At 39.3% G+C, this 231,517-nt stretch overlaps 3 protein-coding genes across 3 annotated transcripts; 1 reads left to right on the top strand and 2 right to left on the bottom strand.

Moving 5' to 3' along the window:
- Nucleotides 1-7,210: 7,210 nt before the first annotated feature.
- slc24a3 (solute carrier family 24 member 3) lies at nucleotides 7,211-131,816 on the top strand. Its single transcript, XM_044373136.1, has 18 exons — nucleotides 7,211-7,345; nucleotides 23,523-23,766; nucleotides 61,275-61,400; nucleotides 109,116-109,192; nucleotides 114,321-114,395; nucleotides 114,558-114,642; nucleotides 115,603-115,706; nucleotides 116,309-116,383; nucleotides 116,498-116,523; nucleotides 116,655-116,708; nucleotides 116,839-116,966; nucleotides 118,766-118,926; nucleotides 120,006-120,246; nucleotides 121,266-121,432; nucleotides 125,118-125,232; nucleotides 125,880-125,992; nucleotides 130,357-130,422; nucleotides 131,448-131,816. Exons 2-18 carry the CDS (start codon nucleotides 23,586-23,588, stop codon nucleotides 131,595-131,597), a joined length of 1,944 nt encoding a protein of 647 aa, XP_044229071.1. The 5' UTR covers nucleotides 7,211-7,345; nucleotides 23,523-23,585; the 3' UTR covers nucleotides 131,598-131,816.
- An 8,113-nt stretch (nucleotides 131,817-139,929) lies between these two features.
- On the bottom strand, nucleotides 139,930-196,541 carry rin2a (Ras and Rab interactor 2a). Its single transcript, XM_044372903.1, has 12 exons — nucleotides 196,317-196,541; nucleotides 177,776-177,887; nucleotides 171,167-171,267; nucleotides 169,393-169,603; nucleotides 168,501-168,612; nucleotides 162,489-162,561; nucleotides 160,629-160,720; nucleotides 151,948-153,588; nucleotides 144,641-144,949; nucleotides 144,281-144,412; nucleotides 143,973-144,136; nucleotides 139,930-143,000 (listed from the first exon to the last, which is right to left on the bottom strand). The coding sequence occupies exons 2-12, from the start codon at nucleotides 177,833-177,835 to the stop codon at nucleotides 142,524-142,526; spliced, it is 3,372 nt and encodes a 1,123-aa protein (XP_044228838.1). The 5' UTR covers nucleotides 177,836-177,887; nucleotides 196,317-196,541; the 3' UTR covers nucleotides 139,930-142,523.
- Nucleotides 196,542-198,991: 2,450 nt separating this feature from the next.
- Nucleotides 198,992-203,810, bottom strand: si:dkey-187a12.4. Its single transcript, XM_044372875.1, has 4 exons — nucleotides 203,374-203,810; nucleotides 202,042-202,265; nucleotides 201,366-201,525; nucleotides 198,992-199,876 (listed from the first exon to the last, which is right to left on the bottom strand). Exons 1-4 carry the CDS (start codon nucleotides 203,648-203,650, stop codon nucleotides 199,689-199,691), a joined length of 849 nt encoding a protein of 282 aa, XP_044228810.1. The 5' UTR covers nucleotides 203,651-203,810; the 3' UTR covers nucleotides 198,992-199,688.
- Nucleotides 203,811-231,517: the final 27,707 nt, after the last annotated feature.

The following is a 231,517-nucleotide window of genomic DNA, read 5'->3' as shown; positions in this document are numbered from 1 at the left end:
TCTGAGCTGAATCTCCTGAACATCCTGAAGATCATGGTGGTGATGAGAGAGGCGATGGGTTGCGCAAGGGTCGGCCTGAAAGACAGAATGACAGGATTATAATAAAATTTGAAGACAAGGATCCAGGGACTGAGGCTCAATAAAGGGATAACAAGAGAGGATCCTTTATCAAATTTATACCAAATCCTGCAGCAGCTCATCCTGAAAGAACACAGGAGTTGTTAAATTTGTTGGCCTTGAAGCCACAATCCAGTTTAGCTAACACTATAAATTAATGTTTTTGTCGATTCAGCATAGAGACTCACATCTCCTTTACCAGTTGAGATGTTTTCTGGGATTATTTATGGATAAGATTAATGTTTATTTAAATGTTCCTGTGATTACAATGGTGCTTTTTATATTCATCATTGTCTGTATACCTGATAAATCTATCATCTAATATATAACAGTTACAGTGCCACCAGTTTTGTTTTGGGGTTTTTTTGGGGGGGGGGTTGTCTGTTTGTTTGTTTTTTGTATTTTGTTTTTTTGGTTTCTTTTTTGCTTTGTACTGTTTGTCATTGTGCTGTTGTATGTTTTGATCGTGGGGGACTACGGATGCAAATTAGCTTCAAGCTAACTCCAGTGCAGTGCATCTTTAACGTTTAAAACTGCATACTGTCCCAATCAATAAATCAAATAAAAAAATTAAAAAAATTATCAGTACACTATCCAATACACAACACAGAACTTAATGCATTGTTGGTTTAATGAAAGGGAGCAGATTTCATTCATTCCAGTGTAGGAAGTGGATGACAGGAGCCCTGTCATAAATTTAAAAAATGGCTTTATTCGGACAAATGAAAACAATTAGAACTTTTTTAACTCCCCCCCAAAAAACCCTTTGACAGGAACTGTGAGACAGTCCACCACTAACCAATTTAGAGTTTTGGTGACCCAAGTTACAGCTGCTTGCATATATTTTTTTCTTTGATTTATGTTGTAACACTACAGTTCACACAGATTTTGACCAATATTTTATTAGACACATATGGCATACTGTGACATGCAATTAACTTGCAAGATTGCTGTAATTAGACAGTATGTAGGTGTTGATGAGGATGGTCCATACACCACTGACCCCTGGACACTTCAATTGTTTCCTCAAAAGGACAAATGGACAGAAGAAGACTGCATTTGTCAGTAAGTACTTTATATGTATCTGTATTGTACCTTCTATGAAATACATTCCTTTCCCACTCAGCTACTCACTGTTGGATGCATCTCAGATGTTATATCTGGTCAAAGGGATTGTGTGCAGCTCTTTAAGATCAATAAATCATTTCCACATTAACTTTGAGATGTTGTTTTAATTACCATCAATAAACAAGACCACTGCCAAGAGGATTAGCAGCCTCCATGCTGCATTTTACATCAGGTGCCATCTGGCTGGATTTGGCAGAAAATCTGAGGAACGGTTTTGTAGCACAAACCTGGAAGAGGGCTGCTGTTCCTGCAGCAAAAAGGAATAACATCATCTTGGAAACTGTAACATTACCAAGACCATGAATTACAATTGATTTGATAGTAATTTATTGAGCATTGTCATCCAGATAACATTCACCTAACAAGGAGTAGGAACAGGAGTAATTTAACCTAGTGTGGCTAACATATATATGAAATACTGTCAAGAATAGAGTCTAAATAAAGAAAATTGATGTGTATAAGGATATATGCAATTTAAGTCTGAAAAATTCTCATTTTCTCTCATTCAGTCCTTCTATCTCTGCCTCTCGCACACATGAACACACAAATCCTGTGTGGTTTTAGTTGGTATAACTGAAATCAGAAGTGACGCACTCATTTTATAGCATCACACTGGGACTGGCATCTCAGTCAAAGAGCATGAACTGTCAGAAATGCTTGCACCGATTTCACCGTATGAAACATATATGAGAAATAATCTGTACTGTGTGACTGGCTGAAAAGTCTTCTCTGCCTATTTTTGTCTTTTTTTTCTGTGCTTAGTCTTTTTTTTCTCAATCCCTCTCCTTCTGACGCACATGCACACATAGGCCTGCTTGAACCATGTGTGTCTGTTTTTCACGCCCATGGGAATGTATGTGTGTGTGTGTGTGTGTGTGGTGTGTGTGTGTGCACATGTGTGTGTCCTCTTGAGGACAGTAGAGTCTGATAGGAGAAGTCAGTGTCAGCCCTGAGGGAGGGCGCCTGCTAATAGAGTTTGCTCTGTGGAGGAGAGTGCTCTAAGAATGCAATGTTGATGTATTCAGCTTTGTGTGTGTGTGTGTGTGTGTGTGTGTGTGCGTGTGCGTGTGCATGTATGTATGTGTGTGTGTGTGTGTGTGCGTGTGTACATGCATACGCATAGCTCATAATGGTCCATCAAACAGGCAAGTTCTAATATGGGTCCATCTGAGGTTTTTCACTCCACTGCAGAGCAAATTTAGTGGACACACACACACACACACACACATACAGTCACACATAGAGTCTTTTCTGTCTGCAGTCTGACAGGGATCTTATAGTCACCTGTGTAGTGTTAAAGGAATAGTATGACATTTTGGGAAATGCTCTAATTTTGCTTTCTTGCTTTCTTAGATGAGAACATCAATACCTCCTCTCAAAATATCAATCTTTTCATTTAACTGGAGAATGAGTGTTTTTACCAAAATTACAAACTATTTATTTAACTTAGTTGCCTTTATTTATTTACAACATGAGTTGTATAATTATAGAAGAAGGGTATGTAAATACCACTAGTAGTATAAAGTAGTAGTTACCAGTACTGAATATCAAAACTTCTTACCCAGATAGTTGTGTTTCACTACCTTGCAAACCACTCGTATATAGATAACATCTTGATTTGATATTGATTCAGGTCAGATTCTGTTGTTTTTCTTGTTTGTGAAAAGATGCAGAAGAAAATTTGAATTCCTGCACACTGACAGCACTAAGGTTACTGAAAATCAAACGTTTTTTTTGTCTGACAATGGTCATGAGTTTGATGCCTGATGAGGATCAATGACTGAAACTTAATAACTAAATATTACTTAGCTGATGTGAAAAACCTGGTTGGCATATTGATAAAGAAAATATGCAATGAAGGCTTATGGAAATTCATGTTTCAAATAAATGATGATGTTGTGTAACCTGTGTCTTCTACTGTAGACAAACCAGTGGTGACTTGGTGGCTGACAAAAATATAACACAGTCCATGTGGACAGAAGAGACAAATTCAGTCATTAAAGCCCCATCCACTCAAAAATGTGTTTTGCTTAATGTTTGAGAATGCAGAATGATGTATGTACAGAGTTTGACACTAGGCTGTTTTCATATTCATGTAATGTGTATCCTGTTGACGTATAGTTTAAATTCTGTATCTAAGAGCATTATTTGTGACATCACAACTAGTTTGAAGCCAATCATGGACCAGTATGCAACTTACACAAGTGTGATGTGGAAACTTGAAGCCTCCAGTGCACAAACACTGAGAACTCATAGTGCAGTAGGAGACATCTTGTGTCCAGCAGTTCAACTTTTGAAATGTACAATATTTGCATATTCATAGATTCTGGATTTTTTTATAAGGGAGAGGGAATAGATGTCATTTCAAGGGTTTTAATAAGGTAGTTGAACTTTTTTTGTGCAAAAACCACACGAGACACAAATTATTATTCAAAGCAAAGTATTTTTGTATTCAGTATGTCTTAAAACATGTGTGTAGGGGATCTTTAAACTAACTTAAATGCTGCCTTGGGTGAGAAGCAGCAATGAAGTACAATGTTCGCTTTTTAAATTATGTAATCTTGTCACGTATGCTGTATTTGCATAACTGTGGTGGATGGAAACACACTGATTTGCATTTTGTTTTGTCACCTTTTTGGAAATGTACTCAAAACTCGCCCAGCATTTGGAAAGAAACATGATTTATGAGACTGCATGGTGTGGGTGTGAAGCTTTTACAGTGGACACACAGCACCGTAATTATCCTAAAGGAGTTTATGTTACTGCTGTCCCTTTGCAAGTGTACTGTGTTGATATAGGCTTGCATGGATTATATAGCATTAGTTTGCCCACACTGGGCTTGGTGCAGGATTAGTCAACTCACTTGAGCGGGAAGGCAGACTTTCTCAGTCATACTGTATCTCTCTCTCTCTCTTTCTCTCTCACTCATCTCTTATCTCGCTCTCAGTCATGTGCACGCACACACACCAACACACAAAGCTCCCTTCCCCCGCTCCTCCAATCACAGGTCAAGAAACGTGCCACACAGACAACATGATGATACTGTACTGTTAGACTGTCTGAGGCAACAATACAACACAAGATGTTCAATTTCTAGTGTTAGAATATAGAGTAGCCGTCTAGCAACAATAAATGAAGTGACCTTAAATATTCGTATGACCACAGAACTACATGTGTTAATGGGGGACACAGAAATGAAACAATTCAGAAATAAACTTTAAAACATCCACTGCAAAACTCTGAATCTGCACCAGAAAAAGTGTGCTCAGCCATGTTTTGGCAAAACTGCAAGCATTTAACACATTGAGCGTACAGATAGAGAGCATAGAAGTGGATTATGCTGCAGGAGCAACAAGTCCTCCAAATTAAATGACAAAATACACTGTTGTTGCAAGCATTTTGAGATCTGACGTCCATACCTGTACCAGCAGGATGACATCACAATTTAAAAATAAAGAGCTTTATGATGTGACAGCCTCGTGGTTAAGCTTTGGTAAGGTTTAAACACTAAAACTACTTGGGTAGGTTTAGGGAAAAATAATGGTTTGAGTTAAAATAACAACTTTAACAAGGTCAAGGGGACCTTCGTCATCATTATTACAATAATTAACACTTGGTTAAGGTTGGGAGACGATTGTGGTTACAAGAGAAACCAGTGTTAACTGCTGGTTGGAGATGGGAAATGGACAGTGGCCTCCCATGTTGATATCTCACATTTTGTTGACCCATCCATCCACCCATTCTAGAATAACGTCACCTGATTCCCTTTCTTTGCTCCAGGTGGACAAGAGTCATGATTACTATGGCTAGCGGGCTTTGTCACTTGGACATAAACTCATGTGGGTTTATGAGCATTTATTGAAATGACCAAAGCTTTCGTTTTCCTTGAGAGGACAGAATCAGGAGTTGTATTTCATGGAAAAACGTTTAAATAATTTTGCAACAAGAAAATTTGTCATTGAGCATTTTCTGACCTGCCACCTCTTTGGTTAAGGTTTGGTTAGGTTTAGGCACAAAAACTACTTGGCTGAAGTTAAAGAAAGATTAACAAGTCCTCCAAATTAAATGACCACATAGGTCGTTTGTATCTGCTGTCCAGAACAACCCATTGGAGCGTATGCTGCTTTTCCAACATAAGAGCCACTTTCCAAAACCGTTACAAATCACTGTATGCACAATATTCATCTTTTATGATGTGACAGCGCTATGGTTAAGGTCTGGTTAGGTTTAAGCACAAAAACCACTCGGTTAGGGTTAGGGAAAGATAACGGTTTGCGTTAAAATGTTCATGTGAAATGTGATTACTACTTCCTTAAAGTTAGGCAACCATCATCGTCATGGCAACAGTAAACACCAGATTACAGTTTTTTAAAAAATGACATGCAGCTGGGTACGGAAAACGAACATCAGTCTCCTGCAGCTAAGTCCACTTTTTGCCATCTAACTAACTATCTAGCCATCGACCAAACCCACCTCCTCCTAATAAGGAAGTCACCTTATATAGACATCATCTGAACTCATCACTTCTCTGGGTCATAATTACTACGGTCACTAGATGGCGTCTGTCACTCAAACGTAACTATAGGTCATTTTTGGCGACAGAATTTTACAGCCTATAGGGTCGTTTTTCTTGGGAGGACGGGCTCGGAAAGATTGTAAGAAACCAAGGTGGGCTGTTGGTGGGAGACAGGATACAGTGTCAAAGTCACCCAACCCGTCCACCTCAATCTTCACCCTAAGAGATTTTGCAGTGCTATAATAACATCACACTATCTCTGCCTTTGCTTCTCAGTCACATGACCACAAGAGGTTGCTTGTGAGAAACACATAAACAAAGATCTGTTGTTTTTCTGGTGAGGACTGTCTCTAGTTTTGACAGGCACTGTATTGGTAACACTGTGACATATCTTTTTAGACTGATGTGAACGGTGACAGGATTGCTTGTTGATTGACAACATTTAAGCAATTCTTTTCTAATTTGCTAATTTTTTCTAACAGCAGGACACATATTCAAATCATCAAGTCACGCTGTATTTTGATCAGTTTGTGACACATTCTTTTCCCTCCAGCTTGTGTCTGAGTGCATCATTCTGAGTGTTACAGATTATGTCTTCTCTAATATGAGAGCCCATTGTTTGATCAAGTCCCCCAACCTTCCCTAAATCAGAGATTATGATTCTGAAAGCCAAGGCTCCAGATCGGCTCAAGTCTATTTATCGGCTTTTGCATCTTGTCTTCCATTCTTCTCTATTTTTAGCTATGTTCACTTTTCTGTAAACATATAGATGATCCATTTACACCTGTGACACTTTTAGGCTCCAGGCCAGTTGTACAGCACTTTTGACAACAAAACTATTTAAAGTATGAATAAATTAAATGAACCTGAATACATTTTTACTAAAAACAGAGTGAAGTTTTCATAACTCTTGCCTGAGGATGTGACACTTTGACTAAAGCCTCGGGGTATCTGAGTGTGTGCCATGCTGAGAGCTCCCAAAATACTGTGCAGACATAGTTTGTCCTACATAGTAACAGGCTAGAAACTCAACAACAATATTCCTGAATCTTTACATTTAGACCACACACACCAGAAAACTGCAGTAACTAGTTCATTTGCTTTCTTTCTAAAAGAGAGGTGAGAAGATTGATGTCACACTCATGTCTGTTAAGCATGCATCTGGAGTCAGGACGTGGTTAGCCTAGCTTAGCATAAAGACTGGAAGCAGAGGGAAACAGCTAGCTTGGCTCTGTCTCACATAAAATCATGAAATGTAGTTTTTACATTTCTGTTTGTATACAGATTAAACTAATGAGATATGTTTTAATTAGTGAGTTCTAGAGGTGCTGGAGGGCATTTACATTTAAACGCACAATATGTAATTTCAGCCGCTAGGGGTCTCTCAATCAAAACAATAACAAAAGACGGAGTGTGATGACGGTGTGAGGTAGCAAGGGATCATGGGAGTTGTTGTCTTTGTTGTTAAATAACCAGCCAGGATAGGATTACTCCAGTGTTAATCATTCGGGATGCTTTTATCGGGAGCCGAATTACCCTCAGAGGTCTCCTCCTCTCCAGAACAAACGGACCCGGTGATTACAGGTAAAAACACTGAATGAAGCTGTTTCACCTTAAGAAAAATCAGTGTTTCTCCGACGATGTACGGCAACCACTGGACGTCCGGTACGGGCTGTTAGCCGAGCTGCTGCTAACACTTGCTCGATTTATTTCTCTTATAACTTTAGATCCAGACGTTCGGCAGGTTTCTCCCGGGAGCCGAATTATCCTCAGAGGTCTCCTCCTCTCCAGAACAAACGTGCACGCAGATTAAAATCGTTAAAATACTAATTAAAGCTGTTTTACCTAAAAAATCAGTGTTTCTCCGACGATGTACAGCGACAACCGGACGTCCGGTACAGGCTGTTAGCCGAGCTGCTGCTAACACTTGTTCGGTTTATTTCTCTTACAAATTAAGATCCAGACGTTCAGGTTCTAGTTGTTTTTAGACATTTTAATGTGGAATAATTACATATTATACTTTTAAGTGGTATGTATTTTAAAGATTAGCTGTTTCCTCTGCTTCTAGTCTTTATGGTAAGCTAGGCTAACTACCTTCTTACTCTAGCTCTGTACTGAACTCTTTGTCCCTGAGGTACGTTATTTGTGTAAAATCACAGACATGATACACACACTGTATAAAATCAGAAGAAACCTTAACAAAAATGACAAAAATCTGTTAAGGATCAGCATCAGTAAATCCACTGTAAATTCATAGAAAAAGACACTCCTTATAACTTGAAATCCTGGTTCAATATCATCAAATTTATGACTGTTAGTGTCACAAATGTGATATCACAACTTAATATCAATCAAAATGATGTTACAAAACTTATTGGTGTCTTGCTGGCTAATACAGAACAATTATAATAAACAAAACAATCAGAGAGATCAAATCCATGAAAATGTGGTTTCTGTAATTTGTTCTTTTGGCTCATGCCTAGGTATGGTTTTAACTTTGGTAGGGACATTAAAACAAATATATACATTTAATTTCATTAATAAAAACTGAATATTTAAAGTTGACACATGACTGATTTTCACAGTAAATGTTTCAAGGAATGAATCCATAAAAACCTGTCGGTAATGTGCTGCTCTGTTCTCTATCTGCTGTAAGACATTTTCAACTCTCACCTGAGATTCTGTAGCTCCGTCCTTTCAGTTTGTTGATTTGGTCGACAAATCAAGTTTCGTGCAACTAATAAAAAATTGGATTGATTACAGAACATTATTATTATCTAAGTTCAGCTGTTACTGACACTTTGGTTCTTCTTTAAAAATGGACCTGATACCTTATTTCCACTTTTGTGAGGCATGTGTGTGTGTGTAATATATACCTTATCGGAAATTTAAATATAATTATGGTTCTTTAACTGTATGGCCAATTTTTTACTGTGACATTTCCAGAACAACAACAACAAAGGCAACTGACCATCTCAGTGATCCTCAAAAAAGGAAAGGACCCACTTGATCCAACCAGTTACAGGCCCATCAGTTTAGCAGGGGTTGATTATAAGATACAAACTAAGGTATTGACTATGTGCCTAGAGCATATCCTGCTGGGCATTATACATCCAGATCAGATGGGATTTATAAGTGGAAGGTCATCCTCTGATAACCTGAGGTGAAGATTGCTTCACTTGATGTGGCTAAGCAGGGAAGACGACACTCTGGCCTTCTCCCTAGATGCAGAGAAGGCTTGCAACCGGATGGAGTGAGGTTTTTTTGTTGCATAATATGAAAACTTTTGGATTCGGAGCTGGGTTCTTAAATAGGGTGATATATGCGGACCCACAGACATAAGTCCTTACAAATGGGTTGATATCACCCTCCTTCAAGATGTCACGGAGCGCAAAGCAAGGAGACCAGCTCTCTCCATTACTGTTTATGTTATTTCTTGAACCACTTGCAGTAGCTATTAGAGCAGAGCCAAATATTAGTGGGGTTGCAGCTGGCAGAAGACAGCACAAGCTTTTTCTTTATGTTGATGACATTTTGTGGCTATTCAGAGACCCCGCCTCTTCAGCCCCGATACTGTTAGATTTAGTTGAAACATATTTAAAGATACACAAAATTAATGGGCGCAAGTCTGAGGCAATGCCAGTATCAAGAACTTGTCATAGGGGAGTAAGTAGTTCACTGCAATTCAGATGGATAAATACAGGAATGGTATTCCTTGGGATAAAACTTTGTGCAGATCTGACCAATATAATGCAAATTAATATGTCTCCACTGCTTCAAAAGATTAAAACAAAATTAGACCGATGGAAGCTAATAAATCTGAGTTTAAGATAAGCATAACAAAAATGGTAGTTGGACCTCAGTTTAAGTTTATCTTCATGATGGTGCCAGTCAGCATTCATCCAGGGATTTTTAAACATTTTAATCATTTAATCAGAGACTTTCTGTGGAATGGGAAGAAACCCAGAATTAACATTCTTAAATTATACACTACAAGGAATTTAGGAGGGCTGGGATTATCAAATGTAGAGTTGTATGGGATATCATTTGAAATGAAAAAAATGGCTAATCAACTTGCATGGGTGCAGATAGAAAGTGAACTTGCTGCCCCTGTGGGGCTGATAGAGGCATTGTCACAGAAAAATGTACCAGGCCTTATTAACAACCCAATCGTGGAACATTCCAGAGAGACATGGATGAAAGCTCATAAGTTGTTACATCTCTCAATATAAGCAAGGATATTAATCAATTTGGAACAACCCATTAATCCAAATAGGAAAAAACTACTCTGTGGGAATCATGGGTGGGTAAGAACATTCGAAAAGTTAGTGATTTGTATAGAGCTGGCATTTTTCTATCCTTTGAAGAGCTTAAAGATAATTTTAGCTTAGAGGGGCTCAAGAGGGAGTTTTGGAAGGATCTACAATGAAGGAGCTGAATAAAGAATCTGGGAGTTATATTAAGTTAAAAGGAGAACAACCTATTATCCTATTTAGAGTGCTCAATCAGCTTCAGTCTCTTATAAAATAATGGCAAACACTCTGCATAGTAACTTACAAAATCATCCACAGGTATTATTATACACCTGTTAAACTAAAAAAAAAATGGGATTCATAGATGACAATTATTGTTGGAAGTGTTCTTCATTTAATGTGGGTATGTTCTTTTGTTTCTCCTTTTTGGAAACAAGTAATTAAAAGGATCGGTGAGTGGTTGCATTGGCCATTGCCAGAATGTCCCCAGCTGTGCTTAGGAGACCGGTCTCTCCTAACACTGAATATATAAAATAAAATTTTGGACTTGCACTAGTAGGCTCTATTGTCAGGATTTTTCTACACAATTGGGAGAGCCAGACAAAACCAGAGCTTGCTGAATAGTGAAACTGATGACAGACATTGCCTCCTTTGAAGCTCTAATCACAAGGGCTAATAATTACCAAGGAAAGTTCTGTGAAGTTTGGTCTAATTTTCTGACGCATGATAACAGAAGGAACCTAACAGGAAGTAAATATTCCTTCAATTTGTTTTGTTTTTAAGGGAAATATTCTACTCCACATACTGATACATGGTGCCCCCTTATCTTTTATTTTTCACTTGTCTCCACAGTTGTGCTTGTTTTTTTTACTGTACTTGTAGGTAATTCTGTTTGACCAGATGTATTTTGTTTGTTTTCTTCTGTTTGTTCTGTTACTTATTTTTTTATTGATTTACTAGAGTAACTGGTCCTGTGTGTTATTATGTTTCTATAGTTGAAAAAAGGTAATAAAATGGTGTAGAAAGGCCTCAGCCTGACATCTCAGCCTACAGCAATGAAATGATGTCTTCTCTAAGCTACTAAGCCACATATTGTGGTCTGAATTATGCCTGGTTTTACAAGACTATCACAAAAACTAGAGTTTACTCAACACATCTTTGACAGTCCAAAGAAAAACTGCACATTTAACTTCATAAAGGTTATGATTATCTCATAGAAGTTCAAATAGATGGCTCATACTGTATTTGTACTTTACCACCTTGTGTTCATATAAGAATATCTGTTAAAGAGTTAAACATAATTAACATCCTCATTAACATAACAGTCATTTTAATATATCGTCATGAGTGTGACATGACATTACACAGCTTAAGTGCATTTTATCATGAACTCCATCCTGATTGCAATTTAATGGGGTCAAATAAGTCAGTCTCACAATGGTGGATCATGACTGTGTGTATTTGTGTGTGTGTGTGTGTGTGTGTGTGTGTGTGTGTGTGTGTGTGTGTGTGTGTGTAAGTGTGAGAACAAGTGAAAGACAGAGCGAGAGCATATAATTATAGGTTCCTGTGTAGGTTACAGTATGTATACATGGATAATCAAACACCAGCATCCATGTGCAGACTTCTCCATATGGCATCACACCCTCCTCTTAGCAACCAAAAGCATTATGCATTAATGGTGCTTGTGTTGAGATTACATGAATGCTAATGTGCATGTATGTGTGTGGGTGTGCGTGATCACTGTGGCTAAAGAAGGCCTACAGTATGTATCACTAATCTATGTTCACATTGATTCGCCTCCCACCACCTGCAGTATCATATCCCTGTACTTCACATGCTGCCTGAACATCCTCAAAGGCAGAGAACCAAACATTTATGTAAACCTGGAGACATCAGAGTCCCTGTAAGCCGGTCGTCAGCTAGCGGAGCTGTGTTCGAAAAAGTGTGTTGCTCATAGTTTGTCCTCCTGTTGTGTTTTGGCTCGGATGGGCTGTGATCCATTATGCATCCTGCCAGTGTCACAGTGTGACAGGAGAGGAGATGAGGGTCATCCAGACAGATTGGCCTGACAGTAAATAAGCTCATTTATTCAAACATGTGTCCTCATCCCCCTGCTTTTGTTTCGCCTACATCCCTGCATCCTTTCGTCCAGGTGTCCCTTCCAGATGGAAGATGTCAGTTGGCCGTCCCATGTGCTCTGGGAAAAAAAGGATCTCAAACTGGGTCCGGAGTGAAGGGAGAACATAGTTATGACCATTATTTTTGTCATTGATAATAACATACCCACAAAGTAACTGCTGAGATGTGGGAATACGACAAATTTGCTAAAATGAATAAAAAGATCACTTCCATTAGTAGCTCTTTTTCCGCCATTATTAAACAACAGCCAAGGACCAATCCCAAAAAATAGCTAAAAAGTGTTTTTATATCGTGTCATCTGTGAAATAAATACTCGGTTAGATTAGCTACATAAATAGAAGGCTAAACTGGGTGATGGTAAAGTTAAAGTGATGTTAGCCTGCTGGACATTAATGTTTGTTCAGGGCTTCAAAAAGTGTCAAATTCTCTTTACAAATATTGAGTCAATAATTTTTTCCAACGAGTCATTATCTCAATTGGCGATTGCTGTCTCAGTTGTTAAATTCAAGCACTCTAATAAGTGTGCTGGTGGTCATTTTGGAAATTATTTCTCTGTTAATAAGATTTGAAGACTTGCAGTAGTGTAGCCACGTGGAACTGACAGTGGGGTTAGTTGGATTATCGCTGCAGTATTTTGGGAAGTGTAATGTTACTTGATTATGATATTGATGATTAGCTAAAGTACTTAACCCAAGTAGCCCAAGTGTGCAGTGCTCTGTGTTCCCAGTAAGCTAGCATTAGCTTTGATCTGAGGTAACGGGTAATGTTTCCAGAGTGTGAAAGGCAACACCCTACACTCCTGATGGTGCTGACCAGAAGCTGCAACTCTGGGCTTCAAATTGGCTCCAATGCAACCAAAAGGTGACGTCACACCTCGCTACGTCTATCTCTATAGACAGAGTGTGGTAATCACAGGTTTATCCAGGTTACTACAATGCATGTGTCAAAAAGTGAAGGTGTAAGATGTAGTTTTGTGTGAATGATGAAATTTATTATACAGAAAAGAATACAGACACAACTAAAAACAATAAAAGCTGCAAGTTTACATCTTTTTGCATGTGTTTTCTTAAGCTGCAGCATGTTGAGTGTTCAGAGCCACCGTACTATGCTGATTATTCTGCTACTGTAAATGCTTCAGTATAAACTAACTTACAGTACATTACCTTAATGCACTGTTTCTCTTTGTATTGTCAGTGTGAAAAAGTGTCATATTTGTAAAAGCTGAAATCGAATTTTAATTCAGTCGAGCTGAACTGAATTGAATTTGTGCTAAAAATAAACCACTGCTGCTAGCGCTGTCACTATATTCATCCTTTGCCCTTCACCTCTCCTTTCCCCTCCTCTGCACTTCACCTCTCCCCTCTCTTCCTCTCCCCTCCCCCCCTCTCCTCTTCCTCCTTCACCACACCCTTTGTCCTCGAAGTGACTTTGCAAGCGGATCTCTTCCGAATATAGAGAAAGCAGACTAGCCATCGCTACTGGAATAGCCCGGCGAGTAGAGACATTACCGCTGAGGAGAATCCCCATAGGGAAAGCCTAGCTGCAGTGTAGAGCTGCAGAGAGGCAGAGCAGTGACCGAGACTATTGATCTGACAGGGGGACCAAATTACACCTCTTGTGTACACATGCACACAAGGAGAGACAGATAGCCACATGTCTTCTTCATGTGCAATACTTGGAAGAAAACATGTGGAACATCCTTTTCTTAGACGCTGTACAGCACACTATCAACTGTACACACTCTGGTTCTCCAAACACACACCTGCACACACACACACACAGACATACACACACACAGGTCTGCGGTAGCGGAGACAGAAAGCAAGGTTTGGTTACTGGAAAGCTTTTTATAAATGATACAAATCCAAGCTGATCAGATGGTAGTAAGAGTCGTACAGTAAGACTTTCTCTAGTGTTGTTGATTTGTTACAGTCATCAAAAATGAAGGTACAGTACATACAGGAATTTAAATCCTAGTATGTAAGATTTTATGACAAATGTACATAATGAAGTGCAGTATTTGCATTAGCTGATACATTCCAGTTAGATTGTTTAAAGGTTCAGTTCACCCAAATTACCAACAAAACATATTTTCTCACCCTCAGTAGTATCACACTGTCAACAGTTTCCACTGGGACTATTTTCCACTAGAAAGTAGTTCCAGTGAAAACTGTTTACAGCAACTTGTGTGGATTATTCAGAAAACCACATTTGTTTCTGGAAAGAGATGTTTCAGTTGTTTTTTTTCACCCAAATCAGTGAGCACCCAAACAAATTCCATGTACCTGGGTTGGAGGAAGAAATCTGAGACACATACGTCTCAAAATCTGGACAAATAAAACAAAAACTACATCTGCACAGCTAGATACCAGGAGAGCAGGGATATGTTAATCTTTGTGGAGTTCCAGGTCGATTGTGAGGCGTTGCAGTTAAAGCATAATTTGTTCATTTTCCCCAGTCACAATGCTGCACTACATCTGACAGTTTGAAATCAAAACTAATGAAATGAAATACAAATGACATCCAATAAACTCAGTTTTTGTGAAAAGAAGCAGAATGAAATAGCAAAATTGAATAAACATAACAATTTAATGGTTATGTCACATATTTTGATTGTATTTCTTCATATGAATGTTTATTTGTTTTTTCAATACTGAACACTTTGGGTCTCTGTAGAGTAGAATGGCAGGAAAAAAACAACTACTGGCCATAAACACTGGCAACAACCAAACTATCTAAAAGACTCATTCCTGTGTTGGAAACAGCAGAGGCAGTTAGAGACCTGTTTATTCACAAAGGTGTAGTAAATGAGGAAATTAATGGGAACTACTAGCCAATGGTAATATAATTCTTGACAGGAATAACAGTCATGTACCCAGGACAGCTCCCAGATCAGCACTCTGGACAGAGCTAGTTACATGTTGAGAACAACACCTGAGGGCAGATGTTTCAGAGTCTTTGTTAATATGACAAAATATGGAAGGACTTTCCCAGTACGCCTTGTTTGTTTGTTTTGAACATTAAATCTTTTATTTTTCATGTCACAAGGTATTTGAAATAAAAAAGTGCTCAGTTCATTTCAAGCTTTAAAACAGCCTTTTCCTGTCTCCAGCATCCTTCCTTCTGAATAATAAAGACATGACCCGCACATAATGTTCCATTCATCACAGTGGATGTGATGGGAAGTAAATTTAGAGTAATATGCTTTCTTATTTAAAAGACCATAGAGCCTGTCACATTTCCCTTCTGTAGACACAGAGTGAACAGAGTCTGATCGATGGGCATCAACTCTCAAGACCAACTCAAGACAGAGACTGACAAAAACTCTTCTCTCCTCCCATCTATTGTGTTACCTCTGGAATTATGACTGGTAGCATTGTTAGTAAATTGTTTAAATAATAGTCAGTTATCATTGCTAAGACGTATCTCTACAATACAGAATAATGGATGTGTAAAGTGAAATGTTCTCCAGCCTGCTTTTGACACTTTCTGTGTTAAGTGTATTCAGATGAGTATACATTTTCATTTCATTGTGCTGGTGAAGGTAGATTGTAGTATTGTGGTTGTATAAGCCTACAACGTCTCAACCTCTCAAATCTCACATAGGTCACATCTTTTCACTTGTGTTATGTGTTGTTATGTTGTTCATTAGGTGGAAATACAGTTAAACAAATCAAACTGTCAAGCTCAACTTTTAAGCAAAGATAAACAAGACGTCTTAAAAAAAAAAACCCTCAAATAATAGTGCCCATAATGGCTGTTTGAGCAAATTTTATATGTTGATGAAGACAGTGTGATAAGGTGAAAAGCTTTAGAACAAGCCAGTAAGTGGACCTTGACTGGAGATTGTTTTCTCAAAGGCTGAGGGACTTGTAGTGTTTTAAAGAAGTACACCAGATTGGGTAGCCTAATTCTTTTGAGTCATTTTGTTGGGACTGTGTGTGTGTGTGTGTGTGTGTGCGTGAGAGAGAGAGAGAGAGAGAGAGAGAGAGAGACAGAGAAAGCAGCTGCACTTGCTCTCTGCAGAAGAGGATGTTCCCTCACACAAAAACGCTCAGTGCTAAAGTGGAACAGGTTTAGGAAGCGAACAGGTGTGTGTGTGTGTGTGTGTGTGTGTGTGTATGTGGTCCAGGTATTCCTCACGTTGTGGGGACGTAAATCTGCTTACACAGTCATGTTGTGGGGACTCGCCTCCCTTATGCAGACAAAAAGCAAGTGTCCTTAACGTAAATCATTAATTTTAGGGTGAAGACTTGGTCTAAAGTTAAGGTTAGTTCAGGGTTATGTTGAGGTTAGGATAAGTCTCCAGGAAATGAATGTAAGTAATGTAATGTCCTCTGAGGTGATGGAAACACAACTATGTGTGTGTGTGTCTGTTCACGTGTGAGCATCTATGCTTACCACATCTGTATGTGTGTGTGTGTGTGTGTTTGAGTCTGTGTGTGCACCTGCACTTCAAATCTCCCAAGTGCATCATTCAGGTGTGTGTGTGTTATCAGTGTGTGTGTGTGCCTGTAAGCACTTTTGCCTCGGCAGTGTGTCTCTGTGAGTTCATGTGACAGTGTGTCCGTGCACATGTGTGCGCACATCTGTGGGAATATAAACAAGAAACCTGAACAAAACCCTCCGTAATCTGCTTACAGAGGACAGGATTATTCATGCAGAGGGCAGCAAGGATTTCTTTTAATATAACCTTTCCTGTCTGGACAAGCTGAAACCACTGTATCGACCGCTCACCTGAAATATCAGTTTAACGTGTGTACGTACGAGCAGGATTTGTGACATCACAACTGGTTTAGAGCCAATCCTGGTCCAGTATTCAATTTACACAAGTGTGCTGTGGAAACTTGGAAGCCTCCAGCACACACATACTGAAAATGGATTTTACAGTGAAGTATGAGACATCTTGTGTCCAGCAGGAAAATTGAAATGAAATAAAAAATATTTGGATATTCATAGATTTTGGAATTTTTAATGAGGGGAGAAGGCGGAGATGTCATTTTAAGGGATTTAACAAGATTAGGATTAGGAATAAGGATTTGAACTTTTTTTGTGTGGAAGAACCATATCAGACACAAATTATGATTCAAAGTATTTTATATACAAAACATGTGTGAAGGGGATCTTCAAATAAAGTACAAGTACCTAAAAATTGTACTTAAGTACATTACTTGAGTAAATGTACTTAGTAACTGAAAAAATCAGTGCATTTGTTCCCCAAAATGTATCTAATTTGTGTAGGTGGTGATTAAATTAACTTTTTTAAGGTTAAAAAAGGAGAATGTTGGAGTGCGTTTGACTGACAGGTGTCTCAAACAATCAAAACTTATGCTGTAAATGCATGAAGGTCACATCAGGGCACTAAATATTGTCATGAAATTGCTCTACTGTCCACAATAACTCTCAGCTATATATTTTTACATATACAGTATACTTCTATTTACATTGTATATCCTCTTATCTCAAGCTAAATGTTATTTTCAAGAACCTCTATAAGCTCCCTCAGCTCACTTTGGCAGCATTGAGTGTTGTAATCCCTTCTTTGAAAAGACTAGAATTATTACTGTCATTTGTAAAGTGTACTCCTGAGCCGACCAGCCGGAGGAGCTCATTAGACATTTCTCTGCTCGTTCCTTATTCTGCAGTACAATTAGACCTCGAAGAGAAAGACTTTCAGCATTTGTTGCTTAATCCAGCTTTCTATCTATGTGGCAGCTGCTCTTTGGAGTTGATGAGTAAAGAATTTTTTTTAAATATATTCTAAGTTCTAATTTATCATGAATATTTGTGTCCTGACTACAGACATCACGGGGCAGGAGGGTTTTCTCTCTGTATGTATCACGTAATGAATTTCAAACACACCTAATCAATCTTCTATGAAGGAAAAAAAAAAAATCCTTTTAACCGTTCCAACCAAATCCCTGATGATCAAAAGAGGCGAGGAGCAGCTTCAATGGTCCATGTAGAAAGGAATAAACATGGAATCCTGGGATGATTTACAGGACAATGCCTGGACTAACAACACATCAAAGACAGGTGTAACATCACACTACAAACAGAGCGTGTGTATCAGTGCGGAGCGTGCACAGAGAGAGGACAGGTATGATGTGTGTGTTTGAGGGACAGGCGTCTGTAAAAATCTACAACAGACTTCTGATCCGGTTCTCTTGATGTCCTCGTCTGCCAGACGTATTATATCAGAGGCAAACAAACATGTTTTTAGTCAGTGAATGAAATCAAAAATCAGACGTTGGCAGGCTTTAAAAGTTTAAATCGTACATTTCTAGGTGGTAAATCATTACATCACTTTACTAAATGTAACACGTAAAGCTGTTTTTGCACTTAATAAAAGACAACTTTGAATTTTGAGGATGTAAATAGTCAGAATCATGCAACATGAAGAAGCTGAACCATTGTTTGTTTCCATTGTGTGGACATTACGTAAAGGATTTTGTGAATTTAGTCATTTCCTGAATTAAAAGGTTTGCTCGTTCAGCTGTTCCGAGTCAGATTCAACAAACTGTCTTAACAGGGCAAATTTGCTTGTTTCAACCTGATGAATGTCACCTGTTCATGAGGAGGTGAACATTCATGAACTTTAAGAAACATGTTAAAAAAACGGTTAAAACCATAAAGTACAACTTAGCAAATTTTAGACATATTAGAAACTGTCTCTCTTTGGATGCAGCCAAGATATTTATGCAGCTATGATTCTTTCCCATATGTCTTATTGCGTCACATGTTGGGGGCAGGCTGGAGAAACAGCCATAAAACCTCTTGAGTCCTTATACAAACAAACTTTAAAAGCTCTGAACTAAAAGCCAATGCATTTCCATCACTGTAGGGTACTGAAGAAATACAATTTACTGAGCTTTGACAATTTTAGATTATTCTCAAATTTGTGCCTAGTTTATAAAATGTTAAATGCTTTGGCCCCTCCTCCACTATGTGACTTTATGTACACTCGCTCAGTAAGTTCTATTAGATCCTCCAGAATATCCTCTGTACAAGATTGTACCAGACCATATCGTCGCACTGCATTTGTACAGTCAGCTTTCTGAGTGAAAGCCACAACTCAGTGGAATGCCCTGCCTGATGATATGAAGAGCTGTAGTTCTATCAATACATTCAAGACCAGACTGAAACATGTGTGAACACTGAGTCACACAGCTGAGTTTAGTTTACATTATTTCTAATTGACATTGTGTATGTGTATATGGGTGTATGTGATGTGCTGCGTGATGTGCTGCGTGTGGCTTTGTATTTTGTATTTTGTACGGTGTGTTCTGTGTGTTTTTTTTCGTTTGTTTGTTGTTGTCGTTTTTTGCTTTTTACTGTTTGTTGTTGCGCTGTTGTATGTTTTTTGTCAGGGACTACAGATGCAAATTAGCGTCAAGCTAACTCTGGTGCAGTGCATCTTTAATGTTTCAGACTGCACACTGTCCCATTCAATAAATAAATAATCAATAATTTCACATTGAGGAGCTGCAATTCAAGCAAACATAATATATGTGTGTGTCAGTAGTGGTATTATAAAAGCTGAAACAGTTAAAAATGTTGATAGTTGTTTTAATAACAATTTAGTTATTTTATTTGAGTTCATTTCTGTATCATATTTAGACACCAAATCCATTCAGATTAAGAACATTATGATGATTGCAGGTCAAATGAGTGTTTTTGCCCTGAGAAGAAAGACAGACAGTCGCTGTATTTACACGTGTAAAATGGACTAGATCTAAAGCCTCTGTTCTGTCAGACACATGTGAGAGGAACAACTGAAAAACAGCTGAAATGCCTCATGTGTAGACAAGCTGTTGATGCTATGCATCTTATATTGGTTATGGTATTCCCAAACAATAAAATTCAACACCAGTCTTTGTCCTCCATATTGACTCATACTGTATGAGCATTACAAAAAGGATTCATAGGAGCGATTTCTGATCTGGTGCTTCTATGATTAGAGTTAAGTTAATTAAAACTACTTGGTTAAGGTTAGATAAAGATCATGGTCATTGTTAAAAGTAACCAAAGCTGACTGTTAAAAGAAAATGGGATGTGAACTCTGGTCTCCAGGTTTTGTGGCACTTTAATCTCTTACAACTTCTGTCTTTCCTTCTGAGAGAAAACACACATGAGAAAATGAAAACATGAACATGAAGAAGTAAACATAAGTTGTTTTAATCATTACAAGAAACAACCGATACTGTTGTTTTTCTTATGAGGACAGTCTCTGGGATAGTCGGCATGTTTTTTCTGTTCAACTGTAGCATTAATGCAGATGAGATTTCTTTTCCACACAGAATATTTTAAAGGGGACATATGCACAATTCCTGGTCTGTATTTTTAATCTGCAGCTCTACTGGAATATCTTTGCATGATTAACAGTGCAAAAAACGTATTTATCTTCTACTGGTCCTTTATGCAGCCCCTCAGTTCAGCCTCTCTGAAACAGGCAGTTTTAGTCTCTTTAAGCCCTCCTCCTGATGATCCCACTCTCTTCTGATTGGCCAGCTCTCAGAAGCTTCCCCTCTGGAGGCTATGTTAACAAACCATGAAACTTCTCAAATACATCCGTACATGTTTGAGCCAAAATTCAATCTGAAATATGAGGGTGGACAACGCAAACAAGGCTGCAGAACGAATGGCTGTTTGTGCATGCATGACGATCTGATGTTAGCTCATCAGTAAGGCTGAAAAAAACCTTGCAAACAAAGCGTTCAGAGCAGGTTGAAAGCTTAGACTTCAAGTTGTGGAACCATGTTTAACATCAATACAGTATATAAATAGCAGAAAACCACAAAAAGCATAATATGTCCCCCTTAACGCCCTGTTAGTGGCAACAGATTCTGTCCTTTAACATGCCGGTTGCGATTGACATTTTTAAAGGAGCCATGACATGGGTGGTCCCTTTCTGGATTCAATCAAAAGAAAGAGTGAGTGCAAAAAACATAATGTAGCTCTGTTTGGAGATTTTCCCCAAAGGATGGAGGGTAAAAATCCCTCACTGCCTCCTAATCCAGCACACTCGATATGTCATTGTCATTGTCTCGAATCACGGCTGTCAGACGCTATTGCTCAGGATGAGGATTATACCCAATCCGTCATGAAGGAAGTGTGTGTGTGTGTGTGTGTGTGAGAGAGAGAGAGAGCTCGGGCCAAGGGGCTGTGGGTGTAATCTGGGAGCTCATTCGCTAATGCCACACTATCTCTCACATGGCATTATGGGTCTCCAGTTTCCTCCCTTCCCGCGATGACATCATTACACACCTCGGCAAGAGAGAAAGAAAGGATGGAAGAACCGGAGTGACTTGTGCTTTACACACGAGACATGAAGGTGCTGCACGGTCACATGATGTGCTCCGCAGTAACAGAAGAACAATAGTGACAGCTCAATTTCATGTGACAATCCCAAGTGCCTACCTATTGACTTTCTCCTCCTCTTTTCATTTTTCTGTTCCTCCCTCTGTTCTGCTTCAGAAATAAAAACATCCATCTGATGCTTCACCATAGAGAGGTCAGAGGGTGCGACCTTTGACCCCAATCAGCTAGAGTGCTTTTGTGTGTATGTGCGCGTTTCCAGGGTGAAAGATCAATCTCATTGTTTTTAATGGTAATGCTCATAATGGCAGTTCCCTTCAAAAGGCCTTTTGCATGAGCCATCATTACAACACACTTTTCTACTGATAGCTGCACTTTATTTCCCAAGAGTCTCATTTATTTATCCTGCAGTTTGATTACAACATAACGGAAAAAGGACAACACCCATGACTGACGCATTACATTTAAAACCACAGAAAAAGAATACATGTAAGTCCAGTTTTTGTTTATGGTTTTTTAAATAGGGATTGCAGTATAAAATAACATTAAATATCATAACATAAAAAGTCAATTTATTCACACAATTTCCCATACAGGCTGATCAGCAACTGCTGGACACCTGTCAATTCAGTTCCATTTAATGTACTTCACTGACTGAGTGTGGAAACACACACACACACACCCACACACACACACACACAGTCGTGTTTCCATCACTTCAGAGGGCATTACATTGACTTACATTCATTTCCTGGAGTCTTATCCTAACCTTAACCATAAGCAGCACATTGCCTAACCCTTACCCTAACCTTAAAATAACCCTAAACTAACCTTAACTTTAAACCAAGTCTTCAACCTAAAATTAATGATTTAAGTTAAGGGGACTTGTTTTTTATCCCCATAAGGACGGCGAGTCCCCACAACATGACAGATTTTCGTCACCACAACGTGAGGAATACCTGGTCCACACACGCACGCGCGCACGCTCTCTCGCTCACACACACACACTCACTCACTCACACACACACACACACACACACACACACACACACGCACGCCCCTCCCTGTAACATCTCCAGCTCCGGAACAGAACATCCAAGCTGAAGTCGACATGCCATGGAGCTCCCGGCGTCGTTGCACTAACATCCAAGCCGAGAAACCACACTCTTGTCCCGGGAAGGAAGCCCGCCCTCTGACTCCAACCACGGAGGAAGGAAGAAACGCTTGAAGGGGACTTATCACCTAACCTCCTCAAACTGCGTCAAATGCCCCAGAGTTACCCGACTACCGGAAACGAGATCTTCAAAATAAAAACATAGAATCGATAGCCTACAACAAGTTGGTGTTAACACGTAGCCTGCATAAACTGCATCTTTTTCATTTTTGAATTTCACACGGTTATGGCAATATAGCCTATATGATTGCAATGTTACTACAGCTACTTCCAAAAATAGCAAACTTCAACGCTCCTCTTCCAAAAAACATCTTTTTTTGGTCTTTATCAAATGTCAGCCAAAGGTGAATACAATGTGATATTGGAGTACTTGAGCAAAAACTCTGAGTGATTCATATATAAAACAAATTTTAAAGATATTTAAAGAGATTTTTTTCTGTTAACTGGCCTCAGTGACCTTACTTATGGGCCTATGTTTGAGAGATGTCACAGATCAACTCTGACCATAAAATTCTGTGCAAATACACATTTTATCTTGTGGCAAAAAATGCAGTTTTCTGTCTAAAATTATCTAATGACTTAGCTAGTGATAAATGTATACTATATAATTTTACTATGTATATTGAGTGTTTAGGCACAAAATGATCGAAATAGTTTTTAATTATTGTAATATCTTTTTGCTACCTAAAATTTTGGCTAGCTTCCATTAACGTTAATCGATACGTTTTATTTTGAAAATGTCGACCGGATACTCTGTTCTTTAACACCCTGGTTAATTTCACAAAACCCATCGACAAGCCAGTCATATCTTCTCTCGTCGAGTAACTTCAGTGCCCACACGGCACATCTCTCTGTCTCTTCCTCCTCGCTTCAGTTTGTCGTACCTCTGCACCACCACCGGGGGTTCCGCCGGAACGCTCGCCGAGAGAAGAGCGCCATGGCCCGCGTGGTGGTTGAAGGGATGCCGGAGACGGCCGTCGGAGGAGGTGTGATGCTGAACCGGCGGCGGAGCAAAGCCAGACGGAGAAAGCGAAAGGAGTTGTTCGCCTTCCAGATGTGCTTTGCGGGGGTACTGCTGGGGCTCGTCGTAGGGTTCCAGACTGTGGCACAGAAAGCAGGTGAGGGGCAGTTTAAACGTCTCTTGTTTTTACTGTCAAACAATAAGCATTACAGGTTGATTTTGTGATGAATATAGAGTTTCTGGCAAGCAGGAACAACAGGCTGTTTGGATGCAAAAAGGGCTTTCAAAGAAACATATTGTCAAGCTGATATTTATGATATTTCTTTCTTTTTATTTCTTCTATTTTCTTTCATTTTAAAAGCCTTAAACAACAAAATTGAGCTTAACTGTGATGGATTTTAGGGAGGAAGAATTACAGCAAAACTATAGTCAATGTTTGTTAACATGAGGAATATTAGGAAAAACACAAAATTAAAATAATTAATGTAAGTACAATAAGGTCACTATTAACTTAAATAGCACAGGCACGTTACAAGTCTGTGTACAACAGAATAAACCATATACACTAGAATAACAGCTGTATACTATACAGCGAAGGACTTGTAAACTCACCACTGAGTAGGCTGTCAAAGATAAAACACATTACAGATCCCATTAGAATTAGTATAGCAATAACAGATGGATTTTTTATTAGGTTACAGCATTACTGTATGACTGCACATACATTTACATTCACTGTACTGAACAAAACAACAACACGCCTTCGTGTAGCTCAACATCTGTAACTAATAATCCCCTGGAAATGGTAGCGGTGACTATGCTGCTCTGTGTTGCTTGAATTACTTAACAGAAATCCACCATTCTGCTATTTACTGCCAGCTACAGCAGGAACAGGACAACTGATAAGCCGGATAAGAAGTGTTGAACACGTTGTGGACACATGGGAGTCTGTTTGCTTGTTAAAAACCGATGACACTGACCCGTTGACAAGTTTGAGGGTGGCATTCTTTAACTGGATTTAATTTGGAAATAGAAGTTAAACAGCACATCAAAAGCGCACCACCGCTAAGAGGGATTTTCATATTGACCGGATTATCAGGAATCATGTTGTCAAAATCAATGGGCTATGCTTGTTGCTTTGAATAATGTAAATAGTGCGAATACAAGCTTGGTTTCGACTTTTGAACAGCTTCATATCAGCTGATGTTTTGTTGTCTTTTGCCAAGTACTGCATGTTTTGTTAATGGTCAAGTCAGCAGTCCAGTTCACGTTGCTGAACATGATCAACTCTCTTCACAAAATCAGTCCAGTGATGTCATCAGGATGTAAACAAATCAGCTGTAGAAACACAATGAGGATCAGAATCCCTCAGGGTTTTTCCAAACACACACACACACACACACACACACACACACACACACATTGTTCACTACCTGGAGATTTTACATTTTCGTGACTCAGTGTTTCATTATCCTACAGCGAGCTGTCTCTGACTTCAGGGACAGCACATATGATGTTCTACATTTAGTGGTAATGAATTGTGATTTTTCTGACATGTTGAAGCTTCTATTTTCGGGGGTGGGTGTGGGGGCACGCAGAAGATGAGAATGTGAGATTATTATAGAGGCATCATGAGAATGCCAGATATCTCAAATATGTAACTGGGACAGCAAGAAATCACAATCAGTGACACATTTCACCTCATGACATTTATGACATTTTCAAAGTTTGTTGATGGTTTTCTGTGTTTTCAGTCACTACAACATTTGTGTGCTTGTGATGCTAATAATGAATGAAGCTATTTCAGCTCAACCAATGCTCCTGTAATAATATATTAGAAGCAACAATAACAATTTTGATCATTTTTGAGATTGATTTGTTTGCACAGATTAAAGTGTAGTGCAGAGGATAAAATCTTAAAACAGCTTATTGATTACCTCTACTAGCATAATTCACAGTCTTAAAGGTAATAGCCTATATGTTATGATATTAAACTTCAGTTTTTTAGAACATAGACTAAAGTTGATGTTTTTTTAATGCCCTGTAGGACTAAAAGGAAGAGGCGTATTTAACCAAACAGGAAAAGGACTTTCATAAGTTATGATCTTATTAAACATTTGCCTTCTCTTGTTTCTTGTGAGATGTCTGGGAAGATAAAGATTAGATGACTGCATGGTTGAGTAAGAGCGAAACTGTTCATTAGTTTAAAAACTAAGACGTTCAATTATTTGGATTGTGGAAGGAAACTCTTCCACAATCATGTATCAAATACATAGTCAGAAATAAAGGAGCTGATGGGGTGTAAGAATTTGAATGGGTTGCAGTTCTAAAAATAAATAGATAAATAAATAAATAAAAGGGAAATTTGAGAATCAATGAATTGTTGAAGTCCTTTCTCAAGCTAAAATGCAAAAGATTTGTTGGTTGCAGATTCTCAAATCTGAGGATTTACTGTTTTCTGATATAATCAATTCATTTTATCGATTGTTTTGTTTACAAAAATGACAGAAAATTGTGAAAAATGCCCAATGTCATTTCATAGAGCCCGAGGTGATGTCCTGAAATTCCTTGTTTTGTTTGAACAACTCTCCAATATCCAAATGCATTTTAGTTTACTGTCATATATGACAGAAAAAAGCAGCAAAGCCTCACATTTGAGAAGTGCAACTAGGGAATGTTTGGCTCCAAGATGACATCTTCAAATTTCTTGTTTTATCCAATTAATGGTCCAAAACCCAAAAATATTCATTTTACAATGATGTACAACAGAGACACATCACATCTGGAGAATCTAGAACCTGCAATTGTTTGAGAGTTTTGACTGATAAATTACTAAATGATTAAAAGAAATGAACAATTAATCTCCTTTCAGTGGCCAGTCAATCACATTACATTTTTTCCCCACGTATCCATAGTGGGAGCAAGGTTCAGTGTCTTGCTCAAAGACACTTAAACACACGGACAGGAGGAGTTGGGGATTAATCCGACAACCTTGCGAGTAATGGCCGACCGCCTCTGCTACCTGACCCCCCTTAATTGATGAATGCTTTCAGTGCTTAACTGTGCCGTCACTAGAACATATTCTCCAGGTTGACCTCCCCTGACGCAGAAATGCACTCTGAGTTGGGTGCTAATTGACAGCGTTTTCACATGGACTCCCTCATGGCAGAGGCAGGATCTGTTCTCCTGTCGGTGATAGTAGCCGTCGGGCTGCGCCGAGGCTTTCAAGGTCTAGGACACACATACACATGTTGAGGTGTATGTGTTTCCTTATGTCTTTGTGGACTGACACGTGGATGTGCACACTTCTCTCTGCTCTTCCTCATATCTCCTCATCCCCCCCTTGGCTTCCATCTGTCCTTATTTTCACCGCCATCCCTCATCCTCATCCATCCATCCATCCATCCATTCATCTGTCCATCCATCCATCCATCCATCCAAAAAACACAAGGTAAAAGCCAGACTCAGGACAAAAGCACTATAGGAGGGAGGATTACCCATATGAGCAGATACATGTCGCCATTGCTATTATCTCTTGGTTTTAATGACATTGAACTGCGCTACTCAAGCCAAAGTCCCTCCATCATCCATCTGTGACAAACATGAAAGACAGACAAATGGTTATAGTATAGAGAAGTCGCTAATGGGTGCTTGGTGTATATGGTATACAGCATTAGTGTCCAGATGATCTCATTACATAACTTACAGCTCCGGTCGGTGGGTCCCCTTCCCTTTGCACGCTAGCAGAGGACGGGGAGGGGAGAGCGGAACACAGACGGAGCACTTTGCACTGACGAAGCCTCGGGGACTCGTAGCGGAGGAGCCGAATTAGACAAAAAGGAAAAGAGACAAGAGTGGAGGGAAAAAGGGGAGAAGGAGGAGGAGGATGTGGGGGGGATTTGATGTAAAAAGGAAAAGTGGGAGCAAGTGAGGACAGCGGTGGCAGTGATGAAAGGAGGAAGAGGAGGAGGGGGGGGAGATGCAAATGAGTAGACTGGAGTGAGGGAGAAAGCGAGATGAATAAGGTGAGATGGGGTCGGGGAAGGCAGGAAGAAGGAGTGAAAAGATGAAGAAGGTGTGTCTTTGCAGAGATAGACAAAGAGAGGGTGAGAGTGAAAGGTGGTTCTGAGTAAGAGAGCAGGTTGAGAGGGAGGATGGAGAAGTTTAAAGGGGACATATTATGCACATTTCCAGCTCTAGATTTATATTGTGGGGCTGTGCTGGAATCTTTGCATGATTTAAAGTCCAAGAAACTCTTATTTATCTTATGCTGGCCCTTTATGCAGCCCCTCAGTTCAGTCTGAAACAGGCCATTTTAGCTCCTCTCTCTCTCCCGATGAGCCCACTCTGTTCTGATTGGTTAGCTTCCGGAAGCTGTACAACTGCCAACTTCCAGCCGCTCGGAAGGCTATGTCAACAAACCATGAAACAAACTATAATAGTAGAGTTTCACTACTTTTTTTTTCTTTAGTTGAAATGTCAACTCCTCAAATACATCTGTACATGTTCAATCCAACATCCAATCTGAAATATGAGAGTGGAAAACGCAAACAAAACGTGGAAAAATCATAGCACCAACCTTGGCAAGGCTATGGAACGGACGGCTGTTTATATGGATGTCTGATGATCTGAAGTCAGCCCATCTGTAAGGTAGAAAAAAACCTTGCAAATGAAGTGTTCAGAGCAGGTTGAAGCCCTGACTTTTGACTTGCTGGGAGCATTTCTACATATGTTAACCTCAAGTTTTGGAACTTCCTCAAATATCAACTGCAGACAGTCTTTTTTTTTTTAAAAAAAAAGTCCAGACTTAGACTTCATTTATCTTTTGCATTTAACTGGCTTTTTATACAAAGCAACTTCTAATGAGTGCAGCAGCCAAAAAGTTTTTCTTTTGGCTCAGTTCAAAATAAAAGCAACAGAAATTAAATGATCATTCTGTTTTGTTACATGCTGGGTCTTATTTTTGACATTTTGGACATCATTCCTACTGGTTATGATGACATTGAACTCACCGTGTCAATAGCCGAGATCTGGAAATGCGGGAACATCGCTTAAAAAAAAAAGTCTGACGGTGAAAGAAACACAAGCAGTCAGACAATCATGGAGGTTTTAAATACAGCCCAACCAATATATCAATCAGCTGATATTATTGGCAGCAGTCAACCAAAAACTGTCTAAAGTTAGATCAGCATTTCTCAGTTTTAAACCACGGTCTTGTCTCAGTTCAGTTAGTTGCTCTTGCTCACGCAAAGTCATTTCCGAAAACAACTGTTGAGCTATACGGGTCCCTAACCCTGTCAAATGATTCGGTGGAGGCTGAGGGGAAATAAAAGGATAACTTTTTCTCAAGAGTTTTCCCGTCTCACACAATGCAGCAGTGTTGACATGTCCTTGCCATTTTTGGGTGAGTTGCCTTTCCAGATGTTGTTGCCAGATTGAGATCTTTGAATGGAATCCGTTTATTTTCAGCATGCTTGTGAGAAGATTTTCGTTTCAGCCTTGCATTTGTGTATTCAGTTCATGGTGCCTTTAAAAGTGATTGACAGGTTCATTAATTAGCCAGTCAGACTTGAGAGAATGCTGACAGAGCTGGGGAAGTAAGGTGCAAGCAGAGAAACATTTTGTTCAACTGGATTCTAATAACAACAGAAAGAATGTTTACTGTACATGCAGCACATGTTTCAGGCATTTCAGTGCAGAATGTTTCTCTGTTGTTGGCCAAATGTTAGCATTTCAGTATTTCTAAAATTAGAGGGACTGTTTATGGGAAATTTTATTATTTTCCACTTATGGTATCTCTTAGCTTAGCTTAGTTCATTAAATGGGTGTCTGTAGGATCAAGTAGCAGCTCCTTTCAAAAGTAGGAACATACATTTCCTCCTGAGCTAAAGGTTTAAAAAACATTTTCACAAATTCCTAAAAAGTGCTTACATGTTTTCTATTCATCATGCACAGTGTGGTGTGGCCACTACCCTGTGTTGAACCTCTCAGGCAGCCCTTCCTCCCAGGCCCACCAAGAAGCTCAATCAAATAGCTACATTTAGGTTTATATTAAAGGTGGTTACGTATAGGGCAAAACCAAATTTGTAGTTTTGATGTTCCAATTCTAGAAAAAGAGGCAGAAATTTTATACAAAATAAAAGGCTTCCGTGGCACAACTCAGGGCAGAAAAGTCCTATAGGTATGTGCTGTTAACATTTGAAGTCATCAGTAAGTTGATGCTTTCTCTTGTCTTTGTTGACAGTGAAATCAGCAACTTTTTAAATATGTAAATTACAGTGTATTGTTTGGTTAGCCCAGTCATTACTATTTAGAGAAGTTCAAAGTTGCATTTCCCTTTTCATGAGAGGAGTTGCTGTGCATGCTCATAGACAATCATGAATGTAGTCATGCTAGGTAGACACATTAAAGCTGCTTTAATAAATTTTTGGTTTTTTATCACTATAAGTGACCCCTTTCACATACACACAGTCTTTTAATCTATTGTTTATGTGGAAATATTAGTGCAGCTTTAAGGAAGTCATTAATCCATAGTAAGAAAAATTGTAATATTCCTCAGTAACCTTTCTATTTAAGACTACATTTCTAGTGAGAAACATGTATTTGCTTTATTTGTTGTATCAGTGGTCCTCTCCATGTATTGTGCTGCAGAGCAATCCCTGAGATTTGCTGCCAAATATAACCTGTTGGTACATGACAAACAGTATAAAGTGGTTTACATGCCACTACAGACGGCCAGCCTGTCAGTGTCAGGATATTGTTTGAAATTTTAGAGATTTGAGATTTTAATACCTTAGTTTTAAAAGTTTAAAAGCTCCAAGGTTAAAGATGTTTTTAACTGTGATCCTGCATTTGTAAAGAATTATAAAAAAAACCCCTCTGTACTCCTATCACTCATCTAGTAAACTTGTCAATGCTATTTTCTCAATACCTGTCAGTAGTAATAACCCCTATTTTTAAAACTGGCGATCCAACCAATTAATTAAAGACCTATCAGTACTCTCCCAGTTATTTCTAAAGTAACTGAAAGAGCAATTTGTGACCAATAAATAACCCATCTAAGCAATGGACATTTCCCACACATCATTCCACAGAGATGGCAAATTGCTATTTTATCGAACAAATTAAATCCAGTCTGAACGGGGAGTGTTGCTGGTGCTGTTTTCCTTGATTTTAAAAAGGCCTTTGATATGGTCAATCACAGTGTTCTTTTATCCAAACTGTCAAAGTTCAATTTCTCTACCAGTGCATAAACATGGATGGAGTCATACCTAAACTCAAGAAAACAATGCAAAAGAACTAATGACACATGCTCATCTTTTGCTAACTGTACCATTGGTGTTCCACAGGGATCGATCCTTGGACCAGTTCTCTTTAGTTTATACATCAATGATCTGCCTTTGATTTGCCCAGAGGTTCATATCCAGATGTATGCAGATGACAGTTATTTACACTCATGCTAAAACAAGAGAACAAGCTGCTTCCAAACTCACTGTAGTATTGAACAAAGTATCAGAATGGATCTCACTACTCTTATTCCTAACATGAGCAAAACTGTGGGCATATATTTTGCTATCAAGAGAAATAACACACATCAACCTGACAACCTAGGTAAAGGAGAGGTAATAAATATTGTTGAGCATTTCAAGTATCTGGGCATAATAATTGATTCCAACTTAAATTTTTAGACACAGAAGTGTCAGAACTGGCCTAATGAATTTTAAACATATTAGACATCAACTGCCTCTAGCTGCTGCTAAGCTCTTAATGCACTCAATGATTTTCTCACACTTATCCTATTGTGCTACAAGCTGGTCCCAGGCAGGAGTGACTACACTAAAACCATTATACACTCTTTACAAACAATCTGTGAAAATGCTTGATAAAAAACCAAGGAGTTACCACCATTGAATCATCATTCAAAAGTATAATTTGTTGACCTTTTGAGGGTTTTCTTTGGTTTGCAGATATGTGTCTGATGTATAATTTAATTCATGGTCTTGCACCACCAGCACTTAAACGAAGTGTGTCATTCTGTAGGAATAATGCTAGGGAGACCAGGGCATCAGCAAGAGGTGACTGCTTGGCTAAATTTCGGTAAACTGCTTTTGGATAATCAGCAACGTTTAGCCCATTGTTTTTGTCTTAGTTCACTCACAAAACTTACTCAACCTTATTCCTAGCAGCAGCATGCATCTGTTTTCAGCAAAAAACCTACTGATAAGCCCACTGTACGCTACTCACCCAGCACCAAACGGCAAACGGATAAAGTTAGCAACTATCTGGTAAACATAATGTAGCATTTAGCAGAGTATTAGCAAGACCAACAGAGAGTTAATAGAGTGAATATTGGACATACATTTGTGATGTCACCACAGACACAACTCCAAATCTTAATGTTGCCCTGTCTCTGCCTGATGTGTGTGTAAACAAACCCATTAGCCACATCAAGGCCATAATATGTGGTGCTCTGACCCCAAGTGGCCAAAGAAAAATGTAATGTACCTTTAGACATTGTCTAAATAGCAGACATACAAGAATACAGTCTAAAATTGGCAAAATTATGATTTACATTAAAGCTCTCTGATTGAAGAATAAGCAAAGAAGATGAATCTGACAAAATAATTCGTACCTAGCTTTTGGTACTTGAGAGCTTTGGATAGTCTGAGCTATAGACACCGTTCAGTCAATACAAAAAAGCATTAATGCTCCATACCAAGCCCATTATTTAACTGTCAACATCAATGTGCTAATGATGTTGAAGTGCTAAATGTTGCACCTTTAATTTTTGTGTTCTCTAAGCTCTTTGGGCTTGTGATCCTCAAAAACAGACATCTACTTGCAACACTCTGTCACTTTTCGTATTTCTCTACCTCAAGCTCTTCAGCTCTCATACCTACACTGCCATCCACAAACACACACACACACACACACACACTAGTGCACACACTAACACACACAGGACTGTGTCTAATTCAGCTGCATCTGGGTCAGCCTGTGTGAACAGAGAGCAACACTCCCCCGGTCTTAGACAGACACAAACAGCCTCTCTCTCCTTTTTCCATCCATCCATTTCTCCCTCCTCTGTCACAATCTCTCTCAATCATCCCCTCCATCTAGCGGTCACTATGCTCTCATCTTGTCCCTCTCTCCCTCCATTTCAGTGGCACTCAGCTATCATTTCGGTATATGCCCCTGTAGCTGTAACCCTTTTGCCCTTTGTAGCACCCCAGCCATGCAGCAGCTAAAGTTTTCCTTCCTCCTTCTCTCTCTTACCCTCTCTCACTCTCTCCTGTATTATCAGCACACAGTCTTCAAAAGCCTGTTCGCAGTTTGCACAAGCACAGCTTGCCCGTTTGTTGACTTATTTGCTGTTTTGCCTCACAAGCCCATATCTACGTCATTGTTTCTGTTACCAACTGAGTTTGCACAACCATTCTTAATGAAGAAATATATGTTTACAGACTTCTTTTTTTCTATAGTGTAGGTTTGGAAGTATTTGATGACTAGAGCTGCGTATAGACTGAACTGTTTTGATACTAGTGCCAATACAATACCTGAGTTTTGTTACTGATATGATAACAATGCTGTTTTCGATACCTTACATTCAGAACATGTTTTTCTACAACACTTGTTAGCAGTGGTATTGTTGATTGGTTATTCCACCAATTTATTCCAGACTGAAATATCAAATGTTGGATTGTCATGACGTTTTGTGCAGAAATTCCTGCTGCCCATGTTGACACTTTTGTGTGAAATGTCTCCATAATTATTGGCTAGATTGCAGTGAAATTTGCACACACATTCATGTTCTTCAGAGGATGAACTGTCATAGCTATGGTGATCCCTTTCTGACCATCAGGTAAAAATTGAAATTAGTCCAATACTTTGGTTTAAGACCAAATCAGCTGTACTTTGTGTTTAGTACTGATTAGCAAATGTTAGCATGTTAACAAAGCTAAACTAAGATGGTGACAAGAATAAACATCATACCGGCTAAATATTAGCATGCTAACGTTGTGATTGCGTTGTGTTAGCAAACTTGTTTTCTCGTTTAGCTCAAAACACTGTTGTGCTGAAGTACAGCCTTTTTAGCTGTTACTGTATATGTGAATTTGGATCACTTTCTAGGCTTCAAATAAGTCAATCTTTATTTTTGTGAAACTGTGTAATTGGCATTAGTCTACAAAAAAAAAAAACTGACACACTACAGACACATCTAAAATCTCTCTGTGAAACCAGGCTCTGGACTGTTTTTTCGCCCCAAACAGCTAATGTACTGACTGGACTGTACAGATGTTAGCTGTAAGCTAGTTTGTTAGCGTGTTGGTGTAGCAGTTTAGCCTCTGACTTGTCTCAGAACTCACTAGGAACTCACAATTCATTCTGTCATGTTCTTTCAGTTTCTCTCATTTTTCGTAGGATGAGCATGAATCTGATACTTTCATAATTCTGCAGCGGCGGTGCTCCACTGCAGAATTATGAGCGCTGCTGCTAAAATTTCACACAATCGTTAATATTAATGGGCTACTAATGGTCTTCACTTGCACACCGTGTGAGCATGATAACAACACCCTACGTTATTGTGGGATTGTTTTGAGTCATCATCCCTCTCCTCGTTCTTCAGAGGACACCTATGTGAAATGTACTGTTATAAGAGTAGTGTAGCTCCTTTAAGGAATAGGGCAGTGTGTAATGTGTGTGTGTGTGTAGTGAGTGTGTGGTTGAGCAAGTGCAGTGAGCGAGCGGCAGAAAAGTGATGGTGAATGCGAGCGGAGCATAGGAAAAGGATAGCAGCAAGTTGTCAGTCTGGCAGTATATGTGTGAGTATACAGATAGGTAAACATGTCACACACTCAGGGATTAACCTCTCCACTTTGCTGTGAGTGACTGTGCTAAGCATGAATGAACTGACCTTCATCTGCACTTGTGCACAATTTAATACATGCACATCAGGGTTATCAACAAACACAAACACAGCCTTTTCAGAGTGTTAACACTTCTCACTTTACAGGAAAATGCAGACCCTACTGTCCAATATACTGCTGTAAAATGGAGCGAGTACAGTATTGACATGACAGGAAGGAAGTGTGTTTATGAGTGTGCGTTTGTGTGATGAATGAAGCAGTCAGAATATGAGGTGAAAATGGCCTGCCTGTGTTCATCAGGGACTACAATATGTGGATCTCTCTCTCTCTCTCTCTTTCTCATTTGCTTTTTATTACTCCTGCCTCTCTCTCTCTCTCTCTTTCCTTCTCTCTTTTCTCACACTGTCTGATCTCAGTTCTACACCCCTCTTGATCCGATGGTCATGTAGCACTTCATTATAGGAGCTGCTTTTTACAGGCTTTGTGACAGCGAGTCCAGGTTTTGACAGATGGCTTTGTGTTATTGTAACAAGCCGAGCGCCTAATGGGGCCTGTCTTCACTCTAGGGTTGGGCGATATGTCAAAATTTTCCTACCGGCCACCGTCAGCCCAACAACCAGCAATTGCCGATAAATTTGTGTTGGGGGGTGGCCGGCGTGCAGGGGAGGGGGGTGGCTCAGCAAAACTTGGGAGAGACATCCAGATGTTTCTCCGCTCTCTGTTTAGGAGCAGCGGAGATCAGAATGAGAATAGCCGGTCCACCTTAAAGGTCAGTCCACCTTAAGTGAGCTTGGTCAGGTTAGGCTAACCCATTTTCAGGATAACCACCTTCACTTTAATCAGCAGGTGGCAAAGAAGACAAGGGAACTTAACAATACACTGCTACGTTCTCAGCTATAACTTCATAGTCTGCTCCGGTCGCCAGCCTCACCAACACTCACTCTCTCTCTCTCTCTCTTGACCACACACTCACTATGCAAACAACCAACACACTGAGCTATCCCATAAAGGAGCTACGCTACTTGTATAACACTGTAGTTAGTTAGTAAAAATCACACAAAAAATCGCCCAAAAAGAAAAACAACTGGCGATGGACTCAGCCAATCGGCAATTGCTGATATATTTGTCAAATCACCCTAGCCTACTTCACTCTGTGTTAGATTGCTGAGAATTGTATGTCCTCTTTTCCAACTGGCTGATAGACAAGAGTAGACTCTTGTTATTCAGTGTAGTCCTGATAGTACTGGCTCTGACCAAATGCAAATATATGCAGCCATGGTCATGTAAAGCTGGTTCACTACACAATCTGAATAGACAGATAGAGAGAAGATTAGATGTCACATTTAAAGCTGCATTAAGGGAATTGTTTATTTTAACACTGAGTCAGATGGCTTACTGTAATGGGAAAAGGGTTGTTAGTACTGTTAGTATCCCTGAGAATCAACACACAGACAGTTTCTTACTCAGTGTTTTGTTTGGCTAGGGCTCCAACTAACAAGCGCTTTCATTTTCAATAAATCCTCAGGCCTATAAAATGTCAGAAAATAGTAAAAAAAAAAAAAAAAAAAAGCCCACCACAAGTTCCCAGAGCACAAGTAATCTCAAAGTAGCTTGTGTTGCCTTACAAACTGTCATTAGGACAATGAAAAACAGCAAAATGATCACAATTGAGTGGCAATTTTTGGCAGTTTTGCTTGAAAAATTATCTAAGCTATTATAAAACTTGCTGATTAAAGGTGCCCTGCACAGTTTTCCTGTAAAAAAACAAAGATATATTTACACTCAGTGTGACTCACCAAAACTCTGTGTTTGCATCCTTGAAGTCTAACAAACATGTTGAATGCATTTCCTTCATCATAAAACATTTGCAAAGCTGATTTTTCTTAAAAGTTTGAAACCTGCATTGTTTACATCCATGTTTACTAGTTTGCAGTCTTCTTCCTTGTCTTTGCTAACGTATTGCTTCATATTTTGGCAAGTTATTGCCAGGATGTGTATCACGTCACCTTCGTGCATGTGCATCCTTGTGTGCACAGACAAAAAAAAACAGGGGCCCATCATAAAAAAAATTCCACAGAGCACCTTTAATTTTCTGTTTCAACTCCACTACAATCAGCTTACATACAAGCTTACAGGATGCTATCACCCAATGTGGATTTTCTTTGGACATAAAAAACTCTTTATGTATAAAATAACCAGATGAAAATATCTTTGGCTGATCCAGCAAAATAAATACCTGAAAAATAGCTACTGTGGTATATACAGCTGACAGATTTATCACATGGTATATATCATCATCATCAGCCCTAATATGCAGCAAGAGATAATTGAACACAGATCCTCAATAGTTAGAAATCATGTAAGTTGATGACAGTACACTGAAGGCATTCAAGCTGCTGTGACACAGTTGGGATAAAAGGATGTGCTAAATGATGTGTGCTCTGTTAAATGAATGGTGAGAAAGCATTATTATGGGAAAAGCATTTGTAGAGAAAGGTCTTGCTAAAAATGAGACAGACATATATTGTAAAACAGTTGATAAAGGTTGTACAGCTGATCCAAAGTTTCCTATAGAAGTGACTTTACGTCTTTTTTTTTACATCATAGGCTTACTGAGGAAATGTTAAGTCACCCCAAAAATCTAGCTCCTTAATATGTGGCAGTGCTTTGAAGTGGGCTCGTTTAACAGTTTCCAGAGAATGCATGAAATCCAGCTGGCAATGCACTAAAGAAACGGTGGGGATCCAATCTTCTAAATTACCTCCAGAGACACATTTAGCCATGTGAACAGCAAATGCACCTCCTGTCCACTTCTCAGAATGGAGATCAGAATCATCTTTTATGTACAGAGTGTATGTGGAAAAACATGCAAATTAGACATGCAAATTGATTATTAGGGTTCTCACAGATGGAAAATAAGCAAGACAAGGTGTTATTGTCAGTGCATGCATTTTAAAAGAGGAAGTGACATAATGGTAATGGATTTTATGTGTATTTGTTTTAATATCAGTTGTTAATATGATCGACCTTTGATCTACACACTACTTGAATACCAGACAGTCATTTGAATCTCTTGATTTTCCATTATCTCTACATAAGTTTCTTTCAATATTAAGACACAGTGCTACAGACATATTCTAACAGCTTCAATATTAAACCTGCAGTGTGGAACTTTTACATATAAATGAACTCTGGCCAAATAAGTTCACACAATGTTGATTAAGCTTATCACCATCAGATGAATCTCTCTGTATTTCACAGTATACAGTGTTTTTAATCTGGTGCCGCGCTGGCGGGATCAATGCATATGGGCAGAGACTTCTGCCGGCCGAGCGGCTAACTTCCGGTTAGCTCTCTGCTAGCCTGAATGGGGATAAAATAATTTAATGGTGTTGCTCTTCTAGACTTTCAAAATGTTATCGGACTGAATGGATCAAATTCTGTTTGTGAAGTGAGTCATTTCACGGGGGTTTTGTGGCGCTCAAAACAATTTATCCACTGTTTTACAGGTGCAACAGTAGCGACAGAGTAGGCTATGGCTAATATTCAGTTCTTACAAATTAATTTGAACACAACCCATGTAGCTTAATCCTAAACTCAGATGACATTTTGTGGTGTCTCTGCTGCCTCACTTGAGTGACAAGCTAACACATTGTTTCTCAGATGTTTTGGTTTCATGATTGTCAGTTAAGCACTGCGGTGTTCTCATTTTTCGTTAGCAATTAGAGCAGCGATCACCTATTTTACTTAGCATAGCCCCGAAATCATTTTTAAACACATATATTTACAGACTGAAGTATCTCACACGGAGTCTTCAACACTGACAGCAGATACAAAGAGACGTGATGGATCCATTCAGCCAGCCTACATATCTGCCCATATTTGAATACAGACCATGTAGACTCAACTACATGGGCCACAGTCAGAAAGCTGATTGGATTATGACCAACCATTTGACTTCACTACACTATTTTTTTATTTTAATATCTTGTCATGTACAATGGAGAGCAGTGCCATTGTCCTCCATATCAGACCTTGTTGAATGGGGGCGTGTGGGGTCTAGACAGGCAGTAAAGTGTCATTGTAGGTTGGATGAGATGTCAGCACTTTCTGTTTTTTCCAGTTTTGTTTTGGCAATGTACCTTCAGCGGACCAATGAGCTGCAGGTGTGAGTCACTCAAAGCTCCTATTCTCCCATTGTATGGATGTGTGGGTGACAGGTCCACGCTTTTGTCATTGAATACCAGGCATTAACACTGCAGGAGGCCCCTGAACACACACTCATATACAGACACATTCACTCATAGCCCTTTGACAGACGTTGATTGTCCTTGACTGGTCTCATTGAAACTAGATAAAATCACTCTTCTGAGGTTATAACCCATCTTTACATTGATCCAACATTTGTACTGCAGTGACTGATACTGTGTAAAGTTTGAATAGTTTGCTGCGTTAAGACTGCCAATTCAGAAGCCCAGTGTACAGTAGGACGTCTGTTGTGTATCTCTTAACTCTTTGGCAGATCATGCTTTATGACTCCAGTTATTGAAATAATAGGGTAAGGGTTTGGGGAATTTGTCCTCTGCTGTAGGTCTTAGCGGTACAGTGGTTAGTTCTGTTAAAATGCTGCCTGGTGTAGCGGCACGTACCAGACAAAAGACAAACAAACAAACAAACATGTATTGTTTTACCTGTCAAATCAGATTAAACAATACATGTTTGTTTGTCTTTTAGGTAAAGTGAGCTAAAATTAAAAAATATAGGCACTTTACACACACAAATACACAAAAACATAAAGGTACTCACAGCCTTCTAGCAAATAATGAGGTTATCATAAGAGTCCTGTTGATTCCATGGAAGTCCCTGACTATGTTTAATTTAAGCGAGAGATGAATAATGAATGCACAGCAGAGCGGATCCAGTGTGTAACATCATGAGTAGACTGACTGCATGACACTTTGAACTGTGGGGGAAGACTTTGGATTACATGCCGGAGTGCAGAGCAGGATCATGCGGTGATGCTGCTCTACCAGTCTGCTGGGAGTAAGCACAATGTGACGCAGGGCTTTGTGCATTCCAAATCGTAATGAGGATAAGGTAATTATTTAAAAAGCACAGTGAGAAAAATGTCACACTAAGTTCAGAATTATTTAAGTGTGTATATGTGTGTGTGTGTGTGTGTGTGTGTGTGTGGAAGAGAGAGCAAGAGATAGTTGATGAGTGTGTGCTGTTCTACCTCATAGAAAACATTCTGCTGTCGAGCTGCTAATTAAGTGGCCACTTGGCTCATCCAGCGGCAGCTAAACCTCACTGTGCTTTGAGGCTGCAAGTGAACCCAGAGTAATGTATTCTACATATAGTAGGAAGGATGATATAACAACATGTATAATGTGAGATGACAAGAAATGTATCTACCATTGAGATTTTGCTATAATGTTTATACTGAGATAGCTATTTGTTATCTGCTGGTAAGTGGCTGTACAGCAGCAGGATACAGTAGTAGATTTCTCTGGTTTAATTCTGCCAAAAACTGATATAGCAATCTTTAATTTTATCCATAACATTTTTTTTCAATTGAATTTCCTGAAAATTTAGCGTTTGCGATTTTACCAATATCACCCACTCCTATTGGTGCAAATGTATACAGTATATACTATATAATTGGTTTCTGGTTATTTGATTAATTGCAAATCTTTAATCTTTTAAGAATATGCACCTCTAAACACAATTGAAACAATAAACACCTGAAATCTGCAATAACTGATCTTTTGTCAACTTTGGGGCAGTGGAACCAAGTTGTGAACCCAACATTGACCCATCACCTTTCAAGTTGGTATGGCGAACTTGTTAGCGAACAACTAGTCACAGAATATAGTTAGCAGATTAATCAATTAAAATTTTTAGGTGCATATTATTTCTTAATCTTAAAGCCATCTTCTAGAGGGACTGTGTGAAAAAATCTATTTTTTTATAGTGGATATTGTACTCATATAGTGTATATTCCAATGTTTCCCCTATAATTGTACAGGCCTGGTGGGCCGCCAGACCAACAAGAATCCCTGCCAGGCCAAAAAAAAATTTTTAATGCCAGTAATGACGGCAAATATCCATTCATTCGGAAATCAATAGTGTTTGGGAGCCTTTGTGCAGCACTGTTCCGAAATGTGAGTTAACCTTTGTGTCGTTTCCTGGGAAACTCTTGGTAGCATAGCTCTTTTTAAGGAATAGGGCAGTGTGTATTGTGTGCGCTTAGTGCGTGAGAGGTTACGTGAGAGAGCGAGCAGTAGAAAAGTGACATGAATGTGAGCGGAGCAGGGGAAAAAGTTAGCAGTAAGTTGTCAGTCTGGCAGTAAATGTACAGTACAGACTACAGTGTGTCAGTTAATAAATGCTGCAGCTTGGCAAGACCAAGAAAAGTCATGTCTGTTGTTTCCCCAACTGCTGGAAAAGTGAAGGAGGTTAGCTCCAAAGTTAGCAACAATGGGTTAACCTAACCTGAAGACACTAAACAGAGAAATAGAGAACAGAGAAATGTGTGGCTGCTGAGTCTCTATTTATTATATACGTGTGCTGGACAGTGACTTCTGACATATTAGGTATCCTTGAAAACTTTTGGATCTCGACTAGAATTAGTTTGCTTGTTGGCGATTTTGCTTGATAAATTACTTAAACAATTCTTAGATGATCAAAATAGTGTAATTTTCTTTTGACTAACTAATTCATTAATTGACTGATTGTTTCAACACTTGTCAAGGAGAAGGACAAGTCCTTGCTGCCATGATAGCTTTCCAGAGTTGTAAACTGCTATTGGTCAAAATATGACACAACAAAGCCAGTCAGTTAGTTCTTGGATTTAGGCTCTTGCCGCTCACTTGACCAGTTGGCGGCCAACTACAGTCAACTGTTTGATGTCAGTAAACGACACAGCAGATTTAGCTCCAGCAGCAAAAAGGCATAGAACTTTTAAATAGCTGAGGAATTTGAGATTTTGTAGGTGTATGTTTATGTGTGTGTCCTTGTCTCCTGATTGTCCCCAATCTGTTAACAACAGCTTTATCTCTCACCCTCAGGACCCCTTTCTCACGTGTTCATAATCAAATCATATGGACACACACACACATTGAGAACTCTGTTATGATGGATGAGCAAATCTGAGTAAGGGTCACTGAGTTTGTCTGTGGGCCATGTACTGTATTAGATCTAGCTGTGATTAAACATTAGGAGCTATTTTCTATTCCTCTCTCCCTCTCCAATCTCTCTCTCTCTCTCTCTCTTCAATCTCTCTCTCTCACTCTCTCTCTCTTCAATCTCTCTCTCTCTCTCACTCTCACTCTCTCTCCAATCTCTCTCTCTCTCACTCTCACTCTCTCTCTCTCCAATCCCTCTCTCTCTCTCTCGCTCTCTCTTTGTCGCTCCCTTGCTCCCCAAATACACCCTGGCTAATTCATCACCCAGCCCAAAGCCTATTTTAGCACCCGCCATGTTTATTCTGGGATCCTTGCTCAGCTCGGAGAGACAGATGAAAGGAGGAAGAGTTGAAAAGAGGGTCCATCCCTCAGGAGGAGTGTGGCCATTGTAGATTCTGGAGACCTGCTGTTGTCTTTACTTCCTTCTCTTCCTTCATTCTTAATGTTCTCCTCACTTCTTTCCTTCCACTTCTCCTCTAATACCCTCTTTGCTTTACTGCTCCTCTTCTCTAATCTCCTCTTTCTACTTATTGTCCATTGTCTGATTGTTATACAGTGTGTTAGTAATCACCATTGACAGGCTCAGTTAAATGCTTAGCAGTAGAATCCATTGTTATTTGATTTAATTCTCCTAAGTCCATGCAAAATAGTAAACTGAAACGGTCTAACGGTCTTCAACCTGGGACTTAGACTACGTCTACATTAAGCTGGCTAAACTCTAAAATGCTACTTTTGTGCAAATACCTTCTTCAACATTAAAATGCCAGAACAGCGTTTTCTACAAAGCTCCATTTTCGGGAGAGAAGATTGCTGTTTTAGTCTGGACGGGGGCCAAAGCAGAGAGAAAAAGTGTTAACAAATTTAGCGGGCTTAGTGTGGACATAATCTAATTCTCCTTATTGTGGTCAGTCTGAATATAGGTCATACTAATTTGCACCTGCCACCTCTGTTGTAGAAAATGGGGAGTCTGTTAAAAAAAAAAGTTTTTTACTTTTACATAAATCCTTTAAAATGCTTGTCTCTGAGTCTGACTGAAAGTAAACACAGAAATGAGCCTCATGGATTAGCTAAAGTAGCTAACTGTAGAGAAAACTACTTGCTGGCAAACTGAACTAGCTGCCTATTTATCTGCAGTAATAACAAACATTTATTACTTGTCATTTTATATGTAGCATGATTCTACTTCCAATGTCCTTGTTGCTCACTGGAAAGGCAGCTGAGTGTTTACTCATTTTCTTCCAGTTATTTTTTGGAGGGAAAAGTCTCAGACACAGTAATGTTGATCAAAGCTGTGAATTTGTTGTAATTACCACAGCTGTGAGTACAAAGTTAGCAGGATGCATAGTCAGAATGGCCACCATTATGAAGAGAAGTCACAGACTGAAAAATGACAGAATTTTTCTTTAATTATGCACATTATTGTTCTTATAGGCAATAAAACTCTTCCTTACCTTTACCTCTCACAATTATAGTTTCTCTTACTCAGTCACCCACAGTCTTGGAATTGTCAAATTTTCATGTAGGTTTTTAAAATCATGTCCCACTGCTGTCTCAAGCTGACCTGTAGACCCCTTTGGCTATATTTAGAGAAGCACAGTAAAAGTCCTCATTAAGCATTTGATTGATGAGCTTGGCAAAGACCTGCTATACCTGTCACCGGCCCTCTACATTCTCCCCTTCTATACAGAGTCACTCCCTGTACATTAGAAATGAAACAGTCCGCTGTTTCCCCAAAGGGCACAAGAATGACAGTATTGGTCTGAGAATTATAATGCAGTGAAATGTAGGTTAGTGGCTATAGATTAAAATCAAGGTCATACGTCTTCATGCTGTAATATAAGAAAGGCTCAAGCAACCCTTTCAGCAGAAATACAAAGGTAGGTTAACAGACAAAGCAAAGAAGATGATTGTTTTTGTTGTAAATAGGTTTTAAGCAAGGATAGATTTTCCTGAATGGGACACCTCCATTGTTACTGTTGGTCAAAATACAGGCTGTAATATTATTACCTTTACACCACAGACTAAGGTTGCGTTTTTCTGAAACATTGACTGCTTGAAGAGAAAGGATATCCTTTCATAACACCTCAAGAGTCTACAGCCATGCTAGCAGCTCTGTGAGGTTGTACTTTGAGTGCTGCTTAAAGCTAAATGTCGGCATGCTAACATGCTCACAATAGCCATTACCCGTGTTTCCATTAACCTATTTTTATACACATTTTGAAGTATTGCATAAAAAAGCTTAATGGAAATGCCAGAATTAAAAAAAAACTTCCTCAATTTTGCCAAAAGGTTTTCACGCCTGTTGAGGTGGATTTTGGAAATGTCGAAAAAGAGTTTATGCACAAAATGGGTAATGGAAATGCATTTGTTGAATAAATAATGACGTAGCGAACTTTTAACTCGCATGACTGATCAACTGTTTCAGCTCTCGGAAGATAGCATGAAGCATGGCCAATACCAGCTGACATGAAAGAACAATTGCAACTTACCCAAATGAAATAAATTCCTGAAGACTTCTCTCCATTTTCTCTCATCAAGGCAATAAAACTATTTGTTTTGTTTCCGGTTGGTAACCTCTACTTCTTTTGCTTTGTGTACTGGTGGATTATTTAAGCCTATAGTGCCATCTGCTGATGATTCTCACATCAAGCCAGTTGATGGAAACACACCTAATTTGCATTTTCCTTTTTGTGACATTTCAAAAGTTCACTTTAAATTCTTCAAAAGTTTGCATAAAATTGTCTCGCAAATCTAATGGAGACACAGCTAATGACAATGTTAAAATGATGGTCATCGTCTTTGCTTAGCGTGGTATCCTGTACGTAACATGACCAAATTAATGTCAGTCCAGTGGATTCAGGTTTAATCTTCTGGGAACCATAAGTGTCAGTACAAGATGTTGTGCCAGTCCGTTGAGTAGATGGATATTTGTGGATGATTACATCTAGTGCCACCAGCAGGTCAAAGTCAGGGGATTACCAAAGTCAGTAGGTTTTATCATCTGGGGAGTGGAAATGTGTGTACCAAGTTCCATGACAGTCCATTCAGTAGTTGTTGAGATATTTCAGTCTGGAATGTGAATCTGCCTCAGTTTGCCTTTTTAATTGACCCATTTTGTATTAATGTTGCCTCTAAAATGCATTTGTTGTTGATTTAAAATGCAACAGCAGCATGGCAGCGGCAGCATTCACCACATTTTCTTTGAAAATTGGTGTTTGGAGAATATTAGTCCAATCAAGTCAATCAATAGTTGGCAACTAATCAATTAATCAACTAATTGTTGCAGCTCTACATTTGTTCTGTATACTCTTGAGGACAAGAATGTTCTGTAGAACATTTTTGAACCAATGAACAACATTCTTGATTCTTCTTCAAAGTCCATTAAGGAGATAAACATATTTGTTTCTCTTGGGGAGGACAATGCCACAGTCCGCTACCATGTATGGGACCATATCTTACCGCCGCCATTAGACTAAAAAATGGAATTTAAAACCCATGTGCTTTATCTGAATTCTCTGACTGGCTCTTGTTGGCTGATGATGACACAGTGTGGTGCGACTGAGCTCTCCTGCAGCGATTAGCCCACCCTTTTGTTCCCCTGAACAATGCAAACACAATCACAGTACTATTCACCTGCACTTAGTAGGGCCAGTGGAACCTATTACGCTTTTAATTACTCCGATCAGATTAATCATACTCTCAGATGACTCCGAATGAAGTTTAACCATCTGTGTGTGTCTGTGTTTGTATGTGTGTATGAGGCAGTTGGAGAGAAGCTTATTATAGTAGAGATTAGAAAAGCCCTTCCTATTGAAAAGCCAAATACACTGAGGATATTCATCTCCTCACTGGAAAGATAATGAGTGAAATTGTCCCCTTATCTGGAGCCTGCTCTTCATTCAGAAAACTCACTGTTTAATAGGCAGTCTGGCTGCCAGTGGCCATTCTATTAAAGTCTGGCTGATTATAAGTTTGTTACCAAGTGGCGTAGATGTTGTGTATTATGTTCTGAAGACAGAAAAATAACTTTGGGATATTAGCTGAGTGAGGCATTCATGTAGTTCATCAAAATATCTCGGCTGCCCAGGTAGGTTTTAGAATAGAATTAGACACAGTGACAGTAGGTTGGCTGTCGGCAAAAATGGATGGAGCCACTTTCTTCTATGTTCCTCAACATAGAACTCCAAGGAGACCAAGGAGTCTTATCAACATGAGTAAGAAGGTGAAGCAAATGTGTTGACAATTAAGTTAAAACAATGTCAACGTGTTTTAAATTATCAGTATGATATGATAAAAAATGTATTGTTAATAGGTTTTTTATTATTAAAAGAAAAAAAGGTATTTTGGGAAAAACACATAACTCCTGCATCTAACCTGGCTGAAGTGACATTTAGATGTGTGCACAAATGTTTAATGTGCTGCAGAAGAACAGCTAATTAGCTATCTAGCATGCAAACTGGCTTCAGCGGTGCTCTATTCCCCGCTGAATGTTTGTTGGTGGCTTGTTCAGCAAGCTAAAGTGCAGGACAAGATTTGTGTTCATGTTTGTAAGTTAGATAAGTTTGTTAGGAGATTTGATTGACTGTAAAGAAACAAGGTATCCATCTACGTAGATGGATAACTAACGGTATTTCATCAAATTAATAGGGGGAGCCCTCATGAAACCAAAGCATATGAAATATAAATTTCTTGGTTTCTGACTTTTTCTCAATGGGAACACAGAACAAGTGATTCACAGAGCAGATATGCAGATATCAGGCAATTTAATTTCAGTTGTACTTGAAGGGAACAGAGACCTGTAGAGTCTATGGCTTTGTTCAGGCCGCAGGCAAATCAGATTTGTTTCTTAAATCAAATCTTTAAGACAGACTGTCCGCACTGTTATTTGCAAGAGGTCAGATCAGATTTGTCTGTCCAGACATCACCAACCTATCTGCATGGTAGTGACAATAAACATGGTAATCTGTGGTAATAACGTAGGCGTCAGTAACTATGTATGCCGATGATGCGGCTTTCCAATGCAGAAGCATGAGAAATGGCGATCCAGCCTCCCCCCAAAGTGCCAGCAGACAATTTAGTTCAGCGTCTGTCCACAGACGGTTGTTCTCTGTCCTGCCCTCCATATTGCTCTGCTAGTAGCAGCATGGACTCTGCTCAGCTGCTCTGATGCACTTCCATCACTCTGGATTTGAGACGATAAAATCCGATTTGAACAGCCGGACTGAGACACAACTGTAGAAATCCGATTGGAATCACATTTCAAACCACCTCCAAATGTGGCTTGGATCCGATTTGCAAAAGTTGCATTTCACATGTGTTTTTTTTTACTGTCCAGACTTTCTAAAATCAATCTGGATACAAACTTGATATGCCAAAAAATGGATTTGGCCTGGTAGTCTGAACAAGGCCTAAGAAGCTAGACGCAGCATATCATATAAACTCTGTTGGAGTATAAACTGTGCCACAAAGGAGGCATGGTTCTCTTTCAAGGAAACAGTACTCGGTGGTACAAATACATCTCTTGAATAAGTGCAAACTTGTGCAAACTTATTGTATACTTAGCAATCCAGCTAGCTCCAGCTTGGAGAGCTATTGTGAATGGCTAGAGCATTGATGTATTATAAGAACTAAATACCGGACTCAAAGATGGCACTTTAATCGGATGTAAGTTGCTCACCTGAGTCAAAAAAGTTTCTAGCTTTTGGGTTTGCTTCCGCATTGAGCTACACACTGAATATGCAAGGTAGTGTTTCTGCCATGAGTTCCTGCTCAGCCCATAGATTGTATATTGGTATGACGTCACAGACTTTAAAATTGCTTTTTCTAGGCTCAAGGAGAGTTTTACAAATATAAAACCTTCATGGATTTGTAATACAAATGACCTTATATGCAGCTCCAGGTATACTTTTAACAGTTTTACAGACGTCTCTTTTATAATGGTGGTCTATGGGGAAAATGCTTTTTGGGCTGCAAGTTATTTTTTGCAGCAAAACCATGAGTGACCACTAGGAGAAATTGGTAGCAAGGCTGAGCGGCGGCACCGTATTCAGTTGTCTTAATACATCGATGGGTTAGAGCTAGCATGCTCCTGCTTAGCTAGTATGTTACTGGTTAGCTTGTCCGCTTGTTGGCAACTAGTCCTGCAAATAATCACTACGTCACTAAGCTTCAGGTCGGCTACAAGCTTTTTTGAGACAGACAGACAAAGCAGAAGACATGTTACTCAACTCACATTTTACTCAAAACAAAGGCCAAGCGTACGACTCCAAACACACATATTTATACTCATATACCTGCACAGAACATGTCATTATGAGACTGCCTTTTAGTCATGTGGAGCTTTGTCCAACTCATCAGATCATGTTTTGTCCATCACAAACCTCTTGTAAGATACACACAGAGAATACACCATCTACTTCCCCCCCCCAGTCCAGTTTTGGACAGTTTAGGCAAATACACCCTGATTACATAACTATCTTGTCTGAAGTCATTTCAGCACTGGAGAGACAATTTGTACTGAAATGTGTGTGTGTGTGTATGTGTATGTGTTTTGTCAGATCTCTACACATAAAACATTTCTACAGTGATAATCTTCCTCTCACTCTCACACACACTTTATTTTTGCTGCTCTGAAGCTCATACATTATTTGGTCTGCTTTGTAGTGTGGAAGAGAAGTCATGCAGTAAGTCTTTGTAAAAGATGAAGTGAAAAGCTCTCTTCAGCTGTACCTGTGTGTTTCTTGCATCATGTGTGTTTGATTGGCAAAGGCAACATGACACTTATGTAATACATTCGCATACTCTGACATGAGTGACATCATGTTGACATCATGGGTTATCACATGTGACATGTATACTGGATGAGTTGCTCATCCAAAGAGACATGGATCTGCTGTGGGCCAGAAAGAAAGAGCAAATTTGGTTCATTTGTCTGCGGGAAAGGTCAGAAAAGTCAAATAAAAATTGGAACAGGATCAAAGATGATTTGGTCTCCCTCGTCTCACTGTAACTTTCTCAAATATCAAACAGGACTTTCCTCTAAAATCTTGTCATTTCTAGTTGTGATAATATTTCCTCATCTTAACCTTTTTTTGCATCTTTGGTTAAGATTTTCTCTTTGGCTCTACTAATGAAGGTGAACTTATTCTTCAGCATGATTCATCAACTATTTTGTGCTTGAAATACATCTGGTGTCCTTTTTCAGTTTTGTACTGAAAAGCAATAAAATACAGAATATTCCTGGTCCTTCATTGTAGAGGTATGTAGAAGATTCCAGGTTTCTTGGAATTGATATCATATGCCGATTTATAATTATGTCTCAAAATGTATACAGTAATTGTCTATTGTTTTTGAAATTGCAACAACTAGCTACTTGTAAGAAGATTACTATAATCAATATAATCAATATTCTATTTATTGAAACCGTGATTTTAAAAGAGAGCTATTTAAAATGGTGAGAGTTTAATTAGGCTATAAGTCATGCTATTACAGTAACTGTGTGCTAAAAGGCGTTAAATAACAATTGAAAAACCATTGATTTAAAATAACTGTCACCAGCAAATTCAAACACCACAGAGTTAACATTAGCTGGTCACTTCATGTTGTTTTCAGCCAGGCAAGTGTTGTGGATATTGTCTGAAAACACTAAACACACATATGAAATAATACACAAAAAACTGCTGGGTTGAAGATTAAAAAATATTATTGTACAATAAGGAGACGGAACACACAAAGATTTGCATCAGTTCGTCTCACCAAACAAAGCAAGCAAACCTATTCTATTATAGTTACAGAATGAACAGAGAAATGATCGGTGATTGGGCAGCTTTTATGATTACAGCCAATGGCAAACAACCACGAGGTGTACATTTACATGCTCATGTATGCTAGATAAGAGCCACATCTCCCATGGACACAGGAAGGCAAAAGCCCGAAGCTATATGTGGCCTTTGACCACTTAACCTGTCCTGTTTACTCCAAGACCCCTAATGATACCTTATCTGAGCCTAGGCCAGAATGGAAAGAGGAGTGGGCCAAGGACATGCACACATTAACAGAGCAAATGATCATCCTTGCACAACTCTGCACGTAAAAAAAATGATAAGCAAATCCTTTGGTCTTTTATTACATTTACATAACACTAGCTAGCAGCTAGCTTAGTGGATGTTTAGTTTCAATGGTGGACAGCTGATGGTGAGCAGTAGATGGAATCTTCCAGTTTGACTTTTAGGCGTGTCATATTATCATTTTAAACTTAAGCTATGAATCAGGACCCATGAAATTTGGGGTGTAAAGTCCTTTCAGTTTGTGAAGTTACCGTTAGCTTGCAGTTTTGTATAGCTGTCAACTGAATGAATAGGCTTCATCAGTAAGATACTGAAAGGTTGTCAGATGTATCTTACAATTTGTCATTACTATCATATGTTATAGCTCTAGCTTTTTTCAATCAATATGTCACTTTTGAATGCTATGAGTCTGTTTGAAAATTAATTGTAAGTATACAGCAAATGTATTCTTATTATTTATCACTGACATCATTATTGCCTTGATGTGGTTTGGACAACATGTTGTATGACCCAGTTTGTTTGATCCACACCAACTCACCCACCCACACACACACAAACAAGACCGTGGATTGCATTACTTTGTTTTTAGCAGGACTTGTCTTCTGTACTATCACCTCCTCCGAACGATGCTTCAAAGATATCAAAATTCTGATTGCGCTTCCCTCAGTCACACTTGCATGATCATACCTGCCTTGAATTTGCTGCCGGTAGATATCAGTTTTATGGTTGAGGCAGGGTTGAGAGCCGTGAAGAGATAAAAACAGACAACGGAACTTTTACCCCTGTCAAAGATGACTTTGTGGTATAAAAATAGCTGGGGTGTTTTTGTTTATAAAAAAAAGTTGCTGACAGAAAACTCTTGCATCTCTTGCAAAATTTCAAAATAAGATGTGAACTAATAAGTGACAACCATGATAATTGCACTATGAAACTATTAGATGCCTAGTCAATATATGGTAAACCTATTTGCTTTTTAGTTAATTCGAAACAAGCTGTTCTATACTAACATCAGACAGCTGACCAGTAGCGGGAAGGCTCAGATAAAGCTCCACAGAAGAAGAGGGGAGTGTTCCACACCGTCCCCCGTATGACCCTTTTTTGCAGGCGGAGAGGCTCCTCTGAGCCCCCCTGCCCGGCTCGACCTCAGACAGGAAGAGAGACGAGAGCAAGAGGCGATAGATGACAGCACACTTACACGCTCACAGCAGGAGTGGTGTCTGACAGTTTCAGCTAATGAGACCATTAACAAGCTGTCACGTTCATTAAGCAACAATTAAAGAAACTCTCTGACGGGATTATATTGTTTTTTTTATGTAGGTGTATAATCTATCATGAAAATTCACATTAAGCATACTGTATAAAGTATGTATATATATATATATATGTATATATATATATATATATATATATATATATATATATATATATATATAAAATATATATCCCCTCAGGAAATCTTCCTTGACATCACTTGCGGAGACAGATACAGTATTTCTTTAAAACACAAGCGACTGATGTCATTCTAACCACTCATGGTCTTATTGATTTATGGATGGACAATCACACGGCAAGGCTTAGCTGGCTGGTGTGTCTCTGAGAGAGCGAGGTGTGTGACATGCAGTTCACAGCAGTGAGATATTTAGAGGATGTAGCTGAGCACTCGTAGATAGTGTGTTTCTGAATTTCAGTTGGCAGTGTGACAGTCAGGATTTGTAACAGCGCATTGACTGCTTGACTGTCTGGAAAAGCAAATTCTGTGTAGAATGATTCTGCCTCTGACCGCTCACACTGTAGATGGTGTTTTCTTTTTTTTTTTTTTTTGGTCTACATATAGAGGAATTGTAGTGATGTATGGGAGCTTAAACCAAAGCTCACTGAAATAACTGCCCAGTGTAAATGCTGATAGCATGACGAGGTGTAGCGTAAGTTTACATCACCAGCTTAGCAGGAAAGTGCCATTGTGTATTATTCACCTATTAACAAACCTAGTAGCCTTGACTGACTGCTGCTTTTAAACCATTCTACAGTCTTCTTGCCAAAATCATGGTATAATTTTATGTGGATTTAGTACAATTTTGGGAATTCTAAAACACACAATTAGCTTTTCGGCCATCATTTACATACTTTCATAGCATGGATCCCAGGTCAATGGTATCAACATATTAACACATTTGTGATCTGCTTTAAATAGCTCTGCCTCTTAAAAATGTGTCTGGTGGTTTACTTTGGCTTAGTTCTAAGTAAAAAAAATAGCAAGTGTGTGTGCATGTACAGCAACAATACACACAGCTTTTATCTGATTCAAGGATGGGCAACTTGGATGATAGAGAGGGCTCCAAAAATGTTAGCCTCACTACCAGAGGACCAGATTGTGATTGAGCAATTCCATCAGTAGGATACTGTAACCCCATCACTCAGTTAGCCAATTATAGCTACTTATTTAATGAAAAGAACAAAACATATACTGGTAGTTTATTTTACCAACATTTCTATTTTTCATATTCAAATGTGTTCATGTGTGCACCAGTTTGGCCTCCTCCCTGCAACTGCATTTTCAGGTGATTAAGATGAGAGGTAATATCGGCAAGCGAGACCATGTCGCAGAGAAAATCTGTATCCCTGAGTTTACTGCAGTAATATCACATCGAATGCTGTCCTCCAAGAACACTGGGATTTCAGCGTGCAGCGCAGAAAAACCTCTCCAAGCACTTCCCGCGGCTGATCCATCTGATCTCAATGTACATCTGTAAATCCCCATATGCACATCGCTTCACTGTTTCACTATCTGACAAGGGCTTCTTTGCTTTAGCAAACTCAAGGGAAACAGCATAAGATGTCTTGAGAGAGGGCTCCTGTGTAGTCGTGGCTTTGGTAAAAAGGCTCTGCTGTCAGTGTATTTTTTTCCTTTGAGGTCAGCGATGATAGCGGCTCTGGCAGCTCCGGTGTACATGTCATATTTGTCTTTGTGCGTGGTGCTGCAGTGGCGACTCAAGTTGAAATCCCTCATGGTTGATTTTGTTTCTAGGCACACTAAGCACATAGGTTTGTCTCTGAATTCCGAAAAAAGATAATGTTTCCCATTTTGCCTGGAAGGCACAGTTCCCCTGGTCCAATTTTCTTTTTTGGTGGCTCGTGTCTCTCGTTTGTCGTTTGCAAAGAGGCCTGGTGGGCGAGACCAGATGAGACCGCAGTTGCTTGGCTACAGGCTTCTTGCATTTCAAAGGAGTGCCCTCTATCAGTGGACAGTATAATCACAATTGGGATCCAGTTTAGATGTAGTGAAATGGTCCGCTTGCTTCCCATCCCTGATCTGGTTGGTTGTGCATTAAAAGGTTACAACAAACAAGGTCTGAGTTCAAACTTTGAGCCCACTAAAAAACATAAATGTTGAATTAACAGCAATACATTTTCAAAAAGCTACCACCCTTATCTAAACATATGACGTGAGCCACACAACATATAGTTAAGAAGGTTGAGGTTCTGTTCCAAGGCTGGGTTTTTAGTTATTAGCGTAGTTACACATGTCAATGGGATTTTGAAGTAGGTTTTCTTACCTCTGTAACAGAACCTGCAAGTTCCAGTTTCACTTTGTCTCTTCATTAGCTTGAGTCCTATTGTTTTAGTCTTCTTTAGGCCATCATTTCCATCAGTTGTGATAACATTATCTTCAACAGCCTGCTGCACACTGATGGCAGCTTGTTCAGCAGGGGTTGAGATTCTTCTGCCAGCTGTTTAGGATGGGCATTTTTCCAGTCAGTTGCTTCAACAAATTACTTTGACATAAACACAACTTACATTTTTATGTGATATTCTTAAAAATCCAAATGAAAGTAAACCATCTGCACTTTCAAAGCATTCGGCGTCATCAAATTGTACTTTCTTTACCCTTTTCACTCCTGCACAGATGCATATTCAGACAGCAGAAGGAGCAATCAGCCAAGGCAAAACACATTCTCTTTGATAGATATTGACACTGAGTTTAATGTAATGCGTCAGAGCCTTAATTCTGTTGAATTGCATATGTAGGATTTCACAAGTAACACGGTTTCCACCAGACAGTAACTCATGTTACTCCAAAAATCAAACTATAAAGTGTAACAGTACTACATTACTGGGAAAAGTAATGTCATTACAAAACACATTACCCCAACACCGACCATGACACTACGCAGAGGTATCACCTCTCCTGTCCAGCTCTCACAGTAACTCAACATTCAACACAAGTGTGAAACTCTGCTCTGCAGCGGTAACGTGTTCACACACAGCTGCACAGTGTGGCACATCGTCTTCTCACATGAACTCTAATAGACACAAGACACAGCTTGTTCCACTCTAACATGTAAGCTTTAAGCACTAGTTAAACTTTCAATTATTTTAGATAATCAAAGATCACAGCTGGTGCAATTTTTAGTTTTGCTAAGTCATTTGGTTTTGGGCTGGTTAGTTGAGTAAAAACATTCAGTACCATGAAGAGAAGGACTGACACTGAAGAAAGTAACGGCGTCCCTGTCAGAGCTGACACATCTGGCTCAAAAATGATTAGATGAGCTTTCATTGATCAGCATGGGTTGGGTACCTGAAACACAATACTAATGTAATTACTAATGTAATAATGTATGTATGTATTTATTCTATAATAATACAGAACAGTAACCTAGATATTGCATGTCCTGTGAAGAGAAGCCAAGGATGTTAGTATCACGTGTAGCATGTTATAGCTGTGTATAGTAGGAGCCACGTGCTCATGGCCTGATTCTTTTCTCTCCAGGGACAAGGTTGTAGCTCGCACTCATACTGTACATACACACAGGACTTTAACAGACTAGTGATATCCCTCAACACAAATATACAATATACAAACACACAGCACACATGCTACACATAGGACCGTGCTCTAAACACAAGGACTCAGAGGTGTCTTCATGGACATGGAGAAATGCATGAACACATGTACTCACATGCATACACGCACATGCCTGCCAAGGGACGCTAATGAAGATGAAGTAGCTAATTAAGGATGACAGTGAGGAGCGATGGGCGGCCATGTTATGTGACGTTATGGGGTCGGCCTGGACCTATAGATATAGGACTTTGGCCAATATAGGACAGTGTGTTAGTAAGGGAGAGAGGGAAATGGATAGATGAATGTAGTGGATGGGTAGAATATTTGTGAGGTTCTTTGCAGCTCCCTTGGTGTTTAAGATTCCCCCTGAAGCATTTTTCTATACACACTCATCTCACACACATATGCTGCTGGCCTAGATCTATGAGGTGGGTGATTCCTGCAGGTACTGCACATCTTGGCTGACTCCATACTGTCTGACATCCGGAGGGAAATCCACCAAAATACACAGACATTCATTCACCTAGTGTTTAGCCACCTTTCTCTTCCCCTTTGTATTATTGTCTGTTTCTACCTCTCTGGGCTCTGTTTTCCTGCCCGCACAATGCCAGCACTGGGCCACATACCGTCTTTATGCAATTTTCCTCAAGTGCGAGTCTATTTTCTGCACCTGTTTGGTAATTTTCTGGCACTGAACGAACATGTTTGTGCCGAGGTGGGAGGAGAGGCGCAGCTGAGGCTGTGTTTGTTCTGACTAAGCGGCGCAGTGCAATTTCGGTGCTTGTTTTGGCATGAAATTGTGTTTGCGTTAAAACCTGCTCAGACCACCTCTTATTGCAAAACGCAGACAAAAGAGCAATTTTTGTGGCTTCAGTTGGCGCAAAGCACACAGGTGTCTCCAAAATCACAAAACACCTTTCATTTATGTGTTTTTTTTTCTCATCTACTGCATTTATTGTATGCATGTTGACAAAGTAAACATTATAAGCATTTCTACTGCAAAAACACAAACATAAAACTAAACGGGTGGCTGGATGCTGTCCCAACACACACTGGCTGAGTGGCAGAGCATTTAAAGAGTGTAGTCTCTCGGAGGTTGCCTTGGATTCCCTGATCTGTCTGTAAAAATGATTAAGTCTCTTGAGTGAGTGGTGAAAGTATTTAAGAATAAACAGCAACTTACTTTATATCTCCCGGATGACTGAGAATCTTCACAGACAACTGACAGAATTCTGGTCACGGCTGAGCCTCTTATATCTAACTTAGAGGACGCTGTGACTTTTAAGTAGATCATGATAGTCAGAATTAATGTCAGTGTGTCTCCTTCCTAGATCTGTGCACTCCTTATACAGTTTATGAGGAGCCTTTCTACTCTCATCTAGGACAGTCGTCTGCTGGCTGAGCTTGAGCTCTGTGTCATTGAGTTGTCGGGAAACGTTTCCGCCAGCTGTTGTTCCTGAAGCCTGCAGTTGATGCTTTGAGTTCTCTGGAGGGCCACAGCTCTCTGCTGCAACTTAGAACTTCTATTTCAAGGCTTCTTCAAGTTGTGCCTGTCTTGTCTTGCTCTTTGACCAGACCAAAGGTTTTCAAATGCTACATCAGGGTTGATGAAGGCGAAACATGGAGACAGACAGACAGACAGAGAGGGAGGGAGAGCAAGGGGATTATATCAAAAGACAAAAACTATACAAACCAGGGGCGCAGCTAGACTCAGCAGAGAGGGGGCGCAGCATTCATACAATAATAAAATAACTATATTCTATCCTATCTATTAACACAAATTGTCACTTATTGAGCAAAGCAAGCCCACTGTATGTCGAAGAAAACATACAGTGAAGCCATTTTGTCAGACAAGCTTGTTCTGGAGAGCAAAAAACGGAAACATGTTTCAGCACCGAGGACAGAACGCAGCGCTCTATGCGCATCTATTGACGAACGATTCAGCACCACCACCGATGGACAGCGACAGGCCAGGTGCACTGTCTCAGTAGCATGTCTTCCTGACACGGGGATAACAAACATAAACTAGACACAGCGGTCTACAACACTATACAAGACCTGTTCAAATACAAAGTAGACAGTCAGCAACACCACAAGCAGTGACACAGACAGACGCCAAGATGCAGTAAACATGGAGTTAAACAACAGAAAAATCTAACATTCTGACTGATTTCTTCATTACCAAAATTGAAGTTATTTAAGTTAATAAAGACTAATTATGGATGTTTGTAACTTTGTTGAGCTGTGAAAAGGTGAAAGCGCTCAGTATTTCCCGAGAAAGGAGCAGTGCAAATAGAGACAAATCAAAAAAGAAATTGCTCTCTTTTTTATCATCATGTGACCCCGCACATATCAAGGTTAGCTAAGTTAATTAAGCACTTATAATAGCAGTGGTGTGGTCAGAAGCCAAATAAAGAAATAAGGTATAAAGTAGGACAACATGTCATTTTATGACAAATTCAGAGTGTTTCATAGTGGTTTAACGCAACAAACCGCATTACATTGAATTAGAAAACTCTAGGATGGAATTTAGACAGCATAAGTGCACGGATCATACTGTAGATATGTGACTTACACATATTTCTTCATGTATATTCTTTAAGAGTTTGTGTTCATGTCAGAAAGTATCACTGCATGTAAGACACCACTTACTCCTGTTTTCTATATGCATGAATGAATCCTCACAAGCAACAAGCAGACACCTTCTGCACAGGCTCATCCTCAAACCACACACAGTCAGCAGGTGACTGAACCACTTACACATGCAGAACTGGGGGAAATCCTCTTTATTCAAAGCCTCAGTGGGCTTGTCAGTCCCAGTGCAAGATCCAGTAGGCCTACATAATATAACTTCCATAAGTTACAGAAGTTACATGTTTCATTCACCAATTGCTGTCCCTGCTCAGCCTGCTGTAGTTTAGCAAGATCCATTTGTGTATTCCACCATCCTCCAGAGGACAAAATAATCCAATTAGGTTAACAAACTTTGTACATATCACGGTCCCTTGTTAAAACTCCATCCTCCTCTCTTTCAACCACTTTGTCCTTGTCAATGTTTATGTCCTGCTCAACACACAGCAATGAGGTTGGATAGTTTGGCTTCATCCATGCATGAACGCAAACAGCTCTTAATGAGTCTCAGAGAGCTGAAACTTCGACCTGTGAGTTTCATTCACCAGAAACATAAAGAGACATGAGTATCTCATATTTTAGCTAAAGTTTTCAGCGAAGTTGGTCATGAACTTTGAATCTCTGCCTCTGCAGTCTTCACTTCCTGTGGAGTCAAGGGAGTGGAAATACGAACAGCGCCACTCTGTTACTGCAACCCATATTGTGGTTGGAGGGCGGATTAAATCTGTAGTGATAAGAACTATCAGAGAATGTATAGAACAAGTTAAGAGAGTTAAGCTCTACTATTCCTGCTGTGCTTGTGCAATGGCAGTTGGGTCGTGTACTATGTCCCCAGCGGGGCCCCTACTGAGCATGGGTCCTGGGGCAGTCGCCCCCTCTGCCCTCATGGACGCTCTGCTTATGATGCAAACACTTGGGTGGCAGCTGGCAAACTCTTTAGCAAGGCACCAAAACATAGATACAAGATACAAATCATGTTGCTAATCATTAAATAATTAACTGCAACGCTGGATATGACAGTTACTTACAGTTAGTTACAGAATCACAGATGTCAATGCTAAATTTAATCCCAAACCAGTCAGTCGTTCTTAAGGTATCTTTTTCCAGTGTGTCGGGACTCCTACGTGCCGGTTAGTGAAGTTACACCAGAAACCCGACTCGTCCAACAAACATCGCCACACTCAAGACACTATAATCCCTTCACAAACAGATGAAAGTGTATGCGCTTGTGTTCGTCACAAACCTTTCCCAGTAGAGGAGGAGAAACACTCAATACTGAATCTTTCGCAATAGTCTGCCTCACAGCTCTTCACGAGCACATAATGAATATGAAAATCTGAATTTGACTTTGAAATTGATCAATATTAAAATGCAAATGGGAAATAATGCATTTTAGCCTTTCATATGATCCTGATCGACAAGGCTGGCATCCCTCTTTCCCATGTGGAGCCGCTACAGTGAAGAGCCTGCGGCTGCTGATACGACTGTGTTTACCTGTGTGACTGACGGAGCTGCACAGCATGTCTGATAGCATGTGCTCGTAGTTTTGGTTCGTCATTGCTGTGTGTGTGTGTCTGTGCATGTGCGTGAGTTACTCAGTGTTATGTCATGCACCTCCTCCCCCCCCCCTCCTCGCCACCCCCAGCCCATCCCCCTGTGTCTTATCCATTACCGTCACGTCACCATAGCAACCTCGGCAGTGGTGATGCATTCTGCTTCACTGGACCACCAACCACCTAAAACACTCAGAGGTGTGTGTGTGTGTCTGTGTGTGAGTGTGTGTGTGTGTGCATGTGTCTGTATGTGTGTGCCGACTAATGCAACACACACTCAAGTTATTAAGTAATGACAAGACAAAGAGAGGACTCCTGTGTATGTATGTTGAGTGTGTTTCAAGCTTTAAACTTGTTCAATGTCTTCTAGTAATGTCACATACACACAAACACACACACACACACACGGACACACTGGCTCAGGGGAAGAGCATACAGTAAGTCACAGCTGTATATAAGCTTTGGTGCTGATGCAGCTTGGCAGATTTCAGCCTTTGGTTCTGTTTGTCAAACTATACACAGTGAAATCAAGTGTGCATATCTGTGCATTGTGTGTGTTTGAAGGTAAAATACACATTTCTTTTTATAAGTAAAATTAAAGAGTCAAGTTCACCAACTTACATATTCAGTGGTATGTTTCCGTACAGATAGTTTTGATTTAATTTGTGTAGGTTTTGAGATTTCCGCCTGCAGCCCGATACAATTGAAGTGATTGAAATTTTGTTTGTGGTGGTGTCGATTTGGTCCCCATGAACACTGTTCACAATGAGATGTGTGTGGATTATCCAGACTGATTTTAGGGAAGGTAGACAGACAACATTGCCTTCAGTCTGGAACAGGGCTTAAAAAAAAGATCAGTGCAAATGTATTTTAGCATTTGACACTGCAGATATCTTGTATTTTGGTTACATTACACCTTCAGTGTGGAATATTAAAGCATCCATAAAGCTGCTTGAAAATAAGTTTACTGATCATTTTAGTTTTGTAAGCCTGCACACCTTGGTGTGTACCTGCATCATACCCAAGTGTGTACTTGCAGGCTTACTTTTTCAGCCTGAACATTTTAGTTTCCGCCTGTAAACTTAACATTACAGGCTGTGAGGCATATTTTTCAGTGTGCTCACAGATGTTTGACTTTTGACTTAGATCTTAAGCTAGAACAAGTTATTTGGTTAAAATGTCTCATAACACCATAGCTAGCTAATTTTACATCTGTCAAGTCATGCTAACATTACTAAATTGCTAATGCACTCCCAGACATTATATAGATTTATACATGAAGCTTTAAACACAACATTAACAGATCAAAACTATCTCAATTCACACATCAAACAGGTGCTTTAGTTTTGGTATAATTATCTAGCTGCTTTAGCTGTTAAATGCTCCACTATGTTCACCAGCTAGTCGCTAACTTTGTCTGTCTGCTGTTTGTTGCTGGGCAGGTAGTGTACAGTGGGTTTATCAGAGCTTTTTCACTGAAAAAAGCTGCTTGTGGAGAGCAGTGAGACTAAACCAAAACGGTAATGTTGAGGTTGTAAAACCAAAATAATGAGCTGAAAGTTACTAAAATGCTCGATAGAGCTGAGAGGAACTGGAGAGCTGATTTCTCTGTGGGTTTGTCACTATGAGTGAACCCTTTCATATGTCATCATTGATTCAGTGTTGATATAGAAATATTGATTACAGCAGCTTTAACTAGATGATTCATTTTACCTGGATTTGTGGAGACTTCTTACAGGTACAAACTTAAATGTACAAGCTTACAAAACTAAAGTTAAGTTTAGATTTTCAAGCACACCTTTAAGACTTATAATTCTGCCTCTTACAGCAGCTACACTCATAACTCCAAAGCATCCTGCTCCAGCTCAGTGCCTTTCTATTCTTCCATCTGCCTGCGACATAGCTGTTTGTAAAACGTTGCAAGCGTTTCATGTTTCTGCGTTTTGATAAATATAGCTGAGCGTGGTGCTATTTATAGAAGCCCCAGCATGCTCTGCACCTAAGTCAGGGCCTGTTGCATGGTGGGAGAGAAGATGGGTCGGAGGTGGGGCGCTTGAGGATACTGTGACCCAGATGACTGAGCTGGAATGATCGGCCTTGCGGCACAGCATGCTGCCATACTAATGCTCCCGCAGGAACGTGGTGACACAAGATGCATGTCTCATCTCCCTTTGTTCTGTGGGGAGAAGGAATGTTTGGAGTATTTAGGAATGTCAATTAACTGTGGAACTAAGAGCTTGTGCATCACCACCATTAGAGTGTTTGAGAATAAAAAGTCTGTAGTCAATGTTCATCAATAGAACTGTTTAAACGTCCTCCACTTTGTTGCATAAAACCGAGTTTGTCATTTTATGCGATGCGTTCAGTGTCTTTCATAAAGCCAACTCCCCAGGCAGAGAGCTGCCACTAATGGTTTGTGTGGTGGTTTTGTTTGAAGTGAATGAGAGTCCTCATGCAACCATTAACCATTCTACCATCTCTTTTTCCTTTGTTGCTTTCTCTTTATGACTGTCTCAGGATATCACATTTCCAACTCCGTGGTGGTGAAGGAAGCCAGGTGGGAGAGTCGTCACCTTCTACAAGAAGTCTATGACAACGAGTCTAAGCTCTACTCCGAGCCTGAAAAAAACTGCACCGAACCAGGTAAGACTGGCTGAGATGAAGTAGTTCAAATGACCCCATTTGTGTCTTTGCAAGCAACATGGAGGAGGACTTAATCTCAGTATCTCCAGGCCAGTGTTCATATAAATATTTTTCTCAAAAGCTTTGATTAGTGTAACTAAATGGTCACTCAAGAGGCTTTCATTTCTGTATGAAACACGCCTTCTGTATCTTATTGTGGAGTTTTTGGATGTGGTTGGACTGGAATTCCTGCTGGCTGCTGCTTTTTTGGAGTTATAACTCAGTCAAATCTTAACACACAGACATGAAACACATATTAATATCATTCAGTGTGACTTACACATTATCTTCAATGTCCAACTCCAATAAACCTCCATAAATTTGCTTAGAAATCATAGAAAAAAGATGCTTCAGAATTTGCCTGAGAATGATCACATTTTTAAGTTTTCTCCAGTATCAAATGTAATCCAGTGATGTACGTCCATCATCAGGTTAGCAAAAATATTTTTTCACACAAAAGTCAAATTTCACACTGAGCTGATGAGGAAACAAGTAGAAGGAAAAATGCTCTTTAAAATACAAGGAGGTCACTTTGAATTTTATGTTGATGAAGGCAAATTTTGTGAGTCTTAATGGACATCCGTACAGCTGATCATACAATCTTGTTACATCAAGTTAAAGGTACTTTGTGTTGACAGGATATGTCTGAGGCAAGTTCCTTTGGACCAATGGCCTGTCACTTGTGGTGTACCTCAGGGAAGTGTAACGGGACTACTGGTGTTGTATTCAAGTCAGCCTCCCAGCTCCTGTAGGCTGTTGAAAATGACTTACATGTATACACAGTATATGAAAATTCAACATTTTGAATACTCTTTGTACCACTTTTATTTTACAGGTTTTTCCAAGCATGATTTCCATTGAACTTTCCTGGAAAGAACTATGTAATTTTATACCATTTATAGTGATTTTCTTTCCCTTGAAATTTCCTTGGAGAGGAGAAGCTCAGTATAAACCCAAGTAAATATCAATTTATTATTGAAAACTATATTTTCCCTATATGTTGAATTATACACTCACCTGCAGATAAATTTTGCATTTTTGCATGTTCAGCTGACCTGCTGTTCACTGACTGAAAGGCCGTCTTGATTAGACTAGCTCACCAATTAATGGAATTTATTCATTGGATATGTACCAATTAAACACTGTCTTTATTATCTATCAAATTACACAGTTCTTTCCTATATAGTTCTGTATTACAAAGAAATTAAAAAAAAAAAAAAAAAAAAGTGAGTTTTTAGTGGTATTAGATAACTGCAAAACTACATTTTGGAATAGCTGAAATATACAAATGTTCACGTTTCCTTTTTTTCAACCCCAAACTCCAAATCAGCTAGTCCGCTACATTTAGTATTACATTTAGATGGTTTCTTAATGACTCTCCTGGCTCATCTGTTGGGGTTGGTGATTGGATTCTGTACAAAAACAGAAAAATCAGGTGTCCAGCAAAAGAAGAAAATAGCATGACACCCCACCGCCTCTTCCCTTCACCCTTACACACAAACACACACTAGACAGTCTCCAGAGAGTTGGCTACAGAGGAGTTGAACTGAAGATGAAAAATGAACAGCACTCCCTCTGGTGAGGAGCGTGAGTTGGAGACAAACACAGAGAGAGAAAGTGAGGGGGATGTTGACATTAAAGCGAGAGTGTTGGACTTTTCTCTCCCTGTTGGCAGTGAGAGTAATTATAAAAACACTGTCGACACGTGATATTTGTTGATGAAGCTCAATATCTGTAGTGTGCTTACTTTGATCTTTAACATTAGATTCTTAGTTTAGATCTTCCCCTTACCTCATGAGTTAGTGATGGCGGATTTTAAGGCTGCTGCCGGCCATGATCACCAGCAGGCCGTCCTCCGTGCACACAGACGCAGGGACGAGCCAGAGAACAACTGCTGCTTAGAACGAGAACTGGAGCGACCCGTCTGCCATCCGGAGAGAGAGAGACACACCGAGAGCAGGCTGAGCAGGCAGAGAGCGGCAGAGTTTCTGCTGAAAACAAGCACCGAGACCCAGGGAGACACGAGAGCAGCTGCTCGTTAAAAGCTACGTGTGTTTACAGCAGAGAGCTGGAGGGAGGACAGACGTCTCACTCTGCTACTCAGTGCTGCGACTCTGCTGCTGATGCTGCGGACGGTCACAAAGCAGATGTCTGTCGTCCAACTAAATATTGATAACACGCTTTTACAAATTAGTTTTTTTATTTAATGAACATGAGTGATGATACGCGAAACGAACTAAATGGGTTTTATTTCTATAAAAAAACAAAATCAAAACGATGGTGGGGGTGATTGGCAAGTAATGTAATCGGTGTATGCCTGAACACTGTGTAACACCGGTAACTGACTACCGCGGCAAGCCTCCTCCCAGGTAGAAATCCTCTCTGCTCTCCCTGAGACTGGATGCTGCCGGCGTCGCCGCATGTTTCCCCTAGCCTGTCTGCTAGTCTCTTCCTCGGCGTGTACCAAAACCTTTCATACCGCATGTTTGTTTTCACTGTGGGCTTGTGTGTGTCTTTGTGTGTTTTCCCCACGGTGCGGAGTGTGTGAGTGTTTTCCATGTGGAATCCTGGGGCTTTACAAGGCTGACGTCCTGCCAAGCATTCTCTTGATCTCATTGTAAACACACCGCCCCCATCTAATGCACGCATGCACACACACACACACACACACACACATGCACACATTCCTCCTTCCTGCAGTTTGGGGATGCAGAGACGATGGATCCTGCAGTCTGACTGGATTCGTACGGACGAGTTATATTTAGACAGCACATAGTTTATAGCCTGTTTCTGTTTAATTACACTTTGTCTCCTGAAACACTAATTACCTTAATAGGGATTATTCTTGCTTTCCTGCACTAAAAGGGGCCTTCACAACGTGCTCCTTACGCCTCACTCGCTCTCTCTCTCTCTCTCTCTGTCGCTCCAATATCATCTGTTTAGCTTTCTCGTCCCCCGGAGCACTCACCGTCGCCAGATTATTTTTGTGTTTTTCTTTCTTTCTCCCTTCTTTCTCTTTTTGGGTGTCTTTTTTTTGTTTGTTTCAGACACAATCATCAGTTCAGTTTCAAGTCATAGAGCATTCTTGTCATGCACACACACACACATACACTCACTGAGGAGATACAGTACGTGCATGTGTGTCTTTGTGCATGCTGCTGATGTGCTAACACATGCATGCACGTCTTCATCTAAACAAATATTTAATCTCATGTGGTGCATCGCAGCCTTATCGTACTCGGGACAAGTTGAGAAAATTCAGGCAGGGTGGTTAATTGGATTTGTTTCATTTGTTTAACTTCCTGCAAGATTAGACTCAAAAACCAAATGACAGTGTCTCTGAAATGAAGAAGATTACCTCTTCTTGTTCTCGGTACTCTTGTTTCAGGTTGAATTACTTGACAAACATGTGAAATTATTTCATGCTCCTGCCCAAAAAAATATCTAAAGTGGAGGAGTTATGGAGGTGAGACAGGATTTTTTCAGTCAGCAGTCTTTTTTTTTTTTTTTTTAACAAGACATAAGGAATGCACTGCAGGGGAATAAGGGAGTAGGATATTTGCTGGAGTAGGCTCCAGATGCCTCCGTTGGGGAGAAGAAGAAGGAGAATTTCTACGGCTGTTGTCGGTGCGTTTTCACAGCAGCCGTTTGGGGGAAATAGACTAGGTGCTATTTTTAGTGGCGTTCACTTGACAGCCCCACTGAAAATACGCAACAATGGAGCTCGGACACGTGATGGCAAATACCTCAAAATAACGTTGCTCCTTCTGCTGTTGACTCAGGCCAGCTGGGGTCTGTGCAGCTCCCTCAAGTGAACAAATCAATTGAACTGTTGTGAGCCACATTCAGTTTAATAGAGATGATGGTTTTTAGGAGAAACATAGAGGACGCATCATTAGCTGTATGTTACAATGAACATGTTGATGGTTCATCATTATTGTGGGTCAGTTGTTTTTTTGGAGATCAACTCAAATCTCAGAGTACGGTCAATTAAATCTATTATTATTATTATTTATTTAAACACTATAGCTGTAAAATAATGATTTGTGAAACTCTTCAAAATCCTTAATTATCTGAGAAATTTCTTCTTCTCAGGACTTATTTGGGGAATATGAAACATGCCAGGATCCATTTAGTTTCATGTTGGTACTTTCACAAATGCAACTTCACTGCATTTTGTTTTTTGTGTAAACTATAACTACTATATTGAGTTGCAAAGATGACTTATTTTGGGTAACCGTGCTTCTGCAAGTAAAATTGTAAGATGAGAAGTTCACTAGGAACATCACTGAGCTTAACACAATCTGCAGCAAAAACTCTCAGATTCTATCATACTATGTTTTGTTGCCAGCTGCAAAAATTAAGTGTTTTGAATCAGCTACAGTTGTGATTCGTGCCTCTGACTGGCTTCTTCTCCATAGCAACGGCAGTTGAGGTTCATGCGTAACAGAACCAACGGAAAAAAAACATGATTTCTCAGTAACAATGTTGAAATAATTCAAACTGATGGCCATAACATACAACTATCATATGGTAAATAATTCAGGAGATTCCAGTGTTTCTATGTTTAAAACATTGAGGCTATCATTGAAATAAAAATATGACACAGGAATTCAGAGGGGAGAAAATAATTCCAGAACCAGCAGCACATGAGGGCAGAGTTTTCTTCATCTACATTATTATATAAATGTAGATTTTGTACCTCTGTATTACCAAATGATACAAAGTGTCTCTATATCTATATTTCATTCATTTGTTTGAAAAAATCAGACAAAAAAAAGTGAAGCTATTCAGCAGTGGCAACACCAACTGAGTTTGTGTAATAAACAGAAGAAGAGCTGGATTAGCATTTGCAATGTTAGCCACCGCAACTACATCTTAGCATTTTCATTATCAATTTATCAGTCGATTATTTTGTCAGATTGATTTAACTGTTTAACTAAGATGTAAGAAATTGGGTGAATTTGAAGCGTGAGGTGACATCTTCAAATTGCTTGTTTTGTCAGAAAAGCAGCAAAACCCAAAGATACTGAATTATTCAAACCAGAGAAAAGCAACAAATCCTCACAGCTGGAAGCAGTGAATGTGTGGCAGTTTTGATTGATAAATGATATAAATGGTGATTATCAATTATCAAAGCTTGTTGTCATTTGATTCATTTTCTGTTGAGTGACTAAATATTTCAGCATTGATATCTCCCATGGTTGAATCAGCTCCTACATATACTTCACCAACAAACATTAAATGAAAAGAACATGTCTCCGTGTTTGATTGACAGCTGAAATACAGCACAAAACACAACAGCAGCGAGCAGAAGGCCTGCAGATTAGAAAAAATCACCAGTCACAATAAATATTTAGTAGATTCAGTCATTTTGTGAGTTAAATGCAGTTTGATTACTTATCCAGGTGAACAGTGCAAGTTCCAGCTTTACCAGCCGCCATCTGAAAAACATTAAGAGTCCGGGGTTAAACTCTTCCTCTCACGGACACAGAACTGAGAAGACTTTGCTCGTATCTGTCAGAAGAGATGTTATGCATTCCTGTGGCAGAAACCATCTCTCCAGCACTCTGTTGTGCTGTAATTGGTCGGATCAATGGCACTTAGGCCTTCCTCTCATCTCACTACTCAAACGCATCCACACACATACACGCATAAGAACAAATGTACATAGACAGACTCCCATAACCACAGACACTGGAGGAAATCCACACGCATATACAAATACACATGCATGTCAAGCAAACAGATGTGCATGTTTTTATTCATGCATGTTTGGCACCTTTTTTGTTATTTTTTTTATAATATTTTTTGTTATCAAATTAAAAAAAAAAGGATAAAAAGGTCCTTCTGAGGTCAGACACCAACACCCACGCACACTCAGCTATGATTATGTATTATAACAGTGGAGTGTGTTGGATTAGAGATAATCATGTTTACAGTTGCCGACTTTCTCCGCTCTGCTCATGCACAGCAAACAACAACCTCTGCCTCATTAGAATGTGTGTATTTGTGTGCGTGAGTGTGTGTGTGTGTGTGTGTGTGAGCGCCATGGTAGCAATAACCTCTGATTGTCATTTCTATCCGTGACTCCTATCCATTCTCATCTAATTCAATCTCGGTCAGTCATAAACAATAAGCGCAGATAGATATTTGGATGTCTGTAGTGGTTCAGCAGACAGTGGAGTCTCCACAGCTCCTGACCTGCAAAATCACACTTGTGCTTACATTTCTGTCTATCAAGTCTTAATTAACCATAAAAATTGAGTTGTTACAGTCTAATTATACTCCAGTTGCACAAATGGAACGTAATCTAAAGGGTTATGCTCTTTTGCTCTTTGTTTTTCTTCTCTCTACTTTCTCAATTCATTAGGGTAAAAACTAAAAATCAAACCAAGTTGAAACATTGACATCATGGAGAGTCTGTCAGTTCAGTTTAATTGCCAAAAATGAGTTATAGCACCTGATTTTGATTTAGTTTTAGTCTTAGTGTTTTGACGAAAGTGTGTGTCGTGTTTTCATGATTATTGTTAGTATGAGTCTAGCTGGATTTGACAAAACTTTTAAGAGATTTTAGTCGTGGTTTTAGCCATGCTAGCAGCATGGCTCAAGGAATGGAAATGTCGGTTTGTAGGTTGGTCGGTCAGTCCACCGCATTAGTATAAAATATCTCAAAAAAGGATGGATTGCCATGTAATCTGAATGTTTTCGTGGTTTGTCTCAGCTGTTGTGTTGCTGCTTCTTGTCAAACTTTTTGTGGGATTGTAGATTTTTTTTTTCTTCAAGAGCCGGTAATGTAAGCTAACACCACTGGCAGAGACATCATTTTACTGAAATGCAAGATGCTGCTTGTAACACATTAAGCAGCTAAACTCAATTTTTGAAGAAGAGAGATTTAGTGGAGGCATATACTTTTTTCCAGTCAGAGGGATACAATGTGTGCTTCTTCAGATGCATGTGGGTCGATTGCACTACGTTTGCAAAAAATTGCATTAACAAAGTTATCAATTAATTTGTCCATTCCTCAGTCTTACACATTATTGTTTGGTTGTTATACGTGGACAAAAATTGTAATTCATGTTGTCACAGTTTTTGTTTTCAAAAGCTTTTAGTCTTTGTCTTGTTCTTGTCGTGAGAAAAAGGTTTTTTTTGATGAACTTAGCACTTCTCTGGACAGTTCAGTTCTCTCTGGACAGCATCATTTTATTGCAGTTGGAAAAGCTTTGGGACTTGCCCAAAACAATTTGCACTCATACAATCAACACTCATAGTCCCCAGAGGATCAATATGTTTCTGGTGACCGTCTGACCTTTCCTCTAGCACCATCCATTTCCTCTATCTGATGACATCACCGTGAAATTTGCAGAGCACATACATGCTCTCCTGAGGATTAGCCTATTCAATTTTGTCCTCTCCATGAGATGCTTGACCCAGGAATTCTAAGTAACCCTGCACCTTTGCACACAAGATATCTAATAATCTAACTAGCATAGATTATCCTAAAACATTCCAAGCACAGTTATGCTCCCGGGGTGCTCAACCTTTTGATTGTAATGACCCCATGACACCACCAGCAGATTTAACACTTTTAGCCCTATTACTGGTAGGGCTCCAAGAAAAGCAACATTGTCAGTATACTGCTTGTTCCTTTCAACATGTCCACATTGTGGGGTGTAATGAACCAGTGTTGCAGCAGCCTCAAGGGGCCACCAGTGGGGTTTTAGTCTTTAGACCTGTATTTCCCAGTCAGTACTGTCAGAACTATGTGTTCTGCTGCGGTTTTGCCTCATCTCCCAAATGTAAAATGCTTTGTAAATCCTTTTAAAAACACACAAGAAACCACTGCCCTGACTAACATGGTACAGCATCTATCATGCAGCTAATTATCTGCTTAATGGGACTACTTTCCCTTTTTCCATTACTGCACACTGAGGCAAAAAGAAACTTAAAGGCAGAGCGAGAGTCTATTTGGAGATAATTCTGGCAGAATGGAGGCACCTAAAAATCTAATTGGATTTTTGAAAACATCACATGGCCTTAGAGTTGCAAGGGAGGGTATTTGTCAAAAGCGTTAATAGAAACAGGAAAAGAAAGCAGTAGGGTCTGCATTGCGTTCCAATATGAAAGTCCTGAATGGAACAATCATACTCTAGGGAACATGAATGTGGTCAATAAACTCAATGGTCTAGATTTACATACTTTTATGCAAGCTAGTGGTGGGGCTCTAGGAATGGCAGTGTTGGAAATACAGTATGTTGACAACATTTTGATGAATTTGGTGTGGAATTTGTGACAGGTATCCATGTTGGCCAGAGGATGGATCCTAATAATTTTGTAGATCCCCTGACCTTTCATCTTGTGCTACTAGCAGTTTGCAATTATCTAGTCAAATATATAATATATCTTTTTGATGGTTTGGCACAAAATTTGTTTCTAGAAGTTTTCCCAATGACTTTGATGATCCCTTGATCCCTCCCTTCAAACTGAAATGTCTCGGCAACTATCAGATGGACTGCCATGGAATTTGGTACAGAAATTCATGGTCTCTACAGGGGGAATTAAAATAACGTTGGTGGTTCCCTGACTCTTATTCTCACCAGGTCAAAATTTCAATTTGTCAGGTTGGTTGTTTTATGACCAAACACTTGGAAAAAACAATGATAATCCTATCAGCCTCAGCTGTACTTTGTGTTTAGTACTATTAACTAAGATGTTAAGCATCACCTGAGAAACATCAGAACATCAGAGATGTTAGTTCAAATCACCACTAAGTACTGCCTCACATCTAGTCTGCTAGTGTTGATGCTATTGTGAAAGATCAAGAGGTCATTAAAACTGATAGTAATTGTTTTTAGGATCATGAATAACTAAACCAAATTTCAGATCAGTTTGGCTGTTAGTTGTCATGATATCTTGCTCTGGATGAAGTTTTAGATAGATGGTCACCATTTACCATCCTTTAGCTCTGCATCCTTGGAAAGCAAGTGATGTATTGATAAATTCTTTATCAGTCAGACTGCAACATATCCATCATATCAGAGGGGTCCAATGATGACTGGAGCCCATCAGATTTCTTAATTAAAGGCAAATGCATGCACAGTAGCTATAGCATCATCTACAGGTACATTAACCTCTGCAATCAGATTTATTTAGACATCATAACCCATCTGTGGTCCAGGCTAGCTGTTGCTGTTGTGTGGCCTGTGGTGCTTGACAGGGTAGGAGAACAAACAGGTTGTGAAAGGCAGGCAGGTCATGTATCCTGTTGTATGTGGAGCCTTGGGTGTTTCCAGCCCTGAACACAAATTTTGGGTGAAGACATGATGCCAGCTTCATGTAGAGAGGGAAGCTTGTGTGCTGATTTGGGGACGATTACATGTGTTCTCCCCCATGTGCGGTGTATGTATGTGCACCTCTGTGCGTGTGTGTGTGTGATTATATGAGTGTGTTTACCAAGCCATCCCTTGCTTGCCCGCGGTCCATCTGTCACTCCAAGAAAGCTCACTAGGCATGTCACAGACTGCGGGCCAGCTGGGAGGGTGTGTGTGCGCGCATGTGTATGTGGAGGGTGGGGAGGTGGGCGATCTCTGTCACTTCATATCGCATCATTTCCTGTTAAGGAATCCCACCAGCACGAAATAATCCAAAGTCTGAGGAGAGGAGAGACACATTATTGAGGAGAATAAAATTGGCTAAATCTATGATATTTAATTTAATCAAAACTGTTCCCCTCACCTTAACAGTGTAATGAAATGTGCTGGAGCTCAGGTGCACTGTATTACAAACGTTTGTTGTGTTCTTACACTTGTTACATTTGCTGGGCTGAGCCAAGTAAGTAAGCAAGTGATTAGTACTTCTTAAAATCTTATTGAAGTGATGCTACTGTAGAGTATGGGTTACAGTCAGTCTTTAATTATGTGTAAATAGTAAATAATTCAGTTTGTACTCAAAAGAACAGTTTGACACTTTGTGAAATATGTCTATTTTCCTTCTTTCCAAGAGTTAGGTAAGATTAAGATCTCATGTTTGTTCATTACATACAGAGCTGGAGTCAGGATGTGTTTAGCCCAGCTTAGCATAAAGACTGGAAGCAGGCGGTAACAGCTAGCCTGGCTCTCACCAAAGTTCTAAAGTATGCCCACCAACACCTCTAACACTCACTAATAAGCATGATGAATCTTGTTTGTTTAATTCGTACACAAACAAAAATGTAAAAAAATGTGTTGTTTTATGTTGAGTTACATGCCGCAACTATTTTTTGGCTAACAGCTAGGTGCAGTGACCCTATCTAGCATCCAAAGCTATACACAGTAGGGATGGGCATTCCAAGCAAAAATACTATCCAGTATTCACTGGGATCTATTCGGCCATTTTTCGAAGATCCCCACGTCCCCGCACGCACACACACACACACAAAGAGAGAGAAAGAGAGAGACCCATTCATGATTCATCCACCTTCTGCTTGGTGCTTTGCTCTCAAAAGACAGTGCGTAGTTGTTGTAGACTTGTGATATGCTAGCTTTACCTGGCATTGCACCTTCGTTTTTGTTTATTTTTTTGAAGGAGTTCCACACAGAACTTTCTGACGACTGTAGTAGTCTTTGCACATGTCTCCTGTTTGTACAGTAGAATCTAGCTCATCTCACAGTGCTGTAGCAAATGCTATACTGCTATACTGCCCTCCTGCGGAAAAGAGACGATCTGAATGTGCTACACACGTTAACGTAAGAGGAGAAGATAGTCCAGTGTTTCCCCTATATTCATCCTTCAGTTGTGCACTGCCACTGCAAAATTATGAGCACCGCTGCTAAAATTTCACACAATCATTAATGTCAGTGGGCTACTAATGATTTTCACTCACATGCTGTGCAAGCATGATAACACCCTAGTTACAGTGGAAATGTTTTGAGTCATTTTCCCTCTCCTCATTCTTCAAAGGACATCTACATAAAAGGTACTGTTGTAAGAGCAGAGTAGCTTTGTTAAGGAATAGGGCAGTGTGTAATGTGTGGGCGTAGCGAGTGTGTGGTTGAGCGAGCGGAAAAAAAGTGACGGTGAATGCGAGCAGAGCAGAGTTAAAGGTTAGCAGTAAGGTGTCAATCTGGCAGTAAATGTACAGTACAGGCTTTAATAAATGCTGCAGCTTCTGAAGATCAAGAAAAGTCTTGTCTGTTGTTTCCCCAACTGCTGGAAAAGTAAAGGGTGTTAGCCCCGATGTTAGCAACAATGGGTTAGCCTAACCTGACCAGGCTCACTTAAGGTGGACTGACATTAATGGTGGACCAGCAGTTCTCATTTTAGTGCCAATCTCAGCCTCTCCTTAAAGCAGTCAACCTAGGGGAAACACTGTAGTCACATGAACTATTTGATTTTTTATAATTTAATGACTATTCCAAAATTTGAAAATCATGACCATCTCTACTACTACTACTGCTTACACTTCAGTTGCTGTATGGAACTGAACACACAAGATGCATCATGTTACAGTCAGTGAGTTTTAGAGGTGTAGGTTGGCATATTTTTGAACTTTGGACAGAAGCAGGCTAGCTGTTTTTTTGCTAAGCCTCTCACGATTCCCCAAATCCTCAATTCAGTTTGACTTTCGATTTTAAGGTCACGATTAAATTCGATTTTCGATTTAAACCATTTTTTTTCAGCACTGAGAGTTATGCCAGTGTAGACTATTGAGTCTTGATTGGTAAAGATGAACAGATCATTGGTTTTATGCCCTGACAACTGTCATTTACACTTTCAAATTCTTCTTTAAAAGGATAGGCTACATGGTTTCAAGTGTGATATAACTGCCATATGTTTTTTGGGGGGTGGGGGATGTACCACACTAAGGCTATATGGTCAAATTTAAATAATTATTTAAAATGTAATAACAATAACTTATTTCACCAGTCAATTGGGAAGAAACTGTTAAAACACAAAAACAAAAAGAAGAGCCACTAGATGGCAGAGGGGTACTTTAAAACAACAGCTTGAGTGTCCTCACCTGCAGCAAACTAAGTTTATGTGTGTTGCACTTTGTAGACGGTCCTTGCACACTCGTCTCATACCTTACTACAGTAGGAAAGAGGTGTTGTTTGTGTTTTAAGAATGTTTCGCTTATGAGTTATTGATCCAGGAAGTTTAAATCTGTCAATATATTTCCAATTTTACTGAAGTGTGAAGTGTGTAGCATAGCCTATAAACTGTAGTTTTTCTATCAACGATGCATTCGTTATTTACACAACTCACAGGGAAGGCAAAGTGTTTCTACACCAATGACTTCAGGGAAGCAGGAGGATTTTCCAGATCTGTTGTTTCTCCATCGTCTCTGACTCCGGCAGCAGCCATGGTGTCTCGAAAAGTAATGCAGCTGCAGGCTACCAGTAAGCTATGCTGTGCTGTGTTCGATTTTTTTTTTTTTTTCTCAGATGTGCACACTGGACATGTGCAAGTAGGCAGAGGTGGGAGAATCATTGATCCTCCTTTTGATTTTGAAGGTCGAAATCGAAACACCCCTATAAGCTAGGCTAATCACCTCCAAACCTGATGATGTCATCAGGGTTATCTTGGAATGGGATTGTAGAGCGAAACTTAAGACGTTTTACGGAAAGCCCGGAGGTGCGGAATTGGAACCCAGTGGTTGAAGGAGAAAGGCTTTTTACAATTAGATTAATATTTATCTTATCTTATCCTGGCAGTTCCCCACTAATTACAACCGTCTCAACTGGAAGTCCTAAATTTCTCTTTTCAGCCTTTGTAGGTTAGCTTTGGTCAGCTTGGGTTCACGGCAGTTCCAGTGAATTCCAACAGTGACCAGGTTTCACAGTGGAAAAAGTAGCAAAACAGCCACAGAAACCTCTCAAACCACCCCTGCATACTTCTCTACTGTGAATCTGTGTGCTCAGTTGGTGAAGCAGTGACCGCTTGGAACACACTGAACTCACGGATGGACTGTAGAGAAGTGGAAGCCAAAACGCATGGCTTCTGGTGGAGCTTGAGAGGACAAAAACACGACATGGAAGCAGTATATTTAGCCATAAGAACACACTGAGCATACCCAGCATACTGCGTGTGTGTGTGTGTGTGTGTGTGTGTATGTGTGATCCTTAAGGAATACATTTTGGTGGAGTATCACACTAAAAAGAAAAAAAAAACACAAAACACTTTTGCCTGCTGGCTTGTCAAAGCATTGATGCTCAGAACGGCACTCCTTCCAGACAGACTCTTACAATAGTGTGATATCATTTTGAACAATTTTAGCAGATTGTTGCTTCATCCTTGTTGGGCAGACTGTCATGAGTGTGTTTGTGTGGGTGAGTGTGTGTGTGTGTGTTTGCTTGAATCTGCCACCTACTGCTGTGTCTCTTCTCCTGTGTGCAGTTGGAAGTCAAACCATACTCTGCATAATGGTGTAATATTATGCATAGTCTGCCACTGCACTTACTTTTCCCCTGGATGGACACACACACACACACATACACACACAAACACACACAGAGACACATATGGAGATTAAGGCTTAAATGTCATATTACTCAGCACCGTAATGGCGCGGCTAGCTACACACGAGGTGTCGGATTTCATCAGCGTTTGTGAGGTGTGAGTGTGTGTGTGTGTGTGTGTGTGTGTTTTATTGCAGTGTGCTTTCTTATTTATGATCCTGGATTATCATTTTAACAGGACCTGGTTTGGAGCGTCTCTCTCTGCTTCACCTCTGGCTGAGCTGGACCGTACAGCACAGAGGTGTGAAGGTGTGAGGGAAGCATTTAGTGCCTGTGTATTTGTGGCTGCGGATTTATTTGTGTGCATTTGTTTATACAGAACATGCTAACCTTCTAATCCCACCAGATCCTGTCGCTCTTAAAACTCGCGGTGTGGTGCACTCCAGTCCCTCTCCATGGATTTGAAATAACAGTGGAAGCAAGGAAACAATTGACTGTTAGCTAAATTCCTCCACCAATCAGCAATTGTCCAATCACAGCTTAGCAACTGTAGGCGCAGCAGGTCTGTCAAGCTTTGTTTTTTTAAACACCTATTAAAAACCAAAACTGCTAGAGGAAAAGTATTGAGGGATTTAATAATGTGTTATATTGTACAATAACTCTAGGGCTAACCAGGGCTAGCTAAATACCCTGTATTACAGGAACAATACTGCTCTTTTGTTTCCGTTTCTTCTACATAGATCATCAACTGGTGATGATGCTTTTTATCTGCTTTGTTAGCATGAGTTAGCACGATATCATATGTGTAGCCATTAAAATGCATATTTAAGAAAATCAGAACACTGTTTAGATCTTATGTTAAAACGTTTTCAGCTATTCCATGGTAATTAATTATCCAGTTGGATACAGCTTTTGTTTGAAATCAAGGACCTATTGTTTAAAGAATCACCACCATTTTTGAGTATTTAATCTTCCACCATCACCAGTGTAAAGCAACAGTAACTAAGGGCAACAGGGCTTAGTGACCAATCAAATAGTATTTATTGGGATGAAAAGTTATACTAAACCACAAAACAATGAGTGTGTGATGTGCCACATAACACCATAAATCTTTCATGTATAAATACAGCTGAGCGTCACTCTCATTTTTAAATCAGTAAATATCTTATCAAAGAATAAGCCTTTGATGCACATTCAGTACCAACATTCAGTACCTAAACATTTTCAATATGTTAATGTTGTCATTACTCAAAGTATTGATGACACCAAAAATTCCTACAGAGGAGCTCTGCAGTAAATTGGTGAGTACATGGCAGTAATTTCAGATTATTGTATCAGGATAATATAATCATTAGAGCTGCAACAATTAGTCAATTAATTAGTCAAGCGACAGAAAATGAATCGCTAACTTTGTTGATAACCGATCAACCGATTCAAGCAAAAAGCCAAATATTCACTGGTTCCAGCTTCCTAAATATGAGGATCTTATGTGTTTATGTTTTCATCGTCATATATGATAGTAAAATGAGTATTTGGGGTTTTAGACTGAATATGTCACCTAGGGCTGTCTGAAATTATAATGAAATTACAACATTCTAAAGTCGAAATGATTCATCAAGAAAATAAATGGCAGATTAATTGATAATGAAAATAAGAATCTGTTCCAGTGCTAATGATCATATAAAGTGTGTTATTCAAATCATCGATTCAAAGCAAAGTGTAATTTGAGTTATGGAGGCTTTTGTTTTACACATGTGAAAGGTTTTGTGGAACACATCCATTGCATTAAAAATCAATTTGAGCATGCAGTATGTAATAATGCATGCATTTTCCACACTATGATGTATATTGATATCAGAAAAATACTTGTTTTTTCAAATTGGAATATTGATTTTAGCCATATCACCCAGTCATAACTACATTCTACCTTTACAGCTGCTACACAGCTACAGTGCCATGAAATGAAAATTAGGTAGTAATTTGATTTTACACCCTGTGATGTTTATCGACATGTCACAATTAATTACCATCTTCAATGGCTAGTGGTCACTGTTACCAGCTGGTTTGACTGATGAATGACAGCAGTGATGAATGTCTAGAAGCTGATTGGGTACTACATTTAGAAAATACTTCAAGGTTACAGAAATGGAAATGCTACTGATCACAACTGGTGTCAAACCCAAATGGGGATTCAGTTGGTGATGTTGTATTAACAAAGCCAATAAATCACCCTCTATACACACACAGACACACACAGACACATTTACATGCCCCAGTGGTCTCTCTCTAATGTTTTTCTCCTCCTTAGAGGAAAATCAATGTTAATTGACTGTAGCTGTGTTTTAAGCAGACATCGCACTGGGTGAAAAAGATAAATGTCCTAGTATTGAGCCCTGCGGGACATTCTTTATTCTCTGCAATTGAATTCACCCCCTGGACCTGTCCTGGACACCATACCTGCAAATGTATAATCTATTGAGTGTTGGAGATTTTTCTTGTCAGTGTATAATCCTCTGAGGAAATTACTGAAGAGCTGAACGTCCCCTGTGACTTTGATCTGTTATTAGTGACCATAGACACACAGTCCCTTTAAGGTGGACCTTTTGACCTTTTTGACATTTTTTCACTCTGTTTTCACTGTGGCTTTTTCATTGGGAAAGAAAAAAAACAGCTTGTAGATGATACTGATCGCATGTAATCACACAGAAAATGTAATAATATATCTATCAGTTAGTGAATTAAAAGGGAATATTACTATTCATTTTAAATAATCACTCTGTACCATGTCACTAGTGGCATTTATCAACTGTGATGTCTTCTAAAAACACAGACTGTCATGATTTACTACTAAACGCACTTGAGCCTGACCAATAAATTGGCACTGACGAGTTTATTATTTTTCAACAGTTAAATGTCCCACTCAGTACATATCTTGGTCACAATTCTTTAAAGGATAAGTCTGATGATATTCTATTTTCTTGGCGTCAACAATTCCCATAAAAATACCAAAACCAACAATGAAGTGATCCAAATATTAATTGAGTACTGGATATCCAAAACTACTGTCACTGTATGATATGTTCCTCTGGTACCATGGATACACACACTGTAGTTTATTTATTCATTTTATTTTGTCTTTTTTTAAAATGCAACTATATATTAGTTACTGTTTTTTAAAAGACATCTTCACTATAAACCATTGACACAGATGGCATGGGGAAGTATTGAGAGACATTGCTGGTTTTGATCTTTTTATGGAATTTTGTTGACAACAACAAAAATCATTGTGTTAAAAAAAAAAAACATTAAAAATATCGCTGATATGTTGTTATCAGATTTTTGAACTCTGAAATAATGATACCAGTGTCAAAAATCCACATGAACTCATGAACTCTGTGTCAAGATGGTCACCAGTCACAACAGAGTTCCATCATATATTCATATATAAAGGAATGTAGATAACAGCCTAACATTTTACTACTGAGCTAAAACTCCACTTAGAGTGATGGTATAGATCCATATAGCTCCTGCACAGAACCAAATCATCTGTAAACTCAAGCCACAATAGCCATGGAAGCATGAAGGTTTAAATTGATAAGATGATGGATCTGGCCACAAGGCCTTTATTCCAACTGTATTTTATTGTATTTCATCAAGAAGTCTTCCTGTTGTCTACTCTGTTGCTGATTTAATTTGCTGCTGTTTGCCCAACACTTCCTCCATGTCTACCTGTCTTGATAAATGCAGTATAATGTAATGTAATGTAAATAACATTTCCACTCACTAATCAATTGCGATCGCTTCTAATTTTCCATTTTTTCAATCACCGACTATGAAATCACACTTCTTGCTCCATTAATAAACTTCCAGTGGCAAAAAAGTTCATAATCCTTCTTTTTTTCTGGTAGGCTTTTAATGTGAAACATATGTAGGAAGTGATATGTTTTATATGGCAGCTTAATAGTGATTAAAAAAACCGCCAAGTAGAAACAATTTGGAAACATTAAGTGAATGAAAACTGTATGTTTAAAAATAGAAACTCAGAACTACAGATTTGTAATTATGATATGACTCTTGTGATATTGTTACACAGATTGAATTAATGCTGTGGAAATTTACAGTATGATGAATTTATCATGTGAGCCTTTGTCTTACAAATAATGCCTCAATACCTGCTTTTATTTGAGAATTTACAGCATTGAGTTACCTCATCTTAGCAAATACTTAGCACAGCTTTGCCTAACTTCTAACCAAGAGGAGGTCCAATTAGACAGTATAACTCAAAATAGGTACACACACCACTGTAATTATACCAAATTATTTACAGCAGATTCTAAAATAGAGTTGAATTCTCCTTTAACAACAGGAACGTACAACAGGAGTACCAGATGCCCTCACGGCCCGCGCAGATCCGCAGCCAGCCAAAACTAATACTCAGGAGAGAGCAGTAACATGGCACCCACATTACGTGCGTGTGTGTGTGTGTGTGTGTGTGTGCTTGTGTGCTTGTGTGCTTGTGTGTTTGTGTAATGGAGGTACACTGTTTAGGACTATTCTGCTGCTCAGGCAAATCAGCAAATTTTTTGCTGGTGGGAATAGACCCTCCTCCCCCTGCTGCCATGGCAACCAGTGAACTGTGTCACCTGCCAGTGGATTTTGTGTGTGTGTGTGTGTGTGTGTGTGTGTGTATGTGTTTGTGCAGTGGTGTGTGTTTTACAAAAAGGAAGAAATAGCTAGCAAAGAACACATACCATGTCCAGTGGATTATTTCAATACTGCACCTTTTCTCTCTTCGAGTGGTGTGCATGACAGCTTCATACCTGGACACACCTAACACCCCCCTCTCCCCCCATGCATATTATACTTTCCTGCCAGCAGCAGTGCTCAGTGCCAGCTGTTGGTATACCAGAGGCCTTGCAGCAGTGCTTGGCTGCCTCTCGTGCCTCGGCGTGCCGCTCTGCATTCCTCAGCTCCACGGGGGATGTTTACATTTCAAAACTCTCCTGGTGGAAACTAAAGAGCCGGCGCTGACAGAGCCGAGTCAGAGGGTTCAGGGGGAGACGGGGACATGGACGCTGGAATACAGAGTAGAACAGAATAGAATGGGGAGGTTTTGTCATGGAGTTTTGCCTTTGATCTCATTGTCTCCTGCAGGCAAATCTCCATGTACAGTATATGTGTGAAATCTCAGTGTATGAACAAGGACATTTTATTGTTTTGACTTGTCTATCTGCAGCCCACTGACAGTAAAAGGAAAAAGAGGGCAGATGAACAATACTTTCAAGCCCCTAGAATGTTTTCTCAGATGCATTCTAAAGGACAAAAACATCATTTGTCGTTGCTTTTTAAACAATGCATATGATGGTTACAACAATAATTTGTATGACAGTATTTTGATATAACACATCTGTGGTTAAGAGTCAGTTAACTATAAGTACTTTCTTAAAGATCCCCTCCAGACATGTATTATGACATAAAAATACTTTGCTTGGAAAAATGATGTTTGTCTGATTTTTTTTTTTTTTTTTTAATGATAACTACTTGAATTTAAATGTGAATTTATTAATAGGATAGTCCCTTGAGATGTAGCATCTCATTTTCAAGGGGATCCTAACTACCTTGTAAAAATCCTTAAAATGGCACCTACTCCTTCTCCTTCATTAAAAATTATAGATTCGGTGAATATGCAAATATATTTCATTGCAGAAGATTAACTGCTGGACACAAGATGTCTCCTACTTCACTGTCCATTCTCAGTGTTTGTGCACTGGAGGCTTCAAGTTTCCACATCATACTTGTCTGAGTCTAATATTGGATCAGGATTGACTTCCAAACTAGTTGCGATGTCACAAATCATGCTCATAGGCCTTCAACTAAAGATCAGACATTCAGTGAGCACAGAGAAACTTTCCTCCTTCAGCAGATGAATGTGAAAACAAACTCTACATCATTCTGCGCAGTGAAGCTCAAACATCCAACTGTAGGAACAAGAAAAAAAACATATTTTTGAGTGGAGGGGACTTTAAGGTTAGGAATACATAATAGTCATGGATAAAAAAAGTGTTGAATGTGGGTATGAGATGGGGTTTTCTTGTCAATGAAGTTTGATTTCAAACACAGAATTGTGTGGAAGTTATTTTTTTACCATGGGAATAATTGTACAATACATTATAAGGTCATTTTTAGTGAAATAATTCCTCTCAAATCTTTGAAGTATACACAACATGGTGGCAACCCCACACTGTCCACTATCAGTGCCAAGAAAATGAATTGGAAGAAACCACTGTAGCTGAAAAGCTGATTCAGTTATATGACTGTATGGCAAACCAGGTGTAGAAGTGTTGATGAGGTTTGGAGAAGTTGTCTTTGTACTGTTGGTTGCAGTTTTGATTGAAGTAAAGCCTGTGACCTGTGATGCAGTATTAGACTGCATCATTCATGGCATACGAGGTGTTTATCGCTGCCTTGTTTTCTCTGCCTCGTGAACATTATGGAATCCTGATGAGCGCCTCCCTCTGCTTAACAGAGAGTTGTCAAAGCAACTTTTATGGCAGCTCGCTCCTCCTCTGTGGCAGCCAAAAGCACATTGCAGTGACAACATTTATGAAGAGTCTGTCGAGAGAGATTATGAAAGAACTGAGATGGAAGAACCCCAAATGCTCCTCTCCTCTCCTGGTTTCTCCTCTCTAACTTGATTTATTTTCGGTGTCTATGCTCAAATGTTTTTCATGCTCCAAATCAGTAAGCTGCAAGCACATTTCGATCAGGATGCTGCTGCTGCTGTGGTGAAGATATCAGAAGTCCAGAAATTGAGGATTATATCATGATATAACGCCTCGCTATACACAAACACACATACACACACCGGTATATCTATACTTGCTACACTTGATGACAATCTACTCATTCCATTACACCTTACTCTTATTTTGAGCCCCTGCATATATCAGCCAGAGTACAATGATACATTACACACACATACACTCACCAGCCACTTTATTAGGTACACCTGTTAATGCAAATATCTAATCAACCAATCACGCTGCAGCAACTCAATGCATTTAGGCATGTAGACATGGTCAAGATGATCTGCTGAAGTTCAAACCAAGCATCAGAATGTGAATGAAAGGTGATTTAAGTGACTTTGAACATGGCATTGTAGGCCATGTCACAAAGCTCAAATCATCTCAAACTGGTTTCTTGAACATGACAATGAGTTCATTGTACTCAAATGGCCTCCAAGTCACCAGATCTCAATCCAATAGAGCACCTTTGGGATGTGGTAGAACGGGAGATTTGCATCATGGATGTGCAGCCAACAAATTTGCAGCAACTACGTGATGTTGTAAATGGTAAATGCTTGTACTGTACTTGTATAGCGCCTTTCTAGTCTTCCGACCACTCAAAAAGCGCTTTTACACTACAAATCTCATTCACCCATTCACACACATTCATACACTGAATGGGTACAGGGGCTACCATGCAAGGTCCCAACCTACCCATCAGAGGAAACTAACCATTCACACACATTCATACACTGATGGAACAGTCATCAGGACCAATTTGGGGTTAAGTATCTTGGCCAAGGACACATCGGCATGTGGACTGGAGGAGCCGGGAATCCAACCGCCGATCTTCCGATTAGTGGACGACCCGCTCTACCTCCAGAGCCACAGCTGTTGTCATGTCAATATGGACCAAAATATCTGAGGAATGTTTCCAGCACCTTGTTGATTCAGTGTCACGAAGAATTAAGGCAGTTCTGAAGGCAAAAGGGGGTCCATCGCAATACTAGCAAGGTGTACCTAATGAAGTGGCTGGTGAGTATATATGCAGACCCATGCTGGGTCTACAGAGTGATGTCATGATTTGCGGCGGAGAGTGGATGTAAAGCAGGATGATGTTGGGCCAGAGAATAAAAGGGACATTAAAGTAACATGGCGGTGTGTGTGATAGGATTAATATCAGGCCATCTGTTTCATTCTGTTTCATGTCATATATATGATGGAATCACGGGCTAATGTGTGTTCATGAGTGTGAGGACTGGAGTGGGGACAGTGCATATGTAAGAACAATATGTGTTGCAGTCCAGTGTTTGTGCATGTGTAGGGGTGGGGGCTAGGGGCGAGGGTTTATAGAGCTCTACAGACAATAATGCTATAAAGAGGATAGGCTATTCCATGTCAGGAGGGCACATGCTAAAGAGAGGGCACATGTAATCTTGCTGTTGGTCAGGAGGAAGATTGTGCTGTTGATTTCATGGTATTAACTCATGCAGAGCATTGAACGAGATCAACAGGACTGTAAAACGTGCAGCAGAAGCCAGAGGGTCAGAGAAGTGGTTGAAATCAGGTCCATATTTTTAACTGATGTTCACAGAGTTTGTGCATTTTATTGAATCTGAGCCCTGATTTAAATCTTCAACTTTACACAACAAAAGTCATAATATTGAAAGAAAATGTCTGGCTTTGAATCACCCAGTGGCAGTATTTAAAAAAAGACATTGTGGAAGACAAGAAATGGGCTGAAAGATACAAAGACTGCACTGCAGTTTTCACCAAGTTTGTCTCATTTTTCAACAAAAACATATGCCATCATTGTCATTTGAAAAATACAGGAGCACATTGCAAAGTAAAAACCTTCTCATAATTATGGGATCTTTAGGGAAGATGCTATAATCACATACAAATTTTACATATACTGTACACTGTATTTTTTACAGTGTGCAGAATACGTGAAAAAGACGGTTGAGTTTATTTTATCACATTTTTACAAAATCAAGTTGGCTCAACATGAAATAGTTTTTTCAACTTCTATTACCAAGTTACTTACATTTACATAAGTTGATAGAGTTTTCCAAAGAGAACTACCTGAGTCCAACCTAAACATTAACACATGAACAAATGGCTGAAAAGACATTTCAATCAGAACTTTTATTACAATCTTAGAACTGTATTTCAACTCCAACACACCCACACTCAGTAAGTGTACAGCTTTAAAAATTAAAAGAAGTGTGTCAATAGATGTCGACACATCAAAAAGACCTTCCTTTGGGACATGTAGACAAAAAAAAAGTCTTCACGCACTCTGACACATCCTTGCTCTTGCTCAAGGCTGCTCAAAAACTGAAATTATACTGTGTCCTACAAATAAAAAAAGAAGAGAATTCTTCCTTTGGGGAAAAAAACTCTTTAATTGAGTGACTTGTTCAACAGAGTCCACTCTGAAAAGTGTGTTCAGGAATGCTGCAGTAAATGCAGAAAGACATACATAGAAAAAAATTCTCTCTCTAACTAAGAAACTTGCTCAAATATCAGTCAGAACATGAAAACATACTTCAAACATTACTCAAATGTCCGCTCTGTTCATGGTTGCTCTACAACACAAAATACAAATTAGTGTCTCACAGACACATTTCCTCCAAATAGAGCAATAGAGATCAGTCAGAACATTAAAACATAAAATAAAGTGGTGTGAACCACAGAAGGACTGTACATTTCTTTTCCTCTTACTACTTAATGCAATGGACAAATGGCAAAAAACGAAAATGCTTCCTTTGGGACAAATGCAGAGACATATACCTAGGCCATCCCTCTAACTGTAACTGCAATTTATTCTTCAGAGAGTGGACCCCGGGAGTGCATGAGTCCAACCCAATCCCCATGAACAGGCGCTGACTCACCTCAAAGGTGTATTTCAAGTCTTTTGGATACTCAAGGTTCAGCATGTACAGCAGTCCCATCAGGTTCACAAAAGCATTGGGTAAATCACCCAGGTGACATATGACAATCTTTTTCCAGGATCATGAGGGCGACATCATTGTAGGAAGCTGGAAGATGTTCCTTCACATCTTCAATCACTAAAAGGATTCCAATCACCATTGATGACGTCCTCTTCAGGATCTGTCGGCTTCATGCAAAAACAATCAAAATACAACAAGAGATGCTTTACCATATTGTGCATACACACAGAGGACGCATGAAACAACGAGTGTAAGCCTGCTCATTATGAACTAGTTTTCTTTGGATCACCTTGAATGACATTTCACTGCTCACCTCACACACCTTTACGAATGTGGAAGGATTCTCCCTCGTACCATGGTACACCCTGCAACGCTGCTGCTCTCTTCCTTTGGTTTGATGCCTTCCAAAACACATAGGATACATAAATACGGTGGCTATTGGAATTATGTAACTCCCCCACTCCACAAGACATTCTGATGATTTGAAAAAATGAGATGAAGATACACAATCTAAAACCTCTTTAAATAGTGACAAAGTGTTCAAATACATATTCAGGTTATTTTGAGAACATTACGTTGAGTTTACACCTGAACATTAAATTAATTTGGAAAGGCATCTCTATTGCTTCAAAGTTTTTTAAAGTAAAGAAATGTACTTACATCCTTGTCAAGGCTCTCCAGTAAGGATGTCATTTCTTTAATCCCCTCATAGAGCTTTGACCTGAACAACTAAAGGAGTTTCTCCAGACGCTCAGAGAGGGAATTGAGGCCCATCGACATCATCCTGGTGAATTCCTTGATGATCTACATGGAAATGTGACATTACATAATTTCAGTGTAGTGGCATTACATCATTTTAGTCCATATGTACACACTGGACTGAAAACTGCAGTCTTTAAAGGGACATTTTATAGTTTCCTTAATGTGTATGTGTATTTTTTAGATGCACAAAATCCTGTGTATCACTACACTGCACAGCCTGCACTGAAGAGATCCTGTATGGAAAAACTTCTCTGGTTATCAGCACAGAACACAGTAAAATAAGATTTCAAGTAGTCTTCTCCAAGAAAAATGTTTTTGCCAATCCAGATTTGAATGTATCCAGACATGTAGACACAGTTCAGTGTTAAAAGCGGACTCACTTGGCCATGAAACTCAACTTAATGACAACTACATTACAAAAAAACACATGAATCAAAAAACAAGTGCTAGAAACAGCAAGATAGTAGCACACTGAATGTACTAATGACTCTTTACTCAAGCAAAATAAATAAGAGTTAATGAAAAATCTCAATTTTACATTAGCTTTTACTGGTGTGTGTTGATGGCAGCTTGGCTTCTTAAAAGAGCTGAAATCAACAGTCACAAATGTGCTTTAAACATGTTTCCCTCAATTGCACAAAGGGAGGAAGATGATCAAACAAACTATATATTTATCACATAATGGAACTGTTCCGTGCAAGAAAGTTTCAGAGCGATGAAGAGAACCAGAGCGTCCCCGTAACCATGGAAACACACTGGCTCTGCCACTCCTGCCCTGGCACTGACAATGGACAGGAGGAGAAGGGAGAGAGACTGAGTTGGTAACACTGGTGTGAAAAGACATGAGCCAGCCTATATAACAAGGCACATTTCATGTAACTTTAACTGTGAAAGCGATCTTTCAGACAGTGCGTGTGCCGTGCATGTGCACACATTCTCATCAAAATCAACATTAATTATTAATTACAATTGAATATTATAAACATATTATCCGCTCACCCTCACTAACCAGTCATCTCTTATCAGATAAAATGTGTAGTGACGTTACATTTCCAACCCATAGCTAAGTAGCTCGCTAGCTCGCTAACATGATAATGTATTCCCAATAAGGAAAATGAACTAAACATGAAATATAAATCAAAAGTTGCGGTGAAGAACTGAGACAGAGACTAGATGATTAATGTGCATTGGCTAGTGATGAATTAGCTAGATGAAATTTAAATGTACTTGAAAACGACGGTTCCAGCTGTGAGGAAGACTTCTTTGCGTGATTTCAGAGTGCACAACATAGCACATTATGTGACCATGATGTCATATTGCAGGTGCATGTGTGAGACATAAAATGCCGAGACTGATGTATTTTCTGAAGTTAATTGAATGGATTATTATGAGTTTTCAAGTCTTTCTTTCAAGTTGAAATCCCAGAGAAAGACCAGATCAACAATGAAATGAGCCTGTCAGCAAGTACTGTTTGTAAAACTTACTCCTGTTTGCTGAAACACACACCAGAGCCATATTGCTGCGTTGGTATATTCTTCCTTGACAATAAACATGGCCAATGTAGTTTATTCCTGTCAGCAGTGTAAACACATGCCATGTGCCTGAGCATACTCAGTGACTGCTGCTCCACTCAGAGCTACCCCAGACATTGAAAATGCAGTTGATCAGTTGTTTCAGAATAAACTACACATTTAACACTCTATATGCACCTTTAAGCAGAACTGGTCTGTATTAAAACAACAGTGAGGAGCCTAAATGAACAGTGAAACAGGTTTTTCTTGCTGTAATCATTCCTCCTGTTCATACTGACCATTAGAAGATTCCTTCATAATGCACTTACAATGTAAGTGATGGGAGACAAAATCCACAGTCCTCCCTCTCTGCAAAAGTGTATTTAAAAGTTTATCTGAAGCTAATATAAGCTAATGGGGACAGCTGTGGCTCAGGAGGTAGAGCGGGTCGCCCACTAATCGGAACATCGACGGTTGGATGTCCTTGGGCAAGATACTTAACCCCGCATTGCCCCTGATGGTTGTACCATCAGTGTGTGAATGTGTATGACCAACCTACCTATGGGTAGGTTGGGACCTTGCATGGTAGCCCCTGCACCATTCAGTGTATGAATGTGTGTGAATGGGTGAATGTGATTTGTGGTGTAAAAGCGCTTTGAGTGGTCGGAAGACTAGAAAGGCGCTATACAAGTACAGTCCATTTACCATTTACCATTTAATATGAAGCTTCAGATTCCAAATGAGTCAAATCAAGTAGATATCTTTCAATGTTATGTCTTTTTAGTGCCAAAGTCCCTCTTTTTGTTACTATACTTCCACCACAGCTCAACAGGGAAACACAAAGAGGGAATTTGATGCTAAAAAGACTGTAAATGTGGCAGATATCCACTTGATATGACTAACTCAGACTGCTGAAGCCTCGTATAAGCTTCACATGAACATTTAAGTGCATTTTTGCATAAAATGACTCTGTGGACACACTGTGGATTTTTGCCTGTGAAACCTCTTTCACTGTTCTAACTTTAAGACACACTTAAAAAATTGTGAACCAATCCTGTAACCATATTTTCAGTGCTATGTTAGCGCTGCTCATTTTCTATTGTAGACAGGTATGTACTGGGACAAAAATTAAGCCCTGGACTTTTGTCCAGACCAGCCCACATACTGGCCCACGATCACCTGTTTTTTTCTGGAATACAATTGGATAACGTGTTGCTAATACACAATATCAGCACGCCCTCCCTCCCTGTATATACTTGCTCCTCCAGAAATTTCCCAAAAAACGGAGATTCTCACGTCATGCCTTTCTCTCTCCTCTGGGTTGGATCCACACTGAGAGCCAGGGCTAGCTGGGAGACTAGCAGAGCGTTAGCTGCAGCATGGCTGCAGGGAAGCACAGCCAGCTACTCTCCCCTAGCCTCCAAGCCAACCCCGGCTGTCAGTGTGGATCCAACCGGAGCACCGAGCCCCGGTTTGTTATTCAGGTTAAAGTGTGAAGAAGCAGCAGGTCTGTTGGGCAGCTGAGTGAAGTGGAGCCTACGGAGGCAGCACCGGGACCGTCAGGGTCAAACAGTTAGTGGAGGGAACCACGGCCAGGTGGCGGAGGAGATGGTGACGAATCGGCCTGTCATCGGCAGAAATGTTTGGGCTGATGCCGATGACATGCTGATATTATTGTGCATCCCTATTATCATCATCATTATAATAATTATACCACTACCACTACTACTACTAATAATAATATCACTAGGCTGCCATTACTACTACTACTATTATTGGCTACTGCAATAACATGAGGAACAAGAACAGTACAGTACCAATACATTTGTGCCTGCTGCAAGGCTACAGGATGTTGTAATTTACTACTTAGATAGGTCTCTAGAGGGAGCTCACACATTTTTAAAGCCTGCTGAGAAGCACTGTACAGTAGACTAACCTATAAACTGATTATAAAATGATTCCAATAGAATCCAGCTATGAAATGAAAGTTCAGTTTATTATACATTTGCATAAATAATCTTATTCTTACCATATCAGCTGGTTCATGACTATTGCCACTGGCCCCTCCCCCCTTTTGCTTAGCTTGTCTTTCCATGCCGCATAGTGTCAGTGTTGCCAGTGTTGCGACTGTTGTTACGGTTACAAGCCACTCACGTATACATACCACCCAATCAGAAGACGCGTCGAAGTAACGAGTACTAGCCAATCACACCACAGGTGGGTGGGACTTGGGAAGAACCGGTGGACAAAAAGTGTAAAATGCTAGTAAGCTCCGCTTCTCTCTCACCATAAGACATACAGGGCTGTGCTGATGCCAACAGGGCCCACGGACGCAGCAGCCTGCCAGGACTTTGCTCAGTTTGCCCGATGGCCAGTACATGCCTGAAAATCTCTTCTCTCCCAGGTGAATGGAAGAGTTGGGGTCTGACTTCAGGCGTCAGAAGTCGTAGATGCCTCATATTAAAACCACAGTTTCTAAAACAGCCATGTCCTGTTCACTAGCAACACTTTGGCACATCTTCTCCTTGCTTCCTTCCTGCTCTGGGACTGTGGTTTGGCACACTGTTACATATGCAGTAACTGCTAGTGAACACACACACACACACACATTTGCACTGTGTGTGTGGTGTGTGTCGCGTGTATAAATCGGTCCTAGAATAATGACCGTTCGTTGTTTGTGTTTATCATCACAATTGTTGTATCTCTTCTTCTATATCACTCACATCTGCATTTTGTACAGGGTGTCTGTCACACACGCATGCACACACACACACACACACACACACACAGTTGTGTCCTGTCTCCAGTGCAGTGAGCAGCAGCAGAGGGAGTCAGGGCTCAGCTGTAGAACGTTGTTGAAATGGAACTCCATGGCAGCAGTGCATTAACACTGGGAATTATTAACACAGCAACGACTGACAGAGCAGCGCCTCTGTGAACACAACCTATCTACATGTATGTGTGTGTGTGTGTGTCAAGTAATGTGAGCCCAGCACATTTTTTCAGTTCAACAAGTGCACTAAATCATAACAAATGACATTTCAAGTCTGTCAGATGTGTCATTTTTGTCATGTAGAGACATATTTCATCATGTTGCCTCCTTCCTCTCCTCCATCTCCTACATTTCTTTGTAACCCAGAAACTGATTTCACAGCATCATCCCAGTACTGCAGGAAGTGAATGAGGCAGCAAGGAGGTCTGCTTCCATGTAGCGTTGCTTGAGGAAACGCAGGAGTATTTTTAGTGCTACACTGATAAATGCTTGGATCCACTTAACTCACGTATCTTGTGTTTGTTAAAGGTCCCCACTAGACATGTATTAAGACATATATTCTGCTTGGAACAATTTATGTGTATAGTTTTCCCACAAAAAATAATAATTATCACATTAAAATCCTTAAAATGACATCTACTTCTTCTCCCTCATTAAAAATCCAGAATCCATAAATAAATATTTTTCTTTTCCAAAGCTTAACTGTCGGACACAAGATGTCTCCTACTTCACTGTAAAGTCCATTCTCAGTGTTTGTGTGCTGAAGGTTTCAAGTTTCCATATCACATTTAAGTACGTAAGTTGAATACTGGACCAAGATTGGCTCCAAACTAGTTGTGATGTCACAAATCATACTTGTACACCCACCCCTTAAAATCAGACTTCTAGTGTCAAACTCTGCACATACATCGTCTGCACAGTGAAGCTCAAACATCCAACTAAAGGAACAAGAAGAAAAACACGTCAACATGTCAAAAACAGTGGAAGGGGACTTTAAAACTAATAATTGAAACAGACATTTTAAATGTCAAAAAACTTTTGGTAGCCAAATTTACGACTTCCATTATATATGCCGAAATTATTCATATTTGTTTATTTTGAACAAATTGGTGCTGAATTGCTCTGAAATATAGGCTAGTTCACAGATTCATGGTTACCACGGGATGAATTGTAATAACTTTGATCACCTGACTTTTTATTTATGGCACCACCATCAGGTCAAATTTTAATTTTGTCAATACTTTGGTTTATGACCAAATACCTGCAAAACTCATGACATTGCCATCAGACTCAGTTGTACTTTGTGTTTAGTGATGATTAGCAAATATTTGCATGCTAACATGCTAAACCCACACAGTTTTTAATTATATCTGCTAAACATCAACATGCTAGCACTATCACTGTGATCATATTAGCATGCTAATGTGAGCATATATCTCAATTACAGCCTCACAGAGCAGCTAGCATGGTTGAATATTCTTAGTCTTCTTTATACTTTATATAAGTATATATGTCCATTTTTAAATCCATACAGCAGATACTGTATGTTACTGTAGAAATCCAAGCCAGCACCTGTATCTGTGCAGGTTACAACACTATCTGTGGATGTGAATACGTCATTTCCTCTCTTCTTTTCCTACCTTTCCAAAGATCACCACTCAGCATCAACTCTATCTTCTGCCATTCTCTTATAAATTTGTTTATGTACAGAAACAGGAAGCTGGTGGCTTTTTTCTCTTAAAGCGTGCTGTAGGTTTTCACTTAAACACATTAATTCAACTGCAAAAAGGAAAAACATGAAAAGGATCATCTTTATTCTCTCTGTCTTCTTCTCTTCTTTGTTTCCTCTGAGTGGCTCATAACCTTTTTCCTTTACAAGCATTCCACCTCCGCAAATGTGTTTGCAATTAAGCAGCAGGCTCATAGTCACATGCTGTCAGAGCAGCCGATTACACTGGCACAGTGGACTGTACATGAGAGCACCTCAGTCCAAGTATAGCTCATCTCTCATTACTTCGTTTTGTTTTCTGTTGTTGGCCTTCAGGTTGAAATTTACTGCATGATTTACTCAAAGCCATTGTTCTGTATATGGGCAATATGTAACATATTTTTAGTACATACTATATGTTCTTTATTGTCAAGATAATAAAGACAATACATTTAAATTGTTGGGTTTAGGGAGCATTGACAGTGTGTACTAATGATGCTGAACACTGCTGAAACTTATTTGTCAGTTAAGGTGGCCTCAGCTAAAGCAGTGGCTCCTAACCAGGAATACTTGTGCCCCAGGATACAAGTACTTCTGTGGTTACCAGGAGCTATGTGGAAAGAGTAATATGGAAAAATGGAAATCATGATTTCATAGTGTATATCCACATATTTTAATTTAAAGGGAAAGTCAACACATATTTAGGATTACGAATCGGGATGATGCTGATTTTTTAGTATTTACACTAAACCACAGTAGTGCATGAAAACCAGTTAGAACAAAACCAACAAAAAGCTAAAATGTTGAAACATCCAGATTCTGCCACTCCAGAGGGTAGACATATGAATGTAAACTTGATTGACTTTTGAAAAAAAAGACCAAGCCTTAACATAGACAATTCCAGAATAACTATTTGCAACCCAGTATCTCTAGGAATAGTGTCATTATTGGATGATTGCTCACCTCAGAATTTGGAGGTAGCACGTCAGAATTTAATGTACGACGTTTGCATCCTGTCACAGACCTTTTTATTATCCATAATCGCAATCTTTCCCTTACATTAAAGGTGTTTTAATTGCAGAACTGTGGCCATATCTTAACTTACATTTTTAAAATGTTTAGTGTTTTGCCTATAAGTGTACAGGCCTGCGGGCCACCAGGCCAACAAGAACCTCCGCCAGACCAAAAAATATTTTTTTTAAATGCCAAAAATAATGCCGAATACCCATTCATTCAGAAATGTACAGTACAGACTACAGTGTGTCAGTTAGTAAATGCTGCAGCTTGTCAAGACCAAGAAAAGCATAGTCTGTTGTTTCCCCAACTGCTGGAAAACTGCAAAATTAGCAACAATGGGTTAACCTAACCTGATGATGCTAAACAGAGAAATACGGAGAAATGTGTGGCTGGTATGGATTCACATAGGCACCCATTGATCCACCACAGCCACTGTGGTTTTGAACAATTCCATGAAGCCATCCCATCTATTGTAGGGGTCCATGGCTGTGGTGGGTATGTCAAACTAAAAGAGTTGATGAGAGGTGTCATGACTCCTGCTGAAGGATGCTTAAATCCACCAGCATGATGAAAAGCATTCAGTAAGGAGGCAGCAGACAGGTGCAGGTGAGCCACAGTATACAGAGTGATAAAAGGAGAAATGGAAGAAGATAAGAGCAAACTAGGAAAAAAGATTGAACCATCGAGGTTGAGCTGCCCTCCGCTTTGTTCCTCTATAAACTGTTCTGCTGAATAAGTGTCTGCAGCCTCAGGCCACAATTAGCACCAGAGGTGGCTCAGTGAGGGGGGCGCAGGGTTCATACTAGCCCACCCTTGTGCTACAGTAGCTTGGCAACAAACCTTCATATTGCCCTGCTTGTTAGTTAGCTAGTTTAAAACAATGCTTCTCAAACTTTTTCTCATCAAGGACCCCTAAACTGACACAAATTAGACCAGGGTCCCCCATCTGATAAGATTTTTGTTTTATTACAGAAAGTGTATGAAACCAATGACCAAAATAAGTCATACATTCTGTCATTGTTACTTATGGATGGAATTATAGTGAAAATAAATGTTTCCCCTTTTTGCTGGGGACACCCTGGAACCACCTCAAGGACCCCACTTTGAGAACTACTGGTTTAAAAAATATCAGCTGGGTTGTGGTCATCATAAGAAAAGTAAGTTTGACACATCTGCATAGGTAGCAAGTGTGCTCATCTATAATGGGTGACTCTTTAAATGAGACTCATTTGAACTAATGAGATATTGTTCATGTCCTTACCTTGTAAGTATAACATACTTTCACTTCAGATCAGGCTGTATTTTTGAAATCAAATGCATGATTAAGCACCAAAAAGTCCTGATTTTTAAAAGAAGTAAGACTGACTTTATATTCCAACACATCAAAAGTTGTGCCTCTGGCTGCTGGAAGACACTCTTCATACTGTGTACTGCCTACAGTCAACAGGGTCCTCTGGTGGTGAGGACAGCCCACAATACAATATGAGTAAAATCATGGAAAATGTGATTAAAATATTTTTATGTTGTAATTCTTAGTTGGATTTTTGCATCATTACATTTTAGTTGCACTAGTAACATTGTGTGCACCACCACTGTGGTACACATTTAAATATCTCAATAACTATATATTATTCATAGTCCCCAGAGGATGAATCCTAATGTCTTTTATGACCTCTTGATTTTTCATCTAGTGTAACCAGCAGGTTGAACTGAAATATTTCAACATCTGCTTAATGACTTCCTATAAAATGGTCACCAAATGACTTAGGTGACCACTTGACTTTTCATCTAGCACCATAATCAGGTTGAAATTTCAGCTTGTCCGATACTTTTGGTTACGACCAAATACCTGCAAAACATTACCTGCAAAACATGTTAATATTGTCATTGTGATGTTGGCATTTAGCTCAGAGCACTGCTGTGCCTAAGTTTAGCCTGACAGAGCTGTTATCTTATCAGAAATGTTTCAGTTTCTGAGAAATCATCACTTTTTGTAAAATAAACATCTTCTATATTGACGCTATAAAAGACCCATATAGCCTTTTATCCAGAGAACTACTGTACCTGCAAGGATATGCAAGCTCTACTGATTAACATGTATTTCAACACGCAGTTAGGACCTTCTGACACTGACCTACACACACTAAAATGTTGTCATAAATACTGTTGTATACGTTTTCAACATAAATATATGGGCCTATTTTTCCTGCTAATCAGTAAATCAATGTGTACTATGATGTGATGTATAAGCTGTAAAAATCCCTTTGACAAGAGGGAACATACACTATGTATTCCACTACTGTATGACTTAGCAGAGACATAACAGCCATGAAAGTGATTCTGATAACAAAATAACATAAAGGCTTAACATAGGCGTAAAGCAATATATTGTACACATAGCAAACACGCTCCATCATCCACAGGTGACACAGTGAAGAAAGATTATATTGATTTTTCTATCTTGTATAATATGAGTCCCAGGTCAGCGCAGGTCATAATCTGATTTCTTGCTGCCCACGTTTGCTGCCTCACTGATTAAATGCCAGTATTACCATGTAACCTTTATCTGGGAACTAGCGCACACACATAAACACACACAGCTGAAAAGTTTTCAGTGTGTAGTTTTCTCCATCTGCAACAAAAAGCAGCTCTTGCTGTCAGTCATCTCACTCAGATGGACACATACAGGCCTGCACACATAGACACATTCACATTGTGAATCCTGTCTCTCTCTCGTGTTCACACGCTGGCCTGTTGAGCCGGCGTTGACCCCAGCTCCCTGTGCAGCTTGATTCATCCCTCCCCTCTTTCTTCTTCTTCTTTTTTTTTTTTTTTTTTTTGGTTGTTCTTCTTCCACTATCGCTTTCACTCCGCTCTACGAGTTGGGAATAGACACGTTTCCATGAATATGACGTATCCCTGGGGGGGTGGGGGGGGGGGGGCTCCTTGGAGACAAGAACACCAGAGCTTTTCTGAGGCAGAGCATACAGAAAGAGAAAGAGACAGAAAGACTATTCCTGTCCAGAGCTCGTTAAAAGCCTGTCACAGTGGTGAACTTGTCATTGTGGAGAAGAGGGTGATTGATTGGGGATGTGTGCCGTTGGGGGCACTGTGCAACCAGAGTCATGTCTTGATCTGATATGGTTATCTGCTGGGTTTTCACTGATGGAGATGTTCAAGATGTGAACCGAAGGCCAGTTGGAGACAGTAACGGGTGGTGTTTTGCTCATTTTGTTGTCTTTTTCCGTTTGAAAATGATAACTGTGAGAAAATAATTAAAGGTCAATTCTATTTTATTACAACATTGATCTTATTTTCATTGTTTTCTCTCTCTGTTTCTCCCTTTTGTAAGAACATTGTAATGACCAGATGAATTGCTGAGAATGCAGCAACATCAAATTCAAAGGAGTGTGGAGAAGGTGAATGGTAAAATTATCAACAAAACTGTCCATTGTGAACTAAGACTGGCTAAAGTCAAAGGCTAACAAAACTGCTGTCAAAACTTTGATCTCCTCTTGCTCTTCTTTTGATAGCAAATATCTACAAACAAGCATGCTACTCATTTTTAGCTGGTGCTGACCTTTTGCTGGTTAAAATGACAAATCTCAGTGGCTGCAGATCATAGAAGCTGTAGCTAATTATCAGTGATTCCTTAAACCTGCATTCATTGATGTTGGCCCCTTGGAGGCACATTATCACCTCTTAAAGGCATGTTAGCCAAAAGATGCCTATTTGCATATCCTGCATACATGGAGCAACATTAGCATTTATTTGGAGTGGCGTTTCTGGCCACTTGGTGAATGTGAGTCCAGTATTCACTCTATGTTTTGCTTTCCACCACCTCCTGAGAAAAGTATCTGGCTCTAGCTGTTAACTGTGCCACTATGTCCACCACCAGCTTTGCACCACTCTGCAGTACAATGGAGAGTGGATTGTGTGTTTTTGCAGTTCAAAAAGACCAACAGAGCAGTGAGTCTTCGTAATTTAAACAATCTAGATGATTGTGTGAAGTTATTGTCATTACTTGGAATCTTCAAGTTAAACATTTATTCATATCAGAATCATCTTTATTGGCCAAGTAAGTTTATGCATACAAGGAATTTGACTCTGGTTTAGTGGCTCTCATTGTACTTACACACAACACAACACAACACAACACATTATATTCATCATGATCATACTGATATTTTAAAGGGGAAAAGAGGAACACCCCACCAACATGTGTTTACAGGTCTTGGGGAGCACTACTACTGCGTATGTATGTAAAGTCGTGTAAAGCGTTTTGTGTCTTCAGTCCAATAAATTGCCTCAAGTGATGTCACTTGAGTTAGCCTTGGTTGCGACTGAAGACCACAAGTTTGAAAATGAAAAAAATCTGGAGGTGTGGAGTTAGAAAGAAGTGAAGTTAGCAGAACTCTATAGCTGCTCCTCATCTCTGCTGGAGGCTAGCATCTTGAAGCTACATTAGCTGCTACTAGCATAACACACCACAATCTGTACAATTTGAGTGAAACAAGTTGAGTTGCATTGTCCGTCAATGGAGTGCAATGTTAAATCGATGGAGTACTCTTTTCAAGCTTATCAACTCAATAGTTCTAAATTAGGAACGGTAAGGTAACTCTTTTAAATTGTAAATTCTTGAAAATTCAGTTTTTTAGTATTTTGTAACTTAAGTAATTTCCAAGTATTAAAAGTTTCAGATCATTTCAGATCTGCTCACTTTGTGTTTTACCTCTGACTGCTTATGCGTCATGGTCATTTTTGTGGTGACATCGCTACTTACTTGAGTATACTGTTATCATAACTGATAGAGATGATCAAATGATAATCCAGAATGATCCTATAAGGTAAATTAAGGGTTACAACTATATTTGAATGATTGAAATTGAAACTCTCAAAAAGATAAAACAAAGTTGCTAAACTGAATTGAAGAACTTTTTCTTTTTTTTGGAGGTTAGTTGCCCAGCTACTGTAGCTCGGTGGTGGGCTAGTGTGAACCTTGTGCCCCCCCCCCTCACTGAGCCACCTCTTGTGCTAATTGTGGCCTGAGGCTGCAGACACTCAGAGGTTTATAGAGGAACAGAGCGGAGGGCGGCTCAACCTGGACCCTCGCTTTTCTACTTTCCTCCTCCTTTCTTTCCTTTTCATTGCTTTCCTTTATTTGTATTTTTCTCTGTTTCCTGTTAAAGTGATTCATTTAGTTCCTATAGTTTCTTTTTTCTGAACAATTTAGCTGCAGACATTATGAGCCACTATAAAGACATGTTTATTTGTATTTATTTAACACTGAAGTTAGTGGGCAATTTACAGGTAAATGTTATAAACAGAGTCAGTCTCTCTTCGTTTCTCCCCCTCATTTTCTCTAATTTCTACACTTTTTTTTCCTGCTGACGAATGTCCGATGTGTTAGGTAATACCACCCACTTCTTGTAAGCACTTGTGGCAGAAAATAAATGCAACCACATGCTGCTGTTTGTGTATACAGTATGTGTGTGTGTGTGTGTGTGTAGTTGCATGCTTTCTTATGAACTAAACTGTTAACCACTAGCAGGCGTAAGGCCACAGGGTCGAACATTTTAAACTTACATCATATTTCTCCCTCGTACCCGCTGATATAGCGTGCCGACTGTGTCCGTCTTAAGCTGCTCAGTTCAGAGAATAAATACATGATGCAAAGACAGTTTGTGCATTAAACACTGAACCTAAATGACACTGTCAAAATGGCACTTTGTCAGGGTCTGAGCCTTAGTGCTCCGCTTAACTCCCAATGCATTAAACTGCCATCTTGAGGATTAGGACAGCTAGCAGCAAGACTGGCATACGTATGTGTGTGTGTGTGTGTGTGTGTGCGTGTGCGCGTGTGTGTTGTTTTGTGTGTGTATGTGTGATGTGTGTGGGGAAGGGGGGGGGGGGGTTCACACATAGTGTGGAGTATACTATATCAGTGAGAAATAAAGGAAACATGGATTATATATGTGAGATTGAAGATCAAATAATTCAACTCTACATGATTTTCATGGACCTGATGCTCTGTTTGTTTTGGGAATGTGTTTTTAGAGGATTAGTGTTGACAGTGTGACAAAAACTAGCATTGTGCATAGTAGGGTTTTTTGTCCAGACTGTCTAATTAACTAGAAGAAGTTGCTGACCATAGTCTTTGCTCTTGCTAAAAAGTTGCTGTGCTGAGATACTGTAAGCAGGGCCGTAGCTACCTTAGATGTTATCTGTAATATCTCTGGTCCTCTGAGAGGTTTAATAACATGAAGAGGAGTAACAAGAAACCAAAAGCACTGGACAAAATAAAAAACGGAAGTTGTGTGGAACACAGATTAGGGTATTGCCCCAATCTTCATGTCTCCATCTTGTAAAGGAAGCAAGTAAACCTACGTCAGAGAATGTTGATGACCTCACATAATGCTCTGTCTTCTTCAACCTGAACAGAAGTTTAATGAGCCAGAACTGGAAACACCTGTGTAGGTGTGTGGGTTCGTTAACACTGAAACAAATAGAATTATGTCCAGTTGTTTGCTTACATTTGTTTTCATTGATTTGGTTTGACCCTTTATTACTATGTATACTTTTTAACATAATATATACAATATAATACTATATTTTCCCCTATATACTGTATTTATTATATCTACATTTTTAACTATATAGTATTTTATCTTTTTTTGTGTATACATTTTTACAAAGGCAGAAAAAGTTTTTTAAAAAATGTTAGTCAGCACGAGGTTTGTAATGGGAAATTGCTGATCACTCAATAAACACACAGAGAGCATTGTCAGGTTATGAAATAGTGTAATCAAATAATACAATCAGAAGTATAATGCATCATAGTTCTGGAGACAAAGATACCACCTAGCTATCTTTTCTTTGTCTGAAAGGTTGGCACTTAACCAGTCCCTTAAATACTACTTGTACAGAATTTAAGACATCTGTTTACTAACCTTACAGGTCAGCAACCAACCGTCAGATAGAAACATAAGTCAAAAGTTCAGCTAACCTAGGAACAGACTTTCTTCACGACCATATATGACAGTACATAAGTATGCACCAAGTAGCATCACAAAATAACATCACTACCATATTAAATTAAGGACAAACCACACTATCCTCTAAAGCTTATCAGTTTTACACATAAACATCTACATAACCACAGTTTATCTTATCACTGGCTCAGGTAAGGGTATAACAGAATAAACTTAACTGTTAGACACACAACTGCCTCATCTTACACAGCAAAGAACTACATTTAGAATAGACATGGCACAGAAGAATTTAGAACATGTGTGAAACACAAACTAACACTAAACTGAACTTAAACACTGTCTGAAACATGTATGATATATTGAAGAAATACATCAAATGATAACCTGTTATTCAGTTTTCTTTTACAGGTTCCTCATAAATATATAAAAATATTGAAATGGTTGTGATACTTTACACCACCATAAAAGTGCCAACTCTTAAACAAGACAGTGGTCTGATGTTTTAGGGGGAACAAGTCAACACACAAACTGAAACTGCCGATAAAAAATCACTATAGAATAACTTCTCACATGTGGAAAGTCACTGTGAGGTCAGTCTGTCGCCTGTGTCGCCTCAATCATCAACCTTTCATCTTGTGTGTCGTGTAAAATTATATATATATATTGTACAAAAGGTGTAAAATTCTCAAAAATACAAGCACATAATGTTATAAACAAAACAGAAAAATCAATGTTGCATGGTCTTCATGTGACAGCAGGGCTGTAGTAGCTGTTGTTTGTTTCTCCATGTGTGCGCGTGTGCGTGTGCATCTCTTCATCACAACAGATGCTAAAGCGTGCTTTGTCATAGACGGAGGAAAAAGCCATCTGTCATCTGCATAAAGCGGCGTCTTTTCTGCTGCTCTTAAAACACAGCGAGCGGCCATCCTCATAGATCACATGATATATAGGATTTGGAGGATTCTCTCTCTTTCGGTGTGACTCTATTGGAGCTGCAGAGCTCTTATGTAATGCTTGTGGTATTACGTAAGTGTTGGGGGTGGCGGCGGCATGGGGTGGGGGTAGGGGTGGGGGTGGAGGGGGTCGACTGTTGTTTCTTTGCCCCTGGAGTGACGAGCCGTCCGTCTCCGTTCAGGTCAATCCACATTGATCTCACACAGCTCAGGGATTTGACCGCCTGTGTGTCTGTTGGGTAGTTGGTGCACCCTTCACCAGATAAGACTTTTCTTCCTTGAACTGTAGAAGTAACTAAAATTAAAGCAGTGATTTAATCCTTTTTTTTTTTTTTTTTTTTACAAGGACAATGCACATAACTAACATCACTGCAAATCTGCCAAAAGATTCATTTTCAACCGGTGTCCCTCCTCAGCATCACCTCCACTCACAAATGTGTTTTGCTTATTGTTTGAGCTTCACTGTGCAGAATGATGTATGTGCAGAATTTGTTTTCACCTTCAAGTCAAGTTTATCTTCAGTTTATTTTTGCCCACCTTAAATCTAAGTATAACACATGTACCTGGTTGTGATGATTTGTGACATCACAACCAGTTTGGAGCCAGTCGTGGTCCAGTATACAACGTACACAAGTGTGATGTGGAAAATTGTAAGCCACCAGTGCACATACACTGAGAATGGACTTTTGTTTTTTTTTTTAATGAGGGAGAAGGAGGAGATGTAATTTTAAGGATTTTAATGAAGTAACTTTTTTTTAGTGGAAAACTCATCCTAGATGTTAAAACATGTCTGGAGGGGATCTTTAAAGAGGCTATTTCAGAGATTGAGGTCTCCAGAGCTGAAAATTGTTGAAAATTTTTTTTGCAGTGGGGTCAGACATAAAGTCATTGATCAGGTGCCTTTCATGGTACTTTTATTTTGCTTTTATTACCCATTTTAACCTTTTTATATCTGGAGATAGTGTGTCACAGAATAATGAGTCAGAAGTCATTTAAAGGTCATATGTGTCAAAAATGGAAAAAATGGTGTGAAGATCTGCGCATGTACACACATGCTCCCACAGAAGTAGAAGAAGAAGAGGATTGGGTTAGATAGTGTGATTAATCCCGTGCTTCCATTCACATCTTCAATTAGATGATCTTAAGCTTTAACACATCCCTGCAGCTGAGGAGTATTTAACTGCCTGTGAGCTCGGCTAAGGGAACTGCTTTGAGGGAAGGATTCATCGCCCAGGACTGCTCACATCTAACAAAACCATGTGATGTTTAGCTCCAGTTCCATAAAAAAACAACAGACTCCTCTCTTTTTTCATCTCATCTCCGTATGAACATTTTCAACCTGCGTGAAAGTGTCTGCCTCAGTTTGAGCTGCCTACAACATATTGGCATCTTTTCGCATTGAGTTTATATGCAGTTGCCTCTTTTTGAGAGGCAGAAACAATTTTTCAAACACGTTCTTCTTCATTCATTTAGAAATATGAAAGCTTCAAATCCAGTCATTGTCCCGGGCCTCTCCAAACATTCAGCTGAGGCCACCAAGGATTCATCCTCTCTAATACTGACTAACAACAGTCTGTCTATCCCTTTTTACTTTCTGCTCCCTTCATCCCATACTGTAAAAAGCCCCTCAGAGAGGCTGCAGACTGCACTTAACCCAACCAAATACCCCCTAACTCCGATTATACATTTCCAGAAACAGCTTTAATGCAGCAGCTACTGTAAATCATATTGATTTTTTTTTTTTTATCTCTTCTTCTAAATCCGGAGATTATGCAATGCTTTTGTCTCACTCACTGTTTGACATGCAGTTTTTCACAGAATATTTAACAAGATTAGTGCAGTACGAGAGGGTGACGTCATTGCAGCACTGATGCCAGGCTGCTTCAGCTATCAGCCACTGTGTACTAATCCTCAATCATGAAGGATGCTCATATGTGACTGATTCTGTTTGACATGAGGAAGAAGCATTTTGACAACGTACATTTATATTTTAAGCACTTAGCAGAAGCTTTCAACCAGAGTGGCAGAGGGCAGCAGTAGCATAAATCCTGTATCAAACATGTGATGCACAGATGATATCAAAACTACAAGAGGGTCAGAGGTTAAAGAAAGAAGCTTGTCTCCAGGTTTAAAACTACAATGCTTAAGATTTTCCTCATATCAAAGAGCATTATTGATTTTATTTATAGCTTTTTCAGAATGATTTCACATTCTGTAAGTTGTACTTGTCATTGGCTGAGAACTCCTTGCCTACAAAAGATTCAAATCTGTGTACACATAACTACTGCATGCATGTACTGCATGTGATATTGACCATGAACCACAATTTCCTCGGTTCAGGTTTAGCTGTGGACCTTTGTTGCATCTCACTAATATAAAATCTGAAAAACTCCTGACTTTCTTCTTTACAAAGGTGAGAAATGTCATTGTTTTGCAAGTCAGCCAGACACATGTCTGGACAGAAATGCTGCACAAAAGAAAGTCCTTCTTCCTGCTGAACTTTGAATATTGTTTGAAGAGAAGACACTTTTGGAATTGCAAGCGCATGTTTCCACAGGAGGAAGCCTATATGTGAGGAAATATGAGTTAAATATTCTGATGCTGTCAGCTCAACAAAAAGATCAGTGATTGAATTAGTTATGAAAAATCAATGTGGGAGATTTCTGGTAAAACTCCTTTGATTTGATTGTTGCTGGAAACTGACAGGCTGACTTAATACGTTCATAATTGGCTGCTGCAATCGTGTAGCAGTGGGCTGGAGCTGCTATAAGTCATTAACAGTCAGGAATATAGGAGAGCACTGAAGGAAACATCAAGGTAAAATGCTCTGAAAAATAACTTACTGTACATTGTTTTCCCTTTGTCTTGTATTTTATATATTTGTATATATTTCCAACCCATTCCTCTTCCATTTCACCCGCAAAATCTCAGTTAGTAGCACTCAGTTAGTTAGTATAGTTTAAATAATATAGAAATGATTTTTAAGATTTTATTACTTTCAAAGTAAAGTGATCAGGTGGTGTGTTACTCCTGTGACATCACAGTGACGGTCATTTGTAAATTCTCTGCCAAATGTTTAGTTGATGGCAGAGTCTCTTCATCAGAATGTGATAATCTGAGGAATCATCTGTTGTCTGTCTGACACATTTTACCTCCCTGCTCACGCAACACGATTGGCTGCTGTCAGACTGATTCAAAGGTTATGTGTTATCAGGAAAATAAAAAAGTTTTTTAAAGTTTCAACCCCTTTTTTTTTTAACTATAAAATCAATATAAATATAAAATCATTCCAAGGCTAAAGTCTAAGTGAAGTTGAGAGTCATTGTGTTAAAGTCAAAGTCTTTCAGTTTTTTTCAATTCTAGATCATCAATCCAGGTCATGTGATGTGTCATGTGCCTCCAAACTAACCACAACTTAAACAGACTTGGGATGTGCTGCACAATTTTGTATATGAAAGTGGAATTTCACACTCTTGACTGACTGCATCAGGCTTTAATCCATGTGAAATTCCATGTGACAAATTGAAAATATGTCAGAATTTCTGGTTTGGCACAAGGTTTTGGGATGTTTTAAGCACTCTGCTTAAAAAGCAACTATAAACTTGGCTCCTCCAACAGAACTACACAACCTTACATGCACACGCACGTGTGTGTGTGTGTGTGTGTGTGTGTGTGTGTGTGTGTGTGTGTTTGAATAGTAGATATTTCATGGTATGTTGCCTGTCCTCCCCTCAGGAAGCGTCTGTGTCAGTGCCAGGTTGAGGTTAAAGGAAAGAGAAAGGACAGCTTTGTGGCGATGGCCTGTGACACACACACACACACACACACATGCACACACATACGGACACACAAACACACATCTCGGGTATAAATAGAGTTGGCCTGTGTCCATGCCTACGTTGGCCAGGTTCAGTGAGCCTCTAATCTGTGAATTGAAAACACAAAGACTTCTCATTGATGCTCCAAAAGGACCAGTCACGCCAGCGGGCTGAGACTGTTGTTGTTATTTCAGGGCTGCGGGATTGGTTAAAGCGTTGTCTCATCAGTATGTATGGAGCCTTGTGTGTGTGGTGTGTGTATGTGTGTGTGTATTTGTGTTGGTATAATTGTAAATGTGTGTAGGAATATGCACACAATAAGTGTCAGATGTGAGATGATACAGAGATTGAACTTAATTGTTTTCTTCCCTGCATGTTTCACAGGCGGCAGTGTGCTGTGCTTCTCTGTTTTTGTCCATATCGTGTACGTGTGTGTGTGTGTGTGTGTGTGTGTGTGTGTGTGTGTGTGTATGTTGCACTACTCTTGGCACAGGCTGTCTTGGCTGTGACGGTTCAGTGGGAAACACATTCCAGTGCTGGAAATGGCCTGGCAACGACACCGAAGCTGTTTTCTGACAGATTTTTACCAACAGAGTTGATAAGCACTTCTTGCTAACTGTGTGACTCTGTATTTGACATCTGAGGTGTTCAGATGATGCTCTTATCCAGTTACAAAGTCATAAACATGACAGTTCAAAAAAGGCCTCGTATGAGCATTTTATAACACGAGTGAGGTATGGTTAAGAAAACTAAAACATATCACTTATTTTTCTTTAACATACCTGTTTGTGTACAGAACAAATCATTCATTAGTGATCTTTACAGGTGTTGGTAGGCACCAGGCCAGGCTAACTGTTTCCCTCAGCTTCCAGTCTTTCTGGTGATCTTAACTCACCACATCCTGACTCCAGCCCTGTTATTAACACACAGATATGATTGATATCCATCTTCTCATCTCACTCTTAAAGGATAAAGCTGGCAATGTTCTATATTCTTCTTATTGTCAACAAAAATCTCATGTGCAAAGCCAAACAAACAATGATCTCACTGTGTGTGTGTGTGTATCAAAAGCCTGATATTCCTTTGTGCCATAGATCTCCATTGTTGTCCAAAAACTATTAAAAACACATCAGTGAGCCACAACGCTGCACTGGGTGACATGTTCTCTCACCACAAAGATTACAGTCATGGTAGTTTGATTAGAAAAAGTTCCAAAGTCTAATAATAGCCATCATGTTTTCAGTCTCTGGAGAGTAGTTCTGTGTATGGCAGACGCCAATGCGCTAGCTTTGTTGTGCTACATGTACAAAGTCAAGATGTTGTGATATGTAGCAAACAAGCTAACGAAGCTCTGTCAACTGAACCAAGCATGTGCAGTGGCATCTACCTTCCACAGAACTACTCTCCAGAGACTGAGAACATGATCGCTGTTATTAGTCTGTAGAGAGTTTACATTACTGCATGGACATAGAATAAGAAGAAAATGTCTTTTTTCATTACTCTAACTTTCCCTTTCTGTTCACACTTAGGCTCTTTTTTTCATCATTTTTTTCAATGGAAGCTCCACATCATTCTTCATTTTGTCCTTTTCTTTTGTTTTTGCACCCTGTCACTCTCTCTCTCTCTCTCTTTTTCACACACTCTCTTTCTCCTTCTCTCTTTCTCTCTTTCTCTCTCTCTCTCCTCTCTCTCTCTCTGTGCTCCTGTCAGTTCCTATGAGCAGACAGGCCAGTGTTGTGTTTGGGCCACACAGGGCAGGCTGAAGCTGAAGCCGCCTGACTCACAGGCTCTCGGCTGTTGAGAGAGAGAATGTCACTGCACATTGGGTTGCCTTCACATTACACAAGCGCTCGCACAAACACACACACACACACACAGCAAAGAAGCATACAGCACACAGATAGTACACACACAGAGCAAGCCAAGCAAATCCCAAATACACACAAACACACACACACACACACACACACATGGTCACGACGGACTGAAGCTATTTTTAGCCCGGCCGCTCGTGTGCAGACTCATATGCAACAGGAAATGCACATGATGGCTGTGAATGAGTATGCAGCATATTTTGGCATGTTGTGATTGGCTGCTGCTGTGGGGCAGTGATGGATTCATGGTGTCACCTCTGTCAGGTCAAAGATGGAGGGACAGAGTCGTGTCAAAGTGATATTTCACTGAGATCGGCTTCACGCTGAGTACATGTGGAGCGTTTCATTTCAACTCTGGGACATTGCCTACTGTGGTTCAGGTTTTTGGTACCAGAACTTCACTGACTCCAAATATGTGCATGAAAATGCAGATTTTGCTGCTTCTGCAAGACAACTGTGATGTGATTCAATAGCTGTGACCCTGGAATGACACTGTCAATTCATCTCTTCAAAAAGGTTGAACACTGGAGCTGTTTCATCACCATTCGCAGTTGTGCCTTCACTTTTTTTTATTCAATGCCGCGTGAGAGATGAGAGTGCCAAAATCCTGACGTAGCTTCTGTAACTGGAGGCGATCTCTCATTCAGCTTTCCTCTGACAAAATGAGTTGACTGGAGATTACTACTACAGTACTTGCTTTTAGAGGTTGAAACCTTTGTGATTTTAACAAAGTTAAACAAGAGTTGTCATCGTAACTTGGTTTCGCCTGTATCCGTTATTCGGATATCGCCAATATTCGCTTTAAGTCAACACTTAAACTGTTTGTCTGCTGTCTAAAAACGACACTGATTGCTCCTCTGCTGTTATCACACATGTCTGAACTAACAGTGACCCCTCGCTTATGAGAAATAGGGGTTGTTTTAAGGAACATTGAATAATCATTGAATTTTTTTTTTTTCAATTATTGTCCTTGTAAAAACTAGACAACATGACAAAGGAAGGTTCTGTTCCAAGACTGGATTATCAGTTATTTGTGTTTTTACACATGTAAATGGGGTTCTGAATGAGGTTTTCTTACTTGTGGAACAGAACCCACAAGCTCTGGTTTTACTTCAGCTCTCTATATTACACTTTAACAGCACGCTCAAAAAACGCTCTGCATGCTGACTGTTCTGAACATGCTGCTACACTACAGACCTAAAGGCTGCTTAGAATAGAATAGAGACAGATAAGTAGGTCTGCAACTAATGATTATTTTTATCATTGATTCATTTGCAGATTATTGTCTTCATTCATTGATTGATTATTTTGTCGATAAAATGTCAGAACAACAGCACAAAACCCAAATATATTCAATTTACAATGCTGTAAAACAAAAAAGAATAAAATACTATTATTTAAGACGCTGGTAACTGTAAATAGATAGCATTGATTCTTGTCTATTATTATTTATTTATATTTCTATAAGTGACTGAAATAAGTAATTGATTATCACAATCATTGCTGACTAAACTATTAACAACTAATTATGTTAATAAGTTGTTAATAGTTTACAAATGATTTTGAAACTTCCAAATCCTGGAACTCTCAGGTCTCAGTACATTAGTGGACAAGTCATCTGGTTCCATCTAGAACAATCAGACTTTTTGCTTAGTGTGTCCATTTTGCATGTGTTTGTGCTACATCCTCGCTTTCAGGGCAACAAATGAGTGTGATCTTAGACTCACACTCGACCAGCCCAACCCTTGTTGAGTTTGGGAGGAAATTTTGGAGGCACTATCTATGACTATAATAAAATCAGAGTGTACACAGACTTGAATTGGATTTGTTCTTTGTACTGAGTGACAGCTGCTGTTTTGAAGCCTTGCTTCTGTTGTAATTGTGAACAGAAAAAAACCCAACAAAGTAAAATTATGCTGTTTGACCAAAGAAAGCAGATAGTCGGTGTGAATGAAGCGTCTGAACTTGTACTGACATTCAGATACAGATGACAGGATGTGGGCTGGTCAGGTAGAGATGCAGTGGGCAACTTTACTACACAATGATACATAGGTATTATCATACATCAGTTCAACTTCACAAAATGGTTCTTGTAGACGATAATTAACTGCTGGAAGTATAAAAAAAGTATTGGAGAGTGGTTCCATAAACCATTGATGCCAGAATTCCCCCACCAGGTCTACCCAGACTAGAATCTGGACTTACACTAGAAGGCTTTATGGTGTTTTTTATGGGACTATTCTCTACCACTGGAAGAGTTGGACAAAGCCTGATTTTCCTGAAAGCCTATTGGTCTGTCTTGTTATACTTGTTATAGCTACCCACATGTTCCCAGATCTGTTTTGGTTTCATTCTGTTACCTGTTCTTCATCGATATGAATTAACAATTTCGTCTTATGTTGAATTATGTTTTTGTATCTATTGCAAAAGCTAATAAAATACTTGAATACAGGTGATGGAACTTTTTATATAACTTGAAGCCCTCCCTTGCTTGATATATTAGGGCTCTAGCTAATATGTATAACCATCGGTCTATAATAGCCAAAATAACCAGACACAGTAAATAATCAGACACAAATGTTAAGTTATTTTAAAAAGGAAAACAAACTAAATCTGTGTTTATTGAGGTACATCCGCTTCTTATTCTTTTTCTTTGTCTTTCACTTGCCCGGGGAATGTTTTGTCATAATTGGCATTTAGAGATTTTTGACAGATTGCTAACAGGCAAAAGGAGCTCATGAAAGAGATGAAACAGATCATGAAAAATGAGACATGACTTCTGTTCCTCAGTGTTTATATCCTCAGATTCCCACACACAGTTTTATTTGAATTCATTGTTCTGCTTCTATTTCTCCTCCTCCTCACTGGATATTAAGTTCACTTGAGCTCAGTCGTCCATTTGACTCGTATCTGCTCGTCACCTTGATTTTATTTATTTGTTTATTTATTTGTGGTTGTTTGGTTGATGAGACATTCCACATGAGTCCCTCAGGATATCTTCCTTCACCTGCAGTTCATATTTATTTCTTTTTTTTTTTCTCCTTTCAGTGTTTGAGCATGTGTGTGTTTGTTTGTTTTTTTTCCCTGCAGCAATCCATGAGTTCCCCAGGGATTACTTCACCAACCAGGAGCGCATTGATGGAGCAGTGGGTCTGCATGTCCTCTGTGTGAGTGTCACCTGCACTACTGCATATACACACTTAGTACAGGGTGCTCAGGTTTGATATAGTCACTGCATTTCCAAAGTAGCTTTTGCTCTCTTCTTTGTGGAGGTTTAAATCAACGATACAACATTGGATACACTGTAAAAGGCCTCTGAGAAGGAAACAGGGAAGCTGAGATTGCAGAAAAAGGCCTTTAATAATACACAGTTTGAAAAATGATTCAAAAAATGCCAACTGATGAATAATAATTACTGCTGATATTTCCTCCTACCAGGGCTTTATCAGTGCTGAGATATGTCTTTAAGGCTTTTTATGCAGCAGCAAATCACTGTGCAGACTGCTCTGATTTAAATAAAACCATATACTGAACACTATATATAGCATATATACAGTGCATACAGTGTGATTTAGCTATATTTGTGAGATGCATTCAGTAACACTAAAGCTAACACTAAGATGTTACTAATCTTAACCAGCGACTGTCCCAGGGCCCCAGACCCCAGGGGGCCCCAAAAGTCCCACATTCACTGCATGTCAATTGGTGGAGGGAACCTGTGTCAAAATCTAGTTTTTCAGCTTTATTATTTCAGTTTATATTATTCTCACGTGGTGAATATTCCTAAATAAAGTTGCAAAATATAACAAACTAACACAATTGAAGTATTATTCCAGCAGTGGATTATAGGTTGCAATCAGATAACATACACATTGCACAGAGGGCAGTAGTTAGGGGCTGGGGGGGTGTCATTTGGGGCCCAACAGCACATGTTTTGCCCCAGGGCCCCCTTAACAGGTTAATCCAGCCATGACCAGCAGCCAATATACAATTGAAATTCAAAAATAGTATAAATTCTCAAATAAAATCCAGTATTCAAATGATAGGAATAAATAAAGGCTGGTGGTGAATAAAGGACGGCAGAAATGTTGTTTTCATTCACAAATTAATTTCAAACTCTTCTGTGCTGTTTTTTCAATCACTGTTATGCTACCAATAATGAAACTCAACAATGTTTTTTACATTACATTACAGAAGTGGTGAGAATCATTGATAGTAACTTAACAGTAGTTAAAAAAAAAAAACTGCGTAAAAAGAGATTGAAATTAATGGTAGGAACCAGTCTCACAAAAAAACAAAAAAACAGCAAAGTAGAAGTGACTGGAGTTTATTAATGAGTGAAAACAGCACTTCTGTTAAAAAGAGAAAGTCAGAGCAGCAGAGTGGTACTATGACACAAGTGTGTAGTTGTATAATAATGCTGTGGAAATGTACATTGTGCATCTTAGTCAAATATGACAAAATATACTCATAAACAGGAGAATTAAGTCTGGTGTGTAACCATTTTTACTAAAAGTTATAACATATAATAAAGGCTGTGGTGAATATACTAGGGGTGATATTTACTATGGAGCAGAAAATCAGAAGATACTAAAATAGATTACGGAGCCAGGATGGAGCAAACAATACACTGGAATCAACACTCTGACACAATATCTCCTTTTGGAAGAACAACTCTTCCTCTTAATGAAAAGTTAAATTAAAAAATACACAAAATTCTAATTTACCAATAAGTCTTTAGATTCAAAATTCAATTAGATCCCAACTTCCTTCAGTCACTGATGTGAACTCAATCCTTGCGTCCAACACATATCATCCAGAACTAGCTGATAGTTCTGTTTGTACCACTGTGGAAGTGATAATGGTTCGTCCTAACACACTGTAGAATGCGTTGGTCATATGTGTGTAGAGACAAAATCCTTGAAGTCCTGGGTTTTAATCTTCTGCATGCAACTGAGTTTATCACTCCGCTCCATTGGGTTGTAGCTCGCCATCAACCATCCAACAGTATCCTGGCTCAAACTGTAGGTAGGTCCAAAAACCTGACCTGTGATTGGCTTGGCTTGACAATAACGTTTCTCACGTAGCCCTCGCTGGAAGAACAGGAAGTTTTTGCTTTTTCCGCTGTCTTTGGCAAATTTGCTCAAAATTTTTAAGCTGTAATAATTTCTTTTAAATGCAGTCCATTTATTTACAGTACACTTGATCACTAGAAAGGCCACAAATAGAAATGTTTCACTCATTTGGTTCTTTAGTTAACAGGATATATTTATTCGTTATTCTTGTTTGTTTTTTTCTTTTATATTTATTTATAATTATTATTATTATTTATCTATTTATCGTCAGGCCAAGCCAATTAGAGGCAGAGTGGGGTGGGTCATGCCTTTGCCATAGTAGGGTTCTTAAATTCACTTCTTGCTGTGGCTCAAAAGGAAGTGAAACCCTTTGCACATAGGTTTTGTCACATCACAAGATGGAAACTGATACCTGATTGGCTGTCTGAGCTAACCTCTTAAGTTCATATGTAAAAATGTTTAAAAACAACTGCAAATTAAGACTAATAAAGGAAAATAATTGTGTATATCGCAAGATTAAGTTGTCTGTTTATTTTTCCTCAACGTGCATCTATCACATATCTTTGTCTTCAATTATTTTAAAGGTGCAGTGTGTAGGATTTAGTGGCATCTAGTGGTGAAGGTGCACATTGCAACAAACTTAAGCTAGATGCCACTAAATTCTACACACTGCACCCTTAAATTCTGACTTTTTAATAGTCTATAGTTTATTAGACTATTTAATATAATTGATATGTAATGTGTTTCAAATAAATGCCTGGTTCTCTCTGTAGTTTAGGCACATAGCAGCAGAAATTTGAGAATTTAGAATATAGCCCTAAACTAACACACACACACACACACACACACACACACACACACACACACACACATAGACTACACTAAAGTGTAACTTCCCAGTGAGCTGACTGCCAGTGTGGCGTAATGTGGACGTGTTTGGCAGATGTTGAGCAGAGGCTTATGTGTGATGTGAGGACACACTGACTGACTGTCTGAGGATTCAGACATCAAACCTGCTCTACAGGCCAAACAGCGATTATGTGATTTTGTAACCTGAATTATAATAACACTACTTTCATCTTTGTGGAGCCCTAATCTGTTTATTTATCCTCAGTATACAATCCATGTCACTTCAACAGATAATGTAAATAGTAACAAAAAGTTCATTTTTAAGCCATTCTGAAGAAGGAATACCCCTTTTATATTTACATATCAACAAATATGTCGAGCCAAACTGTCTCTTAAGAGAAGTCCATCTGATGGACATCTATGCACAACCATCTAAAAGTTTTTCCCTTTTTTATACATGCAAAGCAAAGTGTAATCCCTGTATCTAGCCATTGAAATTACCTAAAATTTCTACTTTCTTTTAGGGACGGGATAGTAGAGATAATCCATGGCAAGCTGTATAATCATAGTATAATAAATATAATTATATTATATATGCACTTCCCTACTCCTTTTTTTTCTTTCTCTCTATTTTTAACTGCATGGTTTGGAGTTGATTATTCCACTTGCTACCTGCCAGTTTTTTTGTTCCATTTCCTGTTATGTCTCTTATCTTACGGTTGCTATTCTTGGCTATATGAGACAAAAGTCACATCAACTTATTTGAGGAGGTCATGTGACCAGATACTGCCACAGATAACACCTCAGATTAAAAGGACAATATTTGCAGATATTTAACATTAGTTTACAGCTGGCCCAGCTAGCTTACTTTGTGTTGCAGCAGTAGCTCAATGTCTGCACTGTGCACTGCATTAGGGATGAAGAAATATTGTATTAGCACATTTTGAACAGCGACACTTACACTTAGACAACTTCTATTATGATATCATATTGTTATAAACACAAAATACCAACACATTCTGTCCAGTCAGCTCAGTCACATCAGAGCAGCTGATATGTGTGGGAGAAATTATGTAATTAACACTCAATGTTTGTAAGACTGGTATAGAAGAAGTCTTATTTTCTTCCAGCTATGGCAGTCCTTCACATTGTACGTTCTATTGTCAAATTGCTCAGATATTTGCTGAAATGTAGGTACAAGTTGATCACAAGCAGCAAAATTCAACCTACACAACACAGCACATTCACACTTCTGGTGTAGACAGGAAGTTAAAAGACAAAGCAACAGTGTCTGAGCACTTTTCTTGTTGCTGAGACACATGAGATCAATAGGCTCTGCAGAGTGCATTATTTTTCTATACTATATGGGTCTAAGGCCACATGCCAGCCATCAGTCGTAGTCAGGAAATGTTCCATAATACAGCCTACACCCAGTTTACTGTAGGTGTAAAATTAGTCAAGACAATACATTAATTAATTGTACAACTGAACAAGCCTCAAATAAACAAAATATGTCCTGCTTTACAGACTGTCTTATAGTGTTTTTTTTTCATGGACACCAGTGATTGAAACTGCTGGCTGCCATGTATTTGTTCATATACCTCCATAGTTCACTTGCTCACAATGCTGTGTTTTTTCAAGGATTTAACAAAGCACATTCATGTATTTTTGACAGCCTGCATGCCCAGAGTGCAGCAGTAAATCTAATTTATATAGCCAATACTGAAAGATTACGTACTGCCCTGCTCTGCCCTGTTACCTCGTCTGTTGAACAGACATGTTATTCAGCCTGCAGTTGCTGTCCTTTCAGCACCACAGCTGCTGCTGCTGCTGAAGGGATTAAGAACTAATTCACACTCTAAACCAAAATAAACAGTCATGTAGCTAAAGTCAAGTCCACTAATACATTCTTCTACTAGGCTTACTTTTACAGTAAATGACATGGTTGCATCCAGTCAGTTTTGTGTTGCTTCAAGTGTGAATTTGGAATAACTCACCACTCCCTGCATTGGCCAGTAGATGAGACACTTGGCTTGCACTCTGCGACATGCTTGAATATTGACCGGACAGTTTGATCAGACAGACCTCCTCAGCATCTTCTCTGCTGTATCCTTCAAGTCAATTCTTTCAGCACTCATCTGGACAAGTCTGTATTACAGAAAGCTAAAATAATTATTGAGTTTCACTTTTAAGTGTAAGACACTAGTAAAGTAAGTTTTTATCAGATGAATGATGGCTTTAGCTGTGATTCCACTATAAACAGAGAAAAATGGAGCTTTAATACCCAATGTTTTTTCAGCATGTGTCCTGGCCATGTGTGTGTTGTTCCTCACCTGTGTGTGTGTTTGTGTGTGTGTTTTGGCCCCTGCAGGCAGTCTACATGTTCTATGCCTTGGCCTTGGTGTGTGACGACTACTTTGTCCCCTCACTAGACAAGATATGTGAGGTAAGAGAGCACTGCAAGTTATTATTGCACTTCCCCTGAGCTTACGTCACCACACAAGAACTCTCTTAGTAATGCTTTGAGATGCATTTCTGTTCAGAAAATGCTTTTCTTTCATTCGTTCATTCCTTTTTGTGTCTCTTTCTGTGACTCTCTTAACATCAGCGTCTTCATCTGAGTGAGGATGTTGCAGGAGCGACTTTCATGGCAGCAGGCAGTTCAGCTCCTGAACTGTTCACTTCTGTCATTGGTAAGAATAACACACACACACACACGTAGCCATACATTTGTATGCATGTGTATGATGTGCATGTGTGTGACTACATGCATGCGTATACACATCATATGCTTATAGCTCACAGTAACATATCTATAGCAGCAAAGTTGCAAGACTCATGTTTAACAGTTAACATTAATAACTGTCTTTTACTTGTATTAGACCTCCACTTAAGATTGGAGAAATATAGAAAAGAAGAGAAAGGCTGACAGTGTACCACATGGTGCAAATTGTTTTGTGCATTTTTTATATTTTTTCCATTTAATTTTTGTGCTACATCATAGTCTCAAGCAGCTCCTGCAGCAGAAATGACATATGTTAACCTCATTAAATTTAGTAGAACCTAATAATTGTTATTCATTGTTTGTGGTTTGTGTATATACAATATTTTGGTCCCTAACATTTTGGCTTATCAAAATGATACAGTGTCTGCTTATGACTTTTCATTATAGTGTGAACAACTCATGTGAACATGAGTTGTGAGCAGTTCCACCTTATTTGAAGGATTTTTAGTATATTTCTGTAACAGATATTTTCTTTTCTATTCCTTTAATCTGATGACCAGATGTTTTTGCGGGATCTTGTGGATCCCCAGGTTGAGAAGCACTGACTTGGGCTATTATGATACTGTGAACGGCATTAGGCTTATTCAATGAATATTCTATGTTTATATATCTGTCATTTTTTAGCCAAATTAAAAAAAATAAAATAAAATGTGTAGATTTGCTGAAATTGAAAAATATTGTTATTATTAATCGTAACTAAATTATTATTCTGTTACAATAAGCAGTGCAAATACAGCACTTTGGTACTCACACCACAGAACCATCTCAATACAATCAAAAAAACCCAAAACAAATAGGATTCATCCCTAAAATGTGAGCTGATAGCTTGTCCTGTGCAGTAACCAGTGTTTTTGTGTGTGCTGTGCAGGAGTGTTCATCACTAAAGGGGATGTCGGGGTCGGCACCATCGTGGGCTCGGCCGTCTTCAACATCCTCTGCATTATTGGAGTGTGTGGGATATTTGCCGTACAGGTACAGTACAAAAAAACCAAAAAAACCCATTATTAAATATGTGTCCATGAGAACAATAAAAGTAAACCAACATGTGTCCATGAGAACAATGAAAGTAAACCAACAAATAGCCAGACAAAGACCAGACCTGTCTCTCTCAAGCCTGTGGCAGTATTTATTCTTTAAAAAAAAGATTTGTTTTTTTAATTCTCTGCCTCAAGCAACTGAACATTTTTAGCAGTGTGCTCAAGTTGATACATTACAGTTCACATCAAAAACCTTGGATGGAAACTACACTCTCTTTCTACATAACTCCATTTATTTTGCAGCAGAAGTGTGTGAGTCAGAAAATGCTATCTGTCCCGTTCACCGCTGTAATCCCACAAGGAAAGGAGAAACATACTTGAAAGATTTTTTTTCCAATTTAAATTGCATATTACATAAGACTCTCACACACTCACACACACACACACACACACAGAGAGAGCCTGGTTTATCTTGTTAGTAGTGCACAGTAGTGAGTACCTTGCGGGATGTGTTACCCAACAGGACAAAAAATGTAGTTCAGTGTCTACAAGTTTTATTACTGTCTCACTCCTTCTCCCTGTCTGTCTGTCTCCCAGACAATTCGTCTGTCCTGCTGGCCTCTGCTCAGAGACTCTGTCTACTACACCCTGTCTATCTCTGCTCTTATAGTGGTAAGAAACGGCTTGATATCACACACGCTGTAAAAATGGTCATCCTAGTCCATACTGATGACATATTCAAGTCCATGATTTTTACTTCTCTAATTTTTCTCTTCCATATTACAGTTCATATATGATGAAAAAGTGGTTTGGTAAGTCTAATTTATAGAAGTATTGATTGCTTAACAATCAGTACAAGACAATCAGTACTTTCACTTACAACTGTAAATTACAATTCACAAAGTAATTCACATAGTTGATTGATCTGCACTGTGTTTTCCAGGTGGGAAGCTCTCACATTGATTCTGATGTATTTCGTCTACATTTTGATCATGAAGTAAGTGTGACAATGTAACAGAGTTAAAACAACTGGCTTTTTTAAAGGATGGAAGGTTCCTGATTGAGAAAACCAGTCACGGGGGCAATTCTCAAGTGTTGGACCTGAATTTACCTGACGTGTCTTCCAGGTTGAACTCCTATGTGGTTCGTTTTCTGGAGAGGCGGAAGAAGAATTCGCCCAGTTTGAGGAACGGAGCAGCCAATAATGCTGAACTCGACGATGGCTGTGATGCTACTGCTGTTCTACTGAAGAAAGGTACAATTTTTGTCTAACAGGGATTCTTCCTATTGTCAGTATGTTATGTATATTATGTTATAGTAATACAGTAAGTTCCAGAGTTCTTACCAACTCTAAAGCCTTGTAGCTCCTTACTTTATATAGCAGTAATACCTTACTGAATAAGAGTCTAAATTATGTTGAAATCTTCCCATGTTCAAATCCAGCATTATTTCTTTACCCAATAATGTAATAGTTGAGCAATAGTTATAAGAAGTAGTTTTGTCATCCACATATGAATGACGTTTCCCAGTATTGTTGCCAAGTGGAAGCATGTGCATTTTAAAAAGCAGTGGCCCAAGGATTGAGCCTTGTGGAACCCCTGTTCTTTATGTTGGAAGAAAACCAGTGAACAGGCCTCATAACTGAATTCTTCTGTCAAAGAAAATGTCATAATGAACCATGCCAAAGACAGCGGTTAGGTCAAGCATAGCTAAAACAGGTATTTTTGAATCATTGCTGATCTTAAGGTCATTTGTTACTCTGATAGGGGCTGTTTCAGTGTTGTGATTACATCTGAACAGACTGGAACACAGTGTATACACTGTGGATGAAAATGTAATTGTCCAGATGTTTATATACAACTTTATACAACCTAGAAGTAAGTAAGGGAAGGTTTGAAATTGATCTGTAGTTACTAATGACAACTGGATCTAGGTTCTTTTTCTTCAGTAACAGTGAGACTAAAAATCTGAACCTTCTATCCTTTAAGTAGGAGCAACTCAGTGTATTCTGAGTAACCGTGCTTCACCCCAGCACAAAACTGTGGAGGAATGAAAAAATACAATGTTTGTTACAATTACAATTTACTGAAAAAAAGATGAATCTAGGAATAATTAACATTGGAGGGAAAATGTCAAAAAGGCTACACATGATCTCCAAATGTTTTCCTTTCCTTTTCTCTCTATTGCATTTTTAGCAAACCAATAATTGAGTTATATTTTCCTCTTCTTCTCAGCAGGTGACTGTATCTTGGTGCTGACAGTCTTGGCCAAGCCTGGTTAACATTTAGCTAGGCTAAACATGTTTGTTTAAGTTTCAAGCCAGAACTTTCAGAGTTTCTCAGTCGTTATTACAACTTGGATGCTGACGTGAAAAGCGGGAAATTCATATTTACGATAACTCAGATATGATGTTAACCCACAATGGTCTAGGGCTTCTGGGTAATTGGGTTTGTTAAAGGCAGCTAAAAACAGAGATACTGAATACACAACTATGATAGATTTTTTTTTAAATACTGTCTTTATACAAACATATAGAGTGAACAACACAAAATACTGTTGTGGCTCTGTTCCAAGGCTGGATTTTTAGTCATTTACATTACTACAAATGTCAATGGAATTTTTAATTAGGTTTTCTTACTTCTAGAGCAGAACCAGCTCTCTATAGACCCATCATATCTTTACGAAACCAGCCTTTTACTGTAAACAATCAATCAAGTCTTACCCCACAAACTCTTTACTGCCTAACCATGTACTCATGTCTTTTTGGCACAAGGTGATACCTGTTAAAGAGATAAGAAATGGTTAAGCGTCACATTTTGACTGCAGAGTTGCATGATTAAATGTGAGGCAGCCAGCTGTGTGGAATACATTCAGTCCACTCTATCATTGAGGATTTGATTGTGTGCTACTAAGATGTACTGTATGTTCTTGCGCATATATAACATGGTGGAGAATGCATGGACATGTCTACTAGTAGTCATGAGTACACATGTACATATATTGTGTGATTACATGCATGTGTGTGTGCATGTGTGTTTTTGCGTGTGTCAACAGCAAACCACCACAGGAAGCCGTCGGTGCTGATGGTGGACGAGCTGCTGTCAGCTTACCCCCACCAGCTGTCCTTCTCTGAGGCAGGCATGAGGATCATGATCACCAGCCATTTCTCCCCGAGAACCCGTCTCACCATGGCTTCACGAATGCTCATCACCGAGGTAAGGACACACACAGAGGCACACTACAGCTGCACGTTTGATGGAAAAAGAGATTGCTGCCATTTTCAATTTGAAACAGGCTGCAGTGTGTTTTTCTTTGAGGGAAAAGACAGACTCTTTAACAAGGTAATCTGGTGCTTCACACAGACCCCAGCCGACAAATCAGCTTCAGTGCTGAGGATTCCAGGCATTACTAGTTATTTATATTTTTCAAGGACTAGACCAAGATGCCGTGTCCAGAAGAATGACTACGTTTCATTTGCTGTTTTACAAATGAAACCCTAACCCTCAAATTTCGCTTGTTGAAGCCATTGATATAAAAAAAAAAAAGACCTTTCAGCCTTCACTTCCTGAAAGTCCACCTTAAGTCTGCATCTCCTGCCACACTCCTTCTTATAGTTTATCACCCTCCTAAACTCAGATAGGTTTTCTGTAGAAGAATTGGGTGAAATGCCATCCAAAATCACAATTGACTTTAATAACATTAATGCTAACACTTTATATTAAGGGTAAAAAACATACACTTAAAGTAATACTTAATGCATGAGTCACAATGATTTAATGCATGAATGAATTCAGGATGTACCATGAATTCCTGTTGCTCACCAATAACAAATGATCAAGTCGCTTCTTGATTATTACGAGATGATGTGATTAGTTAACACTTAATAAATCACCAATTAATGAATGTTAATTCACAGTTATGAAATTGATGAAGAGACAAAGTAAAAATGTACGAATGAAAGAAGTATTTAAAGATCCCTTCTAGACATGTTTTAAGACATAAACATACTCTGCTTTGAATAATAATTTGGGTCTGATATGTTATTCCACAGAAAAGTTCTTAAAATGATATCTGTTCCTTCTGTGTAATTGAAAAATTCTGATTTCATGAATATGCAAATGCATAATGAATATGCTTGTAGGTGCTCACCTTTAAGGTGAGCACAGAGAAAAAACACATTTTTGAGTAGAGGGAGACTTTTAGGTAGAATTTCCATTAGTGAAATATGCTTCACTCAGAGCCTAGGTGTACAGTGATGTGTGTGTTTCTGTAACCGTGTGTGTTCATGATACAGAGGCAGCGTCTAATCAACACTCGGACTTTAACCAATGGCGACTCTGACGTCCCAGTGAAAGGAGGGAGCAGGCGGGGCATAGAAAACGGGCTGTCTGGGGCAGAGAGGGGTGCAAACGCTCATCATGACGAGCGAGAGGCCGGCAACGAGACGGAGAATGAGGACAACGAGAACAACGAGAATGATGAAGAGGAGGAAGAAGAGGATGGAGAGGGACCCTTTGTACCCTTCCAGTGCCCAGGTACTAGTTGGAGATGGATCTGACAGGAATAGTTCTACTTTGTGTCATTGTAGTTGAAAGCATTTTGGACAAAATGCTTATATATGCTTTCTTTCCAAGTTTCAGATGAGAAGATTGATATGAAGCTCATGTCATTATCTACGTTTGAGCTGGAGTCAGGATGTGGTTAGCCTCGCTTAGCATAGAGACTGGAATAGTTCCAGCATGTAACTCCTGCTGAAACCACAGTTTGTCTTTTTAGCCTTTCTGTTTATGTACATATTTAACAAACAAGGTACAGCATGTTAGCTTTAGGTGTGTTGGTAAGTGTTTTTTTTACTTTGGAGTGAGCCAGGCTAGCTGTTTCCCCCTCCTTCCAGTCTTTATGCTAAGCAATATAACAACTTCCTGCCTCCAGCCTCGTACTCAACGTACAGACATGAGATTGCAAAGAAAGTGAATCTTCAACTTTTCCTTTAATGTGGAAGCTTCATGTTTTGTATTTGTGGTCATGAAAATGTGGTACATTCGTCTTACAATACAAGTTTTCGAATGGTTGCTGTTGGATTGTTTGAGGTACAAGTGAAAGAATTTTTTTCCCCAAATTGCAGGACAGGACACTCTCTCCTTCAGTGTCTATTCCACTACCAGTCTCTTGTGTTTCAATCCACCACAGTGTTTGTCTTGCACAGAGACAATCTCCATTAATCAGCACATCATTCAGACACAACTGCAGGCATTTTAAAATCCATTTTTGATGAAATCATAACCAAATAGATAAAGGTGCTCTTAAGTTTTTATCATGTTTTGTTAATGAGGAATGATTTGGTCAAAACATGGAACGTTTTTATTTTTTGTTCATCACAACTGTGTTTGCTATTTATCTTTCATTGATGTTGCTAGCTGCTGATGCAACAGTTAAGATTTTTATCAAATCAAGCGTGTTTTAATTAAATCATGTCTTTATCAAAATTTAATTTTGAGTTTATCAGGTTAAGATTTTTTTCCTTCCTTACCTCATACATTCTGTGTGTATGCAGCTGGTGTGTGTAACAAGCTGAAGTGGCTGCTGGCCTGGCCTCTGTGCCTGCTGCTGTACTTCACCGTGCCCAACTGCTCCACACCTCGCTGGGAGAACTGTTTCATGCTGTCCTTCGTCTTCTCCACCCTGTGGATCGCTGGCTTCTCCTACATCATGGTTTGGATGGTGAGCACCGGGAGTAAACAGAGGGAGGTGCAAACATGGATCCAGGCAAAGAGACAGGCATAGAAAAACAAATGTGTAGAGAGGTGGACAGAATAACAGAAAGACAGACATGAAAAGAAGTTTAAAATAACTAAATAGGAAGCCATGCTGGCCAGTTATATGGGAGAGCAACAGTTTACTGTTTTTGTTTCATAATCAGATGATGTGTATTTTAAAGGCCCATATAGAGAAAGGAATTGCGAATCAGCTTAGGCTATAAAGGCTGTGGTATGTGGCATTGGTTCATGATACATACTTGAGTCTTTAAAAATGAGCATGAAATTAATAAAATAAAATGAGGTTAAAGGAGAGACACAAACTAGAATGAAATCCTGGAGCCATAAAAGGCTATAACCCATTCTAAAAGATCCCCATCCACACATGCTTTAACACATAAACTTACTCTGCTTGAAATAATACACTATATTGCCAAAAGTATTCACTCACCCATCCAAATAATTGAAATCAGGTGTTCCAATCACTTCCATGGCCACAGGTGTATAAAATCAAGCACCAAGGCATGCAGACTGTTTCTACAAACATTTGTGAAAGAATGGGTCGCTCTCAGGAGCTCAGTGAATTCCAGCGGGGTACTGTGATAGGATGCCACCTGTGCAACAAGTCCAGTCGGGAAATTTCCTCGCTCCTAAATATTCCACAGTCAACTGTCAGTGGTATTATAACAAAGTGGAAGCGATTGGGAATGACAGCAACTAAGCCACGAAGTGGTAGGCCACGTAAAATGACGGAGCGGGGTCAGCGGATGCTGAGGCACATAATGCGCAGAGGTTGCCAACTTTCTGCAGTCAATCGCTACAGACCTCCAAACTTCATGTGGCCTTCAGATTAGCTCAAGAACAGTGAATAGAGAACTTCATGGAATAGGTTTCCATGGTTTAGCAGCTGCATCCAAGCCAATCCATACATCACCAAGTGTAATGCAAAGCGTCGAATGCAGTGGTGTAAAGCACGCCACCACTGGACTCTAGAGCAGTGGAAGCGCATTCTCTGGAGTGATGAATCGCGCTTCACCATCTGGCAATCTGATGAACGAGTGGGTTTCTGCAGTTGCCAGGAGAACGGTACTTGTATGACTGCATTGTGCCAAATGTAAAGTTTGGTGGAGGGGGGATAATGGTCTGGGGTTGTTTTCAGGAGCTTCAGAATACCAAGAGATTTTAGACAATTCCATGCTCCCAACTTTGTGGGAACGGTTTGGGGATGGCCTCTTCCTGTTCCAACATGACTGTGCACCAGTGCACAAAGCAAGGTCCATAAAGACATGGATGAGAGAGTTTAGTGTGGATGAACTTGACTGGCCTGCACAGAGTCCTGACCTCAACCCGATAGAACACCTTTGGGATGAATTAGAGCGGAGACTGAGAGCCAGGCCTTCTCGTCCAACATCAGTGTCTGACCAAATGCACTTCTGGAAGAATGGTCAAAAATTTCCATAAACACACTCCTAAACCTTGTGGAAAGCCTTCCCAGAAGAGTTGAAGCTGTTATAGCTGCAAAGGGTAGACCGATTTCATATTAAACCCTATGGATTAAGAATGGGATGTCACTTAAGTTCATATGTGAGTCAAGGCAGGTGAGCCAATACTTTTGGCAATATAGTGTATGTGTCTGATATGCTTTTTCCACAAAAAAAGCACATCAGTAAAAAGTCCAAAATCATCACGTTCATAGGTACGTGCCTTAGACTTAGATTTAAGGTGAGCACAGAGAAACCTTCCCCCTTCAGCAGATAACATCATTCTGCACAGTGACGGTCAAACATCTATTTAAGGAACAAGAATAATCTGCTTGTTTGCAAAAGCCTATATGATAATAAGTTATTTTTATTTGTCATATTGTTGTCATATCTCCATTTGCAATTAACATGTGAAAATAATAACAAGTAGCCCCAACCATACAAATGTTGATTAAATGATTGAAAATTGATGAAATTGTCATTTGGTAAAGGCTGGTAGAGAAGGAATATTAGAGAAAATAGGTAATAAGGGAAATTTAGTACCATACTGACAAGTGCAGACAAAAAAATACACAAGAAGAGACTGCAAACAAAATCAATACTGGCTTTATTCTTGTCATTTGCACCCTGAGCAGTGCAAAAAATGGAGTCACATGCTACTTAAAGTGCAAATGGGGATAACAGCTTACAAGAAAGCAGCAATGGCAGCTGGTAAACTACTACTACATTGTTCATTTTCACAAATGCTGTGCTGTAACAGCATACAGGTGTGTGTCTCTGTATCTTCTCTTAAATTTACTAGAATTTTAAAGCTGCACTTAGTAGCTCTACGGAGGGTTTTAGTGTCTTTTGGCTCATTGCGGTTTACATTATGTTGGTTTTACTGGCAGCAACTTCACTGTTTCAGTTCAGTCTCACCACTTCTATCAACCCTTTACACTACCTGTGAGGTACCAAACAGCAACAGCAGCAGCAGTAACTAGCTGGTGAATATAGAGGAGCATTTAGCCGCTAAAGAGAGACCAAAAAAAAAAAGAAAAACTGATATTGGACTTACATTCATCATGTGGACAGAGACAGAAGCACGCCTCCAAATTAATGCTAATGTTGCTCCTTGTCTGCTGGTTGTGTAATTAGACAATGTTTGCTAACACATTAGCCATATCAACTTTACAAGGCCATAATATGTCAACCGTGTAATGGCTGTTGTAAAGTTGATATGGCTGATGTGGTGGCAAACTAACCTACACATCCAGCAGACATGGAGCAACATTAGCATTTATCTGGAGTCAACCTGAAATAAAATAAGTTAAGGCAGCTTTAAAGTTACAGTGATAGATTTTTAGGCCACTTGGTTGCAGCAGGACAAGCTGTAATCTCAACACTGCCATATTAACACCTTATAAAGTTTATAAGTCAAATAAATTGACTTATAAAGTTGAAATGGTGAACCTCTTAGCTAATAATTGTTAGCTAACTATGTACACATTCAGCATACATGGAGCAACATATTTCTGTAAAAGTGATGAATGTAAGTCAAATATTCACTCTACTTCTAGTTTGGTTTCCACCAACTCCTGAGAAAAATATCTGCCTCTTTATTTAGCATTTATGCTAAAGGAAGCTAAAAGGCAGTGAATATAGTGGAGCATTTATGTGCTCCACTATATTAATCAGCTAACGCTAGTTGCTGTCTGTCTGCTGTTTAGTGCTGCTTAGGTAGCGTGAATTTATCAGAGCTTTTTAGCTGAAAACAGCTGCCTGCTGCTGCTGGAAATGAGGGTAATAATTGCAGGCTGGAAAACGAAACAATTTTGCTAAAAGGCGCTAAAAAGCTTCATAGAGTTCAGAGGAACTAGAGTAAGGTGAAATTTCATTGTGAGTTTGTCACTGTGGGCAATATATTTTACATTGGACATTTGATCCATTGTTAGTTTAGAAAATATTGATTATAGTGCAGCTTTGGGTTTTTGAGAACTAAAGTAATGATTTTTCCTTTTATTTTTCAATTAAGTGCAAAATGAATGAATACATCATAACATCATTTTGGGTTCAAAACCTGTCTCATACTGTTCCTGTCTTCCTCCTGTCAACCGAAGTAAAAAGAACACACATAACTGCCAAAATATAAGCAGTAATAGTCCGTCCCTGTGTTTGTCTCTCTGTCAGGTAACAGTGATAGGCTTCACACTCGGTATCCCAGATGTAATCATGGGCATCACCTTCCTGGCAGCCGGCACCAGCGTCCCTGACTGCATGGCCAGCCTCATTGTCGCACGACAAGGTAATCACACACACAAAATGACAGATTACCAAGCTGTCATTTAACACATACACACACACACCTACGGCCCGATAGAAGCCAAACAAGAGAATCAAAGTGAAGCAACTATCAAAGAGCTGGAGAGGAGAGGAGAGGGGGATGACAGAGATAGAGATGGGCAGGGAGGAGTGTATGGAAGGGTAAAGATCGTGGGCCTGTCATCTCTTTCCACCGTCCCTCTTCCGTCCCTGTGGTGAGGCTGTAAAAGAAAGGGGGGCGGTGAGGGAAGACAGCGCGATAGGGTCCCTTCCTCCATCCTTTCATCTGTGTTTATTCTTGTTCCTGTCATCAAATATTTAAACGGTTCTGTCTGTCTGTCTGCGGGGGCTCACTGGGAGACACGCGCTCGCCACCGCAGTTTAGTCCGTCCATCCTTGTTTCTCTGGGATGTCAGTTGGACACATAGCTCCACTGATTTCACCTGTGTTGACCTACCTACATTTCAACTTGTCACCGCCCCCCCCCCCCCCCCCCCCCCCCCCCCACCACACACACTTTCCTGTCTCCTCATTGCCCAAACACCTTTCCTTTCATACAGTCTCTTGGGACCTTTTCCTGTCTCCTCTGTTTCTGCTGCTGTACAACTCCTTCTCTGACTGTGTGTGCAGGAATGGGAGACATGGCAGTGTCCAACTCCATCGGCAGCAACGTATTTGACATCTTGGTGGGGCTTGGTCTCCCCTGGGCCCTTAAGACCCTGGCTATCAACTACGGCTCTGATGTAAGTAGCGGTCACATGATCCCAATTTATCAGAGTTAATGACTTTGCAGATTCTTTTCATTATATGACATAAGAACTTACATTTTGGTGCTACTACAACATCGAACCAAGACATTCTGATACACGCTTCCCCAAAGGGTCACAAGATAGGAAATAAAAAGATCACCACTGCTACCCCAAACTTTGTTTATTTTTCTGACTTTTTTTTCAAATATTTGCTTTTCTCTTGTGAAACACATACCAGTTTTACCTCTTCAGCACTTCACAAATTTTTCAGATGAAACAATCTGAGAAGGGTTTAGTTTGGTTAAACTTTTCACAGCTCATAGATATATGCAAACTGTGACACGGGGTCAATATATGAATATAAAGGGTCATAAGCCTAAAAAGGTTGGGAAGCAGTGTCCCACAATGACACTTAAATCTGCTGGGCTACAGAATGAGCCCAGATGGAATTTCTTTAAAGGGTAAGTTCAACTAAAAGCACCACAAACCAAATTCCTTTCCATTATATTGGGGTGAAGGCATAAACAGATAACTTTATACCTGGACAAATACAACTAAACTATCTGCATGGTTATATATCAGTAAAGGGGAGTGAGAAAATATGTTCACCTAAATAATTTATGTCATGTTTCATCATGTAGGATGAACAAGGAACCATAAACAATATCAGATATATTTATCGTTCAATGTGAAATCCATATTTTAGTGTAAAGGAGTAAACATGAAAACGTTGTCTCTCACTATGTATTTGCATTTGGTGGTACAGATAAGAAACACAGAATATTTTCTAAAGCTTAAGTTTTCTTTGTGCCTTGATAAAACAGCAGCTGAAGGATAAAGTGAGAAAATATGATAGAGATGCTGCACAATAATCTGTGCACTTGAGATAATAACAACCAGCTGGGTTATGAAAATCATCTCAAATACACCAAAAAAAGTCAACATGATAAGCTAATACACTGCTACATGAGATAACACGAACCACAAGATAGAAAAATAGAACCACAAAAAGCAATTAAGTGGCAGAGAAATAAGCATGAACAGAGGCTGTGAGGGAGGTAAGCATGGTAATAAGTGTTGTGTGTGTGTGTGTGTGTATGTGTATGTGTGTGTGTGTGGAGGGAGAGAGAATAAGTGTGGAATTAGTTGCAGAGTTACTGGTTTGATAATGAAAGCAGCTGGGTTCTATACTGCACCACCTCAAATTATGACACAAATAAATTGAATTAGTGTTTTTCTATTGTACAGACAGATTGAACAAGCCAGAATTTTTTTTTTTTTTTTGCAAATGTAGTTAATCATTTTTAAAAAAAATAAAAGCATAATTTGTGTTCAGTCCCCACTTTAATTAAATGGCAGGAAGTACTCTGACAATGTACTTCAAGTAGATAGAAAGTGAAAGGTTTGTACTGAGGAGCACATTTGTTGCTTGTATTAACTGCAAGGAGCCTGCGTTTTGTAGATCAGTGGTTCCCAAACTGGGTGCTGTGGCCACCCTGGGTTGCCATGAGGATGGAACAGGGGTGCCACGAGATTAATCATTGTTTATCTATTGTGCATTTTTAATGTTTCACAACATTACAAAAATTGGCAACATTTACATTAACTACGTTTCATGTTACATTTTCAAACATAAAAAGCCTAGTTTTGCTAAGCAATAAATAAATAAATAAGCAATAAGTATCAAAATCACCATATTAAAAACTGTAATATGCAGGTAGTCGCAGCTGACGTGACAACTCACTGTTGCCAGTTGTCATAGTAACACAACATGCTTTCCGGCTCGGGAGCTTTGCGATAGAAAGATTAGAGATGGTAACAGCTCAAAGAAGAGCTGAAACACCTCAGCTCTCAACACAGATGGGCAGGGCAGGGTTTAGCTGCTTGTGGAAAATGGGTATCCATCATTGTCCGTGCACGTCACTGTGGTGTTACATGTTCCAGAATTCATATTCATTCATTGTGTTATGTGGCTCTCTGATCGCTGGTATACATGAAAAAAATACAAGAGATGTCCTGTCAGAGGAGTCAGACCTGCAGGATGTTCTCTCTCCACATCAACAGCTCACATGTCCCATTAAAATGCCCCAAACCTTTTTTTTGGGTTTTGTTTATTTGTTTTTCCATGCACATCTTAAATATAAGCTCATTTTAATTGAAGAAAATGAAAGAAATACATTTAACATATTAATGTATTTAATTGTATTCATTGTTAATGCAAAGTTAATGTAAATCTGCACAGCAGCTGTTGGCTTTTATTCTGAGTGACTGAGAATGAGCCTGTATTATTTAACTTCACATTGTATAATATTATATTATATTATATTATATTATATTATATTATATTATATTATATTATATTATATTATATTATATTATATTATATTATATTATATTATATTATATTATATTATATTTATCATATTTTATTTTAAATTGTTAAAATCATGATAATCATTCAGATTCCTGAATCTTCAATTCAGATTTTCTGAAATACAACCATAATGTAAAATTACTTTACACACCATGATTGCCTTGGATTTAGTCAAACCGACTGAACAAATTGAGCAGTGAACTGTGTATTGCTGCACCCTGCAAATGAACTGACATCAGAAACACTAAAAACAGGTTGGCTGTGTAAAGTTGAAGACAGTTGACTGGAAATGACTTTCAGTGCAGCTCACTGTATCTTTAGATTCTCCATATGATCTAATTTGTTTTGGGTGTTAATAGCTGTGAACTTGTACTCACTTAAAGGACCAGTGTGTAAGATTTAGTTGCATCTAGCAAAATGAACTTGGCAGAAATGGAATATAATTATCATAAGTATGTTTTAATTAGTGTATAATCACCTGAAAATAACAATCGTTGTGTTTTTGTTACCCTAGAATGAGCCCTTTATATCTATATAGGGATCGGGTCCTCTTCTACGGTAGCCCAGAATGGACAAGCCAAACACTGGCTCTAGAGAGAGCCTTTTGTGGTTTTTGCAAGTTTTGCGGCCATCGTAGATTCTCCTACACACTTGGTAGGGGAGGGTGAATGGAGGTGTGTTCATTTGGTTGCAATCTGCAACCTCAGTGCTAGATGCCATTAAATCTTACACAGTAGTCCTTTAACTATAAACTAGGCACACTTCAGTAGGTTGACTAGCTAAAGTTAGCTTATCAAGTCACAGCCAGAGTAGCTAGTGCTAGACAGACAGGAGCCTGGTTCTCGGGTCCTGCTATGTCTGTTTATCTGTTTAAAAATGTTTTTTCTAATATTTTATATTAATATAAAACGGCTAATAAAGACAGGAGAGCTGTGCTGTGTTCACGGTAACCTCTGAAAACAGCGATAATCACAGTGATAATGGTAATGGAAATGGTTTGCGGTATTGTTACCATCAAAATGTTTCACCACAGTAAAAACAGTATACTGGCACATCTCTAGTCTAAACAAAATCTCTCTGATTCCTAAATGTAGGCTTACTAGTGACAAATCTTAGCAAGCCAGCTAAGAACATAGCATGTAAATAAGACAACTTTAGAGTTACTGAAAGACACCTCCTCCCACCTCCAGCACCTGCTCCAAGCTAACATGTCCCACACTGGTCTGCAACAAGCAGACTATGCAGAGTGTTATTGATACTAACTGTAACTTAATTACTGAATTTTAAATTACAATCCCTGCCATTACTTGTTACTAAAGAAAGTAATCACATTACTGAAACAACTTGATAAGAAATGTGTAACTGCCAGACATAACACTGGTTAGCAAACTCTAAAAACATCAAGCTGGCACTTATTTTTGTCAGTGTTATTATAACATTGCATAGTAATGTAGTTTCAGCGCAGATTGAAGTCTGCAGTGCATTACTTCACAATGATAATGTAACTTTCTGTTCATTTATGTATAACTTAAGTGTGACCAGATTTTCACATCACATGCAAATGATCAAAATGAAAGGCAGTGTGGAATGGATACAATGCATCCACATTTTTACAATCCCCTCAGTTGAACATGTCATTACCTTCACAGAGATCCATCCAGCATCTTTATCAGGTGTCTGAACCACCTCAACAGGCCTCATTCAACATGAAGGAGCTGCAGTTCTACTCAAAGCTCCTTCCAAATCAGCTTTTCAAGCTGATCCACTACTAGTGAAATGGAACATAAGAAATGGGGGTTGTATACCTACAAGCTACCAATTGTGTATATTAGATCCCGTAGAAATGATTGAGGGTATACCCAGTAACAGTAATAGAAGGATACCAAATGGAGCCACATTGTGGGATTCTATATGTTGTTCAGCCTGTTTTTCTTTATGATGGTGTAGTAGTTGTAGTAATGTTTCGCACATTATGTTCTTGCAGATCAAACTAAACAGCAAAGGACTGATCTTCTCTGTGGGGCTACTGTTGGCCTCTGTGTTTATGACGGTAAGTATACAACAGCATGTCAGTTCAGCTCAGATCTTTATTATCACAAGTTCCATAAACAACATAGCTTCTGCCAGGGGCAGAGTGGGAGTAAAAATCAGCCTGGGACATTTGATTCAGATCAGACTACCAAAACCCACCTGGAGATACACTACCACACAAACAGCCCATGTCACACTTTATAAGAATTGAGGAGTAAGAAGAGATGTTTGCTTAAATTGATGCCCCCCTCACTTTTACAGTTTCAGTTTGATTCATTCACTAAAATCTTTTATAACACAGTGTCCTCTTACTGCACAGTTGACAAACTCCAGATAGGAGAAGTTCTGAGTTGAGAAAATTATATATATTCATCTGAGTCTCCTTTAGTTATTACTGTGTGTTCATGACAATTAAAACACTGTAGCAGCAGTGATTGATTTGCAAACTTTTTTGCTGGGGTTTTGCCTCTCAGGCAACATACACACTGTCCACTGTGTAGTATTGCTTAGGCTGAATGCTGCCTGTGAGGAGGCCTGCAGACACTACTCAAAGCTGAAAAATTCCACCCACCTCCTCTGCATTTAAGGGGGAAAAAATATCCAATCTCTTTATATGTACAGATAAATCTCCTAAAAAGGACACTAGAACCGACTGTCAGTCACAGATAACACGGGACTGCTGTCATAAGAGATGCAAATAAAACATTATTGATGGCGTTTAAAGATTAATTGTTGACATTTGAAATAGTAGTTTGAATTTTTTGGTCAACACTTTTCATCATCAACATCATCACATTATTTATCGTAAAATATCAGGCCTTTATCAAGGAAAATATAGGGGATTTTTGGGCTAGTGCATTATAATACAGCAATTTACCTGACTTTTTTGTTTGTTTTGAATATCACCATTATTATGGAAAGATATTATGAAGTTATGATAACTAATTTACTAACTAATTCTCTTCTCTCTATATATATGTTTAATAATCAATCTCCCTGTCTCTCCACCCACTTCCTTGTCTGTCTCTCTGTCTGTCTATCCAGGTCATGGGAGTTCACCTCAACAAGTGGACGTTGGACAAGCGCCTGGGTTTCATGTGTCTCCTCCTCTACTCTGTCTTCCTGTGTTTCTCCTGCCTCATCGAGTATAACATCTTCACCTTTGTCAACCTGCCAACCTGCCGGGATGACTGAGACACACACACACACACATACACTGATGTACATAAGTGCACACACACTCACACTAGAAGTGGTGTTTGCAACAAATTCCAAGTGAGATGAAGTATTAAATAGATGTCCGACCACAGAATGAATACCAGAAAGTATAATTCTAAATCTAAACAACAGGAAGAATTATTTGCAAATACCATTTGACACAAGTCAGATTCATACAGTTTCCCGCTTCTTGTCTCTTTTGTGAGAAGAGATCCCACTATGTTTTTTTTTTGTTTGTTTCTTAATCGTCGATGCCCGTCTTTCTGCTCAGTGCAATATGGAGCTGCTCTGGTGTGTGTTCACAACCAGAGTGTGGGATTGATTACAGGAGCAGAGATGGGACTGACTGGTCACAGGCTCTCACACAGGACAGCATGGAGGACAACAGCAACAAAAAAACCTCTTTGTCCAACCACTGCGTGCTTCTGACGTGAGGACTTTTATTTTGAAACTCCCCATATTTAGGTGTGATAAAGTTGTAATGTTTACTAGCTGCTAACCTTTCCTGAGAGAAAACGCGGGTCTTTTAGATCTATTAGTTGAGAGTAATAATGATAAAAGCAATGATGTATGTGGGTGGGAGGGTGTAGTTTAGTGCTGGGGCGCAGAGTAGGAAGATTTGTCGAGCGCTCATTTTTTAAACAAAGTTATGGCCATGAGTTGAAGTTTTCAGGCAAAGAACAGAATCTGTTCTGCAGATGAGCACATTTTTCAAATGCCATTATCTTAAGACTATTTATATTTCAATCATAGGTTCATAATTAAGTCTGTTGAATGCATTTTCCAATTATGTTGGTTTTTCTGATGATTTTCACACATACAAGTCTTAGGGTGGGGGAAAACACAAGCAGGGTATTATCCAGTCACCTTTTTATAAATTAACTTCAAAAAGTATCACAGCTGTAGCTTCTAGTTTTGTATTGAAGATGAATTCGCTTTATGGAGAGTTTTTTTCTTTTCCTTCTGTAAATAGTACCCCTCTGTAAATACCCCCAGATGTCTTATTTATTATTTATTCATGTCATACGCACATTTCTCCTCTGGAGGTCACAAAACACCCGAGCTGGTTTATTTATGGACCCACGGTCGCTGAAATCCACACCTAAGAGTGAAAAAAAACATCTTTTCAGATGACCACCTGTGTATAGACAAGCACAATTCTGTCTCAAGGTATTTGTCTTGTTGACTTTATTAATGACTTGATTTAGATGCACAGTGTGTGGATGTTAAAATAAGAAATTCAAACTTGCACTGAAGAACTTAAACTAGCTTCACAGGGAGACCTCTGCTCTCTGTAACTGTTTCTCCTCCAAATGCATGCTGATTATAAGGATGGCATCCTTGTAAAATGAAGCAGGTTTCTATGAAATTATGTCAAGGTTTCAAATGAGCAAATTATGGGGGTTTTTTTGTGGGTGGGGTGTTGGGGGGGGTTGGGGTTGTAGAGAGATCTCATAGTCTGTGCTGCCACCTACGGGCTGACAACAGAAAAAGGAACTGCTGCTTTTTCCTCTTCTCAAAGACACTGACCAAATAAACACCAAACAGTGGCGGCAATATTTCAAACACTAGCCAAGCAAATTGGATGAGGTATTTCCTCTTTGGTGGATGGATGTCCAGCTTCATTCCTCTGTGGTCCCAAAGAGGAAATGAGGTATTTAAAGTGGTAGTATGGTAGAAGTAGAGTAAAGATGCAATATAAAGCATCAGGACTTTTATCCCAACTGGAATACTTTAAAGATGTTGGGGTTACTTTATTTTTATCCAGGAGTTCTTTGTATTTTGTAATGCCTAATGTCTAGATTTGTCCAGATATGGTAGGTTTGTGGTACATAAATATTCCTACTAGTTTTTAGAGCATGCACAATGTGGTTTGTGAACCCTACGGGGGATTTTATTCCACTATGGGAGTCAAGGCACGCCAGCGGAGTCACACTTATTCCTCAAAGACTTCCACCACTGCAAGAGTGAACATTCCTGTCGATTCTCACACAGTATCCATCTAAATGTCAGCTTCTCCTCCTGATAGGTTCATTTGAAATGTCAAGTGCCCTACTCTTTTTTATTTTTTCTCATGAGGGAAGACAATTAAAAACAAGACTAAATCTGATTTGTTTCAGGTACATTTTTAATTTATAGACCACTCATAAAATATCAAAATTGAGAAATGTTTTTGTCTTTCGAATGTAAAAATAATTAATGTTGCTTTTGTTTATATATCATGCAGATTTATTTATTTCAGAGACCCAGACAGAGTCCTCTGTGCTATGACCGGAAAACAGGGTTTAAATGTGTATGAATATTATGTAATGCAATAATTATGAGCTTACAAATATGTAAATATGCCGCTTTAATGATCAAAGACACATTTATAATAGAGTTTAAAAAGATGTATACAAATTGTAAATGATGTCTGTCAATGTGTGACACTGTAACAGCTTGTCATTCATTTCAAAATGATTTATTGGTGACTATACAAACAATCAAAAACAGGACTGTTACTGAGATACAGAGCCCTATATCTCTGAACATTATCATAGCCAGTTTTGCCACACAGCATAATCAAATTGCTACTAAGACAAAATGGTTCAGTCATTATCAAATAGATTGTGATGATAATGTCTGCAAGTAATTTTCTCTATCATAAACTTGTCATATCAAGGTGGAAATGTTACTGCACTGATCAGAGACATAGCTTTTAAAGATAAGACAGTTTTTTTTGGTAATACTTTATTTTACATGTCCAGTAATTTCTCAAAAAGTTTTCCTGAAAGAGCAACGCAATCTGGTAATAATTATAGAGCAAATGAAGACAATGATCTGGCACAGTGTAGGAAGTACCAAATCATTAATTTGAGTTTTCAAGGAAGAAGCCGAAAATGATGTGGTTGTTCCAAAGTTGCATTGAGTTAACAAGCAATTGCCTATTTCCAGAGGAATTCCTGAGCCCATTTCTGGCAGACATAAAGAAAAACCAGATGAAATGTATACAGCCCATCCTCACAAGAAAAATGGCAGAATAGGTCTAAAATTCAGCCCAGCAAAAACGACCTATAGTTACATTAACACCATCTAGCTGCCGTTGCACTTGGGGAAGTGACGCAGTTAAGGTGACTGGTGAGTGCTTTTCCCCACGAGGAGTGTTTTTCACCATGAGTTGTCATGGCTTGGGTGTCCAAACCATGATGTTTCCCTAACCCTAACAGAGTGGGTTTTGTGCCTAACCCTAACCAAACCTAAACCACAGCACTGTCACATCATAAAACATAATTATATTATAAAACGCTCCTATGGGTCGTTCGTCTTGTCCCCATCTGTCCTCTAGAGGGCGCTGAAAACACTCATATATGTTGTTTTGGGAGTCATAGGAAATAGACCTATTCTTTCGTTTTGCTATGAGGATGTGTTGAATGTAAAATATGACAAAAATAAAATGAAAGACTTCAGCTAAGTCAAAAATTTAACTTGCCAAGTTGAAATAATGAGATACTAAGTCAAAATTGTGAGAATTTGACAGAATTATGAGATGCTAAGCCAGTATTTTGACTATATTGTAATCTTATTTGTCAAGTCAAAAATGTGACTTGTTATCTAATTTATTCACTTGAAACATAGTTTTGACTAAAATTCTCACACTTATTTGATTTACTATCTCATACTTTTGACTTTGTTTATTATAGTTTGGACGTTATAACGTTATAATTTTGACTTACTTCCTCGTAATTTTGTCTTAGTATTTCATAATTTTTAGTCATAATTTAGGCCTGCTATCAAATGATATCTCATAATTTGTAATTTAAAAAGTCACAATTTTAAAATACTCTCAATTTTTACATAATTTTTAAAGGTTATCATTTTGGCTCACTCGTAATTTTTATTCAGTATCTCATTATTTTGTATTTAAAAAGTCATAATTTTGACATTCTGTCTCATAATTTGGATTTAGTATTTAATCATTTTGAATTACCATGAGTATATTTTTACTTTTGTCATGCTTAACATTTTATCCATTTTGAGATATTGACTTCCATAAATTTCTTTGAAAAAACTGCTAAAATATTAATGAATGAAAAACTGAGAGTTCAATTTAAACCCAAGTAAATAATAATTTATAGTTGGAAACTTAGTTCTCTACACATATTGAATTGTGTGATCGTATGTTGACAAACTTTACGTTTTTGCATGTGCAGCTGATCTGCCTCTTTAGTTTACACTAGCACTTAATTGAAATTCAGTGGAAATGTACCAACAGAACACTTCCTCTATTTTACCAATAATTTGTACCAAATTTCATAGTTTCCAGGAATCTTCCTAAGAATTTAAATGTATATATCAGTTTCTTTCTGGGAAATTATTGGGAAACCAGGGGACATATAGATTAAAGTGCTTTTTAATTTCTTCCAAATTTTGGCTGTACTTTGATACTCAAAACTGTTCAAAGCTGACTTTCAAAACATCAACATTGACCTGGGAGGATATTCTTTTAAATCAAGAAGTGGATCTTTAAAGTTTGTAGCATTCCTGGCTCAAACCAGTGTCTATCACTAGCCACATGCTCTCTACTGCTCAGTTTTGGTAGAGTGACTAAGATACAGATATTTACAGTACTCTATGTAATACAAGAAGATGTCTGTTGAAGAAAAATCGCTGACTACGAGGCATCATCCTTTAATATATTGAAGTATTATCAGTATCTGTATAATCCTGGGCATTTTTTGGTTTATCATATACAGCAGAAATATCTGTATCATGCACTTTACCATCAAAACAACTGTTGCTACAGATGATTTGGTTCAATAGATTCTGTGCTGCTATTCACTGCATGTACCTAACACCTACACATAGGGTACCATGTCTTTGAAACTAACCAAACTACCACAAAGATGCTCACGTTTTGAAAAGAGGCGTCTTGTAGAGGATATTTCTAGATAATTTGTGATATTCACATGGGTGATATATTGCTGATGTACATATGTATATACATAGGTGTAAATGTATTTATATATTTTTTGTCTCAATCTGTATATCTGTTGAATATATTTTCATAGATCCTAGGTCTCCCTCGTACTCCCCTTTGTTTTGATGTGTTTGAGACCTTACTTGCATGGATATATTTCAATATAATAAATTATTTATGGTAAATCTTAATGTACTTTGGGATGAGAGTCCAATGAGTTTTTAGATGGCACTGGATTTAGTTTGAACTGGATATCCTAGATGACTGCATGCTGTTGCTAGTTCTTTATAGGATATGAGAGTGAGAAGAGTGAGAGTGTTTGCAGATGATGCGTTTCTCTACGTATCCAAGCTTTACCTCTTCCTACACAAGAAACTTTTCAGCTGAATGGTTTACTTTGTGTTTAGATGTTTCAAATGTAATTTTAGAGATCATTTTGCTACCTGAGCATTAATAAAGTTGTCTTTGCTTAAGGTAACAAGACTTTTGTAATAAGTTTTTCTTGGCCATTATGTTGATGTGTCATACACACTAAGGCAATTGTGGAAGAGGCACTCTAATCCATGGCTTAAGCCTGCAATGACTTTTTTTGCCCATGTGGGGGGTAGCGGAAACAGGTTGTGAACACAACATTAACATATCATCACTTTTTAATGTCCAACTGAAATGAAATTGCCATTTTGCTGTCTAAAGCATACATTTTCTGTCTGCTGTGTAAATCACTTGTTGTGTGCTCTCCTTGGAAAAAAACATAAGAAACCAAACGGGAGAAATTTATATTTTAAATTCTTTGATTTCTTGATGGTGCCCCCTAGTTTTCATTATTTCGATAAAATATCATTCCATCATCTGCTTAGAGCTGAAGTCAATTTCAATACAGCAAATCAAATCTTGCATAAAGCACGTCACACTGGGTTTGATAGCATCCTGCTATACAACACAAGAGCCACAGACTGAAGAACAACCCACATTAGCTTTCCTGCTTAAGTTTCCTTATCTAACTTACAAACATGAACAAACAGTACACTTGTCCTGCACTAAGCTTGTTGAACAAGCCACCACTCAAACATTCACAGGGGAAAAGTATACCGCTAACTTTAATTATCAAGCTAGATAGCTAATTAGCTGCTCAGCTACAGTACATTTAATATACACTGAGCACATGTTAACATACCTGCAAGTGTCATTGTTAGATGCTTGTTTGGTCATTGTTTTTCAAAATCCCTGTTAGCGACACTGTCTGTCCATGACTTGTAGCTACAGCAGTGTGTTTACTTTGTTTCCGTTCAGTACGGTTCAACACTGGTAGTCTGCCAGTTAATGTCAAACAAGCTACCAACATGCTTTCCATCCGACACTTTTTCTGTGAAAACAGCTGCCTGCTGCAGCTGAAACCGACTGTATGAGCTGAGAGTGAACCAAAAAGTAAAGTTGCAGCTGTAAAGCCCCCTGAGGCTAATTTGTGATTTATGATACTGGGCTATACAAATACAACTGGCTTGACTTGACAGCCGGACAGCTAAACAATGAGCTGAAACTCGCTATAAAGCTCCATAAAGCTGAGGGGAGCTGCAGAGTTGCTGATAATTCTCTATAGGTTCATCACTACAAGCAATGCCTCTCATATTACACACTGTGATTTGGTACATTATTATTGTTAAAAAATATTGATTATAGCCACTTTAAGCAAAAGTAATAATACCAGCGTGTCATGTCCTGCAATCCAATTTTTTCGAACTGAAAAATATACTTTAACTATCTGATAAAGCAGCTCTCTTGTCCACATAAGATTTAAGTTTTTTGTATGTAGTCCCTGAGAAATGAAAGTAATCATGAAAAAATATTAAAATTAAAACATAATGCAGATTCATATTTATTGGATTATTACATTATTATGTGATAGCCTGCTGGCCTGCCTGGCCGTGCTGCAGACTTAGACTTTAGACTGACCCGGAGCACCTGGGCCACATTGGTGCCCACAGAGAGACTCTTTCCATGTTTTGTGTATAGTTTCCTTATTTTTCCTTTCCAACACACACTACCTATCTCACAATTTACACATCACATCTCATCTGCAGCATAATTTATATTTCACTCACTTTTATATCCACATGTGATTATGTTATGTGTTATGTTAAGTCTGTGCTTCTCACCAGCATTTGAACACACCAGACCAAAATAATGTAAACAATTTCGGATTTTCATTACAGAACTATAACAAAATGTTGCCAAAACAAAGAGAGGCTGGTTCCAAGATAGAAAACTCATCATGAAATGTCCATCATCAAACCTGCTCAGGCTCTGTGTGAGCGGGTGAGCACTGAAAGATCTGTACAAGTCAAAAACATCTTCTATCCAGCCTCAGACAAAAGATTGCCATGTTCTTTAAAATCTCTTAAACAGTAAGGAGAGATCCATTTGTGAAAATGTTAATTTTATATGAACTAAGATAAAGAGAATGTTTGAAAGGGTGAATACAGGAGGCTGGTACAGGACTCTGTTGAGTGACTTTGTCAGAGCAAACAAGACCAAGGAGCTTCTTGACAAAACATCCTGAGTCAGAAAACATCCAGAGAGGCTGCTCAGTAAAACAAATCAGCCATCATTCATCCTCTATGCCATGGTGTGCAGGGGCAGTAGCATTTCAGCAGCAGACAGGGAAGCTGGATCTGTCCTTTGATGCTCTCTCATTTCTCTCTCTGGGAGAGAGAAATGATCATAGACTACACCTCCAAGCCCCTACTGAGTGCTCTGGACTGCTACAGGAGAAATAATTGTTCTGCTGTTAACAGAACTATCTGCAGACATGAGGCATTTTTCCCTCCTCCTGATTCCATACCATCAAGTGCCATTTTTGTTTTGAATAATTTATTGCAACTTCCTCATTTTGTATTTGTGACATTTTGTGTCTCAATACATTTTATGGTTACTATTTATTTTTTATCTGTGTATAGTTTATAGAAAATGTTATATCTGGATATAAAAGTAGATCCTCCTAATGTGCATTGTATTATAGTACTAGTATAGTTTTTAAGGTTACCTATCTGTACTGTGCATCTGTTCTTGTACTTCCTTTGCTGCTGTGACACTTCAGTTTCACTGCATGGGATAAATAAAATTGATCTCATCTGAAATCCAGAGAGCTTTCTGATGTGTCAGCTAGGATTCATTCAGAAGTCTGCTCAGTAGATGATGCACACCTCTGACAGGTGAAACCAGTAGCACTGGACCCACTGATGGTGTAAAGATGAGGTGTGAGCACCATCTGATGGTGACAGAAGATAACACATCCAAATGTAACAAAGGCTGAGGTAGTTCATATTTGATAAAATGCAAAAACAAATCCAGGTGTGTAATTCTGTTTCCAACATTTATTAAGTGCAAAAGAATATTTATGATATCATTCAATGGCAAATAATAAGAAGGATGCACATGACATGTTGACACCATAAAGAATATTACAGACATGGAAAAGCCATCTGTGAAAAATCCCCGCACAGATACATATAAATACTCATTTTGCTTTATCAAAGACAGTTAGATTACCAATAATATGGCAGTATGAGTAAATTCAAACTTTGAACACTTGGCCCCAAGAGGTTATACATGGTGAGCTAGGTACAGGTTATATACAGGATGATACATGACTGCCATCCAGAAGCTCTCAAGTTTCCTTCAGCCTTTCACTTTTCTCTCATCTCTCTGCTAACGACACCTCAAACATTTGCATTACATGTCGATGTAAAACAGGAATGAACAGAGTGTTACATTTCAACTCATTCAGTAAATAAACAGTATTTGAATTAAATTTTCCAACAACTGGAACCTTTAAAATTCATGAGAAAATGTCAAATTTCAAGTATTTTATTGACTGACAGTACCAAGCTCAATACTGATGTAGACGTCTGTATTGTAATATTCCCCGTCCTGTTCAGTGTCTCCTTACATACCTCTGTCTTTCAACATATCTACAAGATCCACAAAGAGCCATACAGCATGTTTCACTGTGTGTGACCTCAGACCAGCTAAGAGGTCCACACATCTTTTATATAAATGGCCACAACTTTTTTTCTCACCAGGATAAAAACCTTTCATATTAGTCAGTAGTACAGAGACTTTATTGAAACTGTAATATGGCAGCCAGCCACAGGATCCAGTTGTTCCTGTGTCACGTTTTGTCAATCTGAATAGGAAATAAGCCCTTACACAATATCTACAATATCTCTCATATCTCCAGGATAATAAGTAAATATATAAATGAATGTTACTATTTTCAACACTGGCAGATTTGCCTGTTTCTAACATTACAATTAAACACAAACTACATGCTGCAACAATATTTGACCAACAATTGTTAATCCTTGAGATACCATATTTCATACTGTTACTCACCAACATTTACTTGCAATAGCCATTCAATGTAGGGCTGCAACTGCTGATTATTTTCATCATTGATTCATCTGCCCATTATATTCTCGATTAATCAACTAATCGATTGGTCTATGAAACAACAGATCAGTGAAAAATGCCCATCACAATTTCATAAAGCCCAATGTCACATCTTGAAATATCTTGTTTTGTCAGACCAACAGTCCAAAAACTAAAGGTATACAGTTTACTTTAATGTTAGACTAAGAAAAGCTGCAAATTCTTACATTTGAGAACCTAGACACATCAAATGTTTGCTTGTAAAATTACTTAAAATGACTCACTGGTTGATCGATTATCAAAATCAACTAGTCACTGCAGCTCTAACTTGATGTATTTACTGGTATGTTAGCACTTGTTCATATTCAAACTTGCATTGGGAATGCTGCCAGCAAATATGCAACTTTTTACACAGGAAATGCTTCACTTTGAAAGCAAAAGGTAAAAGCCAGTGGCTGGGACTCATAAACTGGTGGCTAATGAGCCACGAACCAGTAGCCACAGCATAGATGTGATAAAAAAAAACAAAAAAAACAACTTCCCATGGGAGTTAGTACAGAAAAGGAAGCGCTGTTAGTTTTTGACGATGAGGCACGCAGGCAAACACATTTGGAAATCTAACGTTCTACTGTACATCATAGTTTTTGTTTAGTTTCTTTACAATATAGAGTTTTTTTTCAGGGTTTTTGCTGGTGTTTGTGGTTGTAGCTCTTCAGCTAAGTTCTTCCTATCTGCCTTTTAATGTTTCAAATGGAGCAATGGGAAAATATTACGGAAATATACGTGCATATAAGATATGCACAGCAGCCACCACTGGGTGTCGCCAAATCCATCAAAACAAACAATCTAAAGGTTTAACAATTTCAACTCAAACAACAAAATAACAGTTTACCAGCAACTGCAACAAGTAAATCATAGTACTACAGTATCACCTAAATAAACTATCTGTTGTATATTTAAAGTGATTGATGGAAGATTAGTCTCACAGGTATCTGAGATCTGATTTCCCTCTATGTAATCTAAAGGTAGCAACAACAACAGCTGACCCTGAAGCACCAGCATTATGGCAGGACTGTCAACACATTTCAGCATCCACAAGGTTTTTAACACTTAACATTAACTCCAGTATCTCTACCTTAACTATGTGTTTAGACTTTGAGATCTGCGTTGGAGAAAGTGTTGCTCTGATTCCAAATCTACATCAGATCACAAATAGAGCCAAGGAATTAAAAACAAACTCCATCTTTGTCATTTCCTTCCCTCCTTTCCTCCTTTCCTCTTTCACCCGTGTCTGTCAGACAAAACTTTCCACAGAGGGGATGTTGACTGAGACAGACGTGTCATTCAAAAGGAGAAGTCAGGCTTTGTAAAGACTGGCACGGCACAGCATTGAACCCGACACAGCCCAGCTCTCTTCAACATGCCGGCCTATTTACTGTAGGTCTCATGGAGCCATGTTTGTTAGAGATAATGGGCAATACTGTCACAAACCCCGCTCAGACTTCCTAACCCTTGAGTCATATAGATATGGAGTTTCCATTGAGGTTGCTTGGCGGCAGGCTGAGGCTTAGAGTTGGGCTGAGGCCCAGGCTGAGGCTGGGCTGGGAAGGGGGGGTTGACGGGTCTGTGCTGAAGTCATCTAGGTTGGCCTGGGGGTCAGAGGTCACAGTGAGGTTGTTGAGGTTGGGTGCAGGATCAAGGTGAGCTGATGATGAGGAGTCACTGTTGGCCATGCGGCGGAAGACAAAGTGGAAGGGAGCGCCCTGCTGGCGGCTGTGGAGCTCGGCCTTGATCTTCTGAGGGTGGGTGTCTGGAGCCAGCTGCTGGCTGCTGCCCTCTGTCAGCAGGAACAGGCCGTAGTTCTCTGGGTCCGACACTCTGAACTTGCGAGCACACAGCTGGCACACCTCCTCCACGGTGGCGTAAGGTCGGACCTGCAAAGTCTTAGCCGTACAGCCGCTGTCCAGCTCCTGCAGTGCCACCCGCAGATAGTTCTGAGGAACAGTCAGAAAAACAGTCAGACACACTCTCTAGTCCTGGCACACACTGGTATGGCATTGGTCCAACATTTTTGGCTGGCAAAGACATTAAGGCTGTTAAGAATCTACTATACTTTAAAAAAAAAAAGAAAAAAAGAAAAAGAAGCACGCTTTCTCATTGTACTTAGTGGCTACTTCAGAATTTGTACCACGTCTCTTGAGTCACTGCCCTCTAATGCTTTATTGTCTTGGCTCACTTGTAAGTCACTTTGGATAAAAGCATCTGCCAAATGGCAAAATGTAAATGTAAACTGCATCTCATAATACCTGCTCAGGTGTTCGAGTGGATCACAGCCAAGAGAATCAACTTGACTGACTGGAAATCCTCATTACTCTCATGTTTTTCAAAGGCTATCTGAGGCTTTTGAATGTTTATTCATTGAAAGGTTCTCAATATAAAATGTTGAAAAAAAAGAAAAAAACAAAAAAAAACAGTAAATGTGACCTAAGAAGTCTAAAGAAAGAAATGTTCACTATGTTAGTGAAGATACTTATTATTTATGGAGCACTACTTAAAGCAGTTAGGAAGTAACAAAAGAAAAATATATTCACCATCAAAAGCAAGCCAAGGCAGGACGTATAATATATATATATAGTATTGTCTTTAACTTAGGATGTAGACAATTAAAAACATCAACACATTAATGTAATTTAGAAACAATGAATTTGAGTGTTTTTGTTCATTTTCTTAAGCATAGGACACAATGGCTTCATGTTTCAAGGTCTGGCACAACCTCAGGAACCTCATACTGCAACCTATAACTGCCTTGGCCTCATTAAAATCTTACAATGAACTCTGGAACTAACCATAGTAAAAAGTTAAAATCCAGGTGATGTGCTTTTGTCTTTAGTAATCTTAAGAATGAGCTATGTAGACATCCATGCTCTTTCAGGCAAAGTCTCCTTAAAGTATGACTGAGCTTTTACCTGGAAGTCATCAAAAGACGGTGCAGAGCGCTGGGTGGTGCGTCGGCGGTGCCACTGGTGGAGTGTATCCCTGGTTTCAGAGCTCAGCACCCTGGCTGCCTGCTCCTCCTGGAAGTTTCTGATCAGGGACATTGCTCCGTAGGCACTAGTCAGGTAGTAACCACCTGGACATGAAAACACCGTGGCAGAGGGTTTACAATATGGACATTGAAGGTGGTGTAAGAACCAAATATTCTTAGCTTAAGTTGCATTTTTTGCATCTTGATTAGAGTGTGGAGTGTTTATGGTGGAGGTGTAAACAAACACACCCTCTCCGTGGAGCAGCGAGGGGTCCAGGAGCTCCATCATGTAAAGTATCTCATTGTCCAATTGAGGCATGTCGCACTGGGCCAACACGTAGGTCAGCATGGGCAGGAAGTCATCAGCACCGTACAGACGACCTGAGAGACACACACACCAGGGTCATGACATCCTTTCTGACTTCATCATTTTCCAGTTTGAGGTTTCCTGATCTATTGTGTATATTATGATTGTGGGTTATTGTGTCGCCCCTACTGATCACTGTGTACATGATTATTCTGTATGTGTTAATAGGTAACACTGAGTTCAGTGGTTTAGTGGGTAGTTAGTGTACAGCTGTGTGTCTCTGCTTCAGCCTCTGTCTCTACCTGAATTGTCCTCCATGATGGTGTAGATGAGTTTGCAGACTCTCAGCAGCATGGAGACCTTCTTCTCAGGTGAGTACAGCTTACACATGGTGTGGAACTTGTGCCTGATCTTCTCTATGGCCATGGGGTCCGGGGGCAGCGTGTCAGCTACGCCCATTTCCTGCGGCTGCCGAGCCTTCGCCAGCGACAGGTTCTCCTTCAGCTCCTGCCACTCCCCGCTGCGTACCTGGAACTCCTTCAGGGCCACACTCACCACCGGCTTGAGGGGCTTCAGGACACACTTGTGCATGGCCTTCTCCAGGACTCCATCTGATGAGAAGAGGAAACAGATGAGCTACAAAATATGTAATTTATTTCTCTATTAAATTTCATATCGTCATCTTATGATTTATTAGACCAAGTGTGGCTTTCTCATCTGAATCCTGCCATTGGCTATTGTGCTGCATGCAAGACTTGTCTTTTAAACTGCTGTTTGATGAATGACCAGTATAAAGCAAGGACCTGACAAGAAGGTCATGGACCTGACAAGAAGGTCTGAGGAAGCATAAACCATTGTTCTCTTTCTTGAATAGACCAGATTGATGTGATGGGAATGACCTGGATTCATGTCTGTTAAGGAGGCTGAATACACAGACCAGAGTGAACCACAGAGTTCAACATTGGCTCGAAATCACAGAAGATTACAGAAATGAAGCACAGCGTTTATTCAGGGATAGCACTTAAGTCGTACTTTAGTTGATTTGCAGTTGTGCAGCAGTACTGCACAGCCATCATAACCTGAAACTCCTCTCTGTTACTCTGCAGATACGCTCATGCCAACACTGTATACTGCTGCAGCTACCTCCACCAGCCCAGCCTCCTCCTTGTGTGCTACATTTTTAGTATTGTTATTTAACTAAGATTGAATGTTTATGTATGTTTATTAAGGGGGATTAGCTCTAAGCAGAATCCTTCTTGCTGTTGAGATTCTTAAAACAACAGAGCCTTTTCCACTAAATATGTGTAATCCTTTGTAATGAATTGTAAACACCTTGAACAGTATCTCTGACTGAACCTGGGCTTTCAGCTGCTGGACATACGTATGTACTGGACAAACTCAGAAACACTGCGCTGTCACAGTCAACATATTGCAGCTTGTCTCTGTGGGGTATTCTCACACATGAAGGAAGCGCTAAGTCCTTCCTTCTGTATTCTGATATCTAAACAAACAGAAGCAGGATGACTAAATACAACCCTCAGATAGCAGCTCTGTAATAATGTCCATAGGTCACTCTGACTGGGATACATGCCTCTAAGATTGTTGGCGTGTTGGTATTTTAAGGTCATTTCATTTCAGTGCAAACACACACATCAACATCTCATTTCTTATCAGTTTTGTTGTGCACACTGTGAGCCACAACAATGTAAGACTGTAGATGGTCAAGGTCAGATCATTACTTCTCTGCTACTTGCATTCTCATCTGTGAAACCCAAGCTCCAGTTGTTCATTAACTTACATCAAAGTCAAAGAAAGTTGACTGTGTTGTTCTTGTTGGAGCTGAATAACTCAGAGTGAAGTGTGGGGTGTGTGTCCACACTGTGACAGTGTCAACATCAGCTTTTACAAGCTCAGCTCGCACAGTCTAACTAACACAAGCCATGATATCATAATACAGACAGGATGGAAGCAAACCACAGCACTGCTGAATAAGGACCATGTGTGAATGCTGTCTGTGTGTTGCTGACTTTCCTCCAGAATAGGATGAAGTCAGCAGTTTTTTTTTCTTTTGGCTGAGCACATCTGCAGATTATATTTTTCCACCACAGACAGCATCTGCCATTTAGATAAACCAATCTCTGTCATTCTCGTCAATATGAATTCTTAAATTACACGTCCTTCGCTCTTCTTAATGGAAAATGTCTTCTCTGCTTTCTCCTGATAGCTCTGCTGGCCCCAGACCAGACAGCTGAGGGCGAGGTGATATGCAAGGGCATGGCTCTCATGCCAGGCTCTCACAAACAGCACAGGCTCACTTCCTTATTCAACTACTGAATGAGTTGCCAGTAAGGAGGGTTAGCATGTTGAACTGGCATCAGCACAGTTAGTGTTGCTTTTGTTTAGTTATTTTTTGCTGGCACAGATAGTGGGTGGAATTGTTGATGCTGAAAGTGTCTTTGCCAGCTAATTTTTCCAGGATGTGACTTCAGGATTGGCTGTTGTTTTGATGTAGAAAACAACCTACTCCCTGCAATTTTGTGCTCCTCGTGACATCCCGAAAACTTAACAGAAATTACCTGTGGCTCTGACGAGATTAAAGTCATGCCCAGAGAAAAGAAAACTATGTTGCAGAACAAGACAAGATTTCAAATGGTACTATAGTAAACAAAAACATGTTATGTGCAATGATTCCCGCTACAACCTCCAATAGGTACGAGGAAAAAAACAATTGTTTTCTGGGAAGTGCCAACCATTACTGCCTGAAATCACTTCCTTACTACTTTTTTAGGTCAAACTCTTCCTGACTGTTTTGTCAATTGATTAATTGTTTGGTCTATAAATCATCAAACACTTCAAAACCCAAAGAAAACCAAATTATTATTGAGTTCTAAACAAAATTATGAGTCTACAACCATGCTAGCAGCTCTGTTAGCCCATACTTGAACACAGCGGTGCTTTGAGCTAAATGCTAACGCCAGCATGCTAACATGTTCACCGTGACAATGCTAACATGCTGACGTTGAGCAAGTATAGTGTTTACCGTGTTCACATCTTAGTTTAGCACATTACATGCTAACATTTGCTTATTAGCACTAAACAGAGATATTTCAGTTGAACGATTGATAGAGAGACATTACTGGCCCTACAACTATAGTGCTGTTATGGCTAAAAATTGGTATAATGATTTTTATGATAGTCGCTAATTATTTCTTGATCAACTAATCACTTAATAGACCACACAATAAAGGGGCAATGATGAATAAAGAAACTAGTAATTGACATATAATTGATGAGTAATGTAGCTTCTTTATTTCTAGCATTTTTTTCTCCTGAAATGTTTCTCCAACAGCTCAGTAATCACTCGGCGCCCCCAACGGTTGCATTAAAGTGATTAAAAGCAGGGAAGGCAGTGCTAACATTCCTCACTCTGGCCATCAAGTTAAAGGCTCTGTTCAAGTAATTCTAATCAGGAGAAGTGTCCAGATTTACAGACATACAAATTAGACTCCTCTACAGGAGTGTGAGAGTATTTGCCCTGAGGTTGTAAGTTTTCCACACTTCAGAGGAGCAGCCAAGGGTACATGTTGACCCCTCAGTATTTCACTGTCCTGTCCTGGCTTCAAAGTGAACTGATGTACCTAGCATACATGGCACCGTGACTTCACCTTTAGATAAATGGTTAAGTCTTACTCTACATGGTAGAAAACACAGATGAGACAGTCTGCTTAAGGGCAACTTATCAGCCAAGGACAGTCAAAACAGGCACTGCCACAAAACAGGGCCTCTTCCTGCTCAGTATAAACATCCTCTGACCAAACATCCTTCCCTCTAGCCTGTAACCAAACATCTGTAACAGACAGTTGTACGAGGGAAATGCAACATTTAAGTGGTAATTCTCACATATGCTTTTTATTTATCTCTGTCATCATGTCTGCCGTTACAGCTAGACTTTGATGTTATTTCCATTTGATATTTTTATAGTACTTTCTCAGCTGTCCCAATTATTTTATAGAAAAAGCAAATGTAAAACAATTACAAGCTGACAGACTCACAGTAAAGCACACCAAACCAACACCCATACACTTGTACACACACACACAGAAAAGCAAAGATAATGAATCTGTGTCTCCTTGAAGTAAAAATAGCCTGGTGTAATCAGGAAGAGAGGTGTGTCTATCTGTTCTGTCACTGCATCAAGAATCTCTCCTGATACACACATACCTAAAAATAGCCTTTCTACCTACCTCTGGGTCAATCAAACAAGCAAATTCGGGGTGAGGGACCAGAGCTTAGAGGTCCCTGTGTTCATTAGTAAGCAAAGAATAGTGTATTCTCTCTAATGAGTTTTACATTATCAGACCTTTCTGTTTGGCTCACAGGAAAGGTGAAAAAAACTATCTGGGAAATTCCAACTGAGACAATCTGTTATCCCTTTTTTGGTCAAAAATTTCATGTTAAATTACTGTACATATTTTTTTGAATTGAAATTTAAAAAAAGGTTTGATGTATCAGAAAAGGTCGTACTGCGCTACAGCTACTGTGTGTGGCAGCTACGTCCGCAAGTTAAGGTGTGTCTTTCTTTGTAGATAAGGAGGAAACATGAGCTAAGGAGCTAATGTGGGTTGTTGGCCAAAGTCTGTAGGCCTCTCTCTTTTTTTTAAATACAATGATAGGTTTGTGTTCTGGACTGCGATTCAGAATTTTCATTGTCTTTTATTATTTGTCTCAATTTAAAAGTCAAACATAAAAAAAGACATATCGGCTAGATGCAGAGAAGTTTTCCATCTATTAGGATAGAGAATCAACAGCTTCCCAACTGATTGGTTCTCATGTGATTTATAGAGGATATATGTATGTTTTTGTTTTTTTTTAGAAGAAAACATTTCAGTTGGAATTATCAATCACAATTATCAAAGGCAGGCTTTAACTGCACATAGCTCAGAGACTTCTAACTTCTGTACCAAGAACTTTCTTCAGGTTTTGCTGGGTTGTAAATGGGAAGCTTTGAGATTCAAGCCAATATGTCAGACCCTGTACACAAATACAGCTAAGCCAAAGGTCTTATCCAGCTGTTGATGTTGTCATAATGCATGAGGACTTTATAAAAACCACCACAAACACAGCTTCATGACGTCAAGTTGGCTCAAACTATCTGCTGGAGGAGAGCCTCACTGTGTGGGATGAGTGGAATACAAGGAACTCTGTTCTGATCCCCCTCCGCTTCCCTCACCCCGCTTGAACATCCTGAACTCAAACAGACACATGGCTGGGTTGTTGAGTGAGTGCAAGACAGGAACAACAACAACATCATCTTCCATATTTGAATCCTTGTGATTGTCCCTCTGGAAACGTGTGATATTACTCACAGGTTTCCTTCCATTGCCACGTCATGGATTCCCAGATGTGATGATGTTTCTGAACATTTTTTGTTTTCTTTGTTTTTGTCACATTGTGCCCTGATGGCAGCTGTAGATGCTGCAAAAGTCACATTACTTTTTTTGCTATGTATGGCAACTTTACAGTAAGGTGACCATATTGTGTGTGCAAATATCATCCCTCATCTACATGAAATACTGCATGAGAGTCAAATCAGTCAAACTCAAAATACTGGCACATCACTTTAAAGCAAGCAGAGTGGTAGAGGAAGAGCTCTGATGACAGAGAGGGAGGGAAAGAAACACAGCAACAGAGAATAAATGCAAAGAGAGAGTGTCAGAGAAAGACAGACTGGGACAGAAAGTGGAGGGGGCTTGCCTCAAATCCTCTCACTCTGATTGGAGAGTCAGTATAAAAGAAGTGGAGCTGGAGTAAGACAGAGATTGCACGACTTGGCAGACAGCCACTCAGATGCATCTGGGCCAGCCGGCCTTTGAGCTTAACAGAAAACACTCTATGAAGCTGCCACAACAAAATATTGTGCAACAATTCCAAGAAGTAAAACCGCAGCAGCTCCCAGTGTGTCATCCCCATGAAAATAGGCCAGTCAGAAAACAGGCACAAGAGGGGGCAAACATGACACGAGACATACAAACATTTTAAAAATGTTGTCTTTTTTTCCTTTAGTTGTCTTCAATCCAATTTGGAACATCCAATATGGAACATTTTTTTCAGTGGAGAGTTTCTTTATCAAGCTGTGCCACGTTTTTTGCCAAATATATTTTTGTGTTCTTCTTTTTTAGGGGGTGGGGGTGGGGGACACACCATGAAACAAATGTCCCAACTGGAATCAAAGTGAGGTTGCTTCCACCTGATGCACATTCTTTGGATTTTCTGTTGAAAATTTTATTGGTATAAGTTAATTTCCATATCTATTCAGTTTTAATTTGTTTTTTTAAAAAAACATATTAAAACTGTCACTTTTTCCTGGAAAAGGACTTGCAAAAAGCAGACATTCAGACCTGAACATGTTACAGCTTATCTGTGTGTAGATCACTGCTGTGTTACATCAGATAGCACATATAAACATCATATATCAGATACTGAGTTTACTGAACTTGAGTTCAAGTTCTGTAAAACTGTTAAAAATATCTAAAAAAATTATCTGATAACTAAAGACTGAAAGAAAAAGAAACATTAAAATATATAATACCAGTATTTAATATGAGTTTGTGCTATGTGATTACTTTTGATAAAAAAAAGGAACATTTTTCCACCCAATTCATCAGTTCATAATTGTAGCCCTCTGGTGAACTATTTGGATGGGGCCAGTAGGAACAGGTTGGTTCAGCAGCCGCCTTCCTCCTATGATAAAACACTCTTTGTGCCCTCTGTGTACATGTTACTCTGTCCAAGTTCCAATGTTGGCCTAAATGATTCACACTGCTCTTCCGGCAGGTGTGTGCGCTCTTAACTATCTATGTGGTTTTCCCTTTTCATGTTGCAGTAATGACATTGTAAGATACAATAAAGGATGAACACAAACAGCAATACAAGGGCATAGAAAATACTTATATTGTATTATAGGGGTTTTGCATTCTGTTGCACATTGTTCACCTGCCCTCACTTTGTTTTTACCAGCAGTGTTTTTTTTACATGACAACATACAACAAACTGAAATTAACCTGATAGCGCACACTAGCACACACACACACACACACACACACACACACACACACACACACACACACACAAAAACCTAAACACACCCAGCTGCAAACACGTGAGGACAAGTTTTCAGATGTCCTCACTGCTAAAATATTGAAGTGAAACTGCTGCATCTACATTAAACACACTTTCTGTGACATAGTGTTTCCGCAAAAATTAAGATGTCTCCATGAATACATCACACACTTCCTAAAAATAATCACACACTTATTTGCAAACACACACAGAAATGATACCCACCAACCCCCCCCTCCTGCTGAGTTGAGGACAAGGTCATAATGCTTAAAACGTTGCAATCTGAGCATGTCAGCAATAATCTCACAGCAGTTGACTGTATTTTTAGGCAAAAAATTACCCACAATTACTAATATTTAAAGAACGTTTTCCAAAGTGAGGTAACAGTGATAACTGTAAGTCACAAGTTGTTGCTAGAGAAATAACAAGGGTGAGGAAACAGAGCTAAGAGCCAGATTAGAAGAAAAATATATATTCATTCCGCACTCACCAATCTGGTCTTCAGGGATGAGGCTCTCGATTGGCGGCTCCAGCTCAGAGCTCTGTCGCAGGTAGCTCTTCATCTGGGTGATAAACTGGCGAAGAGTCTGCAGCAGCTCCAATCCAGAGGCATAGCCCTGCCAAGCCTGGGTGCCTGCAGCCTCACCCATGTAGCTCAGGTAGTCCTGCACCAGGCAGCCAAAGTATGAGCCTTTATCCCTGGACAGCTCCAGCACCCTGCGGATCGCCCTCTTCTCGGGTGTCAGCAGTGAATTGAAAACGCCACTCATTTTGCGCAGGTGCCCTCGCAGGGCCTTCTGGAGGACCAAAGCACTGGCACTGGGGCGACGCTTTGTGCGGTGCCCCGGCGGCACCATGGTCAGGTCCTGGTCTTGGTCCTGGTCACTCTCCAGGCTGACACCATAGTCAGGCTCTTCTTCATCCTCGTCATCTTCATCATCGTCGTCTTCCTCCATGCTGCTGTAAGGCAGGTGGCGTGGGGGGAGGGAGAGAGGGAGGTGGGTGTTAAAGTCAGCTACAGTGGGGGGGTTGGGGTCATGCAGAGGAGGAAGGAAGAAAGCAGAGGACTGAGAGAAATCCAGAGAGTCTGAGGAATCTGTGGAAAGGCTCATGTCACTCAGTCGCTGTCCGCCCCCACTGCATTCCACTCCTGCTTCTTCTTCTGCTCCTCGCACCTCTGCTTGCTTGCTGGTTGTCATCGGGGAATGGTCTGGAGGACTGCAGGAGTGTTGGGCGGTGGTTGTGGTTGCATTCTGCTGAAACAGTTTGGCCCTACTGAGGGCCTCCTCAATAGTCTTGTCCTCCAGTGCCAGGTGGCACTGGGCATCCTCCTGGCTGGATGATGGTGAGGCTTTGGCCCGGCGTGGAGAGGAGGACAGAGATGATAGAGAGATGGGCATGGAGGGCCGGGGGATGGATATGGGAGAGCTGATGCTGAATCTCTTGGGGGGAGAGGACGAGGGGCTGATGCTTAGTGAGGAGCCCAGACGAGAAAGGAGGCTGCTGCCCCTTTCCCTCTCCTCCACCTTCTCCTTAGAGACATTGATCCAGGAGATCTTCTCTGGCATGCTGCGCTGTCGGAGAGGAGGGGCAGAGCGTTGTGGCCCTAAGCGAGGTGGGGGAGGACGGGGGGGTGGGGACCGTGACACACTGTCTGTACCACTTTGCTTCTGGCTGCTGCGGTTTTGGCTGTTATTGTCTTGGAGCTCTGTGTTTCTCTGCAGGTTGCTTTGACTTGACTGGTTGCTGTCACTGAGCTCTGAGCTACAGACCTCAGGACTGTCCTCACAAGAGTGCTGAGTGTACTTGTTGGTTTCTGGGCTGCTGCTGTTGCCAAGGGATTCCTCCCTCAGGCCCTCCTTTGCTGTGCTAGAAGGATTGGAGTTGGTGCTCTGGTCGCTGTTTGGTTGGTGAACCTTTATGAAGAGGGGGTTGATGAAACAAAGTGCTCCGTTGGATTGGCAACACTCAAGCTCAGATGGAGTGCGAGTTCGAAGCTGGGGGCGAGCTGGGGAGCTTGTTGCCACGGAGACAGGTCTCTGGGTAGGGGGGGGTGGCCTGTCAGGAGCAGCTGTTCCTGACAATGAGGCTGAACCCTTCCTACTGCGGCACAACTGAGCGTCCCAGAAGCCTGTGTGAGAGTGAGAGAATTATTGTATCTGTATTATATAGGCATGATGTGATACAACATATAAGTGCCAAATTAATGGCTTCAGTCTGGTTTTTGTCCCTTCCCCAGTAACCAGGGGTTAGTATGTGGATTAAAGCTAATATTAGCCTTATCAAACTTGTACCATTGATTCAGTAGGTGCTTTCAGACAAAAGAATTAACAAACACCAACTCCATTTATTTTCTGTAGATCATAGAATGCTTTTGAAAGCATCAATTTGGCGTCACTACTGAGAACAAATAATTATAGGTGCAACAGTATATAAATTTGTCATAAACTGCAATGTTTAGTCTGTATAGTTTGTTATGCAGCTTTTTTGGTGAGCCCCATGAACCAGATGATTATAGTCTCTTTCAGATGTTGCGACTAAAATCAAGGTGCTTGGGAGGTTGTGCTACTCTTGCACTTGTCGTTAATAAGTAACTAAAACCACTTGTATCTTTTTAGTGTTTAATGGCAGTTGGCAACCAGCGTTGGCTGACCTTTCAACCGGATGTTGTGACGTCCTAGAATGGGAAGGGTGAAGCAAGTCATGTGGAGCTGATTGGTTAATTCTTGTCACATGACCTGCAGTGCGCTTGCTGCATTCGAAAAAGTTCGGATTTTTCCATCTCGATGCGCTGCGAATGCGCCTGAAAAAACAGGTTGCTTTCCATTGAAAATAATGAATTTGTGTGCACAAAAGACACATTTGAATAGCCCCAATATGGTCTAATTACAGTCTGTGTTGGAACATGAGAGGATTATTAATTCTGAAGTGTTCCAGTCGGGGGAGTTTGGCAGTGTGACAGTTGTTGCTAGTGAGATGAGCCCAGCTCATAAAGCTAGCATCATTGGTATGGTAAACCCCTTGTTTGGGACCATTCAGATTTTCTACCACATTATAGAAAATCTAAACAAGGGGAAGTAATCAGTCACCCTTGCTGGCAAAGATTTCTCTGAAAATAGCACCACTAAACATTCATTACTGAATTACTGAACGTGGTCTAAAATGGACTGAAGGGCAAATCCTTCTCCCCTAAGTGTTCAAGCAGTCTCTCACTGCAGTCTCTACTGTGCCAAAGCAATGGCAAATGCCACAAAGATATTTCTCACTGATCATATACCTTCACATGCACACAGTTTTGCAATTCAATTGGAGAAATACTGACATATAGCCTTTGTGTTATTTTTGATTACCTTGTTCCCATATGCAAACAATGACAACTTTTTAAAGCAAGAATTAGTTTTTCAAAATGGGTGTAAAAATGTTATATTCTGTTTTATATACATGTAGCATGACTTGAAAAGTCTGATACATATGGAACCATTTTTTGTGTATTATGACACCCCAACAATGAAACTGTAGTTGTCAGCTATTTGCTAAGAGCTGTGGCTCTTCTGGTAGCAGTTGATTTTATAGATTCAAACCAAACTACAGAGAGCTCTGGCATTTTTGACAAGGGACAATGTACTGTACCATGCTTCACACAACACTGTTCACATTGTGCCAACTTAGTGTATACTTTTTCAACTACAGTAAAATCAGGTAAATATATTATCTTTCTATGGCTTCAAGTATGAAAAAATAGACTATTTCTTTTAATGTTCTATAATAAAACATACACATTAATATATTTCCACTGATCCACTCCCAATGACTTAACACAAGTCCTGCAATTACAACCCATCTCAAAATACCTCTAAATGCCACTCAGAGCAAAATCATTGCTGTTTACTTTTGCAGACTCTGAGGCTCAGCCTTTCAGGGAGCTTCTTACAGCTAAAGAGACAGAGGAAAATAGAACCAAACAAGTGTAACACAACCATTTGTTGAACCTTTAGAGCTCAAGCCGTACCAGACAGAGCAAAACAAGACAGATGCAAACCAGTGGAAACAATACCACATGAGGAATACTAGTGCCAGACACAGAGCAACTCCTTCACAGGACCACAGTGCAGAAAAGAGAGGGTAACAATACTTACTGTGATCCAAAGCTCGATGACACACAGACAAGCTGTTGATCTCAGACTGGATCTAAATTCTCTGTACAATTTGGAGGGTTTCTGCAGAAGACACAGTGCCGTGTCTCCACAAGCCGAAACTCGACTGGCTTTTCTGGCTCACTCACGGTCAATCTGTGTTATGACTCACTCTTGTTAATGTGTGTGTGGGCGGACTGTTAGCACAGTATCCCCGCCTCTCTCCCCTCCCTTTCCATTGAAGTTGCCTGGTCTCTCTTTCTCTGTTGTTCTCTCTCTCTGACAAGTTTTTCCTATTTCCCTCCTATTCTACTCTTGTTTACTCTCTCTTCTAAAATATATTCTAATTTCTTCTCTTACATGCTCTGATTGTATTACTTATTACTGTTTTACTGAATCATTAGATACAATTTTGATCACTCTGTTAAAGGTATTTCACATTTTCATTTTGTTTTTCCTGACACTTCTAATTTCAAGGAATCAATTTGATTACTCAGTAATACATATAAGCATTTTCACAGGCACAGCGAAGCCCTGTGTTCAAACACACACACACACACACACGTATATACTGTACACCTGGGACTGCGAACTCAGAGGAATGTGGTTTGGCATGGTTGATGTAAGAACTGGGAAAGTCAAGGGGTAAGTCAAGGGCCATTTGTAGAGGGAAGTGACAGCTGAACTGGAGACAGAAATAGACATAACTACCACACTGTATGGAAACCTGAAGTCTATCATTCTCATTCTTCCAGAACTGGAAATATTTCCAAAACTGAATTACAGACTAGGGATGTGCCAGTATAAAAGTTTGATGCAACCATTGTGGCCAAAAATATCATGGTATTATCACAATAATCATCAAACATTACTGAAATACTACAATTAGTGTTAAAATACAGTAAAATTACTTCACACCATGATCAACTTGGGTATTATTAGTTTTGTAAGAACCAAAAAATCCCACACGCAATCTCTTGCAGTCACTTTATTTATGATGTCTTGGTCCTCAAACTTTCATTAGGTAAAATTAATGTATTAAAGTTTAATGTGCAGGAATTTTTGGTTCTTTCACAATCAGCATTATGATCAGACCCACCTGTTTAGAAGTCTTTCTAGAGTGCAAGAACTTTTAAGTGTGTGTTACCAGGTGGGTGGTAATAGTTAAGAGGCAGGACAATGATTGATTGAACACACTAGCCACTAGCACCACTCACTCTAATATGTGGCTGTCAGTTTTATGTTTTAGATTAGTAAATATGACAATATTATAAAATGCTAAAAATGATGGAATCGGTTTCAATTGCCTGTGCAAGCTGTTTATAGTAGGTTTTGGAAAGCAACAGAAGCCTCTTACTTCCAGAAGAGAAGGCAAACCTGCAGCAGAGCAAAGTAAAGTAGGTCTTAACCACCCTGGGCTCACAGCCACTTCTACTGTAGCCGCAGAGGAAAATACTGAGATTCAAGCCAGGACTTTTCAGGAACAAAGCGGCTTCTCTTACCCTTTTAAACTATACAGCCAACTCTAACCTGTATACTACTAGGAAACAAAGCTTATCAAACATTTGATCAAAAGACATTTGATTAAGCAACAGACAAGTTCCTTATTATAGGATGACTTATGTGCAGTTTGGCTGATGAGTAACGTCAATTTCACAGAAACACTGTCATAAATACTAAGGGTGGGGAAGAATCAATTCTAAGACGCATCCCAATGTGGACATGGACTATTCTGCATTAATTCACAAATGCCAAATCTATTTTCTTAATGTTAGTTAATAACGTGATGTTGACAGAACAAATAGGCAAAACTAGTCTAACAGTGTACAGCTCACACACTAGAGTTCCTCTTCATAAAAGGCAGTGGTTATAAGCATTTTTTGATTTAATGACTAAATAAATACCTTTGCGAGACGAATGTGAAGTATATTGTGAACTTTCTACACTGTCACTCAGAGACTAACGTTAGCGGAGCAGAGCAGTGAACTCCAGCATTAACAAACGAGACCGGCTGACCAACACACACTGCAGATTTAAACGAGTTAAACCAACTCTGAGGTGAAGAAAATAATCTGTTCAGTCTGTTTCACCTCAAAAACCTTGCACCTGCTCAGCGTCTTAGACAACAACGGCTTTCCCTGGAGCTAACGGTGCAGCAGAGACGCTGCTCTCCACTACTGGAGACATGAAGTTAATAACAAAGCAGAGCACTCTGCCTCCCCCTCATTTTGTTATTCTCATACAGGCAGGAGACTGTAAAATACTTTCACATTAATTCATTAATTCATTAATGCAGTTAACTAATAAAAAGGCTGCAGACCATTTATCTTATCTGCCCTATGCCTATGTTTCATATTGTATGACTAAGGACACCAGTGAATGGTCCAGCACACAGGATATGACACCAAAGAATCAGAAATGAATTGAATCATGACATTCCCAAAGATTCCCGCCCCTAATAAATACCATACTGTAACTATGCACTCATTCTGCAAGCATTACTATCAGCAAGTCACTGAAGGTCAGCATCTTGCATTTATTTGATGCTTGTTTTCCAATGACCAAATACAAAATACAGCGTTTTTTAAAAAAACTACAGGAATAAATACCTTAAGTAACAGTTATATCCAATGCTCAGGGTGATAATAAGTGCTGACATAATTTTACATGATGTCATCATTGTCTTTTATTTTTGATTTGTGCTACTGTAATTAGTGCTAAATAGCCAATTTGTTAGAAAAGACATGCCAAACTAGCAAAAATGTACAACCTGCCTGTTAAAACTGTGCCGCTGATTGAGATCACTACATAAATGCAATTTTAGTTTCTTATACTGTTCAGTCAAAATACAGCAACCAATCAACCAAGCTTCAAAGTTGAATTAACAACCAGGCAAGTGGGAAGCTGCCCTAGATCCCCAAATCAACACTGACCCCAAAGGACCCAGGTTGTCTGTGTGGCAAATAGTTTGTGGTAATAAGATTATTACAAAATTCTTCCCACACCAGATCTGTCTTTACCCCAAATTTAAAATCTGGATACCACACTGCATGGGTCTTCTATTTTTACAAAAATACAAATATAACAAATAAATTGTATGCGGTGTGGATCACTCACATCTGGCCAATACCCAATCCACTCAATAAGGTCAGTATCAGGAACCCATCCAGAGCATTGGATAGGTGTATCCCTGGTAAAATACACCACAAAAGCACAAATAAAAACTGAAATGGGGCCCTAAGGGCCCTATGTAATTTGGGTTTAATCAAATCATGAAAAACTAAGAGCAGGATAAAAGTACTGGTTGGTTTCTGGGAATCTGGGAAAAATTGTTTGGGGGAATGTGTGTAGAGGGGCTCAAAAGGGGCCCACAGCTTTTGCCCAGTGGGCCTCATAGCAGCTAAACCAGACCCTGTCAAGCTTCTTATACTTTAACATAACAATTTTAATTGAACTTAATAACTTTATAATGAACAGAATTGCCTTCAAAGGTCTCTTAAGTATCAAAACTCCCAAACTCTCACTACAGGTGGAGAGCCACATAACAGGTGATATGATACTATGAAGACGTCAAAGTCCACACAATACAATACAAACACATACACACACACACATTCACAATGCTGCTAGCATGTACGTCAGAACTGCCTTTTAGATCAACTATTCACTATTGTCAGTTACCTTCATAGGTACAAACCTCACTATTGTCTCACCTTACTAAACAGGAGCCCTTTTATGAATAAGAGAGAGAGACATTGTCAGTGGGGAAAAAGGAGAGAGAGAGAAAATGTATGTCCACAGATCATTCAAGACCACATTAAAGATAGGGTGTCATCAAATCATTGTGTGTCACTGCATAAGAGACTGCCAGGCAGAGGGACACTGGAAATCTGACTGAGTCAGTCCAGAGTACACATGATAGCTCTGAGTTGAGTCATAGCAGCAGAGCCTGAATGGACAGAGGGGTCACTCTGAGTGGGTTGTGAAAAGGGAAGTGGTGTGGAAGAGAAATCCATCAAAACCTATTCAGTTTTAATCCACTATTTTTAGCTCAGCTAAATTAAGTAAAAAGTGCATAGTAAAAGTATAAATTAGAAGAAGTGAGTATAAGCCAAATAATGTCGGCTCTTCTGACAAAAAAAGACAATTTTGACTTCATTACAGTGAAAATTACTTCACACTTTTGGCGATGGAGGTGTCAGATTATAGAATGAAAATGTCACAAGTTCTGTGGTAAGGACTGTAAGAAGGCCGAGGCCTTCTGCAGCTGGAATGGAGAAAAAGCTCCAGAAGCGTCCCGCACTCGCCTGAGTCCATGCCCAGCCGAGCAGCACTAATCTGGGCCTGGATCAGGCTTTTGTCCCTGGGGGTGAGTCATTTAGCACTGGCATGCCAGTTAATTCTTCGAGCAGGGGGGAATGTGGTTGAGATGGGCTTTATGAGTGTGACGCCTCAGGAAAAAAAAAAAAGGTTTTTACACACAACAGATGCTGGATGAGGGAAAACACTCTATTTTACTGAATCTCCCACATGCTAAGGAAGGTGCATAAATCAGTTTGGCTGCATGAAAATGATGCAAAATAACCAATAACTGTAGCAAACTCACTCTGGAGAGATGCCCCTGGTGATGCAATAACAAACACAACTTATAAACAATGTTCACACTCTCACTTTCGACATAGTGATACTATACATCAGCAAACAGAACCATTACATTCTCATAGATTTTCAAAGATGACATTAGAAGACTATTTTCAAATGATCTCACTATATTTTGCAACTTAATGTGATCATGGGAAATGCAAATAATTCACATTTACACACCAGCTCGTTATCCAACATTACACATACAATGTTTTAATACTTAACTATTAATTTACAAAAGTGAAAAATGCAACATGTGTAAATGTTATCAGCAAACTTGAATGAATCTATTTATCCTGTTGTTTTCTGCTGCAATGGAATCAATAAACTTGTATATTTCACCTTCAACCCCCCCCTCCCCACCAAAAAGATATATTCAAATGAGTGAACTAACCTGCTCCAAGTTTAGCAACCTCCTCAAGATCAGCAGATGTTCTGGCTGAGGTGATGGCCTCTGGGAGCTTCAGAGTGAAGGGCAACACATCCCTTGGAAAGAGAGGAGAGAGTGAAAGGGGAAAATAGTAGGACAAAGAAGAACATAAAAAGTGAGTGAAAGAGGGCGGGATTGAAAGCCTAAAAGTGTGTGAGTCACTACATTGGAAGAGCGAGGCTTGGCCAGAGGGTAATATGTGCCTGCTGCTCTGCTACCTTTGGGTCTTTTACAAGTCCTTTTAACACTTTAACATAGTTTCCAAAGCTTTTAGTCAAACAAACCTGAGTGATCAAAGCTGCAAAATACAGATTTCTTAAGAAAATAGTAATAATCTCAAAATGTTCAGTGTGTTAAATGACATGGCATTTTTAAACTATTGTGCATGGAATGGCATTGTGAGTATTTAAGAAGAATGAAGGTACTTTGAATAAAAGGACTAATTTATTTACACGTCTACACAATTCCAACCCTGTAAAGGGTCGTGTTTAAAAGAAATGCACACTTTCTTTTACAGCTATGGGTTTGGTGAGGTATGTTTTTTTAATAATTAAAAGTTCACCAACTGACATATGGAATGAACCAAAACTGCTGATGATAGGTTCAGTATTTATGTTGTACATAATTTATCTCAGAAACCAAGATCTTTATGTGCCCAGTTGAGATCTGGTATTTTATCACACAATGTTGACAGTATATAGATACAGTATAATATTATGATTGACGTTTTTCTTTTGGCTTTCGTATATGTGTTACTCGAAGATGTCTTCTTATATTTTGGATGTTTGTCATATAGTCTCTAATTCCATGTGGGATGAGTTACATGTGTGGAATGACATGGAAATAAAAACTAAATAACTAACTAACAAGGGCAAAACAAAAAAATCCCTCACTAATCAATATGGCATAAAAATATAAATACCTGAGAATAATAAGCACCATGAATATTTTTTTCTGATTTTTAACTTTTTTCTGCTTCATACCATTGCTGGATAACCAATTCTTATGTTCTGCCACTTTTGGCCAACAAAGTGAAGACTGTGAAGGAACCTTTGTGTTTGAAATTATAATGTTAGAATACAAATCCTCCTTCAAAATTCCCCCAAAAATGCCTGCCCTGCTTAAATTGCACTACTGATGGTAACAATTGGTAGAGAAGACAAATTGGAGTCCAGAAAAAAAAACCCTTTTGTTCTGTGTTCTCTGTGCAACAGAATACTACAGCAGTAGTCATGCATTTCTATTTTAACTGTGTATCCATCTGAAAAAGCATATATGCCTTGTCCCTTATGTAGATAAAGGTTAAAAACTGACTATTTTGAGTGTGTTTTTTTCCCATCCTTGACACTTCCTCTTTTATGATTTGTGGCGTCTTAAGTTGTGTTCGGACTGAACTCACACCAAACACTTCTGACATAAAATGGAGTTTTTTTTGGCATTACATGATTATAGAAACTTCATAGATTTTGTAAATCAATATACTTAGTCTATGGATTTTGTAGATGGTAGCACTCCATTTTGTTAACAAAAGAAACAATATGTCATACAAAACCAATATATACCAAATGACACACTGTGTGATTAGCAATAACTTAAGTGTTGCAGCACCTAAAAGATCCTTAATTCCAAAACAACGGGGTTGGTTTTTAAGAACATTCAGCTCAACAACAAATTAAACAGAAAGCATTAAAGAAACAACATTGGGCTGTATGATGTGGATAGATAACTATATACTGTATCTGTATTAAACATACAGGTCAAAACAGATCAGTGTGGTTTTCATGTCCTTGTGTAATAATGGGTAATTTTGAGTGATTAACTCACCTGCTGATGCAGCAGAAAGCCACCAAACGAAACAAGTCTGCAAAGCTCAGGCCTGATCCCTCCAAAGAGAAAGCTGTAAGAGGACAGAACAGAAAGATCAAGACACAATTAAATACAGGAAACTGTCAGAGACCAAAGCTGTTAAAAAGACTGCTCAATATGTTAATTATTTTCATCTGGCTCAAAGAAATGTGAAATCACATGACTGTACAGCAAATATTGTAGGAACTCTTCAGATGTTAAATCCGGCTTACTCTACAATCATGTATCATGTTTTAACTTATTTCACTGGCAAAGGACAAAGAGGACATACCTTGCCAAATAAGCACAAGAGCCAGAGTCAAGGTCAGACCAATGCATGCAAAGGAGTGCTTTAATTAATCTTTATAATCCCTAAATTAACTTGATTTCCCTTAAGGATGCAAGGCACAGATGAGTATTATGGGTCATAAGATTAACAGGAACAAATAGCTACAAGAATGACTGTGGTGGTAACCACTTTCCCCATGTGGGGATGATTGCTTTATGGATGTGCAAGAGAGCATTTCACTGGAAAACAGATCACACAGATAGTTCAGAGGAGGAAAACCTATTGTCAGTAATAACACTGAATGGGAACTTGTTAGCTCACAACTTGGCACACAATTACAACAGCACACAGTAATGCTTTTGTACAGAGATAATTGGCATCTGTGTGTGTGCGAGTGAGAGAGAGAGAGTGTGTCCAAAATGTTGATGTGTTCAAATTAAGAACAAAGAAAAAGAAACATAAAGAATTAAGTATGTAATTTGGTAAAATGTATTTTTTTGTAGTTTTGTCTTTACATTAAAATCAATTTAACAAACAGCCACACCAGAAAAGGATTTTAAAAAAGAGAGAGCAAGAGAACAATGCATGTTTACATTTTGCAGGGAATAAAGGAAGTGAATTAAATCCTAACATATGTCTAGATGTCTGCATGCCTACAACTGTCTCATCTGTCTCAAATCTCCCCTGAGCTCTAATTATCATATTTCTAATACTTCAAACATGAAATTTGTCTGATTTAAATATTGACTTCTAGTAGTGAAAGATGTCTTGTCATAGCTAAGTGTCAGTCCGTTGTTCTTTTGTACTTTTCAACTTCAGACCATGCTCACTGCTGCAGCACACAGGTCACTAATCAAGTAAAACACAAGGGTACACCTAATGTGGTGTAAATGTTGGTCAAGTCAAACTGAATGCTAAGATCGGAGAGCTGCTTGAACAGAGTCGGCTCAATTTAGCTTAACAGCTGGATTTAGCTGTGTCTGCTAGCTTACAAACTGGAGATAGTCCGCTTAAATATCTGACTATGGGTGCCAATATCAGAACAATGCTTTTTTTCATAATCTATTTTTTGTAGATTATAGGCATGTTATTCTATAAAACATTTAACAAGATAAACCAAACTTCTCAAATACATCAGAGTTTGATGTTACTTTAACATTATGAGCATTACAGGAACATTAAAAAATATTATTGTAATTTAAAGCTGCACTAATTTCTATTTATATATTAACAGTGGATTAAATAACTATGTATAATGTGAAAGGTATCACTCATTTTGACAAACCCACAGAGAATTTTCACCAACTCTGCAGCCCCCTCCCCCTTAGCTACAGAGTGTTTTAGCATCTTTCTGGACATTTCTTTGTTTTTTACTGCCCACAAATTTATTGTTTTGGTTCAGTCTCACTGCTCTCTGTCTTTTTTAACATTTTTTTTACATTTATTTTTTATGTTTTTCAGTTGATTTATATTTAATTTTTTTTTAAAAAAGTTCAATAAATGCATGATGTTTCCAAAGTCAATGAGTAATCATGTTAAATAATCGTCATCTCAATACTGACCAAAACAATTGTGATTATGATTTTTGCCATAATCGAGCAGCCCTATTCAGTTCAGCATGATTCAATGTCAAAGTCTAAGACAGGTTCAACAATGTGTGATGAAACAATCAGTTCCCAGTCAAACAAAGCATCAAAATGAACCATGTGATTTAGTTTGCTTAAGTACTAAAGACCACCAAGACTTTTGGCTTGCCAGATGGTACGATGGCCAACCAGCCTTCTTTGCTTAAGATGCACAAAACAAGTTCCTGTAACTGGCACACACATACACAATTCTCTGTTAGAGAACACAAGCTCTAACAGGCCACGTCAGTTTAAGCCTAAAGGAGATAAAGGCCTGGATGAGCACAAATTTCCTCCAGTTAAACAGCAGCAAAATTGAAGCTCTCTTTATTGGTATTCATCTCACCTTTGACAGCCAGGACATCCCACTTTCCTCCTCAATTACTCATCTAGGTGTTAGGTTTGACCCTCAGCTGACTTTTGATGACATCTATGCAAAACCTCTTTCTATGACCGCAAAAACATCTAATCTCCTCCCCTCTCTAACCCTGTCAGATGCAGAGAAACTTGTCCATGCCTTTATCTCCTCAAGACTGGACTCCAGCACATTTATCACAGCGCTGCCAGGATCCTGATGAGAGTGTGAAAACACAAACATATAACGCCAATCCTGTTTTCATTGCACTGGCTCCCTGTCTCCTTCAGGATTGACCACAAAGTCCTGCTACTCACATACAAATCCATCAATGGACATGTGCCTCCTTACCTACAGATGTGATCGCACCACAAATATCCACCTGCAGCCTAAGATTTGCCAGCAGCTTGCTCCTCCAGGCCCCCAGTACTAAGCTCCGCACCATGAGGGATCAAGTCTTCTGCTCTGCTGCACCACGCTTGTGGAACAGCCTTCCTAACCAAATAAGGACATCACAGACCCTACACTCTTTTAAAAAAGGCCTAAAAGCCTTTCTATTCATTTTAACTCTGCTTACTATTTTCTTTATGTTGTGTGTTCTATGTAGCACTTAGAAAGTGTGGTACAAATTAAATGTATTATTATTTATTATTAATCCTCAAGTTGCTGAGAAATGAGTTAAATGCAGTAAAACAGAAATTAATTTTAGTCAGAGCACTTGTGTCAAGGTTTTGATCATTTATTGCAACATAATACACATTAGGCTTGGTGATGTGGCTCTGCTCCTGTGATGTTACAAAAACAAATGTGAGTGAGCTTTATACAGACTGTCCAGAGCTCACAAACCCTCTCTGACTAAACATGAAAACACAAAAAGAAGCACTCTGAATTGAAATCAATGTAAATGTTAAAATAGGTGGGGGCTGAGGAGGTTGAGTCAGGTAAACCTGCAGTGTAGAGGGCAGCGGTGTCACAGCAAGTTACTGATTACCCACAGATTACTTATAGCAACCTGGTGAAGATAAAACTGATAAGATCTCCTAGGGGCCAGGATGTGTTGCGAGGATGTGTTGCATAACAGCTGAAATACACCGGGCATGGAGGCGATGAGTCACGTAGGCGGGGCAGAGTGTGGTTTTCAACCTGCTACACCTGTCACTGCATGCATATTGAGTTTTGCCAAGTGATAATGCAGTTGGTTATGCAGGCTTTGGAAGCATAGGCTATAATGAGTGAATGAATTAACTAAATTGTTTTAACTATAGGATCATGGATACACATTGTTTTATTTTAATGTGCAATGAAAAAAAACCCACAAGCTTACAGTGCTGCGTCACACTGTCTCTGGCACAATGAGGTATTTATTTTAAATCATTTTTAAACAGTTTGTACTCGTTTTTTTACACAGTTCTATGTCATTTTTACCTGTTGGAAGGCCGCGTAGACGCGTGCAGAGAAAAAAAAAATAGACCGGCTGCATGTGTGGCTTCCGTGGTCAGTGTAACAGTTTCAGTTGAATATAATGGACATGCTGTTTTGACCATTACTCTTACTAGATGTTCTGAACAAAAACAGCTGTGTTAGAAAAACATTATGTGTTGCATCAGGTAGTGGTGAGATAATGACACACGGTACAAGAAAACCGGTTTGAAAAACAGATCCATGAGTTTGAAGGCTTATCAGCTGCCAAAAAGCTGCACAGTGGTTATATTAAGATGATGAAAGACTCTACAATTCTGCAGTGATTACAGTTTTGTCCTCTGTCGCAACGAGGTGAACAGGAATATGCGCTGGCAGGTATTTGACTGGTCTTCTCAGAACCGTAGATCAAGTGTTGCAACAAAATTTGAGTTAAATTAAACTCTTTTGATGTATGACTCTGCTGGAGACTCTGCATCGATACCCACGCTGCATTGGTGCAATGGTCTCATTGAAATTAATTATTACTCTACAATTTCAGTTAACATTCAATTAGATCGCTCATCAGATTGTCCTATATGCATCCAGATGTCACTACATTAGCCTTCCATGCATTACTGTTAACAGACATGTACTATGTTATTTATATAATCATTAAGTTTATATTCTCCTCTTAGCACTGTTTCACCTGCAAATCAAACAAAGACTTTGGTAGTGCAACTGATAGTAGCTGATAGAAAATATACTGTGTTCCGCCTCATTTTCCATGCAGATGCACAATTACAGAACCTTACATGGCCACGTAACTGAGTTCTTGGTTAAAGTTACTACAAAGAACTTTCATTTTGTGTTGATTTTAGCTGTGGACAAAAACATTTCCCATGAGCACCACCACCTAGTGTCATAAAGATCTTGGCTAGCACGTGCATTTGTTTGGAAGCAAGTGAAAGAAAGAAACTACTTATCTTTAATACTGTTTTTCTTTTTTAAACACAGCTGTTTGCAGGATGCATGGCGATGAGGTAATGTATGTGTTTGTGGCTATGTAAGATTAATAACTGTAATATGACAGTGGTGAAACAAAGTTAACTTTGTTTTAGGACCGTTCATACACCTAGGTTACAAGTAAGGCTGCATTATTTATTGTGTATTGTTCTCTTCAGGTGAAAAGAGAGACGTCACTGACTCTTCAGTCCACAGAGAAAAGGCAAAGCATGCATGCTTTCGTAGCACAGGCTGCTGTGGGCGGTGACTCACACGCAGCACATACTCTCACTAGGTACGCATTTGGAAATTCCACTCTAGTGCTGACACAGACAAATATGAACACACAGGTACAGCACTAGAAGACTAGAAGACATTCAATATAGTACAGTAGTCTGGTACAGAGATGTTTGATCAAAGCTTCAGGAAAATCCCCACTTTTCAGGAAACTAAAAATAGAACAGAACAACAAGGAAACGAACAGTGGACTTAGTAATCCACTCATTTAGATGGAGTGATGGAAGAGGAAGAAGTGGTTTAAAAGTGAAGGATACCAAACATCTAACAGACAATAGATACAGTATAATGAAGTCTCTGACACCTTATGTTTATCTTTTTCTCTCTGTTTGAGCCCTCTGTCCAGACTAAAACTGTGAGCAAATGGCTGTGATTCAGTGGACTGATTGAGGGCAGGTGTCTAACAAACACTGCTGGCACTCGTTCTTTGTGTTTCTATGTGTTCATGTATTGTATGCATGTAAAAATTTAAGTGAATATCAAAATGATGGCACTTATTCTTTGTGTTTCTCTGTATGCAGGCCAGAGTCTGCTCCAGGTGCCGTGTCCAAAGACAAGTTGGCATCGTGAGGGCTCAAGTGTGTTGTCGGTCCATGGTGGTGGCTCAGAGAGTGCTGCTGCATGGTGATGAGTAAAGTGTAAACTGACCGGAGGAAGCAAGCAACTTGCAGTGCAGCGGACCTTCGACCTCAGACAAGTGAGACAGTGAGCCTTGTACTGTACTTTAAATAGTTTAATAATAGAGTATTGCCAGCCCAGTTCATGTTTCTGCACAAGCTTAATGTGAATACTACAAATACTTCTCTAAGCTAGGTTGAATGAGTACAGCAGCCCGGGTATTTCAGTTGAGGAACTGAGACAGTTTTTTGTGATCACAAATAACATCCGAGGGGGCGGAGAAAACAGTGTATACATTGATAACTTGTTCCACTTTCTTATTCCACTCACATATGATGAGCTTTATATATTTGAAAAACTAAAAAAAATAAATAAATTCATGAAGCAAGAGTTCAGATGCTTACTGTACTGGCTCTCCCTGACAGGGAAGTCTTTGACAGGAGTCACAGAGTCTTTGTCCATGCGTAGAGAGATGACCTTTCTCTGCAGGCTGGTTGACTTCCTCACCACAAATGTCTGCAGGCCAGGAGAGGAAACATCCAATCAGGTTTACTCGTTACATAAGAACTCTTGATGGAATTTTGTGTGGAGAGTTTGTAATATGGCAAGAAATGCTGACATCTACACTGCTTCCCTTATGTATATACAGTATATTTACCTACATTTATGTGCTGTATGTGTATTATTTTGAAATTATGATAGTAAGAGAAAGTAAATCAGGTTCATTAGATTACTGTGAATGCAGACTACAGCTAGAATGGTATCTTTGCTTGACTGGACAGTGTTCATGATTTGTTAATTAGCAAAGTGATTCTTTAACACTGCTCTTATTTTTTTGTTATTTATACACACTCAATTCACAAATCACTTTCCCTGGGGGGAAATACATTAAAGGCCCCAAAAACACATTTTCTCAATCAACTTCTCTCTAGGAGCAAAGGGCTTTAACATTTCTATCCATAAAATAAGCCAGGACAGTTGTGGTTTTATGATTGGATTTGTAAGAAATGTACTTTGCCTTAACACAGGTACATGTCAAGATTTAACTTTGTCTCAACAGTCCGCTCAATGGATGGAAATACTTTGCTGAGCACTGGTGACAGTTGAATTGTGAACTGTGTCAGAGAGGTTTATTGGTGGTGATGCTTTTGGAGGATGTAGTTTGTGGTGTATACAGCATTATACTGTACAGGTGTAAGATTTATTAGGTGTATATGTGCTAAGAAGTAAAGTTTTCAACCAAAGTGAAAGCTTTAAATCAACAGTGTTGGATACAAGACGCTGCTGTTCCCTCACCCCTGTGGGTTGGCTCTGTAGTATACGGGTGGCATCCTGGTGGTTGAGGCCCAGCTGTAGCCACACAGCATGTGTATTCACCAGTCTGTCCAAAACACTGAGCCGCCGATGGAGGGAGTCATAGCCCGAATCTCTGGCTCCGGCTGACCCTGTCCCGATCCCAGGACAGGGTGAAGCCTGCAGGAAGAGACCTCCCACCTCTTCACCCAGCCTGAAAACAGGACCAAACAAAAACAAGAAATTACATCACAAGAGTAATATCTAGATTCCTGACTGATATATCGGTCAGTCGATATTATCGCCAATATTGGCCTATCACAGATATATTGGTATATTATATCAATATATTTTTTTTTTATTATTTAAAATTATATAGGAAGAATTTTATGTATATTTGATCCTTTTTTGTTAATTCAAGTTTAATATATGTGTAGATATGTTCTATGTGTTTTTTTATTTACAGTTATTTATAATTATTAAGGTTTACTGTTTCAGTGCACTGCAAGTTTATTGTTAAGCTGTAAAATATCATGCCTCCATTACACATCTTCTTCACAAGTGTTTTATAATCACATTTGATGGATCATTGCAAAAAAATGTGTGTTTATGTATATATTCTATATGTATAAGATTATCAACCGATATATTGATTGGTCGGGCCCTCATGATATCACCAATCAATGTTCTGACAAATGGCACACATGCTGTATTGATTGTAAAGCTCTTGATGCAAATGTATGAATTGTGACGTTGGGCTGACTTTTGTTTTTATCATTATTTCTCCTGCTCACATACATGATGTAAATAACAAACATGTATAAAACACTGGTAATGAAAATCACAATGCTGATGTCTATACAGTCATTTCTGTTGTTTGTGGATAATAAACAGAAACAACAGAATCGCTCCAGCAATTAAATGTGCACAAATAAAGCGAGGCAATAAATAAAGTAAATAAATAAATAAAGTCTCCTTTCTAATTACATCATGATTATTTCAACCACCACAGCTAGTACTGGCTTTACCACACGCACGCACGCACACACACACACACACACACACACAACACAAGCATGCACAAACACAAACACACAAACCTAAACACAATGTGTGGGCTGCATTAAAATGCTCATTATTTCAAGTGTTGACAGTTTCAGAAAAAAACATCAGTTTTCAAGATGTCCACTAACTCATTCATGATTCCAAAACAGATAAACAACTGGAATTCATGACAGTGTGCCTCACACTTCACACTTCCCCAACAGTCAGCAGGTACTTTCCGAATTCTACAGAAGCTGTGTCTTAGAAGAGGAATTAATCACCAGACTTGTGCACAAAACATTCCAGAGTGAGAGGGTTGAGATCATTTACAAACAAATGATGAGCATCTATAGAGCACATAAAGCATAGACTCTTTGCATCTTTATCAGAGGTTTGTCTGGGATCAAGATTTTCTATAAGTTCCAGATGTTTTCCTGGTTCATAGACTGACAAAGTCCACACGCACACACACACACACACACCCTACGTAACAGTTCCCGGAGAACTAATCAGTTTGTTATTCTATCTGCTGATTCCTGGCATATCTGACTATCACACTCAACACAGCATTTCACACTGACACAACATTTAAAGGCCTGTCAAGTGTGCTCCCTGCTGGTAGCCTTGAGGAACTGTGCTATAGTGCCAGTACTGGCTGGGATGGCTGGGACATACAAAAGTATCCACACACAAACATACACACACACAAACACACACACACACACACGCTCACCCAAGAAGTGTATCTGTCTTGTGGTCTCCTTCAGCTGGCTCAGTCTTTTTTCCCATCTCCTTCTTCAAAGTACCAATTTCCGAGGCAAATGAGTCGATCAGCTACAGAGAGAAGATAATTGCTCAGAGATCAGTTCAGTCAACTTCAACTTTATCTAAAATGCACATCAACCAAAGAGTCTCTATACACTTTATAGGTTCAGATATAACAGACACACAACTATGAGACCTCACATGTACAAAAATAAACAAATAAATAAAATACACACACACACACAGACACAAGCAGAATCCAAACCTTCAGATAAGAATGTTAATGTAACATCAGGTTCAGAAATTAAAAACTTTGTATAGCAACATGAACAGAATTGCGCCAACAGTATCAGAGTAGAAATCAATTGAATGGTCCAGCCTACCTCCCAAATTTTCAGTGGGAGTAGAGCTGCAACTGACAATTATTAATTGACTGATTTATTTTATTTCATGGATTATTAGACACAGAAAAAAAATAAAAATCCAAAGGATAACATGTTAAAGTAAAAACATTTATTTCCAACATGGTCCCAAGATGTTAAAAGACAAAGAAACATGAAGAAGCACAAGACATTCAACATAAAAAACAACACAATCCTGAAATCCAAAAACACATCACCACAATTTAAGAAATAAAAAATTACAGATTTAATTATAAATCTGTTACCCTGTTCCATTAAAACATCCTAACCTGACTTCTATAAGCCCCTCACATATTTAAAACCTTGAGGTGTAACCTAAGGCTACAACATGGCACCAGTGTAAAAAAATGAACTTCTGACTACATTACTCACTTGAGGCACTTTACCTCATCGCACACTGGCCCTGGAATTATAGTTATGCTGAGTATGGATCATTGTTATCTGAGAACACAAGTGTTGAGGAGCATACTCATTGATAACATTGTACATATGGTGCAGCTTCTGTTGTTCTGCTCTGAGCTGTCCTGGCAGCAGTCCTATCCTTCTGAATTCATCACCTCCAAAATGAGTTTGAGGAGATGCATTTAATAAATACCAAATAATGTTATTTTGCATCGGCCGCAATTTGTTCCTAAGTTTAGCTTTCAAACCACTATACCAAGCAGAGCATGTTTATTCAAAGTGACACTATCAATGATTTCCATCATCTAATCACCTGCAGGTTATTTACTCGATTAGTTGTTTTGTCTATAAAATGTCAGAAAACAGAAAAAAATATAATTACCTATAGCCCGAGGAGACGTGTTCAAATTGTGCATTTCATTTGAAGAACAAGAAAGGGTTTGGCATTTATGCTTGAAAAATTACAAAACCAATATTGTTGCAGCTCTATGTGGGAGTTTATTCCAAAGAAGGAAGAGAAAAAAAGAAGGTAAAGGATGTGATGGAGTATTATTAGACTGGAAGATACAAGAGGCATTTTCAGCCTCTGTAAGCTTGATGTTGTGTGTGTGTGTGTGTGTGTGTGTGTGTGTGTGTGTGTCTCTGTGTGTATGTGTGAGAAAATCTACCCCCAGCCTAACCACTTCCCACTGACCAACTAGGGTTACTAAAGAGGAACACTTGTAGGAAACAATTGATAAAAGCCTGTCTGTGACTGAAGCTTCATGTATGAAACGGTTTGTCAGGGGAGACATAAATAACTCTACTGGGAGAACAACAAGCCTCCACAGGTCACACCGAGGTCAGCTGTCATCATTTACTGTTCAGTGGAATTGCTTCAGGTATGAACAATGTTGTTCAGTGTTCTTTTAAATTAAAAATGTTTGATTAAAACTTCATTTTAATTAATTACATTCACTTGAGACTGACCCCTTGCAGTGCTGCACCATTATTAGCCAACACACAAATTCCTCTATTTGCAAAAAAGGTAAACCTGCTGATGTTTTTCATTAAAAATGCTGCATCCACCTGATTTAATCAGTTGTGTAGACCGGCTGTATACTAAAACGAACTTTAACTGGCATGTGTACCGCAGCCAAATGGTGGGTTTGTGACCAAAAGGAAGCGGCACATTGAGAATGCTATGCTGCAATGTGCTTCACTTGCCATGAGTCAACAGTGTTTTTGTTACATTATTGGCTGCATTTGGGTCCCACCGTCACTCACAAGCTGCTTATTCTAGTGTCAACACCATAAACCAGGAGCAGTGACTTCCTGGAGTCCTGTTGTCACCATGACGACGACCAGCTGTCGTAACTCTCATCTAGACAGTGGATATGTGTTTTCCCAAAATGTCAAGCTATTCAAACTTGAGTCCATCATTATACAGCTACATAAATAGATAATAATAACAAAAATGACGATAATCATTATATTTATTGATCATGAAAATAATTGTTTAGCAAAAGTCCTACATTTTTTAAATTCTTTTGTTAATCTGCTGCCAAAATATTAGAAATAGGCTAGTCATTGAAAACATGTATGCAACTGTTGAAAAAACATAAAAAGCAATAAAAATATTCAACACATTCAAACATTTGTTGGCCAGATGCAGAGAAAGCAAATAAGCATATTATTGTACTTTAAATTGAATTTGAATTCATCATTATATAATCCTATATTATCAGTTATTATAAGACATTCATATCTGCAAAATGTGTTTTCTCTGTGTGAATTTACATCATCGCTGCAGAAACTGTATGTTCTCTCTTCTTGCTGCTCATGTTTTGGGGTATCTTTAAATCTAGAAATTTTGAAATGATGAAGATATGTATTACCTTTATTATACTATTACTATTATTTTCATGGTTTTAGACAGCTCTTTTGTTGTTTCTAAGGTGCCATATTAAGATCTAGGATGCTGTCTTTGATATGACTCTTATTAGCAATTTTATTCATGATTTCAAGTCACATTTTGGTATAACACTCATTTTGAAAAGATGATTTTTACTCTAAAAGAGGCTTCAAAAAAAAAAAAAAAAAAAATAGCACTGCTTGGTCAAACATGTGGCAAACTTAATTGCCACTTCCCAGTAGAGGTCTCCATTTCTTACCACACGTGCTGCACACTGTAACTGAAATGTGACTACTGTTGCCCTCCTCCTCACCCCTGTGTGAGTTCTATTAAAGCCATGCTGAATCAGTGCATTTACTACCCTTTACTCTTCCAGAGACTCTGAGCAAGCCTTTCTAAAAAAACTACTCACAAGACCACATGTTTACCCTGACTCAACCTTTTAAGTCAGCCAGTCACTCACACACATATGTATTGACACACAAAGTGACAATGTTGTTGTGCTTGTAGCTTAAAGACCTTTTTAATAATCAACAGGTGGTGAACAAGCCTTTCATATGAGGCATCTAAGTAAGCGTGTGATGGATTATGTGTTATTTTATGTTTGAAACTGTACATTGTCCCCAGTAAATGCAACACCAGCTTTCGTTTCACAGGAATACTGGATTTCCTGGAAGACTGAGCCTGATTCATTTCTTTGTGACACTGGCGTCATTCGTTTCACTTCCCTCTAATCTGTCTAGTTGGGCAATCTTTCTGTTGGGTAACATCATGAGCAGGCTGAGGAAACTCACACCACTCAGACTAACACAACCTCAAACATTCAGAATGATAGACCTACATTCCCAATACTGACACTGACACCAGTCTGCATTGTGCTTCACAAAAGTTAATTTTTTTCCCACAGACATATGGTGTCCACCTCAGGGATTTATAGGATTTAAGTGCATTTTATAGGTACTTTATTTTATATGACTTTGTTTGTACAGTAAATCTGCAGCCAACATATTTGGAATACTAATTGAAAAACTGTAAAAACAGTTAAAATGAATGCATGCGAGCAACTGTGGAAAACATGACTGGAAAACAAGCTATGTCGGAAAAAAAGTGCTATAGGAACGTTCACTGCAGCAGATATTGTGAGTACGGTAACACAAGAGCTGTTGCTACAATGCATGGTAACTTTTATAAGGAAACTCTTATTCCTGAGGTTTATCAAGACTGCCGCTGACATAAAACGGCATATGGCAAACAGGATTGAGTGCTTACTACATGCAACAAAACCACCTTTCGCAGGCGTCATAAGGAAAGTATGTGTGCTTGGCATTGGGACTGGCCAGATGCCAAGGTAGGCAGAATAAATATTAAGAAAGAGGCTGGAAAACTGCACTCACATTCATCATCTCCACATACACAACAAAGGATGTTCTAGCACCTTACTTTGATCCATAGATACAGTATAAAGTGTATATGTCATTAATACTTTGCTTCCATATTTACAGCCAGCTACTTTGCTGTGGGAGCATACATTCAAGTTAGTCTGACTTATATTAGCAGATACACTACAGTCTAATTCAACCTTTGGACATTTATCTCTTTAGTATTGAAGCTGATAAGCAGCAGGTTGTCAGGTTCTGGACTTACTCACCTGTGTCTTCTATAAATAGTCTCCTCTCAACCCTACCTTTATTTTTCTTCATCTTTCTGCCTCCCTCCCAAACATAGATTAAAGTCAAGAAAGAAACTACTGCAAAATGTAGCGTCAGTGACATATTTGGTAGTACAGACGTGTGATCCTATAGTCTGGTCTAAAACTCTAAAACAAGTATCACATTTAAATGATGTTTTGTCAGGACTACACTTTATCTTTTTCCCAGATGTATAAGCACTAATGGGTGTGTATCCACATTTGATTCATTGCTTCTTTGCTGTGAGGTGTGCTGACACTATAAGGCCATGTGTGTTTAAGGCAGGCCTGTAATTATTACAGACTGCGGATAAACAGTCCTCACACAAAAGGAAAGGCTGGCATGGATCAGTGTTTGAACTGTTTCTGTCAGATACTTAACAACACCAAGCAGCAGTCTGTAAGTAAAGAGTGCTTCTTCTAAGGAAGTCAACAACAAATATCTATAGATGATGATATCATGCTTTGATCACTTCTTCTTTTGTGTTTCACCTAGAGATGTCTGTGGAAAAAAACAAAGTTGCAACCTGCTTCAAATCGAAGTATTCTAAATATTTCGTAGCATAATATATATTGGTTACAGTTTTGTTTACAGTACAAAAGTTTTTCTTATAGATTATAGATTACATCAAATTTTTACATGACTCTTCATAAATCTACAGCAGATAACAAAGTAAGTAAATATGTAACATCTTATAAACTAACAAGATGAACAACACAGGTACATGAGATGATTTATCTGACCAGAACAGATTTCTATCAATAACAGCACTTTGCTTCAACGCCAGATGAATCAGGCCACTGTTTATTATGTGCAGATGAGATATCAGTTACATATCTAGTTATGTTTATGAGTCATTTCCTTAGAGAAGAGTAATTATACACATATCACCTAGGTGCAAGGCTATTAAAAACCATCATTGATGAAAAAACGAGAACTGATTAAATGCCATGGCTTCTGTGCAACTATGAGTCATTTTTTGCAAATAAGTAACAATATAATCTGCTGTCACTTCATTAGCCCTCACTTACTAATGAGAATCAGACGCCCTAAAAGTGAATGAAATGGGCTCATGGTTGAACCTCTTCGTCATATATTTTTTGTTGTTGACACTGCGTCAGGGAGGTGCACACAATGACCACTGACTGATCACAACAGGGCTGCACATGACTTTGACTTCTCACAGTGTGAAAAACAGGAGGTGAAACTAGTGTGCATAGCAACTTTGGCTAGTCTCTATCGCACAGCGCAAAAGTTTTGTCAGGAGAAAAAAAATATAAATAACAAACACTGTGTGTCTCTTTGGTTAATTAAACAGCACTAAATCAGTACGCTGTGGCTCTCTGATGAACACATTCATTTGTTTCAGAAATGTAACATCACAACAGATTGTAAGAGTGGCGAGCCCTCTGTTAAATGTTCAAAGTTATTAACAAAGAAATAACAACAGATGGAGCAGAGCTGATATTCTAAATGTATAAGACATGATGATGAGGTTACCAGTGGATTCTCACAGCGGACTGATTTGGATTTTATACACTTCACATTACATTTGGTCCCACTGCTTATAAATACATAAATCATCTTAAAATCAGCAGTAGTATCAGCAATCTGCAAGCGTCAATGATCAAAAATCAATGTGACTGTCAATCAGCAAATCTATTCAGTATTTTAAGAATACACAAGAGTAGATCATCATTTGTAATCAAACTGCTAAAAGTCATAAACAAAATCTATTAAAGTGACAACACTGACGTGAAACTGTCATTTACATTATGTGCTAAATTACATTAATTGGGAATATTTGTTGAGAGCCCTGTGTCTCGTCATCTGATAAATCTAACACTCACTACATCTTCCTCAAAAACAAAGCTCTGTTGGGCAATCCAGGAGAAACAAAGCTATACAAGAAGGAGCAGAGATGAAACCGGGAAACAAACCACAAAACTATACTCAGGCCAGCTCCACCTCTCTCCTCCTCCTCTTTAATCTTCTCCCTCATTTAGCCTGTAACTATACGGTTTGCTGCCTCCCCCCCACCCAAATATCCCTCCCTAGACCAAGAGGTGTCAGCAGCCAAGATCTTTGTATAAACTACATTTATAACATGCTGTCAGCTCTGTATGTGAAAACATGTCTTATTTACTCAGAAGTGACTGAGTGGCTCGTACCTTGAAGAAACTGCCTTTCCTCTCCTGCTTGCAGGGTTGACTGATGGGACTGGTGGACATGTTGTCTGTCAAGTATGTAGTCTTTTCTGTCTGTCTCTGTCTGCTGCACTGTCTGTGAGGGGAAAAAATACATTAGAGCTCCACATACAAACAAACAAACACAAACAAGGCAGTTCAATTTTCGAGTCAAGAGCACACTCAAGGAAGATTTATGATTAAAAAGATGGTTTGACAAATAATTTATTTAAAATTTGTAGCTGTGTTTCCTGGGCATAAAGTAAATGTCCTTAAACCTGCAACAACTGATTCTGGCCACTTGTAAGCAGCACAAATAAGTTGTGAGCACAACATTGACATATCATCACCTTTTAAGTTGATACGTTGAACTTTTTAGCAAATAGTTGCTTATTTACACATCCAGCAGTTACAGAGCAACATCATCATTCATTTGGAGTGTTTCTGTCCACCTGGTGAATGTAAGTCCAATATTCACTCTCTTTTAGCTCTGTTTTTGCTCTCTACCAACTCCTGAGGGAAATATCTGGCTCTTTAGCTGCTAAATGCTCCACTATGTTCACCAGCTAGTCTACAGCTAAATGTTTGCCGTTTGGTGCTGAGCAGGTAGTGTACAGTGGCTTTTTACAGCTTTTTCTATGAAAACATCTACCTGCAGTGACCGAAAATGACGCTATGAGAGCGCTGAGAGTGAACCAAAACAGTAATGTTGCAGCCAGACAGATAAACAATGAGCTGAAACTTGCTATAAAGCTCCGTAAAGCTGAGGGGAGCTGCAGAGTCACTGATAATTCTCCTCTAAAATTACACATTGTCCTTTAATACATTATTATTATATTAAAAAAAAATGATTATAGCCGTTTTAAAGTGCTCTGAAAACATGGAAATTTGAACATCTACAATTTCATGACAGTAAATATTCAAAACCAAGATACCATGTTTTTATGGCTGCACTGATCCATCACATGGAAATAGTGGGTACACATTTGGTATCACTAAAATCTCTTAGATCTCCAATCAAAATTGTAAAGAAGTTCTGTGGATTTGAGCAGTTGGCTGCACAGCATGGATTTGCAATGACTGACCTGCCTGCAGGCAGAGGGGTCGAAGAGGTTGAGAAGAGGTCGACCTCTAATCAGAAGTGTGCTGTGTTACACCTGTAATCACCTGTTACTCAACGGTAATGTCAGGGAAACTGAGCACAACTGAGTACACCTGTATATCACTGCAGCCAGATGAGCACTTAAACCACTGGAGGTCAGAAGAAAAAACAAATAAATTCAAGGTTGTCAGGGAATTTTTCTATGACACAGTGTTTCCCTGGGTCATTTTCAGGTCATCTGAAAACCTGGGAGCAGTAGCTCATGGCCTGTCTCTTTCAGAGCACTTCATCCCGCTGTCTGCTAAGGATGACTGGGCAAGGCAGCTGTCCTGATAAGGCTGGCTGTCTCCTATGGAGGGTGACCAGAAAATCAGGACAGTCCCGAATTACAAGCAGTTCTCAAATCCCGACTCTTGTCCTGTTTGTCCCAAAAATTAACGGTTAAGATAAAAATAATAGATAATATGAACAAGCCTTTATACTTTGAGACTGCTTCCTGTTTTTAGTTATTAAAAAATATCCTGTTTGTTTTTGTAAAATATGTAAGAGTATTATGGACATGTTTTCACTTTTCTATTGCACTGATTAGGCTATCACAAATAAGAAATTGTTGATTGCATTCGACGTGTTTTAAAGCAGATGATGGAGAGTGTAGCCACCATTGCAGGAGGAATTTGTGATGTCCGCATGTGTTTGTAAGCTCCTACAGCTTAATGACGGTCTTACCTGCTGAAGAGGTTTAAAATGACTGTAATGTATGTGTCACCTATGTGTAATGGTTCATGCATGTTATAAACACAGCCAGGATGCTACGCTTCATATCATCCTCAGAACCAATCCATCTATCTCTCTATTTTATCCATCTTTACCAGCTGATCTTCATAATATTAATAACAAATGATCAGAGTTAGAGTCTGATGTTACTCTAAATGATTATATACATTTTAATCCTTCTGACATTTAAAATTAAGCCACCTCTTTGAGTCATTGGTTCAGCTGTTTCAACGTGAAAATGCCATAAAACTTATACACTTATAAACATGAGTCAACTGAACTCAGGAAAACTAGATTTGTTTCCAGTGAGGTAATATTCAGCTTATATAGGGACTTTCTGAGTTAAACATTACTATTGCCGCTCTAGCAACAATACATAGTTATTTTTGAAATATATATTACTTGTAATCCTGTTCTGAATTTATTTCTGTTTTAAAATGAAATAGAAGTTGCAGTCACTAGGACAGGGGAAGTGTAGCTGCAGGCAGCCACAGAGGAGTGATCTGACATGTGCGTCTTGCAGACAGATGTGAGAGGCCCGTCACTGATGAAATGAATAAAATAAAATTAATTTTATGTAACGGATAATGATTTACACAGTTACATAAAAGTCAGTCAGTGTGTTTCTTTTTCCTAATGACAGACAATTTACTTCATGAACAAAAATAATAAATTTTAGCATTGAGTTTTGAATTTCACGTGTTTTACTGTTTGTTAACATTGAATGTAATGTACTGGAGGTCACGCCCACCCCAACTTCCCTGTCCCGAATTTCACTCATTCTCATCTGGTCACCCTACTCCTATGGAAACCAAGGTTGTAGATATGCTATGCTCTGTTCCAGATGGTCAGACTGTCTCCTCATAGAATGTATTGCATGTGACCAGAAAGTAGACAAGCCGTGTAGACTTCAGTTAACTTAGGTAAGCATACTTTCTTGTTTAGGATCCAGTACCCACATATGTATAGACGAGTAAAGAATAACCTTATTTGGACATGTAGTAAATCTTGTGGGCCTAGTGAGGGGTTAAATACTCCCCACCACAATGTAACCTTCAGAATTAAGTGGCATTACAGTGTCTTCACTTGTACTGTCAATTACGAGTTAACCAGTTCTCAAAATGCTCAACTCTTAAAGCTTTTTCTGGGCAACAAGCACTTTTTCTTCTTCAGCTCTGACAGCAATGTCACTATCAAAGCCTACTCACTGTGGTTCATACAAAACACTGCTGGTACTGATTCTGCACGAACAGAGGCTGAACACATGTACACACACGCACGCTTGACCCAGATGTTGTGGCGGATCCGGTTACAGCAGCTGATATGAGCCAGCTGTGAAGAGCCATGCAAACACATCCCAGACCTCCACTTTCAAGAGAGACACATATAAGAGTAAAACACACAACAGCATCCATTTATTTACACCAAACCCTATCCACAGACACATTAACAGACAGAAGCAGAGAGTTTGTGACTATTGGTAGACAGACTGGAGAGTTCTCCCTCTGACTTGTTGAAGAGTCTCTGAGGGAAACCTGCAGGACAAAAACACTTGTTGTTCAGTTACTGCTGGAATGCTTTTGATCCAAGAGCCGGTTAGGTGCTCTATACATTCTGTTACACATGTGCTGGATAGTATTCTCTTTTGGGTTAGATCCAATAAATATCACTTTGCTTTGAGATAAAGGCTGACAATCATCCTGACTGCTACACACTCAGCTGCAAGCTGTCCCTGTGCATGCTGGGGGTCGCAGTGTGATGAAGCCATCGGAGCCACATCATGTGCAAAAAGCTGAGATGCGATCCTTAGGCCACTAAAGATTCTGTACATGAAAATCACAGTCAGTGACAACACCTAATAAGAAAGATGTGAATGAGAGTCAGCACCTCCAAGTCAGAAGACCTGATAGTAGAGCTGCAACGATTACCTAATTGACAAAACTAATGAATTAGGCTAATGGTTTTAGCCATTTGTCAAGCAAAAATCTCTATAACTCACCCTGTCCCAGCTGCTCAAATGTGAAGATTTGCTGCTTTACTTTGTCATTTATGACCGTAAACTTAAAATGTTTGGGTTCAGGACTGTTGGTCGCACAAAACTGAACATTTTGGTAGATCTCATTGAGCTGTGGGAAATTATAACGGCGTTTTCACTATTTTCTGAGAATTCATTGACAAAACGATTAATTGATTCATTAAAAAATAAATTTAATCGATAATCAAAATATTCATTAATTGCATCTCTACATGGCATCCTGCCAGAAAATGAGGTTTTCTCAAGTGAAGGAGCTAAAAGTGTCTTGGGGTCTTGTTCATGAGAGGTTAAGATGGAGCATGGGACAGGCAGCTATTTGAAGCATCAGCAGTAAAGTGGGTCACGACTGAAAGAATGAAACTGCAAATACAAGCAGCCAAAATGAGCGGTGAAGGTGAGATTGAAATGTTAATCTGGTAATTGAGAAGCAGGGTGACTGCTGTATCATATAGGGTCCAACACAGGGTAGTATGGTACGGTTTTTCTATAGCTCGAACTCTTTCCTGATAACTTACAGCCGGATCAGTCATGTTAAGTTCCTGCTGTTGAAAAGCCAACATTTCCTGCTTCATATTAAAAGCTTTCCACTGACAAATTTATGGGAGGCTATTACTGTGAAGAAGTTATAGGAAATTATGTATTTGTGTATATTACCAAACTAGCTGAGCTTCATTAGCTGTGCTATTCATCAATAAAAACAGGTCTACATAACAATATGTGGAGCTATTTGGAGCTATTTGGTCAGCAAATCAGTTATTAATACTGCAAGGAGGAAGAGTACAACAGAAACAGCCACAGTGAGATGTTAGATAAAGAGCTGCAGACAAAAGACTCTTGCTGCATTTTCTGCTAAGAGCACACTTCCAACAGGCAAGCAACTTCTTCAATGGAAATACACTGGCCTCGTGCCAGCAAGGCTGAGGTGGCTCGGGCATCTCATCAGGATTCCTTGGTGGCCTTCCACTGGAGGTTTTCAAGGATCATCCAACTGGCAGGAGATCCTGGGGCAGACCCACAACACCCTGGACGGATTCTATTATGCATTCTGGGATATTCTGTAACACAATGCCTAGAACGCTTCAGGATCTCCCAAGAGGAGCTGAAGACTGGGGAGTAGGGCATCTGGGCTACCTTTCTCTATATCAAAAGCATGGATGGATATACTGTATAGAAGCATAATGGCCCGCAGTGAGTGATCAAATATCATGTGTCATATCATATGTTCCACTGCATATTTATACAGCCTCCATAGCAACATATTGTAATTGCAACCTGAACAAACTTACATTAAATAAACGTATTTACTTTGCTTAATTTAATGTGGTAGAATACCATTACCATTTAATAGGTGTGGTGGGCTTCAAGGTCCAGTATGTAGAATTTAGTGGCATCTAGTGGTGAGGTTGCAGATTACAACTAACTGAATGACTCCCTCCCCATCCAAGCATTCAGGAGAACCTATGCTGACTGCTGAAACTCATGAAAAACGCAAAATGCCCTCTCTAGAGCCAGTGTTTGGTTTGTCTATTCTGAGCCACTGTAGAAACATGGTGGTGCAACATGGTGACCTCTGTGGTAGAGAACCTTCTCCCTATGTGGTTATAAAGGGCTGATTCTAAGGTAACGAAAACACAACGATTCTTATTTTCATGGGATTATACACTAATTAAAACATACATACAAGTCCATTCTCCTAGATGCCACTAAATTCTACACACTGCACCTTTAAGAAGCAGCTAATCCTAAACCAATTACATTAGTTTGGGCTCCAACAAAGAGTTGTAGTGTGCCATGGCCTCAATGTCCCTCAAAGATTTTTTTCTTTTTCTTTAAGAGGACACAGCAAATTCTCATTTTTGAACAGTGAGTATTGAATGCAAAACAAAAATATGGACAGATTCAATATTGCAAAATAAATTGGCACCAGAACTGTGCAATAAACAAACTGACTGGATCCAAACAGTCAAATACAAACACATTTCCCTGAGGAAAAAAATAGAACTGTTTGGAAAAAGACTGGATTCTGGACTTGATTTCCATGTTTTTCACTAGTGTCTGTGTGCATGCACGAGAGAGAAACAGGTTTATTTCCTTGAAAGTGAGAGAATCCAAAGAGTGACAGAAGGCGTGTGACATTGCTGTTTTTTTTATCTCCTGCCTCTCTTGTAACCCCCTTCTCCACTCATGTCTCTAGCGGGGCTCTGTTGGGCCAACCCCTCTTGTCAAAACAAAGCAGTGGGGTGGGCTTTTGGGGGATGTTTTGGTTGAAGCAAGAAGTGTGTGTGTGTGTGTGTGTGTGTGTGTGTGTGTAGATTGCAGTGTAACTGCAAGCTTGTGTGTGATTCACAGTCCAAGCCTGGTCAACAGGAAGGCCCCTGTGGTTATCAGTCCAAGAAAAATAAACACAGGACTGCCAGTTGTTCACATATATACAGGCAGGTGACAAATTAAAGGAAAAACTAACATAATGTGTCTAAGTAATGTGTTGGGCCACTACATACTGCCAGAACAGCTTCAATACACCTTGGCATTGATTCTACAAGTCTCTGAACTCTACTGAAGGGATGAACACCATTCTTCCAAAAGATACTCCCTCATCAAGTGTTTTGATGATGGTGGTCCAAAATCTCCCATAAGTGTTCAACTGGGTTGAGATCTGGTGACTGCAAAGGTCATAGTATATGATTCACATAATTTTCATACTCATAAAACCATTCAGTGACCCCTCGTGCCCTGTGAATTGGGGCCTGGATGAGATCGCTCCCATCAGGACAGAAATGTTTCATCATAGGATAAAGGTGAACTACGTTGTATTGATTTGCAGTGACCCTTCCCTCTAAGGAGACAAGTGGACCCAAACCATGCCAGCATGATGCTCACTGTAGGGGTCAAGCATTACTATAGGGGTCAAGCATTCAGACCTGGACCAGTTTTTCCTTTAATTTGTCACTCGTCTGTATGTAGCCATTCAGAGGATTTAGGTTTTACTTGTGTCTTTAAATAGGCAATTATTGATAACTATATGGGACATTAGAATAGCCAATTTTCATTTTCATTTCATTTCATTTTTTCTACATTTTGACTTGTAGTTAAAGCACAGGAGCTACTAATAACATTATTGATGGTTGTTCTATGCAAGTGTCCCAGTAAATTTTGACAGTGTGACAGTGAGTCAGCATGCACAATACCACGACCCCGAAACTGAAGCAGCTAAATGGAATTCAATAATTATTTGTACCTGAGCTTTTCCTAAAGCACAGGTGTAAGGTGTCAAAATGTCTTCACAGGGGAAAAGTTCTGCTTCTCACCTGTCTATACATTCACAGTGATTATACTATATGTACACTCTGTGAATAGAAGTCATATGCTCTATGACCCAGAGCAATAATGCTTAACAAAGAGAGGGGGTGCTGATGGGTCTCCACAGTTGGAATATTCCCACAGCAAAAAATGGGGAAATGGAAAATGAATCATATCATGTGTGTCACTGTGTCGTCTTCATGGCAAACAACCACCAGTTTCACAAGTGCAATAACTGCAGTGTTCCATGATTTTCCCACGGGTTTTCTTTGTTTATTCAACTATGTAGCTAACCTGATGGCTTAATGAATATTTAAAATTAAGGGTAAAAATATTGGGTAATTCTGATTTCCAGTAGTTCTGCTTTGGTACAAGTGGTTTGTGCCTTCAGGGTTTTTAGTCACATCTTTCTGTAGAAAAGACATTAGTGACGTCCACAAACAAGCCTCTTCAAAACAAAAAGTAAAACCTGTGCCATATTCTTGGAACTTGCATGCCAGTGTATTGAGAAACACCAGCTACGCAGAGCCTAAGTTTACAACACTGAGAGTTGCCTGGCAGAGGCATTTGAGGTGAGTCATATCCTCTAACCTACAAGCCAAATTCCCTCATCAAATCAAGGTCATATAGAAACTATGTATTTGTCACATGTGGTGTGTTCAGGATCCTGGATAATCCTTGCAATAGACTGTGATAAGGCACATACACATGCATGTTAGTCCTATGTGTTAAGAGGGTATTCAAAACCAAAGTACTAAACCCAAAAGGCACAGACCCATTTTTACTGTGAATCATACTGTGAAAGTAAACTAACTGAAACAATTATCATTTATTCATTGTGTATTTGTTTCTTCTTCTTCACGTACGATTTATTTGTGTTGCTGAAAACTATAAACTATTATATATAACTATATAAAAGACACTACCCTCTGACATCTGTATCAAGGTATGGTCTCCAATATTTTTGTATACAACATATTTTAATCTTCAACTTGTCAGTGTTTTGTGTTTTATTTCGGGATTATTTAGTGTTTGCAGGCAATTTCCACAACAATATCAAATGCAGAACTTTCCAATGAGCTTTGGAAACACATTTTGAAAAGAAACTCAACATACAAATCAAAGCTATAAAATGTACTGCATCACAAATTATACACTAGTATTATACAACACTTGTGTGTTGCAAACCATCCTACATTTTCTGAATGAAGTTTCCCAGCTACTTAAAACAGCTGCTCTGACCTGCCCCACAGAACATTAACAGCAGGAGGCTAAATGCTGTATTATGTTACAGGCTAACACTAACCTGCATAAAGTAAGTGTGCAAACTTCCTCATCAAATAACAAAACTAAGAGTCTACTGCCACGCTAGCTGCTCTGTAAGGCTGTAATTATAGGCAAAACGGTGCTTGCGCTTTGAGCAAAATGCTGCTGACGTCAAGCTGACATAATTACAATGACAATGCTAACATGCCAATGTTTAATATATAGGCCTAATGTTTACCACATTCACCATTTTAGTTCATTGTGTTAACATCTGTTAATTACCACTTAAAACAAAGAACTCAGATTGATGGGAATGTCATCAGTTTTTGCAAGTAGTTGGTAAACCAAAATCGTGGACTAAGTCAAATATTTCCCTGCTGGTGGTGGACTCTGGGAACCATGAATACATTTTGTGCCAATCCATTAAGTAGATGTTGAGAAATTTCACTGGATATGTGAAAACGTTGAGCTGCTGGTGGCTCGACATGAACATTCAGGGGATCACTAAAGTCATTAGGATTCATACGTTTGGCAACATGAATGTCTGTACCAAATTTCATGGCAATCTAGTTTCTGAGATATTTCAGTCTGGACCAAACTGGTGGACCAACTGACCAACCAACACTGGGCCACACCACTAGCATGTCTAAATAATACAAGTTATGGTTACTGAATGCATCTAAACTCAGCATAAAACTCAAACATAACTGATTACAAGTACAGCAGTTCATCTTACCTGCATGTCCTTAGACTGATCTCAATTTGGAGAAAACTCAGATAGACATGGTGATGACACTACACTATACAGAAAAGTTGCCAAGCTCTGTCCTAGAACCTTCTTGCTGTGAAACAATAATGCTGACTACAAAGCAGAATTTGTTCTGTTGACCAGATGAGAGTGGGTGAAATTTGGGACAGAGGAGTTGGGGTGGGCATGGTCACAATGGGCATGGCCTCCAGTACATTTTAAGTGTCAATGAGAAGTAAAACATGTGAAAGTCAAAACGCAATGCTAAAATGTATTATTTTTGTTCATTAAGTCAATTGTCTGTCATTAGGAAAAAGAAACACAATGACTGCATTGTATGTAACAGTGTGTAAATCATTAGCTGTTACATAAAATTCAAATTCAACTGAACCTATGACTCAATTTTAAATGTCAGAAGGATTAAAATGTATAGAATCATTTAGAGTAACATCAGACTCTAAATTTGTTATTCATATTATGAAGATCAGTTTGTACAGAAGGATAAAAAAGAGATAGACAGATTGGTTCTGAGGATGACATGAAGTGTAGCGTCCTGGCTGTCTCACAGCATACAGACAACTCTTGTTTTAGCTTGCACCACCTTATTTGGTCTGAATACAGCCTAATGCTGAACCCAAGGAAGTGCAGTGTCGAGTGCAAAGTTGTTTGAACATGCTACACATTTAATAAACTTTGAATAAACAAGCAAACAGCATGCCAATCAAGTCCGTGTCTGAGTGCAGCGGGGGCTGTTTGATTTAAACACTATCACATCACAGTTAATGGGGCTTTTGGGCTCTGACTAGCTGAGCAGGACAAAGGTACAAACCCCACCCCGTTAAAGTACCCGAGAGAGACGAACAAGCGCACACAGGAGAAAAAAACAGAGGCAGAGGCAGTAAAACTAGCCAATAGGAGCATGGACACAATTGATTGGCAGCAGAATCAACCAATGGAAGGCCATAAACAGCTTCTCCGGTTCAACCTCAGTTTATTCTCACCAGTGAAGTTTCTGTCTGGATTTAAACTATTTAATTTAGTAATTCCTTATCAGTTTAATTGATACATGTGTCAATTGATACATATATACGCGGTTCTCGAGAAATAATAAACAATGGACCTGTTCCAAACAGGCACATTTTGAACAGGCACTGCACTAGTGCCAATACAAACACTTGGGGTCTTCTAATTTCCTGCTTCTTATGATTCAGTCAACTTCTTTCAAACACAAACTGCATGCTTTTCCATGTCATCGCTCAACAATGAGGCTTTTCATCATGGATCTATGAATTAAGTCTTTTTGTGACTCATCAAAGTCTGCGTCCTCTAATATAGAGTATCTGTTGAAACCAAGTCCTGATATCAGTCTGGAGGCGTTGTGCCAGGTTAATGTGTGACCAGCTTCTCTTCGTCTCCAGCATAAACAAAATACTTAAGTTCAAATGCAGTTGTTAAACCAAAGACATAACTTTAGAGGTGTGATCCATCAGAAAAATGTTGCTGAAACAAAATGAAAAGTGACCCTATTTATTTACTCAAAGTGGTTCTGTTAGCTTCAGTCAATGACCACTAACCTGCAGATGTCATTTACTCAAACTCCTGGCTACTACTTATTTATTTGGTTGTGCCACTTTGTGGTTCACTCATTGGCAACAGTGTGTGTTTGGCAGTAGAATCCAGTCCAGTGTTTTGAGTGAGTGTTATGGAACATTTTTGACAGCTGCTGTAACTTAAGTACAATGAGCTAAAATAAACAAGAGATGGCGAATGCGTACCCAATAACAATCAAATTTTAAAATTCCTTGATCGGCATCAGCACATACCATTTGTATGTCTTAGTTGTGACCTTACATGAAACCCCATCTTTCAATAAACCCTATCCTGTAATTTCCCAATCAAATATTGTTAAATATTAGTTGTGTCTTACAGTTCAGTGCAGCTTGAGGCCACTTCTACACGTCTGAGCCTGTCTGTTGAGACATGAAGCAACTGGGCTAAAATGTGTGAGCTACTGAAGCTTTGTGTTTACAGACATTATCTTAACCACAACCAATTGTGTCATGCTACCCAACCTAGCATAAAATTGTAAAATGCTAGGATTTATAGGTGCAAAAAAGTCCAAAAGTCATAAATGACTCACCTTCACTTCTTAAACTCTGATTACTATTTTACGACTACAATTGGTTTTTGGTTTCTGGTTTCAGGTTTCTCATAACATCTCTTACACATTCATGAATGGCTATTTGGTCCAGTGTGTGTGATCTGTTTTTCCTATAATCCTCCTGTTGCTTTATTGCCTTTCCACACGTACACAGTGCAGGCCACAAACCACTTCCAGATCTTGACCCCGGGGGCAGGGAGTAATTCCCAGGTGCTGCCCCAGAGAGAGGAGAGGCAGCTGGGGAGGAGATGTCAAAATATCACCCTCTCATCAATCCACCTGCCTTCACTGAAACATTTTATACTGAACTTTGTCGTCACCCTTATCCAGATTCAATTACACAGAGAGAGGGTAAAGAAGTTCATGAGTCAATTGAACATTTCTACACATTTTACTAATACAACTAATGAATTAAAAGCATTCTTTTGTGTTCAATGCATGTAATATAATGTGATGTTGTCTGAATAATATATTAACATGATCTTACTGCAAACCAGTGAGATTAGTGCAGTATGCAGAAGGCCATCACTTGTATTGTGAATCTGGTTGTTTTAACATATTTTTCTGAATGCACATGGTGCTTTGGTGCACAAAATGGCTTCCACTTGTCTGTAAATCATAGGTCCTTACTGGGTTATGAAGCACTAAACCAAATTGGCAACAGCAGATTTGAAAAATGTCTCTGGAAACGAACCTCCTGACCCTGTCGGCATCCACCATTCCTGAGCGCTTCTCTCCTGTCTGACGGGATTTCCTGTGGGTTGTGGTTTAACTGGGGGATATGATGGCAGCCATTTAGCTTCTCCTACAAAAAATGCCAATGTTTAGCCCCTAAAAGTGTGTCAAATGCATTCCATTCCCTTTCCTTTTTGGTTGGGCGTGTCTCCGCTTTGCACAGGGCAGAGTTTTATTCCATGGAAAACCAACCAGCAGCAAAAATCACACATGCACAAACACACATATCTTGATTGACATGAGAGGGAGTTCTCTGTAGCCACACTCTGTAAACACGCACACACTCACTGCTGAAGACTCTGGCAGCTATGAAAGCATTACACCCACACTCACACCCTGTACTCCAAGCCAAAACCTACACCACCTCAATAAAAGTGCTGAACTACACATGGTGGGACACCCCACCTTCATGGAAATGGGTTTAAATTAAGACTCAAACTCAAAATACTATTCACATGTAACCCCATTAACCTCCACATATACGGCTTCACTGTGATCTTCACTGCTGATGAAGAACAAGTTCATGGGTCAATCATTACTCTTTCTAGGTTTTTAGTGGAAGCTTTTAACAGGAAACCTTTTGCCTGTGTGTTGAAATTTAAACTGTGTGTGTGTTGAAATTGAAAACCCCAATGAGTGTAGATGAGTATGTGTATGAACTTTTACATGTAAGGGAACCAAGCTTTATGACATGTTAATGATGTCTTGGCTTGTTGTGGTAGCATCACTGCCAATTCCTGATAGCAGCAATGTGGCTGCTGGCTGAGTCAGGAATATTCTGTTTTAATTGAAATGCAGACTTTTAGACCTACACTTAAATCTCTTACTGATAGTGTGAGAAAGGGATGTTGTGGGATGTTTGTGTAGTTGATTTTCTGAAGTGATGACAAACTGATCTCATTGGTTCACACTACCTCTTGTTATTCTTACTATACATATTCATTTTTTTCTAATGAATTACATCTTTCTGTACTTTCTGTAACATTCATTCCATCACCTTTTCCCCACTAAGTTCATTTGCTGCTAGAATATTAGAAGTTAATGTTGATCTGAAAAACTGCTGTTGTTACTAACCCAACTTGCTGCACGCGCATCACAACCAATGTCTTAATATAAAGGCAGTGATAGGCAGGGTTTCTGAAGTGTTCACCAACATTAAATACCCTTTTCACAGTCATACCAATCAAAGAATGATGGAAAACCAGTAGGTAATAAGGCCTACAATTATTAACTACATGAATTCATTCACATTTATATCACATTTTTTATCAGCACTATCCAGCTGTATAGAACAATAACTCCAAATATCATTATTAATCAATTAACATGACTTGAACCTAGAAAAGTGGCACAAAATTGATGGATGGATTAACCAACCAGCTGCAGCAACAAAGGCTAAGCAATTGTTGCTAACTTCGGAGCTAACCCCCTTCATTTTCCAGCAGTTGGGGAAACAACAGACGTGACTTTTCTTGGTCTTGAGAAGCTGCAGCATTTATTAACTGACACACTGTAGTCTGTACTGTACATTTACTGCCAGATTGACAACTTACTGCTAACCTTTTCCTCTGCTCTGCTCGCATTCACCGTCACTTTTCTGCCACTCGCTATCTCATGTAACCTCTCACACGCTATGCGAACACAATACTCAAAAGGAGCTACGCTACCAATAGTTTCCCAGGCAACCACACAGAGGTTTACTCACGTTTCGGAACAGCTTTGCACAGAGACCCCCAAGCAATATTGATTTTGAAATGAATGGATACTTGGCATTATTATTGGCATTGAAAAAAATATTTTATTGGCCTGGCAGTGGTTCTTGTTAGCCTGGCGGCCCACCAGAGACAGAGGCTGAACTGAGGGGCTGCATAAAGAGCAAGATAAATAAGGATCTTTTTGAACTGTTAATCATGCAAAGCTACTCGAGTGGAGTCCTAGAATAAAAAAAATTAGAGCTGAAAATGAGCATAATAGGTCCTCTTTAAGAGAGAGAAAATCTCCGAGCATCAGTCAACTCAAGAGTTAAACCACTATCTCAACATTCAAGAAAATGAGTCAGTGTATAAGTGTGTACTTAAGACCTCATCCATCCAGATCCTGTTTAAAAGAAAATTTTACTCACTTACAGGAACTCTGGAACATACTTTGCAGCTCACCTGCATTTTCTTCCTACTTTTCCCTTCAACATTTAACATTTAACATTTTCTGAGTAAAGCTTGTCACAACGGGAAGTATGAGTACTAGGAAATAAAGGTGAAGCTGTGTTTTAAAATAATCTTTTCCTTTTATAAAGATATGTATTTTGCAGTGAAGAAAAACAAACAAAAACAATGGTATTAGCTAACCATTATCAATCATTAAAGATGTCTGTGTGAGGACAGAAAGAAATGCAGAAATGTTGAATGTGAAAAATAGTGGATTGGAGTCACATTTTATTGTTGCATTTATGTTTGTCATTAGTGTAAAAGTCTTCTTGGCAGATAGAATAAGAGTAAATATGCAAAGCTTAATGATAAGAGGTGTCACGATTCTCCAAATCAACAATTCGATTTGACTTGATTTTAAGGTCACGAGTCAATTCAATTTTTGATTTAAATGTTTTTTTTTCCCCAGTACTGACAACTACGCCATTGTTATACTATCCAGTCTTGATTTTATTGACATTCTTTAAAAAGATAGGCCAAATGGAATCAAGTGATATAACTGCCATATGTTTTGGGGGGGTTGGGGATGTACCACACTAAGGCCATATGGTCAAATTTAAATAATTTATTTAAAATGTAATAACAGTAACTTATTTCACCAGTCAATTGGGAACAAACTGTTAAACACAAAAATAAGACATCTGCAAAAATGGTGAGGAAGCTAAGTTTATGTGTGTTGCACTTTGTAGATGGTTTCTGCACACTCATCTCACAGCCAGCCACACATGGAGACCAATGTTATTAGTCCAGCTCGGAGGACGGCTCACTTGAGTGAAAATTAGGTTGCAGCTCATTGTCTACCTTACTAAAGTAGGAAGGAGGTGTTGTTTGTGTTTTAAGAATGTTTTGCTTATGACTTATTGATCCAGAAAGTTTGAACCTATCAATATATTTCCAACTTTACCAAAGTGAGTAGCATAACCTACAAACTGTAATTCTGTCAACAACACATTCGTTGTTAACACAACTCACAGGGAAGGCAAAGTGTTGCCACACTAGTGACTTCAGGGAAGTCCCCAGAATGCTTAACATACAAACACATGCAAACACATCAAGTACCAAGTAATGAGCAGTGCAGGACGGTGCTGTGTAGTTGTGTGTACCATTTACTAAGGATGTATGCCATGTGTGGACTTTGTCTTGGACTAGTGTGTATGTTAAATTGTGTACACACATAATACAAACCAATTTCCCTCTGGGACGATAAAGTTAATCTAATCTAATTTATTAATTTGGCTTTTTTACATTTTTGTAAAATTGAATATTGATTGAATATTTTCTATGAAGACATCTCAACAAATCCAAATTAGACCAGACACCTATTTGGCAATATTACCCATTAGCAGAGACTCTACAGTGTAGCTCCTTATCATTGAATAACAGAGTTGTGTTACATGATTACAATATAAAGTCAAGTTTCAGTTTTGCTCCTCTTTCTTGCTCTCTTGCTCGTCCCAAAGGCACACTTCCTCCCTGTCTCTCTCTCTTTTTGGACAGTCAAAAATGACAATTAGACATCAATTAATTTCCATCCTTATAGAGAAACTGTGTCACCAAAAGCAAGCAGAGTCCAGCAGTGGGAGGAGGAGGGTTGTGAAAGAGGGTGGGATGACACATATTGACCCATACAGGTAGACTGTCAATGCTGGTTTGACTGTGACGGTCTGAATGGGGTATCAGAGTTACTATTCAGTTACTACAGTAAACAGTGTTCATTCTGTCATTCTGTCACCAATCAGTGTCAGACTCCCCACTGAAACCCTTTCAGTGAGCAGGGCTGCATGCTCACCTGGGTCAAATTACCTGTAATTACCCAGCTCTTAGCTTCAGATTGAAAGGTGCAGGGGGGTTAAGTGGCAATCATGCCAAAAAGTCATATTTGCTCATCCATGTGAAATAGGTGAGGCCAGAAGCTTGTTGACATAGTGACTACTCGCAGGGCTAGTTGGTGAACCGCTACCTCACTAGCTGCCCAGCCGGGCTAGCATTAGTCAGTCACAATAGCTCCCACATCTTCTCTGTATTTTCTCTCTACTGTTTTGTTTACCTCCCCTTGACATTTTGTTCATTACTGCACACCATTTCATTCAATTTAAAGTTACTGACTAAACTTTAGTCAGTAGCTAGTCAGTTAGAAAACTGGTTAGCTTGTTAGCTTAGCCCAGTCGCTTATAAGACAATAACTTTTCACAGTTCGTTCAAAAGATGCATTTGTACCATTGCCTCCTGTCTCATAACTGTCTGAAAACATTGCTCTTTTGTGGGGCAGTTTTTACCTGGGTAAATAAAAGTGAAAGGTGCCACACAGCTAATAATTTCCTCCATTTTGGACTCTCCCACTCTCCATCAACTAGGCTAATTGGTCAGCACTGTCAATAGCGGCTTGCTATTGGTCAACGCTGGAAATTTGCAGGTCAAACTTCACCAAAATTTAACGACGCAAATTATCAGCACAGATTTACTTCACCATTTTGAGCGAATCCACTAATCACAGCAATTTCTTTGGAATGAACTGCAATCACTAGCAATACCACTAATGTAAGCCAGACACTACCTGTCATCTCCATTGTTGTTATGGAGAGACAGATATGTGGGGAAAGAGAGTAGAAGAACAACATGCAGCGAATGGTCCTGCCAGCTGGAAATCAAATTGGGGACTTGCTGCTAAGGGCATTTGTGCCCATGTGGTATGCACCCTAACCACTTGGCTATCAGGTCACCCTGCATTAAGATACTTCTCTAGTGAATTTATCATCAATGATCTGTGTCGTGTGCTATTTACTCCACCTGAGTAAATAGAGTGAGCTTGGCATTCTAAAGGAGGTGGCCACACAACAAACCAGGCTGCCAGGCCAATGTAGCCTTCTTGAATTCCTGACCTGTGACTCAGGTTTGAGGTAGCCAATAGCACTAGAATGCTTTGGTCCTGACACTGAGCACTAAGCACATTAGCAGATTTCTGAGGAGATTGAAAAACCAGGGTCTTGGCCAGTACCAGGAAATACTTTTGCTCTTTTTCATGCTTTTCACAGAGAAAAAAAGGGCTGAAGGGAGACGATACCATGAGAGAGGCTGGTGGATAGGTAGGGTTACAGTCTGAGAACTCTGGCAAATGCCTAGCAGCAACTTAAACAGCAGTCTAATTACCTTGCAAACAATAGATGACACACCAATCTGTGAGCTGGAAACATTCAGGGGCAAAAGAAAGCTGAGTCTTGAGTCACCAGCAACACAACACCAGTGTAGACAAGTGGATTTCTATGCTGAGCTGAAATATGGCACTGCTCACATATCAACAAATGCTTCAGGCTATGAGACTTTTGGGGACAAGCTCAATTTGTTTTCTTAACATGATGATTCAGAGCTTATTAGTTGGTTATTGTAACTAATTCCTGCATCTCCAACAAGAATGCAAAGGAATGTGTTAACTCTAGTTCATTCTCATTAATCTGGGTCATTAGCCTGATAGTACTGGATCTATAACAGGACGTCTACCTGAATCACATCACTCAGTGAAAACGCAACATGAGCTCTGTTTGAAAAGTTGTGTACTTTATCAAATTAGAAATGATACGTGTAGATAGAAACTGTCAACCACGCAAAGCGTTATAAAACATATCTAAACTATACACCAAACTCAATTAATTAATGGGAATATATGGTACAGGAATGGGCTGAAAGATATCGAGAGAGTGTATTAAAATGCTTTAAACCACAGTAAACGTCCCATCGATGGTCTTAGGCTGCTTGATTGAATTAAAACATTTGCATTTTTCAACGTATGTGGTTTGTGTTGGATTATTTACATGCTGAACTGAAGGTTTGTTCCTGGAGACCGGCAAAAAAAAAACTTTAATAGCAGTTTATACTCTATGTGGGCTTGCAAAACAACAATACTTTTTAAAATGTGAAACTTTATGTGACTAATTGGTGCGTTCGCTTTCATCTGGACTCTTCAGACACTGACGTCGAGCAACAGGTGTTGATAACTTGTACAACACGTCCCGCAGGATTCCTCATACATAATGCTGCATTATTATTGACGGAACCACAATAAATAATGATCCTATGTCAGGGAGTTTCGCTTTCCTCCATAGACAGAGCTACATTTGAGTTTGGAAGTTGACAACAGAAAAGAAAAACAGGGTATTGTCGGAGCGGTATGTCAACACAAAGGACTGCTAACTTTAACGGTACTTACCTATTACGGAGTGTGTGTTATTCCAGTTTGGCAGAAGAAAACTCCACAGCACGATTTGCTGAATACGTAAATACCATCATAGCTCCATGTCGAGACTGCTTGATAATTGTTGTTATGAACTGTAATAATTAACAAGTTTCTCATAGTTTCAGGGGAGGAAAGCAAGTGGACATAGTCAATCCTGTGCCGGTTCCCTCCATGGTCCTAAACTCTCTGTGGAGTAAATAGCTGGCTTCACTGCTCCCTTTGTGTAAAACTCATCACAAGAGCAATACACTTCCATTCATGCTTTTCAAAATAAAATATGTATGCGCCTACTGCATGTAAATACTTCGTAATATAATTTCAGATTCTGAATTGTACCGTTTCCAAAAAGTTCTCTGAATACCATAATACTATTCTACCCTGTGGGCTAAATGGTTTATACAGATTAGATTTGTTTTAGATGATAACTTCTTCTGGCAAATCAGATTTCTTCTTCTTTCATGGTATTCCAAAGCAGTGGTTATCAAAGTGGGGTCCAGGGAACCTCAGGGGTCCTTGAGGGGTTTCAGGGAGTCCCCAGCAAAAAGGGAAATCATTTATTTGCACTATAATTCGTCTATATGTAACACAATGACAGAATGTATGACTAGTTTGGTCATGAGTTTCCAACACTTTCTGTAATAAGACATCTAAAAGCAAAAATCTTATCAGGTGGGGGACCCTGGGACAAAATCTTATCAAATGGGGGTCCGTGGTCTAATTTGTGTCAGTTTAGGGGTCCTTGACATGAAAAAGTTTGAATACCCAGTTCAACTTAGTCAGCTCAGTTAACATATAGCCTTTGAACTGAAGTGACCACAAACTACAATGAGACAACTTCACAGAAAAGTTATTATTATTTCATTATACTGTATTTAACAGCACAAAAAATAATGGCCTACAGAATAAGAGTTGTCTGAGGCAGTACGTGTTTTGTGAATAGACAGTGACGTGAGCACAGTAAAGGCATTTTCTAAATAGATAAGGCAATAATGTGGTCTGAGGAAAGGGGAAATCATAGCCTTTGTCACCTGTACAGCATTTATTTTCTGTCATTTATAAAATTTTCCAAAGGTTTTCCACATTTTATAGTAGGTCTAATATGTGTCACCTCTGCAATGCCAAATTTATGCTGGCCTTGTGTCCGAATGGCACAAGATGATCCCAGATCTGTGACACAGCCTTCTATTTATATCATAGACTGTAAAAAATATATATTTTTATATTGATATTTTTAAGATAAAAAAAAAAAAAAATCATTGCTTTTATATTGAAGGAAAAACCGCACTACTTCCGGAGTTTTTCTGCCCAACTGGGTAGCTTGATGTCGCTGCCTCCTTCCCCCCAAAGTGCTGCAAAGGAACAAAAACAAACTCTGCATTAACTTTCATATCACGTGTCCAGGCTGGGAACATGTTATAGGTCCCTCTCGTGGGTTTAGGCCTGTGGGTTTACATCCAGTTCAAAGCAATAACCACATGCTGACATGTAGCTTGGAAAATAATTCTAAGTCATCAAGACGGGTAGTTACACTTGGACAAAATGCCCTTTAAGACTCTAATTATGACAAAATAACAAATCTAAACTTGTAAATTTCTGTGATTTTTCAGTATTAAAAGGGAAAATCCTGTTTTTTAACTGGTAACTTAATTGGTGATGGGACAGCTAAATATTAATGACATCCATATTCAAATTTTAACCTTTACAATTAATTAACTGCACTTTAGAGGTCATATATGATGAATGCATCCTGAAGGAATTTAGCTTATTGCAAGGATTTGATCATGCTGTAGCCTACATGGCACTATTTTATCTATATTTTCATTTTTTTCATGCAGTGCAGGTTGTCTCAACGTATATTCTCCACAGACTGTAAAAAATAATGGACGTTAGCCACTGTCACGTCGTGGACTCCTATTTTGAAGTCGAGTTTGCATTTTGACCATTGCCATCTTGGATTTTGAGCCGGAAGTGACTGTATTTGGACGAGAAGGCAGAGCTGACCCTAAAGCTAGTACCAGGCTGTGAACATGTTTATTTCTGTTGTGAAGTTGGGCATTTTAATATGGGGATTGACTCACTTTTGGAGCCAGCCTCAAGCGGCCATTCAAGAACTGCAGCTTTTGGCACTTTTGCATTGGCTTCATTTTTCAGTCTCAGAGGTTGCCGCTTCATATTTTCACACACTATATGTATGTTTTGTGATGCACTTCAATTTTATTGTATTTGCAAAACTAATCATCAGCAGTGGAAAGAGGAACAAAACATATTTTGCAGGAATTGCACTTCTCCAGAAAAAGAAATACTGGTGTAAAACCAACTTACATTTAATTTCTTACGACATGAAGCCTTTAAGAACTGAAGTGAATGTATTCCTGGCATGTGTCCATTTCAACAGTTTCTTGTGTTGCAAGGCTATTAAACACAATTTATTATATTCCTTGACTATTTGCAAAAAGCATTCTAATCAAACTTAAAATAAAATGTAAAAGAATCAGAATGTTTGTGAAGCTAAATAAAGTATTACACAAGCATGACTTGGAGCATATGTCACCTGTGTCTCACTTGGTCTGGTAGTTGGTAGTTTTGCAATTTTTGTGGTTCCAGCTACAAAATAACATGTGGAAAAAGTCATGGAGATGCTTTTTTCCAGGCAATATAGTATTTAATTTACTGAAAAACTGCAAATACAGTTTGATGTTACAACATTTTGAGACATGAGAAGACAGGGATGACAGAAACTTTAAACCACTTTGAGAAACATGACTCAATAAACCAATAATGTTGAATTTGTTGCCCCCTACAGTATAAACTGTGAACATCCACTGTACAAATTCTCACATGCTGTATACGTAACCCTCAGTAGTTACAAAGCTGCATTAGGCAATGAAATAGGGAATAACGTTGTTGGTGTACAAAATGTAAAACAATGCTTTAACACAAATTCATACAGTGGATGGTTTCACTCTGGCTCACTATATGTCCATTTTTAAACAAATGAGAATGATATGCACTTACCGATATTTTAAAAAGAATTATTGTATTCTTGTCAAATGTGTCCATTTTTCAAGTGAAGTTCATAAAAGGCACACTGTTGCCAAGTTTTCGTTCCCTAACACAGCTCACTGAAACTGAGAAAATGTCTCCTTATTCAGCTCCTTTAAAAAAAAGGGACATATTTGCACTCTTAGCACTTTGGAGGAAGAAAAATAATAAATGTGCAATGTGCAGGTATATGTAAAAAAAAAAAATAAAAAAAAAAAAAGTTTTTACATGAGGACATCTGGTCCAAGCACAGAACCCCTTAAGTTTATTTATCTTGGGATAACCAATTAAGTGAGATAAATATCAGTGTGTGCAGCTTTGGTTAAAACTTTGGTCAGTATCTTCAGAATCTGGAAACTCTGTGGAAGGTTTGCAGCAGCGACGGCCAGTCCCTCCTTGTCTGAACGGGGCAAACCGCAGCCATTTCTTCACCACGTCAGCATACTGATGATGTGTGGCCTCTTTACCCACTGGTGTTCGTTTCAGAGCACCTAGGAGTTGCGCATTAGAGAAGATGGAGATCATCCTTCTGTACAGCTCAGGGTTATTTATTTACCATTCCAAACAAGCCAGAACCTTTTATTTCTTTCTATATCTTTTCTATCAGATACAGATTTTGAAAACAACTGTGAGACAGTCCCATTTACACATGAATCAAACAGCTACACAAAAAGTTCATGCAACAGTGCATAAAACCCACAATCAAACTTGGTTGTGCATATTGTATATTCAGGTGTGGGGATGATTTTACCCACTCTGTCGGTAACTTGCACAGGATCAACTCAGCCACAGTCAGATGTAGTGTTATCAGATGCCAGACTTTAACCCCCATTGAGTACTAACAATTTTGAAACATTTGAAAAGCAAAACCTACTGCAGCATTTATGAGACACACAGCAAAGCTTGCAGCACCAAGCTGTGATTAAAGTATTCTAACTTTCATTAAACACAAAACTTATATGATTTAAATTGGTGGAAAATTATGCAGTATGACAATTTAGAAATATCAATTTTATAAACTATGACATGAAATGCTTTTGGTAGTGGAGTCTGAACCCCACATCCTGCTTACACTGCTAACTGGAGACACAAGAAATGCCACAACCAGACACCATTCCTTCAAGTGCAATTGTCATTTGTGTCTATATACACTATTTATGCATGGTGTATATAGTACATCTATACAGTAAATAGATGTAAAGTACTGTATGTAGTATTCTGTTTTTTAAGGATAAGTATGTGCATATTGTATTTTCTTACTGTCAACAAATTTCAGAAAAAGACTAAAGCCAACAATGTTCTAATCCATCTCTCAATACTTTCTGACTTCCCTGCCCTGCCTGTGGCTCTCAGCCCTAAGCCCACTAGTTCCTACTGAAGACATATCTTTTTGAACAGCTCACCTAACATCAACTTTCTTTTTATAAAATGGCTCAACAATTTCCTAGAACAGCTGGCCAATGTGGTTTTTAGCAAACATTACTTAAACAGGAGGCAATGGAGCATTTGCTGGGGACTATTTTCAGCAGTGGATTAATCCACATTTTTTACTCTAGTAAGTATTTCTGGCAGTAGGACGGTGTGTGTGGGTCTGAGTGAAAATAAACAACAGTGTGTGCTCATGGTAATAAAGGCATATGTCACTTAGTGCACCAGTGTGGCTCAATGATGTGTTTTTAATAGTTTCTAACAACAATGGAGCTCTATGGCACAGAGGAATAAGATCAGTATCAGGATTTGGATACACACAGAAGACTTAGCAGGATCAATTCATGTTCAATGATCATTGTTGGTTTTAGTCTTTTCAGTAGATTTGTTGACAATAAGAACCATAAATAATATCCCTAGATATATCCTTTAAGGTTGTAGATCTATATCATCCATCAATTCTTGAGCTTCCTTTTGAAGCTGTGACATTTCATTCCCCCTGTGTGAGATCAATAAAATTGATCTTATATTTGGGGGTTTTTTTGTACTTACGGAAGAGGACCCCTTGGAGGCGAGTGTTCCTGAAGCTCCTCTTCTGTCCGCGGCCCACCCAATTGAGCTCAGAACCAACAGCGAATGAAAGCACAGCTTGCATAAGCCGTCTCACTGCATCATCGACTGTAGCCCCTCCCATCCGTGACAGGTAAGACACCTAGAATTTGGACCAGGTGTCAACACCAGTTTCACAGTAAGCCAAGCTATGTGTTTATAACTATCTGCAGTGCTTACATTCACAAAGTAAATGTTATTCTATTAATAAATGTATTCATTAGCAGCCTCAATTATTACTTTCCTTATATTAATACATGTAAAATGTAGGTAAAATACTAGAAAAACCAGTGTATTACAGGAATTTCTACAGTTTCCATGATGAAAACCATAAGAATCAGCTTCCCTTTGAAAACCTCTGCACCCCAAACCCAAACACTATTTATGCATTATTTTCTGGAATACACTTGTGCCAGTTTCAAATTAGTGAAAAAAAATAAACATAGTTCATGCCACCAAAATATCATGCATTGTGGATGCTTTTTATGTCGGAGTAGGGTCAATAACAGGCCTTGACCCTGAATAGCATTTCAGTGCTCTGCTTCTAATAACATTCTTGGAGCAATCACATGATTAGTACTGAGGTCCTTCACAGAAAAAAATGCAACATTCACGTTACCATTCTCTTTTGTATTCCTGGGTCCTCCAGCTGTCTCTCCATCTCATCCAGCTGCTCGAGAGTATTCAGGGGGAGATCCATTTCCAGAGCCTCCACATCCTCCTCCTCATAGCCAGCCTGACTCTGTAGTCGGGCCTGAAGATCCCTCAGCACTTCCCACTGCCTTTGTTGCTCCTCTTTGATTTCCACCAATAGGGAGATGATCTTCCGCTGTGCAACAGGCTCTGGACAGGAAGAGGTAGAAAGAGGTGGAGTGTGACAGGATTGTGTTTCAAGTTAAGTTTGAGTTTACAAAGTGCAGATGGTGCCATGGATAACCAAAGGAGACTGGCATGTGTTATTTACGTGCTACATACATAACATGATCATAAGTCTAATATATAAATCCAAAACAACACAAAAAACTTGTCGTGTCTGAAAGGCCCGCTATGATAAAATAATTTATATTTGTGTAAATCTTGATGCTGGGGCATCATGACAGAATAATGTTTGTGCTTGTTGCTTTAAGGTTACAATAGTGAACAGTATGTTGGCAAATAAGCATTTTAAAATGATATAATGATGGCTTTCTTTATTCCTCCACCTGATTTTCAGGTGTCCTAAATACTATCAAATCATTCTTAACATAATTTTATTGCTTTGAGAAATGACTCTTCTCCCACAGATGCTGACACTATATCAGAAACACACTAACTTAATTAAAATGTTAAAGAATGTATGTATAAATACACTGACACCCCCAGTCACAATAATCATAAAAAACATAGTAATCTTGGCAATAGTATTAAATTAAGAGTGCCATCTTCCAATCACCTAATGTGATTAAAAACACATGGGGCCACATCAATTTAGGTACATTTTTATGGAGATATCACAATTTTTAGTCTAAATCAATGATAATATATTAAATTAAATTTTAACTCAGATTTTAACATGAATTTAATTGTTTTAGTGTGTGCTTTTAAATGCTTTGGTAAATATGTATTTTCATGCTTTTTTGTACATATTGCCTGCTACAAATAAACATAAATATAAAAAATAAAATAGGTAGGCTACACTGACTAGTGAAAAGAGTGTGAATTACTATTCTTCAGGACAGAGTTCAAGACGCAAACACACAGAAAATGTGCAAAGAATTAAGTAACTTATAGATATGATAATGACACCATTGCGTGAAATTATTAAAAACACGAACGTTCACAGCATTTTGTGATATCACATTAGGTTAATTCAAGTTACCTAAAGTTAAGGTAGCGTTGACATTCTTGCCATATTTCCTGGCAGACCATTCAAATTATCAAGCTATTTGAAGTTTCGCTAATAACTGTTTACCTGTGGATGAAGCTGAGATAAACTTGTCAGCGGCTTCGGTGCTACAGTCGGAAAGCGGCTCCACACCGAAACTGACGTCTCCTCGCCTCGGCTCATCTTTAAACTCCTCCCCTGAGCGCCTGGAGACATGTTCAACCAGACTGTGCATCTCATCGGACACAGCAGACAGTCTATGCTGGAGTGTTTCCAGAGCAATGTCTGCCATATGTTTGTTCACCAAACCATCCACTCGTCGTTGCATTGACCAGTCGAGATTCTCCCCATTATCGTGATCCATTTAACTTTTCACTAAAACTGTGGACCGATTAAACGTTCCCGAAAACCTTTCTAAACCTTTTGATAACGTTCCTGTGCCTTCTTAGTTAAAAGGAAGTAGCGGAAGTTGTTGAAAACAGAATTTTCCAGCGCATGCTATCACGTTGCACAAACGTCATTGAAATGTTGAAAGAACATTGGGGGATGATTGGGAACTACATTTCCCAAAATGCAAGCGCCACACTGCCGAGGCCAGATTTTTTGAGTGTATACATTTAAATTCTGACAGATTTGTTAAACATCACCAAAATTAACACACATGTGTTACTATATTTTTATTATCAAAAATATTGCTGTAAAAAGTAGTGGGGTTTTTTTTAACACACCTACATTTCATATTTTCATTATTCAAAATAATACAGTAAAAGTAGGTCTCAGATGGTTAAACCCTTATTTATAATGATAACATTTAAATTCAAAACTATGTGCTTCACATTAGTAATAATAATGACTGTGAAAATATATTAATAAAAAAAGTATTGTTGTTTTATAGTTGTTTTTAACTTAATAATGGTGTAGTGCACATTACTGTAAGGAATCACAAAACATTTAAGGCTGCTTTTTGAAGAAGTTACTGTGTTCATACATCCCAAGCTCGTACTGTTTAATATGTATACATGTAATCATATGGATTAAAAGATAATTAAATTAAAATGTAATATAAATTTATAAATAAGTACCCAATCTACTCAAGGAAGTGTGTAATCATGTTGGACCAAACACTGTACATGAAAATATCCTCTGAATGAGGATAAGGGTCAAGTGAAAGTAAAAACACTGTCTTATAAAAGAAACTGAATGTAAAATTTCAAATCAAAAACCATTGTAAGATAAATAACATATCTTAATTTATCATCTTCATCTTAGTTTAACTGATACACAGAGGTCTTCTACCTCAATGTAGAATTACAGTTAGCATTTGTACATACTGGACCACAAATTAAAGGTGCATGTACCACTTACTGTAGTCAAAATGCAAGGAAATGCTCAAGTATAGAGATGTTTCTTTCTGGCCTCTTCTGTGTTGCGTGCACAGATTTGCCCATCTTAAATACACAGTGCTACCGTTCAACCCAACCCCGCCTTCATTTTCATCAAGTTTCAATTGACAATGGTCGGGAAACAATCACATTCTTTGTACGTGAATAGACAACCGTCATCTCAAATTCATGCAGGCCGTTAGCAGATGTTGAGTGGTCAATTAGATTGCAGTGAGTTTGCATTGATGCAACACATTGCCACCTGGAGGACCTAGTTGACACTACATCAAAAGAACTGCAATCAATACAGAGAAGTAGAGTTAGCACTGAATGGCTACTTCAACAAAGGGGAAAAAAGATCCAAAAACTCATTCTGACATGGGGGGCATGTGTATACAAATTGTGAATCTGGATCAAGTCTAGGTAGTGACACAGTATAGAATCACACCCCAACTTCAAAGCACTTTCCTTTGTTTTGTTCAAAGAATGTGGCTAAAGTTGAGGTGTATCTCTTACTGAGGTTTTCAATTCACACACAGATCACACATCTGAAGATGCAGTGGTCAATACAACTACCCCAACAACAAGCACTTACTGCATTGAGAACCAAAGTTAGTGTTTGTGTAAGGGTAATAATGATGACAGTCTAGACAGACATGACAAAAACTTGAATTGCCATCAATGTCATGAGAAATACACCCCAACTATATAGCACTTTCTTAATGTTGAAGTCAGACAGTTGCTTAAGTTTCTTCTTCTTCCATCCGCTTTGTAGAGATATATGTATGAAGGAATCTGTCCCAACCAAGACAACCCCAAAAACTAGCACTTATGAATGCAAGAATCATCAGTGGCTGTATTTGAGGTGATCTGAGAGTGATTTCCGGAAGAAATGTCTCCTCGTATGTACAGTTACTTATGTCAATGAAAACTGCCCCAACAAGTAGCACTTACTGAATTGAACATTCAGTGCTCATGTCAGGGTAAAGCCAAAAACTCATCCAGTGCCAAAACAGCATTCATGTAACAACTGATTTAGAATGGGTGTTTGGAAAAATAGCTTGAAAGGAGCCTGGGAAATCAGAGGTCAGAAAAACTACCCCAACAAGTAGCACTTACTGCATTCAGGACCCAAGTCAGTGCTTCTGTTCAGGTAATGTTAGCGACCGATTCATACATTTCCCATGTCATGTAAAACTGATGTGAAATGACTCTCTGCATTTATCTGATGATATGTCTGTTGAAGAACTCACAACCAAGACAACCCCAAAGAGAAGCACTTATGAAAACCAGAATCATCAGTGTCTCTGTTTGAGGTGATCTGAATGTGATTCCGATAGTACCTCTCTTCATTTGCAATCTGTAGCATTTGTCATGTGCAACCGCCCCAACAAGTAGCACTTACTGTAGTCAAAATACAAGGCAATGCTCAAGTTGGGCCAATAACTCAAACTCTCAGTGAAAAATCTTCTTTACTCATGAGGTTCCCTCAGAGTCTAGAGATGTTTCTTTCTGGCCTCTTCTGCGTTGCGTCCTGTTAGCAGTGTGAGTGATGCACAGATTTGCCCATCTTAAATACACAGTGCTACCGTTCAACCCAACCCCGCCTTCATTTTCATCAAGTTTCAATGGCCGTGACAACGGTCAGTAAACAATCACATTCTTTGTACGTGAATAGACAACCGTCATCTCAAATTCATGCAGGCCGTTAGCAGATGTTGAGTGGTCAATTAGATTGCAGTGAGTTTGCATTGATGCAACACATTGCCACCTGGAGGACCTAGTTGACACTACATCAAAAGAACTGCAATCAATACAGAGAAGTAGAGTTAGCACTGAATGGCTACTTCAACAAAGGGGAAAAAAGATCCAAAAACTCATTCTGACATGGGGGGCATGTGTATACAAATTGTGAATCTGGATCAAGTCTAGGTAGTGACACAGTATAGAATCACACCCCAACTTCAAAGCACTTTCCTTTGTTTTGTTCAAAGAATGTGGCTAAAGTTGAGGTGTATCTCTTACTGAGGTTTTCAATTCACACACAGATCACACATCTGAAGATGCAGTGGTCAATACAACTACCCCAACAACAAGCACTTACTGCATTGAGAACCAAAGTTAGTGTTTGTGTTAGGGTAATAATGATGACAGTCTAGACAGACATGACAAAAACTTGAATTGCCATCAATGTCATGAGAAATACACCCCAACTATATAGCACTTTCTTAATGTTGAAGTCAGAGAGTTGCTTAAGTTGAAGTGTATCTCTCACCGAAATTTGTCTCTGAATTAAAAAAGTGGTTTCTTCTTCTTCCATCCGCTTTGTAGAGATATATGTATGAAGGAATCTGTCCCAACCAAGACAACCCCAAAAACTAGCACTTATGAATGCAAGAATCATCAGTGGCTGTATTTGAGGTGATCTGAGAGTGATTTCCGCAAGAATGTACAGTTACTTATGTCAATGAAAACTGCCCCAACAAGTAGCACTTACTGAATTGAACATTCAGTGCTCGTGTCAGGGTAAAGCCAAAAACTCATCCAGTGCCAAAACAGCATTCATGTAACAACTGATTTAGAATGGGCGTTTGGAAAAATAGCTTGAAAGGAGCCTGGGAAATCAGAGGTCAGAAAAACTACCCCAACAAGTAGCACTTACTGCATTCAGGACCCAAGTCAGTGCTTCTGTTCAGGTAATGTTAGTGACCGATTCATACATTTCCCGTGTCATGTAAAACTGATGTGAAATGACTCTCTGCATTTATCTGATGATATGTCTGTTGAAGAACTCACAACCAAGACAACCCCAAAGAGAAGCACTTATGAAAACCAGAATCATCAGTGTCTCTGTTTGAGGTGATCTGAACGTGATTCCGATAGTACCTCTCTTCATTTGCAATCTGTAGCATTTGTCATGTGCAACCGCCCCAACAAGTAGCACTTACTGTAGTCAAAATACAAGGCAATGCTCAAGTTGGGCCAATAACTCAAACTCTCAGTGAAAAATCTTCTTTACTCATGAGGTTCCCTCGGAGTCTAGAGATGTTTCTTTCTGGCCTCTTCTGCGTTGCGTCCTGTTAGCAGTGTGAGTGATGCACAGATTTGCCCATCTTAAATACACAGTGCTACCGTTCAACCCAACCCCGCCTTCATTTTCATCAAGTTTCAATGGCCGTGACAACGGTCAGTAAACAATCACATTCTTTGTACGTGAATAGACAACCGTCATCTCAAATTCATGCAAGCCGTTAGCAGATGTTGAGTGGTCAATTAGATTGCAGTGAGTTTGCATTGATGCAACACATTGCCACCTGGAGGACCTAGTTGACACTACATCAAAAGAACTGCAATCAATACAGAGAAGTAGAGTTAGCACTGAATGGCTACTTCAACAAAGGGGAAAAAAGATCCAAAAACTCATTCTGACATGGGGGGCATGTGTATACAAATTGTGAATCTGGATCAAGTCTAGGTAGTGACACAGTATAGAATCACACCCCAACTTCAAAGCACTTTCCTTTGTTTTGTTCAAAGAATGTGGCTAAAGTTGAGGTGTATGTCTTACTGAGGTTTTCAATTCACGCACAGATCACACATCTGAAGATGCAGTGGTCAATACAACTACCCCAACAACAAGCACTTACTGCATTGAGAACCAAAGTTAGTGTTTGTGTTAGGGTAATAATGATGACAGTCTAGACAGACATGACAAAAACTTGAATTGCCATCAATGTCATGAGAAATGCACCCCAACTATATAGCACTTTCTTAATGTTGAAGTCAGAGAGTTGCTTAAGTTGAAGTGTATCTCTCACCGAAATTTGTCTCTGAATTAAAAAAGTGGTTTCTTCTTCTTCCATCCGCTTTGTAGAGATATATGTATGAAGGAATCTGTCCCAACCAAGACAACCCCAAAAACTAGCACTTATGAATGCAAGAATCATCAGTGGCTGTATTTGAGGTGATCTGAGAGTGATTTCCGCAAGAATGTACAGTTACTTATGTCAATGAAAACTGCCCCAACAAGTAGCACTTACTGAATTGAACATTCAGTGCTCATGTCAGGGTAAAGCCAAAAACTCATCCAGTGCCAAAACAGCATTCATGTAACAACTGATTTAGAATGGGCGTTTGGAAAAATAGCTTGAAAGGAGCCTGGGAAATCAGAGGTCAGAAAAACTACCCCAACAAGTAGCACTTACTGCATTCAGGACCCAAGTCAGTGCTTCTGTTCAGGTAATGTTAGTGACCGATTCATACATTTCCCGTGTCATGTAAAACTGATGTGAAATGACTCTCTGCATTTATCTGATGATATGTCTGTTGAAGAACTCACAACCAAGACAACCCCAAAGAGAAGCACTTATGAAAACCAGAATCATCAGTGTCTCTGTTTGAGGTGATCTGAACGTGATTCCGATAGTACCTCTCTTCATTTGCAATCTGTAGCATTTGTCATGTGCAACCGCCCCAACAAGTAGCACTTACTGTAGTCAAAATACAAGGCAATGCTCAAGTTGGGCCAATAACTCAAACTCTCAGTGAAAAATCTTCTTTACTCATGAGGTTCCCTCGGAGTCTAGAGATGTTTCTTTCTGGCCTCTTCTGCGTTGCGTCCTGTTAGCAGTGTGAGTGATGCACAGATTTGCCCATCTTAAATACACAGTGCTACCGTTCAACCCAACCCCGCCTTCATTTTCATCAAGTTTCAATGGCCGTGACAACGGTCAGTAAACAATCACATTCTTTGTACGTGAATAGACAACCGTCATCTCAAATTCATGCAAGCCGTTAGCAGATGTTGAGTGGTCAATTAGATTGCAGTGAGTTTGCATTGATGCAACACATTGCCACCTGGAGGACCTAGTTGACACTACATCAAAAGAACTGCAATCAATACAGAGAAGTAGAGTTAGCACTGAATGGCTACTTCAACAAAGGGGAAAAAAGATCCAAAAACTCATTCTGACATGGGGGGCATGTGTATACAAATTGTGAATCTGGATCAAGTCTAGGTAGTGACACAGTATAGAATCACACCCCAACTTCAAAGCACTTTCCTTTGTTTTGTTCAAAGAATGTGGCTAAAGTTGAGGTGTATCTCTTACTGAGGTTTTCAATTCACACACAGATCACACATCTGAAGATGCAGTGGTCAATACAACTACCCCAACAACAAGCACTTACTGCATTGAGAACCAAAGTTAGTGTTTGTGTTAGGGTAATAATGATGACAGTCTAGACAGACATGACAAAAACTTGAATTGCCATCAATGTCATGAGAAATGCACCCCAACTATATAGCACTTTCTTAATGTTGAAGTCAGAGAGTTGCTTAAGTTGAAGTGTATCTCTCACCGAAATTTGTCTCTGAATTAAAAAAAGTGGTTTCTTCTTCTTCCATCCGCTTTGTAGAGATATATGTATGAAGGAATCTGTCCCAACCAAGACAACCCCAAAAACTAGCACTTATGAATGCAAGAATCATCAGTGGCTGTATTTGAGGTGATCTGAGAGTGATTTCCGCAAGAATGTACAGTTACTTATGTCAATGAAAACTGCCCCAACAAGTAGCACTTACTGAATTGAACATTCAGTGCTCGTGTCAGGGTAAAGCCAAAAACTCATCCAGTGCCAAAACAGCATTCATGTAACAACTGATTTAGAATGGGCGTTTGGAAAAATAGCTTGAAAGGAGCCTGGGAAATCAGAGGTCAGAAAAACTACCCCAACAAGTAGCACTTACTGCATTCAGGACCCAAGTCAGTGCTTCTGTTCAGGTAATGTTAGTGACCGATTCATACATTTCCCTTGTCATGTAAAACTGATGTGAAATGACTCTCTGCATTTATCTGATGATATGTCTGTTGAAGAACTCACAACCAAGACAACCCCAAAGAGAAGCACTTATGAAAACCAGAATCATCAGTGTCTCTGTTTGAGGTGATCTGAACGTGATTCCGATAGTACCTCTCTTCATTTGCAATCTGTAGCATTTGTCATGTGCAACCGCCCCAACAAGTAGCACTTACTGTAGTCAAAATACAAGGCAATGCTCAAGTTGGGCCAATAACTCAAACTCTCAGTGAAAAATCTTCTTTACTCATGAGGTTCCCTCGGAGTCTAGAGATGTTTCTTTCTGGCCTCTTCTGCGTTGCGTCCTGTTAGCAGTGTGAGTGATGCACAGATTTGCCCATCTTAAATACACAGTGCTACCGTTCAACCCAACCCCGCCTTCATTTTCATCAAGTTTCAATGGCCGTGACAACGGTCAGTAAACAATCACATTCTTTGTACGTGAATAGACAACCGTCATCTCAAATTCATGCAGGCCGTTAGCAGATGTTGAGTGGTCAATTAGATTGCAGTGAGTTTGCATTGATGCAACACATTGCCACCTGGAGGACCTAGTTGACACTACATCAAAAGAACTGCAATCAATACAGAGAAGTAGAGTTAGCACTGAATGGCTACTTCAACAAAGGGGAAAAAAGATCCAAAAACTCATTCTGACATGGGGGGCATGTGTATACAAATTGTGAATCTGGATCAAGTCTAGGTAGTGACACAGTATAGAATCACACCCCAACTTCAAAGCACTTTCCTTTGTTTTGTTCAAAGAATGTGGCTAAAGTTGAGGTGTATCTCTTACTGAGGTTTTCAATTCACGCACAGATCACACATCTGAAGATGCAGTGGTCAATACAACTACCCCAACAACAAGCACTTACTGCATTGAGAACCAAAGTTAGTGTTTGTGTTAGGGTAATAATGATGACAGTCTAGACAGACATGACAAAAACTTGAATTGCCATCAATGTCATGAGAAATACACCCCAACTATATAGCACTTTCTTAATGTTGAAGTCAGAGAGTTGCTTAAGTTGAAGTGTATCTCTCACCGAAATTTGTCTCTGAATTAAAAAAGTGGTTTCTTCTTCTTCCATCCGCTTTGTAGAGATATATGTATGAAGGAATCTGTCCCAACCAAGACAACCCCAAAAACTAGCACTTATGAATGCAAGAATCATCAGTGGCTGTATTTGAGGTGATCTGAGAGTGATTTCCGGAAGAAATGTCTCCTCGTATGTACAGTTACTTATGTCAATGAAAACTGCCCCAACAAGTAGCACTTACTGAATTGAACATTCAGTGCTCATGTCAGGGTAAAGCCAAAAACTCATCCAGTGCCAAAACAGCATTCATGTAACAACTGATTTAGAATGGGCGTTTGGAAAAATAGCTTGAAAGGAGCCTGGGAAATCAGAGGTCAGAAAAACTACCCCAACAAGTAGCACTTACTGCATTCAGGACCCAAGTCAGTGCTTCTGTTCAGGTAATGTTAGTGACCGATTCATACATTTCCCGTGTCATGTAAAACTGATGTGAAATGACTCTCTGCATTTATCTGATGATATGTCTGTTGAAGAACTCACAACCAAGACAACCCCAAAGAGAAGCACTTATGAAAACCAGAATCATCAGTGTCTCTGTTTGAGGTGATCTGAACGTGATTCCGATAGTACCTCTCTTCATTTGCAATCTGTAGCATTTGTCATGTGCAACCGCCCCAACAAGTAGCACTTACTGTAGTCAAAATACAAGGCAATGCTCAAGTTGGGCCAATAACTCAAACTCTCAGTGAAAAATCTTCTTTACTCATGAGGTTCCCTCGGAGTCTAGAGATGTTTCTTTCTGGCCTCTTCTGCGTTGCGTCCTGTTAGCAGTGTGAGTGATGCACAGATTTGCCCATCTTAAATACACAGTGCTACCGTTCAACCCAACCCCGCCTTCATTTTCATCAAGTTTCAATGGCCGTGACAACGGTCAGTAAACAATCACATTCTTTGTACGTGAATAGACAACCGTCATCTCAAATTCATGCAGGCCGTTAGCAGATGTTGAGTGGTCAATTAGATTGCAGTGAGTTTGCATTGATGCAACACATTGCCACCTGGAGGACCTAGTTGACACTACATCAAAAGAACTGCAATCAATACAGAGAAGTAGAGTTAGCACTGAATGGCTACTTCAACAAAGGGGAAAAAAGATCCAAAAACTCATTCTGACATGGGGGGCATGTGTATACAAATTGTGAATCTGGATCAAGTCTAGGTAGTGACACAGTATAGAATCACACCCCAACTTCAAAGCACTTTCCTTTGTTTTGTTCAAAGAATGTGGCTAAAGTTGAGGTGTATCTCTTACTGAGGTTTTCAATTCACACACAGATCACACATCTGAAGATGCAGTGGTCAATACAACTACCCCAACAACAAGCACTTACTGCATTGAGAACCAAAGTTAGTGTTTGTGTTAGGGTAATAATGATGATAGTCTAGACAGACATGACAAAAACTTGAATTGCCATCAATGTCATGAGAAATACACCCCAACTATATAGCACTTTCTTAATGTTGAAGTCAGAGAGTTGCTTAAGTTGAAGTGTATCTCTCACCGAAATTTGTCTCTGAATTAAAAAAGTGGTTTCTTCTTCTTCCATCCACTTTGTAGAGATATATGTATGAAGGAATCTGTCCCAACCAAGACAACCCCAAAAACTAGCACTTATGAATGCAAGAATCATCAGTGGCTGTATTTGAGGTGATCTGAGAGTGATTTCCGCAAGAAATGTCTCCTCATATGTACAGTTACGTATGTCAATGAAAACTGCCCCAACAAGTAGCACTTACTGAATTGAACATTCAGTGCTCATGTCAGGGTAAAGCCAAAAACTCATCCAGTGCCAAAACAGCATTCATGTAACAACTGATTTAGAATGGGCGTTTGGAAAAATAGCTTGAAAGGAGCCTGGGAAATCAGAGGTCAGAAAAACTACCCCAACAAGTAGCACTTACTGCATTCAGGACCCAAGTCAGTGCTTCTGTTCAGGTAATGTTAGTGACCGATTCATACATTTCCCATGTCATGTAAAACTGATGTGAAATGACTCTCTGCATTTATCTGATGATATGTCTGTTGAAGAACTCACAACCAAGACAACCCCAAAGAGAAGCACTTATGAAAACCAGAATCATCAGTGTCTCTGTTTGAGGTGATCTGAACGTGATTCCGATAGTACCTCTCTTCATTTGCAATCTGTAGCATTTGTCATGTGCAACCGCCCCAACAAGTAGCACTTACTGTAGTCAAAATACAAGGCAATGCTCAAGTTGGGCCAATAACTCAAACTCTCAGTGAAAAATCTTCTTTACTCATGAGGTTCCCTCGGAGTCTAGAGATGTTTCTTTCTGGCCTCTTCTGCGTTGCGTCCTGTTAGCAGTGTGAGTGATGCACAGATTTGCCCATCTTAAATACACAGTGCTACCGTTCAACCCAACCCCGCCTTCATTTTCATCAAGTTTCAATGGCCGTGACAACGGTCAGTAAACAATCACATTCTTTGTACGTGAATAGACAACCGTCATCTCAAATTCATGCAGGCCGTTAGCAGATGTTGAGTGGTCAATTAGATTGCAGTGAGTTTGCATTGATGCAACACATTGCCACCTGGAGGACCTAGTTGACACTACATCAAAAGAACTGCAATCAATACAGAGAAGTAGAGTTAGCACTGAATGGCTACTTCAACAAAGGGGAAAAAAGATCCAAAAACTCATTCTGACATGGGGGGCATGTGTATACAAATTGTGAATCTGGATCAAGTCTAGGTAGTGACACAGTATAGAATCACACCCCAACTTCAAAGCACTTTCCTTTGTTTTGTTCAAAGAATGTGGCTAAAGTTGAGGTGTATCTCTTACTGAGGTTTTCAATTCACACACAGATCACACATCTGAAGATGCAGTGGTCAATACAACTACCCCAACAACAAGCACTTACTGCATTGAGAACCAAAGTTAGTGTTTGTGTTAGGGTAATAATGATGACAGTCTAGACAGACATGACAAAAACTTGAATTGCCATCAATGTCATGAGAAATACACCCCAACTATATAGCACTTTCTTAATGTTGAAGTCAGAGAGTTGCTTAAGTTGAAGTGTATCTCTCACCGAAATTTGTCTCTGAATTAAAAAAGTGGTTTCTTCTTCTTCCATCCGCTTTGTAGAGATATATGTATGAAGGAATCTGTCCCAACCAAGACAACCCCAAAAACTAGCACTTATGAATGCAAGAATCATCAGTGGCTGTATTTGAGGTGATCTGAGAGTGATTTCCGCAAGAAATGTCTCCTCATATGTACAGTTACGTATGTCAATGAAAACTGCCCCAACAAGTAGCACTTACTGAATTGAACATTCAGTGCTCATGTCAGGGTAAAGCCAAAAACTCATCCAGTGCCAAAACAGCATTCATGTAACAACTGTTTTAGAATGGGCGTTTGGGAAAAATAGCTTGAAAGGAGCCTGGGAAATCAGAGGTCAGAAAAACTACCCCAACAAGTAGCACTTACTGCATTCAGGACCCAAGTCAGTGCTTCTGTTCAGGTAATGTTAGTGACCGATTCATACATTTCCCATGTCATGTAAAACTGATGTGAAATGACTCTCTGCATTTATCTGATGATATGTCTGTTGAAGAACTCACAACCAAGACAACCCCAAAGAGAAGCACTTATGAAAACCAGAATCATCAGTGTCTCTGTTTGAGGTGATCTGAACGTGATTCCGATAGTACCTCTCTTCATTTGCAATCTGTAGCATTTGTCATGTGCAACCGCCCCAACAAGTAGCACTTACTGTAGTCAAAATACAAGGCAATGCTCAAGTTGGGCCAATAACTCAAACTCTCAGTGAAAAATCTTCTTTACTCATGAGGTTCCCTCGGAGTCTAGAGATGTTTCTTTCTGGCCTCTTCTGCGTTGCGTCCTGTTAGCAGTGTGAGTGATGCACAGATTTGCCCATCTTAAATACACAGTGCTACCGTTCAACCCAACCCCGCCTTCATTTTCATCAAGTTTCAATGGCCGTGACAACGGTCAGTAAACAATCACATTCTTTGTACGTGAATAGACAACCGTCATCTCAAATTCATGCAGGCCGTTAGCAGATGTTGAGTGGTCAATTAGATTGCAGTGAGTTTGCATTGATGCAACACATTGCCACCTGGAGGACCTAGTTGACACTACATCAAAAGAACTGCAATCAATACAGAGAAGTAGAGTTAGCACTGAATGGCTACTTCAACAAAGGGGAAAAAAGATCCAAAAACTCATTCTGACATGGGGGGCATGTGTATACAAATTGTGAATCTGGATCAAGTCTAGGTAGTGACACAGTATAGAATCACACCCCAACTTCAAAGCACTTTCCTTTGTTTTGTTCAAAGAATGTGGCTAAAGTTGAGGTGTATCTCTTACTGAGGTTTTCAATTCACACACAGATCACACATCTGAAGATGCAGTGGTCAATACAACTACCCCAACAACAAGCACTTACTGCATTGAGAACCAAAGTTAGTGTTTGTGTTAGGGTAATAATGATGACAGTCTAGACAGACATGACAAAAACTTGAATTGCCATCAATGTCATGAGAAATACACCCCAACTATATAGCACTTTCTTAATGTTGAAGTCAGAGAGTTGCTTAAGTTGAAGTGTATCTCTCACCGAAATTTGTCTCTGAATTAAAAAAGTGGTTTCTTCTTCTTCCATCCGCTTTGTAGAGATATATGTATGAAGGAATCTGTCCCAACCAAGACAACCCCAAAAACTAGCACTTATGAATGCAAGAATCATCAGTGGCTGTATTTGAGGTGATCTGAGAGTGATTTCCGCAAGAAATGTCTCCTCATATGTACAGTTACGTATGTCAATGAAAACTGCCCCAACAAGTAGCACTTACTGAATTGAACATTCAGTGCTCATGTCAGGGTAAAGCCAAAAACTCATCCAGTGCCAAAACAGCATTCATGTAGCAACTGATTTAGAATGGGCGTTTGGAAAAATAGCTTGAAAGGAGCCTGGGAAATCAGAGGTCAGAAAAACTACCCCAACAAGTAGCACTTACTGCATTCAGGACCCAAGTCAGTGCTTCTGTTCAGGTAATGTTAGTGACCGATTCATACATTTCCCATGTCATGTAAAACTGATGTGAAATGACTCTCTGCATTTATCTGATGATATGTCTGTTGAAGAACTCACAACCAAGACAACCCCAAAGAGAAGCACTTATGAAAACCAGAATCATCAGTGTCTCTGTTTGAGGTGATCTGAACGTGATTCCGATAGTACCTCTCTTCATTTGCAATCTGTAGCATTTGTCATGTGCAACCGCCCCAACAAGTAGCACTTACTGTAGTCAAAATACAAGGCAATGCTCAAGTTGGGCCAATAACTCAAACTCTCAGTGAAAAATCTTCTTTACTCATGAGGTTCCCTCGGAGTCTAGAGATGTTTCTTTCTGGCCTCTTCTGCGTTGCGTCCTGTTAGCAGTGTGAGTGATGCACAGATTTGCCCATCTTAAATACACAGTGCTACCGTTCAACCCAACCCCGCCTTCATTTTCATCAAGTTTCAATGGCCGTGACAACGGTCAGTAAACAATCACATTCTTTGTACGTGAATAGACAACCGTCATCTCAAATTCATGCAGGCCGTTAGCAGATGTTGAGTGGTCAATTAGATTGCAGTGAGTTTGCATTGATGCAACACATTGCCACCTGGAGGACCTAGTTGACACTACATCAAAAGAACTGCAATCAATACAGAGAAGTAGAGTTAGCACTGAATGGCTACTTCAACAAAGGGGAAAAAAGATCCAAAAACTCATTCTGACATGGGGGGCATGTGTATACAAATTGTGAATCTGGATCAAGTCTAGGTAGTGACACAGTATAGAATCACACCCCAACTTCAAAGCACTTTCCTTTGTTTTGTTCAAAGAATGTGGCTAAAGTTGAGGTGTATCTCTTACTGAGGTTTTCAATTCACACACAGATCACACATCTGAAGATGCAGTGGTCAATACAACTACCCCAACAACAAGCACTTACTGCATTGAGAACCAAAGTTAGTGTTTGTGTTAGGGTAATAATGATGACAGTCTAGACAGACATGACAAAAACTTGAATTGCCATCAATGTCATGAGAAATACACCCCAACTATATAGCACTTTCTTAATGTTGAAGTCAGAGAGTTGCTTAAGTTGAAGTGTATCTCTCACCGAAATTTGTCTCTGAATTAAAAAAGTGGTTTCTTCTTCTTCCATCCGCTTTGTAGAGATATATGTATGAAGGAATCTGTCCCAACCAAGACAACCCCAAAAACTAGCACTTATGAATGCAAGAATCATCAGTGGCTGTATTTGAGGTGATCTGAGAGTGATTTCCGCAAGAAATGTCTCCTCATATGTACAGTTACGTATGTCAATGAAAACTGCCCCAACAAGTAGCACTTACTGAATTGAACATTCAGTGCTCATGTCAGGGTAAAGCCAAAAACTCATCCAGTGCCAAAACAGCATTCATGTAACAACTGTTTTAGAATGGGCGTTTGGGAAAAATAGCTTGAAAGGAGCCTGGGAAATCAGAGGTCAGAAAAACTACCCCAACAAGTAGCACTTACTGCATTCAGGACCCAAGTCAGTGCTTCTGTTCAGGTAATGTTAGTGACCGATTCATACATTTCCCGTGTCATGTAAAACTGATGTGAAATGACTCTCTGCATTTATCTGATGATGTGTCTGTTGAAGAACTCACAACCAAGACAACCCCAAAGAGAAGCACTTATGAAAACCAGAATCATCAGTGTCTCTGTTTGAGGTGATCTGAACGTGATTCCGATAGTACCTCTCTTCATTTGCAATCTGTAGCATTTGTCATGTGCAACCGCCCCAACAAGTAGCACTTACTGTAGTCAAAATACAAGGCAATGCTCAAGTTGGGCCAATAACTCAAACTCTCAGTGAAAAATCTTCTTTACTCATGAGGTTCCCTCGGAGTCTAGAGATGTTTCTTTCTGGCCTCTTCTGCGTTGCGTCCTGTTAGCAGTGTGAGTGATGCACAGATTTGCCCATCTTAAATACACAGTGCTACCGTTCAACCCAACCCCGCCTTCATTTTCATCAAGTTTCAATGGCCGTGACAACGGTCAGTAAACAATCACATTCTTTGTACGTGAATAGACAACCGTCATCTCAAATTCATGCAAGCCGTTAGCAGATGTTGAGTGGTCAATTAGATTGCAGTGAGTTTGCATTGATGCAACACATTGCCACCTGGAGGACCTAGTTGACACTACATCAAAAGAACTGCAATCAATACAGAGAAGTAGAGTTAGCACTGAATGGCTACTTCAACAAAGGGGAAAAAAGATCCAAAAACTCATTCTGACATGGGGGGCATGTGTATACAAATTGTGAATCTGGATCAAGTCTAGGTAGTGACACAGTATAGAATCACACCCCAACTTCAAAGCACTTTCCTTTGTTTTGTTCAAAGAATGTGGCTAAAGTTGAGGTGTATCTCTTACTGAGGTTTTCAATTCACACACAGATCACACATCTGAAGATGCAGTGGTCAATACAACTACCCCAACAACAAGCACTTACTGCATTGAGAACCAAAGTTAGTGTTTGTGTTAGGGTAATAATGATGACAGTCTAGACAGACATGACAAAAACTTGAATTGCCATCAATGTCATGAGAAATGCACCCCAACTATATAGCACTTTCTTAATGTTGAAGTCAGAGAGTTGCTTAAGTTGAAGTGTATCTCTCACCGAAATTTGTCTCTGAATTAAAAAAAGTGGTTTCTTCTTCTTCCATCCGCTTTGTAGAGATATATGTATGAAGGAATCTGTCCCAACCAAGACAACCCCAAAAACTAGCACTTATGAATGCAAGAATCATCAGTGGCTGTATTTGAGGTGATCTGAGAGTGATTTCCGCAAGAATGTACAGTTACTTATGTCAATGAAAACTGCCCCAACAAGTAGCACTTACTGAATTGAACATTCAGTGCTCGTGTCAGGGTAAAGCCAAAAACTCATCCAGTGCCAAAACAGCATTCATGTAACAACTGATTTAGAATGGGCGTTTGGAAAAATAGCTTGAAAGGAGCCTGGGAAATCAGAGGTCAGAAAAACTACCCCAACAAGTAGCACTTACTGCATTCAGGACCCAAGTCAGTGCTTCTGTTCAGGTAATGTTAGTGACCGATTCATACATTTCCCTTGTCATGTAAAACTGATGTGAAATGACTCTCTGCATTTATCTGATGATATGTCTGTTGAAGAACTCACAACCAAGACAACCCCAAAGAGAAGCACTTATGAAAACCAGAATCATCAGTGTCTCTGTTTGAGGTGATCTGAACGTGATTCCGATAGTACCTCTCTTCATTTGCAATCTGTAGCATTTGTCATGTGCAACCGCCCCAACAAGTAGCACTTACTGTAGTCAAAATACAAGGCAATGCTCAAGTTGGGCCAATAACTCAAACTCTCAGTGAAAAATCTTCTTTACTCATGAGGTTCCCTCGGAGTCTAGAGATGTTTCTTTCTGGCCTCTTCTGCGTTGCGTCCTGTTAGCAGTGTGAGTGATGCACAGATTTGCCCATCTTAAATACACAGTGCTACCGTTCAACCCAACCCCGCCTTCATTTTCATCAAGTTTCAATGGCCGTGACAACGGTCAGTAAACAATCACATTCTTTGTACGTGAATAGACAACCGTCATCTCAAATTCATGCAGGCCGTTAGCAGATGTTGAGTGGTCAATTAGATTGCAGTGAGTTTGCATTGATGCAACACATTGCCACCTGGAGGACCTAGTTGACACTACATCAAAAGAACTGCAATCAATACAGAGAAGTAGAGTTAGCACTGAATGGCTACTTCAACAAAGGGGAAAAAAGATCCAAAAACTCATTCTGACATGGGGGGCATGTGTATACAAATTTTGAATCTGGATCAAGTCTAGGTAGTGACACAGTATAGAATCACACCCCAACTTCAAAGCACTTTCCTTTGTTTTGTTCAAAGAATGTGGCTAAAGTTGAGGTGTATCTCTTACTGAGGTTTTCAATTCACGCACAGATCACACATCTGAAGATGCAGTGGTCAATACAACTACCCCAACAACAAGCACTTACTGCATTGAGAACCAAAGTTAGTGTTTGTGTTAGGGTAATAATGATGACAGTCTAGACAGACATGACAAAAACTTGAATTGCCATCAATGTCATGAGAAATACACCCCAACTATATAGCACTTTCTTAATGTTGAAGTCAGAGAGTTGCTTAAGTTGAAGTGTATCTCTCACCGAAATTTGTCTCTGAATTAAAAAAGTGGTTTCTTCTTCTTCCATCCGCTTTGTAGAGATATATGTATGAAGGAATCTGTCCCAACCAAGACAACCCCAAAAACTAGCACTTATGAATGCAAGAATCATCAGTGGCTGTATTTGAGGTGATCTGAGAGTGATTTCCGGAAGAAATGTCTCCTCGTATGTACAGTTACTTATGTCAATGAAAACTGCCCCAACAAGTAGCACTTACTGAATTGAACATTCAGTGCTCATGTCAGGGTAAAGCCAAAAACTCATCCAGTGCCAAAACAGCATTCATGTAACAACTGATTTAGAATGGGCGTTTGGAAAAATAGCTTGAAAGGAGCCTGGGAAATCAGAGGTCAGAAAAACTACCCCAACAAGTAGCACTTACTGCATTCAGGACCCAAGTCAGTGCTTCTGTTCAGGTAATGTTAGTGACCGATTCATACATTTCCCGTGTCATGTAAAACTGATGTGAAATGACTCTCTGCATTTATCTGATGATATGTCTGTTGAAGAACTCACAACCAAGACAACCCCAAAGAGAAGCACTTATGAAAACCAGAATCATCAGTGTCTCTGTTTGAGGTGATCTGAACGTGATTCCGATAGTACCTCTCTTCATTTGCAATCTGTAGCATTTGTCATGTGCAACCGCCCCAACAAGTAGCACTTACTGTAGTCAAAATACAAGGCAATGCTCAAGTTGGGCCAATAACTCAAACTCTCAGTGAAAAATCTTCTTTACTCATGAGGTTCCCTCGGAGTCTAGAGATGTTTCTTTCTGGCCTCTTCTGCGTTGCGTCCTGTTAGCAGTGTGAGTGATGCACAGATTTGCCCATCTTAAATACACAGTGCTACCGTTCAACCCAACCCCGCCTTCATTTTCATCAAGTTTCAATGGCCGTGACAACGGTCAGTAAACAATCACATTCTTTGTACGTGAATAGACAACCGTCATCTCAAATTCATGCAGGCCGTTAGCAGATGTTGAGTGGTCAATTAGATTGCAGTGAGTTTGCATTGATGCAACACATTGCCACCTGGAGGACCTAGTTGACACTACATCAAAAGAACTGCAATCAATACAGAGAAGTAGAGTTAGCACTGAATGGCTACTTCAACAAAGGGGAAAAAAGATCCAAAAACTCATTCTGACATGGGGGGCATGTGTATACAAATTGTGAATCTGGATCAAGTCTAGGTAGTGACACAGTATAGAATCACACCCCAACTTCAAAGCACTTTCCTTTGTTTTGTTCAAAGAATGTGGCTAAAGTTGAGGTGTATCTCTTACTGAGGTTTTCAATTCACACACAGATCACACATCTGAAGATGCAGTGGTCAATACAACTACCCCAACAACAAGCACTTACTGCATTGAGAACCAAAGTTAGTGTTTGTGTTAGGGTAATAATGATGATAGTCTAGACAGACATGACAAAAACTTGAATTGCCATCAATGTCATGAGAAATACACCCCAACTATATAGCACTTTCTTAATGTTGAAGTCAGAGAGTTGCTTAAGTTGAAGTGTATCTCTCACCGAAATTTGTCTCTGAATTAAAAAAGTGGTTTCTTCTTCTTCCATCCACTTTGTAGAGATATATGTATGAAGGAATCTGTCCCAACCAAGACAACCCCAAAAACTAGCACTTATGAATGCAAGAATCATCAGTGGCTGTATTTGAGGTGATCTGAGAGTGATTTCCGCAAGAAATGTCTCCTCATATGTACAGTTACGTATGTCAATGAAAACTGCCCCAACAAGTAGCACTTACTGAATTGAACATTCAGTGCTCATGTCAGGGTAAAGCCAAAAACTCATCCAGTGCCAAAACAGCATTCATGTAACAACTGATTTAGAATGGGCGTTTGGAAAAATAGCTTGAAAGGAGCCTGGGAAATCAGAGGTCAGAAAAACTACCCCAACAAGTAGCACTTACTGCATTCAGGACCCAAGTCAGTGCTTCTGTTCAGGTAATGTTAGTGACCGATTCATACATTTCCCATGTCATGTAAAACTGATGTGAAATGACTCTCTGCATTTATCTGATGATATGTCTGTTGAAGAACTCACAACCAAGACAACCCCAAAGAGAAGCACTTATGAAAACCAGAATCATCAGTGTCTCTGTTTGAGGTGATCTGAACGTGATTCCGATAGTACCTCTCTTCATTTGCAATCTGTAGCATTTGTCATGTGCAACCGCCCCAACAAGTAGCACTTACTGTAGTCAAAATACAAGGCAATGCTCAAGTTGGGCCAATAACTCAAACTCTCAGTGAAAAATCTTCTTTACTCATGAGGTTCCCTCGGAGTCTAGAGATGTTTCTTTCTGGCCTCTTCTGCGTTGCGTCCTGTTAGCAGTGTGAGTGATGCACAGATTTGCCCATCTTAAATACACAGTGCTACCGTTCAACCCAACCCCGCCTTCATTTTCATCAAGTTTCAATGGCCGTGACAACGGTCAGTAAACAATCACATTCTTTGTACGTGAATAGACAACCGTCATCTCAAATTCATGCAGGCCGTTAGCAGATGTTGAGTGGTCAATTAGATTGCAGTGAGTTTGCATTGATGCAACACATTGCCACCTGGAGGACCTAGTTGACACTACATCAAAAGAACTGCAATCAATACAGAGAAGTAGAGTTAGCACTGAATGGCTACTTCAACAAAGGGGAAAAAAGATCCAAAAACTCATTCTGACATGGGGGGCATGTGTATACAAATTGTGAATCTGGATCAAGTCTAGGTAGTGACACAGTATAGAATCACACCCCAACTTCAAAGCACTTTCCTTTGTTTTGTTCAAAGAATGTGGCTAAAGTTGAGGTGTATCTCTTACTGAGGTTTTCAATTCACACACAGATCACACATCTGAAGATGCAGTGGTCAATACAACTACCCCAACAACAAGCACTTACTGCATTGAGAACCAAAGTTAGTGTTTGTGTTAGGGTAATAATGATGACAGTCTAGACAGACATGACAAAAACTTGAATTGCCATCAATGTCATGAGAAATACACCCCAACTATATAGCACTTTCTTAATGTTGAAGTCAGAGAGTTGCTTAAGTTGAAGTGTATCTCTCACCGAAATTTGTCTCTGAATTAAAAAAGTGGTTTCTTCTTCTTCCATCCGCTTTGTAGAGATATATGTATGAAGGAATCTGTCCCAACCAAGACAACCCCAAAAACTAGCACTTATGAATGCAAGAATCATCAGTGGCTGTATTTGAGGTGATCTGAGAGTGATTTCCGCAAGAAATGTCTCCTCATATGTACAGTTACGTATGTCAATGAAAACTGCCCCAACAAGTAGCACTTACTGAATTGAACATTCAGTGCTCATGTCAGGGTAAAGCCAAAAACTCATCCAGTGCCAAAACAGCATTCATGTAACAACTGTTTTAGAATGGGCGTTTGGGAAAAATAGCTTGAAAGGAGCCTGGGAAATCAGAGGTCAGAAAAACTACCCCAACAAGTAGCACTTACTGCATTCAGGACCCAAGTCAGTGCTTCTGTTCAGGTAATGTTAGTGACCGATTCATACATTTCCCATGTCATGTAAAACTGATGTGAAATGACTCTCTGCATTTATCTGATGATATGTCTGTTGAAGAACTCACAACCAAGACAACCCCAAAGAGAAGCACTTATGAAAACCAGAATCATCAGTGTCTCTGTTTGAGGTGATCTGAACGTGATTCCGATAGTACCTCTCTTCATTTGCAATCTGTAGCATTTGTCATGTGCAACCGCCCCAACAAGTAGCACTTACTGTAGTCAAAATACAAGGCAATGCTCAAGTTGGGCCAATAACTCAAACTCTCAGTGAAAAATCTTCTTTACTCATGAGGTTCCCTCGGAGTCTAGAGATGTTTCTTTCTGGCCTCTTCTGCGTTGCGTCCTGTTAGCAGTGTGAGTGATGCACAGATTTGCCCATCTTAAATACACAGTGCTACCGTTCAACCCAACCCCGCCTTCATTTTCATCAAGTTTCAATGGCCGTGACAACGGTCAGTAAACAATCACATTCTTTGTACGTGAATAGACAACCGTCATCTCAAATTCATGCAGGCCGTTAGCAGATGTTGAGTGGTCAATTAGATTGCAGTGAGTTTGCATTGATGCAACACATTGCCACCTGGAGGACCTAGTTGACACTACATCAAAAGAACTGCAATCAATACAGAGAAGTAGAGTTAGCACTGAATGGCTACTTCAACAAAGGGGAAAAAAGATCCAAAAACTCATTCTGACATGGGGGGCATGTGTATACAAATTGTGAATCTGGATCAAGTCTAGGTAGTGACACAGTATAGAATCACACCCCAACTTCAAAGCACTTTCCTTTGTTTTGTTCAAAGAATGTGGCTAAAGTTGAGGTGTATCTCTTACTGAGGTTTTCAATTCACACACAGATCACACATCTGAAGATGCAGTGGTCAATACAACTACCCCAACAACAAGCACTTACTGCATTGAGAACCAAAGTTAGTGTTTGTGTTAGGGTAATAATGATGACAGTCTAGACAGACATGACAAAAACTTGAATTGCCATCAATGTCATGAGAAATACACCCCAACTATATAGCACTTTCTTAATGTTGAAGTCAGAGAGTTGCTTAAGTTGAAGTGTATCTCTCACCGAAATTTGTCTCTGAATTAAAAAAGTGGTTTCTTCTTCTTCCATCCGCTTTGTAGAGATATATGTATGAAGGAATCTGTCCCAACCAAGACAACCCCAAAAACTAGCACTTATGAATGCAAGAATCATCAGTGGCTGTATTTGAGGTGATCTGAGAGTGATTTCCGCAAGAAATGTCTCCTCATATGTACAGTTACGTATGTCAATGAAAACTGCCCCAACAAGTAGCACTTACTGAATTGAACATTCAGTGCTCATGTCAGGGTAAAGCCAAAAACTCATCCAGTGCCAAAACAGCATTCATGTAGCAACTGATTTAGAATGGGCGTTTGGAAAAATAGCTTGAAAGGAGCCTGGGAAATCAGAGGTCAGAAAAACTACCCCAACAAGTAGCACTTACTGCATTCAGGACCCAAGTCAGTGCTTCTGTTCAGGTAATGTTAGTGACCGATTCATACATTTCCCATGTCATGTAAAACTGATGTGAAATGACTCTCTGCATTTATCTGATGATATGTCTGTTGAAGAACTCACAACCAAGACAACCCCAAAGAGAAGCACTTATGAAAACCAGAATCATCAGTGTCTCTGTTTGAGGTGATCTGAACGTGATTCCGATAGTACCTCTCTTCATTTGCAATCTGTAGCATTTGTCATGTGCAACCGCCCCAACAAGTAGCACTTACTGTAGTCAAAATACAAGGCAATGCTCAAGTTGGGCCAATAACTCAAACTCTCAGTGAAAAATCTTCTTTACTCATGAGGTTCCCTCGGAGTCTAGAGATGTTTCTTTCTGGCCTCTTCTGCGTTGCGTCCTGTTAGCAGTGTGAGTGATGCACAGATTTGCCCATCTTAAATACACAGTGCTACCGTTCAACCCAACCCCGCCTTCATTTTCATCAAGTTTCAATGGCCGTGACAACGGTCAGTAAACAATCACATTCTTTGTACGTGAATAGACAACCGTCATCTCAAATTCATGCAGGCCGTTAGCAGATGTTGAGTGGTCAATTAGATTGCAGTGAGTTTGCATTGATGCAACACATTGCCACCTGGAGGACCTAGTTGACACTACATCAAAAGAACTGCAATCAATACAGAGAAGTAGAGTTAGCACTGAATGGCTACTTCAACAAAGGGGAAAAAAGATCCAAAAACTCATTCTGACATGGGGGGCATGTGTATACAAATTGTGAATCTGGATCAAGTCTAGGTAGTGACACAGTATAGAATCACACCCCAACTTCAAAGCACTTTCCTTTGTTTTGTTCAAAGAATGTGGCTAAAGTTGAGGTGTATCTCTTACTGAGGTTTTCAATTCACACACAGATCACACATCTGAAGATGCAGTGGTCAATACAACTACCCCAACAACAAGCACTTACTGCATTGAGAACCAAAGTTAGTGTTTGTGTTAGGGTAATAATGATGACAGTCTAGACAGACATGACAAAAACTTGAATTGCCATCAATGTCATGAGAAATACACCCCAACTATATAGCACTTTCTTAATGTTGAAGTCAGAGAGTTGCTTAAGTTGAAGTGTATCTCTCACCGAAATTTGTCTCTGAATTAAAAAAGTGGTTTCTTCTTCTTCCATCCGCTTTGTAGAGATATATGTATGAAGGAATCTGTCCCAACCAAGACAACCCCAAAAACTAGCACTTATGAATGCAAGAATCATCAGTGGCTGTATTTGAGGTGATCTGAGAGTGATTTCCGCAAGAAATGTCTCCTCATATGTACAGTTACGTATGTCAATGAAAACTGCCCCAACAAGTAGCACTTACTGAATTGAACATTCAGTGCTCATGTCAGGGTAAAGCCAAAAACTCATCCAGTGCCAAAACAGCATTCATGTAACAACTGATTTAGAATGGGCGTTTGGAAAAATAGCTTGAAAGGAGCCTGGGAAATCAGAGGTCAGAAAAACTACCCCAACAAGTAGCACTTACTGCATTCAGGACCCAAGTCAGTGCTTCTGTTCAGGTAATGTTAGTGACCGATTCATACATTTCCCATGTCATGTAAAACTGATGTGAAATGACTCTCTGCATTTATCTGATGATATGTCTGTTGAAGAACTCACAACCAAGACAACCCCAAAGAGAAGCACTTATGAAAACCAGAATCATCAGTGTCTCTGTTTGAGGTGATCTGAACGTGATTCCGATAGTACCTCTCTTCATTTGCAATCTGTAGCATTTGTCATGTGCAACCGCCCCAACAAGTAGCACTTACTGTAGTCAAAATACAAGGCAATGCTCAAGTTGGGCCAATAACTCAAACTCTCAGTGAAAAATCTTCTTTACTCATGAGGTTCCCTCGGAGTCTAGAGATGTTTCTTTCTGGCCTCTTCTGCGTTGCGTCCTGTTAGCAGTGTGAGTGATGCACAGATTTGCCCATCTTAAATACACAGTGCTACCGTTCAACCCAACCCCGCCTTCATTTTCATCAAGTTTCAATGGCCGTGACAACGGTCAGTAAACAATCACATTCTTTGTACGTGAATAGACAACCGTCATCTCAAATTCATGCAGGCCGTTAGCAGATGTTGAGTGGTCAATTAGATTGCAGTGAGTTTGCATTGATGCAACACATTGCCACCTGGAGGACCTAGTTGACACTACATCAAAAGAACTGCAATCAATACAGAGAAGTAGAGTTAGCACTGAATGGCTACTTCAACAAAGGGGAAAAAAGATCCAAAAACTCATTCTGACATGGGGGGCATGTGTATACAAATTGTGAATCTGGATCAAGTCTAGGTAGTGACACAGTATAGAATCACACCCCAACTTCAAAGCACTTTCCTTTGCTTTGTTCAAAGAATGTGGCTAAAGTTGAGGTGTATCTCTTACTGAGGTTTTCAATTCACGCACAGATCACACATCTGAAGATGCAGTGGTCAATACAACTACCCCAACAACAAGCACTTACTGCATTGAGAACCAAAGTTAGTGTTTGTGTTAGGGTAATAATGATGATAGTCTAGACAGACATGACAAAAACTTGAATTGCCATCAATGTCATGAGAAATACACCCCAACTATATAGCACTTTCTTAATGTTGAAGTCAGAGAGTTGCTTAAGTTGAAGTGTATCTCTCACCGAAATTTGTCTCTGAATTAAAAAAGTGGTTTCTTCTTCTTCCATCCGCTTTGTAGAGATATATGTATGAAGGAATCTGTCCCAACCAAGACAACCCCAAAAACTAGCACTTATGAATGCAAGAATCATCAGTGGCTGTATTTGAGGTGATCTGAGAGTGATTTCCGCAAGAAATGTCTCCTCATATGTACAGTTACTTATGTCAATGAAAACTGCCCCAACAAGTAGCACTTACTGAATTGAACATTCAGTGCTCATGTCAGGGTAAAGCCAAAAACTCATCCAGTGCCAAAACAGCATTCATGTAACAACTGATTTAGAATGGGCGTTTGGAAAAATAGCTTGAAAGGAGCCTGGGAAATCAGAGGTCAGAAAAACTACCCCAACAAGTAGCACTTACTGCATTCAGGACCCAAGTCAGTGCTTCTGTTCAGGTAATGTTAGTGACCGATTCATACATTTCCCGTGTCATGTAAAACTGATGTGAAATGACTCTCTGCATTTATCTGATGATGTGTCTGTTGAAGAACTCACAACCAAGACAACCCCAAAGAGAAGCACTTATGAAAACCAGAATCATCAGTGTCTCTGTTTGAGGTGATCTGAACGTGATTCCGATAGTACCTCTCTTCATTTGCAATCTGTAGCATTTGTCATGTGCAACCGCCCCAACAAGTAGCACTTACTGTAGTCAAAATACAAGGCAATGCTCAAGTTGGGCCAATAACTCAAACTCTCAGTGAAAAATCTTCTTTACTCATGAGGTTCCCTCGGAGTCTAGAGATGTTTCTTTCTGGCCTCTTCTGCGTTGCGTCCTGTTAGCAGTGTGAGTGATGCACAGATTTGCCCATCTTAAATACACAGTGCTACCGTTCAACCCAACCCCGCCTTCATTTTCATTAAGTTTCAATGGCCGTGACAACGGTCAGTAAACAATCACATTCTTTGTACGTGAATAGACAACCGTCATCTCAAATTCATGCAGGCCGTTAGCAGATGTTGAGTGGTCAATTAGATTGCAGTGAGTTTGCATTGATGCAACACATTGCCACCTGGAGGACCTAGTTGACACTACATCAAAAGAACTGCAATCAATACAGAGAAGTAGAGTTAGCACTGAATGGCTACTTCAACAAAGGGGAAAAAAGATCCAAAAACTCATTCTGACATGGGGGGCATGTGTATACAAATTGTGAATCTGGATCAAGTCTAGGTAGTGACACAGTATAGAATCACACCCCAACTTCAAAGCACTTTCCTTTGTTTTGTTCAAAGAATGTGGCTAAAGTTGAGGTGTATCTCTTACTGAGGTTTTCAATTCACACACAGATCACACATCTGAAGATGCAGTGGTCAATACAACTACCCCAACAACAAGCACTTACTGCATTGAGAACCAAAGTTAGTGTTTGTGTTAGGGTAATAATGATGACAGTCTAGACAGACATGACAAAAACTTGAATTGCCATCAATGTCATGAGAAATACACCCCAACTATATAGCACTTTCTTAATGTTGAAGTCAGAGAGTTGCTTAAGTTGAAGTGTATCTCTCACCGAAATTTGTCTCTGAATTAAAAAAGTGGTTTCTTCTTCTTCCATCCGCTTTGTAGAGATATATGTATGAAGGAATCTGTCCCAACCAAGACAACCCCAAAAACTAGCACTTATGAATGCAAGAATCATCAGTGGCTGTATTTGAGGTGATCTGAGAGTGATTTCCGCAAGAAATGTCTCCTCATATGTACAGTTACGTATGTCAATGAAAACTGCCCCAACAAGTAGCACTTACTGAATTGAACATTCAGTGCTCATGTCAGGGTAAAGCCAAAAACTCATCCAGTGCCAAAACAGCATTCATGTAGCAACTGATTTAGAATGGGCGTTTGGAAAAATAGCTTGAAAGGAGCCTGGGAAATCAGAGGTCAGAAAAACTACCCCAACAAGTAGCACTTACTGCATTCAGGACCCAAGTCAGTGCTTCTGTTCAGGTAATGTTAGTGACCGATTCATACATTTCCCATGTCATGTAAAACTGATGTGAAATGACTCTCTGCATTTATCTGATGATATGTCTGTTGAAGAACTCACAACCAAGACAACCCCAAAGAGAAGCACTTATGAAAACCAGAATCATCAGTGTCTCTGTTTGAGGTGATCTGAACGTGATTCCGATAGTACCTCTCTTCATTTGCAATCTGTAGCATTTGTCATGTGCAACCGCCCCAACAAGTAGCACTTACTGTAGTCAAAATACAAGGCAATGCTCAAGTTGGGCCAATAACTCAAACTCTCAGTGAAAAATCTTCTTTACTCATGAGGTTCCCTCGGAGTCTAGAGATGTTTCTTTCTGGCCTCTTCTGCGTTGCGTCCTGTTAGCAGTGTGAGTGATGCACAGATTTGCCCATCTTAAATACACAGTGCTACCGTTCAACCCAACCCCGCCTTCATTTTCATCAAGTTTCAATGGCCGTGACAACGGTCAGTAAACAATCACATTCTTTGTACGTGAATAGACAACCGTCATCTCAAATTCATGCAGGCCGTTAGCAGATGTTGAGTGGTCAATTAGATTGCAGTGAGTTTGCATTGATGCAACACATTGCCACCTGGAGGACCTAGTTGACACTACATCAAAAGAACTGCAATCAATACAGAGAAGTAGAGTTAGCACTGAATGGCTACTTCAACAAAGGGGAAAAAAGATCCAAAAACTCATTCTGACATGGGGGGCATGTGTATACAAATTGTGAATCTGGATCAAGTCTAGGTAGTGACACAGTATAGAATCACACCCCAACTTCAAAGCACTTTCCTTTGTTTTGTTCAAAGAATGTG

This window comes from Thunnus albacares, chromosome 14 (genome assembly GCF_914725855.1).
Source record: "Thunnus albacares chromosome 14, fThuAlb1.1, whole genome shotgun sequence".
Lineage (NCBI taxonomy): Eukaryota > Metazoa > Chordata > Actinopteri > Scombriformes > Scombridae > Thunnus > Thunnus albacares.
This window is presented reverse-complemented; position numbering and strand designations above follow the sequence as displayed.

Coding starts and splice junctions, on each gene's coding strand:
- slc24a3 (XM_044373136.1), top strand. CDS start 23,586: ATGGCCCGCGTGGTGGTTGAAGGGATGCCGGAGACGGCCGTCGGAGGA. Junction 116,384..116,497: donor CTATCTCTGCTCTTATAGTG/GTAAGAAACGGC, acceptor TCCATATTACAG/TTCATATATGATGAAAAAGT. Junction 125,993..130,356: donor CTATCAACTACGGCTCTGAT/GTAAGTAGCGGT, acceptor ATGTTCTTGCAG/ATCAAACTAAACAGCAAAGG.
- rin2a (XM_044372903.1), bottom strand. CDS start 177,835: ATGTCCACCAGTCCCATCAGTCAACCCTGCAAGCAGGAGAGGAAAGGC. Junction 168,613..169,392: donor TACAGAGCCAACCCACAGGG/GTGAGGGAACAG, acceptor CCTGGCCTGCAG/ACATTTGTGGTGAGGAAGTC. Junction 160,721..162,488: donor GCTTTCTGCTGCATCAGCAG/GTGAGTTAATCA, acceptor TCTCTTTCCAAG/GGATGTGTTGCCCTTCACTC.
- si:dkey-187a12.4 (XM_044372875.1), bottom strand. CDS start 203,650: ATGGATCACGATAATGGGGAGAATCTCGACTGGTCAATGCAACGACGA. Junction 201,526..202,041: donor CAGGAATACAAAAGAGAATG/GTAACGTGAATG, acceptor TCCAAATTCTAG/GTGTCTTACCTGTCACGGAT. Junction 199,877..201,365: donor CCTCCAAGGGGTCCTCTTCC/GTAAGTACAAAA, acceptor CGCAACTCCTAG/GTGCTCTGAAACGAACACCA.